The sequence below is a fragment of the Balaenoptera borealis genome, assembly GCF_965194805.1.
Source record: "Balaenoptera borealis genome assembly, chromosome: 9".
NCBI classification, from domain to species: Eukaryota; Metazoa; Chordata; class Mammalia; order Artiodactyla; family Balaenopteridae; genus Balaenoptera; species Balaenoptera borealis.
The window spans coordinates 52,555,615-52,843,972 of NC_138873.1; the positions used below are offsets into that span (position 1 = coordinate 52,555,615).

Consider the following 288,358-nt stretch of genomic DNA (forward strand, 5'->3'; position numbering starts at 1 on the left):
GACAGAGTAGTGGGGACAGGCAGGGCTGCTGTGTGGGCTCTCTAGCAGCCTGGCTGGGAGGAACCCTGCCCCCAAGAAGCTGTAGCGGTGAGTTGTGACCACAAACTAAAGGCCAGTGGGTTACATCTGACTTTGTTTGGCCATGTGAATTTCCGTCGCTCAGCATTACAAATCTAGGCAATTTTACATAAAAGTCCGGGTTGGGGCTTCTCTTGAATAATTAGCAGTTTGGGCCACACTGTGTTCAGTCGTTTATGGCACCAAGGCTGCCTGCCTTAGATAAGGAATGAACGCTCTAGTTTGCCAGAGTCCCTAAAAGTCCCTGTTTCATCCCTACGCTACAGCCAAGGGTTAGCTGCCACTCATCATGACACTTGCACTGCTGCTCTCCAGACGATAGAGGGTGGTCCTCTTTACCCCAGATTTTTTCCGTAAATGAAGAAATACAAGATAGACTAAAGATGGCTCATGCTGAAAGAAACAGAGGAGCTGGTGCATTTCTTTGTAGACCTGAAGACGTTCTTATGTGTCTAATAGGCAGACTGCTTGCTTCACTCATGAGCTCTCCTTACACGCTTCCTGTAGGCATTTGCATCACGTACCCCTGTTCTAGGCAGCCTTGCAAAGAGATGACCGTGTCCCTGGTTGGGCATGGCAGAGCTGCTGCCTGCAGGGCACGGCGAGCAGAATGATAGACAAGCAAGAACCCATGTGGGCAGATGCCTGGAGGGCAGAGGCCCCTGGAAGCTTCTGGTGGGGGTGGGGAGGACTCCAAAAGGATGGGGCTCAAGATGAAAGTGAAGTATAAAAACTGTTATTTCATACACACAAATGTATCGACTGAGATTTGCTTGCAGTACCTTTACTTTCTGGCTGGCTTGGTCATTTAGCTCAGGGCTTTGGTGGCACCAAAGTGAACATGCAACAGAGGCCACCAGGGCCTGTCCTGGAGAAAGACGGCAGGGTTCACTGTCCTTTCCTTATGAGAGGGGTAAGGAGAATGGACATTAGACTTGTGGTTTGGGGACCATCACATGTTTTAGAATTATATGACTCTATCTTTTTTCCTTCCTGGGTGGAGTTTGAATTTAAAGCGGTGTCTTCCAGATGGCATTCTGGCTGGTCATATGAACCTTTGTGCTTTTTCTGCTGAACTAGAAGTGTGTTTTTCAAAACCCTAACTGTTACGTGCCTGGGCTAGTTATTTCAACAATTTGCTCACCTCATTTATAACCAATAAAAATAACAGCTATTCTTTATTGAACTAACCTTATACCAGCTGCTCTGCAGTGCTACTCATAATTGCCTGCCTCATTTATAACCACCCTGTAGCGTGGGGTTGCCCCATGCTTTGAAAAAGGAAATGGAAGCTGAAAGCTTAAGCAGCGTCCAAACTCTCACGCTTAGTACATGTGGGAGCCTGAATTCAAATCCAGGGCTTCATAAGCCCCTGCAGTCTACAGCCAGCAAGTGTGACAGCATTTATCACCACCTGCTACCTGCAGGACAGCAATAGGGCTGGAGGGATGGAAATGTGAATGCAAAGGGCCAAGTCCCCAAGGAGCAGCAAAACTAAATTAGGCACATTCTTTAGAAAGAAAAGGGAAAGCAGATTCCTGCAGTGACAGAGATGTTGGCAGTGATCCTTGGAGTTGTGCCATAGCAGAGGAAGCCACCTTGTCGGCAGACATTCACTCTGGGACCCAGTGCTTCTGGGAGGTTAGGACCGAGTCCAAGTGAGCTTACTCCTCTTTTTCCCACCTGTTATGAGGTGGACTGTGTCCCCAAGATGATGTTGAACTCCTTACCCCCCTTGTCTGTGAAATAGGGTCTGTCTGGAAATAGGATCGTCTTGGCAGATGATCAAGTTAAGATGAGGCTGTTAGGGTGGGTCCTGATCCAAGATGACTGTGTCCTTATATAAAGGAGAAATTTAGACACAGAGACAGACATGTACAGAAGGGAGAGGATGTGAAGACCCAGGGAGAATGCCATCTAAGAGCCAAGGAATGCCTGAGGTCCCCAGAAGCTAGGAGAGAGTCCCAGACAGTCCTTGGTTCTGTCCCAGCCCTCAGACAGAACCAAGCCAGCCAACATCTCGATTTGGGACTTCTAGCCCCCAGAACCACTGACACAATAAATTTCTGATGATCTAAGCCATCCAGTTTGTGGTACTTTATAATGGCAGTCCTAGGAAAGAAAAACATCACCCAATACATACATATTTTAAAAGGGAAGATTCGGTTGTGTGGGTTTGTCATTGTCCGTTTCAGAGGCCTGCTGAGCAGGGCTGGCACCGAGCCCCTGGGGAGGTCTGGCATCACCCACGTGCAGCCTCGAGTGACTACCCACATTTCAAGCTTCAGCCCCAAGTCCAGTCAGCTGGAGCGTCGAGCGCATGTGTCACAGTCACAGCACGGAAGAGCCACTTGAGATACTGCAGAAGGCAACAGGAGGGATGACATGCATCTGAGGCTTCGTGGAGTCCAGTACAAGAGCATCATAGCAAACACGAATGAACAGTACAGTCAGGTAACGCCAGTTAGGCTGAGATAGGGGCTGTCTGCAGTAAAGCAGTACGTAGAACCCTGGGAGCATAGGCCTGGGTGCTACTGCCTCTGGTGTGGGAGGGGGATGGTGAAAACCTCACGACGGAGAAGACATTTGGCTGGGCTTCAAAGGATGAATAGGAGTTGGCAAGGGCACCACAGAAGCGTCACAAGCAAAGGCAGAGGAGAGAGAAATGCCCAGCCTGAGCAGGAAGGAGTGCTTAAGGACTCCCGTGTGTCTTAGAGTAGAATGGAATTTTCTGAAAGGAAAAGATTAAATTCTGTTCTGGTCAACACTACTACGTTTCAAACAACTAAACTGGGAAATAACCAGACTTAATTGGGAAACAGCAGAAGAATTAGTACTCAGGATATAATGCCGGTCATGCCAATTACCAGTTATGCATCTAGAGTCTGGCACATATTAGGCCTGCAATAATTACTTATTAAATGAAAGAATGAATTACAAACCATGTCATCACTCCGGGCTTTATTTTTTTTCCCATCTGTTTAAAAATGGGGTGGGGGACTTCCCTGGTGGTCAGTGGTTAAGAATCTGCCTGCCGGGCTTCCCTGGTGGCGCAGCGGTTGAGAGTCTGCCTGCCAGTGCAGGGGACGCGGGTTCGAGCCCTGGTCTGGGAAGATCCCACATGCCACAGAGCAACTGGGCCCGTGAGCCACAATTACTGAGCCTGCGCGTCTGGAGCATGTGCTCCACAGCAAGAGAGGCCGCGATAGTGAGAGGCCCGCGCACCGCAATGAAGAGTGACCCCCGCTCGCTGCAACTAGAGAAAGCCCTCACACAGAAACGAAGACCCAACACAGCAAAAATAAATAAATAAATAAATAAATAAGAAGTGTTGTAAGAAAGGTTTAATTAAAAAAAAAAAAAGAATCTGCCTGCCCATGCAGGGGACACGGGTTCGATCCCTGGTCCAGGAAGATCCCACATGCCACGGAGCAACTAAGCCCATGCGCCACAACTACTGAAGCCCATGCGCTCTAAGGCCCGAGTGCCACAACTACTGAGCCCACGTGCCGCAACTACTGAAGCCTGCACGCCTAGAGCCCATGCCCCACAACATGAGAAGCCCGCGCACCGCAACGAAGAGTAGCCCCTGCTCGCCGCAACTAGAGAAAGACCACGCACATCAACGAAGACCCAACGCAGCCAAAAATAAATAAATAAATAATTTTATATTTTTTTAAATGGGGTGGATTGGGACTTCCTTGGTGGTCCAGCGGTTAAGACTCCATGCTTCCAATGCAGGGGGCGTGGGTTCAATTCCTGGCTGGGGAACTAAGATCCCACATGCTGCAGGCAGTGTGGCCAAAAAATAAATAAATAAATAAAAATGGGGTGGATTGGTACGGCGAGGTGATATAGCTATTCCACCTCTCTCAGGTCTGTGATCAAGGGCAAAGAGGATGACAAAATGTGAAAACGCTATTGTTATAGATTAAATGTTTGTGCCCTCCCAAATTCATATGCTGAAGCCCTAACTGCCAACATAATGGTATTTGGAGATGGAGCCTTTTTGGAAATAATTAGGGTTAGATGAGGTTGTAAGTGTGGGGCCCTCGTGATGGGATTAGTGTCCTCATAAGAAGAGATACCAGGGAAGGAGCTTGCTCTCTATCCACCATGTGAGGATGCAGCAAGAAGGTGGCTATCTGCAAACCAGGAAGACAGCTCTCACCAGAACCCAACCATGCCAGCACCCTGATCTCGGACTTCCAGCCTCCAGAGATGTGAGAAAAGAAATTTCTGCTATTTAAGCGACCCAGTGTATGGTATTTTATTATAGCAGCCTGAGTAGACTAAGACAACTATGGAAGGAACTTTGTACCTGTATGATATTATTCCAGAGTCGGTATAGAAGGGTGGATGGAGCCCTACGTTGGGCGGGGGTGGGGGGTGGGGGTGGTTCTGGCATGTGGCCCAGATCCTGCCATGACTTAGCTGCCTGCCTTTGGGCTAGTCCCTTATAACACATAGGTGGTGCAGGGACAATTCCAGGAGGCGCCGTTCACATAGACTAGGAGCTGTCCTGCTCCAAGCCTTTGACCCTTTGTTTCTTCATCTATAGAGAGGGAAAGAGAAATGGAACATATGATATCTAACAACAATTCACTTATTCTTTCAGCAACTATTTGTTGAGAATTGACTATGTCTCAGGCACAGAGCCAGGCACTTGGAGAGAGTGTTGGAACATGGTCTTGCCCTCCAAAAGTTTACATTCTAGTTGGGGAGACAGATAAAGAGGCAATCACAGCTTCACATGAGCCGGGTCTCTGTGTCAGTCTGCTCAGGCTGCTATAACAAAATAGCACAGACTGAGGGACTTAAACAACAGAAATGTATTTTCTCACAGTTCTGGAGGCTGGAAGTCTAAGATCAAGGTGCCAGCAGGGGTCTCCTGAGGCTCTCTTCCAGGCCTGCAGACAGCCACCCACGTGTCCTGACATGGCCTTTTCTCTGTGTATGCACATCCCTCTTATAAGGACACCAGTCATTGGATTGAGGGCCACTCACATAACCTCATTTAACCTTAACCACCTCTTTAAAGGCCCTATATCCAACTACAGTCACATTCTGAGCTACACTGGGGGTTAGGAGTCCAACACCTAAATTTGAGGGGCCACAATTCAGTCCATAACAGCCTCTATGACAGGAAGAGAACAAGGTGCCATGGAGGTGCAGAGCAGGGGCCTCCACCCCAGACTGGGACCCACGAGGCCTCTTGAGGAAGAGAGCTAAGCTGCCGAGGACTGAAGAATGAGGCTGGAGGCTGAGCTGCTACTATTTTTAATTAATTAATTAATTAATTAATTAATTAATTAATTAAATTTTTTGGCTGCACGACAGCATGCCGGATCTAAGTTCCCCAACCAAGGATCGAACCCGTGCCCCCTGAAGTGGGAGCATGGAGTCCTAACCACTGGACTGCCAGGGAATTCCCCGAGCTGCTACTTCAATGAATACAACTGTGTGAAACACTAACCTTGTATATTTTACTCTTTGGTGGACTCATTTATTTTTAAACCTATTTGGCCTTTGGTAGGTGTGACATACAAAAAGGAACCCCAAAACATCGTTCCAGAGGCCAGTGTGCCTTGGGCAAGCTACCTTTCCTTTTTGCCTCAGTTTCCTTATTGGTATAATCAGGCCATTGGCATCTATTGCTTCTCAGGCCCTAATGTGCCGTGATTATAGGGAAATCCTTAGACATATTTGGTTACATCTCTAAAATACTGTGCTGACACTTTAGAAGCTTGGGGAAAGGGAGCCGTGGATTCTGTAGCCAAATACTGTATTTACTTTTGGAGCATTATTACTAAGATTTCTTCTCTTCTTTTTTTTTCCTGTCATGACAATAGATTGATAAAGGGGAGTCAGGTGACGGGTGTCAATCCAGGCACTCACACCAGTGTTGCATGACTTTTAGCTACTCCAGGGTGACTTTTGTTCCTTAGGCCAAGGTGACAACTCGACTCTTTTTTGGTCTGTGGGAGGGGGAAAGGGCTACAAAAGCAATAGATGCTCATTATGGGGGAAAAAGATGAAATCAAACATTTCATAAAGGTTTAACATGAAAAAGTAAGTCCTTCTTTCCACCATTCTATACCTCAGGGGTATCCACTGTTACCCCTGTGTTTTCCAGACCTTTTCTATTCACACCCAGATAGGTACATACATGTTTTTCTTTTTTTACAAAAATGAGATTACACTATATAGAGATCTATAATTTTCTTTTTACTCAATAATGTCATAGACACTTTTCTGTACCCATAAAAAAAGAGTACCTCCCCTCTTTCTAAAGCTGACATAGTATAACATAGCATGTGTCATCCATTTGACTATTTTCCAAGTTCTCTCCAATTTTTTTCTATTATGAATGATCCTGCAATGAACATCCTTGTAGATGTAGCCTTGGTTGAGTTAGGATAGATTCCTAAAGGTAGAATCACTGGATCTCAAGTTCATTTCTACGAGGTATTTCATTTTACAGAGAAGATTTCAGGCAAGTCAAGTAAGACTTTAAAAATGTATAGGTATGTATGGAGAGCATCTCATTTAGAGTCTTTTGACCCACAGCATGAAATAATTTCTTAAAAACCTGCCAATTACTAGAGCAGTATTATATCTCCTTTTTTTTTTTCTTTGTTAGTGGGCTCTGATTGGCTGGGAAACCAGCCTCCCCTTGCTCCCTGCTTCCTGCCTGTCGCTGCGGCTGTGTGATCAGTGTGGGGAACTCCTGACTGCAGGCCCTTGAGTGCCCTCTGGGCTCGGGGGCCCTGGTGGCTGCAGCGCCTCCAGCTAGCACTCTGGGCTCAGAATGAGCTATAGTTCAGGCTGGCATTTGTTTTCTCAAGGGCTTGAGATTGAGAGTGGGATTGCAGCAGTTTTCACTCTCCCTAATATTTCTTTTTGCAGACTCCTATTGTGCAAGCCAGATACTCAACTAAAATCAGATGCTAATGGTTATGCTGGGTGCTTAAAATCTCAAGGTGCTATAAATTATTCAGTAGTTATTCTACTCATAAGGAAAGCTGCCCAGCATAAAGTCTCTGCAGCTTTTCATTCAAAATCTCATTTTTTTCCACATTGGGTCACAGTGTGTCATTACCTGCTCCAGATTCCACTGAAGGTAGGGCTTCCCTGCCACCTCTCAGCACACAAGGGGTTAAACTCAACTCCCTGAGCCCACCTTCCCAAACAAAAGTCAGTTTTGCAAGCTATTCAGCAAGGTGTCTTTCAATAGGTTCTATTTAATAAAGTTAATACAGGCTCCTCTGCCCCTCCTCTTTTTCCCTCTTACTTTTCGGTTGTGAGTATTCACGGAATCTGGATCTGCCAGCTACTTCTGTTTGAAGTTGAAGGCTTGGCAAAATTTTACATGCATCAGGCAAGAAATAAAGTGGAAATGTCTACAAGTAACAGTGAAATCTGTTACATTGTTGTGACTTAACTACTGGGGGGGAAAAAAGTCCTACTAAATACTGTCTTGGCAACTATAAATACATTTTAGCGATGATCAAAACTTTTAGAACAACAGCTAAAAGATACCTGAAACCTGATGTCTGTCTGTCTGCCGCTCTTAATTATATACATTGACATTAAAGATATCCCACTCTTCATTAAATGCTGTGTAATTTTCCTTTTGAGTTTTTACAGTTAGTGTTTATGTGAGTCCTTTATATGGCCAAGTAGCCAGTTCACCCCCTGCTGCCTTTTACTCAGGTAAAATTGGAAATGAATTCATTAGATCAATTGCAGCAACTCTAATTTGAAATCTTGAAAAATGCATTGCTAATTAAGAAATTTCCAATCAAGTAGACTTCTAAATCTCAGGTTGTTATTTCTTTCAGGTCTTTATAAGTATCCTTATGAACCAGTAGCAGTCACTCCTACTGACTTTTTAAGATTGTGTCAGGCAAGCATTGTGTTTTTTAAACCTCATTCCTCTCCCCATCTTACTCCATGTTTATTCATATTTTTTATAAGGCATTACGTTTATCCAATAGCACTTTCAAAACTATTGTTTTTTTAAAGGCTCCAAGATACAACTGGAATACAACAATTCCAATGCATTTGTTTTCCCTTTCTCCTTATTAAAAAAAATAGAAATTCATATAAACATACAAAACCATTTGAAGGTAGGTAGTTTCCTTTCCCACATAGCAATAACTTCCATTTCTGTCTGTTAATAACTTATTTGGAACAGCTTACTTTGTTAAGTAGCAATGCTGATCCAGTTATGCAAATTAAGATACTTTAATTTGAATAATACTCAAGGTCACTTTGTAATTTCCTGAGAGATTATGTTTTGAAAAGTCAGTTTAAGTCAGTTAAGCACGCTGCTTGCCTTAGATGCTATTTATTAATAAAATTATTGTATTTGACAAAAACTTTGGTTTTGAACAATGTGAACAAAGAAATGTTAATTTCTAATTATTTTATATCTATTGTTTTATTATTTAATTTCTCCTCCAATACCTGAGTTGTTTTGTGAATGATTGGCTATAGATATATCCCTTAACACACATTTCATCTAGTCCCTTTTGTAAAAATGTAACAAGGTCATTTTACATTTTTAAACCATAAAGTGGTTTAAAAATGCAAAGTGAGCTTAAATGCTACTCTTAACTCTTCCTAACTTTTCCACTGGGAAACCCTAGAAAACTGAATTAATGAAATGCAACTTATGCTTTTTAAATTCTAATTATAACTGTCACATTAAATTGAAGGTGAGACTAAAACTGCTATATCTGTTAACTAAGTCAAGTGATGTACTATATCATACGTGTTATTTAATGTGCGAATGTTAAAAGTCAAGTTCCCGGCAGAAATCGAAGTGCCTCCATTCTGTCTTCAGGGAATGTATAAATTAACCATTCTGCCCCAAGCGGTCCTCCTCCCTTCCTCCCTCCGCCCTATTTTAAATGTAGATAGGGCAACCCAAGCCTTTTGAATTTGAAGGGCTGCTATCTCGGCCCCATTCTTTTCTTCATCCTGTTTTGAATGACACTGAGCACGTATGGATTCTTTTATAAAAGCACCCCCTGGATGCAGGGCTTGGTTCTCCCGGCTGCTTGCTAATTTTGCATAGCAATTAGTACTGACTTCTCAAAATCGGCTATCCAAATACAGTTCGAGAACGTTCCACGTAGTTCCTCAAAGGTCTTAGATAACCTCTTGCCTCTTGATTTCAAACCCGAAGGGGAAGAACTTGCATAATTGCTAAATTCCCAGTTGGAGCGGTCTGGCAGAGGATACGTAATCCAAAACGATACGTTAATTCAAACCCTCCCCGCGCCTGGGCAGCAAGGAGCCAGCATATGCCTTCTTGTAAAATCTATTCTACCAGTTCACTGACCGCGCAGGGCTGGGCCACATGGCCCTTCCTTGCAGCCAGTCAGCTGTGAGCAGCAGATGGGATAATTTGCATTTTTCTTTTTATACTTTCTTCGACCGGCAAATTAAAGGATTTTTTTAAAATTTACATTCTCATTGTTTGCCTTAAATATAAACGTGGCTTAACTGTTGGGTTGGGCTTCCCTGACCCTCACACCCCACACTCCTTCAAGTCAGTGAGACTTGAGAAAATACCCGAGCGGTACGTTTCGTGTTTATCAACTTGGAATCTCCAGTCCGGGAGTCATGAGTAGAAAGAATCAGCTTTTACTGAGTTGGTGACTCGTGTTTTTCTATTTTAAGAGCTTGGCGCAGATACCCCGTGGGTTTGTCTGTGGCATGTGGGTCTGCGAGCGCGCGCACTTCTGAATCTCTGGCTCTGTGGCCTCAAACCTCAAAACTTCGGGTTACAAGTAGAAGGCAGATTTTTAGCTCTCAGCCTTACATGAGAGGGCGGCCACCCTGCTGGGGGAGTGGCCAGAGCCAGTGTTTCCCAGCGCCGGGGTCGCTCTCCCGCGGCCCGCCAGACTCCATGCCGGCTCCGCGGGGCCACCGGGTCCCCGCGCCCCGATGTCTTTGTGCCGATCGCGGCGCGGGAACACTCGCCCGGGGGGCCAGGGCCACGGCGGAGATACCAAAAATGCTGGAGAGGCGCGGGCGCGAGGGGAGGCGCCCAGTACAGTCGCCGATCCGCGGAGGAAAAAAAAAAAAAAAAGTAGGAAAAGAGGCTTTTCAGGTCAAACTCCTCGTATCTAAGAAACCACGTTTTAGAGAAATGACTGGCGATGGGGAAAACACACGGTGTGCAGGGTACATTGTTAGCCAGCGCTGGCCCGGCTCACCGTGGGTGCGCGGCCGCCGCTCCCCGCCCCGGGCAGCGGGCGCGGGCCCACGTGGAGCCGCGCGGTACCGGATGAGCGCGCCGGGCAGCCCGGGTCCCCGGAGTGCGCGCCCCAGCTCCCTGCCGCGGCCGTTCACGCCCGAGCGCCGCCGCCGGTCCCGCGTGTGCCCCGCTGAGGGGGAGGGGCGGGCCGGGGGTGGGGGCGGAGGGGTTGTGGTTCCACTGCAGCGGGGGCTCCTGTGTCCTTGTGCGGAAATGACACACGGAGTCCCGTCACGTCACGCGAGAGCGCAGCGCACGGACACACACAAAGAGAGGGGAAAATACACGGCGCCCGCCCGCTGCCCCCAGCAACTCCCCGGGCCGCCCCGGCCTGGCCCTCCGCGCGCGGCCCCCACTCCCCAGCCCCGCACTCCCCCCAGCCCCCACGTGGCGCCCCAACTCGGCGCGGGCCCGCTCTGCAAAGTACAGAACTCGTGTCCCAGGTAAGTGCGGGGCGGTTCAAGCCGGCCGCGCGGTGGCGGCGGCGGCGGCTCCGGAGCAGACGGACGGGAGAGTGGCTGCAACATCCATGCTGGGGTGGGGGCGGGAGCAAGGGAGGAGACGCGCAGGGGGGCTGCCCGGAGCGCGCTCGCCGGGAGGAGCGCCCACCCCCGCGTAGGGCCGAGACGCCGGAGCGGGCGCCCGGTGCCCACGGGCTCGCCGCGCCCATTGTGCCGCGCGCTCCTTTGTGCCCGCTCGGAACGCGGCGGCTCCATGTCGTTCCGGGGAGCACGCGCGCCGTGCGGGGGCGGGGGGGGGACGCGTAGTGGAACAGTCCGCGCCGCCGCCCCACTCGCGCCGCGCGCCGGCCCCGCACCCCCGCCGGGCGCCGCGATGGAGCGGCCGGAGCCGCCGGAAGGCTCTGCGAAGCCTGCGGTGGACTCGGCGCTCGCGTTCGGCCGGGCTGCGGCTGGGGACGGCTCGGCGTGCAGAAGGGGGTGTCAGAGCAGGAGCAGGGGGCGGGGACTGGAGGGAGATGCCGAGCGGGGAGCGGGAGGCCCGAGAAGCTGCCGCTCGGAAGGACGCTGCCGCCGGAGTCAGCAAATGGAGCGAGGCAGGCCCGCGGCGGCGGCGGCGGCGGCGGCGGCCGCCGGGAGCGGACAGGGACGGGCCCCGCCGCCAGGGGGCGCAGCGCTCCCTCTCCGGCCATCCACGGCGCGGTTCGCTGTTCCCGCTGCCCGGGAGCTAGAGGCGGGCGCCCGGCAGGCGCGAGGCCTTCCCGGCCGGCCGCCGAGCCGGAGCCGAGGCGCCCGCCGCCCCTCGTGACCGCCCCCTCTTTCTCGCAAACGTGAGTTCCCACGCAGCCTTGGTCCTCGCCGCGCCGGTGAGTTGTTCTGCAACGCGCGTGAGGGCCTTGCGTGTCGACACAGTTTTTTTTCCAAGGTGTTTTTTGCAGAGGTAAAGGACTTTTGAGTGCTCAGGTGGCCCGTCTGGAAGAATTTTACACGCAGATGCCAACCAGGCAAGGATGTGCGGAACAGGGCTAAGCACTTCGGTGTCAACTTCACCTTCTTAAAAGTAATTTTTGTAACTTTTTAACTGTTCCCCGTGCCTCGGGGCAACGCGTAGAGTGCCCGAAAGCTGCGGCTTCGGGAAACTGAGGCTAGGAAGTAAGTTCTCGGGCCGGGGCTGGCTCGGGATGGGCCCAGAGGGACAGAGACGAAGGAGATTCTTTTGTTATCCACACTCCCAAACCCGCCCCCCTCAGTTTTTCTGGGGTTTTTGTTGTTGTTGTTTGTTTTTTTAACCATCCATGCCTAATTTCCAGTTTCATGTCGCCGTACAGGACCCTGTCAGCTTCCTTCACCCTCAGTACTGAGATTTGCTGAGATTTTGTATCTTCACAGTTTTACATCCCGAGCCATTAACCCAGTGTCTGATAACTTAGTAGGTGCTCAATAAATTTTTGCTGAATGAACGGAGAGCTTCTTGGATTACAGAAGAAAGTGGGGCCAGCGCATCCTGTTGCTGCTAGTGGGCTAGCTGGCGTGTGCATGGCCCTTGAAATGAAATTCATGGAAAAACCAGAGCCTTTAAAATCTGTCACATAAACACTCCACCACTGAACGTGGGTTTTACCGTAGAGGCCATGTCCTTGTTGAAGCGATTTAACAGAAAAGTGTTATGTTCTTGCCTTCCCCCACCACGTACAAAGCACTAGTAATAAAAGAGAGACCACTTACTACCTAGTAGACAAGACGGCCAGCATCCCAATAATCCGTTAAAGGTACCACATGGACACATTTTCTTTACCCTCTTCCAAACTTCTGGGCTTCTGAGTATCTCATAGATGATCAAAAGAGGAGTAGAATGTCTAATAATTCGGAAGAAAAAAACTGGAATCAACCCTGACAGAAGTTTGAGTAGGTGAAAATTTAATCTCCTGCTGGACTGTCCCACCTGCCACAGGTGGGACAGTCCAGCAGGAGAGCTGTTTAGAAAGCCCCTGAAGCAACAGGGAAAGAAACCACATGCTTTTTATGAATTGTATTGACACCATGGTGAAAAATTGGGGGATCTGTCTTTTAAAGACCTCAAATTTTATAACGTAGAGACACATGAAGGTTGCTAGCCAACCAGCAAAAATAATTTGGTGTTAGTGTATGGGAGGTTGGGGTGTAATGTTTTTGTTTTTCCTGGCACTTAATTTTGATGACAAATTATGGTTCCTCTCCTGTTATTCATTGTGCCTATTATTGGCTAAAGCAAGTTTGGGGGAATTATTTGTAGAATCAGTCTTTGGGGTGATGGAACTTTTCCGTATCCTCTTGATGGTGGCTACAGGGATGTATACCTGTGTTACCTTTCATAGAACTACACCCCCTCCCTCCAGAAAGTAAATTTTACTGTATGGTAATTTTAAAAAAATAGAAATTGAAGTCACACACACACACACACACACACACACACACACACACAAAACATGATCCCAAAAGGGATATTTTATGTGCTTTGTGAGCATCACCTTGCTCTTGCTGTTTCTTTCCCACTTCACATTGGACAATGGCTCTTCTCCCCCAATGGCTCTTCTCCCCCGTCTGATGTTCCAGTATCTCTTGCAACATTATTTCAGCCCAGGCTCTTGTAGTTTCTGGAACGAGCTGCCACACATGACCTGCACATGCCAAGCTAAGGGCTCTCCACGCTGGCATCAAGCCTTCAGTATGTCAACAGGAGAGGTGTGATTTCATTTGGAGTGGCATTAATGCCTGGCATGTTAGTCCCTGAATGATCAGACTTTTTACAAACTATCGTTTTAGAGCTGAGTTTTTCTCAGCAGCTCACCTGGTAACATGCCCTTCCTCTATTTTTAATTCAACTTGAAACACATGTACGGACATCCCTCAATATTTGTGGGGGATTGGATCCAGGACCCCCTTCAGATACCAAAATCCACAGATGCTCAAGTCCCTTACAGTGAGTCCTTCATATCCTCGGATTTCGAACCCACAGATTTAGAAGGCTGACTATTTAAAATCAGCACTTTTAGGTTTTTGTTCTCTACTAACGGCCACCTCTCCTCTCCTCTTGTCTGATTATCAGTTATCAGTTATCACTGCCCAGTGAAACACAGTATCTGTAAAGGCATTGAATGCTCAGTTGAATAAATCACATGTTGGTCTTTCCTTGTTTGCCAGGGGCTGTTGGTTTGAGCACTGAGCTAGTAAATTGAAGGGGGGAGGCTGGGGATGTGGAGGGGGGTAGCTTACACACGACTATGCCCCAACTCGAGTTAGCTCATGTGGTCACAAGACAACACATTTGTAAAAGTGGGAAGTACAGAGGAAACTCTGCTTATACCTCCTAGGAAAATTAGTCACCATTGTCCAATCAGTCACATGGGTGGCTGCTGGGATATGCTGGCCCTCCTTTTCTCCTTGACCCCAGCTTCTGGGTTCCATGGTTAAAGTTAAAAGCAGAGTCTGACTCCTCCTACCATTGATGTCGAAGGAGGTAGCCAGTCCTTCGTGAGGCCAGGGAGGGCTTAATAAGTAGAAGCCCTTAGCTGAGGAAGACATCACATTTAGTCACATTCAGAAAACGCAGTCTCCGAAGGGTGAGACGCCGCATCGCAGGCAGGCGGGGCTGTGTGATTGTCCTTCGCTGCTCGCGCTGAAAGATAAGGCTGTTCTCTGAATGAGGAAGGCAGCGACAATTACAGCTTTAGGAAACTCAGGGGAGCATTGCCCTGGTTTTGTGAGGACTGGTATTTTTCAAACTTTATTTGAAGATGTGTCTAAAAATAAAAACAAATTGCAAACATGTCCTGCAAGTCCCATGGGCTGGATGCCACAGCCAAGAGGGCCGGGTTCTGAGATCCCCAAGGCTCCCAGCCGTTCCTGCAGACCCAGAGACGGAGCCCAGCAAGAGTGGATGGCATGGGAACATTCTTCCCGTCCTTAGGGAGAGCATTTTGATTTCACCCCTTCCAGTTTAACGTTTCTTTTTTTCTTTCATTTGAAAGAAACGTTACAAAACCTTTGAAAAGTTTTAAACCATTTTATTTTAGTTTTTAAAACTGTTCACCGTTAAGATGCACTTTAAACATCTTTAAAAAAAAAAAGGCTTTATAATAAGTAACGTTTACTGAGTGCTGTGTGCCAGGCACTTTCTCCTTTGTAGTTTTCACAGAGTCTCTAGAAGGAAAGGTAGTGTGTGCAGCTCCTTTTACAGAAGAAAGCACCAAGGCTTGGCTGGGTAAGCCACTTGTCCGGGATTAGAAGCTAAACGTAGGTGAAGCCAGGATTAGATAGAACACAGGTCTTTCTGCCCCTAAAGTTTAGTAGGGAATTCCATTTTCATCCAAATCAGCTGTACCTTCGTGATCCGAAGGCCCACCTGGCCTGTTGACTTGCTCCTGCATCTGAGCCCAGCCTACAACTGTGTGCTCCGCAGGGAAGGGAGAAGGCAGAGCGGGGATGGTCCACCCCCCTTCGGTCCCAGCTCTTCTTGGAAGACTGGAATGAGGCCACCACCCCGAGTCCACCTACCTCTTTCCCTCTTCCTGCTCTCCGCAGCACCCACCCCAAGCGAGGCACAGCCCGCCGCCCCCCTACTTCTCTGTCTGCAAACTGGGAGGACTGTTGTGAGGACTGCACCGGTGAACGTGTAAAACACTTAGACCTCAGAGGCAGCACTGCATGAATGTCAGCTGCTGTCCTCCTTTTCTATGTTTAGTTTTTAAAAATCAGTATAACCTGCGGGTGGGGAGGCTTCATGAAGTCAGATCACATGGCTTGGCAAGATGAAGTAAGGTTTAGTTAGGTCTTAGTTAAACTGTTTAAATCCTTGCATGTATTTTATTAATATCACCTTTAAAATGGTCTGGGCCTGATCCCCGTGTTTTACCTTTTGTATGTGGCAGGGCTGCACAGCCACCATCCCGGGGGTCTCAGGCTCCGAGCATTCCTACTCTGGGGCTCACGTTCTCAAGGGGACCCTCAGGTGGTGCGAGTTCGCCTCGCTTTCCATCTGGAAACAGGAGTGGAGGTCGGGAGGATTTGCCCCCAGGCGGCCTGAGGTCGGGCTGCTGGGCCAGGTCTTTGGACCTGACCTCGTCGTGTGGGGGAGTCCTAAGTCCCGTGGACATTTCCGATGTGGTAGGGCAGAGTCCTGAGTCAGCCGCCTGGGATTTGAATGTTGAGGTTTCAGGAAGCCCAAGTACTTCCCATTTCTGAGCCTGCTGCTTGTCCTGTGAGACTCGGGCAGCCGCAAGCCTTTAGCGCCTCTGATTAGCCTGGGCTAGATTCTCCTAAAAGAACTCAATGCAGAGGCACCCCAGGCCACTCCCAGCCCCCTGTGGGCGCCGCTAGAGGACGTTTTTCTTTGGAAACCTGTGGGGCGCTTAGGGAAGAGCCCAATGATCCTGTGCGGGCAGAGGGGTTTGCCATGCCAGGTGCCCCCTGCTTGCCTTACCGTGGTCTAGCCTCCAGCTCCTGACAAAGACAGGCTCTCCCAACCCCCCAGTCAGATTCTCGCGTGACTCCTTATTACGCACTTTGAGCTGGTGACCTCAGAACACTCCTTCCTTTTTCTGTGGCCCAGCCACTCCTCAGCTCCCCAGACCTCCCCTCCCCTCTCCCCACTGCATCCTGCTGCTTCACCCTGGAGCCAGGGCCCCTAGAGCAGGCCCCTGATTTGCCCAGTTTTGTCCGGTTTTGAGGAATCAGGGAAGGAGGGCTCCAGGTTCGGGTCAGAAGTCTCCCAGGGTGCTCAGACACAGACATGAGAGAACCCCAAAGAAAGCACCGTCCATCATCCAGAATGCAGGAACCCAGCAAGTCCAGCCTAGAGAATTGCTAAGCTGCTCTCCAGCCCATTTGTTTTCTCCAGCCAGCCACAGACTCTCTAAATGACCTGGCTTTAGCACTCAGCTTGGATCCCTAATCCAGGAGACTTGGTCCTGGTTTGGTTTTTTTTTTTTTCCTCCCATGAAATTTGACTTATTTCGAAAAACACTCCAAGTATCAGGCAATGCACTAATGGGGCCTATAATACACCCACCAGGAAATGGCATTTCCTTAGTGTTCAAAGCTGATCTTTTCACCTTTTTGTTCACACCTTGGCTTGTGAACTGAGAATTTTTTCTGATCTCCCCGTCACCCCATACTGAGGAGCTTTTTACACCTTCAGAGGCAATAACTCAGAGACAGTTATGAAATGAAAGGTCTGCACTAGTTTGTCAGTTATATATTGTTTCTTAGAGCATCAGTATTTTAAAATATCCTCCTTGTCTGATGCCCTGGAGGTCCCAAGAAGCTCCTGGACAGTCAGTCTATTTTTCTTTTCTTTTTTTTTTTTAATTTATTTTATTTATTCGGCTGCGTCGGGTCTTAGTTGCAGCACGCGGGATCTTCGCTGCAACATGCGAGATCTTTCGTTGCAGCACACAGGCTCTTCGTCACCCCGTGCGGGCTCAGTGGTTGTGGCGCACGGGCTTAGTTGCCACGTGGCATGTGGGATCTTAGTTCCCCGACCAGGGATTGAACCCGTGTCCCCTGCATTGGAAGGCGGATTCTTAACCACTGGACCACCAGGGGAGTCCCAGCATCAGTATTTTAAATACTTAAATGATTTGAGTTTACATTCTTAGCTTGTTGCTATTTATGGGTATATCTTAGAATATGACCTGGCTAGCAGTAAAGATTGCTAAACTTCTTATTTTTTCATTTTAAAAAAGTCTCATTTTCAAAGAATTGCATGCTCACTGTAGAATATTTGGAAAGTAGAGGAAACTAAAGAAGAAAAATCATACATAATCATTCTAATTGGAGGTAATTAACATTTTGGCATGTTTTCTTCCATCTGCTTATGGCATTTTTCAATTACATTGTCAAGATATCCCCCATGAACTTTGAAGTACATTGTTATTGACTGGGTGGCCCTGTAATGAACAATTGATTTTGAATCTTTACACATAATTTAATGTTCGGCTCTTTCTGTCAATAGAGGTTTTGAAGTCGTGTGTTGAGAAAAATGTGTAGAAGTTGACTTTCTAACTTTGTATATTGGAAATAACAATAGTGATCAAAGGTGATCTCAATCCAGGTCACATTGAGTTTGTTGTCCCTTCCATCTTCTCTGCAGCTTTTTGTGGAATTTATCAGTAATTAATAGTGACTGATGGTTACAGAGGGCTTACTCTGCACCAGGATTTCCACCCTCAGCCTGACCCTAGAGTTCCTACCTGTGTTTAACCTAAGATCAATTCGAAGTAAAAGACCCCCTGGCCCAGGTTCTTTGCCCTTCTGGCCGTTGCTCATTTGTATCATAATTTTCAAGTGTATGAGGCTCTAAGTGACAGAAAGATTTGTCTATAGGTCTTTATAACATGAAAGTGATGAAGAAGATCAAGATATGCCCATTTACACATTGACAGCGTTATTTCCAGAGCAAGTATTTTCCCCTAGAATTTGCTTTAATGTTATTTCTTACCCTAAAGGAAAAAAATCTTGTAGATATATGTCAGAATTTAATATTATTTGTATCCAGATCACAAAATTGTAAGCGCTGGTGGTCTGCACAGCTGTGGCATGCGGCCTGTGTTTATTAGATGTGAGTTGTTTCTATAACAGTTGTTATAGAAACCTTAATGTAATATCTTCTAACCTTGAGGTTCTGACTGCTCTTTCCTTCCTGTTACTGTTATCTTCTAGTGTTTACCCATCCTCCCCTCCAACAGAAATTCCCGGAGTTCTGTCTTCGTCCTCCAGGTCCTCCCATCTCTACCCTGTGTTGGTTTCAATCCCTGTAAATAAGCTATACAGCCGATCGATCCCCTCTGCACAGAGGACAGTCACCCCACCGGCACCAACAGCTCCCCGTCACACAGTGGGAAGTGTAGCCACCAAAGCATAGGGCAGGGAGACCGGGGGCCTCCTGGAGAGGGAAGGAGACCATACACAGGGAGACCATACTCCCAGTGTATGGTCTCGAGCATGTTACTAACCTCTCTGAGCCTCGGGTCTCACACCTATACAACGAGATGATTTCTGAGGTTCCGTTTGGCTCTAAAACTCTGCCTCGGTTTCCTCACTTGTAAAATGAGACTAAGAAGAGTTTCCACCTCCTAGGATTGTTAGGTTAATTACACTTAGTAGAGCTCTTAGCACAGCATCTTCCATAGTGTAGGCTGTTGTTTGCATTGAGTCTCCGTCAAGTGTGCAAAAGCACTGGGCAGTGTGGCGAGGAGTTGGAAGGGAACGGCACGGCAGGGTTTCTGCCTTCCAGGGGTTGCCCAGGTGAGCTGGGGTGTCCCTCTGTTCCCGCCACACCCGTGTTGGACACCTCCATTAGCACCCTCAGGGCTGACCTCAGCCAGGGACTCTCCCATCGGATGCCCATTAACAGGCCCCCTTACTGGTTTTCAGCCCTTCTCTGTCTCCTCCCAAAGGGACTACTCCAAATCCTTGTCTCGAAATCTACTTCTGGGGGAACTTACACTAAAAAAAGAAGTGATACCGAAATTTCCATGATACATTAAGCAAAAGAAGCAAGGAGCAAGGATCTTAAACCTTTTAGTCTCAAGATCCCTTTCTACCCTTAAAAAGTATTGAGGACCCCAAATAGCTTTTGTTTATATGGGTTCCTGTCAGTATTTACCATGGTAGAAACTAAAACAGAAAAAGAAAAAACGTTTAAATATTTATTTACCAATTCATTGAAAAATAACCAAAATAAATATATTACAAGTTAATGTCAATAATATTTTTATGAAAAAGATATTTTTCCAAAGAAGTGGAAAAAGGTGGTATTGTTTACATTTTTGCAAATATCTCTGATATCTGACTTAATAGAAGACAAATGAATTTTCCTATCTGCCTCTGTATTCAATCTTTGCAAAATGAAGTATCATGTAGTCTCTGGAAAACTCTCCTGCACACCTGTGAAAAGAAGGAGGCAGCAGCATCTCAGTCTTATTATGAAAATAATTTTGATCTCATGGACCCCCCCCCCCCCGAAAGGGCCTTGGCTGTACTAGTAAACTGGGTCTCCAAAAAGAAAAAAGAAAGAAAAAAACAAAGCCTGGAACAGGACTGATTTGTAAAAGTGTCACTTTCCACGGTGTGCCAATTTCAAGCTACCAACTTGACTCCACTCGTGCTGGACTTGGGGAGAGACGTGCAGTCTGTGCAGGCAGCGTGCTGCATTGATGTCGCACTTTGAGGACCTCTGGCAGAGTGTCTGCGGAAGGACTCAGGAAAACCGACGAGGTTGCCTCCAAGAGTGTAACCCAGTGACTGGAGGACAGTGGGCTTTTTTTTTTTTTTTTTTTTTAAATATTTATTTATTTATCTTTGGCTGTGTTGGGTCTTCGTTTCTGTGCGAGGGCTTGCTCTAGTTGCGGCAAGCGGGGGCCGCTCTTCATCGCGGTGCGCGGGCCTCTCACTATCGCGGCCTCTCTTGTTGAGGAGCACAGGCTCCAGATGCGCAGGCTCAGAAGTTGTGGCTCACGGGCCTAGTTGCTCCGCGGCATGTGGGATCTTCCCAGACCAGGGCTCGAACCCGTGTCCCCTGCATTAAGCAGGCAGATTCTCAACCACTGCGCCACCAGGGAAGCCCCCGACAGTGGGCTTTTTAACCAAATATCCTTTTATACCTTTGGAATTGTCAGATGCATGCCCATCCAGTCAAAAGAAAAGGAGACTTTAAGCATCTTCCCTTCTTAAAATGAACTCTCTAAGTTGATCCATAATTTGTCAGTCTTCAGCTTTTCCACTTCTTTGTGGCATCTCTTAGAACTGGTTCTTTCGAAGCGCCGGTGACCGGTTCTCACCGCTCTGCCTGCCCCTTGTCTTGCTTCGCCCTTGCTTCCCACTGTGGGCCAGGCGCACTGAAATGCAGGAGGCAGATCCAGCCACTGCTGCAGCAGGAGGCCCTGAGGTGGCCCTGCCAGGTCCTGCATTTATGTAGCCAATTTAAGCAACTTATCCTTGTAATTTGATGTTTGAGTGTCTAAAGCATCTTAAACATTTGGGATTACCGTTCCTTTTGCACTTTTGGTAAAAACTGAAGGTTTTCTGATAGCTGCTTCCCCCCCCACCCCACGCATGTGCCCTGCATGGAAAATCGAACACTGTCATCTCGCCCTGTGAAGAAAGATAGAAACTATTAGGTACTATAATAAAATGATATATGCTCCTACGAGCTCTGCGATATTTAAAACCTTTCTTTACCGCTGACAGTCACTTTGCCTGATGCTTCCTAGGCTATTTGGGTTCAAAACAAACAAAAAAGCATTTTCACTTATTGGATTAACCACTGGAGATTGGTCCTGTTTGAGAGTTACCCTCCCATAGGTCACCCATGTCTTAGAAGCTGTGTGTTTTAACTAGAGGCAGCGGCAAGCTACATGTGTCTCCTTGACACGCGTCCCTTTCACTCGTTTAAATCTTCCCTTGGGATTGGTCAGGGACATGGAACAGGCACCCCCTGGGGAAAAGCTGATTTTCAGGAGCATGTGGATGCATAGTTAGACTGTCTCACAATTCGAGATTCGTGGTGAGAGGACTAAGAGGGTTTTGAGAAGGAGAGAATGTTAAAATGAGAAATTCTACAAAGTCCTGCAGGCAAAGGAGATTGTAATCCTAGCAGCCCAGCGGGCGGGTGCTGCAGAGTTGGTAGCTCCTACATAACCTATAGTTGTGTAAGCGAAAGGAATTTCTGCGGCATGCTTGGCATCTGGGTGTTTAGTGTCCGCCCAGGATGAACAACCTTGTGACCTTCATCTGGGCAGATGACCAGGAAACGGAGGTAGCAACGTGTGATACCCGTCCCCTTTCTACCCAGCTCAGGCGGTGTTGATGTGCTGTGTCTACGTCAGCTCGGGATGCTGGCAAGGGACCCACACATCCCATCCCTCTTGTAGCAACATCTGTATTGCGAAGTGGACTCTATATAAGCACAGAGCAGCCTCATTTTCCTGCTAGTGATACGGAGATGAAAGGAGATTTCCAGCTGCTAGTGGTCAGAGAGATCCAAGGCTGGAAACGGGCCTCTGTGTTCATGAGAAGAACCTTAACAGAAGAATGAGGATTCTGTTATTCCCTCTCATGGTGGCTGACGGGAGATACACACAGATTTGGTTTGAATCCTAGTTCTGCCACCAAACAGCTGTGTTATACTGGTCAGGTAGGTGCCTGCCCTCTGTTCCCTTCCTCCCCCTTCCAGTAGTCAAACATCTTATTTCTGTAATCAAAATGATATAAAAATAATTTTCCAGCTTCACTGAGGTATAATTGACAAAAATTGTAAATATTTAAGGTGTACGCCCTCAGTTTTTTTATTCAGTTGGGATTGAAATAGCTCAGGGTAAGACCAAGGCGCACACGAAGTGGGCAGGCAGGGCCGGGCCCCAAGTGCGCAGGCCGCGGGTGTTAACGGGGACCCTCACCTCGCTCCGCCCCACATGAGCCGCAGGCACTTGGCTTTCCAGGTCTTGCAAACGGGAAACTCCCCGGCTTCCCAATGAGCGTGGCTTGTTCGCCGGCTAGGAGGGAAGGGGCGCACCACACTGCGTTCTGGGTTCCTTCTGTGCCAATCTAGCGTCTGTCGCTGGTCTATAAATGGACACGGAAATGTTTCCCAAGGCAGATGCACTCTGGGCGCCCTGGACGCCCAGGAAGCCGCCGCCCCTTCCGTGAGGCTGCCCAGCCCCCTCCGGCTCTCCTCCCACCCGCAGGTGGCTCGGGTGTGCGCCCTTCGCTCATCGTTTTATGACGCGAGAATCGGGGCGAGCTCAGAATTCAGGTGCTAAGATTGCCTGCACTAGGGTCACTTGGTGGTGGTTCGGCGAAAACGCTTCGGCGCACCGAGTCGCCTTCCCGCGCCTCGCTCCCAGAAATGGAGTGTTAGACAAGCGGACCGTCCTTGCTCAGTGCCCGTGGTTCTGTGCTGGGTTTTCTCATCGACTCCTGTTTTCTTTTCCTCTAGGATTCCCTCGTCGTTTTCATGCTTTCCACTTAGCCAGAGGCTTTGTGGCTTTTCACCCGTGACCCTTTTTTCCCCCCAAATTAACCACGTGCCGTCTCCTCCCTTTCCCACCTTTTCTCTTCGGAATGTAATTTGTTCAGTACACCATACCCTCTCCAGCAACCCTGTACTCGTTCCTCCTCAGCTGTTCTGCAGCTTCTCACTTGAGGAGACGGCTTATGCGACGGTGCGGCAGGGCCTCCCGGGGCAGATGGCACCCCTGGCCTTCACCCGGCGGGAGGCTCACCTGCGTCTCCTTGAGAAGCCCCCTGTCTGGGCTGCGAATCAGGCCTGAGTTTCTGCCCAGCGTTGGCCAACCTTGCTGTCTGAAAAGAGTACTGGTGCTCACCTAACCTGCCTGGGACTCCCTCCCCTCAGAGACACCCAAACGTGAGATTTCTTTCCTTGAAATACAATGGAAATTGTCTTTGCTGAAATTCACCTCTGGTAAAATAGTTCTTGGCCCCTTGAAGTTGACTTACTGTTTATTTTCACTCAGTCTCACCTGCATGTTATGTTTTTCAGACAGGAGATAGTTTAGTAAGTAGGAATTAATCTCAATTTCAAATAAATCTTAAAATTTCTTATTCATTCCTTTGAAAGTTAGTAATACAGGGATGAAAACAATTGTGCCTGTCATGAAGTAACTGTGACGACTGAGAATAGTGCCATAGGTCGTAGCACTATATGAGTGTTGCTGTATTAGTGAGTTGTTTATTTTTTTTTTAACATCTTTATTAGAGTATAATTGCTTTACAATGGTGTGTTAGTTTCTGCTTTATAACAAAGTGAATCAGTTATACATATACACATGTCCCCATATCTCTTCCCTCTTGCATCTCCCTCCCTCCTATTAGTGAGTTTTGAAGTTATTATCCTGTGCACAGATCACCTAGACACAGTCTTGCTCTCTCCCCATCCATCCGTCTAAAACGGGACCACACACCATTCCACAGCTGCTCCGTGAATGGTTTACTGAACTTTGTGGATGGCATCCCTCCTCCTTATAGAAATTTCATAAAGATACCCCAGAGCCTGCCCCCTCTGACCCGTAAGCAGAATGGGCACTCAGGGTTTGCGGGCAGCTTCACCAGCTGCGGGAATCACAGCTCCTCAATGCCAACACTAGAGGCTGTCATGTGTGTTCTTCTGCCATGTTACTGCCTCATTTATACTTTGTCCTAGTTACGGACGTGCTGTTGTGTAATCTGGAGGCTTTCCAAGACGTAATGGTGCTTTTAGCCATGGTGTCCACTGCATTTCGGCTGGGGCAGCGAGAGTTGGGGGCTGGCTCTGCCCCAGACCCTGCAGCCCATACCGGGTGCCGCCATTGCCTCCTGCCACGTTCCCTCATCAATAAAAAGAGTGGTTTGGACCAGATCGTATGGCTCGGGAGCTTTAAGAACCCACAGTGCCTGTTTCTCTTCATTGCTTCTGAAGGAAGGGCGAGACCAGCACCATCCAATAAAAATATAATGCAAGCCACATATGTAATTTAAAATTTTCTAGCAGCCACATTAAAAAAAAAGTGAAATTAATTCTAATGTTTTATTTAGCCCAATAGATCTGAAATATTATCATTTTAACATGTAATCAATATATTATTAATGAGATATTTCACATTCTTTTTACTATGCTGAGTCTTTGAAATCCAGCATGTATCTTAAACTTACAGCATGTCTCCATTTGCACTGGCCACATTCCAAGTGCTCGGGAGCCATGGGTGACTAGTGGCTACCGTCATGGACAGCACAGGTCTTTTTGGACCACCTAAGACCTTAGCTCGGGTTCACGGGGTCCACAGGGTCCACAGGGTCCACAGCCTCCTGTGGACCTTTGTCAGCCTTTTCAATTTGTGGCTAGAATGTTTAAGGCAGGGACTAACAGATCATCCAAACTGAGGTCTTTTGTAAGACTTGATTTTCTCAGATATGTTCCTTTCGTTCTGTAAGTGGTTCTCAGTTGATGCTTTAAGATGCATTCTGCCCACATAAAGTCTTGGAGAAGCACACAGGAGGCCTGGCTGTTTCTGAGCAACTGCCAACAAGAGGATGAAGTTTTCCTTGATGTTGCAGAGTCGCATCGACTTAACCTTCTATTACCGGGAGCCAGGGTTGGGAGGGAAAGGGAATTTCTTATGGGTGGGTAAAATTTAAAAAAACGAACAATAAATCAAGACTTTGTCTTTGTCTTTTCATTTAGTGGAATAGAAGATGAATGCAACTGAATTCAGTGAAGATGTAGAAGAAGGTAAAAAAAGAAAAGCCTCTTTTTAAAAAATATTTTAACTTAATGCTTTTTTTAGATACATTTACATGGTTCAAAAATATTAAAAGATACCTGATGAAAAATCAAGAGAAGTCTCCTCTCACCCCTGATTCCCATCCTTCTCCACTCACACCTGTGGTATTTTATGTATCTTTCCAGAGTTACTTTTTTAAAAGCATCATTTAAAAGAGTAGTTTCTCTCCTTCCATCTCCTCTCCCTCCCCTGAGAAAAGACTTTAAAAGCTGTTTTGAACAAAATGTGCTTGGAACATGGTATCATTGTATAGCACTAGTGTGGTGAGATACAGATTGCTTGATTGGAAAGCCAGTTTTATTGTGATCTGTTACTCAGATATTGTTATCTGAGTGATAGTATCAAAGGGCAGCCGCATACAACCTGCCGCTCAGGGGACCCTGCTAATCCCAGCGCCGCCAGGTGGTCTCCCCGCTGAGCCCTATTTCTTCTCTGCCACAGTTCTAAAAAATAACACTGTGAAAGTGGAGACAGAGGCCGAAGATGCGGCCCTGGACTGCTCAGTGAATTCCAGGTCCTCCGAGAAGCACGCTCTGGACAGCGTCTTCACTGGCCTCCAGGACTCCAGCAAGAGAAAGCAGCCGGGCGGCGAGGGCCCGCCGGACTCCGTCCCAAGCGTGAAGAGGCGGCGGCTGATTCCCGAGGTGAGGGCTCACAGGGAAAGCAGGAACTTGTTGATAGCAAGGACTGTTAGTGAAAGCCTACCACATTTCACATAGCGCACACCTTACCTAGATTCCTGGAGAAGGTGAGGCTTAGCAGATCTTTTCCTAAATCAGATCCATCTATTAGGGGAGCTTGTTCAATGAATCTTTTTGTAAAGAGACCAATTATTTTATAACATGGCCGTGACCCCTAACCTACCTATTTTATGAATTTGCTTTATTTCTTAATCACCTGCTGATTATATTGAACTTTGCTAAGTTCTGAGAGAGAGAGAAAATGGAACTGGACATAGTGGTCCCCTCTAGTAGCCTGGAGTCCAGATGGGAGACAAGACAGGTACACAAAACAGTTAAGACTGAGGACAGAGGGGAGTTTGGGAGATGAGGTGTCTGGCCCAGAATGCCTGGTCCACAGAGCCTCTCCACAGACGGGCAGATTACAGTACTTAAACTCTTAGAAGAACATTTTCCCAAGCTCTCCAACGCAGCTGCTCACCACTCACACACACACACGCGCGCGTGCTCTGTGAGGGACCCAGATAGGCATTTCAGCTTCTGCATGTCTATTCAATAGAGCCCACGTTTCAGAGCTCATCATCATTAGCCAGTACACCATGGGGTATCAGCCTGGGGCTCTGGGTTGTTACTGCTTTGTTTTAATTCTCCTCTATTAGATGCTACCCCAAATCTAAATAAATTGGGAATTGATAGGTTTTAGAGATTTAATAAAGTGATGAGATTAAGATTTTCACCAGGATTTTAATATGCAAGTTAATATTACATTATAATGAGGACTGATTTGCATGCCACATCATGGAACATTGAGGGATACGTTCATTTATTTATTTATTTGGAATTTTTTTCCAAACAGCTCTATTGAGATATAATTCACATACTATACAATTCACCAGTTTAAATTGTTCAAGTCAGTGGTTTTTAGTATATTCGGAGAGTTGTACAGCCATTACTATGATAAATTTTAGAACATTTTCATCACCCCACAAAGAAATCTTGTACCCAGTTAAGCAGTCACTCCCCATCCACCGCTCCTCTAGCTCCTGGCAACCACTGATCTGCTTTCTGTCTCTATGGATTTGCCTATTCTGGACATTTCATATAAATGGAATCATAGACTATGTGGCCTTTTGTATCTGACTTCTTTTACTTACCATAATGTTTTTAAAGTTCATCCTTGCTGAAGCATGTATCAGTTCTTCATTCCTTTTTATGGCCAAATAATATTTCATGGTGTGAATATATCACATTTTGTTTATCATTCATCAGTTGATGGACATTTGGGTTGTTTCCACTTTTTGACTATCATGAGTACTCCAGCAATACATTTTAGAAAATCCATAATAACCCAGAAAAAAAGTTGAATTTTCTTATACCTCTATGAGCATTTTTTTATGAAGGATTAATTAAAAATACCCCACCCTTGACTCTGGCTGCCTAAACCAGCCACTTGCTGCATACCTTGGGACTCTAGGGAAAGTTTCATGTGTGGACGGCAGTTTCCAGTGCAGTAAGTATTGATTGTAGATAAAAACTCAGATTCCTGACTGGAGAGATGCCTGCTGTGGCCAATGAAGCTACAAGATGGTTAGTGCAATAGCTTGTTTGAAAAACCTTTTTACCCATCTGCTTTTTAAAAAATGCTTTATTTTAAACCATAATTTTCCCTAACGATTGGTGTATAGGAACTTATATGTCATTACATATAGTGCCACAGGGACCATCCATATCCATATCCATAAACCTCGTGCTCTTCTGTGAGTGATTCTAGGGGTTAGGCTCCTCGAGGTTATTCTGAAAGGGTTGAGAAGTTTGAGAAGCACTATGGTATGTCCCTGAAGGAACTCCAGGAAACATCGTCTGTGTGTCACATTAAATTCTGCTTATGATCAATTCTGCAAACTCTTTCACGTTTACAAGTGAAGCTTGAGGTCAAGAAATGGAGCACAAAATTGAGTGTATTGGTTCACCTTTGCTGTGACAAACCATCCCAAAACTTAGCCGCCTTAAAATAACCACTGTTTTGTTCAGTTCTGTGAGTCAGCTGGCGGTTCCTCTGGTTTGGCCTGATGTGGCTGGGGCCAGACGGTAAGGGAGGACCTCACTCCCGTATCTGGGCCTCACCTGGGCTGGTGGGGTGACTCCAGCTTCCCTTTATGCACTTCCTCACCCCCTACGAGGAGGAGGCTAGTCCAAGCTTACTCATATGCCTGGAAGATTTCCAAGGAGGAGCGAGGAGGGCAAACCCTGGGGAGCAAACACTTTTGATGCCTCTGCTTGCAACACATTTGCTCATGGGCCACCAGTCAAAGCCAGTCATATGGCCAAATCTAGATCAAGGGGTGGAAAAATAGACACCACCCCCCGATGGTGGGAGCAACAAAGTCACGTTGCAAAGAGATTTCCACACAAGGACAGGGGAACTATGATGGCCATTTTTATAAACAATTCACCACAGCAAGGAACAGCCAGCTCTTGCATCAAGAAGGAATTCTGATCACGTGTAGGCTGGTTTGTGGCCTTTGTGGACAGCCCAAGGTGGCCCCATTGCCTCATTGCACAAATGTTGTCACTCTTCATCCTTTCATCCAACACATTTTATTGGCATCGTAGAGAAGGGAGCATCTTCGTCTTCTGGGGATAGAAGGGGAAGGAGAAGGTTCTTATGATTTGTGTTTTAGTTGAATCCTTCAGTGTATGAAGCAAGTCAGGAAAGGTCCTGCATTGGGGAAAGGTCCGTTGAGGTTCACAGTGGAAGGATTTCCCTGAGCATCAAAGAAATGATTTGAAGGTTGCAGATGCTCTTCTAGATCTGGTGAGGCAATAAGCTTTGTCTGGCCGGAGCTTCAGCAGCATCCAGGAATTCTGACATGTTTGGAGAAAAGGGAACCAATGTATATTTGAATATTTCTAATATGACTTGTCCAATTTACATATTCTAATTGGTCATCTATGTTTACCTTTTTTTTAAAATTTATTTATTTTACTTATTTATTTTTGGCTGCGTTGGGTCTTCGTTGCTGCACGTGGACCCTCTCCAGTTGTGGTGAGCGGGGGCCACCCCTCATCACGGCGTGCAGGCCTCTCATTGCGGTGGCCTCCCCTGCTGCAGAGCATGGGCTTCAGTAGTTGTGGCGCACGGGCTCAGCCGCTCTGCGGCATGTGGGATCCTCCCGGACCAGGATCCCACCTGTGTTCCCTGCATTGGCAGACGGACTCCCAGCCACTGCGCCACCAGGGAAGTCCCCTGTGTTTACTTTTCAGTGGATTGGATACAGCAGGCAGCTGTAACCCATTAGATTTTGGAGCAGAAAAGACACTTTAAGTCCTGGGTTTTATTTTGGGAGTGCTGTTAGCTTTGTTCATTTCCCTTAGTGTAGATAATGTGAGGTTGATAGCCCTGCTCCCCTTCCTGTTCTGTAAAAAAATATATATATGTAAGTATAAACCTTTTGAAATTCTTGAGCTCCTTGTAGAATGGTGTCATGTGAAGTCAAGGCAGTGCTTCCTTTTAAATGTTTGTATAAGCTGATGTGTCAGTAAATCAGTAGCCTCAGAACCCTGGGGGCTTTAGAACAATCCACTGGTTTTATGAAATTATAGCATGTGTTGATTTTTCAAAATGGTACTAGTCCTAATTTAGAGTGGATAGCCCTTTATCCCTCTCTCCCTGGGTTTTCTCTGATCCGTCTTACATGTGTGGTGGGGAAGGAGGAGGTGGGAGAGTGGAAGCAGGGAGTATATACGACTATCTTAAGCACTTTCATCACAGGGTAAGACGGAGGAACGGAGGCTGAAACAAGCAATAATCCAAAAAAGTGGAAAGCATGTATGTTAACAGCTGTTGACTCCCTACCTGACAAATAACCCCACTCCTTTTCTTGTTTCATTTAATCCGTGTAACAGTGATGAGAGAATTAATATCTCCCCCAGAGAGAAGAGCCAGCTCAGACATAAGTTAAAGTCAAGTGCCAGCATGCCAGTGGGGCAGCCTTGTTCCTGGTGTGAGGTGTCAGGAGTGACTGGGAAAACTCAGCTCCCCGCTCCGTATCCAGGAGGTGAGCCCCACCTTCTCTGATCCAGCCCGTAGGAATGGTCAGTTCCAGAATGAATGGAGACTGGAGTCAGATAAGGGGGAGTTGACCACGGAGCCTTTGGCCAATTCCGTGACCTCCCAAACTCAGGTCCCTCCACGGTGATGAGGGGTGACCCTGCTTCCTCACTGGTTCCTTGTGTGGATCGAGACAACCCCTGGAAGGAGCCCAGCACGGGGCCTGCCCTACATCAGCCTTCAAAAATGTTTATTTACTGCTCCCCAACCCCCATCTCCAACTACCACCCCTTACGGTCAGTATTCAGCTGCCTCCCTCCATGTTTATCAGAAGGAAAATGGCATGGAAGTGCCAAGAGAAGCCATCTGATGCCCTCCTGGACGCCCCCGGCCTGAGCGCCCTTGATTCTGAGCACCTTCCATCTTCTCCTTTGACCCCAAGGAAGGGGGATGCGGGCGAGGGGGGAGGATTTGAGTGGTGGCCCTGATGCTAAAGGTCTGTCACATTCAATCTCCCATCAGTGCTGACGGCCTGCTCATGAGTGACATTTAGTACAATGCTTAGAAGAAAAATAAAACCTCCCTCAAAAAATCTAACAAAAGGCTCTATAAAGACATATTTGGCGCCTCTGCTGGGAAAGGCATGATAGCCAAATACAGCAGATGTGGGAGGTGAGTAGCCAGCGTTTTTATTGCTAATCATCTTTTTGTTCATGGAAGTGGGGGTGATATTCAAGAGCCCTGTGCCAGGCAGAAGTTAGCCTTGTTGTCCTGGGGTTCTTTGTTTCTCTGTTTGTTTTTAATCCTAAAGTGTCATTGCAGTTTGGTTTTCAATTGGAGAATGGAACTGCCATCTCATTCGCTCAGTGCAAATGTACTGAACACCTCCTAGGTGTCATTCACCATGGTCCCAGCTGGAGATTCGTAGTCATTTCCACAGCAGCCCTAGCAGATAGGTACTGTGGCCATTCCCATTTTAATGAGGCTCAGAGAAGCTAGCACTACCAAGCCTGCTTGATTTGGAACTGTGCACTTAAGACACTGGTGGCCCTGAGCACTGTGGGGTATTTGTAATATGCTGTAAGGACCCTCTGAGGATGCCCTGCCCTGATAGTTTGCCATCCCTATGGTCTTTCTCTTCTCCCTTCCTATAAGTTACTTTATCTCCCCAGATTCTTATTTTTTCAGGCATGATAACACATTCTCCATCCTCACCACACAGTGTCAGCAGTATAAAGGATAACCCAAAGGATAAAAGCCACGAGGGCAGAGACAGGCTTGTTCCCTGTGTCCCCAGGGCTTTGCATAGTGCCTGACAGATGTTGGGCACTCAGTAATGTTTGTTTACTGACTCTGTGTGGTAGAGAGCTCTTCCATTCCTTATTGCTAGCTACATCTGGTCATTTAATGATGACGATGATGAAGATAAACATTCTGTTAAAAATGCAAAGCATCACCCCGTCTTGATTATTTGGAGGTGGGTGGTGATGCCAGCCCCCTAGGAACCCTTTTTCATGGTCTGCCCTTGATGCCACATTAATCCTCAACTCCCTACTCCTCTGAAGGCATGCTGCTTTCTTGGTGTTCCACTTAGCTGACTGCGCACCATTTAGCCACTCATCATTCGTTGAACTGAATTCAGTGACTGCTCTTGGATTTGGAGTCCTGAGGAAGACTCAGGACTTGGAGCGTCTCCACGGTGACCCAGTCCCCAAGATGTCACTGGGCATGGACACATCCATAGCCTTACATCAGCCTCCTTTTGATCAGTCAGACTCTCCAGCCAAGAGATTTGGGCATTCCCGCTTGAGCCTAAGGGTGCTAGTGGTAGAATGAAATGCACGGATCGGATCCAGGAGAGACGCTGGCACTGCAGAGCCTGAGCTGTGCAGCAGAGTTCACATATGGTTGGAAGATGAGCCTTGGAGAACTGGTAACGGTGTCAGCCAGACTCCAGTGCCAAGTAGCACAGATTTAAAGATTTCTTGATACTCCTAGACAGCTGAGCAGAGATTTTATCAGCAGCAGCAAATGCAGCCAGCCCACCGTGCCTTGGCAGCATTTGTGGAATTAATTGGAGCACTGAGTTGACAGGACACCAGTGTGGGGATATCTAAGAACCTTCTCTTTGGTGCTTGTGTCATGCTTTGTGTTGAATTGTGTGTCCAAGGTCTCTGGGAGTGAGGAATGTTGCCCTCTGCTGGGACTCTAACTTAATTTTTTATTCAAGCAACTTAGCCAAAAATGTTTGTATTGATGGCAATGTTTCTAACATGCTTGGTAGAAACTGAAATGTTTTTATTAATGAGGCTGTGTAGTTAGAGTTATGGGAGGTCTCCAGTTCTGATACACTCTGCTCTTCGCTCGCCGTAGGAATGTGCTGGAGTCAAACGACTTCTGTTTGTTTTGTTCAGATAGTTCACCCAGAAACTTGTCCCTGTGCTTATTTTCTACTCTGAGTGTTAATAAGGGCAGATACCCCCTAGAACGTGTACTCTTATTGCATGGCATGTGAGTTTCTGGTGATCTTTCTCTGCATGGAATCTTATTTAAATGTATTAGTGGAACTGCTTGTTACAAAGCCTTTGCTTTGCCCCTTTCCAAAATCAGTTGTAATGTAATTATGATTTTTTTTTTCATGATTGGCATTACACACTCAAATTACTCTATATTGGTAAAACCTCATGGAAATCTTATGATCCATGGGACCTCCAAAATTATTTTGGTGTAATAAAATTTAATGGTGAGTGCTTTTTCCTTTCCGGTAAGTGGCCTGAGGTGACCTCTAAAAATGGTTCACTATTCACTTGACCCAGAAAACCCCACAAAATCATGCAAGTCAAGAGATTCAAATCTTCGTGTTCACCTTAAGAACACTCGTGAAACTGCCCAGGCCATTAAGGGTGTGCATGTCCAAAAGCCACCAAGTATCTGAAGGATGTCACTTTAAAGAAGCAATGTGTGCCATTCCGTCGTTAAAATGGTGGAGTTGGTAGGTGTGCCCAGGCCAAACAGCGGGGCTGGATGCGGGGTCGGTGGCCCAAAAAGAGTGCTGAATTTTCACTGCACACGCTCAAAAATGCAGAGAGTAATGCTGAACTTAAGGGCTTAGATGTAGATTCTCTGGTCATTGAGCATATCCAGGTGAACAAAGCCCCCAAGATGTGGCACAGGACTTACAGAGTTCATGGTGGGATCAACCCATACATGAGCTCTCCCTGCCACATTGAGGTGATCCTTACTGAAAAAGAACAGATTGTTCCTAAACCAGAAGAGGAGGTTGCCCAGAAGAAAAAGATATCCCAGAAGAAACTGAAGAAACAAAAACTTATGGCCCGAGAATAAATGCTGCAAAAAATAAATGCAAATAAAAGTAAAAAAAAAAAAAAAAATTTAATGGTGAGTAAATTGCTAAAAATCTAATTTACAGTCTATAGGAATTAGCAAGTAAGACAATTTGAATTTATTAGGACAGTGCTTTTCAACAGTGACCCACAGTTATAAATTCACCTTATAGAGCCATCTGGTTCACATATATGGATTTGTATGTAAATAAAGAGACACAGAGCAATAGAACAAAACTTCTTGAATTTACTTACTGTGTTCAACGCCCTCTGATATTTTCTGTTGTTTTCTTTTTTTCTTTCTTTCCTGTCTCTCATACTTCCTCCTTCCCTCCCTCTTTCTTTTTTTGTTTTTGTTTTTTTGGCTGCACTGCGCAGCACGCAGGATCTTAGTTCCCCGACCAGGGATTGAACCCGTGCCCTCTGCAGTAGAAGCATGGAGCCCTAACCACTGGACTGCCAAGGAATTCTCCCCTCCCTCTTTTATGCTGGTCTTGACCATCAAATCAATGTCATCATTTAGTAATGGGTCACGTGACAACCCACAGTTCTAAACACACTGTGTCAGGAGTAAAGATTTTCAACCATCTCCATCCCTTTCTTTCTCCAAGTTTCTGATGTGTGTGTATGCGGTTTCTTTCTTTCCTTTCTTCCTTACTTTTTATTTATGTTCATTTGTTTTAAGTTTTCTTTTTTTTAATATTTATTTATTTTATTTATTTATTTTTGGCTGCGTCAGGTCTTAGTTGCAGCACTCGGGATCTTCGTTGTGGTGCGCGGGCTCTCTAGTAGTGGCGCGAGGGCTCAGTTGCCCTGCAGCACGCGGGATCTTAACTCCCCAACCAGGGATCGAACCCGCGTCCCCTGCATTGGAAGGTGGATTCGGTTTTTTTTTTAATAATTTTTTTTTTGAATTTTTGAATTTTATTTTATTTATTTTTTATACAGCAGGTTCTTAATAGTTATCCATTTTATACATATTAGTGTATACATGTCAATCCCAATCTCCCAATTCATCCCAACACCAGCACCACCCCCGCCACTTTCCCCCCTTGGTGTCCATATGTTTGTTCTCTACATCTGTGTCTCTATTTCTGCCCTGCAAACCAGTTCATCTGTACCATTTTTCTAGGTTCCACATATATGCATTAATATACGAAATTTGTTTTTCTCTTTCTGACTTACTTCACTCTGTATGACAGTCTCTAGATCCATCCACGTTTCTACAAATGACCCAGTTTCATTCCTTTTTATGGCTGAGTAATATTCCATTGTATATATGTGCCACATCTTCTTTATCTATTCATCTGTCGATGGGCATTTAGGTTGCTTCCATGACCTGGCTATTGTAAATAGTGCTGCAATGAACACTGGGGTGCATGTGTCTTTTTGAATTACGGTTTTCTCTGGGTATATGCCCAGTAGTGGGATTGCTGAGTCATATGGTAATTCTATTTTTAGTTTTTTAAGGAACCTCCATACTGTTCTCCTTAGTGGCTGTATCAATTTACATTCCCACCAACAGTGCAAGAGGGTTCCCTTTTCTCCACACCCTCTCCAGCATTTGTTGTTTGTAGATTTTCTGATGATGCCCATTCTAACTGGTGTGAGGTGATACCTCATTGTAGTTTTTATTTGCATTTCTCTAATAATTAGTGATGCTGAGCAGCTTTCATGTGCTTCTTGGGGAAGGCAGATTCTTAACCACTGGACCACCACGGAAGTCCCTCTTCCTTCCTTTTTAAAATTATCCTCTGCTTTCTGCCAGATAGCAGAACTACAGAACTGAAAAGAGCTTGAAACCCCACCTTGAGCTCAGCTGTCCTTCCTGTACTCCTCCCAGCCCCAGTCTTTAGAGCAAACAGACCTCTAAGAATGCCTTCCGTGAGTGACTTACCCTGCTGCACTGTAGGAAAGTTCTCCTCTTATTTACTGGTTGAGAGTAACCATTACAACTAGTTCAATAAAAGGCCCATAGTATTGTCACTGCTGCAGCTTGGGAAGAGTGTTGTTTAATAATAATCATACTAAAACAGTAAATATTTATTAAGCACTTACTGATTCAGACACAGGCTCAGTGCTTCATATACATTATCTCATTAGGTCATCATAGCTACCCTGGTACCCAGAGACAGGTACCATGATATATCCCTGAATTACACACAGGAAGCTGAAGCATGAAAGGTCATGCAGAGGACCTATCCACTCCTTTATACCTCCCTACACTCATGTTATTCATTAAGCTAGTGGCCTCTCTGAACAGGTTCTTTTTCTTAAGCATATATTTGAGGGTGGTAGACACTTTACCCTGCTTGACAAACATTCAGTGAGCTCTTCTGTGTCCCAGGCACTTTGCAGGACACTAGGGATGGACTCAGGAAGGACCTGGTCCCATCATGTAACCATTGTGCAGTTTGATGAGGATGGGGATAGCTCAGGGAGGAGACCCCACGAGGGAGAGGGGCAGGTGGCAGGCTCGCCCCAGCCCAGCAGGCCCCTGGTCCTCTGCTCTTGGGAAGTTTTTTGGCGGGGTTGGGGGGTGGGGTAGGAGGGCCAGGGGCCTCTGACTCATCATCAGTTTATAAATTTATTTATTTTATTTATTTATTTTTGGCTGCATTGGGTCTTCGTTGCTGCTCGCGGGCTTTCTCTAGTTGCCGCGAGCCGGGGCTACTCTTGATTGCGGTGCACGGGCTTCTCATTGCGGTGGCTTCTCGTTGCGGAGCACGGGCTCTAGGCGCGCGGGCTTCAGTAGTTGTGGCACGTGGGCTCTAGAGCACAGGCTCTGTAATTGTGGCGCACAGGCTTAGTTGCTCCGCGGCATGTGGGATCTTCCCGGACCAGGGCTCGAACCCGTTTTCCCCTGCGTTGGCAGGCAGGTTCTTTAACTACTGCGCCACCGGGGAAGCCCCCATCATCAGTTTAGACAAACAAACCCTGAGGAAAGTATTGCCTACCTCAGTGGGATAATTGAAACACTTGAAAGAATTCCTTTATTTTCAGGGTCCTGAGAGAGTAAAGTAGCTGTTCTTCTGCGTGGTTGTTGTCAACAGAGATGCAAGAGAAAAATTAGCCTTTGTCTCGTATGAGTCTGATGATTCCATTATTTAAAAGAGAGGGTACAGGAAGTAATTCATCCATTTAAATGAACGATAACATGTGGGAGGTTCAGAAGGATCAGAGTTTCACATGCTTATGTGGCCTCACTGTCTCTTTCCACCTCTGGCCTTCGTATTGCTCACCTGCCATATTGCTCACCTGCCGTTGTAACGGCTGCCCCACTGAGAGTGTCTCTTCCCTACATTTTTTTAGCCTGCAAGAGAAAAGCACCTCATGTACTGTACTGTGCTGGCATTAGTTATCTGAATGCTTACAAATGACACTGAATCTGCCTGGATGAGATAAACTGAGGGCAGACCACCTGGCCCTGGCCACCCAGAGAGGTCCAACGGCTTGTTAGAAATGCAGAGCCTTGAATCAGAATCTGTGTTCTAACTAGACCCCAGGCTGTTCATATGGATATTAGACTTCCAGAAGCGCTGGGCTGGGCCAGGTTATGCCAACCATATTCTTCCCCAGGTGGGGAAGCATCCTAAGGATGCACTGTGTCCTTGTCGATTTTCTAGTTGCCTGAGGCATGCGCATGTCTGTGGAAGCACATGCTTTGTGCTTCAACCCTGCCTGCTCCCCTGACACCCACAGGTGCTCACCAATTAGTTCTTCTGCTTAATTAGACCCTCAAAAATATATTCCAGTATGTTTTGGGGTCTAATTCAACATTTGTCAAAAACAAATTTATGACTGAAATATATAAACGACACATATTTAAAGCATACCATTTGATAAGTTTTGACGTGTATACCAATGAAACTATGCCACAATCAAGATGAGAAACATATCCATCACCTACTACCATGAACGTTTCCTTGTGCCCTTTTGCATCCTCCCCCCATCCCCAGGTAACCACTAATCTGCTTTCTGTCACTAAAGATGAGTTGGCATTTTCTAGAATTTTATATGAATGGAATCCTACAGGCCTCTTTTGTTTGACTGGCTTCTTTCACTCAGCTTAATTATTTTGAGATTCATCATGAGTGTCATGTTTATCAGCTCTATTGCTGAGTAGCATTCTGCTGTATAACACAGTATATCTATATACTTGTTAAAAACTTGGGTTGTTTCCAGTTTGGGGCTATTTACAAACAGGGCTGCCATGAACATCTGCATGTAAGTCTTTGTATGATCATGTGCTTTCATTTTGCTTGGTAAATAAATACCTAGGAATGGAATACCTGGATCATATGGTCCCATATATATTTAACTTCTTAAAAAAATAGCAACTGTTTCCTAAAGTGGCTATACCATTTTATATCCACCCCAGCAGCATGTGAGAGTTCCAGTTCCTTCACATCATCTCCGTCATTCAGTACTGTCTGTCTTTTTGATTACACCCATCCTAGTGGGGGTGATGTGGTATCTCAGTGTGGTTTTAATGTGCAGGTTACTAAGCATCTTTTTTTTTAAATTTATTTTTTGGCCGCACTGTGGAACATGTGGGATCTTAGTTCCCCAAACAGGGATCGAACCCATGCCCCCTGCAGTAGAAGTGTGGAGTCTTAATCACTGGACCACCATGGAAGTCCCACTAAGCATCTTTTTATGTGCTTTTTTGCCATTAATTGGGTTGTATGTCATTATTGAGTTTGAGTGTTCTTTATGTAATCTGGATTCAAGTCCTTTATCAGATAAATGATTTGCCTGTGTTTTCTTCCAGTCTGGGCTTGTTTTTCATCTTTTAAAGAAGTTTTAAATTTTGATTAAGTCCAGTTTATCAGTTTGTTCTCTTATGGATCATGCTTGTGGTATTGTATCTGAGAAATATTTGCCTAAAACAAGGTAATAAAGGATTGCTCTTATGCTTTCTTCTAGAAGTGTTAGAATTTTAAGTTCGTTTTTATTTTTACATCCATGATCCATTTTTAGTTAATTTTTTATATATGTAGGATGAAACTTTTTTGCTTTTTTTTTTTTTTTGCATATGTGTATCCAATTTTTCTAGCATCATTTGTTGAAAAGATTCTCCTTTTTCTACTGAATTGCCTTTGAACCTGTGTTGAAAATCACTTGTCCATATATGTATAAATAAGCCTCTTAAACCGTCCAGGGCCTGGCAGTAGGGAAAACCACTAAAGAAAGCTGAGGACTCTGGGATCCCAAATGGTCTGGGCAGTTGCCTTCTGGTATGAAGCTTTGGAGTCTTTAAGGGTATCTTCAGGACTTCCCTGGTGATACAGTGGTTAAGAATCCGCCTGCCAATGCAGGGGACACGGGTTCGATCCCTGGTCTCGGAAGATCCCACATGCTGTGGAGCAACTAAGCCCATGTGCCACAACTACTGAGCCCGCATACCACAACTACTGAAGCCCACGTGCCTAGAGCCTGTGCTCCACAACAAGAGAAGCCACCACAATGAGAAGCCCGAGCACTGCAACAAAGAGTAGCCCCCGCTCACCATAACTAGAGAAAATCCGCGCAGAGCAACGAAGACCCAATGCAGTCAAAAATAAATAAATAAATAAATGTATTTATTTTTAAAAAAATGTCTATCTTGAACTTTCCCTGGGAGTCCATCAGGAGTGGACCTGCAGAGTGTGCCAACCTTGGGAGAGTAGAGATAATCCCTGAAATCATTTTTGGTAGGGCTTAATTCTCTCACTGTCCTCTATTGAGCAAGGCTGGAGAGTACATAGAAAGTACCTTTCTAGATGCATAGGAAAGGTGTTAATTCAGTACATGCAGTGGGTTCTTTAGGACATGGGGCTTAATACTCTTCTGCAATTCTGGTTGAGAAGGGCTGCTGGACCAAGAAGGGCTAGGAGACCGAGACTTGGAAACCTGGGAGGCCTCATCACTTCACAAAATCCACAGTCGCCCGGGCTTGGGCGAGTTCTGGGCCTTTTCCAGTCTGAGATTAGATGTGACTCCAGGCAGTGGTAGAGTTGACAACAGACTGCCACTCTCTAGACCAGGGGTCCCCAACCCCTGGGCTGTGGACCCCTACCAGTCTGCGGCCTGTTAGGAACCGGGCTGCACAGCAGGAGGAGAGCAGTGGGTAAGCGAGCGAAGCTTCATCTGCCGCTCCCCATCGCTCCCCATCGCTCCCCATCGCTCCCCATCACTCACATTACCGCCTGGACCATCCCCCAGCCCACCGCTGTCTGTAGAAAAATTGCCTTCCATGAAACCGGTCCCTGGTGCCAAAAAGGTTGGGGACCGCTGGACCCCAGTTCTTACGTGCTCAACACCATGCATCTTGGGACCTGTCCAGAGTGGAGACACCTACTCTCCTAGAGGCTGCAGGCTGGACAACACGCTGCTGCTTTCTGGAGCTGCCGTTGGCAGGAATCCTCCCTGTCTGAGAGCAGTCAGGGCAATGAGGTGACCTGCCCAAGGCTAAACTGCCACAGGAGCGCTTTCTGTGCCCGGGGTCTCTCCCATCCCTCGAGGACTCTTGCCCAGCCTTGCCAGGATCTGTGTTGTCTCCTGCCAGGCCTTGTAGACAGGAAGTTCAGGGCTTGTGTCCTACAGGAATTAGAAGCTTTCGAGGTCCAGCCTGAGCCTCTCAGGAAGTTGGGAGAGCGAGCAAGTTTGGCGCTGGGATGCAGGTTTGTGTTAGTGGTGTGCGTGTGCTGTGTACCGGCAGAGTGATTCCCGGGCAAGGGAAACATTTTCTCACAGGCTCCTGCGATGGACCTTGGCCCCTCTTTGTGTCTAGGGTAGTAAACCAGAACCCTCAGCTAACGCACTTCTTGTCTTCCAGGCGCTCCTAGCAGGCATGCGGAACCGGGAGAACAGCTCGCCCTGCCAGGGCAACGGGGAGCAGGCAGGCAGGGGCAAGAGCTCGGGCTCCGTGTGGCCGGGCGAGGAGGAGCCCAGCAACGACGTGACCACGCCCTCCTACAAGAAGCCTCTGTACGGCATCTCGCACAAGATCATGGAGAAGAAGAACCCTCCCACCGGAGACGCGCTTAACACGTTCGAGCTCTTCGAGAAGGCGAACCCCAGGAACAGCCCCTCACCGCTGCGGCTCCTGAACGAGCCACAGAAGCGGGACGGCGGCGGCGCCGCGGCAGCCACCGACGGTGACCCCAACATCTACTTTCTCATCCAGAAGATGTTCTACATGCTCAACACGCTCTCCTCCAACATGTCGCAGCTGCACAGCAAGGTGGACCTGCTCTCCCTGGAGGTGAGCCGCATCAAGAAGCAGGTGAGCCCCACCGAGATGGTAGCCAAGTTCCAGCCGCCCCCCGAGTACCAGCTCACGGCAGCCGAGCTCAAGCAGATCGTGGACCAGAGCCTGTCGGGCGGCGACCTGGCCTGCCGCCTGCTGGTGCAGCTCTTCCCTGAGCTCTTCAGCGACGTGGACTTCTCCCGGGGCTGCAGCGCCTGCGGCTTTGCGGCCAAGCGGAAGCTGGAGTCGCTGCACCTGCAGCTCATCCGCAACTACGTGGAGGTCTACTACCCATCGGTGAAGGACACGGCCGTGTGGCAGGCTGAGTGCCTGCCCCAGCTGAACGACTTCTTCAGCCGCTTCTGGGCCCAACGGGAAATGGAGGACAGCCAGCCCGGCGGCCAGGTCGCCGGCTTCTTCGAGGCCGAGCAGGTGGACGCCGGCCACTTCCTGGACAGCAAAGACCAGGAGGAGGCCCTGTCCCTGGACCGGAGCAGTACCATCGCCTCGGACCACGTGGTGGACACGCAGGACCTAACTGAGTTCCTGGACGAAGCCTCGTCGCCCGGGGAGTTCGCCGTCTTCCTTCTGCACCGGCTCTTCCCCGAGCTCTTCGACCACCGGAAGCTGGGCGAGCAGTATAGCTGCTACGGGGACGGAGGCAAGCAGGAGCTGGACCCACAGAGGCTGCAGATCATCCGCAACTACACGGAGATCTACTTCCCCGACATGCAGGAGGAGGAGGCCTGGCTGCAGCAGTGCGCCCAGCGCATCAACGACGAGCTGGAGGGCCTGGGGCTGGACGCGGGCAGCGAGGGTGAGCCCCCGCGGGACGACTGCTATGACTCTTCCAGCCTTCCCGATGACATCTCCGTGGTCAAGGTGGAAGACAGCTTCGAGGGCGAGCGGCCCGGCCGGCGGTCCAAGAAGATCTGGCTGGTGCCCATCGACTTCGACAAGCTGGAGATCCCGCAGCCCGACTTCGAGGTGCCTGGCGCCGACTGCCTGCTCAGCAAGGAGCAGCTGCGCAGCATCTACGAAAGCAGCCTGTCCATTGGCAACTTTGCCTCACGCCTGCTCGTGCACCTGTTCCCCGAGCTCTTCACCCATGAGAACCTGCGCAAGCAGTACAACTGCAGCGGCTCCCTGGGCAAGAAGCAGCTGGACCCGTCCCGCATCAAGCTCATCCGCCACTACGTGCAGCTGCTCTACCCGCGGGCCAAGAATGACCGCGTCTGGACACTGGAGTTCGTGGGCAAACTGGACGAGCGCTGCCGGCGCCGGGACACAGAGCAGAGGCGCTCCTACCAGCAGCAGCGCAAGGTCCATGTGCCGGGCCCGGAGTGCAGGGACCTGGCCAGCTATGCAATCAACCCCGAGCGGTTCCGGGAGGAATTTGAGGGGCCCCCGCTGCCCCCCGAAAGGAGCAGCAAGGACTTCTGCAAGATCCCCCTGGATGAGCTGGTGGTGCCCTCGCCCGACTTCCCGGTGCCTTCGCCGTACCTGCTGTCAGATAAGGAGGTGCGCGAGATCGTGCAGCAGAGCCTCTCTGTGGGCAACTTCGCCGCCCGGCTGCTCGTCAGGCTCTTCCCCGAACTCTTCACCGCCGAGAACCTCCGGCTGCAGTACAACCACTCCGGGGCGTGCAACAAGAAGCAGCTGGACCCCACGCGGCTGAGGCTCATCCGCCACTATGTGGAGGCCGTGTACCCGGTGGAGAAGATGGAGGAGGTGTGGCACTACGAATGTATCCCCAGCATCGACGAACGGTGCCGCCGCCCCAACAGAAAGAAATGCGACATCCTGAAGAAAGCCAAGAAGGTGGAGAAGTGATGGGCACCGCGGGCACTGAGCGTTCTGCCGGAGCCCGCGACGTGTCCACAGCCGCGCACCTTACGTCGGCGGGGAGTGGCCTGCTGCATTTGCACACGTGACCGCCCCGCCGGCCACGGCCGCGAGAAAAGCCTCGCATTTGGCCTCTTGTACTTACGACTTTTGTCCTGTGTTCCTGGCGGTGCAGCCAGAGTCTGGGGAGGGCCAAGCTGTGATAGAAGAGAGGCCTCAGGAGTCAGGGCTCCCTTTCCTTGGCAGTGTCCTCCCAGTCCCCTCACAATTTGAAATGCAAATCGAGCAGCCCTCCTGGTCCTCTTCCCACGTTTTACATCTTCCACTTTTATCAATTTTTTTTAAGTTAAAAAGAAACCCTTTTTAAGAAAATCATTGGGCTCTGTGGAGGCCATTTTACTTAGAAAAAAAATCTTTTAAATATTTGAGATGAAGTACTGTAAGATGACTTAAGTTGCTGGGAATTTTTTTTTTTTTAAGACGGTTTCAGATAAATGAAATTTTTAGAAGTGCCATGTTCATGCATGATGGCTAATAGCTTCAGGTGGCATAGAGACGGATTTTACTGACCTTGTCTTTTACATCGGATTTTGGAAGAGTCAGGATGCCTCTTGGATGGCGGTGGAGGGGATGGAATAGTGCGATGTCTTTCTGACCATGGTCAGTCACCTTCTCCCTCCCACTGTGGTGCCGAGGAAGGGGCTTAGGGGGCGGCCTGGCCTGGCCTGGCCCACGTTGCTGCGCCGGTAGAATGTTGTGCTCACTCTGTAGACGAGAACACTGGATGATGATGATGATGATGATGATATGAATGTAGAGAGACGTGGAAACACGTTCACAATGTCTTCATTTGAGCTGTGTCCTCCCACTGCCCCCTTGCCTCTCTAGGCAAGGATGCTGTTGGAGGGGCAGACACATTACCTTGGAAAAGTGTGTGTGGATATTTGGCTTCTTGTTTGATCTAAGGATGGGCCCCTTTGGGCTCACCAAGAACTGTTTACTTTCCATGTGTCTATTTGTACAAAACAAAACCCGGGTTCTGGGAGCTATGGTGACTTCACCACCCCTCAGTGTCAGCTCCGCCAGTCAGTACACATCCTTGTTCCTCAGGGCGGGCCCAAGCCTTGGGCTCTCTTGGGGATACCTGGTATTGGAAGGACACAGGCCATCTCAAATGGGGCTCCCATATCCCTTCCCAGGGTCCACTCAGAGCTTTCCCTTTGGGCCCTCAGAAGGTCCTGCTGTCCTACATCTGGCCGGTCCCTTGGCCTCGGGATGAGACACCTCTTTTCTCTCCCCTGGTTGGGAAGGTCACATTGCTCCAGGCCAGCGGCATGCTCTCCAGGATTCCAACCTGGAGGAAACTCCCCAACAGGTAAAGTCCTTAATATTAAAAACAATACTTTTACCTACCTGACTGTGGGGGCCAGTGCCTAAGAGGGAAAGGAAACAGTCTAACCCAAACAAACACAGTACATCATACCAGAAAGCTAGAAAATGAATTGAATCACACAGGGTAGTCCTAAAGCCCTTGTGGAATGTTACTGATTTAATAATCTAATGGCTTAATATTTTGCTACCTTAAAATGCAGAAAAAATAGAAACAATCTATGACTTTTCTTCATACAGATAAGGACTTCAGTTTCAGTGGCTGTATGACAGAATTTTGCCTGCACCCAGCGGGCAGTTTTTTTTTTTTAATATGACAAGATTCTGAGCAGTGTAAAGTTGCTGATCTAACTTTAGTAAATTTGCTTTTAAATGTCATTTACAGATTATTTCTATTGAAACCGCGGACCTAAATTATTGCAATTTAGAAATGCACAGGGACTTAATAAATGACTGTCTCCCCACGCACCCACATGTGCACACACACATTTCTTAGTAAAAAACTGAAGTGAGAGGAAGGGGACCGACATGAATAACAAGCTCAACCTCTTTGTGCCTGGAAAGGAGGAGGACTGAAGCAGCCAGAGACTCACTTCCCCTCTCCTGGGCCTTCCTCTATGCCTTAGTCTCTCCAGCACATAAATGCATGCCTGCGCGCGCGCGTGCACACACCCAAAGATGGCAGTGGCACTCTCTCACCCACCAGCCCTGTGGGCGGGAGGGTGCCATGGAATTTGTTCTGGTCTCTAGGATGTATCCAAGAGGATTCCAAGCCATGTGAAAATTGCCCTGCTTTCTAGAGGGTGGAATGTGACCCTGCAACTTCAGAAGCACAATCATTTAATAATTTAAAAAAAAAAAAAATCATCCTATCTACCCACGATAGAGACATCAACAGGTTCTAGGAATGAACTATGTCTCTTTAGAACCTAAAGCATGTTCAATTTTTGGAAACCGTGTTTTGGTGGTTTCCTTAATACCTTTCCTTGTAGGGCTTCTTCCCCCCCAAATCTTAGCGTCCCTTCCAGTGAAGAGAGGTGGACACACTCTGTGAGCTGTTTCTTGTCTCTCTGGACTGACTCATCAGGAACCGCCTGTGGGTCCCGTGTCTGTCTGTGTGGTGTCCTCAGAGCTCCAGCCATACAGGTGGGCTCCAGGGCCAGTTTTTTTTACACGAAGCAATAGAAGTACAAAATACTAAATTTTTTTCAAAATTTAATGTTTTCCATAAAATCTGTTGGCAAAACCCCGTCTCCCTCCCCATCTAAATTCTTTGATTTTTACTTGTTTGCTTTTTTTGGAATGTTTTCCCCTTCATGTCCAGAGGACTAAAGAAGTAGCACAGATACATTTCTGATGTTGAGTAAAATAGCAAGTCACAATAGGTGGTAGTGTCCCTTGTTTTTCTCTGTTAGTAAGTTTTAAAAGAATGTACGAAGATAGTCATGAATGTACTAAGTGTTCTAATCCTGCTTCAGTTCACTTTGGCTGTGTCTACATGACAACACACGTTTGACAGGGAATAAAGTCGTGTCCAGTGTCATGGGTGTTAGTGTGCCCCTTCCCCCTTCAGTGTTGGCTCCAAACCTTCCTTTCTTTTTAAGTTTGGGGGGAGGGGCACCACCTCAGCAGCAATCATCAACCAACCAATGGGATCTACTTAGTGGTGAATGGATTAGCTGTTTAAATGCTAGGAGTCAACTGGCCTACCCTAGCACAGCATGGCCACTCGGGTTCCTGCAGAGATGGCCTCAGTTTCCACCTTTGCCCCCAAATGTTTACTTCTTGCCTGATTGAGGAGGAGGGTCTCGAGACCCCGGATTGGAGGCCATTGAGCTCTTACCCTGCCTCGCTGTGTAGATGGGTGACATGGAGTCGGCACGGGGTGGGGGCCGAGGGGCCCCGACTGTCACGTGGAGATACTTGCCTCTTGTAGATCCAGCCTTAATGTTCTTCTGACATCCTAGTGACAGCAGACCCTGCACAAAGTGGATATCAGAATTAATACTGTGAGGAGACAAAATAATGAGTATAGTTTTACCAAAGATAATATCGCATAATGTCTGCATTTTACCATTGATTTGAGTGCATCCTTAGAAAACTGAATGTAACAAAAACCCAGGACATTTTTGGAAACTGTATGCTCTCTAGCAACTTTGTGTGAATTTTTATACAAGCACTGTTTTATGAGTTATATAAAATGTTATAAAAATAGAAAATATATGGTCTCGTAACATCTTATTTTCTTAAGGCAGAGGTCTCTCGGAACGTCTGGGTCTGTTTGTCTTTGTGTGCGGCCTCCCTCCTCCCCCCTCGTCCCCGGGGAGGGCGCGGGCACTCGGGGCACCTCGGCCTCGCGGACTTAACGCGCTCTGGGTATCGGGGTGCAGTTTGTCACAGCCGAGTGACTGAGACATCTCCACAAAAACGGCTTCCTGGCCATGCAGTAGGGGCGCGGCTGACTGCCCCCCTTTCCTGGTCGGGTGCCAGACCCGCCCTGCTGCTAAACTAGCAGAGCTTCAGTTCACTCTTCTTTTTTTCCACTTTGGATTAAATGAGATTTCGTTCCTCAAAGCTGACGTATTATTAACTGGTAACAAAAGGATGCATGTTTTTTTCTCGCCTCTTTGGCGAATTATAAATCATTAAATAATACTTCACAGTAAAAATAAGGTCTCAAGCTATCAGAGCAACACTGTTTCGGACCCGGGGTTCGCGCGGGCTGAAGTGAGTCGTGGCCTGCGATTGGAGCCCGCCGCCTCCAGGGCGGGAGCGCTCAGCCCTGAGTCCTGACACCTGTGCTGTAAGCCTCGCGCAGGTCAGGGCTGGTCGGGGCTGGAGCCTCAGACATTTACTCCGTGAGCAGGTTTAAGCAAGACTTGAAGGAACACTAAATTCTTTAGGTCCATTCTGGCTGAGGGTTATCTTTGTTTTCGACCAAAAGAAAAGAAAAAAGTCCCTTTCCTCAGCTGCCGCGAAGGTGCTCGCTGCTTCCGAGGAAGCGGAGGCCGCGGGGCGTGGGGGGAGGCCCGCCCTTCAGCCGCGACTGGCGCCGCCCCCGGCGCCCCGCCGCCCAGCGCTCGCCCGCGCCGCGGCCTCCGTCTCCGAGCCCGCCTGCATCTACTCGGCCCCCGGTCTGCACGACGAGTGACGCGACGGCCACGGAGGGTAAGATCAATGCCCGCATTAAAGCAGCCCGCGTAAATGTTGAGCCTTTCTGGCCAGGCTTGTTTGCCGCGGCTCTGGCCAGTGTCAACCTCAGGAGCCTCATCTGCAAGGCGGGGGGCAGGCGGCCCTGCCCGCTCCAGCGCCGCTGCCCCAGCTGAGGAGAAGAAAGCAGAAGCAAAGAAAGAAGAATCTGAGGAGTATGATGATGACACGGACTTTTTTTTTTTTTTTTTTTTTGACTAAACATAACACGTTCAACAAAAAGCTGAACTGTTAAAAAAAAAAAAAAAAAGCTGAACTCTTTGCTTCCGTTGGTCTTGCAAAAAAAAAATCAGAGAATTTCAGTATATGTGGTTTCACTTGTAAAAGCGGTTCTCAGAAATAAGAGCGCCACACCAAATTATCCTGAAGATTGGAACGGTGAGATGCAATGGACTGTTTAAGAGAGCTTCCAGAGAAATCTAAAATCCTTCGGCCAGTGGTGGGAAAGAACATTCATTGCCTGCTTGCTGTGACGGCAGTGTTGGGCATACCTAACATTCGTGGAGTATATACAACAGTGCCAGACACACTGCTAAGAGCTGCACCTGGGTCATGGCTTGTAATCATCTCAGAGGCCCTGTGACGTAAGTTCCCTAATTAAGCCGGTCGAGACAAAAAAGCTAAGGCCCTGAAGGGTATGTGTGTTATCTCATTTAATTCTCATAAAAACTCAGTGTCTTGGGCAATGCCATTATCTCCGTTTTGTGGTGAGGAAGCAGAAAGAAGGTTTACAGACCAAGTTCACACAACTGGCAAACTTCAGTGCCAGGATTTGAACCCAAGTTTGTCTCGTTCCGCTGTACCATCTCAGAAACTAAACACCCCAGAGCCACACACAATACACAGAGATTCAGACCTGAAACCAGTTACAAGTCAGTGGTGTCCTGTCACCCACATCCTCTAAGCCCCAGTTTGTCTGATCTTAGATATGGGGGTGCCGGTTCTCAAATTGCCCTGGGTGAAATAATTGTGGCAATTGTGGACAGACATGTTCTGGTAAGAGTAAATTTTTTGAGATGGTGAAAGTAACTGCCATGGATCAGATTCCTTAGGAGCAGAGCCTGAGACTAGAATTCTTGTGCAATTGATTGAGGACCTGCTCCCAGGAGATGGGAAGCAGGACGGGCCCAGGGAAGGCTGTGAGCAAGAGTGTGGTCTCCTCTGCAGTCCGGCCTCATTGCCATCCACTGGGGGGCCCTAGAACATGAATTGTTTGGCAGAATTAGTACCAGGTGCAGCAAAGGGGCCAGTTGGTTGGTGAGGTCTTCTCCAGGGAAAGGGCTAGCTCACCTGGCAGGGTGGCTCCCTTTGCCAAGGGCAGTGTTCCAGAAGGGCCATTGTGAGTGGTTAGCTGGCTCTCAGCAGCGAGGGCACGGGTGCGCTGGAAAGGGAATCTGGGTGGGACTCCATCAGCATCCACTAAGGGGCAGAACCACCAGAGGGCACGTTACCCCAGAGGTTCTGATTCTGTCAGACTGGGGTGGTGCCTAAGCATTTGCATTTCTAACGAGTTCCCAGGTCATGCTGGTGCTGATGTCCAGGGGCTGCAGAACCACTACATGACAGTGACTTCGAAAAATACACTGTGTACATCTCAGAAACTGAAGGCTTAGCACTTTCCTGATTAGTAGAAATAGATCTGAGCTGAAATAAGTGGTTTCCTGTTGTGTTCAAATAAAACTGACCTTTTTTTAAATTACAAATTATAAGTTTATTAATGAGGAGTACTTAATACTATGAAACAGGTGGATTGGTCCTTGTTGGAGTTGTCAGGGAAAACTTCCCCAAGGAAATGGATGACTAGCCTAGATTTGAAAATGAGGAATTAATTAGGTGAAAAGTTCAGCATGCAAACAAGCTTTGGGGTACAAGAAGAACCCCTTAGGAAACAATAAAAGGAAGCCAATGGGGCTGGAACTAGAGGAGGAGGAGGAGTTTCGTGAACCTGCAGAATTAGTCCAGGGCTGGATGACTTTGTTTTCACCAAATTGTCCTTGGATCTGTACGAAAAGAAGAAACCCTTCACCTGTTCTAAGTAGGGAGGGGAATATTCTGTTCTGATACAATCGTGTTGAACTCTGCCTTCTCAGCCCAGTAAGGCTGCCTTCCTCTGCTGGTGTTCTAGTCACCTTGCCATGCTGACTTCTTAACTAGTGATAAGCTAAATCTTAGCTTTCAGGTCAGTGGGAAGAGGCAGGTTTACAAATGCTTCAGCATCAGGGCTTAGGGTCACTGGCCAAATGTGGTAGCTTTTGCCAGAACATTTCTGCAGGGGGAGGCCTGTCCATTGCTTTTATTTTAAGGAGCAGGAATTTGTTTGTTCTTCTAGAGTGTGTAGTCCAGATGGTGAACTGTGTCCTTGACAGAGGTTGAGAACATGGAATGCCACAGCTTCTCCTTCCAGAAGCTTCTGTGGTGTGGCAGCTGTGTATTCAGAAGTGACGGTGGGGACTTAAATTATAGGGAGTTGTGTTTTTCAGAAGAGCTCCCATTCTCTAAGCTCCTGCAGTGGGTCAGGAATGTGCTAGGGATGTGACATACGTTATTTCATTTATTCCTCACGGAAACCCTGTGGGATAGATATTTGTATTCCCCATCTGACAGATGGGGATGCTTTCAGAGGTTAAGTAACTTGGTCAAGGTCACAATGCTGGCAGAGCTGGGAGCCTCTAATGATGGCCAGGCTGACTCCCCAGTTTGTACTCTTGACTTCCACGTTGCCGCTTATGTAGCTGTGTGGACTAAATCTGTTCATCTGTCTGCCTGGTGGTTCCCGGCTGTTTAACTTGGGGTTTTGCTGACTGTCCACAGTCGCTGAGCTTCTGGATCCACCCCAGTCAGAGCATCTGACTCAGGAAACCTGTCAATGCCACAGGAAATAGAACAAGGAATGCAGTAAGAATCATCTCTGCCCCTAAAGGAAGTTCATTCATTTAGCAAAAATATTTGTAACCCCTACTATCTCCTGGGCACCGTTTCATGATTCTAGCAAGCCTCATTAGTTGGTAGGTACGAAGCCTGTTTGAGCTTGGAGAGAAGGTTCTGATGGTAAACAGTACAAAACCTGATGCCTCTTGCCTTCGGTTGATTTTCAAGGTGCATGTGGGTATAAGCAGGCTGAGGACATCGGCTCTGCCCGGGTGCAGACAGCTGAGGCCGTGGCAGGAGGACAGGGCCGGGCTTTGGACTGAGGCACACCTGCCGGAGTGTAGGTTCCTGACTCTCCTGTCTCTCACAGGCTGAAACACAGTTGCTAAGTATCCTGCTATTTCTGACGTGAGGTATTAAACCCAGGTCTCCCCACTGTATCTGACCAGCTGATATCTCAGTGCAGGCACAGTACCAGGCATGACAAGGCATATCCTTCAGCATATGGTGATGGCTGCCTTGTCTTCAGATAATTAATACTGATTGCTTGAGTCCAAAGAATTGTCTGCTATTATTGTAGTCTCACCTTTGATTTATCTGTCTCAGAATCAAGAGTTAAGGGATTCCCCTACAATCCTAAAGAAAATTCCCTATACATTCTGTGGGGAAGTATCTAATATAAGGAACCCCTCTGAGTGGGACTCCAGAAATGGGCTTTACCAGTCCAGACTTCTAAACAGAAATGGCCCATTTTAGATACTTGCTGTTCTATTCTGACTGCAGTCAGTCTTCGGGCCTTCACTTGTCTGCCCTGGGGAAGGTTCCTCCACCTTTAAGGATAAAGTCCCAGGATCGAAGGTCCATTGGATACAGTTGACATCTCTACAAGGGAATCAAGAAGTGCATTGTGAGTGATCCATGTCCTCAGGATCTTGCAAAATTGTTGACTTTCACCATCCGTCTTTTAATATACCTGGTCTGTTAACTAATAACGAACAAAAAAACTTAAAACAAGACAGGGCCATCAAGCGTGTTTTTGAGAGGAACAGGAGAGTGGCAGTCTCAGAAAGTTGTGTCCAATTTCAGAGCCCTCAGAGAAATGCCAAGCACAGACTGGTTGTAGCAGCTACCAAAAGGCAGAAAGCACAGGCTGTGGAGAGAACTTACGAAGAGTGTATGTCAAACTAACTATATCTCTTTATACTCATAATTAGACTGGCAAAAATTAGAAAGCTGGGTCATGCCAGGGGCTGGGTGAGGCTATGAGTCTACAGGCACTTTGGGTATTGCTGGTGGGAGGGCAGCCTGGTGCAGCCATCCTGGAGAGTAAGCAGCACTGTGTTTTTTGTGGTGAGGGGAGTTGGGTGGGAGAATGTCAATGGGAGAGTGGGTGGGCAAAATGTGGTGGATGTACTCCAGTATTTATCATGCAGCAGTGAGAAGCAATGGATTAGATGTGCCTCGAGTGCCATGGATGGGCTTAGTGAAGAAAGTAAGATACAAAATGAAATGTATAGTAATGTCATTTATGAAATTTAAAATATATTTTATTTTATTTATAATAAATATAATTATATTTATAATATATAAATATATTTATAATATGTGCACAGAACAACAAAACATTTTATAAGAATGCATACCAACAAAAAGATACACATTAAACACATCAGAATGATTAGCTAAAGTAAGGGAGGAGGACATGTGGAACTATGTGAGAACAAGAAAAGAGAAAAGATAACTTGAAAGAAGAACTTGGAGGGTGGGTACTGGTGCCCCGGCATCTCCCAGTGGAAACTCTTGTGGGTGCGCCTCCCCATTCCACCCAGGGGTGTGCTGGTAAATGTGTGACAACTGGCTCTCCAAGGGAAAAATCCATTCTGTTTCACGGTGCCTGCTGATTTCCAAGGTGAAAATCCTCCTACCGTGGCTCATCTTAAGCCACCCATGTGACTTGAAAGCCGTTTGGGAGATGCTCACATTCTGCTCTGTGGAGTCTGCTCGATGGAGTTTCTAATTTCTCAAGATGGTCAGTAAACTGACTGATAATCCTGGCAGTAACTTTTTTTTTTTAATTTTAATTTTATTGGAGTATAGTTGATTTACAATGTTGTGTTAGTTTCAGGTGTACAGCAAAGTGATGGTTATACATATACATATATTCATTCTTTTTTAGATTCTTTTCTAAGTTATCCCAGAATATTCAGTAGAGTTCCCTGTGCTATACAGTAGGTCCTTGTTGGTTATCTATCTAATTCTGACAGTAACTTTTTGAAAGCCAAAATACATACGACCAAGATAAGGCAGGACTTCCCCGTAGAGTGTCTCTTTACTTGCCTCGTATACATTGCACACCCTTTAAGAAAGTTCATGGAAGATACACCACCTCTCCAAAGGAAATCCGTTTTGTTTTTAGTTTCTTGAAAAATGGTAGTTTCTATTCCCTCAATCATTATTGACCAGATAAACCATGACCTAAGAATTTTCCCCCAAATGTCTACTTTTCTCCCCAAAATGCTAAAAATATAATGAAACTATTGCCTAGCTGTCTATATAATTTTCCATGGAAGATGGTAAATGCTATTTGGCAGAGAAATGCAATTAGCATCACATTGCCCAGGGGAGAGCTATTTCTTTGAAGGGATTAACCATTACTGGTAAAAGGATTGGATAGGCCTCTACGGCAGCAGTCCCCAACTTTTTGGCACCAGGGACCGGTTTCATGGAAGACGAATTTTCCACAGCCAGGGGGGTGGGTGTTGGGTTCATGTGGCAATGCGAGCTATGGGGAGTGATGGGGAATGGCAGATGAAGTTTCGCTTGTTCGCCCGCCGCTCACCTCCTACTGTGCGGCCCGGTTCCTAACAGGCCGCAGACTCGTACTAGTCCGCGGCCCAGGGGTTGGGGACCCCTGCTCTACAAAAATAGTCATAACTTTCAATTGTTCATCTTTAAAAAACTGCAAACATACACTAGAAGCATTTTCAGACTTTCCTGGGAAAGCCAGACATTTTTAATTTTTATTATTTTTTTAATTGAAGTATAGTTGATTTACAATATTGTGTTAGTTTCAGGTGTACAGCAAAGTGATTCAAATATATATATATATATACACACACACACACACATATATGTATACTTTTTCAGATTCTTTTCCATTATATAAGATATTGAATGTATTTCCCTGTGCTATGCAGTAAATCCTTGTTGTTTATCTATTTTATGTATAGTAGATTGTATCTGTTAATCCCATACTCCGAATTTGCCCCTCCTCTCCTTTGGTAACCATAAATTTGTTTTCTATGTCTGTGAGTCTGTTTCTGTTTTGTAAATAAGTTCATTTGTATTATTTTTTAGATTCCACATATAAGTGATATCATATAATATTTGTCTTCCTCTGACTTACTTCACTTAGTATGATAATCTCTAGGTCCATCCATGTTGCTGCAAATGGCAATATTTCATTCTTTTTTATGGCTGAATCATATTCCATTGTACATATATACCACTTCTTCTTTATCCATTCATCTGTCAATGGGCACTTGGGTTGTTTCCATGTCTTGGCTATTGTAAATAGTGCTGCAATAAACATTGGGGTGCATGCATCTTTTCAAATAGAGTTTTCTCTGGATATATGCCCAGGAGTGGGATTGCTGGATCATATGGCAACTCTATTTTTAGTTTTTTGAGGAAGCTCCATACCGTTTTCCATAGTGGCTGCACCAACTTACATTCCCACACCAACAGCGTAGGTGGGTTCCCTTTTCTTCACACCCTCTCCAGCATTTATTGTTTATGGACTTTTTTTTTAAAGAATATATTTTATTCTTTTTTTATTGGCTGCACTGGGTCTTCGTTACTGTGTGCAGGCTTCCTCTAGTTGTGGCGAGTGGGGGCTACTCTTCATCGCAGTGTGCAGGCTTCAGTAGTTGTGGCGCACGGGCTTAGTTGCTCCGCGGCATGTGGGATCTTCCCAGACCAGGGCTCGAACCCGTGTGCTCTGCATTGGCAGGAGGATTCTTAACCACTGTGCCACCAGGGAAGCCCTGTTTATGGACTTTTTAACGATGGCCATTCTGACCTGTATGAGGTGGTACCTCACTGTAGTTCTGATTCGCATTTCTATAATGATTAGCGATGTTGAGCATCTTTTCATGTGCCTGTTGGCCATCTGTACGTCTTCTTTGGAGAAATGTCTATTTAGGTCTGCTCATTTTTTGATTGCATTGTTTGGTTTTTGTTATTGAGTTGTATGAGCTGTTTGCATATTTTGGAAATTAAGCCCTTGTTGGTCACATCATTTACAAATAGTTTCTCCCAGTCTGTAGGTTGTCTTTTCCTTTTTTGTTTATGGTTTCCTTTGTTGTGCAAAAGCTTATAAGTTTGGGGACTTCCCGGACTTTCCTGGTGGCGCAGTGGTTAAGAATCTGCCTGCCAATGCAGGGGACACGGGTTCGAACCCTGGTCCAGGAAGATTCCACATGCTGCAGAGCAACTGAGCCCATGCGCCACAACTACTGAGCCTGCGCTCTAGAGCCTGCATGCCACAACTACTGAAGCCCATGTGCCTAGAGCCCATGCTCCGCAACGAGAAGCCACCGCAATAAGAAGCCCACGCACCACATCAAAGAGTAGCCCCTATTCGCTGCAACTAGAGAAAGCCTGCACACAGCAACAAAGACCCAATGCAGCCAATAATTAATTAATTAAAAAAAAAAGTTTGGGGGCTTCCCTGTGGTCCAGTGGCTAAGACTCCACGCTCCCAATGCAGGGGACCTGGGTTCGATCCCTGGTCAGGGAAATAGATCCCACATGCTGCAGCTAAGAGTTCGTATGCTGCAACTAAAAGATCCTGCATGCCACAACTAAAGATTCTGCATGCTGCAACTAAAGATCCTGCACGCCTCAATGAAGATCCCGCATGCAGCAGCAAAGAGCCAGCGCAGCCAAATAAATAAATAAATATTTTTTTTAAAAAACCCTTATAAGTTTGATTAGGCCCCATTTGTTTATTTTTGCTTTTATTTCTTTTTTTTTAAATAGATTTTATTTATTTATTTATTTATTTATTTATTTATTTATTTATTGGCTGCATTGGGTCTTCCGTGGCCGTGCACGGGCTTTCTCTAGTTGCCAAGTGCTTCTCATTGCAGTGGCTTCTCTTGTTACAGAGCACAGGCTCCAGGCACACAGGCTTCAGTAGTTGTGGCACATGGGCTTCAGTAGTTGTGACACACGGGCTTAGTTGCTCCGCGGCATGTGGGATCTTCCCAGACCAGGGCTCAAACCCATGTCCCCTGCATTGGCAGGCGGATTCTTAACCACTGCGCCACCAGGGAAGCCCCTGCTTTTATTTCTATAGCCTTGGTAAACTGACCTAAGAAAACATTGGTATGACTTATGTCAGAGGATGTTTTGCCTATGTTCCCTTCTAGGAGTTTTATGGTGTCATGTCTTATATTTAAGTCTTTAAGCCATTCCGAGTTTATTTTTGTGTATGGTGTGAGGATGTGTCCTAACTTCACTGATTTACATGCAGCTATCCAACTTTCCCAGCACCACTTGCCAAAGAAACTGTCTTTTCTCCATGGTATAGTCTTGCCTCTTTTGTTGAAGATTGACCATAAGTGTCTGTTTATTTCTAGGCTCTCTATTCTGTACATTGATCTATATGTGTTTTTGTGCCAATACCACACTGTTTTGATTACTGTTAAGTTTGTAGTACTGTCTGAAGTAAGGATTATGCCTTCAGCTTCATTCTTTTTCCTCAGGATTGCTTTTGTGGTTCTACATAAATTTTAGGATTATTTATCCTAGTTCTGTGAAAGATGTCATGGGTAATTTGATATGGATCGCATTAAATCTGTAGATTGCTTTGGGTAGTATGGCCATTTTAACAATATTAATTTAACAATATTAATCCTTCCAATCCAAGAACATGGGATATCTTTCCATTTCCTTGAATCATCTTCAATTTCATTTATCAGTGTTTTATAGTTCTCAGCATATAAGTCTTTAATCTCCTTGGTTAGGTTTATTCCTAGGTATTTGTGGGTTTTTTTGGGTTTTTAAAAAATTTTATTTATTTTTGGCTGCATTGGGTCTTCATTGCTGTGCGCAGGCTTTCTCTAGTTGTGGCAAGCGGGGGCTACTCTTTGTTGTGGTGCACAGGCTTCTCACTGTGGTGGCCTCTCTTGCTGCGGAGCACGGGCTCTAGGCGTGCAGGCTTCAGTAGTTGTGGCATGCGGGCTCTAGAGCGCAGGCTCAGGAGTTGTGGCTCACAGGCTTAGCTGCTCCACGGCATGTGGGATCTTCCCGGACCAGGGCTCGAACCCGTGTCCCCTGCATTGGCAGGCGGATTCTTAACCACTGCGCCACCAGGGAAGCCCCTAGGTATTCGTTTTTTGTTTTTGTTTTTCTTTTGAAGTGATTTTAAACGAGATTTTTTTTTTTTTACTTTCTTTCTGATATTTCACTGTTAGTGTAAAGAAATGCAACAGGTTTCTGTATATTAGTCTTGTATCCTGCTATCTTTTTTTTTTTTAATTTATTTATTTCATTTATTTTTGGCTGCATTGGGTCTTCGTTGCTGAGCGTGGGCTTTCTCTAATTGCAGTGAGCGGGGGCTACTCTTTGTTGTGGTGCGCAGGCTTCTCATTGCAGTGGCTTCTCTTGTCATGGAGCAAGGGCTCTAGGCGCGTGGGCTTCAGTAGTTGTGGCATGTGGGCTCAGTAGTTGTGGCTCACGGGCTCTAGAGTGCAGGCTCAGTAGCTGTGGCACATGGGCTTAGTTGCTCCACGGCATGTGGGATCTGCCCGGACAAGGGCTCAAACCCGTGTCCTCTGCATTGGCAGGCGGATTCTTAACCACTGCGCCACCATGGAAGCCCCTATCCTGCTACCTTGTTGAATTCATTTATCAGTTCTAATAGTTTTTGTGTGAAGTCTCAGGGTATTCTATATAGAGTATCATGTCATCTGCATATAATAACAGTTCTACCTCTTCCCTTCCGATTTGGATATCTTTTATTTCTTTTTGTCTGATTGCTGTGAAAGCCAGACCTATTGAAAAAATAAAAATTCTTGTCACCCCATTAGAGCAGGGCATCTCAGCCTCAGTACCACTGACATTTAGGGTCTGATCATTCTTTGTTGTGGGGACTCTCTGTACACTGTAGGATGTTTAGCAGCATCACCTGTCTCTACCCATTTGACGCCCATCCCACCCCCTCAGTTGTGACAGACAAAAAATATCTCCAGACATTGCCAAATGTCCCCAAGGGGGTAAAATCATGCCAGGTTGAGAAGCACTGAATTAGAAACATCCAAATGTTTTAATTTTTTCATCATGTTGGTCACATGTTCACTGAGGAAGCCTTGCCAGGACGGCATTATAAAGCAGCTATTAAAGAGTGAGCTGCAAGAGTTCCATAAGTCTTTATGAATTGCTTTTGTTTCTGCTGTTTCATAAATATGTTCCAAATCCCTTGTGCTGTAGACAGCTATGAGAGATCAGTTTTTGCCAGGTGGTATGACCAAACCAACATTCTCCACCATCAGATGTCTTTTTGCTTATTTTAATTTTTAAAAACAGAGAAGCCTGTAATGAGTCAAATCCCACCAGCTAAGTTGAGGTACTTAATTACCAATAGAGCTTCCAACAGCCTTTCAAATGGGCCTTCCTGCTTTCTAGCTACTATCAACTCATCTTGCCTCACACAACACATTTTAACTCTTTTGAAGACTCAACTCAACTCAACAAGGTAAGGAAATTAGTATCCTGATCCCCTTCTGACCAGTGAAGAAGCTGAAGCTCAGAGAGGTTAAGGCCAGAATATAACCAAGGTAACCGAACTTGCTAAGGGCAAGACAGAGCCTAAAAACTAGGACCCCTGACATATCACTAGGTCATGCTGCCCCTCACCATGCAAGACTTATTTGGCTTTCTATTACTTTCCAAAGAGCAATCAAGAGAAGGGAGGGAGAGAGGGTGGGAGGGAAGGAGAGACAGAAAGGCACAGAGGTGAAGAAAATGAGAAAAAAGCATCATCATTACTATAATCTCCTAAATTAAAACTCATAATTAACTCATGCTGAAATTAATTATACTATTTTCACTGATGTAAAAGCCTAATTAACAAGTGGTAAAATAGAAAAATTCCTTCTGTTACACTGCACAGTATATATTATTGCTTCCTGAGAGCTTATTTAAGCTTTCAAATAAAAATCAATTTTCCTGAGTCTTCTGAAATCTAAGCCGGTAAGACTTCCAGACTCATGTGACCAAACATCTCACTGCCTTGGGGTACAGAAGTTTCCCTTCTCTATCAGTTAACCTGAATTCTCAAGAATTCCTGGAGGGCAAATAAAAGGACCCAGACATAGTCGGTCTTTATGACACAACACAGTCTAATAAGTCTATTTGAGCCAACCCTTCCAGTGCTAGCACACTGCTCCTGGGAATCTACAAACCAATTTATTTATGCAGATGCCCTTTTCTTAGATGATGTGTATTATGTGTGTGTCCTTTCTATTACTACTCTATTTTTTTAGTCCCTTTTATAACACTTTCTTGAGAATTAGAATAATTAGTCTCTGATTCTTTATTCTCTTTACTGATAAAATCTGTGTATTTTCTACTTTCACCTGAAAAGTAAACCATCGCTTAAACCAGGGAGGGTCATCACAGTCTTTCTGTAGGTCAATGTAAATATTTTATGCTTTGTGGGCTACATAAGGTCTCTGTCATATGTTCCTTTCTCTTTTTTTAAAACAACCCTTTAAAAATGTAAAAGCCATTCCTAACTTGCATGCCATACAAAAGGCCTCCAGCTGCCTTAGTCTATCAACCCCATGCTCTAAACAATTAATTTTAAGTGGGCCCTAACTAGCCCATTTGGAATTAGTTGGAACAACTTTACTATCCAGACTTCTGGAGACAAACTGAAGGGAACTAAGGCCAACATGTTTGTTAGTAATTCAGAGAGGCCAGTGCTGCTCCCCTAAGGAGATAAAGGGGACCTTGACTTAGCTTGGTTTTGCCTTAAGAAGCCTGAACCCAGGGAAGCTGGTTGACGGGGATAAAACTGAAATGAAGACACTAAGAACAAGGCCAGTTTATTTTACACTGCCTCCTGAGGTAGTTAACGTGGGAAACAGCAGGCTGGTCATGAAAACCCTCTCTGGGCTTAGTTCATTCAGCGCATGTCTCACTCATGCTCACGAGGTCAAAATGTGAACAAATGAAGCCTGGGAGGGAAATCCAGGCCAAGGGAAGCGTCTATAGGAGCCACGATACAAATGCTGACTTCCACAAAATTGGCTCAGGAGATTCCACAAATGGTAGGAGAACTTTATTTTAATAAAAACGTCCTCTTTTTAACCTGGCCCCTTCCCCACCACTAGAACGCAGCTTTATCGCTAAAAAGCAATCCATTTATTTGAGCGTACTCTTTTTAGGCAATTTTAACTTTTTCCACCGCCGTAACACCACTCTGTATTTCTCACTGCTGGTCTTCTCTTCAAACACTTTTTTCAGGAGAATCCGCATCACTGTCTCTGTTTCTGCTTCTCTATCCTCTCCAATTAGAAGATCCAATGTATCTCCCACTTTCACCTGAAAATTAAAAAGAAAACAGAACCTTCATTACATTTTGGGAAACTCGGCCAATGCAAACATCTCTCCTTTGAGTTTTCACTGGGCGACCACCACCCGGGGCACAGGTGACTTCTCTGTAATGGTCACTTCTCCCTAGTGCTTCCAGGTGAAAGGGCCCCCCTCTCCGGGCAGATGCCTCAGACCCATGTGGCTCAATAGGGGCCAGTGTCCCTCCTTCAGGCTGAGACAACTGGCTGCTTGTGGACAGGGCCGTGTGGCTTCAGTTTTCACGTCTATTGCATGACTTAAGGAAACACTTGAATGGAAGCATTTATTTTGGTAACAGTGGCAAAAGATGAAGCGGGGCACAACCTTAGAGGTTATGAGCACAGTAATTACTACATGCACTGAGAAGACAATTTTCAGTGTTAACACTTTCACTGATTTCAACACAGTTAAGCTACATCATTGGGGACAGGGCACAATTTGTTGGAAATCTGTCACAGTGGAACAACGGTCAGCTGTATCTCCTAAAGAAATCGAAGTAAATAAACTGCTTTCCAGCAATGGCTAGCGCCAGTGATGCCACATCATCAAGAGGAGACAGGACTCAACGCACAAGGATGGAATGCCACAGAAAAGAGGGTCGAGTTGGATGCTGACTTGGGTTAAAAGGGCTGAGATCAAACCCGTTTTTGTCCAGATGGGAGCTTTGGGTTCAGCGAGTGCAGGACATGCCCTGGGGGCAGTCACATCAGTGCTGCCACGGTGCAAACAGCCCATGAGACACCTGGTCCTGGCAGCTCAGGATCCCAGGGAATCTGCCCAGCAACTCAGGAAGGGACTCAACTGACCCAGATGCCATATGCTTCTACTAGAACACAAGCCAGGATGACCAGAGGCCGTCTCAGACCATTCACCACCGCTTCCAAGCCAAGGATGGGGGCAGTGGTGAAGAGATGGACAGAAAGACAGGGACAGACTCCCATGTGTGGGCCATGGACTCTAAGTGGGCACAGGTACCCATTTAAAAGCCTACTTGGGGGCTTCTGTTTAAGGAGCATGGTGCCAAATGCTTGTTTGCCTCATTTTTCAATGAATGCCCTGAGGCAGTCATAATTTCACGCTGTTGGGATATCTGTACCCCACTAGGGTAAGCCACCCACTCAAGGCTTCCGTAGGCCCAATACTAAGTCTACAACCTGGGAATGCACGCCTGCTCACCACGATGCCACACTGGTCAATCCAGGCAGCTGGATGTAAAACTCACAGGGGCTGATTTTAAACCATTAACTTTCTCCCCTCTGGGCTGAGAAGCAGAGAGACTCAAACCACAGTGAGGCATGAAGACTGCTTCTCCTTGTGGGTTTGAAGGCATCATCTGGGCTGGGCAAGGTGGGGGAGTGGGGAGTTGGGGGGAGGGGCGGTCAGTCCTCCTGAAGTTCTGCTGGATTCAATTTTTTTTTTTAAATGACCATTCGCCCAAACTGTGTAGACATTTAAAATCAATGTTCAGAAATACAAGGCTTGGGAACTCTGCTTTACCTTTTTTGGCATAACTTGGTGTCATTACAATTCATCTTTTAGTAAGTAATATACACACATGATACAATACGTTAAAGGTATAAAAGGATATACAGAGAAAAAGGCAACCCTTCTTATGTATCCTTTCATAGATATACTATGTGCGATGTCTGCCCCTTAAGAGGAGAGTCGATCGTTCTGGTGGCTTTCTTCTAGGGCAGAGAATAGGGAAGGAATGTTTCTCCTTTACCCGGTCAATCCCAGGGAGAGGTGAGGTTAGGAAGGCTTCAGTCCCCATATTTGGGCTCCATACACCCTCTATTTAGGTCAACAGTTACCCAGCACCCACAGCACTCTGGGCCCCATCTGGTGTGCAACTCACAGAAAAAGCTCTGCTCAGCTGCAGGCAGCCAGGGTTAGAGCTGCAGCATCAGACAGGCGCCTGACCCTTCAGCCAGCAGCCAGGCACAGGCCCCACGGAGCAGGCCACGGAAGGGGAGGTGCTCCTCATTCCCTGCAAAGCCCTGTCCCTTCCACCGTGGGAGACGGCACAGTAGACACAAAGCAAAACTGGCTGGGATTAGGGGCTGTTCCAAGCATCTACATTTCCAATCTCCCCTTAGCTGCAGTTACTATGGCTACCAGGCCTCCTAGTAACAAGGCAGCCGAGTGTTAATGCTGGCCCCTTCCTTTGCTGACCCTCAGGAGAAATCTGGAAGGCAGCCAAGACAACAGAACACCCAAGGCAGAATGAAGCAGCAGCAATTAGACTGTAGTTAACAGTATCTCAAAGCAGAGGGAGAAAAATAGATTGACGGTGTCTGTAAATGAGGCCCTGGCAGAGACACTGCGCACCAAGAACAGATCTTGTCTTTGGAACACTGCGGCTGGTGAGAAGGGGGCTGGGCTACAAGCAGGAAAAAGCGATTAAGGGACAAGAAGGACCTGATCTCCAGGTGCATGTCTGGAGTGCTTCATTTCCTGCAGCTCATTGAGCAAGGACTGACACCCGCAGTCTGAACCTGTCAGGTCAGGTGCCATCAGAGGGATCTGGGCCTTGTGACTTGGCGGCCAAGACAAGTACTGGGGATCCCCCCTCCTGTCCACTCAGCTGCAAGAACCACTCTGAGTCTGGGGAGCAGAGACTCTGAAGACAGCCTCAGTGCTCACCCAGGTCCATGGCCAATGGCTCACACCCTCCCATGTCCCAGGGGTACAGGATGCAGCTCAGGTCCTCCAATCCCAGGAGTGTTTTGAAATATGAAAGAAGCTAAAATAAAAACAACCTTCAAAAGTGTGTCTAACTTCCATGGAACGTTTATTCCCTGGACACTGACTAAGAGTTAGATCATGTCCGCCAACGCCTCATAGGTCTGTGTCTTCCAAACTTTTTAAGGGTCTCTGTCATATACTTTTTAAAATCGTTTTGTTAACTTTTACTATCATTATTATTTTTTCCAATTACAAAAGTGAGACATACTCGTAAAAAATTCAGAAAATAAAATGCATGAAGAACATATAACCCACAGTGCCCCACTCAAAGATAAATACTAGTAGTATTAATATTTTAATTCTATGTATGTATATATGTAACTTTTTACAAAAATACATTTTTAAAAGAACATATATATCATTTATTATAACACTGGATACTAGAAATACATTTTCTTATAACACTTGTGAGTGATTCTTTCACTTAACGACAGTATTGATATGGAGCTGTCAGGAAATACGGAACCTTCTTTTTGATGGCGGCCCTGCACACAGAGCAGTGTATCCAGCAGGTACTGCGGGCTGGGGGCTACTGCTGAGCTGAACAGAATTGCACATCTGCTCAGGTAGCAGCAGGCCAAAGAAACCTCTACATGGATTTAGCCTGATTATTATGATTTCACAGGGGCTAACATTAATGACTTAGAAGTTTAATAGATTTTTGCCAGTTCTGATAGTGACTTGTCTTAAAATTTAAAAAAAAAAAAAGGGGAAGCTTCATCTCAAAGTCATTATGGCTGCAAAGAGCAAGTGGTCTGTGTACCTGAAGCTGTGTGACCAGGCCTGAGGGAGACCTTAGAGGGGGCAAGACAGACATACACGAGGAGCCACTGATGCCCCAAAGGAGCCCCGGGGGAAATTGGGGGAGGCATTAACTGAGTACTGGCAGAACAATAGACAAAAATATCTGGCTGTCATATTATCTCACCGTGGACTTCCCTGGTGGCGCAGTGGTTAAGAATCCGCCTGCCAATGCAGGGGGACACAGGTTCGAGCCCTGGTCCAGGAAGATCCCACATGCCGCAGAGCAACTAAGCCCGTGCGCCACAACTACTGAGCCCACGTGCCACAACTACTGAAGCCTGCGCACCTAGAGCCCGTGCTCCACAACAAGGGAAGCCAACACAATGAGAAGCCCGTGCACTGCTACGAAGAGTAGCCCCCGCTCACTGCAACTAGAGAAAGCCTGGGCACAGCAACAAAGACCCAACACAGCCAAAAAAACAAAAAAACAAAAAAACCCTCACCGTTCTACTTTTCTTCCATAATTTTTCCCCGTTCAGCCTGAGTTCACCTTTGTAGAATGCATCTTCCACTTTGCTAAAAAAAAGAGAAAAAAAATCAAAGTGCTTTAAAATAGAAATATATTCAAAACAATTATATAATTTTGAGAAAAGTACCAGCTGTTTGTAATGCTTATCTTGACAGTGGCTGGCCTCCCCACAGAATCTCCATTCTGGGTGCTGGGAAAGTGAAAGTCAACTGCTTCCATATGCATCTAAACAGGGAGACCAAAGGGTACTGCCGAGTAGATGCCGATGCGGCTGCTGCAAAGACCTGCTAGCGCTAGCAGGCAGGTAACCAGCGCCCTGCTGGGGCTTCCAAGTGGGCTGGAACCGGCATCTAGCGCATTCAGGATGGGCCCGGCGCTCTCCACGTGACTCCCCCTACAGCAGTCACCTTAGAGGTGGTAGCGCCTGTGATTCACGACAGCCAAAATGAGTGGGCACTCCCTTCCCTTCACGTGCTCTGAGAAAAACCAGGTACCACATGTATGGTGAGGCTACTGAGAAACCCTCTGCTAATCTGCACTGAGATGGGGAAATTCCAATCCAGCAGCTCCTCATCTCTCTGAATTTGATCACTGGGGCAACCAGACCAGGGCAGGATACACACAAAAATGAGTGCCCTTTCGTTTTAGTGTTCTGACTCCAGGCAATTGACATCTGGGGTTCTCCTAATAAGAACAGCGGCAGTTACTACTGTCAGAGAGGGAGAGGCCCCTCATGAGCCTGCCAGATTTTAGAGAACATTCAAGTCCCGATCAGGGTGCCTGTGGGTTCAGAGTTAAAAACTGAACTATGCCTTTAAATCAGGACATAAAGATACAAATTCCACAAGGGAATCTTTCTTAATTTATTATTCATACCACAATTCTTATCTTGCATGCAGTATGCACACAATGATTGCTAAAGGAATGAATGAACAATGAGGATCACTATTCTTGTATAATTAGTCTAGCAGAGAATGAATGAGAATGTTAAAGAAATCTTGAAAGTTACGCTTAGTATCTCTATGCACTATATATGAACACACATAGTATTTTCATCATCATAGCTAACATACCAAGTACCCACTATGTGCCACACACTGTTGTAAATGCTCTAGGTAGACAGACTCATTTAATCCTAGCCACCACCTTCTAAAGCTGGTTCTATTACCCCCATTTTATAGATGAGGAAACTGCACAGAGATTTTTAAGTAACTTGTCCAAGGTCACACACAACCCGGGATTGAAACCCCAGTAGTCGGCTACAAAGCCTGCAGTCTTTTTTTTTTTAAAGATTGATTGATTGATTGATCGATTGATTGATTGCTATGTCGGGTCTTTGTTTCTGTGCTAGGGCTTTCTCTAGTTGCGGCAAGCAGGGGCCACTCTTCATCGTGGTGCGCGAGCCTCTCACTATCGCGGCCTCTCCTGTTGCGGAGCACAGGCTCCAGACGCGCAGGCTCAGCAGTTGTGGCTCACGGGCCCAGTCGCTCCACGGCACGTGGGATCCTCCCAGACCAGGGCTCGAACCCGTGTCCCCTGCATTAGCAGGCAGATTCTCAACCACTGCGCCACCAGGGAAGCCCCAAGCCTGCAGTCTTAACCACCATGTTATACTGCTTCTGTTGATTCTAAGAGGTACCTTCTCACACTGTAGCATTTGTGAAACCCAGGTGCATTCTATGCTTGCTATATACATCTAACATGGTGATTCCTTTTTTCCTCAAGAAGCTGTTTTTACATCAACGGTTCATCTTACAGTTGATTGTGTCTTAGAATCAAGGAAATAATGCCATGTGGGATTTGCAGGCAGTCACTTGACTTCTTTGGGAATTAGTTTTCTCATCTATAGAATGAAATAATTGGAACAGGTTACCTATAAGATCCTTTCACATCTATGGTTACTCTTCAGCATACTATGAGCCATGTAATTGGTAATGCTGCTTTAAAATAACCAATAAGACAAGCGATTTTGTATTAAAACGCACATACTTACTTTCTTCCGATATCTAGGCCCGTCTTCAGGATAACATCGTATCGGAAGGACTGCACTACTTTGTCCAGGTCTTTATAGTCTCTGACCGCAGTGGGGTCGTCCTCTGGCTCCTCTTCCTGCTCACTCATCTCATGACGCTCACTCTCTTCATCAGAGTCCCCTTCATCCTCCACTTGTTGCAGAGTCTTTGTAGTGGATTTTTTAGAGCTTACATTACTTTTGAGTCTTATGGAAAATGGGAAAATATATTCTTGAGATGTTAAAAGCCCTGAGAGTCTCAGTGAGAAAATGTTATGGAAAAATGTTTTATAATTTGAAGAATTTAACTTGGTACTAGACAAATATAAGTATCGATTCCAGGAAGCACAGTGTTTTTGTGAAGGTGTCCCTCGTAGCGCTCCGCAGAGCCCAATCCAGGCATCTGGCTTTCTTAAAACACCGCTGGGCAATCTGACACTAGTCATAGCCATGGCTCATACGACCTGAAACAGACAATAATTCAGTTTTACTTCCCAAGTGTGGTATCCTGGCATTCTTACAACATAAACCATACACACCATGAACACTTTACATCTAGTACTGTACTTATGCTTCCTCCTACAAAAGGCCATGTTGGTCCACATGTACCAAGGGCCATGCACACTGTACTAGGTGAGTCTTCTGGCTGTAATTAACGTGCTGACCTCACAGCGTGGTCATGAAGGTTGAATTAGATACTAATAAGTGTGAAAACAGGTTCTACTCTTCTCACTCCCTCAAATTAGCTTGGGTACTGATTGCTACTGAAAAATATTAACAATAGTTCTCAATGATTTTTTTCTTTCTTTTTGGCCGTGCCATGCGGCTTGCAGGGATCTCAGTTCCCCCACCAGGGATTAAACCCGGGCCACGGCAGGAATCCTAACCACTAGGCCACCAGGGAACTCCCTCAATGATTTATTTTAAAAAGGAAAATCTCAGGACGAGAAAGACTATTTACTGACATACATTACATCCTTACAATATTGACTTTGCAAAGGATACCAGATCATGACTTCATGAAAGCCAGTGAGTCTCTAAACTTTATTTCAATCTCCAACTCCAGCAAATCAGAGCTAGGAATGAGCAAATTGTACAGATCTGCATTTCACCTCCTTTCACATCTTCCCACTGTTTAACAGAGGCAGTAGCTAGCAGAGAAGAAGGGGCCTGGAGACCCACAAACTAGGTAATTGTTTCCTGAGGTAGAGGTGCTGACATGCCACATGTCCTGTGTGCTCCACTGGGAGGACTCTTGGAAGACTGCACCTGGTTCCCTCCAGACTTTGCCCCATGCATCTTCTACCTTGCATGTTTTATCCTTTTGCTGTAATAAATCATAGCCATGACCCACAGCTGAGTCCTGTTGTGTCTTCCTAGTGAAATCAATGAACCTAGGGGTGGTCCTGGGAATCCTGACAAAATATCCAACTGCCTATTCGACATCTCCATTTGGGTGCGTAACAGGCACCTCAAACTTAATTGGCCCGGAAACAAACTTCTGATATATCTCGAACCCCAAATCTGCTCTACCTGCAGCCTTCTCCATCTCAGTTAATGGTAACTCCACCCTTCTAGTTCCTGAGAACAAAAGCTTCCAGTCACTCTTGACTCTTCTCTTTCCCCCATACTCAGATCCATAATGTCAGGAAATCATGTGGCTTATCTCCAAAATATGTCCAGTGTCCCCTCACTTCTCACCATTCCCACTGTTACCACAGATTCAGGCCACCATCTATCACCAGGATTACTACAAAAGCTCCATTACAGTCTGTTCTCCATAGAGCAGTCAGAGTGTCTTTTAAAAAGTAATTTATATCATGTCACTCCTTCCCTCACAACCCTACAAAAGCACGGAGAAAAGCAAAATCCCTCCCTTGGCCTACAGTCCCTGTGTGATCTGGCCCCTCCATTTCCGCTCTGACCTCATCTCCTGCCTCTCTCACCCATGCTCACTCAGCTCCTTCCTGAAGATCCTCATACACAACAGGCACACTTCTGGGTAGACTCCTTTGTTCCAGCTGCCCAGAACACTCTTAGCCCAGGTATCTGCATGGATAAATCATCTTCACCTCAATGAGGTCTACTCATTCCAACTCCATTTAACAGGTGTCTTGTCCTCCAAATCTCCCCTTGCCCCGTTCTACTTTCTTTCGCAATAGCACTTATCTGCTATGTTATATAATTTACTGCTCAATCCCAAGTGCCCAGAGTAGTGCCTGACACATGGTAAGTGCTTAATTAAATACTGTGAAAGTAGGTCAAAAGAACCGGTGCATTAGAATGAAGAACAATGATGGGGCTGGGTTGATGGGTAAGAGGCTAGATTTCCAAGGGCCTTTCCTATCAAAGCTTGGACTTATCCAGAACGCATGAGAGCTATAGCAAGACCTTAAGCAGGGAAGTGATCTGATGGGAGTGCTTTTTAAAAGATTTCTTTGGCGACAGCGTGGACGTAAGGGGAGTATCACGGAAGGAAGCCTGAAGGAGGTTTTGAGTGAGATCTTCAGGAGAGATATAAAATCGGTGAACTAACCGAAGGCTGTAAGAAAAACAACGACTGTAATGTAGAGGCAACGCTGTCCTTGACCTGCGGGACATTTGGAATCCCTCCATGTTCCTGAGCCTGTTAACTACTCCGTATGGAAAACCTGATTTAACTGCTTTTAGTTCAACTGCAAGTTGAACTTCTTTTCTCTTCTCTTGGAGACCTCAGAGGCTGACCAAGTGCTGAGATAAGGTCATGTTCCCCTCGCTCCCTCCCTACCCCCGTCGGGCTGCGCACCTTCCCGGGTCCTCAAGGTCAAGGGAAACGACACCAACGTCCTCGATCTCGCGGTCTGTCTCTGCAGCCAACAGGAGCGGCCGGGCCCACGGGCAGACGGCCTCGGCCCGCCGGGTTCGCAAGGCCCCTAAGAGCCCCCGGATCCACGGGGCGTCCCGAGCTGGCCCGGCTGGGGCAGGACGCCAGAGACTCACGCGGAGACCTGGCAGGAGCGCGGGCGGGGGACTGGAGCTCGCCCTACCCGTATTTCCCATGTGCTTGCTGTGAAGCAACAGAAGCGGGAGCGGACACGGGGCACCGCACGCCGGGCAAGGGCTCAGTTACCTGTACGTCAGCGCCGCTCCCCCCTTCCCGCCGCCCCCCCCCACCCCACGGCTTCGCCGAGCTCCGGACTCCACACCCCGCCCTGCCCTTGCCCCTCCCCTTCCGCCGGCGCCGGCGCGGTGAGAGCAGGCTGGGCGGTGCGCACTGGCACGGCGGCGATGGCGGCGGCACAGCGACCCCTGCTGGAAGCCGCGCCTCGGAGGACTGCGCCGGGAGGGCTGCTGAGAGAGAGTACAGGGCCAGCTCTGAGCTGAGCGGGGAGCCCACGCTGAGTGATTGATTCCACATTGTTGAAGAAAGCTTTTCTTTTTTTTTCTTTTTAATTAATTAAGTAGGACTTCCCTAGCGGCACAGTGGTTAAGAATCTGCCTGCCAGTGCAGGGGACAAGGGTTTGAGCCCTGCTTGGGGAAGATCCCACAAGCCGCAGAGCATCTAGGCCCGTGCGCCGCAACTACTGAGCCTGCGCTCTAGAGCCTGCAAGCCACAACTACTGAGCCCGCGTGCCACAACTACTGAGCCCGCGCACCTAGAGTGTGTGCTCCACAAGAGAAGCCCCTGCAATGAGAAGCCCACGCACCGCAACGGAGTAGCCCCTGCTCGCCACAGCTAGAGAAAGCCTGCAGGCAGCAACGAAGACCCAATGCAGCCAAAAATAAAATAAATAAATAATTAAGTAGTTTATTTTTCATTGAAGTAGAGTTGATGTATAATATTATATAAATTACAGGTGTACAATATAGTCAGTCACAATTTTTAAAGGTTATACTCCATATTTGCTATATTCCCCATATTCTATAATATATCCTTGTAGCTTATTTTATACCTAATAGTTTGTGCCTCTTAATCCCCCATCTCTATATTGACCCTTCTTCTTTCCTCTCCCCACTGGTAGCAGCTAGTTTGTTCTCTACATCTGTGAGTCCGCTTCTTTTTTGTTATATTCACTAGCTGGTGTGTTTTTTAGATTCCACATGTAAATGATATCATACAATATTTGTCTTTCTCTGCCTGACTTATTTCACTTAGGATAATGCCCTCCAAGTCCATCCTCCCAGTTGGACACTTAGGTTGCTTCCCTATCTTGACAACTGTGAATACTGTTGCTATGAACATTGGGGTACATGTTATCTTTTCATATTAGTGTTTTTGCATTTTTTCGGAAATATACCCAGGAGTAGAATTGCAGGGTCATATGGTAGTTCTATTTTTAGTTTTTTGAGAAACCTCCATACAGTTTTCCACAGTGGCTGCATCAATTTACTTTCCCACCAACAGTGTACAAGTGTTCCCTTTTCTCCAGTCCTTGCTAACATTTGTTATTTGTGTTCTTTTTGATGATAGTCATTCTGACATGTCTGAGGTGATATCTCATTGTGTTTTTTTTTTTTTTAATATCTTTATTGGAGTATATTTGCTTTACATTGGTGTGTTAGTTTCTGCTTTATAACAAAGTGAATCAGCTATACATATACATATATCCCCATATCTCCTCCCTCTTTCATCTCTCATTGTGATTTTAATTTGCATATCTCTGATGATTCATGATGTCGAGTATCTTTTCACGTGTCTGTTGGCCATATGCATTTCCTCTTTGGAAAAATGTCTGTTCAGTTCTTCTGAACATTTTTAACAGCCCATTTTTAACAGCTATCTTTTTTTTTTTAGTAAATTTTTAATTTTATTTATTTTTATTTTTGGCTGCTTTGGGTCTTTGTTGCTGTGCGCAGGCTTTCTCTAGTTGCGGCGAAAGAGGGGCTACACTTCGTTGTGGTGCGTGGGCTTCTCATTGCAGTGGCTTCTCTTTGTTGTGGAGCATGGGCTCTAGGCGTGCGGCCTTCAGTACTTGTGGCACTCGGGCTCCGTAGTTGTGCCTTGTGGGCTCTAGAGCGCAGGCTCAGTAGTTGTGGCGCATGGGCTTAGTTGCTCCGCGGCATGTGGGATCCTCCCGGACCAGGGCTTGAATCCGTGTCCCCTGCATTGGCAGGCAGATTCTTAACCACTGCGCCACCAGGGAAGTCCCTGCCCATTTTTAATTGGGTTTTTTTTTTGCTGTTGAGTTGTTTGAGCTGTTTATACATGTTGTGTATTAACCCTTTATCAGTCATATCATTTCAATTTTTTTCTTCCATTCAATAGGTTGTCTTTTCATTTTCTCCATGGTATCCTTTGCTGTGCAAAAGCTTTTCAGTTTAATTAGGTCCCACTTGTTTATTTTTGCTTTTAATTTCCTTTGTTTTGGGAGAAGGATCCAAAATAATATTGCTGTGATTTATGTCAAAGTGTTCTGCCTATGTTTTCCTCTAGGTGTTTTATGGTATCTGGTCTTACATTTAGGTCTTTAATCCATTTTGAATGTATTTTTGTGTATGGTGTTAGAAAATGTTCTAATTTCATTCTTTTACATGTAGCTGTCCAGTTTTCCCAGCACCACTTATTGAAGAGACTCTCTTTTCTCTACTGTATATTCTTGCCTTCTTTGTCGTAGATTAACTGACCATTAGTTCATGGGTTTATTTCTGGGAAGAGAACTCATTTTAATGCTGTGGGTCTTGGATTTTTCTGGGATCGCCAACCCCTTTGAACATCTTTGAGAGTTATAGACTGTTGTCTCCAGAAAAATGCACACACCCCCATCCCCCCAGAATTTATAACCAGCTTGGGTGCATTTGTGCAATAAGCAAAGGCAGTTACAAATTGTATCAAGTGCTAAAGTGACAGAACTTCATATATTGTATCAGTTTAGCATATACTGTTGACATTTTACTCAGGTAATATACAGTTGCATTTACTAGTTTAAGTCATTTGTAAATGACTACAAATATATTGTTAAATCTGCCAAGAATAGGAGTTAATCATTATTATTATAAACTGACAAAATTGCTGTATGGTTATACGTGATTATGGAAGGAGATAAAAGAATACAGTGCTATTGGATTACATAAAATCAACTTAGTCACTGGCCTTTAAAAAAAATAAACATTTCATTAGATGAATCAAGTTGATTTTTAACTTTAAAATGCTAATTAATATAAAAAACTGCTGTGAAATTAAGAAGTGGTATGTGTGTATACACATATTTGTGATATTTAATTTTTTTCACAGAAACCTGCCCCTGCTGTAGTACATTGTAGGGATTGTAGTTCTGACTGGTTTAGACCACCTAGTGGACTAAATTTTCACTCCATCAACAGGGCTGCACTGGATCAGACCAAAAGACACTGAGAATTGAAATCAGAGTTGAGCCTACAAGTCTGGGCCCCAGCTTTTATTTTTATTTATTTACTTATTTATTTAAATGAAGTTCTATTTTTTTTTAAATTAATTTATTTTATTTTTGGCTGCGTTGGTTCTTCGTTGTTGCACGTGGGCTTTCTCAAGTTGCGTTGAGCGGGGGCTACTCTTCGTTGCAGTGCGCAGGCTTCTCATTGCGGTGGCTTCTCTTGTTGCAGAGCACGGGCTCTAGGTGTGCGGGCTTCAGTAGCTGTGGCACGCGGGCTAAGTAGTTGTGGCTCGTGGGCTCTAGAGCGCAGACTCAGTAGCTGTGGCGCACGGGCTTAGTTGCTCCACAGCATGTGGGATCTTCCCACACCAGGGCTCGCTCGAACCTGTGTCCCCTGCATTGGCAGGCGGATTCTTAACCACTGCGCCACCAGGGAAGTCCCTGGGCTCCAGCTTTTAATTTAGCTCAAATATTTAATCTTACATAAAGTGATGAGTAAATCAGAGCACTTTTAGTTGGGGCCTGTAGGTGACTTTTAAGTTATATTTTAATGCAGGAGGAGCAGCCTTACTTTCCATACTCTCAACATTGTTATAGGCTTTATTTTCTTTTATTTTCTCTTACAATTTACTACTTATTTATTTGTTTGCTTGTTTAAGTGAAGAAAAATTACCTGGAGAAGAAAGTTCCTTCCACTGCCTCACTTACCACAAACCTCAAGGTTAGCTAATCACCAAAGAAAGATATTTTAAGCGTGATCAGTTCCAAAGCCCCCTCCCTCCACTCTGAGCCCCACCCTCTCTCACCTTCTCAAGGAGTTTACTCTTTAGAGTCTCCTCCTTCCTGAATCTTTCTCACTCTTCCATATCATTCCTGCCAGCACACAAACACAACATGTCACCGAGTTCTGATTATGTCATATATAGCTAAGATATATGAGATATTTAAATTTTAAAAAATTTAATAGAAATAATGTAGTGATACTTTTTCAGTCCACTTTATTTTTGAGATTCTTTCCATGTTTATACATATATTTTGGCTCCTTTATACAATTCATATATAAATTATTCCCAGTTGTTTCCTTCCTAAAGTTTCTTTCAAACATTGCAGCAGCTTACTTATGGAGGTATCATCCTTTGAAAGTTTCTCTAGGGTGTTTACTTAGAATAGGAATCTCTGGGGACGTCCCTGGTGGTCCAGTGGGTAAGACTCGAGCTCCCAATGCAGGGAGCCTGGGTTCGATCCCTGGTCGGGGAACTAGGTCCCGCATGCGTGCTGCAACTAAGATCCCATGTGCCGCAATTAAGACCTGGTGCAGCCAAAATAAATAAATTAATTAATATTTTTAAAAAGAAAAAAAAGAATAGGAATCTCTGGGTCCAAAAGTAATTATATTTTCTTCAGTCTTACTGAAAAATGGCCTAATTTTACTAATTTACATTTGCACAAGCTCATGAACATCATATTTCCCCCCATTCTTTATTTATTTATTCATTCATTCATTTATTTCTTTATTTTTGGCTGTGTTGGGTCTTCATTGCCGCGCGCGGGCTTTCTCTAGTTGTGGCGAGTGGGGGCTACTCTTTGTTGCGATGCGCGGGCTTCTCATTGCGGGGCTTCTCTTGCTGTGGAGCACGGGCTCTAGGCTTGTGGGCTTCAGTAGTTGTGGCACACGGGCTCAGTAGTTGTGGCGCACGGGCTTTGTGGCTCTGCAGCATGTGGGATCTTCCCGGACCAGGGCTGGAACCCATGTCCCCTGCATTGGCAGGCAGATTCTTAACCACTGTACCACCAGGGAAGCCCCCCCATTCTTCTTAATAGTTCATGTTATCAGATTTTTAAGTATTATCAGTCTCATGGATGAAAAATGGTACCTTGTTTTAATTTGTAAACTTTCCCTGATTGGTAGTGAGATTGAATATCTTTTTATATATTCGTTGGCTCTTCAGGTTTCTCTTCTTTTATTTGCCAGTTTATATCCTTTGCCCGCTTTTCTTTGTAATAGTTGTCTTTTCCTTTTGCCTGTCCCGAAGGTAAACGCCAGTACCACCATGTATGGGCATGCATAACTCTAGGAACTCACTCATACTCATCTGCAGCGCCATTCACATTAACTGCAGTGGAGATGGCACCCCTGGGGTTGTGCAGTGTAGTGGCCATAGTACCCATGCTTCTGATCTGGGTCTGTGATGTCTTTGCTTTCTTTAAAAATAGTTTTTTAGGGAATTCCTTGGTGGTCCAGTGGTTAGGACTCTGTGCTTCCATTGCAGGGGGCCCAGGTTCAATCCCTAGTCAGGGTAGTAAGATCCCACAAGCCTGTGGTGTGGCCAAAAAAATAAAAAATTTAAAAAAAATTTTTTAAATTAAAAAGTCACATACATGTGTTTCTCTAAACAATGTATTGGCGAGTTTTGTTCTTAAAATTTACATAAATTGTGTCATACTAAATGTCACACATATGATGGCTATATGTCATCAACATACTATATGTTTATGACTTGTGCACTCAACATTAGGTTTCTATGTTACCAAACGAAACATGGGTCCGCTTGCCTGAAGTGCAGCAAAGCCAATCTACTGACACCAGGTTGTGATGAAGGAAAATACAGTGTTTATTGCAGGGCACCAAGCAGGGGAGTCGGAGACAAGCCTCAGATCCACTCCAAGTTGGTTTTTGAGTTTGGGATGTTTTAAAGGGAAAGAACAAAGAAGTTGGGGTTAATCATCTTGTGACATCTCTGTGACTTTTCTTTCCTTTTGGCCATGCCGCAAGCCTTGTGAGATCTCAGTTCCCCAACCAGGGATTGAACCCAGGCCACGGCAGTGAAAGCGCCAAGTCCTAGCCACTGGACTGCCAGGGAATTCCCTCTGTGACATTTCTTAAATTATAGTTCTGAGAGTCAGGATGTCTCTGGTTTATGATTCTCTGGCCAGGTGGTCCATGGCTCAGGGATCTGTGAGCTCATCTTACCCTCGAGAAACAATGTGAGCCGATGTGTTTATGACAATATCTATGCTAGCAATTTTAGTACATTAAGGATGCTCTTGGGACTTCCCTGGTGGCTCAGTGGTTAAGAATCCACCTGCCAATGCAGGGGACACGGGTTCGAGCCCTGGTCCAGGAAGATTCCACATGCCACGGAGCAACTAAGCCCGTGCGCCACAACTACTGAGCCTGCGCTCCAGAGCTCGAGATCCACAACTACTGAGCCTGTGAGCCACAACTACTGAGCCTGTGTGCCACAGGTACTGAGCCCGTGTGCCACAGGTACTGAGCCTGTGCTCTAGAGCCCGAGAGCCACAACTACTGAGCCCAGGTGCCACAGCTACTGAGCCTGCGTGCCACAGCTACTGAGCCTGCGCTCTAGAGTTTGAAAGCCGCAACTACTGAGCCTGCGTGCCACAGGTACTGAGCCCGTGTGCCGCAGGTACTGAGCCTGCGCTCTAGAGCCCATGCTCCACAACAAGAGAAACCACTGCAATGAGAAGCCTGCGCACCGCAACAAAGAGTAGCCCCCACTCATTGCAACTAGAAAAAGCTTGCGTGCAGCAACAAAGACCCAAAGCAGCCAAAAATAAATAAATAAATAAATAAAATTTTTAATAAAATAAATAAAGCAGTTGTTCCAAATCAGTTTACAAAAAGAAAAAAAAAAAGGATGCTATTCACAACAGCAGTTTTAGTCATCTGACTATGGTTGATTAGTGTTCAGTTAGCACAGAGGGAACAAGAACAGGAATAAGTTTTGGATAGAGAGGTTAATCATAAACTTGGTAAGGGAATTCCGTTTCAGGGGGACTGTTTCAAGATACACCCTATTGTTGCTGGCAACTGTAGTTCACCCATTTCTTTTACCACTTATAATACTCCATAGTGTTAGTGTACCATAATTTATTTTTTATTCTTCTGTTGATGGACTATGACTTCTTTCTAGGTTTTTTGTTGGTTTTTGTTTTGATATAATGGAAAATGTGCTTATGAATCACCTTTTTATTTTTTAAATTTAATTTATTATTATTTGTTAACAGGAGAAAATCAAAGTTTAACATGTATACATGAGAGAGACCCAGAAAAACTGAGTGAATCACCGAAATGGTTGAAATACCATCCTCAGCTAATGATAAAAGATGATGTTGAGGGTGAGGAGAGGCAGTTAAGGGAGGTTCCCAGGAAAAGCACAGTAAACAAGGGTGATCGTGATGCAGATTTAAGTTAGGGCCTTCTGCACTGATAAGAGTTTCTAGAGATTTGGTCATCCTCTTCTTCCAGGCACAGAGAGGGAGACACCCTTACAAATGGAGATTTCTCTTACAAATGTAAATGTTTCTTACAAAAGGACAACTCCTAGTTGGTTTCCAGAGCCCTTCCCATGTCTGCTGTTTTCAGAGAATAACCAGCTTAAAACAATTAATATGCCAAAGAGACATATCTTAGGGTGGCAAGTTTTGCTCCCCTACAGTACCACCTTTGAAACTTCTTTTAAGAAATTTCATGTCCAGAAGGTGAGTTGGTAGATGGTTTCATCTCACTGAACCAGTCTCTTAGTCCTGACACTAGGTCAGTTCAGTTACTCATTTCAAAAGAGAGGTGGGCTCTCAAAGTTATGCCTAAGGGTACAAGCAGTTAGGTATTTAATAAGAAGCATTTCTACAGAGACAGAACGAAAATAAAAGTTAATGGTTGGAGGAAGTTATAAAGCCAGTCTTGATGCCGAAAACTCAGCCTCTATTCACTGGTGCCGAACCAAATCTCGGAGACAGAGTTTTCGGTCAAGTAGAAAAGAATAGCTTTATTGCTTTGCCAGGCAAAGGGGGACACAGTGGGCTCATGCCCTCAAAAATGTGTGTCCCAACCCAGGGAGATTTGGTGAGGAGTTTTATAGCAATGGTTCAAGGGCAGAGTTGATGATAGGGATCAGGGTATGTGCAGGGCCTGTATTCCTTTAATCTGGCCTCAGATGGTCTCCTGATGAGCTTCTATGGTTCTCAAGGTTATCAAACTCTGACCTTTTCTCTGGAATGAAGAATGCTTCATCAAATAGTTAACATCTTCCATTTGTTGGGGGTTTTAGTTCTGCAGAAGAGCTCAAAGATTTTGTCAGGTGTATCCCTTGAGGTGGAACCAGGACCCTGTTTCAAGCCTGCACTATTGTTTCTTGGCCACTCCTCCCTTGTCTCTGCATCCCCTCCCTTCCCTGATTAGCAACTGTTTGAACATGCCCTTTGGAATTCAGAGAAGGTTATGGAGGCTGAAGCCTATTTCCTACAAACAAGGAACAGGGGACTGAGAGAGGCTTCTGTGCCCAGGAGCCCCACAGGGTCCTGCTCTGTTTCAGTCTGAGTCTGGAGGGCAGTCAATTGACAGAAGATTTCTAGATGTAGGGGTCAAAGCACCTTTTGCAATTAGAATGTTTCTGATGATGTCATTGGGTGCTCAGGTAAACTTTCTGAGTGACTTGCACAGCAATAGGCTTGAAGATTTTCTAAACATGGACTATTTTGGTGATCTCTCTCAAGTTTATATCAAGTTGTTCAGCTTCAATTTTCAGGGCTTCAGGAATGGCACAGCACTGGCTCACCATGATTCCAAGTCAAAAGTGGGACAAAAATTAGAAATATTAGTTTGGAGAGTTGTATTTGAATACTCACGAAGTTTCCAAATTCTGGAGGGATCAGGCAGGGGGAAGAAAGATAAATGTTTCAATTCTGCTTACAAAGATATAATTTAAAAATTGCTGTAAATCAGAGTTAGCTTAAGAGAAAAGAGAAAATTTCCTCCAATCTGGAAAAACAAAGCATTAAAAAGAATCAACAATTTTTCAAACAAAAGTCATGATCTTAAAGTTATCAGAAATGTGTACTCAGAGTTCCTTCCATGAAGATAAAGCACTTTACAAAAGCATCAGAATAAAACTAACAGTTTGTAAATGACAAAAGACTTAAAATGGCATGGTTAAAGATTTAATTACAATGCAATTGGCAAAAAAATTTGGTTATGTTACTGAACACAGGTTCAGGTGCCCAATTCACAGTGAGGCCAAACAAACCAAAATATCAAGTTTGGAGTAGAGAAAGGTTTATTGCAGGGCCAAGCAAGGTGAATGGGTGGCTTGTGCTCAAAAACCCCAAACTCCCTGATGGCTTTTGGGGAGAGGTTTATTTATTTATTTTTTTTAATTAATTTATTTATGGCTGTGTTGGGTCTTCGTTTCTGTGCAAGGGCCCTCTCCAGTCGTGGCAAGCGGGGGCCACTCTTCATCGCGGTGCGCGGGCCTCTCACTATCGCGGCCTCTCTTGTTGCGGAGCACAGGCTCCAGACGCGCAGGCTCAGTAGTTGTGGCTCACGGGTCCAGCTGTTCCGCGGCATGTGGGATCTTCCCAGACCAGGGCTCGAACCCGTGTCCCCTGCACTGGCAGGCAGACTCTCAACCACTGCGCCACCAGGGAAGCCCTGGGGAGAGGTTTTTATAGGAAAAATTTGGGGTGAGGGCTGCAGGGTGTGTGACTTTCATCTGCTTGGTTGGTGGTGAGGTATCAGGTTGGTGTTCCAGGATTGTGCTCAGCCTGAAGTTACCATCCCCCAATTGGGTGGGGCCTTGGTTCCTGGTTTGGTTTTTTTCTGGCCGAGTGTAGGGATCGAACTGTGTCCCCTGCATTGGGAGCCCAGAGTCTTAACCACAGGACTGCCAGGGAAGTCCCCTTAGTTCCTGTAGAAGAACTCAAGGATATTGTTCTGTATATCTCTTGAGGAGGAACTAGGACCCAGCTTTAATCACCGCCCTATTGTTTCTTGATTGCTTATCCTTTGTTTCTGCATTCCCTTACTTCCCTGATTAAAACTGTTTGAATCTTCCCTTTGGAACTCAGGGAAGGTCTTAGGGGCTGAATAAAGCCTATTTCCTACAAAGAAGAAATGAGGGATATGGAAAGGATTTGTGTCCCTGAGGGCCCCACAGGGTCCTGTTGGGTTTCAGTTATCTCTGACATACAACATTTTAAGATGTTACTAGAATTATGACTGATACCATTATACCAAGACACATCAGAATTCTAGGAATTTCATATAATTTCTAGAACATTTATATTAATAACATTTACCCATACAATATAATCTAAGAGGCTTTATCATCACTGATTTGACAATGTTCCTCGTGTAATTTAACACAAAATAAGCCTAATTAGTTAATATCTCTTTAACAAGGAGAGAAAACAAATCTCTCAAGGTGTTCCAGGGGCTTCTAGAAAACCTCAAAGTTATTTCTAGGTCAATAACCCTTCATTTAGAATTCGATTTTTGGGAAGTTTGTCAAAAATATCAAAAAGGTTTTAAAACACTTAGTCAAATAGGATCATAGGTCACTGTTAAACAATATTTAATTACACCATCCAACCAAAGTGACAGAAGATTTCAAAGGCAAATACAGACTGTTACAATGGATTACTTAAAAAACAAAGAACCTTTTACAATCTGTTGTCAAAGGCAAATCAATGGTTCAAGAAAACTTTGCCCTCTCAACAGATAGAACCAAATTCTAGCTTTGCACCAGCTTACTTTTGATATTAAAATTTATTCATTCAATTAAATTTATTCCAATCCCAACCATCTTGACTACGCATAACTCTCTTCTCAAGGTTCCTTTTCCACAAACCTTCTATAACTCCCTTTTTTACACTCAGATTGTCCTGTGCTTCCCCCCTTTTTTTCTTTAATCTCATTTTAGGACAAAAATACTTTCTTTTAACAAAATGCATTTTCATTCTTTATACTTTTTTCTTCCTTGCATATAAAAATGTTTCTTTACTAATTTTAGTAGTTTTAATTACATACATTAATTAGAATTTTTAAACCTTAGAAGCATTAATTTCTAGTGAAAACTAATATGTGAGCAATTTTAAACTGTTTGTTATACTAGTATTTTTTTTTTTTTGGATTGGCAAACTTTATGAATACCTATGGTAGGGGAGCAAAATTTGCCACCCTAAAATATGTCTCTTTGGCATAATAATTTTAAATGCTGGTTATTTTCTGAGAAACCACAGACATGGGAAGTGCTCTGAAAACCAAGAAGGAGTTGCCCTTTTGTAAGAAACATTTACATTTATAAGAGAAATCTCCATTTGTAAGGGTGTCTCCCTCACTGTGCCTGGAAGAAGAATATGACCAAATCTCTAGAGACTCTTATCAATGGAGAAGGCCCTAACTTAAATCTGCATCACAATCATCCATGTTTACTGTGCTTTTCCTGGTAACCTCCCTTAACTGGCTCTCCTCACTCTCACCATCCTCTTTTGTCTTTAGCTGAGGATGGTATTTAAGGTGAGGGCTTCAGCCATTTTGGTGACTTACTCAGTTTTCCTCGGCCTCTCCCATGTGTACGTGTTATTAAACTTTGAGTTTCTCCTATTAATCTGCCTCATGTCCATTTAATTCTTAGACCAGCCAGAAGAACCCAGAAGGGTAGAGGAAACTTTCTTCTTCCTCAACAATATCATAATTTCTCATAGCATTTTTTTTTCAATGTGGTATGAGACATTTCTAATTAACTTAAACATCTTTAGTTTTTCTGTAATAAGATGACAAAAGTAGTTAGACTTGTTTAGCAATTAATGTTTCAGTATTTTATCTTATTTGGAAATGATCTAGACAGTCAATGAATTGCCATAATTTAACTTAACTTAGCAAACTAAAGTTTCATTTACCAAAAAGCTTTGGAGAAACTATTTTAAGTAGATATACCATAAAATATAATTATTAAAGAGTTTGACTAAAACCTCTTATCCCATTTACATTTATTTAATTCACTTGTTTCCAACAATTTTTACCAATCTAGTGGATATGGAATGGTATCTCATTGTGCTTTTAATTTGTGCTTCTCTGATAACCCATGAGGTTGAGCATCTTTTTATTTGTTTATTAGCAACTTTTGTTTCCTCTACTTCTGTTTTGCCCATTTTGGGGTTCTATTTTTATGTTTTCTGTTGGGCTATATTATGGGCTGAGTTTTGTCCCACTGAAAGATATATTCAAGTCCTAACCCCCAGTGCCAGTGAATGTGACCTTCTTTGGAAATAGGGTCTTCACAGATGTAATCAAGTTAAGATAAGATCATACTGGATTAGGGTGTGCCTTAAATCCAATATTTGGTGTCTTTATAAGAAAAAGGAGAGGGAGATTTGGATACAGAGACGCAGAGGATGCACAAAGGGAGAAGGCCATGTGACTGAAACCAAGCATGACCCTGTGGGGCTCCTGGGCATGGAAGCCTTTCTATGTCCCATGTTCCTTGTTTGTAGGGAACAGGCTCCAGCCTCCATGACCTTCCCTGAGTCCCAAAGGGCTGATTCAAACAGTTGCCAATCAGGGAACGGAGGGGATGCAGAGACAAGGGAGGAGTGGCCAAGAAACAATAATGCAGCCTTGAGACAGGATCCTGGTTCCCCCTCAAGGGATACACATGACAACATCTCTGAGCTCTTCTGCAGAAATAAAACCCCCAACAAATGGAAGATGTTAACTACTTGATGAAGCATTCTTCATTCCAGAGAGAAGGTCAGAGTTTGATAACCTCGAGAACCACAGAAGCTCATCAGGAGACCACCTGAGGCCAGATTAAAGGAATGCAGGCCTAACACACACCCTGATCCTTCTCAGCAACCCCGCCCTTGAACCACTGCTATAAAACTCCTCACCAAATCCCCCCTGGGTTGGGACACACAGTTTTGAGGGCCTGGGCCCACTGTATCCCCTTTGCCTGGTGAAGCAACAAAACTATTCTTTTCTATTTCACCCAAAACTCTGTCTCCAAGATTCGATTCCTCACTGGTGCACAGAGGCCGAGTTTTCGGCAACATGATGATTGAGGAAGAGATTGGAGAGATATAGTTACAATCTAAGGAATACCAGGGATTGATGGTAACCACCAAGAGCTAGGAGAGAGGCATGTAACATATTCTCCCTCAGAGCCTCCAGAAGGAGCCAACTCTGCTGATATCTTGATTTCAGACATCTGCCCTCGTGAACTGTAAGAGAAAAAATTTCTCTTGTTTTAAGCTACCCAGTTTCTGGTAACTTGTTACAGCAGCCCTAGGAACTAAAACAGGCAGTTTCTTTTTTTCTATTATAAATTAATATAATAGAAAGATTATAAATTCAAGTTATAAATTTGTAGGAATTTATTACATATTCTGTGCTACAAATCTATATTGATTATGATGTTGCAAATATCTTCTCCTAGTTTGTGGCTGTCTTTTTACTTTCCTTATGGTGTCTTTTAATGAAAAGAACTTCTTATTTTTAACGTAGTTGTAGGGGAGGAGAAAACTTTTTGCTCTACTCTGTTATGTTGAGTGATTGGGACCCTGAAAATGAAACTGACAAAAGACAGATTAAAAGGAGAAAAAAACCCAGAGTTTATTTATGCATGCAACATGTGTAAATAAATGTGAGAGAACTTAGTGATGAGTATCTCAAAGGGGTGGTTAGAATTTTGGGCTTATATACCATGTTATCGAAGGGTGATAAATTGTGAAGAAGTGACAAGACAAAGGAAAAGGGCTTTGGCTTCTAGGGTTGGTAAATTGTGGGAGGGTAAATATATGGGGGAAACTAATAGAAGATAGGATTATTTTAGTAAGGTTTGTTATGCAGACTCAATTTCATGCAGTCTCTAGGGTGATGAGTGTCTCTGATGGTTCTCTTCTACCTGGAGAGAAGAGGGGGAAACCTTCATAAGAGGAAATTTATACTCTGCCTTTGGGCAGAAAGGGGGAGGGAAGAGAGCTTTTCTTGCATCTACTGTTTCTCCGTTGCCTTCAGCTCAAAATAATCCTTATGTCAAAGTGGGATACTCTGATCTACTTCATAGTTAAGTCTATTATCTTATCATTAGTGATTAACACAGTTTGTTTTTTGCTTAAGAAATCCTTCCCAACCTTGAAGTCATGAAGGTGTTCTTTTATAATTTCTTCTCACAGTCCTAGGATTTTATCTTTCATATGTAAGTCTTTGTTCCATTTGGAATTTTTTTTTTTATGTATGGTGTGAGGCAAAGATTCAATTTCATCTTTTTTCATAAGGATCACTAGTTATCTTAGCCTATTTTGTTGAATAGGTATTCTTTCATCAGTGATCTGAATGACATCTCTGTCATATGTTAAGTATTCATATATGTGTGTATATGTTGCTGAGTTCTTCATTATAGTCCGTTGGTCCCTACACCAGTGCTACATAATTTCAATATAACAGATTTGTGAAAAGTTTTGATATTTGGTGGGATGATTCCCTTCTCTGCTACATCACTACCTTATTTGACTTCTTCAATTTGAATTATTTTAGGAAGAATCAATAATACTGTGTTTTCCAAAAAAATGAACAAGACATACCTCTCATTTTATTTAGAGCTTCTTTAATGTTTCTCAGTAATTTTTACCTCTAAATGTAAAGGTTTTCTACAAATTTTATTAGATTTATTTCTAGGCACCATAAATTTGTAACCACTTTAAATAATATAATTTACACTTTGAAACATTTTTATTGATGTATAACATATAGTAAAGTACATAAATATTAAGTATAAACTCAGTGACTTTGTACATATGTATTATCCCTGTAATCACCACACAGACCAAGATATAGAGCATTTCCAACACACCAGAAGCCTCTGTCCTGCTCCTCCCAGTGAACGACCCCCAAAGATAACCTCTATTCTGACTTCTATTACTATACACCAGTTTTGACTTTACAAAGTTATATTTTCTAACTGCTTCTGTTACTGAACTCAGATTCGGTTGCTCACTCGAAAGCCAGTACTTGAGAGGCAGGTGTTGGTTGGAAAGAAAAGGTTGCTTTACTCAGGAGGCTGACAACCTGGGGTGAAAGTGAACTTGTGTCCCAAAACCAACTCTGAAGATTCTGCTCAACCATGAAAGTTTTTAAAGGGAGAATCATTTGGGGAGGGGGTCAGAGTCTTCATTATCTTCCACTGTGTGCAGACTTTCATCTGATTGGTTGGTGGTGAGGTACCAGGACGGTGTTCCAGGAATCTTATGCTCAGCCTGAAGTTACCATCCTCCACCTGGGTGGGGGCCTTAGTTCCTACGGAAGAGCTCAAAGATATTATTATGTATATTCCTTGAGGAGGAACCAGGACACTGCATTATTGTTTCTTTTCTTTTTTTTTTATTTTATAAATTTATTTTATTTTATTTATTTTTGGCTGCATTGGGTCTTCATTGCTGCACACGGGCTCTCTCTAGTTGCGGCGAGTGGGAGCTACTCTTCGTTGCGGTGCATGGGCTTCTCATTGCAGTGGCTTCTCTTGTTGCGGAGCACACGCTCTAGGTGCGCACACTTCAGTAGTTGTGGCACGTGGGCTCAGTAGTTGTGGCTCACGGGCTCTAGAGCACAAGCTCAGTAGTTGCGGCACATGGGCTTAGTTGCTCTGCGGCATGTGGGATCTTCCTGGACCAGGGCTCGAACCCGTGTCCCCTGCATTGGCAGGCAGATTCTTTACCACTGCGCCCCCAGGGAAGTCCCATGCACTACTGTTTCCTGACTGCTCCTCCTTTGCTACTGCATTCCCTCCCTTCTCTGATTAGCAACTGTTTGAATCTGCCCTTTGGAATTCAGGGAAGATCAAGGAAGCTGAATGAAGCCTGTTTCTTACAAACAAGCAAGGGGGGTCATGGAAATAATTTATACCTGGGAGGCCCCACAGGGTCGTGCTCTGTTTCAATCCCCCCTTTTCTTTGATTCTCCTCAATCTTGAGGAGGTGTTGGACAAGAATAGGAATAATATTTTGAATAAAGAGATAAAATCATAAACTTGTCAGAGGAGCTGGGTTTTAGGGGAACTCGGTTTCACTTCTTGCTAGTGTATAGCAATGCAATTGAGTTTGATATATTGAGATCTTATTGAGCCACCTCGCTCTGTTCTCATTTATTATATGTTGGTGGTTTTTTTTCTGTACAGAGTTTGGGACTTTCTGTGGGGACAATCATATTATCTGTGTATGATAACAGTTGTGTCTCTTCCTTTTTAATCTTTGTACTTCTTAAATCCTTTTCTTGTCTCACTCTGTTGGTTAGGTGCTCTGGTACAATGTTGAACAAAAGCAGTCACAGTATCATTTTTCCTGATTCTAAAAGTAATGTTTATAATTTTATTTTTTACCATTAAAAGTGATATTTGCTAATGATTTTTGGCATATACTTTTTTTCAGGTTAAGAAGCACCCTTCTGTACTTATTTTACTATAGAATATTTTACATATTTTAATCATGAATGAATTTTGAACCTTATCAAATACCTTTTATTCATATATTGAGAAGATTATATGGTTTTTCTCCTTTAGTATGCTACTGTGATAAAGTGTATGTATAGACTTCCTAATGTTAAACCATTCTTGTATAAACCCAACTTGGTCATTAACAAAAATTCCATTATGAAATTTATATTTAAAGTGGGTTTCTTGCAGACAACATAGTTGAGTTGTGTCTTTTGGTCCACTCTGACACACTTATGAATTTTGTTTGCTAATATTTGGCTTAGGATTTATGTATCTATGGGCAAAATTAACCTTTTATCTTTCTTATACTATCTTTGTATAGCTTTAGAATCTCAATTATATCAAGAATTTTGCCTCTTTTTTCATACTCTGGAAGAATTTGTGTAAGATTGGAATGACCTTGTTTCTTTAAAGTCTGGAAGGTTATATCTGTAAATGTCTTGGCATGTGTGTGTGTGTGTGTGTGTGTGTGTGTGTGCGCGCGCACGCATGAGTGCATGAAGATTTTTATTTACTGATTCGATTTTTTTAAAAAATAGGACTATCCAGGCTTTCTATTTCTTGAATTAGTTTTAAATTAAATTTTTGTCAGTTATTTCATTGTGTGTATTTCCCAATTAAATGGCATAAAAATGTTCATAATTTTTAAAAATCTTTGAAAATTTATAATGTATTTGTTTACCTCCTTCTTCAGTTTTTTCTTTTTCTTGATTCATCTTGCTAGAGGCTGTCAATTTTAATAGTGTTTTTAAATATCCAACTTCTGGCTTTAAAAAGTCTTACTGATTGTACCTTTGTTTTCTAGTTAATTTCTTTTTTCTTTATCATTTTCTTCCTTTTACTTTCTTTGAACTATTTAATTGTATTTTCCTAATTTCTTTAGCTAGATGCCTAGCTCAACAACTTTTACACTCTGTTACTTTCTAACAAGCAATGAAGAGTACACGTTTCCCTCTAAGGATTGCTTTAACTGAAACCCACAAGTATTTTCAATACCATTCTTTGGACCACAGTTGGGATTACTTATCTAGACTGATTTATGGCAAGTAAACTAAATTTTTTGAGTACTTACTAAGTATAAACCACTATGGTAATCACCTTAAGATATGAAAATCCTGCAGCAGATACTGTTTACTTCTTTCCTTCCACTCATAATGTAAAGTAAATCTATTGTATATTTTTGTTGTGACTCATTCCTTTGAAGTTGTGCAATTTTAATAGTGTTCTTTGTTATAAGGATGTTGGAGTTGTAGGATGATAAGACAATGTCAGTAGTAAGCAAGGAAACAAAGTGACCCAAACCGTGAAACAATGAAGAGAAACAGTCTCAGCCCCAAAATATATACTTAAATACCAAGGATTATATCAGGGTAGGTGGCAGTTTTTAAAAAATAAATGTGCTTCTTATTTGTTCTCTACCCTAGCCCGAAAGAGAAGCCAAAAATTATAGTTTACTAGTAAAAGGAAAAGGAAAAATTCTTTGGCCAGTGGTATTCTCAGTTCTTTGAACCATGTGGTTTAGAAGATTCTAAAGGGCAGTCTTTCATGCTCTGAATCTATAATTTGTTCTAAGCTTCCATGAACACGTGCCTTGCCACCATTCATTTTCTGCTATCCCACAATTTCAACATCTATATTTGGGTGGATATTGTACAGGTAACTCGGAATCTTTTTGTTATTGTCTTAATGGCCAGGAAGAATGAAGGAGGATTGCACTGATTTATATATCATGTGTATTTTTAAATTTTTATTTTTATATTTTAATAAAAATTGTATGTATTTAAAGTATGCAACATGATTTTTTTTTAACATCTTTATTGGAGTATAATTGCTTTACTATGGTGTGTTAGTTTCTGCTTTATAACAAAGTGAATCAGCTATACATATACATATATCCCCATATCTCATCCCTCTTGCATCTCCCTGCCTCCCATCCTCCCTATCCTACCCCTCTAGGTGGTCACAAAGCACCGAGCTGATCTCCCTGTGCTATGCAGCTGCTTCCCACTAGCTACTGGTTTTACATTTGGTAGTGTATATATGTCCATGCCACTCTCTCACTTTGTGCCAGCTTACCCTTCCCCATCCCTGTGTCCTCAAGTCCATTCTCTAGTAGGTCTGCGTCTTTATTCCCGTCCTGCCCCTAGGTTCTTCATGACCTTTTTTTTTAGATTCCATATATATGTGTTAGCATACGGTATTTGTTTTTCTCTTTCTGGCTTACTTCACTCTGTATGACAGATTCTAGGTCCATCCACCTCACTACAAATAACTCAATTTCGTTTCTTTTTATGGCTGAATAATATTCCATTGTATATATGTGCCACATCTTCTTTACCCATTCATTTGTCGACGGACACTTAGGTTGCTTCCATATTCTGGCTATTGTAAATAGAGTTGCAGTGAACACTGTGGTACATGACTCTTCTTGGATTATGGTTTTCTCAGGGTATATGCCCATTAGTGGGATTGCTGGGTTGTATGGTAGTTCTATTTTTAGTTTTTTAAGGAACCTCCATACTGTTCTTCATAGTGGCTCTATCAATTTACATTCCCACCAACAGTGCAAGAGGGTTCCCTTTTCTCCACACCTTCTCCAGCATTTATTGTTTGTAGATTTTTTTGATGATGGCTATTCTGACTGGTGTGAGATGATATCTCATTGTAGTTTTGGTTTACATTTCTCTAATGATTAAAGATGTTGAGCATTCTTCCATGTGTTTGTTGGCAATCTGTATATCTTCTTTGGAGAAATGTCTATTTAGGTCTTCTGCCCATTTTTTGATTGGGTTTTTTGTTTTTTTGATATTGAGCTGCATGAGCTGCTTGTAAATTTTGAACATTAATCCTTTGTCAGTTGCTTCATTTGCAAATATTTTCTCCCATTCTGAGGGTTGTCTTTTCGTCTTGTTTATGGTTTCCTTTGCTGTGCAAAAGCTTTTAAGTTTCATCAACATGATGATTTGATACACATATACATAGTGAAATGATCACTATAGTTGAGCTAATTAGCACATCACCTCCTCACATAGTTAGTCTTTTTGTATGTGTGATGAGAGCACCTGGAATCTATTCTCTCAGTAAATTTCCATATTCAGTACACTATTATAAATTACCATCATCATATGGTATATTATATTCCCATGACTTATTCATGTTACAGAACTGCAACTTTGTATCCTTTAACCAACATCTCCTCATTTCCCCCACCTCCCAACTCTGGGAACCATCAGTCTACTCTCTGCTTCTATGTATTTGACTTTTGTATTTTTAATTAATTAATTATTTATTTAATTTATTTATTTAGGCTGTGCCAGGTCTTAGTTGCGGCATGCAGACGTCTTAGTTGTGGCATGTGAACTCTTAGTTGCTGCATGTGTGCAGGATCTAGTTCCCTGACTAGGGGTCAAACTCGGGCCCCCTGCATCGGGAGCACAGAGTCTTACCCACTGGACCACCAGGGAAGTCCCTGCATTTTACTTTTTTAGATTCCACATATCAGTGAGATCATGCAGTTTTTCCTTTCTGTGTCTGGCTTATTTCGCTTAGTATATTGTCCTCCAGGTTCATCCATGTTGTTGCAAATGGCAGGTATATTGGGTGTACTTATATTAGGTTGAACCACATGAGATTGCCGATATGTAACCATTTTTAACCTATAAAGATAGCAATTTCATATGGCTGAATTGTGTATATTTAGAGCTTGAATGGAAGCAAATCCTATGGCATGATTATGGAAACTCTCTTTTTTTCTAATGGAAAAATATTGGTGAAGATTAAAGAACCACCATAGGTAATTGTGTCATATGTTGGGAAACCTTAAAATTCAAGGCTACTAACTAATTCAATGTTGAACTTTTGATAAACTATTAGGATCTGATCAGGAAATAAGCCTTTGCTTTGAGTCTAAAGGGGGAAGATTGGTGGTGTTTCAAATGCTGGCACACTATTAAATGGGCTTTGTTTTCTTTTAAACAGCTGGGGGGAAAATGACCAACACAGGGAGTTGGGAGAGAGGACAGAAAGCATCGATGTCACAAAGAACCAAGTTAAATTCACTCATTCACTGTCAGGCAGTTTTAACTGTCATATGAAGAACTAAACTTGAATAATCTCAAACTCACATGTTCCAGAGTACAAACTTACAATGTTACTGCCATCTGTCCCCCAGATTAGTTTAGTTGTTGTGTTGTAGTATTCTCATCTTCAGGTGTCATGGGGCTCCAGTATCTGATCTTTTTTTGCACTCCCCTTGTGTGTGTACTGCACTAAAACACACATTCTTAGAAATTACAAATCTGATTTTTGCTATAATGAGTAAATGCTATCCCTAGCCTCCTTTTATATAGTACTTGAATCTGTTTCTTAACTCTGAAAATCAGGGCCCAGAACTTTACATGTTGGTCAGTGAGTAGGGTATACTCAGATAATTTGAGAACAGGGTTAGAAAATGGGATTCATTGAGACAGATAATGATAGTTATCAACATAAAATGCACAAAATTGGCCATTGGTGGAAACAAAGCAGCCTAAGAACTTGGTTTCTAATGTGTGTTAGCAGATAGATGTATGACTTTGGACAAGTTATTTAATGTGACTATGTCTCAGTTTCCGGATCTCTAAAATGAAGACAATAATAGTGACTACCTCAAAAAATTACTGTGAGGATTAAAGATAATCTGTGCACAGGGCTGCAAGATTTAGCAAATGAAAATACAGAATGCCCAATGAAATTTCAATTTCAGATGAACCACAAATACTTTTTTAGTATAGGTATGTCTCAAATATTGTATGGGACATATGCCTTCAAATTTAACTGGGTGGCTTGTATTTTATCTGCCAACCCTACCTATGTAAACATGCTCATTATGGTGCCTGGCACAAATAAATAAAAGCAATTTCCCACGTCTCCATCAAGGATATTGTCCAAGTAGGAAGGCATCTCACAAATCTCATCCAGCAGACTGAACTGTCACTAATAATAAGATGAACTGTGGTATTACAACTGCCTGTTTACCTCTATCCCCTCCCAGTCTGGCAGCCCCCAGAGGGTGATAACCATGTTTTGTTTCCTTTCCCCACCCTGCCGTCTAGTATCTAGTCTAGTGTTCTGCGTGTAGCAGGGGCAGGATAAATGCGTATTTGTAGAAAGAAATTCAGGCAAGAGCCAGGTTAAAAGGTTGGCCATATCTTCAGCGCTGGATGGCTGGTCAATACAAATCTTCCTGTCCAGTTAGTGAGAGAAGCTGGGGGCATGAGGCTGCCTGTCAGGGTCCGTTGAGATCTTCCAGGTCACTTTACCTTGATTCTCTTTTTTCCCAGCAACTGATATCCTGAGGCTGTTTCTCAACCAGACTTTCCTGTTGGGAAATATATATGGTGGGCCATCCACACAAGTATTCCATTCTCGGCTGTAAACTTTCTCAAGACAAATGAGTAAAGGGATGAACAGAAAACACCAAAAGTCTATAGAATGGTTATGAACATGGATTCTAAAGCCAGATATCTTGGTTCTGATACTTATTAGCAGTGTGACCTTGGCCATGTCAGTTAACCTCCATGCCTCACTTTCCTTTACTGTAAAATGGGGATAATAGTATATCTCTCTTAAAGGATGGTGGTGAAGGTTAAATAAGTTAATATATGTAAAGTATTTAGAACAGTGCATGCCGTGTGATAAGTAATATATATGTGTTAGCTAAAAAGAAAAAAAAAGGAAAGATGAGCTCTGGATCTTTGCTGACAGGTGGGGTATCTCTCTAACATCCTTCAATGAACTGGCCAATTTAATCATCCTTATCTATGGTCTTTCTATGAAAATATAAACTGTTCTCTTGTAAATGACCAATGCAGACCATTGTTAAAAGCCCTTACTCAGGGCTTCCCTGGTGGCGCAGTGGTTGAGAATCTGCCTGCCAATGCAGGGGACACGGGTTCGAGCCCTGGTCTGGGAAGATCCCACATGCCGCGGAGCAGCTGGGCCCGTGAGCCACAGCTGCTGAGCCTGCGCGTCTGGAGCCTGTGCTCCGCAACAAGAGAGGCCGCGATAGTGAGAGGCCCGCGCACCGCGATGAAGAGTGGCCCCCGCTTGCCACAACTAGAGAAAGCCCTCGCACAGAAACGAAGACCCAACACAGCCAAAAAAAAAAAAAAATAAATACATAATAAAAATAAGTAAATTAAAAAAAAAAAAAAAAAGGAAAAAAATCCACAAAACACTATTTAAAAAAAAAAAAAAAAAAAAAAAAAAAAAAGCCCTTACTCATTTATAGATTTTCTTCTTTCTTGACAGGAAATGATAATGCTTTTATCATTTGGCCTTTGACAAGTTATGGTGATAAGACGAGCATCCTGCAAGGGGGTGGGGGGTGGTGAGGGGAGGTGGGCTGTGATACTCTGAGGAGAAAGCTGTCCCTCTGTGCACAGGTGCGCCCTTAGCCTGCATGCTCTCCAGCCAAGGATGCGGGCCAGGTGACCGAAACCACCTTCAAGGTGTTCCAGATCTTCCCAACGGCTCCTGTCACCGGCAGCGGCCACTGTGCATCAGTCTGCATTGCCACACATCTGTCTGGGCAGCAGGAGGGACAATGCGGAAACGTATTAACCAAGTCCCCTCTAAGCACACACACTTACACATCTTTTCCTTTTGAGGAACTGACTCAAACCCTGTATGGAACTGCAAGAAGAATAGCCCAGGGCTGATGCGATGACCGTGGCTCTCCAAGTGTGGTGCCAGGCTCATCGTCAGTCTTAGCATCACTTGAGGACTTGGAAATGCACAGCCTAGGGTCCTGCTCCTGACCTACTAGGTCAGAAACTCTAGAATAGGGCCCAGCAGTGTGTTTTAACAAGCCCTCCAGGTGATTCAGATGCTCGCTCAACTGCGAGCCGCCAGCCTAGAGCTTCAGCAGCGCTCCCCATCTTTCTTTCCCTATCTCCTCCTCTTCCCCCACCTTCGTACCCTCCCCTCCCTCCTGCCCTTCCTCCCCCTCCTCCTTCTCCTCTTCTTCCTTCTCCTTTCTCTTTCTCTCTCTCTCTCTCCCCACCTCTCTCTGTCTTCCCCCTTCCCTTTTTAAGAAAAAGGGACTGGCTAGGTCTTTCCAAGTTATGTGCACATGAGCCCAGTTGTCTCAGAGACCCTGGGGAGGGGATTTAGCATTTTCTCTCCTTGGAGCTGAGAATTGCAAAGTGCTTTTTTGACAGGTGGAAATTAGATAATCAGGCTTAGTAAACATGATTATAAGCCCAGCTGGCTTTACAAGCCTCACTCTTTTTAAGCACAAAATCCTAAGGGAAAGAAGCTGAATGATTTTACCCCTCGACACAGGGAGCTACCCTAGTCGGCTCCAACCTGAAGAACTGAAAGGGCCTGAGGATGCACTGCTTTGCACTAGTGAGGCCTTTTCCCATTCTTCTTTAAGATTTAGAACATGGGATTTCCCCCAGGGACCTTAGGTGTTTTCAGCATGGTCCTCTGACTCATAGGTTGGAATGAACCTATCATCTGGAATTCTCTGGAGAAAACCCCTGGAATCCACAAGGGCACATAAGCCTATGTCTGCCCTCGCACTTCGGGAAGGGGTAGAGGGTTGCTCCCATCAGCTGTCCCTCCAGAGGGCTTGATGCGGCAGAGAGAACTGAGCCCCAGAGATGTACATCCGCGGAGCTTGCAGCTGTCAGTCTTACAACATCTAGTCCCTACTGCTGGGTTTATAGGTGAGTAGAATGAGAAACAGAAAAGTTAAGGAAGTTATTAAGATTACCCAGCCTGTCAGTGGCTGAGTTTTTGGTTTTGTGTACAGAACAATTACAATGAGGTAGAACTTCCCTACAATGTTGTTGTTACCAAGTCCAAGCTTGCTCTGCTCTCTGTATGACAGGCCAGTAAATCAGGAGACGAGGTGTCGAGGCAAGGAATAGTGACTTTATTCCGAAGGCCGGCAGACCGAGAAGATGGCGGACTAGTGTACCCCAAATAAACCATCTTATTGGGGTCTGGGTGACAGGTTCTTTTATGGAACAGAGAGGGGGGAGGTGAGGAAGTAAAGTAAAAAGGCCATTTATCTTGCAGAATAGGTGGGGCTGTGTTAATTTTTTCTTTTCTGCAACCATTCACAGGTGGGCAGGGTCAGAACGTCTCTCTGTGAGCTGAACAAAGGCACTTTAACAGTCAGGCAGAGGGCAGGGTTCCCTGTGGCAGGCCATTCTGTATGCTTATAGCTACAGACAGTGATTATAATAACAAAAGTGATGAAAAGCAAGGGTTAAAGTAAAAGAAACAGATCCAACATGGAGTCAGAATTGGCTCTTCCTTGTTACATTGTGTGTTAATGATTATCTAAAGCTGTGCTGTCCAATATAGTAGCTACTAGCCATGTGCGGTTACCTTCAATTAATTAAAATTAAAAATGCAGTTCCTCATTTGCACTTCCCACATTTCAAGTGCTCAGTAGCTGCATTTGGCTAGTGGCTACCATACCAGCAAGTGCAAATATAGAATATTTCCATCACTGCTGAATGTTCTGCCCCTGTCTAAAGTGATCTATTGTTGGCAGATTATATGTTGACGCAAGTCATATCATTTGAATCATTCACTTGCTTCCTGTGTCTCAAAGATATTGCCAAGAAAGAAGGGTAATGCCCAGATCTCATCCAGCAGACTGAACTAAAACAAAAGTGAGCTACTCTGAGATATTCTAGTTAGTTGCTTTCATGTCTGTTGTTTACATGTCATTGTTCAGTAAATAGTACCTGTGTACATTCATTCAATTATTCTTTCAGTCAGTGTGCATTTATTACATCCCTATTGTGTTCCAGGCATAGTGTAGGTGCTGGGATACTGCAGTGTCCATGAGGAACTACTTAGTGTCTGGAGAAGACAGACACAAGAGCAGGTCATCGTAATGCAACACAACATGTTTTAATATGTATGATGATGCGGAGGGTTTTAAGGAAACAGAGGAAATAAACTTGCTGGGCCTGGAAGAATTTGATAAAACATCACAGAGAAGGTGACATTTGAGCTTGATGCTGAAACTCGGCCTCTGTGCACTGGTGCTGAATCAAATCTCAGAGATAGAATTTTGGGTGAAACAAAAAAAGAATAGCTTTATTGCTTTGCCAGGGAAAGGGGGACACAGTGGGCTCATGCCCTCAAAACTGTGTGTCCCTACCCAGGGGGGATTTGGTGAGGAGTTTTATAGCAGTGGTTCAAGGGCGGGGTTGCTGAGAAGGATCAGGGTGTGTGTTGGGCCTGCATTCCTTTAATCTGGCCTCAGGTGGTCTCCTGATGAGCTTCTGTGGTTCTCGAGGTTATCCAACTCTGACCTTCTCTCTGGAATGAAGAATGCTTCATCAAGTAGTTAACATCTGCCATTTGTTGGGGGTTTTAGTTCTGCAGAAGAGCTCAGAGATGTTGTCATGTGTATCCCTTGAGGGGGAACCAGGATCCTGTCCCAAGGCTGCACTATTTCCCACTGCTCCTCCCTTGTCTCTGCATCCCCTCTCTTCCCTGATCAGCAACTGTTTGAACCTGCCCTTTGGAACTCAGGTCATGGAGGCTGAAGCCTATTTCCTACAAGCAAGAAACGGGGGACATAGAAAGGCTTCCGTGGCCAGGAGCCCCACAGGGTCCTGCTCGGTTTCAAGCTGAGGCTTGCAGGATGGGCGGGAGTTTGCCAGTGGATTAAGGCACCCCCAGCCACGTGAACAGCATGGGCAAAGGCACAGAGGCATGAAATGGCTGGTGTGCTGGGGACAGTGAGAAGGGCAATATGCTGGGGGAGGGGGAGACTGGGTGGCTAATTAGGGCCAGGTGGGCACAGGTGGTGAGCAGCTTACTAACAAGTTTGAACTTTGCCCTACAGGCATGAATGCAACCCCCTAAAGCCGAGTTTCCCTGCCGAATTTATGATTAACCTGTCTTTCCAAAACTTCATTCCCTGTCTTGTCCCCTCTGACCCCAATCCTGTGCTAACTGAACACTAATCAACCAGAGTCAGAGGACTAAAATTGCTGTTGTTGATAACGTTGTTAATGCACAGACTCAGGTTGTTTCTCCAGGGCAAGGTGAACTCACAGACCCTTGGGTCATGCATCACCAGAGCAGAGACTCATAAACAGTAGGTATCCTGACCTCTGAAACTACGATTAAGAAACATCACTAGATGATGATTAACCCCAGCTTCTCTGTTCCTCCTCTTTAAAACATCCCCAACTCAGAGACCAAGTTGGAGTGGATCTGAGGCTTGTCTCCCACTCCCTTGCCTGATGCCCTGCAATAAGCCCTTACTTTGCTGCAAACACCTGCTGTTTGGCTTTCTGCGCAGTTGGCACACGAGCACAGAGCTTGGTTACATTAAGCGTTAAGTAGTCTCCTGTAGCTTTAATGTATTAAATCCTGTTAAAAACTCTGGTGTGTCATGTAGCTGAAGGCATCAGCGTATCTTAGGTGCTTAGCACTGGCCCTGGCTCATGGCGGGTGCTCAAGAAATCTTGATTCCTTTTTCTCTTAAGTTGCTTCTTACCAACTTGTCCACAGTATATTTCTCAGTCTCGAAGAGTGACTGATCTCTCATTTCCCTGGGGATTAAGTCTGACAAAATCTCACCTTCCTATCTATTATGGGCTCATTGATATGGTCCTTTCAACAACAGTTAAAATGTCTCCTTGGTTTATCTGCTTTCTTTCTCCTGCTGAGCTTTTCTTGTCGCTTTGTGATATATGACCCTTCTGCATATGACTTTACAAAGGATGTCTCTGGTCTTTTTCTGTCCATGACATCCTATCATAAGACAGCATTATAAGTGGACAATTTTCAGGAATAGCTTCATTTTTTAAAAGGGCTCTCTTATTTCTGAATGGCTGCCGGGATTTCAGTTATGAGTAAATGTGCCAGACAGATACTGCTCTTAATTCTGACGGATTGATAACAGGCACCTGATTCATCCTAGGTCACTAACACGCAGGGCAAGCATTCAAATGGAGGCACATTCCAAGTGTCTAAGTATTTAAAAGCTATAAATCAAGCTAACAACTGAGAAATGAAGTATGCTTTGACCTCCTGCATTGATAAATATACCTTCATAATGACAAAAATAAAGCATGTTTAAAGAGATGGTTTTTATACAACAGGAAGTTGGTGAAATTTGACTAAATGTAATTATTAGTGCACATGTCAGTGTTCTGTTGATGGCTACTGATGTTTGGGTGAGACAAAAAAAAAGACATACATAATTTATAAGTGTTTCTGTAAATCTATTTTTCGTACTTTCACTTCAGCAAAATTACTAATAATGTTATCAAGTTTTTTAGCAATGGACTAGAGGATTAAAAATGAAAATATAGTTGTATTCAAATAGGTTTTCATTAAACTGTGTGTGTGTGTATTTATGGTTACAAAGCCTATGCAGGCTGTTTATCTATTTTTTAAATTGAAGTATAGTTGATTTACAATTTCTGTTAGTTTCAGGTGTATAGCAAAGTGATTTGGTTTTATATTTATTTATTTATTTATTACTCTATTTCAGATACTTTTCCCTTATAGGTTATTACAAAATATTGAATATAGTTCCCTGTGCTCTACAGTAGGTTCTTGTTGGCTATCTATTTTATACATAGTAGTGTGTATCATTAAACTGTATGTTAAAATTAATACAAACAATACAAAATTTTAATTATTTAATATATGTATTTAAAACTTTCTAAAATAGTCAAAATTATCTGCTAAAATTAAAAAGAGCAAATTATTAATGAATATCAATATTTTATTTTATTTTTTATTTATTATTATTTTTAAATTTTATTTATTTTATTTATTTATTTTTGGCTGTATTGGGTCTTCGTTGCTGCGTGCAGGCTTTCTCTAGTTGTGTCGACGGACTTCTCATTGCGGTGGCTTCTCTTGTTGTGGAGCACGGGCTCTAGGCGCACAGGCTTCAGTAGTTGTGGTGCATGGGCTTAGTAGCTGTGGCTTGCGGGCCCTAGAGCACAGGCTCAGTAGTTGTAGTGCCCGGGCTTTGTTGCTCTGCAGCATGTGGGATCTTCCCGGATCAGGGCTCGAACCCGTGTCCCCTGCATTGGCAGGCGGATTCTTAACTGCTGCGCCACCAGGGAAGCCTGAATATCAATATTTTAAATCAAAATTCTTTAAAGCTAACATCTTGAATTTATTTTTTAAATATTTAAATACTATTTAATAGTTTAGTAAAAGCAAAGCAATTTAAATTCTTGTGTTCAGTATCCATCTTGTTTCCATTGTAAAGAATTGACATCATGTTTCATTCATGTTACAGCAAGTTTATGTGTATGAAAATTTATATTGCAAGATGTTCCTCAGCAGCTGTGGGCAATTGTGTTGAATACCACCCTCCATGACCCTCTGGAGGGTCATAAGACCCTCCAGAATTGCAAATTACAAATATGAAGAGAAGCAGTTTCTGACACCAGAGAAATTGTAATCCATCATGTGGGAACCTACTGCACTAGCATATCTCAGAGGAAGGATTGACAAGTTAATTAATTCAGTTTTTCTCTTACCTAAATGGTTGTGCCATTCACATCCTTCCCACAGCCCAAGGCAATGTCCATCTTCCACTTCGGCAGTGGCCCAACACACCAACCATCTGCCTTTGTTTTTTTCTTTTTAATAAATTTATTTATTTATTTATTTATTTGTTTGTTTGTTTGTTTGTTTGTTTATTTTTGGCTGCGTTAGGTCTTCCTTGCTCTGCACGGGCTTTTCTCTAGTTGCGGTGAGCGGGGGCTCCTCTTCGTTGTGGTGCGTGGGCTTCTCATTGCGGTGGCTTCTCTTGTTGTGGAGCACAGGCTCCAGTAGTTGTGGCACGCGGGCTCAAGAGCTCAGGCTCAGTAGCTGTGGCGCACGGGCTTAGTTGCTCCGCGGCATGTGGGATCTTCCCGGATGAGCGATCGTCCCCTGCATTGGCAGGTGGATTCTTAACCACTGCACCACCAGGGAAGTCCCCTGCCTTTGTTTTGAAGACAGAGGGTAAGAGATGTGGAGAAGCATTTGGCGTTAGTTACAGAGTGGATGCATCCTAGAGGCACAGGTGCGAAGGCTGGGTCTAACGTCCCCCTAATTTGGGTCTAAGGGCAGGTCTAGATGTGCCTACACCTTGTATTATTCAGTTCTGGCTGCTGTAACAGAATTGCATAGCCTGAGTGGCTTATAAACAACACATTTATTTCTAACAGTTCTGGAGGCTGGGAAGTCCAAGATCAAAGCACCAGCAGATTCAGTTTCTCCTACTTTCTGGTTCATAAACAGCCCTCTTCTCACTGAGTCTTTGCTGAGTCCTCCCATGGCAGAAGGGGTGAGGGAGCTCTCTGGCATTTCTTTATAAGGGCACTAATCCCTAATCACATAATCAACTGCCTAGGCCCTATCTCCAAATACCATCATGTTGGAGATTAGGTTTCAACGTACTGAAGGATGGCAGAATATGCCACCACAAAATATGCCTCTTTGGCATAAGGATTATTTTGAGAAACAGCAGACACAGGAGAACCTCTGAAAACAGAGTAGAAGTTACCCTTTCTGTACCCTTTTTCCCTCTGTGTAAGGGAAATTTGTATTTCCAAAGGAAATCTCCATTTGTAAGGGTGACTCCCTTTCTGTACCAGGAAGGGAAGGTTGACTCTAAATCACTAAAGACTCATCAATAGAGAAGGCACCAAACTTTCCTGGTCACCAACCCATAACTGGCCTCCCCTACACCTTTTCTTTTTGTGATTTAGCTGAAGATGATATTTAAGCCTGAATTCTAAGCTTAAAATCTAACTCTCCCTGAGAGTTACCGATTTTTTCCCTGGGTATCTCCCATGTGTACATGAGGTATACATGTTAAAAAACTCATTTTTTCTTTTTTTTTTTGTTAATCTGTCTTGTTACAGGGGCCCCAGCCAAGAACTTAGAATGATGGAAAAAAAATTTTTTTCCTCTCCTACAGTATGAATTTTAGGGGGATACATTCAGTCTATAGCACCCCGGGTCCTGAATTTTGTTTATTTATTTATTTTTTAGAAAGTTGTTTTTTTAAATTTTTATTTATTTATGGCTGTGTTGGGTCTTCGTTTCTGTGCGAGGGCTTTCTCTAGTTGTGGCAAGCGGGGGCCACTCTTCATCGCGGTGCGCGGGCCTCTCACTATCGCGGCCTCTCTTGTTGCGGAGCACAGGCTCCAGACGCGCAGGCTCAGTAATTGTGGCTCACGGGCCCAGTTGCTCCGCGGCATGTGGGATCTTCCCAGACCAGGGCTCGAACCCGTGTCCCCTGCATTGGCAGGCAGATTCTCAACCACTGCGCCACCAGGGAAGCCCCAACTGAATTTTGTTTATTACAAATATATTAGCTCAGTAAATGAACTATACTTCAATTAAAAAATATATATATGAGCTCAGATCTTGGTGATAAATGAAATCTTAGCCTCAGAATTGTTTGGTAAAAGGTGAGTGGGAGAGAATGATGGTGTCATACCATCATGATAGTCTTTGTTTTATATGATTTGTAAAATGATGTTACTCTTTCTACTACAAGAATTTAATGAGTAAGGACATTTGTATAAGTACGCTATCCTTCCCATTCATTACCTACTAGTCACATAAAATCAAATTAGGTGCTATCATTTCTCCACCCTGGGTTCCAGCATACATCTTATGAATCTTATATTTCATCTGACTGTGAGTCACTGATGAAGATTTAGGATGATTTTGTACTACCAGTTATGGTCACCGGGGGAACCATGACTTGGCAGTTTTTTTACTCCATTTCCCCAGGACTGGGGATACCCCTGTAGCCTTGGTGTTTGACGCGGGCAGGGATTACCTAGGGCCGCACTGAGGCACACTAATGGAAATACTTCCCCTTCCAGAGTCAAGGGCTTTCTGGGACACAGAAAGGGAAAATAACTCTGATTCATTCATGTCTACCTATATGATTATGTATATTGAGAAGATTAAACTCTTTAAAATCCATAGGATCTAGTCATTGTGTGGAAACAGCCCTGACCCGGGCAGTGCTGCTGCATGGCTTTTGATGCCCACCTCCCCACCTTGCCTTTGGCTCTGCAGAATGCCTCCAGCCCCTGCTGAGGCTGTGTAGCCCATGGAGGGGCATTTAACGTTTGACATTTGCTGATAGATATGTTGGGCTGAAAATGAAAGGGGAATATTCAGAGTGAAATATCCAGGAGGCAGTTGGGGAGGTAGGACTGGAAATTCCCACAAGAAGTCAGGGTAGGTTTGGGGCTGTCTTTAGAGAGGTGACAGGGGAAGACATGAGAGCAGATGCATGAACATATCATGTGAACAGCTGAAACAAGTGCACATTTGCATATAGAGTTAACACTTGAACTGAGTGCTGTGTGGCACGAAGGGCTCGGAGGAGTTCGAGTGAGCCCATTGGCTTGCATGTGGGATGCCTAGGCTTTAGTGAAAAAAACAGTCCATCTGCAGACTCCTCTACCAGCTCATGCTTGGGGTTGTTACAGATAAACTGAGGCACATTAAAATTGTGAAGGGTTTACTTCAGCAAACATCCATTCCAATTGGGCAACACCAAACTGGAAGTGGTTAAGAGAGCTCCACTGATAGGGGCTGGGGCAAGACTTTTAGAGAACAGATGCAGAAGCAAAGCAAAGAAGTTTTTTGATTGGCTATAGAGCTTAAGTGTTTGCCTTATTTGGGAAAGCCTATTTGGCTGTTTGTGATGGGTTGTCCTTCGGTTTCAATTTCATCATCTTGAGGCAGTGACAGGCTTAGGTTTGGGTGTGCTTTTATGTAGGCTGCCAAGGCAGAGCGCCACCTCAGTCTAATGGCCTCCCTGTTTAATTAATTTATCAGGGATCAGCTCCTCTTCACACAGGGCTGCCTCGCACAGGGGTCAAGTGGGGAACTGGAGAATTGCTTGGAAACTATCCCCATCTTCATCCCTCCTCTGAGCCTCCTATTTCTGGTAAAATATTATGCAAGGATCGATTCTTTGTTTTGACTGGCTAAAGTGGTCCTGCTAGGAATCAAGCAGGGGAAAAGTATAAGGTTACTTACCAAGATATCTTTCTGGGAGCCCTCTGATATTATGGTTACCTAACCCTTCTGTAAATTGCCTTTGTTTAGCTCTTTCTCTCAGCCTATAGGACTTGCCCAGTAAGCCAGGGGAAGCGCGAAGAATAATATAAAATTGTAAAAACAAATGCAAAACTGTTTTCCCGGCCTTAGTTGCTTTGAGGATCCAGATTTAAAATGATAGTAATAAGGTTTTTTTTTTCAATATTTATTTATTTGGCTGCGCCGGGTCTTAGTTGCAGCATGTGGGATCTTTTTTTGTTTTTAGTTGTGGCATGCTACCTCTTAGTTGCGGCATGCGGGATCTAGTTCCCTGACCAGGGATGCAACCCGAGCCCCCTGCATTGGGAGTGTGGAGTCTTAACCACTGGACCACCAGGGAAGTCCCAAGTTCTTTACCTATTAAAAGTAACAAAATGTTTTTAACCTTCTATATTTTATACTTTCAATTCTTTTAAGTTGTCCATATAAACACATGATTGCTTACACCAGTTTTCGGGTATCCTGTAATTCCCAGATGTATGGGCTTCGCTGTTACAGAATACTGCTGTCCAATATGGTAGCCGCTAGTCATTGGCTATTGAGCACTTGAAATGTGGTTGATCTGACTTGAGAGGTATTGTAAGTGGAAAATACACAGTGGATCTCAAAGATAGTACTGTGATGGACAGTTTCTAGGATGGCTCCCAATAATCCTTGCCTCACACCTTCTTGGAATCTTTGAATGTGGGTGGGACCTGTGACATCCTTCTACCCAACAGAATATGGCAAAGGTGATGGGATGCCACTTTCACAATTATATGACATAGATTGTAATTTCCATCTTGCTGGTAGACTCTTTCTATTGGCTCTGGTTTGCTGGCTTTGATGAAGTAACCCACCACATGGAGAGACCCATGTGGCAAAGAACTGAGAGTGGGTTCCAGCTGACAGCCAGCAGCAAGGTGAACCCCTTAGTTTGACTGTCACTAAGAACTGAATCCTGCCAACAACTATGTGAGTTTTGAAGTGTTCTTCCCCAGTCGAGCCTTAGATGAGACCCTGTCCCTGGTTGATACCTTGATTGCAGCCTTGTTGATTGAGAGACCTTGAAGCAGAGAATCCACTAAATCATGCCTAGATTCCTGACACACAGAAACTATGAGATAATAAATGTGTTCTTGTCAGTTGCTAAGTTGGTAGCAATTTATTATGCTGCAATAGATAACTAATATGGAACCTAAAAAGAATATAAATGATCTCATCAATAATTGTTTAATATTGAGTACATGATAAAATGATAATATTTTGGATATATTGGGTTAAAGAGAATACCTTACCAAAATTAATTTTACCTGTTTCTTTTTACTTTTTTAATGTGGCTACTAGAAAATTGAACATTTAAAATATGTGGCTTGCATTATAATTATATTGGACAGCACTGGTATAGAACCCCAAAGAGAAAAGGGTTTCACGTAGCTTATGTAGCCCAGCATGCAGAAGGGAGTTGGTTGTCATACCCTTAGCATCACCGTGTCACTTCTTGGGGCATGCTATTGAAACAGAAAATAGTTTATCACAACTGGAAAAGAATGACTCACCGTTTTGAAGATGGGGAAGCTGTTGTATAATTTTTGCCGAAAAGTGAAATCTGCTTAGTCTTCTTACTTTTGGATGCTGCCTTCAGGGTTTAATTTGCTTCAAATTAACAGCAGGTGGCAGATGCAATTAAAGGGAAAAAATTGCAAATCAAGCACTATATTTTGAACTTCCTTATTTGCAATGGCAGGTACACAGTCAGGGAATAAATACTAATTATTTTGAATTATTTGTTTACTCATTGTGTCATATGTGTGCTTTTTACTGATTAACGCTTTACAACTTATGCTACACCCTTTATTGCTAATTAATAAAGCTATAATGCCATCACTAGTGATTCTAAACTCTAGGAAACTCTTTCAAACCACACCCCTCTGAAGGGTCTGATTTCCCGGCAGACCTGTGCTCCCAATGACTCCCCTGGGAATTGCTGCTGTCCAGAGATATCGATGCTAATGTAGGTTGCTATCATCCTCCAGCATGTTGGGGCAGAAAAAAAGGGCTGAGAATAAGTAAAAAATAACCAAGACATTTGGGTACCCTGGGTAGGGTAACTAATTGTTGTACCTTCAATATTTAAAAATATTTCTACCTTTTTTTTTTTTTGGCCACGTCATGTGGCATGTAGGATGTTAGTGCCCTGACTAGGGATTGAATCCGTGCCCCCTGCGGTGGAAGCGTGGAGTCCTAACCACTGGACCGCTGGGGAATTCCCTTCTATCTTTCTTTCAAAGAGAGTTTGAGAATTTTAAGGAAGAGAGAGGAACTCCCAGTGGCAGCACCATTCAACATGTCCTCCGTTATCTTAAGCAAATAAGCCGGCAAAACAAAACAAGCAAGAAAACAGGTTAACAGTTTGGATATTACTTCATTCAAATACTTCCCCAAGTGTATATCAAATATTGCTTCTAACCACATACAGAATTCTCTGGAGAGGATGGTTTTAAAGAAAATATTTTCGGGACTTCCCTGGTGGTCCAGTGGTAAAGAATCCGCCTTATAATGCAGGGGACGCGGGTTCAATCCCTGGTCAGGGAACTAAGATCCCACTTGCGGCGGGGCAACTAAGCCCGCGTGTCTGAACAAGAGAAGAGAAAACCAGCACGCCACAACTAGAGAGAAGCCCGCACACGGCAACGAAGAGTCTGCGTGCTGCAACTAAAGACCCAACGCAGCCAAAAATTAAATAAATAAATAAATAAATAAACAAAAATCTTAAAAAAAAAAAAGAAAATATTTTCTTTCTAATTTCACTTCTGATGATGCTGTAGGGTCCCTTGTATGTTGGTACACGTGGCAGTGTCCGGCTGTCCTTATACTTAATTTGACTCTGGTCAGATATAAGCATATGAGCAAAAGCCTCACTCCAATCTCTAATGAGCGAATGTTTCTTAATATGTAAAGAGTTCTTACAATACATAAGAACTCAACAGGAAGAGGCTTTCCCTGGTTCAAGAACTTATTAGGGACTTCCCTGGTGGCGCAGTGGTTAAGAATCCGCCTGCCAATGCAGGGGACATGGGTTTAAGCCCTGGTCTGCGAAGATCCCACATGCTGCGGAGCAGCTAGGCCCGCGCGCCACAATTACTGAGCCTGCACTCTAGAGCCCACAAACCACAACTACGGAGCCCACGCGCCTAGAGCCCATGCTCCACGACAAGAGAAGCCACCGTAGTGAGAAGCGCACGCACCGTAATGCAAAGTAGCCCCTGCTCGCCGCAACTAGAGAAAGCCCTTGCGCAGCAACGAAGACGCAATGCAGCCAAAAATAAATAAATAAATATATTTAAAAAAAACAACTTATTAGCTTGACACCCACAGATATGTGGACAACTAAGACCTATAGTAAATATTCTAACTTTGAAAATGTACTTGAACCAGGATGTGTTCTCCTTTGAGGCTGAAAGTGATTAAGAGGACCAAGTTCATGCCTCAGGGCACCATACCCTGTAATCATGAAGCGTGATAACTCCAAGACTGAAGAGGTGCTCCAGGTCCAGTGGCGGTGGCCTGTAGTACATGTTTAGAGTTTATGTACAGAACTGTTTTAGCCTCAGGTATGTAAGACTGGGTGTTGAGAGAGACCAGTAAGCTTCCTGAAGTACTGATCTCACCCTCATTCACCGAGATTTTATCATCTGCAATTGTGCACCCCCAAGGAGGATTTCAGGGTCTGAAAACATGTTCTGACTATCCTGGAAAATACTGTAGCTCTCTCTGCTTTGAAGCCCGGCTGACTGCACTGACTTACTTCTGCATCCTTTCCATATGTAGGTTCTATATGACCTAACCAAATGACATCTGAGTCTACTGTCTCCTCACCCTGAGCACACTCATGACACATGTCACTTCCGGGGATATGCAAAATGTACGCAGAACAATTCATAAAAAGAAAAATCCAAATGGCTAATAAATAACTGAAAAAAGCTTAATCTCACTGATAGTGAAAATGCAAGTCAAAATGAGATTTTTCTCCTATGAAATTAAAAAATATTTTTACATTATAATTCTCACGTTTAGCAAAGGTTTGTGGATTTGGCAATCTCACACATTGCTGTTGTGAGTGTACATTTCTAGATGACAATTTGGCAGTGTATTTCAAGATCCAAACTAGGAATGTACCATTAAGAAAATAACCAGAAATGAAAACAAAACATGTGTGTTAGGATGTTTATGAGGTTATCTACAATAGGAACAAACATTCAATAAGAAAGAATTTTGTACGGTCATTATGAATAATGTTTTGAAGAACATGTAATGACAAAGAAAAATAGAGTAAAGCCTGCCAAAAATACGTCCTGAGATAACACAAATTCAGATACAATGCTATTGGCTCTCATCAGCTCCCCTTTTCTAATTCTAATACGGCTGCACTAAAGGCCTTCTGGGGTGTGGGGAATGTAGAGGGAGGACAAGGGACAGAACATCCCTTCTTGGAAAGCAGGGATGCAGAGATCCAGTGTTCTCCTAGCTCCAAAAGAGTCCAGAAATTGACACTGCTGTCCTGGAAGTCCTGCCAACCCCTGAACCCTGAATCATCCCCATCAATATTTGGAGCAAATAAATGCCACCAGTGCACCAGACTGAAGCCAGGAGGACCTGGGTGAATTTGGATCTTGCAGAAACCCTAGCTGGTCACCTGCACAGGCCACCCCATTATTTCATTGATCTTGTCATGTGGCCTCAAATTTTACGATTAAATTTTTTTACTGTTTTCTATTGAGTGGAAAAAACAAGATAGAAAACTTTATGCACATTTGCTCCTCATTCAGCAAAACAAATAAGCCAGCAAACTCTAAATACATAAGTATATACATAATCAAAAAGAAAATATTAAAAAAATTATTATTAGTGGTTATTTCTGGTTAGTGGGCTATGGGTAATTTTAATATTCTTTACCATACTTTTCTGTATTTTCCAAATTTTTCTATATTGGACCTTAAAATATTACACTTAAAATCTGAAAAAGAAAAAAATATGTAAAAATGTTGAGAGGACTTTTTTTTAAAACTCAAAGATCTATATATATAGATATGGCTCTCAATAGAGAAATCCCTTTTCAACCTAGCTTATTAGATTCACCTAGCCTTAGGACTTCCCTGGCGGTGCAGTGGTTAAAACTCTGCGCTTCCACTGCAGGGGGCGCGGGTTCGATCCCAGGTTGGGGGACTAAGATTTCCCGCGTGCCGTGCAGTGCAGCCAAAAAAAAAACAAATTCACTTAATCTTATTTTAATGGCTGACTGTTATTTCACAGAGTCTGAAAATGTGGTTCCTGTTTCAGGCGCAATGTCACATTTTATGAAATGGACCATTGTGTTACATGTTATAACATTATTTAGGTTTGTAAAAATATTTAAACCAATTTTCCTGGCCACTTAAAATGTTACTAATCTCTTATAGCAAAGGGACCCTCTTGCCCGAAACCTAACGTAAAAGGAAGGACCTGGACAAACAAAGGATATGGAAATTAGACTAAAAATCATAGGAGCATGACAAAAATATATATATACTTTACCACTCTTCCAGTTTCATTATTCCCAAGCAAAGGGTCGTTTAGGGTCCACATGTAAATGGCAAATGATGTAGCACTCTTGTGGCCTGAAGATTCATTTCTGTGAGGAGGAGGTAGGGTTTCACCCACGCTAGGATTTACCAAATTAGCCCTCGGCTCCATCTCCTGCCCAGGAGTGGAAGGGGAATCCTTAAAAGCTCCCTTAAAGGGACTAACCCCTCCCAGCTCAGGCCTTCCTGTGAAGCAACCCCCAACCCCAAGCTCTTCTTCCTCTAACAGCCTCGGCTGCTCAAGGCACCGCAGGGAGAATAAAATGATGAAATAGACGATTTGCCAAGTGATTTCTAATTATTTTCTCTACAGCTCCGTTCTTCATTTTTCCTGAAAGCTTTTGTGTGTGTACCATCTGGACTCGAGAGAATTGGTCTCACAGTTGTCATTGGACGGATGAGCTGAGGCAAAACTATAATTTCTGTTCAAGAACCTGTGAATGATGGAAGGAGGGCTCCTGAGAGAAGGCGGGGCGGAGATGGGGGGGTACAATGAATTTTTTTCCCGGGGGCCAGGAAAAATCCGTTTTCCACACACTTGCTTTATGGGAGTCAGCCACAGAATGTATTGACATTATTTAAATGATTTTATCTATTTGTGAATAAGTAATGTACAAAATTCAAAGAGTACAAACCAGTATGTAATGAAAAATGGCTCTTACTTCTTCTGTGCCCTAGCCGAGCCAGCTCCCTGCTCAGAGGCAAGCACCGCTATCAATTTCTTGTGTATCCCTTTGGAAATAATCTCTTTTTCTGTCTAGCTTTTTCTTTCTTTCCTTCTTCCTTTCCCCCTTCCTTCCTTCCTTCCTTTCAACACAGATAGTACCCTAGTGTACACAGTGTTCCGTATCTTACTTTTTTTCACTTAAGAATTTATTTGGATATTTTTCTTTGTAGTATATATTATGCTCTTTTAAATGATTTATAATATTTCGTGATATGGATATGCTATCATTTCTTTAGTTGGGGCTTTATCGGTGGATAATTAGGTGATTTCTAATCCTTTGCTGTTACAAGCAGTGCTGCAAAAACCCTTTTGCATTTCTGCAAGTATATCTGTAGGATAAGTTCCTAAAATTAGAACTGCTAGGTCTAAGGGGACATGTATTTTTAATACTGATAGATGTCAAATTCCATTCTGTAATCCCATCAGTGTCGATGAGAAGACTGGCTTTCTCACATCCTTGCCAACACACAATGGAGACACTGAATTTAAATTCTGGCCAAGGAGATTAAGAGTTACTTCTTTTTGTTTCATTTCCTTAAGAAAAAAATCCCCAGGATGCTTAGAGGCAGGCATCCTGCTACTCAATTTGCATTTGAAAATAATAAAATTCCTACACTTTACATTTGTTTTCTTGTTTGATTGAAGCTTAAGACCTGAGAGAATTTCTTTGAGAGTCTCTAGAGGGAAAAAAGGAACTAATAGTCAAGGAAGCTCATTGCGGTTTATTAGCTTTACAAGGCTTCAAAAATTCAGGGCTTTTACAGTCGGCACAAAGGAGGGGTTTTATTTTATTTTTTGACAGTGAGAGCTGAGGGGTTCCTCTGGTCAGCAGGGGGCAGCACATCCCCACAGAGAGTCAGGCTGCGACTCCATCTGCTGATTCAACAAGCTCTAGCCCCAGGACTTAGAACCTACTCAGTCAAAAACGCTCTTTCACTTGGTCACCTTCACTGCCATCTCATGGTTGGAGCAGGCTGGAGTTCCTGGGTTTGGAACAAAGCTTAGCTAAAAAACCAGGATAGATCAAAATATTAAATGCATGGAATTTAATGCATTTAATGGTGGTACGGAATAAGGGGGAAGAGTGTTGTGAACATAAACACCACCATATTGTAGACTAGAATCTAAACAAATTATTTAATTATTCCAGCCACCATTTCTGCTATAAAGCACAGAAGAAACATCCTTTATTGGATTAATATATTTCATACCCATTTTGTTGACAAGTTCTAAAAATGTCAAGTAATATCTTCTCTTCCCCTAAAAATAGGATTTACTATTTTACCTTAAAAAGCAAATTAACCTGCTCCCTTAACATTAGCCTATTCAGCCAGCAAACATTGATTGAGTGCTCGGCGAAGAGGATATGGTGTAGGAAGACGTGTCTCTGCTCTTGTTGGCAAAGCAGAAAATACTTGGGATCTGGTCAGGAAACTTTGGTTCTGGCTTTAGGTGAGGTACCATAACTGGCTATGTGGCTTTGGGTAAGTTACTTAACTTCTCTGTGCCTCAGAAATGAGGTCTGCCTTACTGACCTCATAGGTGCACATATAAAATACCACCTGCAAAGATGCTTGAGAAAAAGAGCAATTGCTATACAAATGAAAGATTTCAAAAGCCACACTATAATGAATAGACCCTACAGCAACAGAAGTGGCAGCTTCGTGAGTCCTTACTATGTGCCAGGAACTCTGCTAACCATACACATTATCTCAGTGAAGATCATACCCCTGTGAGGCAGGTATTATTAGCCCATTTTCCAGATGAGAAAATTGAGGTGTCAGAGGTTGGGAAGCTCTCCCAAAGTCAGACCCCTAGAAAGTGATGGAGCAGGGTTCAAGTCCAGGTCTGACTTCAGAGTCTACCTAGATTCTGGATCTTTAGTCTGGTTCTTCATCACTCCTCACAGTTCTGCACTAAGAAATTGTACATATTGCTCCCTTAATTTTACTCATAAGAGAACTAGCATCAAAAAATTGCGTCAAAAAAAAAAAAAAAATTGCGTCACATGCTATCTCATGAAAAAATATTAAAACTTAAAGCTATGACTTTCCACACATATGCCAATTTATGGACTCCATCAGTTACAAGATCATTCCATGAAATACTTTCTTTATAAAAATGGAAATTGGCAATGTGTTTTAAGAAAAATTCTAGGATAACTATTGAGATTCACAATTTATAGTCTTAGGAGCATGAGCTATTATTGACTAAGGGAAAAGCAAACAAATAACTATGGAAAACCAGAAGAGAAGAATGAACAGGAAGAAGGAATTCACAGAAAGAAACCTAGAGGAAAGATTCAGGCAGTTTTCTTGAGTTTCTTGCCATATAGGAAATAGAGTGGCATGGAGGATTTGTAATGAGGACTTCCCTAAGAGAGCTAAGCCTCCAGGGTACAGAATTGTCAAAGCCCCACGTAACACCCCTTATAGGATGCCCAGGGAAACTGCTAGGCAGATATGAAGGGCCTTGCTTTGTGAATTATGCAGTCTCATTAGCTGGTGATGAGGTGCCTTACCAGATTTGGGTACTATTTGGTGCTTGATATGTCTTTCATGAATCACACAGCTGCAAAGAAGGTTCCTGGGACCTTCAGTGCAGGAGCAAATATCACCTGAAAGCTCCCAGGGTAAGGCAGGCACTGTTCTAACACTTTATATACAACAACCCCAACCCTTTAATAACTAGTTAATAATAGCTCTATTATCTCCATTTTACAGATGAAGAAATGGAGGCTTTTTGCCTCAAGTAAAAGTAGCACAACGAGGATTTGGACCAAGGCAGTCTGGCTCTAGAGTCTATTCTTAACCACTCCATTAGTTCATCTCTTCAAATTAATAACAAGGAGGAGGGAGGAGGAGGGGAGCAGGAATAAAAAAAGAAGATGCAGGACAAAATTAATGTATCCTATGAATACCACCATTTAGTTCAACAAGCAGCTTCTCCTATGGGCCCTGCCTTGGGACTAGGCACTTCTGGGCCACAGACCATTCATGTCCTGGAACAGGCTAGGTTATTTCTATACAAGGTGATAATACTGTAGAACAGGAAAATCCGCTGGTGCAGGACATAAATACAAGTGTTCCAGAGTACATACTAAATGTGGAAAGTTACTGAGTTAAAGTGGTTGACCAGTAAGGCACAGGCCCATTCAGTCACAGACCAACTATTGTGGATTCCATTGCCACTCTGCTTCCGTAAAACAAACCTTGTTTAACCAGGTTGCTCTGCAAAAGTAAAATTTAAACAAATTTACAGCCTTACTATGTTTGGTCTCTTGTTTGCTTCAAAGACGGCAGACCACTTGGGCAAACTTTAAATAAAGAGATTATGTCCCGCAACTACAAATTAAATTTAAAACCTTCCACCAGTAAAATAGTTTCTACTTTCACTGTATGCTTGAAAGTTTTCACAATATGATGGTTAGAAAATATATTCCACTCAAATCTGCAGAATGACTAATCTCCTACATGCGCCAGTTCATTAAATCGCCTGATGGCAGCTATGGAAAAGTAAAAGCCTTCTCCGGAAAGCTTTTGCTCTTTAAAAGGATAATGAGCAAGTGCGTTGCAACAGAGACCAAAGAAGCATGTCCCCAGGAATTCCACTGGGGCAGCGAATTCTAATGGGACCGCCAGGGAGGTTCCCGCCGCCTGGGTAGGACCTGGGAGCAAAGCTGCGTGGTGAGGGCCGGCGGGGCCTTTAGGGCTGGGGAGGGGGATCACCCCTCAGGGTGGGTTATCGTCTCCTCGCCCCCGTCCGCCAGTGGCGGCAGGGAGGAGCGCCGGGGACCGAAACTCAGCCGTCACCAGTGTCCGGGCAGCATGTCCGCGCCCGGGGGGCGGCTCCCCACCTCTTGGGAGGATGGGGACCCGGGACGCCCCATAGAACTCTCACAGTCAGGCGAGCACGAGGAGCTCCAAAAACAAAGCGAGTGGCTGGGGGAAGGGGCGGGCGTGACGGGCGCGGGGCCGAGCACACACACGTTGCTCTGAGCGCGGGCGCCGCCTGCCAGCCCGGCCGACCAGCCTGGGAAGGGCACGCGCGTGCCGGCGCCCCGTTCCCGTCGCCAGGTCCGGGACACCCACAAACCCCGCACGGTTCCCCTTCCTCTGGGGCGGAGATCTGAGAAAACCCTAGCCGAGGGAGCCCCGGGGTCCGCGCCGTAGTCAGAGCCGGGACTGGAGGCTGCCCGCCGCGCGGGAGGCTCAGACTTTTCTTTTGGGGGGTAAGATGGCAGGTCCGGGGAAACAAAGGAAACTTGGGCTCGGCCCCGGGAGCGGCATGTGTGGCTCGCTAGTTCGCCCCGGGTCGTGTGTGGGAGGTGCCGGGCGCCTGTGCCAGCCTGCACGCTGCCTGCCCGGGGAAACACAAAGCATCCCTCCGGCAGCCGGCGGCGCCGGCCGCCCACCTGCCGCCCGGAGGTCTCCGGGGCCGGCGGAGGGAGAGGGCGCTGGGAGCCAGGCGAGGGCCGGGATGCGGGGAGGCGGCCAGCGGGCGCGCGCGGTGGGCGGCGGCGGCGGCGGAGGAGGGGAGCGCGGGTGGGCGGGCGGCGCCACGTCACGGCTATTGTGGCTGTCCCGGTATATAAGGTCCCGCCCGCCGGCCGCCCTCCCCACCTTGCCTGCGCCCGCCCGGAGCCAGCGGTCCTTCACGCACCCAGCATCCAGTGAGACGCGCTGCGCACCGACGGAGCGGACATGGGCAGAGCGATGGTGGCCAGGCTCGGACTGGGGCTGCTGCTTCTGGCACTGCTCTTACCTACGCAGGTGAGGTCCTGGCGCACGCTGGGGCTTGGGGTCCGCGCCCTGGGGGGGGGGGTGGGGTGGGGCCGCCCCCTGGGGACTGGCCTGCGCCCCCCACCTCGGGGCGCGGGCCCGGACTCGGAGAGAATCTAGTAGAATCTGACCTGGTGGGACGGCAATGTGGAGCCCACTTTCCACTCGGTGGCGGCTGCCTCCACCCTTTCCGCGGCCCCGGGAACAAAGCACCTCCGCGCGTGGGCTGGGAGGACTCCGCCCCACCCCAGGTTCCGCGCAGCCCTTACCAGGCAGCCTGACGCCCACCGCCCGCTTTCACCCAGAAGTCCGAGGCGCTAGCGGGGAAGAGAATGTGCGCTTCCCACCTCTGGAGCGCCTGGAGACCTCAGGTCCTTTGGGGAGGTCGTCCCTGGATCCCATGAACACCCCGCTTCCCTCTACGAGTGTCTTCGCGTCCCCAGCGCACCACACAAAGAGAGGGGACGATCCCCTTCGGGGGCGCCGCTCTCGTCAGTTCTCCACTCCTAGCTGGTTCATGGATCCCGAGGAAGCCGCGGCTACCTGGCCCTATCAACCCACCTCAGTCCCGCGTGTTTCGGGGCTGAAGCCTGGGCGGGGACCCTCTCCTGACCCTGTGCTCTCCCGGGGGCGACTTAACAGGTCCATCTCTTGTCACCACGGAACCCCGTGTTAGCCAGATTGGCTAGCTCTGGGCAGGCGGCGGGTGGGACATTTCTGTCCCGAGTCCCCGCCAGGCTTTGTCCCTGTCCCCGCCGCCTCCTCTCCAGATTCTCTGTCCCGGGAACCGACCTCGCTTGCGGTGTCCGGCCGGGTGGGTGCGCGGCGGCCGCGAGGGAGGTCAGGGGCTGAGCCTGGGAGACCCAAGTGGGGGAGGGGCGCTGGGAGAGCGAGAAGGGGCACTTGTCTCCAGCAGTTTGGGCTTGGAGGGTAGGTAGAGGTGCCCCAGCGGGTGGCTCGCCATCGCCTTCCATTGGGGCTTTCTGAGTGTCTGCTGAGCATTTCCTCCGAAAAGTTGGGTGCGCCAGGTCCCCAGACACCCAGCCGCCGGGCTCACCTGGGAGCGCAGCCTGAGAGCGGAGCGCTCCTCGTCTTCCGCTCCGCGGGCTGCGTAACTGTACCCTATTGTTGTCTTGCGGGTCGGCTGCGCTCCCGAGCCTTTCACCATTCCTCGGTGGGGGAGGGGCACGGCCGCCAGAAACACTGCTCTCCCCCGCCCACTCCATCACCTTTCCAACCAGATCCTCCGCCCCGCCTCCAAATTTAAGAGGGTTTTTATTAATAGTTATGCAAATAAATCTTTGGTAGTTTGGTAGGGAAAATTTTGTTTAATGTCAGTTTAATATATTAACAGTTTTTTTCGTTGGTGTGGGAGGACCCTTTGATTCTCCTATTGCTGCACTGGACTCTAGTACAAAAGTCACCTGATGCACCAAAGCTTTGTAGAATAAGAACAGATTACCTTCAGGGATCCCAAAACAGGTCTTGCCCCCAAACAGCGAGCCCTGTTTTAAATTATGTACCATATTAATGCTTTCCTTTTAGTGGGAGTGCTTTTTCCTGGAAGCACACGCTATTGGGTAGGTTCCCAATGGATATATTTGACTTGATCGAGATTTTTAAAATTAGTCTATTTTAGATAGGATTTACCAATTTTTTAGTCAATGCTTGCTTAATGTCCTTATGGGTTTTATAACAAAAGGAGCTGGGTTTACCTTATGGGTTTACAACAAAAGATAGAATGGTTTTATCTTTGGATTGATAGGCAGCCAAATGTACGCGTGGCCAGACCTGCTTGGTGCCACGTTCTGGTCCCGCCTGTAATCAGAAGCCGTTGTAAACCCTCTCTTGCAGTGAGAGCTGAAATCTCCCAACTGCCTTTGTTCCGTGACAAAGGAGAGATTACCACGTGCCCCGCTGGACTGTGCATTTAGTGACTTGAAAAATAGTGTGGTGAAAATAGTGTGGTGAATAATGCCACTCAGGCGCTGGGACACTGGGGGGGACCTTGGTCCCTGGCCACGGTGGTGAGCTTAGTGACCAGGCAGGAAGGCTGATGCTGGTGAAAACAACACCAAACCCTCTCGTCTGTTGTGAAGTCATTCCGACTTCACGATGCTTTGGGTGAAATCATTTTGCCTTAAGGCAGGGGTTCATTATATTATACTTTTCAACTTAAAACAAATATCGTGGCCATTTTTGAGATGGGTTATATATAATTTTCAAGATTTCAAGGGAGCAGGTGAGATACCCAGGGCCCCTTAAGTTAAACGCTAGGCTGTATTAAATGGGTATGTGAAAGTTACCCAGCAAATCCAGGATAGACGACTCAATTCTCATAACATGTCTCAAATTACCATATTTTAAAATCCAAATTATTTGTGCACCTTTAAAATCTCCCCTTCTTGGGAAAATAGAGGAAACCTTTTTTGCAATGCCAGTTAAGTCAATATAATCAGAAACTGGATTAGTTAACTTGGTTACTTATTACTTTATAAAGAATTAAGGATAAAGTCATACTCTTGGGAGTTATGTAGTTACTGAAGAACATTTTTGTTTGCTTGTTTTTGGTTGTTGTTGCTACTTGCAGTCATTAGGTATCTCTAGGTAGTTGGTTTTGAAACTAAAAGATCTTGGTGGGACTAAGCAAAAATTCAGAATGAAATGATGTGGGTAAGGGAATAATGGGAAAAGAGCAATCTGAGAATATATCATCTATCTTAATTGCATATTAAGTGTATGTGGAGACAACTGTGACGTTGGAAATTGATCAGTGTAACTTTTTATATATTTTAGATTTATTCAAATCAAACAACTGTTGTAACACCTTCAAGTAATTCCTCCCAGCATACCTCAGCTGCCCCCAATCCAGCGAATGCCACCACCAAGGCAAGTGACGGTGCTCTGCAGTCAACAGCCAGTCTCTTGGTGATCTCGGTCTCCCTTCTACATCTCTACTGTTAAGAGACTCAGGCCAAGAAACATCTATACTTCCCCATCCTCTAAACCCAATTCAGATGGCATCCAGACATCCAGTGTGACAAGGGAAAAAAAAAACAGGTCTTCATTGAATGAATCTGCTAGTTCCACACCTTATTTTATTGACAGAAACTGTTGAGGATCCCAAATTTGATTGGTTTGAAGAGCATGTGAAGGGTTTGACTAGATGATGAATGCCAATATTAAATCTGCTGGAGTTTCCTGTACAAGATGAAGAGAGACAACATCCAAAATTAGTTAAGAGGTGATTTCCTTAAATGTGGCTTAAGAAGTATGGACACATAAAACTCTACCTTGAAAGTGAGAATAGATTTTATCTTACCTAGAGATAAAGAATGGGATGTGGAACAGAGATTCAGTTTTCATTTGTTCATTAAATTTATAAGCCCATAAAACAATGAGGTAAAACAAAGCTTCTGTGATTCTATTTATATGTACATTAGAAGGAACTTCCAGGTGTTACTGTAAATCCTCAGTGTGTTGTTTCAGCAGTACTAATTTAATGCTGATGTACTCTAGAGAAAATTTTATGTTAAGCTATTGCTGTTCTCTTGGGAACTGAACTCTTTCCCTTGGGGTTTGGGTTTGACATTGCATTTGAATTTTTATATAGTCATTGATATGTACCAGGGCAATGATGGATTGGAATCTACCCCAAATCCAAGCATAATGAGTACATTTTGCTTATATACTTATCAACTATTCTTATTCAAAAAGAGCAGTAGATTCATTTAGCTAAACAGATAACAAAGAGTAGAATTACATTGATCTCAACTAATTTCAAAATGCTTTTTATTTCTGCATATGTCGAATACTTTTTACAATTTAAAAAATGATCTGTTTTGAAGGTAAGATTGACAAATCTTGAAATTAAAAAGGCAAACGTGTGAAGGAGCTAAACATTTGGCAAGGGAAGACTGGAAGCTTGCTTACATTAAATTCAGAAAAACTTTTATACTCTTTTCTGTAAATACTTCTTTTTAAACTGAATCGGACGGAATAGCCACATTTGGAACACTTTATGTTATCATTCAATATTTTTAGATAGTTAGAACCTGGTCCTAAGCCTAAAGTGGGCTTGATTTTGGAAAGTAGATCTTTTCACAACTGCCTTGATGCACAGAAACCTTTTTAAAAATAGACACTCCCTAAAGTCTTTTGTTCGCATGGTCACACACTGATGCTTAGATGTTCCGAAATCTAATATGGCCACAGTAGTCTTGATGACCAAAGTCATTTTTTTTCCATCTTTAGAAATCTACACTGGAACAACCATATCCAACAGATCTCAAGCTACTGTGTGTGTGAATGAACATTCTCTTTTGTTTCATACCTGAATGCTGTACATCTATTTTGGATTGTATATTGTGTTTGTGTATTTATGCTTTGATTCATAGTAACTTCTCTTGTTATGGAATTGATTTGCATTAAACACAAACTGTAAATAAAAAGATGGCTGAAAGAGCAATCCATTGAATGATATGTTTTTCCAATGCAAGGAATACTTTGTGAGTTATCATGGTTGTGTGAGTCTACTTAAACCGTTAGGGATATACCTCAATACTTTCCTATTAAACAACATTACAGTTAAGCTATTTTGCGTTGGCAACGAGCAGCATGTCTTGGCTAAAGAATCCATCTGAAATTTGACACCTTTAAGCCTTCAAGTGGGCATCCCTACTTAGACTCAGCAACTATTGAATGCCAGCTACGTGTCAGGTTACTGAAGATTTGATTGAATGCTGAACTTGCTGGACAAGGCCTTTTACTATAGCTGAGAAAAAGAGCATGTATATGACAAATAGTATACTGGCAAGTAGTGCTGTGAGGGAAACAGGCCAGGGTGGCAAGAATCATGGGCTATGGTTGAGTGATTATGGATGGTCTGACATCTGAGCTATGTTATGGAGGATCTCTAGGAGAATTCCTGGTGGAGGGAACAGCACGTGCTAGGTCCCTCAGTCTGTGTAGTCACTGGCACTGTATCCATATCTGCACAGAGGGCCACAAGTCACTTTGGTTTTCCGAGATTGTCATTTCCATCTGCTCCTTTAGTAGTCTTGAGTTCTTTTCTTTGACTCTTCCAGTGTAGTCCTGGACTCCTAGCTCTAGCCAAAAAAAGGCTGGAATTTGGGAATAAGAAGTTCCTTGATCAGAAGCAATGTTGTGTGGATCACCGTGGTGGTTGATAAGGTACTCTGTAAATCCACGGATGGTAGTTTTGGTAGAAGCATTGCATGCAGGGAAGGCAAATCCATATTCAGAATAAGCGTTTACTCCTTTGAGAATAAAATGCTGCCCCTTCTATGATGATGTGGTCCCATGTAATCAACATTCCATCTGGCTGATCACCTCAAGCAATGGAGCCATCTAGGGAACTCGGTATTGGTCTCTGATGCAGCAGACTGAGCCCTCAGCAGTGGCTGTAGCCAGATCAGCCTGAATACAAGCTGATGTTACTGGGGCCATGCATAATCTCCATCCCTGCCACTGTGGCCACTTTGTTCATGAGCCCATTGGATGATGACAGGGATGGGCAGGGAAGGAAGCTGACTGGTATCCACAGAACAGGCCATCTTATCCACTTGATTATTAAAATCCCCCTCTGCTGAGGTTACCTTTTAGTGAACATTCACATGGGACAAAAATATCTTCACATTCTTCTCCCGTTCAAAGAGGTCTCTCCATATACCTCTTCCTCATCCTGCCTTGTCACCGATTTTCCAATCATATTCTTTCCATGTCCATTCAGCCAAACTGTTGGCCACAGACCATGAGCTGGTATAGACTTAATCTCTGGCCATTTCTCCTTGTGAGCACTGCTTGTAATTTTGCCCACTAGGAGTGTGTCCCTTTATCACTGTCCTTCAGGGATGTCCCAGAATGGCGTTGTGTAGCCGTAGCTGTCCACTTTTGGGTGTTGCCTGCATATTGTGCAGCACCTTCTGTAAACCAGGTCCAAGTTTTCTCTTCCTCAGTCAACTGGTCATAGGGAACTCCCCGTGAAGACATAGGTACAGGCTGGGAGAGAGATGGTAATGTAGCAGGAATATGGCCCATGGGCATTTGGGCCACTTCCTCCTATAACTTACGCATATGTATTTTTAGGGCCTGCTCAAGCCCAGTATCATTCATGCCACCTTCATTTGACAATGGAGTGCTGATGTGCACATCCAACTTCATGGGTTGGTGGTTAGACCATACCCAGGTCATGATGGGCAGCTCAGGTTGCATGGCGGTCCGTGGTCAAGCATTCAGTCTTAAACCCAATAACAAGCCAAAGCCTGTTTCTCAAGGAAGGGTTGCTGCCTGCAGAGGATAGCAGGGCTTAGCTCTGAAATCTTAAAACAGACAATCGACGCCAACCCTTGGTCTAATATAAATTTATAGAAAAGCAACCAAAAACTTGCATATATCTTTTATTTTTTTATTTTAAAAAAATACTTTATTTATTTATTTGGCTGCGCCGGATCTTAGTTTTGACACTCGGGATCTTTGTTGCCGCGTGCAGGATCTTTAGTTGAGACATGCGAACTGTTAGTTGCGGCATGCGGGATCTAGTTCCCTGACTATGGATTGAACCCGGGCCCCCTGCATTGAGAGCATGGAGTCTTAGCCACAGGACCACCAGGGAAGTCCCCCAAACTTGGGTATATCTTTTAAAAAGTAATCATCAATGCTCATGGAGGAGGAACTATTATATAATTACTTTTTCAACTATTCTTTGAAAATGACTTTAAACAAATATGAGCTGTTTTAAATTTATTAGAAAAATACTCAAAATTCTATTTTGGGGTTATACTTTAAATATTCACGCTGAAATACTAGTCATATAATTAATGGCTAAATTGAGTAATGAGTGGCCATTGTATGGGTGTCTCTTGAACTAAGTTGAGCCTTAGTAGACAAAAGCAGACAATTTAGAGAAAAGCAGATAGTTGCTTTGCCATAAGGTTAAGATGAGAAAAATCTGTTTAGAACTAAACATATTCTAAACACACATACCCAATGCCACTGTCCTTAAGATAGAACTCAAATATTTAGGTAGCTGAAAAGTATGTGTTTTCCGTTTCTCATAGACCTTATCTGGGGTTAGTGTGAATATTTTTGGATTCCTTCCTTAGTATAAAGAGAGTATTTTTTCTAACTTTGGTAGGATGGCATTTTTTGAAACAACACAATCACCATCATGATTGGCTTCTCAGTTTCTCTTCAAATTACATGTAAATTTTCTGGGCCTCCCTAGTTTCCACCTCCATCCTCTCATTATATCTTTTTTTTTTAAATTAATTTATTTATTTATGGCTGTGTTGGGTCCTCGTTTCCGTGCGAGGGCTCTCCCCAGCCCTGGCAAGCGGGGGCCACTCCTCATTGCGGTGCGCAGGCCTCTCACCATCGCGGCCTCTCCTGTTGTGGAGCACAGGCTCCAGACGCGCAGGCTCAGCAACTGTGGCCCACGGGTCCAGCTGCTCCGCGGCATGTGGGATCCTCCCAGACCAGGGCTCGAACCCGTGTCCCCTGCACTGGCAGGCAGACTCCCAACCACTGCACCACCAGGGAAGCCCCTCTCATTATATCTTACTTACACTTGGGAAGGACTCTAGTTTTTCCACTTTATCAACAAGTAATCCAAATATCAACTGCGTATATAACTCCTTAGAAATCTCAGGTCTGTCTCAGTAATCCATGACCTTAGAAATCTAAAGTTTTCCTAATTCCCTTTATTTTTTTTTCTAATTTCCATGTACTTACAATCTCAGGATCTCCACTGTTCTCAAGTTCATCTTCCCTGCCAAAAAAAAAAAAAAAAAAAAATTACATGTAAATTTAAAACCAAATGCATTTCTAAGAAACGTTAGGAAGTTTTCATATTTATGATATTGCAAAGAAATCTCTCTGTGAGCCCAAAGGGTTTGAGGTGGTGTAACTGTCATGCCTCTTAGCAACTGGAGGATGCCAAGGTTTGCGGAAACCTAACAATGTCCAAAACTGACCTCATTACCTTCCCTCCACAGACCCGCTGCTTCTCTCTTCAGAGCACCTACCTGCCAAGTCTCATCACAAACCTAGGAGCCTCCTTCCTCTCTCTTCCCATCTCCAATCAGCCACAGAATCCTGTCACTTCTGAGTCAGAAATGTCTAGGCATCTTGCCTCTCTTCCCCGTCTGCCTGCCTTCCTCTGACTTCCATCCTCTGTCAAAGCTGTGCCTCTCTGCCCTTTGTCTTTCCACCCAGTGGCTATTCTTTGAAATGTAGATCTGATCATTTTGCTCCTAACTTTAAAAGTTTGGTTGGCTACCCTTTGCCCACAGAAGATAGATGAGAAACGCCCATTCACAGACCATAAAGCTTTTCATAGTCTGGTTCCAGCCCAACTTTTCAGCCCCATTTTTAGCCACACTGGATTGCCCACCATTCTCTGAATCAACAATGTCTTTTTTTTTTTGAAGTGTAATTTTTTTTTTTAATTTATTTTTTATTTATTTATGGCTGTGTTGGGTCTTCGTTTCTGTGCGAGGGCTTTCTTCTAGTTGTAGCAAGCGGGGGCCACTCTTCATCGCGGTGCGCGGGCCTCTCACTATCGCGGCCTCTCCTGTTGCGGAGCACAGGCTCCAGAAGCGCAGGCTCAGCAATTGTGGCTCACGGGCCCAGCTGCTCCGCGGCATGTGGGATCTTCCCAGACCAGGGCTCGAACCCGTGTCCCCTGCACTGGCAGGCGGATTCTCAACCGCTGCGCCACCAGGGAAGCCCCAACAATGTCTTTTTATGCCTCCATGGCTTTGAACGCATCCATGCATGCAGCTCAGTGTAGCGGTTAAAGGCAGGGATGCTAGAGCCAGGCTGCCTCAGTTTGACTCCCGGGCCAGCTCTGACTAGTGAAAGGAGCATGTACATAAATTCTCTGTGGCTCAGGAGTCTTGTCTGTAAAGGCACTGGATAATAATGGTACCTATCTCATAAGGCTGTTGGGAGAATTAAATGAGTTAATACACAAAGTTTTAGAAGAGTCTGGTACATTGCTAGTACTCGATAAACATTGGCCAGCATTCTTTTTTTTTTTTCATTACATTAATTTTATTTTTTTAATTGAAGTATAGTTGATTTACAGTGCTGTGTCAATCTCTGCTGTACAGCAAAGTGACTCAGTTATATACATACATTCTTTTTTAATATTCTTTTCCATTATGGTTTATCACAGGATATTGAATATAGTTCCCTGTGCTAGACAGTAGGACCTTGTTGTCAGCATTCTTTTTTATGGATGTGTGGACATTGCATTGACCTGTCTGTGCTCCTTGAAGGCAGGAACTGTGCCATATTTCATTTCTGGATTCCTGATGTGTGACTGAGAGTAGGTGCTCAGTTAATACTGAGTTAATAAAACAGCCAGCAGCAGTACCTTAGTAACAGAGTAAGTAAGTGGGGGAGGGGAGGGCAGACCTTTGATACTATATTAGGTCTTGGAGGGAAGCACAAGAAGGTAGTTAGGGCTATTTCTAAACAGGCTAGTCTCTTGTGGCTGCTCAGTTTTCATCATACAGGCAAACCTGCTCATCTCCAACAATGGTTCTCAACTCTGACTGCATATTAGAATCACTTGGGAAGCTTTTTAAACAGGTGATGTCTGTCACCTTTGCCTACCTAGAAGATTCTGATTTAATTGGCCTGGGTGGAGTTTAGTCGTCAGTAGATTTAAAAAGCTCCCCAGATGATTCTAAAGTGCAGCCAAATTGCGAAGCACGGGCCTGAGAGTGGGTTTAGGCAGCTCTGCTTTCTTAGATCATTTGGCGGGCAGGGGCTGTGGAGTCAGATGGGGTTCTGGCCCCTGGCTTCAAACCCCTGTGACCATCAGAGGTGCTTACAGTAGAGCTGTGCTCGGAGACAGGTAAGGTCACTTTCTTCTAGTCCATCGTTTGGATTTCTACCCAACTCGAAAATGACACACGGACTCATGCTAGAGTCCTCTGGGTCCAGCGCCTGAGCCAGCATCATAAGCAGATACAGACGCCAGTCCTGGTTCTGAAAACTGGCTCCATGGCCCCTGGAAACCTCTCTGGGCTTTAAGAGGATCAGACTTTTTGGAGATATTTTCCAGTTTAGGAATATTAATATTAAGATTCCATCCAACTTGAAACATTCCGTGATTCAGAATTTTTTTTTTTCCTGTGAGCTTTTGTGAGCATGCCCTCCCATCCATGAAAAATTTGGCTCAGTACTCTATGCTGAGCCTTCAAAAATTAATGCAAATTCATTGTTATTACTTGAGGAGATACCGGGCATTCATCATATTCATCTGTTCTGTTATTCAGTTGTCATTTTGCACCCTACTGCATTTTCTGAAGACTTGGAGAAGGGTTTTCTTAATGATAGATTAGCACAGTCTAATTGGTAGTTGCTGTTCATTTTAAATGAGGCTGCAACAACATTGAACTGTTTGACGGGGCTTGTGAAATATGACCAGTGACACAACCCTTGTTGAGAGTTGAGTGTGAATGCATTGAGGAAACAAGAGTTTCCCTTTGTTGTTTCATCATTAACACTGCTTATCAGTATGCACTTCGTTTTGTATTTACTTATTTTAAAAAATTAATTTATACATTTTATTTTTGGCTGTATTGGGTCTTCATTGCTGCACGCAGGCTTTCTCTAGTTGCAGCGACCAGGGGCTACTCTTCCTTGCAGTGCACGGGCTTCTCATTGCGGTGGCTTCTCTTGTTGCGGAGCACGGGCTCTATGTGTGTGGGCTTCAGTAGTTGTGGCACACAGGCTCGGTAGTTGTGGTTCGCGGGTTCTAGAGCGCAAGCTCAGTAGTTGTGTCACACAGGCTTAGTGGCTCCATGGCATGTGGGATCTTCCCAGACCAGGGCTTGAACCCGTGTCCCCTGCATTGGCAGGCGGATTCTTAACCACTGCACTACCAGGGAAGTCCAGTATTTACTTATTACTTGCTTATTTACTTATTTATTCTGTCTTATTCCAATTAAAAAAATTTTTGAGTCAGCTTATAGAAACATGCATTATACACCAGGTTACAGATAGATGAAGAATTTGAGGTAGAGGATAAATAACGGTAAAAGAAAGCCATGAATTCATGGATAGGATTCGAGAATGCTTGTCATAGGGTCCTGAGTAGCTTCTGTAGCCAATGGAAGGAAGGGGCCATGATTAGAAACAGAAGCTAAATTGCCTTGCATTTAAAACACATGAGTAAACCAGAAGTACCGAGTTCTGAGGAAAGCTTTTAGTGTGGGTCCTTAGGGGGAGGCTTCCAGGTGAATGTGGTCAATGTCATTGGCACCATCCCTGCAATGGCAGCAAAGGCAACTTTCTTATGGACGTCTATTTCTTATCATTTTCATCAAAACAAATGATATAGCAAAGCATAATTTAGCAGAAGTAATTTTATCAGTTGCCAAAGTAGTGTTAACCAAATATGCACCTCTGTAATTGAATATTCTTAGGAAAAAACTGAATATTTAGAGGAATATATGGTCAACATCCTCCACGAATATTATTGTTTGTAATTGAGCTTTTTGATATAGACTGAGCAGAAAATAATGGCAAACAGCATGTACCAGTCACTGCCCTAAATGCTTTTACATATATTTGCTCATTTAATACTTGATGTATTTCTACATGGTCAGTGCTACAAGCATCACCATCTTTTGACAGATGAGGAAACCTAAACAGAAAGACGTTCAGTAGCTTGCCCAAAGTCACCCCATAATAGACGGTATTTGAACCCATGTTCTGTGGTTCCTTGCTCTCAGCCACTGCACCATCAGCACCTCTCTGACTGTTTGGTGTCATCTTCTCTGACAGGATCATGGAGTCTGGCTTTTCCATTTGCTGTTTGAGAACAAAGGCGTAAGTTTTGACAGTTGTATATACAGTAAAGCTGACATCATGGTGTGAAAATAAAGGCGTATGCTCAGGGCTGAAGAGCAGCCATGGCATGTCCATGTTGGTGTGTCAAAATATCCGTGATGCCGGCCACAGAAGTCTATGGTTTTCAAGCAGGATGTGAAGGGACCCAGCAAGGGCATGTGAGGATTGGGGGCAGGTGGTGAAGGAGAGAACTGAGCAGACTGTGCCTCACAGCCCTTTCCCCTTGGCCTGTCACCCCTACCCAAGTAGAGCACTGCCGTGGTGATCTGTTTCCCTTTTGGGGTTTACGTGCAGTTGTTAATTAAGCAAAAAATTCCAAGGAAAACCAGTCAAAAATTAGTGTTCTCTGCCATCACAAGCACAATCATTTTTTCAATCTCCAAATTTATTGTTTCTTTCTGATTATGTAAGCAATATACGTTCGTTGCTAAAAGTAGGGGGAAAAAGGTACAAAGAAGAAAGTACAAGTCACCAATAATCCTACCACCTAGAAATAACTACAGTTTGTATTTTGATACAAATTCTTCCGGTCTTTTTCCCCCTGTGCGTTTATACAGACACTTGTACACACAAACATATATATTTCAACAAAGTTATTTTATAACCTGCCTTTTAATTTAATTAATATCACGTGGTTAATCATTTCTGCAACGTGTTTTTAAAATAGCTCCATAATATTATATTCTTCAGGTGTACTATACCTAATCCTGTTACTGGCTATTTAGATTGTATCTGGTGTTCTCCCAATTATAAGTAATATTTTAATAAACACCTTTGTACCTAGCTCTTTGCTTAGATCTCTATTTCCTTTTTTTGTGGGTGGGGTCAAACCATTTCACTGAGGGGCTTTGGGGGAGGGTCGAAGGGCTGGGAGGACAATGAGATTCCCTGTTCGCACTTGGCTGGGATCTTCCCAGCTAGCTTCACAGTTGCTGGAAAGCTCTATTTCCCTTTAGTGAATGGTCAGGAGTAGGATTTCTTGGCGGATGTTGTGGCCGCCACCTCGATCCTCTCTTCAGGACCCAGCGACTCATTTCCCCACTTCTGAGGGTGTTGACTGCTGACAGCTCACAGCTGATTCCCTTCCCAGGACCTCGCTTGGCTGAAGGAAGTTCCCTTTCCTAAGGTGATGCCCCTCGTCCTGGGCAGCTCACTTCCAGTGATTGTGGATGTGGAGGCCAGAAGGCCCAGTCTCCTTGCTTCAATCCCGATCGGCTAGGGAGGGCCAGCCCAGCTCCGGCTCCCACGGGACCAGGTAAGGCCTTTGTTTTGGATGCATCACAGCCCAGCTGTTGCTTCTGCCCACTGCTGCTTCCCTCCCCGCTCACAGGTGTTGAATCCCAGGGCATCCCCCCAAAACCTCATGCACACGGATCTCCTGTCAGCATCTGCTTCCCTGGGAACCTAAGACAGAAATGTTACATACATTTTTGTATAACTCTAAATAGTTTTAAGACAACAGGGATGTGTGCTTGTTAATATTTCAAATCGGTGGGCCTGTCTGCAGAATTGAAAGGAGGCTAGTGTGGCTGTAGCAGAGAGAAGGAGAAGGAGGAGAGTGTAAGATGAGGATGCAGAGTTTTGCAAGGGCCAGACCATAAAGGACTTTGCAAAGTTATAGTAGGTGCGTGGCAGGAAGCAGATGACACAACCAGTTGGGTAATTCGAGGACAGTATGTCCACTTTCAAAGGTGTGGACAGGGCTTAGTAAAGGCCCGAAGGGGTGACCATTATCCCTGGTGTTAGCAGGGAGCCCTTAAGAACCAAAGCTTGAAGGAGCAGTTACTGGAACCCAGCTGGTCACTGTGTGGAGAGGGCTGCCTCCCAGGATCTGGGGCTTTTCAGTAGAGGGACGCAGTCACCCTGAGGTGACCTGACAGAGAGGAAGACGGGGGAAACGCGCATCAACTTTACCCTCCTGCCACCCTCCAGATCTCCTACTGGTGCCTCCCATTTGCTGTACCCTCCTGGCAGCCAGAGAGCAGGGTCCATATAGGTCAGCCTCCAGGGACACTGCAGACAGGGTGAAGCCAAGTAAAGAGTGAACCAGGAGGGGCAAACCAAAGATCTCCCGCACGGCCGTGGACACAGCTTTGGCTTTATCCTAAGAGCCATGGTGTTAGAGGCTGAATGGTGTCCCCCCAAATTCATATGTTGAAATCCTAACCCTACTGCCTCAGAATGTGGCTATATTTGGAGACAGGGCCTTTAAAGAGGTAATTTGGGTAAAATGAAGTCACATGGGTAGGCCCTAATTTCATATGACTCATGTCCTTATAAGGAGATTAGGACACAGACATCCACAGGGGAAAGACCATGTGAGCACAGAGAGAAGGTAGCCACCTGCAGCCAAGGGGAGAGGCCTCAGAAGAAATCAACCAAGACCTTGCTTTTGGACTTCTAGGCTCAAGAACTGTGAGAAAATTAATTTCTATTATTGAAGCCATGCAGCCCGTGGTATTTTATGGCAGCCCTAGCAAACTAACCTAAATGGAAGGTCATTGAAGGTTGGGGGCGGGGTGATGTGATTAGATCTTTATTTTGGAAAGATGCCTGGTTGCAGCTGAGAATTGATTAGAAAGTGGCCAGAGTTGGTGCCGAGACGCCAAAATAGGAGGCTATTGTATAATCCAGGTGAGAGATAAATAGATAGACTCCACTCCTAGCAGTGGAGAAGAAGTGGATGTTATTTGAGAGCTATTTAGGAAATAAAATCAATACATCTTGATAATGGCTTGGATATCCTGGGTAAAGGAGGAGACATAAAAATATTTATTGATTAGATATTGATTGAATACATACTCTGTGCCAGCCACATCCTCTTCTAGACACTGAGGGGTACAGGTTGTCTCCTAAGTTTCCAGGGTGTACAAGTGAATGGCTGGTGAAATGGGAGACCCTTGAAGAAGATTACGTTTTCAACTGTTCTCTTACTGATGTATACTTAAATGGTTTTCAGATGTGTTTATATATGTGTATATACACGTACACACACACATATTTAGTGCTATTACAAACAATGAAACAGTAAGCATTCTTCTCTAAGTTGAGGTATAACTGATGTACAACATCATGTTGGTTTCAGGTGTACAACATAATGATTTGATATTTGTAATGTGAAATGATCACCCCAATAAGTCTAGATAACATCTGTCACCAGATCTAGTTAACAGAATTTTGCTTTCTTGTGATGAGAACTTTTAACATCTACTTTCTTAGCAACTTTGAAGCAAGCAGTACGGTATTATTAACTAGAGTCGCTGTGCTGTGCCTCACATCCCCAGGACTTATTTATTTTAGAACTGGAAGTTTGTACTTTTTGACTTCCTTCACCCATTTTGCCTAACCCCACCCCCCGCTCCCACCCCCAGCCTCCGGCAACCACCAATCTCTTCTCTGTATCTATGAGCGGGCTTTTTTTTTTTTTAATTCCACATAAAAGGGAGATCATATGGTATTTGCCTTTCTCTGTCTGACTTATTTCACCTGGCATAATACCCTCCAGGTCCATCCACGTTGTCGCAAATGGCAAGATTTCATTCTTTTCTATGGCTGAAGAATATTCCATTGTGTATATATACCGCATTTTCTTTATTCATTCATCTGTTGATAGACATTTATGTTGTTTCCATATCTTGGCTATTGTAAATAATGCTGAACATTGGGGTGCATACATCCTTTGGAGTTAGTGTTTTTGTTTTATTTTGATAAATACCCAGAAGTGGAATTGCTGAATCATATGGCAACTCTATTTTTAATTTTTTGAGGAACCTCCATACTATTTTCCATAGTGGTGACCACATCAATTTACATTCTCACCAACAGTGTACAAGTGTTCCCTTTTCTCCACATCCTCACCAACACTTGTTATTTCTTGTCTTTTTAGTAATAGCCATTCTAACAGATGTAAGGTGATATCTCATTGTGGTTATGATTTGCATTTCTCTGATTAATGATGTTGAGCATCTTTCCATGTACCTGTTGGCCATCTGTATGTCTTCTTTAGAAAAGTGCCTATTCAGATCCTCTGCCCATATTTTAGTTGGATTGTTTGTTTATTTTTTTTGTTATTAAGTTGTATGAGTTCTTTATATATTTTGTTCAGTGAGTTTTTTTGTTTTTTTTTAAAATTTATTTATGGCTGTGTTGGGTCTTCGTTTCTGTGCGAGGGCTTTCTCTAGTTGTGGCAAGCGGGGGCCACGCTTCATCGCAGTGCGCGGGCCTCTCACTATCGCGGCCTCTCTTGTTGCGGAGCACAGGCTCCAGACGCGCAGGCTCAGCAATTGTGGCTCACGGGCCCACTTGCTCCGCGGCATGTGGGATCTTCCCAGACCAGGGCTCGAACCCGTGTCCCCTGCACTGGCAGGCAGACTCTCAACCACTGCGCCACCAGGGAAGCCCGAGTTCTTTATATATTTTGGATATTACCTCCTCATTGGATATATGATTTGCAAATGTTTTCTCCCGTTCGGTAGGTTACCTTTTCATTTTGTTGATAATTTCATCTGTTGTGCAAAAGTTTTTTAGTTTGATGTAGTCCCACTTGTTTATTTTTGCTTAAGTTGCCTTTGCATTTGGTGTCAAATCCTAAAAATCATCAAGACCAATGTCAAGGAGCTTATTGCCTATGTTCTCTTCTAGGAGTTTTATGGTTTCAGGTTAAGTATTCTTCTTATTCATGTATTTTGTATACACTTTCAATTCCCTAAGAGTGAAGTTACTAGGTCAAAGTGTATGTGCTTGGAAAATTTTAGTAGGTACTGCCAAATAGACATCCAAAGAAGCTGTACCAATTTATACTTTTCTTAACAGCCTATAAGAGCACTTACATTGGCCATTATGAATTCTAAAAAATGTTAGCGTGCACATTTTTAAGGCTTTTGATAATATATTGCCCCACTATCTGCCAGAAAGATCATATCAATTTTCATTCCCACCAGCATGCAGTAATTTTAGCTTGGAAATTTTGTGAAGCAGAAGTTACCAATCACTCATCTATAGCCATTAATATTTTGATCTATAGAAATATCTATATATAACTATATATATCTATATACAGACATATATAATGGTCTATATATACATGTAGAAAACATATATAATCCTATATATTCTCTCTATATAGAATACATTCTATATATTTATATATATGTTCTATGTCTATATCTCTAGCTATCATCTATATATATATCTAACATATAAAATAATCAATAGAATCCTGATCAACAGAAGGCTAACATTATATAATTTAACTTACAGTATATTTCCAAAGATTATTTCAAATGTTTTCTTAAGTAACCAGGTATTCCTGGACGTGAACTGTTCTATAGGTTAACATCTATTAGCATCTACAAAACATGGAGTTTGAGATTTTAGAGTATTTGGTCTTCACCTGTATTCTCTGCCACTTGTACTTTTTGGCAATCAAACTATGCCATAGGATTATTCTTTCTGTTTTCTCTGAGGGAAAAATGTGATGGTTAATTTTCTGTTTGGCCCCAAGATTCATTCTCTGCCCCACTCTGTGTCCTGCCATGTTGCCTTGTACGGACTGCATCCCCAGATGCCCTTGACCTCTGGCTATTGGTTGGTCAGTTAATGGGAGGTACTGGCAGAAGATGGGAGGGCGGGAGTAGGGGGTTGAGGTATTTACTTCCTCAGCAACTGGGCTTCCGTCTGGTCAGCAGCCGCCTCCCTCTGTGTGCACTGTCCTGAGGGCGGGCCCCTCTTCTGCAGGGCAGTTCTCTCCTACTCCAGTAACACTATGGAGCCTGAGGGAGGTCAGGGTTCTCACTGGTGCTGGACTGTGTGCTTCACCTTCCTTCGTTGGTCCCTTAACCCTGGGACCCAAGTTATTTTTGCAAGTAACTCCTTCATTCAGTTTGCTTCAGTTAAACCCTTTTGGTGTAGCATCTGTTTTCAGGGCCCTGCCTGTTACACGTGCATTTGGCTCACCCCAAAGATCAAAGTTAAAGATAAAAGGTAGGGTACCCTCCAAGACATCCTAGTTTACCCTCTCACAATATCATATCTGGTCCCTCCAATGGTCCTGAATGGAGGCCATGACTGGGGACAGGCTTGCAATGAGCCACTGAGCCTGTACTGAGCCAATGTGACTTAGTGTAGTCCGTGGCTGGTTCCTGCCCAGAGCTAGACTGGGAGTGTGACAAAGTACCTCATGGAACTCCTGGCAGATTTCTCCCCAGTGTGATATATACAAAACCACAGTCTACAGTGGAATAGCTCGTCCTAAAACTCACTGGCTCCTCATATAGAACATGGATCTGAGAAGCAGGGTTTCAATTTATCATGGAGGAGTTTTAGCATATTTATTATTATTAATTTCTTATTATATTATTATTATTGATACATTATTATCCAGAAGGATCTTCACAAATAATTATAGCATCAATTTATACCTTGACTTCTTAAAGTAACTCTCGTAAAAAACAAACAAAACCCGTTTCAAATTATCAAGAGAAATTGTCAAGGATTTTAAGTTGGATCCTTAGGTGATTAGTTTTGTGTGAAGGTATTTTTAATAAGGGAATTTGTTTTTTCCAATGGAGAAGGAAACAACAACCAAAAGTAAAAAAAACAACAAAAAAAGAACCCTTAAATTAAATACTAGATTTACTTTTGGTGTGGTAGGGGAAAGCGAATACGGAAAAGTACATGGGGAGTTATAATCACCTGGGTTTTCATAATTAGAATAAATGTTAGCATTTTGTCATATTTGCTTCAGATCAACATTTTAAATTTTTTATTTTATTATTGTTATTTTTCTTTTTTACATTTTGACCTTCAGAAATGCCTTTAAATGCCATGGGATGCTCTCTCTGTCCCGTTTTCCTCCTATGCTCTTAGGAGAAATTATTATAAAGAATTTGGTATGTACCCAATCCATGCTAAGTTAGTACATATAATAATTTATTTACTTTAACTTCTATGACAATTCTATTCTATTATACAATTATATCTCAATTTATGTATCTAATTTCCTGCTGATGGGCTTCTAGTTTTTTTCCAATTATCCTACTACGAACAATGTTGAAATGAACATCCTAGCCCATGTTTCACTGAGCATTTATTTTTCAGGGTTTACACCTAGACATGGAGTTGCTGGGTCATGGGGATATGCTCATTTTCAGCCCTGCGAGAGAGCAAAAACTGAGTAGTCAGTTGATTTACTTTGACCACATGTGTATCCTGAAACAATGCACAATATTGCTTGTGTGTGCTCCAGGTTCTAGGATTGCATAGCAAATTACTCCAAAATACAGTGGCACAGAACTCTTGATTATGCTCACAGATCCTGGGCAAGGCACAGAGGTGTCTGGGGCCTCGGCTGGAAGACTCAAAGGCTAGGAGTGGAGTCATTCGAAGGCTAGTTCACTCACATGTCTGGTGGTTGATGCTGGCTCTTAGCTAAGGCCCTAGCTGGGCTGTTGGTCAGAACAGCTCCATGAAACCTCTCCGTGTGGCCTGGGCTAAATCATGACATGGTGGCTGGGTTCCAAGGGTTAAGTGGAGATGGGGAGAGAGAGAGAGAAAGAGAGAGAGAGGAAGAGAGACAATGAGCTAGGCAGAAGTTGTATCATCTTTTAAGACCCACCCTTGGAAATACTGCAGTTACTTTGACTGCATCCTATTCATTAGGAGCAAGTTGCAAAGGCTGGCCTATATTTAAGGGGCAGGAACAGAGACTCCTTCCTACCTCTCTGTGGAGCAATGTCAAAGTCATACTGTAAGAAAAGCATGTGGGATGAGGTATATATTGGTGCAGCCATCTTTGGAAATAAAATCTGCTACATTGTATTTTTGTTTTTTCTTTTTTGTAGTAAAATTTTGTTTCTGATTACAAAAGTAATACTACCAATGGCAAAAAAAAAAAAAAAAATCAGAAAAACGCAGAAAAGTATAAAGAAAATAAAGCCTATCAATTATCCCACCATCCAGAAACAGCCAGAGTTAACATTTTTTAATGCATATACACACATTTTTTGAAAATAAAAGTCAGATCATAGTATACATCTGACTTTTCGTTTAGCAAAATATCATTGACCTTTTTCAGTGTCAGTCAATAGAGCTTTAACACCATCATTTAAACAATGATATCTTTCATTGTATACTGCCTTGATGTATCCAATTCCCTCTTTATGGACACTTGTGTCATTTCAAAATTTTCACCGTTTTGTCTGTCTTTAAATTTTACATAACTGGTATTAAAACATTCATATTGCTTTTACCCACTAAAATTATGTTTTCAAGGGCTAAGTTAGTATACATAGTAATTATTCATTTTAACTTCTATAAGTCAAAATTCTGTTATTCTGTTACACAATTATATCACAATTTATGCATCTAATTTCCTGCTGATGAGCTTTTAGGTTTTTCCGAATTATGCTACTATAGACAGTGTTGCATGAACATTCTGTCACATCTTGTTGTACATGTAGTTTTCAAGATTTATACCTAGTCCTGGCATTGGTGGATCATGGGGGTCTTCTCATTTTCAGCAAGAACTGATTATTTTAGTCAACTGATTTATTGGCATCGCCTTTGCTGAGCCCCCAGATTGCTGTTGGATGGATTTCTGAGGTTTCTCAGCAAGGACTGGCATTTCTTAGAGTCACTGTGCCACTTCAGTTCTAAGTGCATGCTCATGGACGATGGGATGACTAGAATGAATAATTTGTAATCACCTGCAAGAATGAGAGTAGGCAGATTTTGATAGTATTTTTGTGATGTAGTATTTCGGTGTCGTATTTGAAAATAATTTTAAAATGTCAGAAATATGAAGGTGTCATACCTCTTTCATTTATTCAAGAAATATCTCACCAAATATCAGAGTTAAACAACAACACTTTTATGCACCTTTGGCATAAAATCACTAAGCCTGGTCTAAATAAACCTCAGAAACAGATGGTGTGAAGTCCCTAAGAAGAGTGACTTTATATTGGAACACACAACTGGTCAGAGGGCAGACAGTCATAAATGGTTTGACTCCCAAGACTTTCCCTGTTCTTTTGGTTCCTTTTGAACAATTTTGCTGAGTTTGGTTGCAAACGGGGAACTTCATCAAAGTCAGCTAGTTCCTTGGATCAGATTATGTAAGGTGTTCACAGTGGCACTTTTTTTTTTGTAATTTTTAAATTTGATTTTACTTAATTTTTATACAGCAGGTTCTTATTAGTTATCCATTTTATACATATTAGTGTATATATGTCAATCCCAATCTCCCAATTCATCACACTACCACCACCTGCCGCTTTCCCCCCTTGGTGTCCATACGTTTGTTCTCTACATCTGTGTCTCTATTTCTGCCCTGCAAACCGGTTCATGTGTACCATTTTTCTAGGTTCCACATATATGCATTAACATATGATATTTTTCTCTTTCTGACTTACTTCACTCTGTATGACAGTCTCTAGATCCATCCACGACTCTACAAACGACCCAATTTCATTCCTTTTTATGGCTGAGTAATATTCCATTGTATATATGTACCACATCTTCTTTATCCATTCATCTGTCGATGGGCATTTAGGTTGCTTCCATGACCTGGCTATTGTAAATAGTGCTGCAATGAACATTGGGGTGCATGTGTCTTTTTAAATTATGGTTTTCTCTGGGTATATGCCCAGTAGTGGGATTGCTGGGTCATATGGTAATTCTATTTTTAGTTTTTTAAGGAACCTCCATACTGTTCTCCATAGTGGCTGTATCAATTTACATTCCACAGTGACACTTTTTGTTTAGAAACCTCAGTACATATTTAAATGGATATTAAGGGAAGGTATTTATCTGCCTTCAGATGGCTTAGTGTTTTTTTTTTTCTTTTCTGTTATGGTTTATTACAAGATATTGAATATAGTTCTCAGTGCTATACAGTAGGACCTTGTTGTTTATCCTTTCTATGTATAATAGTTTGCATCTGCTAGTCCCAGACTCCTAAGCCACCCCTCCCCCACCCTCTCTTCCCCTTGGCAACTGCAAGCCTGTTCTCTATGTCTGTGAGTCTGTTTCTGTTTCATAGATAAGTTCATTTGTGTCATATTTTATATTCCACATATAAGTGATATCATATGGTATTGGTCTTTCCCTTTCCGTCTGACTTAGCTCAGTATGACAATCTCTGGGTCCCTCCATGTCACTGCAAATGGCATTATTTTGTTCTTTTTTTATGGCTGAGTAATATTCCATTGTATATATCTACCACATCTTCTTTATCCATTCTTCTGTTGATGGACATTTATGTTGCTTCCATGTCTTGGCTATTATAAATAGTGCTGCTGTGAACATAGAGGGTGCATGTATCTTTTCAAATTATAGTTTTGTCCAGATACATGCAGATGGCTTAGTGTTCTGATTTTCTGACAAGAGGTTGGCATTATTTCTCTTCTCTCCTGATCATGTTCTATACTAAGCAGCTGCACTAGATACAGTTTTTAAATGCAGTAGCGCCAGTTAAGATTTTGTTTTATATATGCTGCAGTTCCTTTCTTGAACCACAGTGTAAGGCAAACGAAAGTCCCACTCCTTATTTCTGCTTGTGTTCTTATTTTAAAAGAAAAGCAACAGGGCTACTTTTAGATTGCAGTTTCTATTTTGAGTGGAAATATTTTCACTATTTTGTTCCAGCCCTGAGAAAGAAACCAGATCGCCTCTAGTTCAGGGTTCTTGGCTAGCCAAGTGAATCCTTCCAGATTTTGGGTCCCTGGCATGCATGACTGGGCCACTAGAATCTTTATGAGCAGCTAGCTTCTGGGAGTGAAATAGATCTGCTGAGAAAATGTGAAGCAAAATTCCAACATGGAAAATTACCCCACAAAGAAGTGACTTGTAACTTAAGATATGATGTCACCACCTAATTTTCCATAATAGCATTTGTGATTGACCCTGTGTAAGGATTCTCTTTGATGTTTTTAAGGGTTCTGCTCTCTGTCTGTCTGTCTGTCTGTCTGTCTCGCTCTTTAAAAAGACTTTTCCTACTTTGTGAACAATGATTACAAGTAAAAATGATTGATGATCACAAACTATAAAAGTGACCATGAAGAATGACATCTAGGAAGCTGCTGCATAACTCAATACTTGTGTTTCAGAGTCATTCTTTCTTTTTTTTTAAATTTATTTTTATTTTATTTTATTTTTGGCTGCGTTGGGTCTTTGTTGCCGCACGCGGGCTTTCTCTATGTGTGGTGAGTGGGGGCTACTCTTTGTTGCGGTGTGCGGGTTTCTCATTGCGGTGGCTTCTTTTTGTCGCAGAGCATGGGCTCTAGGTGCGCGGGCTTCAGTAGTTGTGGTGCGTGGGCTCAGTAGTTGTGGCTCACGGGCTCTAGAGCACAGGCTCAGTAGTTGTGGTGCATGGGCTTAGTTGCTCTGTGGCATGTGGGATCTTTCTGGACCAGGGCTCGAACCCCTGTCCCCTGTGTTGGCAGGCAGATTCTTAACCACTGTGCCACCAGGGAAGCCCATCAGCATCATTCGTGAATGACTCATCATAAAAGCAAATTTCCCAGACACCAATAATAAAGACGAATCTTGAGGAAATCAAAATAAATAAACAAAAACTTATTTTTTCATAGAAAATATTTTTATTGTGGTGAAATATGCATAACATAAAATTTGCCATCTTAAGCATTTTTAAGTGCACAGTTCTGTGGTATTAAGTACATTTTACATTGTTCTGCAGCCATCACCATCATCCATCTCTAGAACTTTTTTAAAAAATATTTATTTATTTGGCTGTGCCGGGTCTTAGTTGCGGCATGCAGGATCTTCATTGCCGCATGCAGGATCTTTAGTTGCGGCATGCAGGATCTTTAGTTGCGGCATGCAGGATCTAGTTTCCTGACCAGGGATTGACCCCGGGCCCCTGGCATTGGGAGTGTGGAGTCTTAACCATTGGACCACCAGGGAAGTCCCCATCTCTAGAACTTTTTCATCTTGCAAATCTGAAACTCTATCCATTGAACAATAACTCCCTACTCCTCCGCCTTCCAGCCCCTGGCAACCACCATTCTATTTTCTGTCTCTATGAATTTGACTATTCTAGTCAAATTCATATAAATAGAATCATACAATATTTGTCCTTTGGTGACTCACTTATTTCATTTAGCATGATGTCCTCAAAGTTCATCCATGTTGTACATGTATCAGAATATCCTTCCTTTTAAAGACTGATGTTACATTGGACGTATGGACCACATTTTGCTTATCTATTTATTTATCGATGGACACTTGAGTTGCTCCTACTTTTGACCGCAGTAAATAATGCTGTTGTGAACATGGTGTACAAATATATGTTGGAGTTCCTGCTTTCAAATATTTTGGGTATACACCCAAAGTGGAAGTGGAAATGCTGGATCATATGGTAATTCTATGTTTAAGTTTTTGAGGAATCACCATACTGTTTTCCATAGTGGCTGCATCATTTTACATTCCAACAGTACACAAAGGTTCCAATTTCTCCACATCCTTGCCAACACTTATTTTCTGTGTGTGTTTTGTGTGTGTGTGTGTTTTAATAATAATAATTCTAATGAGTGTGAAGAGTCCTGGAAATATTTAATGTCAACACATGTATAGATATATTATCCTCTTGAAAGACATTTAGTTTTTCACTGTGGAAACAAAGCTATATCAATAAAATCTTCGTAGGTACATCTCTGTGGTTGTGATTGACTGTAAGCTTGTATTATACTACCAAAAGTTGAAGTACTGAATTAAAGGTATATATATTTACAGTGTTTACTGCCATTTATACTCTGAGAGTTTCTAATCCCCACTCACTGAACAAGACCAGATATTACCAATAAAAAATTTTAGTTTGCCAATATCATGGTCAATAAGTGTTATCTCATTGCTCTTATTATATTCTTTAGTTTAAGAGAGAGAGAGTTAATATCTTTTCATCTTTTTACTTCAACCTTCAATCAAATGGATTGAATATTGCTCATGAGTGGTTTCCCAAGGAAAACTGGGGTTCTATAACCAAGATAAGGATGAATATATACTGCATAGGCAAAAGCAACATATAGTTTTAATTTTCATATTCAATTAATCTAGAATTTATTTTAATGGCTTCATTTTTTTCAAATGGTTAGCTAGTTGTCCCAACATTATTCACAGAGTAGTCCCTCTTTTCCCCACTGATTTTAAATGCCATCTCTATTATATTTTAAATTGTACAGACTTGACTTTTTTGGAGTATGTATTTTGTGCTATTGATTTGTCTGTCAGTTCTTGTGCTCATACTATACTGTTTTAATTACTATAGCTTTATAATATATTTCAATTGCTGATAGGACAAGCCTGCTCGTTTTTCTTTTCTTCCCCAGAACCTTCTCGCTAGTCTTACATGTTTATTCTTCTAGAGAAGTAATTCTCAATCTTGACAGCACATCATAATCACTCAAGGGGATCAATAAACACTTTGTTTTACTCCCAGAGGTCCTGGTTTAATTGCTTTGGGGTTCATCCTGGGAACAGAGAGTTGTAAAATCCCCCCAAATGTGTAGCCAAAGTTGAGTACCACTTTACAAGATGAAATTTAAGACTGCTTGGTTCCATTTCTGTTATGGTATTGGTGTGTATTGTATTATAGATTAATTTAGAGGTAACTGACATCTTTATAATAGTATGTCTTTCTATTTGATTCAGTTACAGTTATTTGGTTGAAAAAAATCAGATTTTGACTGACTTAAAGGAAAAAGGTAAAATAAAGGAATTCCTGAAAGAATTTGGAGTGGCTCACAGATGTGAAGGAAAGCTGAAGGACTAGATATGGGCATGAAAAGAGCCAGAGCAGTTACAGGGATCTGCAGCTCTACTCACATTCCTCAATTCTACCAGCTTTCCGTCTTTGACGCATTTTGCTCAAATTTCAGTTTCTGAGAGAGAATTCAGTGATCCTTGCTTGGGTAGCTTGTCTACCACTTGGTTGAAGAAGAGCAGGACACTTGGTAACAGTCCTAACAAGCTGGCACACAGTGGGGCAGGAAACTCAGAGAAAGGGAAGCAGTTGCTGTTCCAGAAATCAAGGACTGGATGTTCAGGGGGACAAAGGCAGTAACAATGACAGCAAAGGCAACAAAAATAGATGTGCAGTACACCAGTGTGAGCAAGGCATTTCTCTTCATTTATTTATATTTTCTTCAGTGTTCCTTGGTGTTTTATAGTTTTCTTGTTTAATTTGCACATTACTTTTGTTTATTTCTAAGTGTTTTATGCATTTTGTATCTATTGTGAAATAGAAAAAAAGTGTGTTTTTTTAAACTGGTATTGTCAGCATATGAGAAAGTTTAGTGTTTAAAAAAATTCCAGCTTTATTGAGGTATAATTGAGAAAGCTTTGTGTTTTAATGTTAATCTGACCACCTAATAGAACTCTCTAATGGTTTTAACACCTTTGCATTTCAACCTGTCATATTTTTCAGATATATAGCAGCATCTTCTGAAAAATGATAATGTTTCCAACATTTTACACCTCTTTTTTCCTTTTTCTGGTTGTTTTGGCTAGCACTTCTACAAGATTAAATAATAGACCACCTTGCCTTATTCATTATGATTATGGAAATAATTCTTATATTTTATTATTAAATGTCACACTATTTTATTTATTTATTTATTTATTTTTTTAAAATTTATTTATTTATTTATTTATTTATTTTTGGCTGCGTTGGGTCTTCATTTCTGTGCGAGGGCTTTCTCTAGTTGTGGCAAGCGGGGGCCGCTCTTCATCGCGGTGCGCGGGCCTCTCACTATCGTGGCCTCTCTTGTTGCGGAGCACAGGCTCCAGACGCTCAGGCTCAGTAGTTGTGGCTCATGGGCCCAGTTGCTCCGTGGCATGTGGGATCTCCCAGACCAGGGCTCGAACCCGTGTCCCCTGCATTGGCAGGCAGATTCTCAACCACTGCGCCACCAGGGAAACCATGTACAATATATTCTTGTAACTTATTTTATACATAGTAAGTTTTGTATCTCGTAATCCCCTATACCTATCAAACCTTTTTTCTTAATTGACATTTTTATTGAGATCATGTAGATTCATATGCAGTTGTAAGAAATAATACAGAGTGATCCTGTGACTTTGTCCAGTTTCCCCAATGGTAATATTTTGCAAATCTATAGTATATTCCATTGTATATATATACCATATCTTCTTTATCCATTCATCTGTCAATGGACATTTAGGTTGTTTCCAAGTCTTGGCTATGGTAAATACTGCTGCAATGAACATTGTGGTGCACATGTTTTTTCGAATTATAGTTTTCTCTGGATATATGCCCAGGAGTGGGATTGCTGGATCATATGGTAACTCTGTTTTTAGTTTTTTAAAGAACCTCCATACCGTTCTCCATAGTGGCTGCACCAATTTACATTCCCACCAACAGTGTAGGAGGGTTCCTTTTTTCCCACACCCTCTCTAGCATTTATTATTTGTAGACTTTTTGATGACAGCCATTCTGACTGGAGTGAGGTGATACCTCATTGTATGTTTGATATGCATTTCTCTAATAGTTAGCGATGTTGAGCAACTTTTCATGTGCCTGTTGGCCATCTGCATGTCTTCTTTGGAGAAATATCTATTTAGATCTTCTGCCCATTTTTTGATGGGTTTGGAATTAATATATACACACTACTATATATAAAATAGATAAGCAACAAGGACCTACTATGTAGCACAGGGAACTATAGTTAGTATTTTGTAGTAACTCAGCTCAGCAAGTGGTGTGCTTTTTTTGGTATTGGGATTCCAGGTGCAATTATCTGGGTTTCTGGAAAACCCAGCTGTAGGACTGAGAAGGAATCATTAGAGTAAATCCATTAGCCTAGCTTGATAAGGTTGTCTTGGTTCAACTGTCTACATAACAGGAAAAGGAGAGGTCTCATCTCCGAATGTCAGAACCTTCCAGATGGTCTTAATCAGAGCTCTCACTTCATAGGAGAAGGAACTTTGTTCCAACAGAGTTTAAGTGACTTGCCCAAGGTCAGTCAGCTGTTCTTCCCTGGGCCAATGCTACAAACAGTCTTCTGGCTACTTGAATGAATGGCTCAGTCTTATATTTCGTTTTGCAAGTGGAGTCTAGCTGGATACGATCCTGGGCAGGACTCTGATGGGTCTATCTTGAGTCAGGTTCCCATCACGGCAGGATCACTGACCACAGAAGGGTAGAGTACTCTGTGTTTCACCCAGCCCAGCTCACATGCCCACCTCTGGTTTGGGAGTACAATCAGTTCCCAGAAAAGTGGGGAAGATAAGTAGGGTCAACAAGGACCGTAAACAGTGTATGTGTTAATCAACATGAGTAAAGGTTTGGCTGTGGTCCAGAGTAAATATTTTGGGTCCTATGCACACTTGGTTTTCAGGTGGGAATATTGTGGTTGGCACTATAGATAAGAAAGCCATTAACTGTAGAGAGGCCGCCTGGCTGCTCCTATGGAGACTCACAGGGGGAACGGTATGTTCTTGGGCCCCCATGTCCCAGGCTCGCTTCCTTCACTACACATTTTGCTCATCAACGCAGGGGGACATCAAACACACTCACCCAAGGTTACTGTGCAAACCAGTTAGTTCATGATAAAGGAAATTAACCTTTAGTCACTGCACCAGTTGTACTTATGCTAACCAGAGGATGAATGATTCTTCAGAATTGTCACAGGGTGAGCAGAGGATCAAGGAATCAAAAGGCAGGGAGGTGGCCCCAGTGATGTTCAGTGAACTTTCTGTGCTTCTCAAAGGGCACAAGTTGCCAGCAAGTAGCATCCCAGCCTCTTTCTCTCTTCAGGATCTCTGGCCTCGGCACAGTGTGGTTTTAATATTGGCCTTCCAGGCCTCTCGCCTTCTGAGATGGCCCACACTCTGTCTGTGGAGTTTCTCCCAAGGCTGTTCTCGCCTTTTGAGATGGACCGCAATCTGTCTAGGGAATGTGTATCTCTCTAAATAAATCGACTTCTTACCTAAGATAAAAAAAAATACTGGCCACCTAATTCCTGCTCTGTGAGCTCTGCTTTTGTAGCTCCCATGCTGATGTTATCCTTTTGTCAACAACTTGGTTAGGTGAAGGCTTGATTTCGCAAAAGCTTCAGAAGCAATATAATCCTGATTTTCTTTCTGAAGATTATTCTCACTACATAATAACATTAGCAATCATTTACCGACTGCTTACTGGATAGCAGCACTTTTTTGTTTCTAAGGCTACATTAAATTTTTTAATTGAAAAAATTAAACATAATTTTTTATTCTTGACAAAAATAAATGTACATATTTTTAAAAGTTCAGTAGTTCTATGGGCTTTGTTATCAAAATAGTCTGTTCTCTTCCTTCCCCATCCCCATCCCCTATTCCTATACCCAAGGTGAAAATAAAATGAACTAAAATCACAGTGCTTAGGAAAAATTAGAATTCATAGTCTTTCCTATTCATAAATATACCTTTATTTCTTTTTTACAAAAATAGATTTTCTTATATATCCTATTTTGTAAACCACTTAAAAAACTTTAAGAGTAATCCATACTATGGGTTAGCTAAATTTAAGCTACTTCAAAATTGTCTATAAAAGATTGAAAGTCAGGCTAAAACTATCTCCTTCATCCAGATTTCATGATTGTATTTTTTTTAATTACTTTTTATAACCTTTTTCTCTTAGAGAAGAAAATAATGTTATTCACTTGTGTTATGTTCCTTCAGAATTCCCATTCTGGCAATTGGTTTCTGGGAAAGGTTTCAGAGTCTTTTGTGGCCACGGTAATCTCCAGTTTATGGGGGAACCAGGAAGCCCTGCCAGATGGAGAGAATAGCAGAGTGAGTGATAGCTGTTCCCCTACAATATTCTCCTACTCTGCTTTTCCTTTTCCATTTACTTCTAATATCATTATGTTCATGACTCAGACCATAGACTGTGCAATGGACATTTGTCCAAAACAAGGGGAAAAAAAAAGAGGAGAGTGGAGAATTGTGACCAAGCAGCTCATCTAGGGTATGCAGCCTGCCAACATAGTAGGTGTGAAAGAAAAGCAATTCTTTTAAATGAAGTTTGAGTCTGCAAAGGTAATTATGGCCTTGTTCCATTTTGTTTATTGGTCCTGTTTTTCACATAGACAAACCATGTCCCAATTATTATCCTTTTGAGAGGGCAAAGGCTCTGTCTCATTCATCCCTTAGATCCCCATATCACCCTGTTCCATGTCTTTTACTTGGGAAACACTCAGTATATATTTGTTGTTGTTTGTGATGATAATCATGATAAGAGGGTGCATGCACTACACAATATGGAACCTCAAAAAAAAAATCAGATTTGGATAATTCTCAGTTGATGTGATTGTATACAAAGAAAACTCAAAAGAGTTAACAGGTACTTATTAGATTTGGTCATAAAATACAGCCAGGTTGTTGAATTTATATATAAGAGTAAATTGATTTCCTATAGATTTTGTCACCCTCCCCACCTTCCATTTTGATAAGCATTTTTGGGTGGAACAGAAAAGGACGTGCCCTCTGCCTTTCCCATCCACACTTTGGCAGAGAATCACCACAGTGTGATAAAAGATGATCATTGTGTTAGCTGTGTGCGAGGAAAAGAAAATGTTGAAACAGATGATCCAGAAGAAAGGATGATACTCTTTCCCTTAAATGTTTTCTTTTCTCAAATGGATTTTAGATTGGAGCTGAGTCACAACCCTGGAATAGAGAAATTTGATGTAGAACTTGAGGGCAGTCTCTAAGCTTGGAATATGAGAAGGTTTATAAGAGTCAATGCCCACAGGCAGAATCAGATAACCCTTGGGGAGAATAGCTTATTTTCCTGGTGGTCTATGGGGAAATCTCACCCTGTGTGGGGACAGATATGCCAGTTAGGGCCTCTGGAGACTCTGTCTGGATGTTGCTTTGACTGCTCATGCACAAGAGCTCCCCAAGCCCAGATAGTTCGAAATCTGTGTGTCTCTGTAGCGGCCGTGATTATAACCACAGCCAAGCACACAAAGCCAACTGCATTGCCAGTGAGGCCATTAAAATATTGGAAAATAGATTTTAACATTTATGGAATCTCTGGCCTAATCCCCCAAATTACATATTTCCTCCAACTGGAAAATATAGCATTTAAAAATTGAAAACAAAACCAAGGCTAGAAATGTAAAAAATTATATTTTTACACTTAAACTTAATATAAATCCAAGAGTTTCTTTTTCGTTTTGCACCAAAACATAAATATTTTTTATACTTGTGAATTGAAGATTGTTCAATTTCAGCGCACCAATGAGGAATGAATGGGATTTATTGAATTCATGTTCTGTACTATACTTTTATGCTGCTAGGGAAAGAACTGACAGGTTGAGAGAGTTAGTAACTTCTTGTGTGTATTAAAACAACACTTGGGGCTTCCCTGGTGGCTCAGTGGTTAAGAATCCGCCTGCCAATGCAGGGGACAAGGGTTCGAGCCCTAGTCTGAGAAGATCCCACATGCTGCGAAGCAACTAAGCCCATGTGTCACAACTACTGAGCCTGTGCTCTAGAGCCTGCAAGCCACAACTACTGAGCCTGTGCGCTACAACTACTGAAACCTGCGTGCCTAGAGCTGGTGCTCCGCGACAAGAGAAGCTACCGCAATGAGAAGCCCGCGCACTGCAACACAGACTAGCCCCCACTCGCCGCAACTAGAGAAAGCCCAAGCGCAGCAACAAAGACCCAACGCAGCCAAAAATAAATTTAAAAAAAACAACACTTGAAAGCAAATGTCTTTAGATAAGACAAAAATAATCAGTATAGATTGTGATGTTACTTTAGTTTAAATCCAGGTTGCCCTGAAGCTCAAACGGGTAAAGAGCAAGAATAGGATGAATGTTTTCACTGAAGTTGTGACTTCAAATATTGCAAAGTTCTCGGGAGGTTTATCCAGTCTATTCCCAGTCTTAGTAGGATTATAGTCAAATCAGCTCAGGAAGATGGCAATCCATTTTATTTCTAAAATTGTCCACTCAAGAAATTCCACATGATAACTTTCTCTAAGCTCTTTCTGTAACCTTACTGTTCTTCAAGTCCTCAGGGGATATATGCATACAATAATGGAATGCATAAGGCAATGTGCATATGTCCCCCGACCCACCACTGTCTCAAAGGGGGCAGAATTATCTTCTAGTATCTATGATGATTTGTAAACAATACCCAGTCATATACCAATCCCTCTTCCTTCTCCATCCAACCTCACAAACATTCTGCCTAAGTAGCCCTTGTTCTTTTTACTTCTCTTGTTTCCCTTGATTGCCTCCTTTCTCTCCTGTCCAGAATTCCCCAGGAGGGTTTGTATAAGACACTTTAGTGCCCCAGGAGGAGGAAAAGCCATCTTGCCTCAGCCCACAGGGATGCTGTCAGCACCACGGACAGTGACACACAAAGCAAGTCTTTTAGTGAGGGTCCATCTTGCAGTATCTTTGAAGGCCTTTTAAAACTCATTACCCTTTTCTTCATAGCCTTCTACTTTTTGAGGTAAAGCACTTTCATTTTTTCAACTTTTCAGTACAGGCAGAGGAGGCTGCATCTCAGTTGTCTATGAGACTGGCTGGCCCAGGCTGACAGGAGATAAACCCATCTGGGCTTGCTGAGGTTAGTTCATCACTTAGCCCTCCGGTTCAGGGAACAAGTTCACAAAAGGCAATGAGAAGGATGGAGTAGGCAAGAAAGGTGATTCCTCACTCTCTTCTCTTGCAGAGGCCTTAATTAATTATATTTCACAAGAAGTTAGTGTCTCCCCTAATGTACCATTTATCATGGCTCCTATTTTCTGGTTAGGAAACATCTGTTTTAACTTCAAATCCATTAAAAATTAGCTCTGCAGTCTTGGATAATTCACCTAAAATCTTTGTCTAATCCAATGAAAATGTCACAATACTTCTCAAATTTTTAAATGTATGTATTTTCGGATCCAACAATTCCAACATAGAAATTCTCCAACAGATACATTTGCACACGTGTAAAGACATAAGGTTACTCATTAAAAGCAAAGATTGAGGGAGTTCTATGGTGGCCTAATGGTTAGGATGCGGGGCTTTCACTGCTATGGCCCAGATTCAAATCCTGGTCAGGGAACTGAGATTCTGCAAGCCACGTGGCATGGCCAAAAAAAAAAGCAAAGATTGAAAGCAACCTAAAAAGGGCATCATATAAGACTGTTTAAATACATTATAAATTTATACAATCAAATACTATGAAACCATAAGAAAGAGAAAGCTTACTATATACCGATACAAAATATCTCCAGAATATGTTATTAAATGAAAAAGAGCTAGGTTCAGAACAGTGTATATATTAAGATATTTATGTAAAAAGGAAGAAAACCACGTGTGGCTATATATGCTTGCATAAGCATACAATATCTCCAGGAGAATATATAGGAAACAGGGCATGGCAGTTGCCTCCAGGAAGGGAGACTGGGTAGCAGGGGTGGAGGGGAGTTGTTCCCTGTATACCTTTATGTGCCTTTTGAATGTGGAGTAATGTGAATGTTTTAACTATAGTTTAAAAATAAATAGGGGGGTTCCCTGGTGGCACAGTGGTTAAGAATCTGCCTGCCAATGCGGGGGACACGGGTTCAGGCCCTGGTCTGGGAAGATCCCATATGCCACGGAGCAACTAAGCCTGTGAGCCACAACTACTGAGCCTGCATGCCACAACTACTGAAGCCCATGCACAACAAGAGAAGCCACGAAAATGAGAAGGCCGTGCACTGCAACGAAGGGTAGCCCCCGCTCGCTGCAACTAGAGAAAGCCCACGTGCAGCAATGAAGACCCAACACAGCCAAAAATAAATAAATTAAATATAAATAAATAAATAAATAAATAAATAGGGCATTCCCTGGCGGGCCAGTGGTTAGGACTGTGTACTTCCACTGCAGGGGGCACGGGTTCAATCCCTGGTTGGGGAACTAAGATCCTGGGTGCCCTGCAGTGGGGTAATAAATAAATAAATAAATAAATTTAAATAAAAATGAAATAAATTACCCATGACTCAGTTTCCTCAACTATGAGATGGATATAGCCATATCTGTTTGATTGTCCTGAGACTCAAATAGAATGATGTATGTAAAGGTGCTTTGAAAATACAAATGTTCTTCACATACAATGTTTATTTCTAATGTTATAATAATGTATGGACACTCTTTAGGTTCTCCATGTGCTTCATCAATTTTAGAGTGTAGAACCAGACATAAAACTGAAATAATGATAATATAAGGTAAACTAAATATTTGTGAAGCATTTTAGAGTCTATCATCACAGTTATAGCTCCTGGATAAAAGGAATTTTATCCTGTGTTTCCTCTTGCACTTCTTCTCATGCAAGTCAGTGTGAGTTTAAATAATTGGTGCTTCATAGCTACTTTGTAGCTGCTTCAGAAAAGGGTGAAGCATGCTCAGGAAAGGGGCTAAGAAGATTAGTGAGTAACTTGTGGAAAACCTAAGAAAAGAAGGGGAATCAGCTGGAGTATTAAAAAGCCAGCGTAACCCACTGAGACATTGGAGTAGAAATTCCTTTGTTTAATATTTAGAAGGGAGAAACACTATACTTTCTGGGGAAACAAATCCTTTGGGTCCTGTACAACACATTTTTAAAAGTAATAATAAAAGCCAGTTTAGAGGGGTTTCTTGTTAGTCCTAGAAGAAGGAGATTTGAAAGGCAGTAGCACACAACATCCCAAAGAGATGTGTTCAAAAAGGAACCCCAGCTTCCACATTCCAAGGGGTCCCCCAAGACCACCCACACATCATTAAATTTGTGAACAAGCATAAGACTTGGAATCTCTGTAGGGACTTCTGGCCTTTCTGGTAGAAAAAAGGATGAGAGATTTGTGGGTCTTTGTGAAGCGGACTATAGTACAATATGAAAACAAACTAAAGCTCCTCAGCTTCTACCAAGAGAAGAGAAAATAAACCCACAATCTCATTTCAATCTTTTTCTTCTAATGAATATTTTTTCCTCTGCACAGTTTATACCCAGAAAATTCGATTTGTTTTCAGAATATCTTCGCTTTCTCCTTTTTCCTTCCTCCTCTTCCTCCTCCACCCTTTCTCCTCCTTCTCTTCTTCCTTCTCCTCTTCTCCTTGTCCTCCATCTATATCAAGAGTTGTCAAGGGCCAGAAAGTTAAATCTTTTAGGCTTTGCAGGCTATACAGTCTCTGTTGCAACCATCACCTGCCTTCTAGTGCAAAAGTAGCCTCAGACAGTACAGAGATGAATGGCTGCAGACACTTTATTTACAAAAACAGGCTGCGAGCCAGATTGGGACCACAGGTTATAGTTTCTCTTCCCCTACTCTATGTTGTAATAGTTTAATAAATCTCACAGAAGAGGTGGAGCCATCATAAGTATTTATGACAACAGGGTAGCAATCTGGAAGACAATAAGTAGGTATCCATAACTCACATTTCTTTAAAAAGATCAAAGATCTAAATGTTAAAAAATGAACAGTAGTGATATAGAAAAGAATATGGGAAAATTATTTTAACACCTCAAAATAGGGCAAACCCTTTAACTATTGTATAAAACTATTTTAAAATGATAGATTCAACTACATTAAAATTTTTGCAGAGAATCTACTATCAGCTAAGTCATAAGACAAACAGCAAGCTGAAAAAATGTTTGCAACTCATGTCACAGGTAATGGGGATAACCTCCTTAACATGTTGATTTCTACAAGTTAATAAGAAAAATAAACAACCACCCAACAGAAATGTGGGGAAATACTGTGACCAGAATCCACAGAGAAGGAAATATGAAGAGTTGTTAAATATTTTTAAAGAAATGTTCTATATTATTCATAATAAGAGATACACAAATTTAAATTATACTTACATACCGTTTTTCACATATCAGATAGGCAAATGTCCAGATATTTGATAAAACTTTGGGTTGGCAAAGCACTCTTTATATTGTTGGTGGAATATGAATTGGTACACGTCTATGGAGGCCAATTTGGCAGTAACTGTCAAAAGTTGAAATGCACATCTTTTTTTTTTTTTTAAACAGAGCAATTCATTTTTAAAGAAGTTAGCTTATAGACATACATGGGTGCATGCAAAATTATGTCCATACAATGTTAGTTATTGTACTTCTTATAACAGCAAAAAAGGAAATGACCTACATGTTCACCAATAGGGAACTGGTTAAATCTATTATGACCTATCCATACCATGGAATACTGTGCAGCTATAAGAAGCAAAAATCTCTTTTTTAAAAAATTTATTTATTTTTTATTTTTGGCTGCGTTGGTCTTTGTTGCTGCGTGCCGGCTTCCTCTAGTTGCGGTGAGCAGGGCCTACTCTTCATTGCGGTGCGCGGGCTTCCCATTGCGGTGGCTTCTCCTGTCGTGAAGCACAGGCTCTAGGTGCGCAGGCTTCAGTAGTTGTGGCGCACGGGCTTAGTTGCTCGGCGGCATGTGGGATCTTCCCCGACCAGGGATCGAACCCATGTCCCCTGCGTTGGCAAGTGGATTCTTAACCACTGTGCCACCAGGGAAGTCCCACAAATAACTCTTTATGTTCTGATATAGACAGATCTTTAACATATATTATTAGAAAAAAGAAAACTACAGGGCTTTTACGTGTCAATTTGGCTGGGCCATGATGCCCAGATATTTGGTCAAACATTCTGGATATTGCTGTCAGGGTGTTTTGGGGATAAGATTAACATTTAAATCAGTGGACTCTTGAGTCAAGTAGATTGCCTTTCATAACACGGGTGAGCCTCATCCACTCAGCTGAGGGCCTTACTAGCACAGACTGACCTCCCCTGAGCAAGAAGTAATTCTGCCAGCCGACAGCCTGGGAGTTGAACTGCAACATTAGCTCTTCCCTGGGTCTCCAGCCTGCCAGCCTACCCTGCACATGTGGACCTCCGAATCATGTGAGCCAATTCCTTAAAATAAATCTCTTTCAGGACTTTGAATATATCTTGCCACTCCCTTCTGGCCTGCAAAGTTTCTGTAGAGAAGTCAGCTGATAGCCTTATGGGGGTTCCCTTGTAACTGACTCTGTTTTTCTCTTGCTCCCTTTAGAATCTTCTCTTTAACTTTTGCCATCTTAATTTTTTAAATTAATTTTTATTGGAGTATAGTTGCTTTATGGCGTTGTGTTAATTTCTGTTGTACAGCAAAGTGAATCAGTCATACGTATACATATATCCCCTCTTTTTTAGATTTCCTTTCCATTTAGGTCACTACAGAACATTGAGTAGAGTTCCCTGTGCTATACTGTAGGTTCTTATTAGTTATTTTATACGTAGTAGTGCATATATGTCAATCCCAATCTCCCAATTCATCCCACCCCCTCTTCCCCCCTTGGTATCCTTGCCATTTTAATTTTGATATGTCTTAGTGTGGGTCTGTTTGGGTTCATCTTGTTTGGGACCCTCTGGGCTTCTTGTACCTGGATATCTGTTTCCTTTTTTAGGTTTGGGAAGTTTTCAGCCATAATTTTACCAAATATTTATATTTTTGGTCCCCCTTTCTCTTTCGTCTCCTTCTGGAATCCCTATTATGCATAGGTTAGCACGCTTTATATTATCCCATAGATCTTATATGTTGCTTTCATTTTTTTCATTTGTCTTTCTGTCTGCTATTCTAATTGGGTGATTTCCATTATTCTATCTTCCAGATCACTTACTCATTCTTCTGCATTATTTAGTCTGCTATTCATTGCCTTTAGCTTGGTTTTATCTCAGCAATTGAGTTGTCTAATTTTGACTGGTTCCTCTTTATAGTTTCTAGTTCCTTGTTACAGTGATCTGAATTTCTATAAATCTCTCTCTTTATATACACATCCTATTGGTTCTGTTTCTTTGGAGAACCCTGACTAATACATTAATCACGCTCATTTTGGGGTGTATAACAAGCATTTGAAATTATATACTATTTTTCAAGTGAAACTACTTCATGACTTAATTCTGTATTAGGAGCAGAAGTTTTGTCTGTATTAGTCTCTGAGCTTCAATTTCTTTATCTGTAAAATGAGAATGGTGGAAATTGTTAGTCGCCCACTAAAATCCATTCTCCCCTTCTTCGTGGGCACATTACCCTACGTTTCCCAGCCTCCTGGCAGTCAAAGTGGCCACATGACCGTGTTTTTTCCAATGGAATGTGAGTGAAAGGGGTGTATGCCACTCTGAGCCTAGGTCTCAAAATAGTGGATGTGCTTCATTTGTGCCATCGTCCCCTTTCTGAGAGGGATGGATCTTTGACCACTCAGCTCTGACCATAAAAATGCCTGAGGGAATGGCAGAGCTACCCGATGGAAGGAACCAGAATCTCTCAGTGACTGTGGAGCAGAGCTGTAGCACCATCCTGCATTATTTACCTCGACACTGTTATGTGAACGAGAAACACATTTCTTTGCTCTTTGAGGCACTGTCTCATTAGTCTCTTTGTTATAGTAGGTTGGCCTTTGCTGTAACTAACACAGATGTTCATAGCAACTGTCTTACCTACTTCATGGGATTTTTATGAGGATTAGGTAAAAGAAAATGGTAAGGCTCTGCACAAATTTTTATCATACTTGATTATCCAACATTATGCTTCCTCCAGGCCTCCATAGCTCCTCTGTAAAATGAGGACAGTAGACCTGATAATCTCCAGGAACTGCCCTGTGCTTTCCCTGACTGGAAAGAGATTACCTTGGCATAAATAACTGCATGAAAAATACAAAACAGCTAACAAGTTTTGTTAATTACCACCAACCACATCTGGCTCATATTTAGGAACTAACAGCTAAAATAAGCAGTGGGAAATGAGTAGCCATTGAAAGCATCTGACACATTAGATAAACCTTAATTTTATAACTATTTCAGAAGCTAGTGGTGATCCCTAGCTATGCCCAGATAAGCTATAATATATTAAATGTCATTAGTTAATATATTAACTATTAATATATTAAATGTCATCTAGACTCTACCAGAAAACCTGTTTAGAGTGACAGGGTTTATACTCCTATGAGGGCACAAAATCCACTGACCACATTAGTTTGGTGAGAGGAAAGTAACACTCTTAGCTGTTTCTTACTTTACACATGATAGGATAAGTCCACATTCGAAGCAGATATGAGCAGACATTAAAAAAAAAGAAAGAAAAAGAAGAGGAATGGAAAGAAAATGGTTGACTGCTTTAAAAGACCACATGTGGCCTCAGAGCTTTTGTTTAATTCTTGCATGATGAGAAAATAGAATCTTTCCTGCCCCTTCATATGGGCAAAGCTAGGTCTGATGTGCTTGATGAAGTGGTTTATGAGGCCTTGGGAAAGAAACATTTTCACAGTCTCATTGACACTGCTTTCATCTGGCTATCAAAACTTAGCTGGAAAGAAAAACCATTAACAGTTCCCACTAGGAAAAGTGATCTATTAGGAAAAACCCCAGGAGGCACTTTCAGATTTGAAGAGCATTGCCATGGACTGAAATCCAGCTATGAGCCTAGAATGATGAGAAAGGACATTCTGGAGAAAAGAGGTACAAATGTACAACTTGTAACAGCTGAGTATAACACAAGGGAGTTTCTTTGGAATCACACCACCTACTTACTCTAAACAAGCAAGTTCCCAAAACCAACTGTTTCCCTTTGACACTGGCAGCTGCTTCTCCCAGCAAGAGAGATTTTTAGGTTTTCTGGCCTAAACAGAAAACCAACAGGAATCATTTTGGGAGGAAAGAGGGATCATCTTAGGTGTTTAATGAGAGAAAAGATCTGAGCTTGTTTGTAAAAAGAAGTAAATATTAGTGGTTCAGGGCACATTTGAGAATTTTCATCATGCTAGTAAACGTCAAAGGGAAACACATTCCTCCTTTATTATTAGACCTTAGACTAATTTACCCAAATACAAAGTTGTCTTTGCCCAATGAGAAAGAGAAAAATAAAACTAAATGAAGTGAGTAATTAAACAGAGGAAAGAAAATGAGACTGTATTTTGCATATGGTTCATGAGGTTCTCTTTGGGCTGAGGAGGTTTAAGTGTTATAAGGATTTTATGCTGTGGGGAGTTGATGGGATGGATTTGTGACTGATGCGAGAAATGGGGATGAATGTGCAGCTCATTCAGACGTCTCCAGTTTCTTGTTTACTGTCTTGTAGAAGATGAGGGTATAAGGTAAGATGTCATAGCAGAACTGAATCCCATAGCTCTGTATGAAGAATCACAAAGTCTGGAGTGAAATATACTTTCACTTGATCTTGTTCCTGTTCGTCTGATTTTTGTGTATTTGAGTCATTGTATTAGTCAGGGTTCTCCAGCAAAACAGAACCAAACAAATAGGATGCTTTTGTGTGTGTGCGCATGCATCATGTATTATGAGGAATTGGTTCACATAATTATGGAGGCTGAGAATTGTCAAGGTCTGCAAGCTGGAGACCCAAGAGACCCAAAAGTACAGCTCTAGTCTGAGTCTGAAGACAGGAGACTGATGTCCCAGCACAAAGACAGTCAGGCAGAGAGAATGAATTCTCTCTTACTCTGCCTTTTGTTCTTTTAAGGCCCCAGTGGATTGGATGAGGCTCACCCACATTGGGGAGGGCCATCTGCTTTACTTAGCCCATCAGTTCAAATGTTAATCTCATCTGGAAGTGTCTTTTACAGATATAGTGAGAATAATGTTTAACCAAATATGTAGGCACCCCATAACCCAGTCAAGATGACACATAAAATTAACCATCACAGTCATATTATGCAAATATTGAATTTAGGAACTCAGTACATGCTTTGTTGATGACACAGCACCTTCCATCCTCCTCTAAATTACTCCTTTATGAAATTGGCATCATTACCAGACTAGCAGAAACAATAGCAGTTCTGGACAGATCAGTCTTTCATTTATGTGTACTCCTGGAATTGAAATGTTTCATGGATTCTGCCTGTATAGTAAGCCCCTTTATATCATTGTGATCCTTTCCTCCCTACCCTCACCACAGCTGATTGGACCTGGGTAGGAAGCATATCCATAGGCTGACCAGCAACCCATGACCTGACATGATGAGTTGAGTCAATCAATATGTTTCCCTAGAGAATGTGAAACAAATTCTGAAAACACTTCCCTCAATTAGCAGCAGACCTGAGGGTGAAGTAATTCCATAATGTAGGGCCTGGGTCAAGCAAACAAAGGTATGTGAAAGAGCATAAAAGAATGAGGGAGCCAGCCTATAAAAAAGAAGAGGTCAGGGCTTCCCTGGTGGCGCAGTGGTTGAGAGTCTGCCTGCCAATGCAGGGGACACGGGTTCGAGCCCTGGTCTGGGAAGATCCCACATGCCGCGGAGCAACTAGGCCCATAAGCCGCAATTACTGAGCCTGCGCGTCTGGAGCTTGTGCTCCGCAACAAGAGAGGCCGCGACAGTGAGAGGCCTGCGCGCCGCGATGAAGAGTGGCCCCCGCTTGCTGCAACTAGAGAAAGCCCTCGCACAGAAACGAAGACCCAACACAGCCAAAAATAAATAAATTAGTAAATAAATAAATTTATTTTAAAAAAAAGAAAAAAAGAAGAGGTCAGGGGCTTCCCTCGTGGCACAGTGGTTAAGAAGCTGCCTGCCAACGCAGGCGACACGGGTTTGAGCCCTGTTCCAGGAAGATCCCTCATGCCATAGAGCACCCGAGCCCTTACGCCACAACTACTGAGACTGCGCTCTAGAGCCCGTGAGCCACAACTACTGAAACCCGTGCACCTAGAGCCCGTGCTCCACAACAAGAGAAGCCACCGCAATGAGAAGCTCGCTCAACGCAACGAAGAGTAGTCCCCGCTAGCCGCAACTAAAGAAAGCCTGCGCGCAGTAACGCAGCCAAAAATAGATAAATAAATGAATAAATAAATTTATTTAAAAAAAAAAAAAAGAGGTCAGATAATAGCAGAGAGAAGCAGAGCTGTTGAGAGGGTCCTGCCCTCAGAAGTTTTTTGCTTTCTAGGATTTCCAGTTCCAGTTCCCAGCCATGTGGTTCCTTATGTTAACCTGTTTCTCTTGAGGCAAATCATGTAGGTCTCCATACTTTGCACAGATGACGCTCCCCTTTATTTCTCATTGCTTGTATCAGGGCCTGTATAAAGATTTTACTCAGATGTGTTCCCTCAACTTTCCTTTTACAAATTCAGAAATTGAAATACAGAAAAATCATTTGGTCTCTAAGGCCACCTTGACCTCTGGGAGCAAGTCTGAGTCTGTTAGTCACAGCTTACGCATATGCAGCACTGTATTCTTTTCAAGTTGGGCATAGAGGTTAATATTGATAAAGTCCATTTTTTTCTTTTATGACTAGTGCTTTTGTGTCATATCAAAATAATCTTTGCCTAAATATTGTGTTTTGTGCCCAAAGACGCAAAGATTTTATCCTATTTTTTCTTCTAGATGTTTTATATATGTAGCTTTTACATTTTGGTCTATGATTCATTCTGAGTTTTGTGTGTGTGTGTGTGTGTGTGTGTGTGTGTGTGTGTGGTATGAAGTATATGATTATCCAATTGTTCTAATACCATTCATTGACAAGGTTATTCTTTCTCCATTTAAATACTTTGGCGTCTTTGTTGAAAGTCAATAGACTACATCACAATGGGTCTATTTCTGTTCCATTGCTCTATATCAGGGGTCAAACAACTATGGCCCGAGGGCCAAATCTGTCCCACTACCTGTTTTGTAAATAAAGTTTTACCAGGAACTCAGTCAAGCCTATTTATTTCTTTAAAAATTGTTTGTGACTGTTTTCACGCTACAAAGGCAGAGTTGAAACAGATTACAAAGCCAATAATATTTACTATCTGGCCCTTTACAGAAAAAGTTTGCTGACTCCTGATCTATATGTTTATCCTTGTGCAATATCACACCATCTGATTAACTTTACCGTAATTCTTGAAATCACGTAGTATAAGTTTTCAAACTTTGTTCTTTTTCAAAATTGTTTGGCTAGTCTATGTCCTTTGTATTTCCATATGAGTTTTAAAATTAGCTTGTCAGTTTCTACAAAAATGTCTTCTGCAATTTTACTTGAGATTGCTTTGTATCCATAGATTGATTTGGGGAGAATTGACATCTTAACCGTATTGAATCTTCCAATCCGTGAACATGGAATGTCTCTCCATTTATTTGTCATCCTTAATTTCTCACAAAAATGTTTTGAGGTTTCAGCTTACATGTCTTGCATATTTTTGTTAAATGTATCCATAAGTATTTCACATTATTGGTGGTGTTTTACTTTATTGTTTTTTAATTTTATTTTTCAATTGTTCATTACTTTTATATAGAAATATAGTTAATTTTTATATATTAAACATATATATTCCATCTTTGCTATATTTATTAATGGGTATTGGAAAAATCAATCTCTTAGGATTTTCTGCATAGATGGCTCATGTCATCTGTGAATAAAATTTTTCCTTTCCAATCTGGATACCTTTCATTTCTTTTTTTCTTGCATTATTCTACTGGCTAGGACCTCCAGTACAATGTTGAATATAAGTGATGAGAATGGACATTCTTGCCCTGTTTCTAATCTCTGAAAGAAGACATTTAGTCTTTCACCAGTAAGTGTGATGTTAGCTGTAGGTTTTTCTTAGTTGCCCTTTGTCAGGTTGAGGAAGTTCACTTCTAGTCCCAGTTTGATAAGAGATTTTATCATGAATGGGTGTTGAATTTTGTCAAAGGCTTTTCCAGTATCTATTGAGATGATCAGGTAGTTCCTGCTCCCATGACCTTTCAGTCCATTGGTAAAGATAGACACCAAATAAGTGAAAACAAAGAATGTGACGTATGAAAGATAGGGAAAATCCAGGAGCCGAGTCCAGCCCAGGGTCGGAGAAGGTCTTTTTCAAAAAGTGCAGTTTATATTATATACAGAATGGATAAACAACAAGGTCCTACTGTATAGCACAGGGAACTATATTTAATATCCTGTAAATAAACCATAATGGAAAAGAATATGAAAAAGAATATATATCACTTTTTTGTACACCAGAAACTAACACAACATTGTAAATCAACTCTACTTTAATAAAAATATTTTAAAAATTTAAAAAGAGATGAAGTTTAAATTGAGGCTAAAAGAGGAGTAGGAAATAGGTAGCTGAAGGGAGGTGAAAAGCAAACAGGAGTTGACATCATATGGCCTGATTCCAAATCTAGTTCTGCTGCTTTCTGGTTAAGTGAGAGGGGAGGGTTTCCACAGAAATGCTTCCTGTGAATTTTGCTTTGGAGTCATCCTCTTGGCATCTATAAGAGACAGGTTCATGGATTTTTCTCTTGATGATAATGTAGAGGTGTTGCTACCACATCTCTCCTCCACCACCCTATGAAGGACCATAGGGATTTATTTTTTAGAGATAAGAACCACAAGAACTTTACCTCAGCAATTGTTGTCTTCTCATGGACGATGAGAATCCGGTAACCCATCCTATTTCCCTTTCCTCTTTGGGCGCCTGGAAACTCAGAGACAGATCCAAGCCTGCCGTTAAGTAACTGAGTAGGACCTTATCTGGACATGTATTCTAACTTTCTCCTAGTCATGACCTCTTTTAAAAATTGACATTTTCTGCCTCTGACTTTATATCTTATTGCATACATTTCTTATATTTCTTATTAAGTAGCTTATATTCCTATAAGCTACTTAAATATTTTATGGAATAAGGTACGTTATAAACAAATAAACCAAAAATGCATAATGACATAAAAATAAAAGCTTTAAAGAAACCTTAATTGCTAAGTTTCTGGGACACCTAACAGCCAAAGCTTCTGCTCCTTTCTCCTTCTCAGTATAGCCATCTGCCCTTCCCAAAACTGCCCTAATTACCCTAATCCTCCAGGTTGCCTTCTTGGGCTGCAACACCCCATGATTAACTGTTGCTCTCAAAGCAAACACAGAGAGGCCTTTTGTTTTAAGTGTTTTTTTTTTTTAATTTATTTTTTTTTATTTTTTTATTTTTTTTAATGCTATTCTTGTCTGCTTACATTCTTTTTATTTATGTATGTATGTATGTATGTATGGCTGTGTTGGGTCTTCTTCGTTTCTGTGCGAGGGCTTTCTCTAGTTGTGGCAAGCGGGGGCCACTCTTCATAGCGGTGCGGGGTCCACTCTTCATCGCGGTGCGCGGGCCTCTCACTATCGCGGCCTCTTGTTGCCGAGCACAGGCTCCAGACGCGCAGGCTCAGTAATTGTGGCTCACGGGCCGAGTTGCTCCGCGGCATGTGGGATCTTCCCAGACCAGGGCTCGAACCCGCGTCCCCTGCATTGGCAGGCAGACTCTCAACCACTGCGCCACCAGGGAAGCCCTGTTTTAAGTGTTTTAAAAGTCGTGCTACCAGGAAGGATAATAGAAAGATAACAGAAGAAGCAAACATGAGGAAATTAAGGTTCCAGAATGTTTCAAAGGTCTTACTTGTTCTGGCCCTGACCTATGCTTTCTGATTTCTTTTGGCATCTGAAAATTTCTTTTGATATCTGTTCAGCATTTTCATCCCCTGTGTGACACTTAATAACTCTCTTCCGCATTAGGCAAACTCAGCCCCTTTAAAAGCTGGTCTTCTACCCCAGAGGTCCATGAGGCCAGTCAAGACCATACAGTGTGTTCCGCCCAGCTTCACAGTAATCTGCTTTTAGGAAGGCCTCAGGACTTGGGTTACCTCTACAGCAATGAGCTCCACCGAGTATATTCTTGTATCCTATACCTCTCATTGTAATCTGTTTGCCTCCCCCAGAGTCAAGGCCCTATATCTCTTAGGTGCAAAATGATGGTAGCGTTGTTGCAATGGTTTCTGGAAACACTGTTGTCAGCAGTGTAGCAGAGCCAGAACCTGGAAAAGGTGCTGAGGTGGGACAGTGGGGTGAATGGGGAGGTTGATGCCTGCCTTGCTGGGGCAGGTGAGCTGGGGACCCTGGTGCATAGTTATATAGAAGATCTCTTCTACCAAGAATTCAGGGCCATGGGTGGAGTGGCTTAGTTTCTGGCTTCTGCCCCCTTCTCCTGGGACATGTTCAACTCTTTTTCTTTGGCCTGGCCCCCCTCCCCAAGCCAGTCTGTACCTGGATATGGCTCCTTCTAACCAAATCATGCTTCAAAAGTGACTTTCAGGCAACAGTTTTTATCCCAGGCTTTCAAAGATATATGACCGATATGACCAGTGTCTCCATCCAAAGAAAGCAAATAGTCTTTCTCCAGTAATTATTCTGTGTAGAAACTTATGTTTGCCCTTGAGTACTCCATCTCTGGAACACTAAATCTTTCCTGTCAGCTCCTGAAAAATCTTTGCGCTGCGTGACACTTTAAGTAAACCGTATGTAGTATTGCCAGTGGAAGTGAATGTCCCAGGGGAATTCTGACTTCACTATTGTTTCTTCATGCTGTGTTTTATTTTTTAAAGACACCCAATTTCTTTTCCTTGCCAACAAATTCCCTTCCCTTGCCTTTCAGTAATGACCAAAACTGAACACAAAATGCAGGATTTGCCTCAGAGAAACCCTGTGGTAAGATTCCTATTATATTAAGATACCTTCCCTGCAGCCCCTCACTAAATATTGAGTATTGAATTACTAAGAAGGAGCACATGTACCTTGGAACAGCAGCATCTGGCCTCTATTTACTTCCCTAAGATGGAACTAGAGGGACTAAGTCTTCCTGGGGAGAGTGTGGTGTCCTGGGTGAGTCATCGGTGAGTGCCCCATCTCATATTTGTTTCCAAGTGAGATTTGGTTACAGTAGACACTTGGGGGGAAGTTTTCTTTTAATTGAGGTATAGTTGATTCACAATACTATATAAGTTTCAGGTGCACAACACAGTGATTCACAATATTTAAGGTTATACTCCATTTATAGTTATTATAAAATATTGGCTATATTCCTTGTGCTGTACAATATATCCTTGTAACTTATTTATTTTATACATAGCAGTTTGTACCTCTTAAATACCCTACCCCGATTTTGCCCTTCCCCCCTTCCCTCTTCCCACTGGTAACCACCACCTTGTTCTCTATATCTGTGAGTCTTTCTTTTTGTTATATTCACTAGTTTTTTTTTTTTTAATTCCACATGTAAGTGATCTCATACAGTATTTGTCTTTCTCTGTCTGACTTATTTCACTAAGCATAATACCCTCCAAGTCCATCCATGTTGTTGCAAATGGCAAAACTTCATTCTTTTTTATGGCTGAGTAATATACCACTGTATATTTATACACCACGTCTTCTTTATTTATTCATCTGTTGATGGACACTTAACAGAATGGCAATAAGAACATACATGTCAATAATTACTTGAGGGGCTTCCCTGGTGGCGCAGTGGCTGAGAATCTGCCTGCTAATGCAGGGGACACGGGTTCGAGCCCTGGTCTGGGAAGATCCCACATACCGCAGAGCGACTAGGCCCGTGAGCCACAACTACTGAGCCTGCGCATCTGGAGCCTGTGCTCCGCAACAAGAGAGGCCGCGATAGTGAGAGGCCCGCACACCGCGATGAAGAGTGGCCCCCACTTGCCGCAACTAGAGAAAGCCCTCGCACAGAAACGAAGACCCAACACAGCCATAAATAAATAAATTAATTAAAAAAAAAAAAAAATTACTTGAAATGTAAATGGACTAAATGCTCCAATCAAAAAACATAGAGTGGCTGAATGGATACGAAAAACAAGACCCATATATATGCTGCCTACAAGAGACTCACTTCAGATCTAAAGACACACATAGACTGAAAGTGAGTGGATGGAAAAAGGTATTCTATGCAAATGGAAATCAAAAGAAAGCCAGGGTAACAATACTAATATCAAACAAAATAGACTTTATTTATTATTATTATTTTTTACTAGAAAAGTACTCTTTTATTGAGAAGTAAGACAAGTGGATTTACAATATTCAATTGTTAGATCATATAATCTGTGAGACTTTTAAAAGCAGCAGTATTCCAGGAATTACAATTTATAAGGGGAAAAGGAAAACATTCCAAATAGGTTTCTGTTACAGAAAATACATTTGAACAATGCCAGAAACACTTAAGGCTCAGTAGTATTAGACCTTCTCCTCCATCTTTATAGCAATAATCAGAGTATGTTTTTTGTCACAAAGACAGAAGACTAATTTTGGAAAGGAAGAAACAATATGACATACAGTCCTTTCTGTCAGAAGACAAGTATGTTTAAAAATAGAGCCTTGGGCTTCCCTGGTGGCGCAGTGGTTGGGAATCTGCCTGCCAATGCAGAGGACACGGGTTCGAGCCCTGGTCTGGGAAGATCCCACATGCCGCGGAGCAACTGGGCCCGTGAGTCACAATTACTGAGCCTGCGCGTCTGGAGCCTGTGCTCCGCAACGAGAGAGGCCGCGATGGTGAGAGGCCCGCACACTGCGATGAGGAGTGGTCCCCACTTGCCGCAACTAGAGAAAGCCCTCGCGCAGAAACGAAGACTCAACACAGTCATAAATAAATAAATAAATAAATAAATAAATAAATAAAAGAACGTGAATTTCTAAAAAAAAAAAAAAGAAAAAAATAGAGCCTCATCAATGGTTCTGAATAAGAAACATACAATGCTGCCAAGCAGTCCCAAACTCACATTTGAGATAAACTGTGGACTCATTTAAAACTGAAAACTGCTCGAAGCCTCTCACTCTTACTAAGGACTGGGAGATTATCCTTTACACATTTCTAATAATGCTTTCTGAAATAAGATTGCTGAAAAAGAGATCTCTGTTACAGTGCAAAGAACATTTTGATAGAAATTCATGTCTACAAAGGAGCTAAATAATACAGATGTTCCATATATTAACAGATACTGTTCTTGCTTTAAAAAGGTAGAATTATCTAGCCACTGTAAATAATATGGGTCAGTCAAAAATATGTATAACAGAGTCCTACAGGGCAACTTGTATAAGTCAATCCCCAAAATATGTATATATTTGATACTCTCCAAGTGAGGATATTACTTTTTTGAAGAACATTAGACACAACACTAGGTTTCTTATTATTCCATGAACTATTGAGGTAGGAGTCTCATTTTGTCAATATCATCTGTTTTCACAGATTATAAGTCAAATGCCAGTACCAAAAAGACAGTAATCCACAAGGCTGAACCATTAGACTATCTACCAAGTCCTTCCTTCTTTAGATGAGCAAGTTTGCGACTTCTCTGTGCATCAAGAGATTTAACTAAAAATAACATAGTCTGTAATATATTTTGTAGACACATTTGTCAATAAAAATCACAAATTTCAATTATGATTTTATACATTAAAAAGCTTTGCAACTGTTAAAAAAAAAGAATAAATAGTATAATCATTAGTGGTAAAACAAATAGTACTATGACTCTTGAAATGTCTTCCTACATCTACCAAAAGGGTGCCACCTTGGAAAACTACTAATGAAGAAACAACTACTGTTTCCTACTGCCTGTCAAGCAGCAACAGTAGAGAAGGCAACACATCATTTTTGTAGTGTCATGTTTTTCAGAACTATAGCCAGTTTAATTACAGTAAAATAATTTAGTATGTGAACTCAGATATTCTCTCCATGAACTCAAATGAAGAGTGATCATATGAAACACACATTATGCATATTGATTTTTATGTTATGAAAAAGCTGAAAATAAGGGAAAACTTGGCTTATGGAAATAGCCCTTAAAAAATAGCTGTAAGTTTAACCTTTTAACACAGTACATCTTAAAGTAAATATTACCAGTAGTTATTTTATGAAAAGCAAAATAATAAATCACTGTTAAAATTTAAAAAATAAAAGAAAAAGAAAAACTGGATCACAACATGGAAATATCCATTTGGGTTGCATCACGTAGTATCTTAAATAACAAACTATTCAATGAAATGAGCTATGTAACAGACTCCTTCATCACCAAGAATGCTTTTTTTGTTAAATGCTTACATGTCATGAAAGATACAGATGCTCATGTGAGAGTCCCAAGAAGTATGAGGACTTCCAGAATGTGTTCCTGAAAGAAAAAGTGCTGAGTCAGCTATAACTTAGAAACTACAAGCTAGTAAAGAATGACCTTTGCATATTCCAGCAAAGAATATCTAGTTCAGATTTTCATCTGGCTTTAAAATATTAAGATTCAGAAGAACCATAAAAGTTTTATTTTAACCATACATTTACCAAAAAGAAAAAAAGTGATTCATACATCGACACTGGGTTTTCCTGGTTTTAATATATTACGATGACATAATCCAATCTAACTCATGCATCACTTTCAGAGACACAGTGCAACTGGAAATAGTTTCGCTGTTGCAGAGGACATTACAGTTCTAAAAAGCAAATGCCTATGGGTGTGCTTGCATCTTCAAAAGAAAAAGAAAAGAAACAGGCACTACAGTTCTCTAAGGATGGCTGTGTTTCATACATTGTGGAAAAACAGTAAAAATCCCCTTCAAGAGTTTCAATATGCATTGTAACATAGATTTCATCTCCTTCGGTTTGCTTGCTGACTTCTTAGATGACTTGGTTAGAAGTCTGTTTTCACTGCTTCTTTGTTAACTGCTGTTGCTACTCTGTAGGCTATATGTTTTAAACTTCTGTAAGGAACATTACAAGCTATTTCATGTAATTTAATTTTGTGCTGAATATTCTTCAAAGGATTTTATAAATAATGCAATATTTTAAATGAGTCTTCAATTCACTTGTTGCTATACCATATTGTTGCTTTCTCCGACTTTATCTACAAATGATCTAATTCCAGGTAAATTCAAGAGTGATCCAAGGACTGGCACTCTTCTAATAAATCCAACAACCACAGGAAAGAAGCCCCTGAACAAGAGAAAGAATCCATAAATTTCAAAGATCATGCCTATCAAAGGCCAACCAATCAGGACTACAAATACACCACCCAGGAAAAATCCTGTAGCTTTCATTTTATGTTTTTGGAAGAAGAATCTGAATGTTCTTTCTAAACCAATTACAAAAGCCAAGCCAGCCACAAATGAAACATTTCCAATAGCCAGTAGTGCTTTGTCAAAAAAGAGAATCATTCCAAAGAACAGGAAAAACACTCCAAATCCTGTTAATCCCATTCCAATTTTCTGGGTGTCTGTTAAGGAGATCATGGCTGCAGGGGTGAGGGTGGCGTCGATAGCACCTCGGAGCTTCCAGGGTTTGAAGCCAAAATAGACTTTAAAACAAAGACTGTTAAAAGAGACAAAGAAGGCCATTACTTAATGATCAAGGGATCAATCCAAGAAGAAGATATAACAATTGTAAATATAAATGCACCCAATATGGGAGTACCTAAACACATAGAGCAAATATTAACAGACATAAAGGGAGAAATCAACAATATCACAATAGTAGCAGGGGAATTTAATGCCCCCACTTACATCAGTGGACAGATCATTCAGATAGAAAATCAATAAGGAAACACTAACCTTAAATGACACATTAGACCAGATGAACTTAACAGCTATATATACAACATTCCATCCCAAAGGAGCAGAATACATGTTCTTTTCAAGTGCACATGGAACATTCTCCAGGATAGATCACATTCTAGGCCACAAAACAAGCCTGGGTAAGTTTAAGAAAACTGAAATATCAAACATCTTTTCTGACCACATGCTGTGAGACTAGAAATCAACTACAAGAAAAAGAACTGCAAAAAAACCCCCAAACACGTGGAGACTAAACAATATGCTACTAAACATTAAAAAAAATGGATCACTGAAGGAAAAAAAAAAAAGTATCATTGAAGAAATCAAAAAGGAAATCAGAAAATACCTGGAGACAAATGAAAACAAAAAACACAATGATTCAAAATCTATGGGACACAGCAAAAGCAGTTCTAAGAGGGAAGTTTATAGCAATACAAGCTTACCTCAGGAAACAAGAAAAATCTCAAATAAACAACCTAACCTTATACCTAAAGGAACTAGAAAAAGAAGAACGAACAAAACCCAAAGTTAGTAGAACGAAAGAAATCATAAAGATTACAGCAGAAATAAATGGAACAGAGATAAAAAAAGAAAAAATAGAAAAGATCAATGAAACTAAGAGCTGGTTCTTTGAAAAGATAAACAAAATCTATAAACCTTTAGCCAGACTCATCAACAGAAAAAGAGAGAAGGCCCAAATCAATAAAAATCAGAAATGAAAAGGGAGAAGTTACAACCAACACTACAGATATACAAAGGATCATATATGCCAATAAAACGAACAACTTAGAAGAAATGGACAAATTCCTAGAAATGTACAATCTCACAAGACTGAAACAGGAGAAAATACAAAATATGAACAGAACAATTACCAGTAATGAAACTGAATCAGTAATAAAGTAACTCCCAATACCAAAATCCAGGATTAGATGGCTTCACAGGTAAATTCTAAAAACATTTAGAGAAGAGTTAATACATATCCTTCTGAAACTCTTCCAAAAAATTGGAGGGGAAAGAACACTTCTGAACGTATTCTACGAGGCCAGCATCACCCTGATTCCCAAACCAGACAAAGATATGACAAAAAAAAGAAAATTACAGGCCAATGTCACTGATGAACATAGATGCAAAAATCCTCAACAAAATACTAGCAAATCAAATCCAACAGTATACTAAAAGGATCATACACCATGATCAAATGGGATTTATCCCAGGGATGCAAAAATGGTTCAATATGTGAAAATCAATCAATGTGACAAATCACATTAACAAATTGAAGAATAAATGGTTATATGATCATCTCAGTAGGTGCAGAAAAAGCTTTTGACAAAATACAACATCCACTTATGATAAAAACTCTCCAGAAAGTGGGCATAGAGGGGACTTACCTCAATATAATAAAGGCCATATATGATAAGCTCACAGCTAACATCATACTCAATGGTGAAAAGCTGAAAGCATTTCCTCTAAGATCAGGAACAAGACAAGGATGTCCACTCTTGCCACTTTTACTCAACACAGCATTGGAAGTCCTAGCTACAGCAATCAGACAAGAAAAAGAAATAAAAGGAATCCAAACTGGAAAGGAAGAAGTGAAATTGTCACTGTTTGCAGATGACATGATACTATACATAGAAAATCCTAAAGATGCCACCAAAAAACTCCTGGAGCTCATCAACGAATTCAGTAAAGTTGCAGAATACAAAATTAATATACAGAAGTCTGTTGCATTTCTGTACACTAATAGCAAACTCTCAGAAAGAGAAATTAAGGAAATAATCCTGTTTATAATCACATCAAAAAGAATAAAATACCTAGGAATAAACCTACTTAAGGAGGTAAAAGACCTATACTTGGAAAACTTTAAGACACTGATGAAAGACATTGAAGATGACCCAAGCAGTCAGAAAGATATACAGTGTTCATGAAGTTGAAGAATTAAAATTGTTAAAATGACCACACTACCCAAGACAATCTAAAGATTCAGTGCAATCTCTACCAAATTACCAATGGCATTTTTCACAGAACTAGAACAAATAATTTTAAAATTTATATGGAATCAGACTATACTACAAAGTTACGGTAACCAAAACACTATGGTACTGGCACAAAAACACACATAGATCAATGGAACAGAATAGAGAACCCAGAAATAAATCTATGTACTTATGGTCAATTAATCTACAACAAAGGAGGCAAGAATACACAATAGAGAAAAGACAGTCTCTTCGATAAGTGGTGCTGGGAAAACTGGACAGTTACATGGTAAAGAATGAAATTAGAACACTTCTAACACCATATACCAAAAACACACTCAAAATTGATTAAAGACTTAAATGTAAGACCAGAAACCATAAAATTCCTAGAAGAAAACATAGGGAGGATACTCTTTGATGTAAATTGCAGCAATATTTTTTTGGATCTGCCTCCTAAGGCAAAGGAAACAAAAGCAAAAATAAACAAATGGGACCTAATTAAGCTTAAAAGCTTTTGCACAACAAAGCAAACCATCAACAAAATGAAAAGACAACCTACTGATTGAGAAAAAATATTTGCAAATTATATGACTGATAAGGGATTCATATCCAAAATATATAAACAGCTCATACAACTCAACATCAAGAAAACAAACAACCTGAGTAAAAAATGAGCAAAGACCTGAATAGACAGTTTTCCAAAGAAGACATACAGATAACCAACAGGCACATGAAAAGATGCTCAACATCATTAATCATCAGAGAAATGCAAGTCAAAACCACAATGAGATATCATCTCACATTTGTCAGAATGGTTATCATCAAAAAGACCACAAATAACAAATATTGGAGAGAATATGAAGAAAAGGGAACACTTGTACATTTTTTTTTTTTTGTGGGAATATAAATTGGTACAGCCACTGTGGAAAACAGTATGGAGGTTCCTTAAAAAACTAAAAGTAGAACTACCATATGATCCAGGAATTGTACTCCTGGATATATATCCAAAGAAAACAAAACCACTAACTAGAAAAGATACATGCACCCCAGTGTTCATAGCAGCATTATTTACAATATGTTTTTGTTCGTTCCTTCTTTTGTTCTCTTCTTTTGTGATATGATGACTGTCTTTTGTGTTACGTTTGGATTCCCTTCTCTTTTTTTGTGTGTGTGTCTATTATAGATTTTTGGTTTGTGGTTACCATGAGGTTTATACATAGCAATCTGTATGTATATGTGATTGTTTTAAGTTGCTGATCTCTTAATTTCAAATGTATTTTAACAACCCTGAGTTTGTACTCCCCTTCCCTCAAGATTACTGTTTTTGACGTCATATTTTACATCTAACTGTTTTATGTATCCATTAACTGCTTATTGTGGATATAGATGATGTTACTACTTTTGTCTCCTAACCATCCTACTAGCTTTGTGCATGGATAATTTACTACCTTTACTGTATATTTGCCTTTACTGAGGAGCTTTTTCCTTTTGTAATTTTCATGTTTCTAGTTGTGGCCCTTTCTTTTTTGCTTAGAGAAGTCCCTTTAACATTTCTTGTAAAGCTGGTTTGATAGTGTTGAACTCATTTAGCTTTTGCTTCTTTGTGAAACCTTTGATATCTCCATCAGATCTGAATGAGATCCTTGTTGGGTAGAATATTTTTCATTGTATTTTTTTCCCTTTTATCACTTTAAATATATTGTGCCACTCCCTTCTGGCCTGCAGAGTTTCTGCTGAAAAGTCAGCTGATAGCCTTATGGGAGTTGCCATGTATGTTATTTGTTGATTTTCCCTTGCTGCTTTTAATATTCTATCTATCTTTAATTTTTCTCATTATAATTACAATGTGTAGTGGTGTGTTCCTCTTTGGCTTAAGCACTCCCTGTGCTTCCTGGCTTGAATGTCTGTTTCTTTTCCCAGGTTAGGGAAATTTTCAGCTATTATGTCTTTAAATATGCTCCCAGCCCCTTTCCTTCTCTCTTCTCCTTCTGGGACCCTTATAATGTGAATATTAGTGCGTTTATATTGTCCCAGAGGTCTCTCAAACTGTCCTCATTTCTCTTCATTCTTTTTCCTTTTTTCTGTTCACTATCAGTGATTTCCACTACTCTGTCTTCCAGCTTGCTGGTCCACTCCTCTGTATCATTTACTCTACTGTTGATTCCCTCTAGTGGATTTTTCATTTCAGTTATTGTATTCTTCATCTCTATTTGGTTGTTCTTTATATTTTCTAACTCTTTGTTAAGAGAGTTGTTCTTTATATTTTCTAACTCTGTGCATCCATTCTTCTGAGTATTTGATCATCTTTACAATCATTACCCTGAATTCTTTCTAGGGTAGATTGCCTATATCACTTATTCGTTTTTCTGGTTTTTATTTTGTTCCTTCATTTGGAACATGTTCCTCTATTGCTTCATTTTGCCTAGCTTGCCGTTTTTATTTCTCTGTATCTGGTAGGTTGGTTATGTTTCCTGACCTTGGAGAAATGACCTTTGTAGGAGATGGCCTATGTGTGCTAGCAGTGCACTCTCCTCTCATCACCATAGATATATGCTCTAGGGGTGCTCCCTATGTGGGCTCTTTGGGTCCTTCTGTTGTGGCAGGCTGACTACTGTGGGTGGTCTGGTAGGCTTGGTTGGCCCCTGGTCTGGTTGACTGCCATACAATAGCCACGATCGGGGTGGGGGGGGGGAGTTTTAAGATGAAAAGAAAGGAGATGTGACAAAATCTCAATGGGCAGGCTTTCTCAGGGGTGAAAGGATTCTACATGACTTCTTTTCATTTAGGCTCCTGGCATCTTTTTAACGGTGAAGAAATGATGAAACAGGATTGCAAACTGTTTACATTTAGCAGAGGAACATTTTCACACACAGAAACACAGTGGTGTATGTAGAGTTTCATTTGACAGCAATATCAAAAGCAGAACTGCATGGACGTGAGGTCTTGCAGTTCTGCCTTCATCCCCTTCCCTCGCCTTCCCCACCTCCCATTGCTGTCATCACTGTGATGGGTTCTGGAAGGAGGCTGTGGAGGATGTGTGCAGTTTGGAAACCACACTATATGGGTTCTCTCTCCTCCCCTTATCCTCTTCCTCCCCCTGTCCCCAGGCAGATTTTGTTTTTAATTTAGTTTTTTGAATAGGTAACACATTCACATGTTTCAAACATTAAAATTACAAAACGCTATAAAACAAAAGACTCCCTCCCACCTTATCCTTCTTTATTTAGTTCCCATCCTTCTCAACATATAAGCACTGTTATTTCTTTCTTTTTTATCCTCTCAGATATTTTTATTCATAGGTCAGTCATATAGACATTTTATTCCCCCTCATCTTTTTTTTTTACATACGTGACAGCCTGCTTTCCATATAGATATGGTATGTATATTTGTATTCTTCTGCATGATTTTTCTTTATTGATTTATTAAGAACTCTATTCCTTTTTTTTCTTACAGAATATTTGATTGTATGGATTTACCACAGTTGATGAAATCAGCTCTTTTTTGAAAAACACTTACATGGCTTCCAATCTTTGGCTATTACAGACAATGTCTCATAAATAGCTTTTGTACAGTGTGTTACTTCCCATGTGTGAGCATATCTGGAAGATAAATTCTTAGGGTCGAACGGTGTATATATTTGTAATTTATAGAGTTGCTGCTAAATTGCTCTTCATAGACATTGAACTATTTTATAATCCCACCAACAATGTATGAGATTTAGTGTTTGCTAGTCTAATAAGTGAAAAATGGTATTTCATTATAATTTTAATTTTCATTTCTTTTGTAATGGGCATTTTAAAAAGTGCCCATTACAAAAGAGGTACTCATTATTTTCCTTCAATAAACTCTCTGCTTAGACATTTGCAACTTTTCTATTGGGTTGTTGATATTTCTTACGGATTTTTAGGAGACATCTTTATACAGGTTTAAAAAAGAAACAACAGGCCCCAAAATGAAGTCATATTTGCCAAGCCCCATGTCACCAAACTGAGAATTAATACCTAACTAAGTACATTTTCAAACTCTCCCAGGAGTGGAATCTTAAACCAGTCAGTCTGGAATTACCTGGTCAGCACTAGTGAGGTAATCTGCCTGCTAGGCCCGTGCTGTCCCCTAAAGGAAGGTGACCTTGCCACAAACAATCCACTCTTTGCTAGTAACCTCCTTGTTCCTGCTCCCTTCTGCCTATAAAAACCTTGCATTTTGTACAGCTTCTTGGAGCCCCTTTCCATTTGCTAGATGGGATGCTACCTGATTCATGAATGAAGCCTGTAAGGTCTTTAAAATATATTCAGTTGAATTTTGTTTTTTAACGTATATTAGGGTGATATAAGTTGTAAATATTTCCTCCAATCTGTCATTTATCTTCTGACTTTGCTTATGATTTTTTTTGGAGAGGAATGCATGTTTTAACAAATTTTAATTTTTATATAGTCAAAGGTATCAATCTTCTCTTTTAAGGTTTTTGGATTTTGTGTAATAGTTAGAAAGACCTAATCTATTTTGAAGTTATAAAAAATTCTTCTGTGTTCTACTCTAACATTTTTATAAATTCATATTCATATTGATCTTGTAGGGGGGGAAAAACTATTTTCCCTCGATATTTCCGAATTCTTGGCTGAGACTCCTGTAATAAAAGACAGATTAACTGGAGAAAGACAAACAGAAGTTTATTAACATGTGTACCTCATGTGTATATGGGAGACACCCAGGGAAAAATGAGGAACTCCCTGAAGTGGCTTAGAATTTAGCATTAAATGCCATCTTAATAGGGAAAGGGGATGGGGGATGGAGGCCTCCTAGGGTGGGTAAATGATATTCAGGAAAGATGAATGGGCTCTTGGAAGAGTAGATGGGAGGTCCGACAGTTTGTGACAAAGTTTGTCTGGGTGCCATGTCAATGTCTAGTCTCATCTCCTGGGACAAGTCACTCTTCCCCTGGTTGATGTGGCTCAGGGGAGGGAATATATGACAACTGAGTTCCTTTTGGAGGATCGGCCATTAGGCAGATAAGGGGAGTTCAGAGAAAGCCTCTCCCTGCATTTACTGTTTTTCAAGTGCCTTCAGCTCAACATAATCAATGTACCAAAGCATCGTATTTTAACAAAGCCATATGTTTGGGGGTGGCATGTCCTAAACTCCCATGGTCATATTTTTGGGTGCATATTCTGCTGCCTTTCAGTGTTTTTATTTGTATGGAATTTATTCTGTGTCAATTTGCTTCCAGATGGCTATCCAGTTGTGCTGACACTGTGAATTGACTAGTCCCGTTTTTTCCTTAAATGTTGGGGACACTGCCTCACAGATTGTGGCAGTCTCATTCCTGAGCAATGCGGGGTGTGGGAGTGGAGGTGCTGACAAAGCAGAGGCCCCAGGGCGATCCTCCCATTTGCTGTAACGGCAGAGCAGAGGCTTCTCCCAGGTACTAAGGCCTTCTTGACTTAGAGACAGTCTGCTGTCCAGGGATGTGCTCACAGGGGATCCCAAGTGGTGGCCGCCCCGCCCCCTCCCCCCTCCACGGGGAATGCAGCAGGTCAGAGCCACTGCACTCAGGAGTGGAATTAGGCTTTGGGCCTGAATAAATAATTAGAAATTGGCTGCTGAGAGAATGTCCCTGGTGATTGCTTCCTGTGGAATTTTGCTGGGTGGCACACAGAGTTTTATTACCCAATTAAAATACAGCAGATTAAATCGTGCAAAAGGAAGATGGAGTGGGCAGTAAATCTACCATGGAATGGGCTGTGGAAGGCCCACTGAAAGGCATGAATTGATGGGTCAGAGAGAATCAAGAAAAGGAGTAATCAGGTTTTGCCAAAAGAAATGACTAACCTGGTGTATTCTTGGGAGGGAGACTGAATATTTGCCTTGGGGTGGGGCTAGGGGTGTTGGCACTGGGAAAAGAAAAGTTTTTCAAGTTTCCTGAGAAGAACCTGGGTGGAAGAGAAATAGAGGGCAGGTAAAGGCAGCCAAAGGTAACACCAACAATCTTTGCTGGTGAAGTGACAGCTTTGTGTAACAAATAAACACTGACTACATATGGGTGATTCGGTGGCACCCATTGCCCAGTGCTACGTACTTGAATGATCAAGTCACAACGAGTTCTAAAATTTTAGCAATGTAAGACGAGGCAGGATTATCATATTAACTACACATTGAAATGTAATTTCTTGTTGTATTAGTCTGCTAGGGTTGCCATAACAAAGTACCACAACTGGTTGGCTTCTACAACAGAAATTTATTATCTCACAGCTCTGGAGGCTGGAAGTCTGAGATAAAGGTGTCAGCAGGGTTGGGCTTCCCTGGTGGCACAGTGGTTAAGAATCCGCCTGCCAATGCAGGGGACACGGCTTTGAGCCCTGGTCCGGGAAGATCCCACATGCCACGGAGCAATTAAGCCCGTGAGCCACAACTCCTGAGCCTGCGCTCTAGAGCTCGTGAGTCACAACTACCGAGCCCACGTGCCACAACTACTGAAGCCCGTGCACCTAGAGCCTGTGCTCCGCAACAAGAGAAGCCACCGCAGTGAGAAGCCAGAACCACAACAAAGAGTAGCCCCTGCTCACCACAACTAGAAAAAGCCCGTGCACAGCAACAAACACCCGACGCAGCCAAAAAAAAAAAAAAAAGGTGTCAGCAGGGTTGGTTCCCTCTGGGGGCTGTGAGGGAGGGGTCTGTCCAAAGGTCTCTCTCCTTGTCTTGTGGGTGGTCACCTTCTCCCTACATCTCGTCACATCCTCATCCCTCTGTGCATGTCTGTGTCCAAATTTTCCCTTTTATAAGGACAGAAGTCATATTGGATTAGGGTCCACTCTAATGACTTCATTTTAACTTGATCACCTCTGTAAAGACTCTATCTCCAAATGCTCACATTCTTGGGTAGTGGGTGTTAAGAGTTCAGCATATGAATTTTGGGGGCATGCAATTCAACCCATACACTTGACTATCTTGAAAAATAGCAATTTTCTTATTTATGTGTATAGCTCCACATTCCCCACCCCGCAGCATATTGATACATCTTTTTCATAGTTCTCACGGAGCTGATTTGCAGAGGTAGGTTTTAGCTCACTGGTGAGACCCTGAGACTGCAGTGATAGATGCATTTGCTCCTGTTTGGTACTTGATGAAGGGGGCAAACATTGGTTGTTCTTATGGTAATGGTGAGGAGGTAAATATTTCTCTCTGGAAAAGATGAAGAGACCTGTGAGCCTCCCTCTGGCTTCCCTTTCCACCTTGCTTAGGGCTGCCAGATGTTGCACTTGAGACCAATTGGTCTGCCGTTTGCACCTTCTGAAAGGAATTTATCAAGTGTGTCCATATATGAGCATATCACATATATCCAAGATTTTAGTTGAAACCATCCAGCTGCCCTCATCTGGCCTGGACCTTGGGCCTGCTGCATGTCTGGCCATTGAATAAAATGGAGCATAGAAACGGTAGGAGTTGTCTTTGAATTGTGTCAACATTAATGTCCTTGCCTTTGTCCTGAAGCAAAGCAGATTAATAATGAAGATAAAAGTCTGTGTGCCAGACGGCTGGGTCCCTGGAGCTTGACTCTGAACCTCAGCCTGTATCTGTCGATAAGGACAAGGCTCACTCCCCAGCTCATGAAGGCTGCGTCTGGCACGGATAGTTCCCCCAGTCTAGAAGCCATCCTTGATTGCTTGTTGATGTAAACGGATTCCATTCATTCGTTCAGCAAATACTTATTGAACAGCTGCTCTGCGCTAGTCACTCTTGCAGGTGATAGGGATGTGGTAGAGATCAAAACAAAGACATCCATCCTCATGGATTCATGGACTTTACCATCTGGTCAGGCTAAACAGTTAGCATCATAGATACAGTGATAAATTCTAAAAACAGTAAAGCAGGGTGAGGGGAATAGGAATGTGGGGCTCAGGACAGAGCTACAATTTTTTAAAGAGTAGGTCTCATTAAGAAGGTGACATCTGAGCAAAGATTTGAAGGAGCAGAAGAAGTTAGCCTCGTGGCTCTTGGGGCCAGTGTTTCAGCAGAGAGAGCAGCCAGAGGCCCTAAGTTCCTCATCTGGAGTGTGCCCAGTGAGTGTAGACAAGAGCGAGGAGGCCATTGTGACTGCAGGCGAGTTTTCCAAAGAGAGGAGAGTAGGTGAGGCGGGGTGGGTGGGGCAGAACACATCCTCCTAGGTCTTTAAAAGAATTTTGGCTTTTATCTTAACAGAAAGGAAACCCATTCCAGCATTTTAAGCATTGGAGGTAAATGAGCTAAGTTATTTTTACCTTATTAGAAGGTACATAAAGATCATTCTGGTTTCTCTGCTGAGAATAGGTGATAAGAAGGAGAGGGGAGAAGCAGGGACAGCAGTTGGGAGTCCCTGCTGTAACCTAAGCCGATGGATGCTCCACCTGGGAGGAGCCGTGGTCGGGGCAGGTGGTCAGGTTCTGGAGGTATTTGGAAGGTAGAGCCTAGAGGATTTCCTGATGAATGGGACACTGGAATGTGAGGAAAGAAGTCACGGAGGACACTAAGGGTTTGGCCTGAGTCTCTGGAAGGATGGAGTTGCCATCGGCTGAGAAGGAGTGGGCTGTGGGTAGAGCAGATTGTGGAGGAGGATCAGGAGTTCAGTGCTGGACACGCTGAGTGTGAGATGCTCCTTTGTTCTCATCAGAACCAAGTAGAGATGAATAGGTACACTGGGACCTCATCACTCAGTCCTGGGAGGGTGTCATATTTAAATAAATACTGTCCCCAAAGGTGAAGGAGAGAGATAGATGGTGCAATGGTCTGAATGTTTGCATCCCCCCCCCCCCCAATTCATACGTTGAAATCCTAATCCCCAAAGGTGATGACCTTAGAAGGTGAGGCCTTTCAAAGGTGCCTAGGTCATGAAGGTGGAGCCCTCCTGAATGGGATTAACGCTCTTATAGAAGACACCTCACAGAGCTCCCTAGCCCCTTCCACCATGTGTGGACATGGAGAGAAATTTGGGCTCTGATTCAGAGGAGGGCCCTCACCTGACCGTGCTGGCACCCTGGTCTCTGACTTCCAGCCTCCAGAACTCTGAGCAATAAATTTCTGCTCTCTATAAGCCACGCTTGTGATTTGGTATTTGGTATATTTGTTACAGCAGCCCAAATGGACTAAGGCAGGTAGATAGAGAAACAAGAAATTACTTTCTTTACTCTGGTCTCTCCAAGGACATCAAAGAAGATCTAAGTCATAGTCCCAAGCAGGCCTTCTCCTGTCCCTCTCCTTTCCTCCCCAAACTCTGTTGTAATCCCTACTCCCAGATGCCTCTCGCTGGCCACTGCATTCCCTCAAAGCACTCTTTCTCTTCAGCCTCAGTGTGTTGGCTCCCAGCTCTGGAGTCTCTTGAGGTTGTAGATTGACTACATCTCTTTGAACTTGAAGGGTAGCAGAGTATGCCACCCCAAGCTGTACCACTTTGGCATAAGGATTATTTTGAGTTGAAGGCATTTGAGAAGAAGCAGGTACAAGAAACGTTCTCTGGCCTCCTCCTATTTGCCTAAAAGTAGGACATAAATTTGGAAAGATGTTCCCCTCCCCACTCTACCAGGAAGGACAGAAGTTAATCACCAGAGACCCCTATCAACCCAGAGATGGCATCAAAGGAATCTGCATAACAAACCTTGCTAATACTAGCACTCAACAATATGAGCAAAAGAACTCATATTGTTCTTTTGTTAAGATGCTGTATAAGCCCAAGTTCTAACCAGCGCTTTTAGTTATTCATCACTGAGTGTTCCCATGTGTATGCATGAAGTTCATGGTCATAAACTTCTGTTTTTGTTTTTCTCGTGTTAATCTCTCTTATGTCAGTCTAATTTACAAGGCTCCAGCTGGAGAACCTGGGAAGTAGAAGAAAGACAGTTTTTTCCTCCCCCACAAACTCTTTCCCTCCTTCTTTGGCTTCCCCATCACACAATGTCCAGAAAGAAATGTGGCAGGAGTGGCCTGTCCTCAGAGACTGGGGTACAGCTGAGAAAAAGGGACCAAAAATGTTGGGATCCTCACTGGCAGATTAAGGGAGCAGAGAAGTTGGCAAACTCACCAGTGTTAATACATGTTGCCCTCCCATACGTGCACATGTGGATGCATGGTGGTCCTTGGCCTGGCGAGGTTGTCTCTGGTCTGGACCATCTCAGGTCACCTTTATAGCCACATCTGGATAAGATCAGGAGAAGCACCCACAAGGTTACATAAATGTGAACTATTTTACACGTTTGCACTTGACAAATAATACTTTTAAGCTCCCTCACCTCCACTCTCCACCAGTAATGAGTACTAATTCTCATGAATTCATCATTATTTAGATTCATAGAGTGAGTCTCACATACTCGATAGAAGGCAAGGACCTGCAGTCCTGTTACTTATCAGCAAACAGTTCACTCAGCATTACTAAATGTATTATCTGGGCCAGGCCCTGAGCCAGATACCAAGATGACTAAGTGAATTGGACATACAGCTCTTGGGGTGTGTGGGGAGGCAGGTAATGTCAATATCCAGTAGTAGGGGCTGTGATGGAAGGGCTTCATCTGCAGCTGGGGGCTATGCTCCCCCCAGCCAAAAGGTGGGCCAAGAAGACTTACTCAGGAATTTGCATCTTTAAAAAAAATTCCTAATTCTTGGAAATTCTAAGTAAATTCATCAGGCCATCATCCAAAGAGATTGTCCACTCCTTCCAGCTGCCCCTCTCTCTACTCTCTGGGTTCCGTGACCCCCAGTGTAATTACTCCAGATGGCCTGTTTCGTTGCTGCCATTCATCACCAGTCCTCTAGCTTCAGAGTGGCAGATGGGCTTGTCTTATTCACCGCTGCTTCCCCAAGACCTCAGGGGGCTCAGGAATTGGCTGACTTGTTGAATGAATGGATGGAGAGATAAATGAGTCCCCTATTAATAGAACTACATTATGCATTGTTTTGAGTACATCTACAAGTTTTGAAAGTACTACATGCTCACTACTGAGATTTTTCTTTCTTTTTTTCAGTGAGACCACATCGTTAATGTTTTAGTGAGAGTCAACTGGAAATAAGATTTGTGTCAGAGAAATAGTCCTTATACTTATTTTTTGGGGAAAAAGTATTGTGTCAAACCAAGGCTATCGTATCTTCACCTTGATCCAAGATATGTGTAAGATTTTTTAAAAAGAAAGATAATGTTCTGTGTTCAATTTATTTAACAAAGTAATTGCATTTTCCCATTATGAATATTATATAAATTCACATAGAAAAATTAAAAAGAAAACATATATTTTTTAAAATTAATTTATTTTTTTATTTTTGGCTGTGTTGGGTCTTCATTGCTGCGCGCGGGCTTTCTGTAGTTGTGGTGAGCAGGGGCTACTCTTTGTTCCGGTGCACGGGTTTCTCATTGCAGTGGCTTCTCTTGTTGCGGAGCACGGACTCTAGGCTCGCGGGCTTCAGTAGCTGTGCCACGTGGGCTCAGTAGTTGTGGCTCGCGGGCTCTAGAGCGCATGCCAAGTAGTTGTGGCGCACGGGCTTAGTTGCTCCGCGGCATGTGGGATCTTCCCGGACCAGGGCTCGAACCCGTGTCCCTTGCATTGACAGGCATATTCTTAACCACTGTGCCACCAGGGAAGTCCCAGAAAACATATTTTGATGTATTTTCTTCCAATAATTTTTCTATGTCTAGGGTTTTTTTGTTTTTGTTTTTGTTTCTACAACCACACTCATTTTAAATAAAATTCTTAAGTGTGAAGTGTAAAACCTTGGGCACCGGCCTGATTGCCCTCTAAAATGCCTTCTTAAGATTTGGAAAGATTTATCCAAATAAGAAAGTTAGGCAATATAATTAAATGGGCACTGTAACTGGGTCAAATCAGGGTAATAAAATCCTCCACACAGTGAAAATAAAGCCTAAAGTGATACTCAACAAAGAGAACATAAAGAGAGGCAGTTATGGCTGGTACTGGAGGTGAAGGAGAAACTAGAAGCCACACTGGGCCTTTTAAGCGTATTGCAACTAAGAGCCACCTTCACTAGTCTGTGGGAATCAGCAAGATACCCAGGTAGCAGAGGGAAGCATCAGGGGAGCAAAGGTACGGTGGAGGAGTTAATGATTTATTTGCATCAAATTAATACATGGAAGTGAATTAAAATAAATCCCTGAGACTGGTAGCATTTATCTTGGTGTCAGGAGGGAATCAGAGAGCCAAGAATTTCAGCTGTTCCTCAAATTAAGTCACTGGTCACAGGAAACAGGCTCTGTTAGAAATGTGGTCAGTGCTACACCTTCCTCTGTCAGACCATGTTGAGAATAACCCAGGTATGTGTATGATAGCAAATCTTCTGAAAAAGAAAAGGAAATTTCTGTTTCGGTGGCCACCATTTTCAGAGCACCGCCTCCCCTGTCCCCCTCCCCCTCACCTCCCATGGACTTTATTAGGGTTTCTTGAGGAGACAGAACTTTTCCTTTACCTTCTTAGTGACTCCAGCTGGGCCTGAGAATTAAGTTGTCATAAGACAGATACACAGGAGAAAAGCATACAAATTTTATATTTATGTGCACATGGGAGACTTCACAGGGAAATGAAAACCCCCAAAGCAGTTAGGCCTAAGTGTTTTATATATTAGGTGGAGCAAAGAGTAGTATTTATGAGAAAGTAACTAAAATATACGTGGAGGAAGGAAGATAAGGATTATTTTAACAAGGTTTCCTTGCACGAATGCTTCTTGGCCTCCCCTTGCTGTCTCCAGGTTCAGGGAGGGTGTGTTTCATATAGGAGTTTTGTCTTCTGTCCTCAGGAAGAAAAGGGTAGGTCAGAGTGCCTTTCTCACACCTACTGTTTTTCAAGTGCCTTTAGCTCAAAATAATCAAAAAGTCAAATTGGCATATTTTGGGGTGGCACATTCTGAACCCACTCACTCAGCCCTGTGTTACCGTCTGGCTCACTCTAGGGAAGCCAGGTGGGCTCTAGAGGGGTGCCTAAGGTGATGGTAATGGCCTGCAGTGTGAGGGCCAAGGCAGTCAAATGTGCACAAGAATAAGAATCACTCAGGGAACTCCCTGGAGGTCCAGTGGTTAGGACTCTGTGCTTTCACTGCCGAGGGCATAGCCAAAAAGAAAAAAAAAAAAGAGTAAGAATCACTCGAAGTTCTACCCTTTGCACCTCTCCTGATTCATTTACCACGTGGCCTTCTGGGGGGTCTGATCCTTGAGGAAGTTCCCTGGGTTCCACCAACTCTGGCCTGTGTTTACAGGTATGGCTATAGCCTTGATATATGTGGCCATCATCACTCATCCCTCTGTTGCCATATAACTTTCCCATCTCCCTTGTAAGGGAGTACAGACTTTATTCATCTCATAACTTAAAAACAAAAAAACTCCTGTAGATATCATGGCAAAAGTGTTCATAGTAGCCAATTTTCCTCCTGGCAAACAAGGACATTCTCTTACATAACCTTAGTACAACCATCAAAATCAGGAACTTAACGGAGATAGATCTAGTTGGAAGGAAAATTTTCTTTTACCATTTTATATGGTAAGGGGGTGGATGGTCTGTGAATTAACCCACACAGACAGATTAACAGGATAAGTTTGTTTATGCATGTGGGAGCCTTCAGATGAAGAGACAACTTGAACAGCTGGAGGTAGAGGTTTATGTATCAACTTAACAGCGGGGGTTACTGGTGATTAGGGCTTCAGAGGATGGAAGGCTGGGATGAGGCTTGTTTACACAATCTTTTGGAATGTCCTGGTGCCCAAGGTCAGGCCTCTCTGATTGGAAATCTTGGGGGGGCTGTGGCAGCTGACTCTCATAAAGCCATGCGCTAGGTAAGGGACGTTCAGATAAGAGTTCTTTCCGCATCAGTTATAGCTTAGTTGTTTCCACCTTGAAGTAATCTTTGTGTCATTCAGGTGCGTTATCAGTCCCATGAATCATACCATCTAATCCACAGTCCCCATTCAGATTTGACCGGTTGCCCTAATAGCATCCTTTGGAGCAAAAGGTTTCAATCCAGGATCACGCATATGCATTTAGTTGTCATAGCTCTTTGATTTTCTTCAATCTAGAAGAGTTCCTCAGGAACAGGTTTGAAGATTACAGGCCAGTTATTATGGCAAAATTTAATTAGCATGTTTTAATCCATCCATCCATTCATCTGTAAGGGAGGGAAAAAATTCTTGTCCTTCTACCCTTCAAAATTCTTGGCTGGGGCCCTTGTAACAGAAGGCAGATTAACAAGAGAAAATACAGAAGTTTATTAACATGTATATCTCGTACAAGGGAGAAACTCAAGGAAAGAGTAACTCAAGGAGGTGGCTTAGAACTCTGGTTTATATAGTATTTTCAGCAAAGAACAATGTATTTGTAGAGAAATGACTGGAAAAAAGAAAGTGGTTTTAGGCTTCCAAGGGTGGCAAACTGTGGGAAGGTAAATACATGGGAGAAAACTACTGGAGTGGGGACTGTTTGCAGATTCCTCTGGTGCCATCTGTTAAGGGTAGAGAGACCTTTTTCCTGCATTTGCTGCTTCTTAAATGCCTTCAGCTCAAAATAATTTTTACCTCAAAGAGGTGACACATTCTGGTTTCCTTCAATCCATAAATTCATTCATGTGGGACAAGTAGTTGATCATCTACTATGGACGGAGCCCTGTCAGGCATTGGGATCTATGGTGAACTAGATGGATGCAGACCTTCCCTTGGGAGAGGCCCTTATAGCCTCTATAATGGGTAAGAAACCAGAATTTCGATTCAGTATAGCTGGGTTCAGGTCCCAGATGTACTTACTTCCATTAGAATCTTGGGCATGTTACTAAACCTTTACATGCCGCACAGAAAGAGGCAAGGTGAATAAAAGTACCTACCACATAAGACAGATGTTTGCTTGAAATGAGTTCATATTGTCGTGGTCTGAACACGGGCTGGAAAAGAAATTGCAGACACAAGGCCGAATGTAAAGAAGATAGAATTTATTAGAGGGAAGGGTCGCTGCCAGAACAGTGGGCTGACTTGCTAGTATTCTGGGAGAGTCGAGCCCAAACATGTGCTATTGATCAGTTTTTATAGCCAGAAAACAAAGGAAGGGTCCAAGGTGAAAATTTTGTTTACCGATTGGTGGAGGCACATATACCTTCCTTCTACAGGTTGGGAGTGGGTCAGGGCAGATGCGTTTCCTTATTTGGAACAGGTCCTGTGGCCCAGGTGGGCATCGCCCAGGTGGGCTCAGGAATTTCGTAACCATCGCAACAGGGTGGGGAGGGCGATTAAGAGTCCGGGAGGGGGCGTAAGGCTGACACTTTTTCAGGCAGGGTTGTCCTTTGTCCTCAAAGCATCATTGTCCTCAGAGCCCCACAATACTGACATCTCAGTAAATATGAGTAATTTGCACCTGAAAATTAGATTTTCTGTGTGAAGATGGTAACTGGGTTCTACTTCACATTATCTTAAAAGGGAAAAATTATAACACATTACATATCAACGCTAAACCCCCAACCAACTTCCTGAGGCATAACTAAAGTACACTAAAACGTCTGAAGGGATCAGGAGAGGTCACCCCAAAATACGCCACTTTGGCATAAGAATTATTTTAAGCAAAGGCATCTGAGTTCCTGAACTCTCTTACCTGCCTGAAAGCAGAGCTTCACAAAAGAATTCAATTGTCATAAATTCCCTCCCTGGAGCAACCCTGATTTTCTCTTCTTACAGATAAGAAGTCAGAAGTTGTACCACACCCAGACAGACGTTGTCACAAACTATCATGCCTTCCTTCTGTTCTCCTGAGGGCACATTTATTTTTCAAAAATGGCATTTGTATAAGAGCCCTTTCTCCCCTCCTTCTAAGAAGCCATTTGTTCTCCAAAAAGTGCTGCTCTGTTCTCCTCCCCATCTTTTATTAAGATGATATATAAACTATTCTAACCACCTCCTTGAGTCACATTTTTCTGTGAACTCCCACACATACACATGAATAAAAATCTGTCTTTTATCTTACTAATCTGTCTTTTGTCAGTTTAATTTACAGGTCCCCAAGAGCACACCTAAGAGAGTAGAGAAACAGTTTTTTCTCCTTGACACACCTAGGTATTATTAACAATGGTCACATTAGGGTGTAAACTGTTTAAAACATTGATCACCAGAAAACTAAAACAGTTGCTTTATGTATAGTAACATCTCTTCCATTGTAAGTACTATTTTTACTCGTTTAATTCCTTATCCATCATGCTCTTCAAAAGTTCTCAACGTTTCTGGTACTCACTGCACAGCTCTGGGCAAAAAACAATGGCTCAATATGGAAAGCACTGGTAAATGCATTCAGGACAGGCGCCAGTGACAGAGCATGACTCACTCTGAGCATGATGATCTGAGGTCACTGGAAGCATCAGCAACATCCAAAGACTACCTCCCCTCTGTGGATACTCGCTGTGCTTTTCAAAATGTCTACGATTGTTCCTGCTGTTCTACCACTTGAATTTGGATGGTAACTGGAAAACTTTCCTCCATGTTGTTTTGCTAACATGTATTACATTTTTGGAGACAAAACTATAAAATTTAATACCAGCTTAAAAATAGACAAACTCTATTGAGAGATACATACATTCTATGAAGTTTGGGTATGAAAAAACAAAAGGTGTTGTTTCTGGGAGATACTTGGCAGGCTATGCTTGCATATATAAAGCACTTAGGACAGTGCTTGGCACAAAGCAAGTGTTAGCTATTATCTTACCTTTATGAACATAACTTTCTGGTGGGGAAAACAGACAAGTAAACAGAAGATGGATAAGATCACTGCAGGCTGTGATGAGTTTCCTGAAGAGGTTGAATGCCGTAATAGAGAATAATGGAGGAGGGACCTTCTTCATGTAGGTGGTCAGTGTGGACTCGCTGGAGAGGTGATGTCTAAAAATCAAAAGCATTCCAGGCAGAGGCAAGAGCAAATCCCAAGGCAAAGGTGAGACAGAGCTGTTGGAAGGACAGTGAATAGAGAGTGGGGAGTAGGGAGAACTCTGTGCCATGAAGCCAGAGAAATAGGCAGGACCCAGGTCTTGCAGAATCTCGAAGGCCATAGAGAAGAGTTTAGATTCTATTCTAAGTGCAATAAGAAATTATTTTAAAGACTTAGGTGGAGGGGTGAAATGATCTGATTTATGTTTTTAGATCACTTTTGCTGAGGAGATTGGGCTAATGGAGATTTCAAGTGGAAGCTGGGAGACCAGTTACGAGGCTTCTCCATTAATTCAGGTAAGAGATGAGGTGACATTGAAGATGGATAGAAGTCAGGGATGAGGGTTATTTTGGAGGAAGAATGATTGGACTTGATGTTGGGTGAAGGAAACAGATGACTCAGGGATGACACTTGGATTCCTGGCTCTGATAACTGGGTAGATGGTGGTGCATTGATATAGAGAGGAAACTCTAGATATAAGGATGTTTGCAGAGTTATCTCTAAAGTCTGGCCATATACACACATACCCATAAATGCAGAATTATGTTTGCCATGTCTTTTGGGAAGTATCATTATTTATAAGTGGCAGCGTGGCTGCAAAATGAATAAATGGTGTAGAGGTTCCACACAACATGGCACAGGAGAAGCCTGAATTATGATGGTTTGCTTCAGACCCTTTTCATAGCACCTGGTGACTTTTGCTTGGGTCCTTCCTTGTAGTATCTGTTGTGATACATGGCTTTTTGTTTGTTTTGCCTTATTGGTTGGAAACATGAAACTAGTGGCTGTTTTGGTTGTATAAGCTAAACATCAGAGAGGTCTGCCGTTATTCCCCAGTACGCCACAGCTGCAGTGTGTCTGTTCCCTGTCTCCTTGCATATTAATAGAGTTATGGTGGTTAGGAATAAATGACCATTCTGAAGAGATTAAGTATAGGATACTTTGGGGTGAATGACCCAGTGAAAGTTGTAGCCCACCCCCAAATGTACCACTTTGGAATAAGGGTTATTTTGAGCTAAAGGCAACTGAGAGAAGACAGATACAAGAAGAGCTCTCTGCCCTCCCTCTATTTACCTAAAAGCAGGACATACATTTGTAAAGTTGTGCCCCTCCCCTTTCTACCAGGAACGACAGAAGGTAACTACTGGAGACAACTCTAGACCCTTACCAGCCCAGAGATGGCACCAGAGGAATCTACATAATAAACCTGACTAACTGACCCTTATCTTCCATTAGTTTCCCCATATGTTTACTTTCTTACAATCTGCTGCCTTAGAAACTCAAAGTCCTTTTCCTTTGTCTTGTCATAGCTCTAAAACTTTTTTGTTCTTTTGCTAAGATGTTCTATAAGCCCAAGTTCTAACCACCTCCTTGAATTACTCATCTTTGAGTGCTCCCATTTGTATGCACAACACAGGTGTTAATAAACTTCTGTGTTTATTTTTTCTCTTGTTAGTCTGTCTCTTGTCAGTCTAATTTGCAGGACCCCATGCAGAGATCCCAGTAGGGTAGAGGGAAAAAGATTTTTTTCCCTTTCCTACATGAGAAAGAGCAGAAAGTGTACACTGAGAACTCCAGAAACAGAGTAGTTCTGGTGTAGAGAGGACCAAGGGCTGGCTGCCTCATCTACTAGCTGTGTTAGCTTAGCCAGACCACAGGCATCACTGTGCCCTGGTTTCCCCATCTGTGAAATGTTTTTGGGGGAGATGGGAAAGTGAAACAAGAATTGAATAAGATAGATTATGGTGATAGAATACTCTAGATTGTTACAGAAACAACCCCTGAAACTCAGTGGCTTAGCGCAACCAAAGTGGATTCAGATGTGAATCAGTGGAGGTTCCCCTCCTTCTGAAAATAAGGATCCTTATTTTCATCATCTTCTGATACAGCCTGAACATGTGGCCTCCAAGATTATTGAAGAAAAGGAAGAAAGGATGCAGGACTGCATGATATATTGCTAATGTTCAGATGTGGGAGTGGTTTATGTCACTTCCATCCTTTCCCTTCCGGCCAGTACTGAGTCACATGGCCCCAAAGAACAGCAAGGTAAGCTGAAAAATGTAGTTTCCCAAGTACCCAGTAAAAGAAAAATAAAATGAGATTTGGTAAAATAATGGCATTTTCTCTATCATATGTAGGTAAATGTGTTTTATAAAATTTTATCTCTAGCTTTTCTCTAGTAAAGATAATTTGAAATGACTAAAACAGGAAAAGAAGTTAATGAGCAAAGGGTATAAATGAGCCACAAGATGGATAACCCATCTCTGAATAATGGGGAGATAATTGCCCTTTAAAGATGGCACAGAAAAGAGGTCTGAGGAGTAAGAGTGGGGGTGGAAGGTGGAGGGTTGGAGACTGAGAATTGGAAAGAGATAAAATGTCTTAGTTGGTAAAGTTCACAATTGTGATGAAAGCGTGCCTGGAGAAGAAAGTTTTATGTCTGAACTAAAAGCAAATGACATTTTTACGAGCCAACGGTTGTGTAGCCAGCAGAAAGGTAAAGTTTACAATGTCCATCTGAGGGCAAGAAGTTCCAAAATGAAGATCTTTTCTGTAAATAAAAAGAAAGAGCTGTCACTGGAAAACAATTCCAAGTTAAATGTTAAGGATGAAAGACACCAAGAAATGGAGATTTGCAGGGTGACTTAATGCACATTAGAAAAATTAAACCATGCCTCATCTTCTGATGTTGGAGGACATGGGACAAGGACTCTGGCTGTCAAGGCTCTGCTGTGAGATGTGTCACCTTTCTAAGACTGTCTTGTCTCCTTTAAGAAGGAGAAATCAGAGTCCTTATGTAGGGGAGAAAAAAATGTTTCCTTCTACCTTTCTTAGTTCTCAGCTGAGGCCCCTATAACAAAAGACAGATTAACAAGAGAGGAAACAAAGAGAAGTTTATCAACATATCTACCTCATGGATGCATGGGAGACACCCAGGGAAAAATGAGGAACTCCCTGTGGTGGCTTCGAACTCCAGCTTAAATACTATCTGTGGGGAGGCCGGTTATGAGGAAGTTACCAGGGAAAGCATGGTCAACAGGGTAAGCTTTGCTGTGAAGTTTTCAGTGATGCTTTCTCCATTGACAAGAGTCTACTGTGATTTAGTGAACCTTCTCTTCCTGGTACAGAAAGGGAGACACCCTTACACAGGGAAATTTTCTTTCTCAATGTGAATTTCCCTTATGTAAGGGGAACTTCTACTCTGTTTTCTGAGCTTCTCCTGTGTCTGCTGTTTCTCAAAATAATCAGCTCAAAATAATCCTTATGCCGAAGAGGCATATTTTGGGATGACGCATTCTGCCATCCTTCTCTGCTATACTCCCCATCGACCTCTCTGTGCATCTCTCTGCTCACCCTACGCCAGCCACACTGGACATTCACTGGTTCCTTGAATATTCTGCCTTTGCTCCAGCCTCCCGACATTCGCTCCAGCTCTTCCCTCAGCCTAGAAAGCTCTTCCCTCAGCCTAGAAAGCTCTTCCCTGTGATGTGGTGTCCACTCTGCGAACTCTCCCAGCTTCTCAATGACGCCTACCCTGTCCATTCTATTTAATACCTTCAAACATACTGAATAGTTACTGTTTACAATGTTTATTGTTTGTTTTCCCCACTGGAATGTAAGCTTCCTAAGGGTAGAGATTCTTTATGATTGCTTATTTCACCGATGTATCCCTAGTAGATGCACAAAATATTTGTTGAATTGAATCATTCACACAAATTACTAACTAGCTCCTAATGGGTTAAGTGACATAGAGGTTTGTTTTCCCCTGAAACAACTGCTGTGAACAGAGAGTGCTTGTGTTGCCCTAAATGAAGGGGCAGGAGTAGGGGTGGAGAGGGTACAGCAGGGAAACCAAAATTAGGGGGGAAAATCAGTGTGAACATTTAAAGGGTCTATCTGTGTTGCTGATTTTGTATTTCAGGCTATGACCGATGGCAATAGCATTATTTAAACCATAAGTTTTAGTTTTTAGAGTAATTTATTTGGAATGTTTTCCTTTCCTTCTAAAACAAGCAAACTCTGTGAAGAACATAAGCTTCAGTTTCAGCTTAAGACAGAAACCTTTAGGTGGAGATAAAATAGAAACCAGCACCTTTATTCAATCTTTCACTACCTGGTCTGTTTGAAGAGCGGACGTGTTTGGACAATGATGCTTAGTGAGATCATTTCTATTACTGTTTGTGAAGGGCTTAGCTTTGCCTCGTTCTCCTTTGGGGCTTAAGAACTTCGACATTTTAGAATGCTTTCTTAAAATTAAATATAGAGTTTCAGTTGCTTTGATGTGGTACAAGGGGACAGCAAAAAATGCTGTTGAAAACAATCTCAGAGCTGTACTTGAACAGCTCCCGAATCCTTGTGAAAACACAAATACATATGAAAAGTCAACATTTTATGCATAAATTACATTTTATACAAAATTACATTTTGAGCTTGTGGTGGGGTCTGTGGTGGTTTTGTAACATTATCTCTGTTCTAGAAACCGTAAGCTTTCCTTTGAATGAACGCCCAAATCCTCACCTTTGCTGCAGTGATTAGCTACTCCCAGTATTTAGGGTGGAATTTGCATGCGTTTAGCACTCCTTTAAATTCCTCAGCTTGAAGAAGAACCCCTTTAACCTCTAAGCACAGGTGCAGTGGACACTTTTGCATCATTCAGCTATATTCCAGAAGATTTGGGGGAAGTTAGCTAAGAGATATGTCTGGGCACTCTGGTCTAGCCTCAGGCTCTAAGTCCTAGAGTACCAGTCTGTACTGTTTACCGTGCCCTACGCTGGGCCTTATATCAAAATTAATTGCACCACCAGATCCTAGCCATTAATTTTAGTATATCCAAACTATGTAAGAGCAGTGAGACATTTATTTATAATTTTGCTTCAATTTGAAATTCTTTACCCAATAACGTTGGGGATTAGCTCCCTGCTGCTGCTTTATTAGAATGTCAGCTGGAATAAGTAGCTCCTTCACTACGTAATTACTTTGTCGCAACAATCAGAATTTTAGTAAGCACGTTGATAAAAGTGAGAATTAGATTCATCTTATGCTGAGTCTGATTATTTTGCCCTATAGTTTTATTTATTTATTTTTTTATTGGAGTATAGTTGATTTACAATGTTTTGTTAATTTCAGGTGTATCGCAAAGTGAATCAGTTATACATATACATATATCCACTCTTTTTTAGATTCTTTTCCCATATAGACATTACAGAGTACTGAGTAGAGCTCCCTGTGCTATATAATAGGTCCTTATTAGTTATCTATTTTATATATAGTAGTGTGTATATGTCAATCCCAATCTCCCAATTTATCCTCCCCCTCATCCCCTGGTCACCATAAGTTTGTTGTCTACATCTGTAACTCTCTTTCCGTTTTGTAGGTATGTTCATTTGTACCCTTTTTATTTTTCTTTTTGGCCACACCGTGTAGCATGTGGAACTTCCCCGACCAGGGATCAAACCTGTACCCCCTACACTGGAAGCATGGAGCCTTAACCACTGTACCACCAGGGAAGTTCTGTACCCTTTATTTAGATTCTGCATGTAAGCAATATCATTGCCCTATAGTTTTGGGTACAATTGATCCCTTCTTCAGCGATGCTAGTGGTAGTCATGAATATATTCTCTAACCTTGGGAAGAATAAGCTGAAGGGTTTTTCCTTGAGGTGAGTGACGTGCAGTTGGCCATCTGCGATGGGGGAGTCACCTTGCATTCTGAATTTAATCAGAATTGTCCCTAATTGTCAGTAAAAGCTCCATCAGGCAGAAAGAAGTCTCCTAACTTGTCTTGCTCAGAATTTAGGCAGGGCAGTGCCTGAGCCAACCTGTTTGTTAGGCAAGAGAATTATTTCTGAAAGGATCTCCTGGGAGAGAAATACCCACCTCTCCGGTGCTAATATGGATTGTATTTTACCTTCAAATTCTCTGAAGGAAGAGAGAGCCATGCATCGATCCCCCCCCTGGGATGGCTGAGAGGCCTGGAGTGTGAATGGCTCATGGCTCCCAAGATAAGAGATTGTCAGCCCTCACTGTGAGAACTGTGAACAGGGTAAGAGAAGGAAGGAGAAGAAAGCAGTCAGATTAACTGGAAAAGCAATTTGAAGGTTAAATCTTGCCAGAAAAAAGAAATCTCAAGGTTGAATAGAAAATTAGTATTTCCCAATCCTGAAAGTGTCCAAAAATTGATCTTTTTAAAATTTCACATTTTACTGGGAGTTCCCTGGTGGCCTTCTGGTTAGGATGCCGGGCTTTCATTGCTATAGCCCGTGTTCAGTCCCTGGTTGGGGAACTGAGATCCCGCAAGCTGTGCAGGGCAGCCGGAAAACAAACAGACAAACAAAAAACCATTATGTAAAATTTCACATTCTACTGGTCAAATGGCAAAGAAGCCAGAACACGTGACAATTCAGTAGTATTTATTAATACATAGATATAAATGTTTTATTGTCAGCTACCTGGAAGAAATGTTTAGTAACAGGCAAAGAAAACCCTACGGGGGTTTGAAATACCCCTCCTTCCTCAGCCACCATCAAATTAAACACCATGTCACCACAGTAGGTTGATTTAGTTTATGATAGAAAAGGTAGGGCAAACCATAAAAAATAGCTAAGAATTAATGATGTCTGTCAATAAGTGATTTTCTTCAGGACTTTTTGATGATCCCAGGACTGGGCTGGACCATTCTTGGGTTTGGGGTAGTTGTCCAATGGAACCCAGGACGTAGCTGGACCCTGTCATGTGGGATCATTCAAGTCAGCTACACAGCCTGTGTTGAGGACACCAGCAGCCGCAGCAGAGAGAGAAAGAGAGAGATTTTGGAAAGTATATATTATTTGATGTACAAATTAAAAAGTGTTGATGTAGTCATCATAAGAAATAGAAAAATTTTAACTCTCCGACATTTATTTTGTAGTTTACTTTTATTTTGAATTACACTGGTGGGGGACAGTTCACCTTTTAGGTGAATTTTCTTGGCCTTTCTTGCCCAGCCCATGGCCCAGTGAGACTGGCTCCATTACAGCTGATTTTATAGGTGCCGCTTCTTAAACTGTAAAAGGGGTTATTTTTTCCCATTCCATGGTGCCTAATCGAGAGAGCCTGGAAAAGGCAAGAGAGTAAGTGATCAAAACACAATTCCTGGGACTTATGTTTGGCAACAGTAAAAAAAACCAACAAATGGGTAAAACCTACCCAACGAGTTCATCCTGTTTCCACAGGGTAATCAGGGCAAATGTGAGACTGTAAAGTTTTAGAGAAGATATTTCAGGCTTCTCTTTGGAATCACCACTTCTTGGACGTCTGTTATTTAGATTACTTTCTTGGTCTTTCTGAACCCTCGCACTTATGTGCACGTGTGATCCTGCCCATGGAACCCCTTCCAGTGGTCTGGGCTGTGTTAGATAATACCATCAATTTATTTGATAGAGTCCAGAGCTGAGCCAATGTGGAAAAAAATGAACTTATCATTAAGATGTAACCGTATCCATTTTTAACTCTCTTAGATTTGATTTATTCGTTCTTTTTGCACTCAGTGTTCACGGGCTGATGAGGGCCAGCTAGTCGTGTGCTCATTGGAGTGTTCTCTCTCTCTCTTTCTCTCTCGGGCAGTTAAAAATCTGCAAACCGCATCCAGATTCTTTTACAGTGCTCCATCCTAGGCTCTACGGAGGCAGGAGCAGGTTTTATTTCCTGGGCTCAGTTCTGTAGCTGTTAGGAGTTGATTCTCCGTAGGAATCAGATTGTCAGGTTGTTTCAGGACTCTTGGGTTTGTTTGACTTCCTTCATAGGACCTTGGGAGTTTTGATATAGAACTGTACTTTTCTCCAGTTTTCAGACAAACAGAGAAGACTTTGCCAAGGAAACAGGGAAGGTAAGGATAGAGAACACATTGATTTAGAAAAATAGATGGATCTTTAGGGGAATGAAAAGACAAGCCACAGGCTGGGAGAAAATATTTACAGGCTTGGAGAAAATATTTGCAAAAGATGCATCTGATAAAGGACTGGTATCCAAAATATATAAAGAACTCTTAGGACTTACCTGGTGCTCCAGTGGGTAAGACTCCGTGCTCCCAATGCAGGGGGCCCAGGTTTGATCCCTGGTCGGGGAACTAGATCTGGCATGCATGCCGCAACTAAGACCTGGTGCAGCCAAAATAAATAAAAAGATAATAAATAAATATTTAAAAAAAAAAAGAGCAAAAGTGTTAATTTAGAAAAAAACAAAAAAACCCCCAAGTATATAAAGAACTCTTAAAACTCAGCAATAAGGAAACAAACAACCAATTGAAAAGTGGGTAAAAGATTTGAGCAGACACTTCTCCAATGAAGATGTACAGATGGCAAATGAGCATATGAAAATATCATTAGGGAGTTGCATATTAAAACAACAAGATACCACTACACATCTAAAAGAATCGTTAAAATCCAAAACACTGACAATACCAAATGCTGGCAAGGATGTGCAGGAACTCTCACTCATTGCTGGTGGGAATGCAAAATGGTAGAGCCACTTTGGAAAACAACTTGGCAGTTTCTTCCAAAACTAAACACACTCGTACCCCATGATCCAGCAGTTATGCTCCTTGGTATTTACCCAAAGGAGTTAAAAAATTATGTTCACACAAAGACCTGCCCAAGGATGTTTACAGCAGCTTTATTCATAATTGCCAAAATTCAGAAGCAACCAAGATGTTTTTCTGTAGGTGAATACATAAACTGTGAGACATCCAGACAATAGAATATTATTCAGCGCTAAAAAGAACTGCACTATTGGGGCTTCCCTGGTGGCGCAGTGGTTGAGAATCTGCCTGCTAATGCAGGGGACACAGGTTCGAGCCCTGGTCTGGGAAGATCCCACATGCCGCGGAGCAACTAGGCCCGTGAGCCACAACTACTGAGCCTGCGCGTCTGGAGCCTGTGCTCCGCAACAAGAGAGGTCACGATAGTGAGAGGCCCGCACACTGTGATGAAGAGTGGCCCCCGCTTGCCACAACTAGAGAAAGCCCTCGCACAGAAACGAAGACCCAACACAGCCAAAAATAAAAAATAAAAAAAAAAAAAGAACTGCGCTATCAAGCCGTGAAGTGAAATGGAGGAACCTTAAATGTATATTGCTAGGTGAAAGAAGCCAGGCTGAAATGCACGCGTACTGTATGATTCCAACTATGTAACATTCTGGAAAAGGCAATATTCTGGAGATAATAAAAAGATCAGCAGTTGGCAGGGGTTGGTGGGGGAGAAAGTGATGACTAGGTAGAGATTAGGGGATTTTTAGGGCAGTGAATCTACTCTGCGTGATACTGAAACAGTGGATACATGACATTATACATTTGTTGAAACCCACAGGATGTACAACACAAAGAGTGAACCCTAATGTAAACTATGGACTGTAGTTAATAATAACATATCAATATTTGCTCATCAACTGTAACCAACATACACTAATGCAAGATGTTAATAATAGGGGAACTGAGAGAGGGGGAGGTGGTATATGGGAACCCTGTACTTTCTGCTCAATTTTTCTATAAACCTAAAACTGTTTTAGAAAAAATGTCTACTAATTAAAAGAAAACAAAAAGATGGATCTGAAAAGAGTGTGGGAAGAATTATGCCATTAGAGGGTCAAGGGCAGTATGGCCAACACTGATCTGAATTTTTCTGAGCCACCACAAAGGCTGATCCCTGAGGCGGTGTTTTCAGCACCAGGAGTCCAGTTGGTGGATTTAAGTTACTGGTCAGCTGAAGAGCACTCCACTGTCACCGTCTTAGAACTGATGATGATATCACAGACTTCCATCTCAGAGGGACAGGGGAAGAAGAAAGGTACTTTTCAACTGAGTTTAAAGGCAAGAAGTAGACCCAGAGGCTTTTGTAGCCTGTAGCATTTGAAAGCTCTTCAAATAAACCATCTCAAGTACTGGAGTTGCAGAAAAACTTGAAATAGGATGTTTATGAGCTTTGATGTGGTAGTTTGTGCTGCATTCACAATATTTACCCCGCTGTGTGTGTATGTGTGTGTGTGTGTGTGTGAGAGAGCGAGAGCGAGAGCGAGAGCGAGAGACAGAGAGAGAGAGAGAGGGAGAGAGAGAGAGAGACAGTGCCTTCCTGAGAGCCAGAGAGACCAAAAGGAAGGAAGGAAGGATCTTCATCTTCTCTAATTTCTTGTAGTGGCAGAGTCTAACCTGATCAGGTCTTCCTTCCTTTCCTTCCTTTCATTTTTGGCTGCATTGGGTCTTTCGTCGCTGTGCGCGGGCTTTCTCTAGTTGCGGCGAGTGGGGACTACTCTTCCTTGAGATGCCTGGGCTTCTCATTGCGGTGACTTCTCTTGTTGCAGAGCACGGCCTCTAGGCCCGTGGGCTTCAGTAGTTGTGTGTGCATAGGCTTAGTTGCTCCATGGCATGTGGGATCTTCCCAGACCAGGGCTCGAAACCGTGTCCCCTGCATTGGCAGGTGGGTTCTTAACCACTGCGCCTCCAGGGAAGCCCCGATCAGGTATTTCTTTTACACTGATTTCATGCAACTACCCACATGTCTTAATCAGCATGTCTCTATAGTTACATTCTTTGAGACCACATCCTGCTTTTTCCTTTTCCCACCTTGCCACATTCTTTTTTTTTAAAGAAAATGCTGTTAATACGTTCAAGATCTTTCCTTTGTTGTCACGTGGCTGTTACATTGTTTATTACATTTTCTTCCCTCCCTCTTAAGGGTACATCTGTCCTTCTAGGGATAGATGGTGTCTACTTCAGCCTCTTTGCCGCTGGTTTGGAGACACAGCTCTGGGGTTTTAATTAGCCTCAGTCTGAGATGACCCAAATACCTTAAGGGAGTACAAACAATCGAATTATCAATTTTCACAGCGCTGTACTCGACACTTTTAGAAGGCAAAGGCTACTTTCTGAAGAAAGCACATGAATGTTGTCTTAAGGAGAACTGAAAGGCCAGGGGAAGACCTGGTTCTTGCCCCAGCCAAGCATGTGACCTTGAGAAAATTATAACCCGTCCAAGCCTCAAGGGCTTCATATGCAAACTAAAGATATTTTTCCTGCTGAAAGACAGAGGACTTGATCTTTGTTTTCCTGAGGTCTTGTCAGATTTAAGGTTCTATATTAGAACCTAAGAAACACTATTCATCCGGATGGATGGATGGATCTTAACTGCCTCTAAGGCGAGTTGGGTCATATTTCCCTTGAATACGCCACAGCACATAGCATGCTATTAGTAATCTTAACAGCTACCCTCTACTGAACAATTTATGAGCCACTTACCTGCCTGGGGACTTAAACTTGTGGAGCAGTGGTTATTATGGGGAGAGAAGGGAGGGAGTGGGCCATGGTATGGCGCCAACTGCCCACCCAGGGACTCCAGCTTCTGAGAGCAGGCAGCCCTCCTGGCTTAGCAAGCTCTGCCCAGGAGCTGGGGGAGAGTGGGAGGTGAAGGCTTGAAGATCTTTATCTCATCGATTGCTACCGTCCTGAGTCTGACACAACACATACATAGCTTCAGGGCAGAGGCAGTCATGATCTGGAAATTAAGTGTCATTGGAAAAAAAAGTTAAGTATTCACGGCATTTCCTCTAATGCACCTGTGAAGCTGAGCTGCTAGGCTGTTTCGGTTATGAGTGGAGAGAAGCATCTGAAAATTATCCACATAAGAATGAAAAATGTGAGTAAGAACGACAGGCCTTGGCGGGAGTGTTGTCTAATGAGGATCTGAGAGTGCTTCTGACAGAGTGTAATCCCTCTTTCCAGGCTGCACCCCCCTGCCATCCAGAAATTTAAAATTACTCTTTAAGATGTTTCACATTCAGATTTTTTCCCCTGCCACCTGGTGCTGAGATGGGTCTAGAGATGGCCTTGGTTTAGGTTAGATTGGCCGGAGGAGAAGCTTTTCTCTGCAACCGGAATCAATCAGTTCTTCAGGCAGCCCGTGGGTTTCAAAAGATCTTGCTGAGGGGAAGGATTATGCATAGCAATGGGCAAGGAGTTAACAGCAACAAAGACTTGCTGAATGTTTGAAATGCAGGTCCAGTGGTTCTTCCTAATAAACACAATGCACATCTCTAATGGCTAAGAGTTTACAAAGTGTTTTCCAATCCATTGTTTCACCTTGATTCCCATGCTAACCTAAGCCCAGCATAGCAAACTAGTGTGATCCCCACTTAGTGGAGAGGAAACCAGAGTTCAGCTCACTTCCCAGAGCTAAGAAGGGCAGGGCCTAAGTGAGAATCCAGCTCATGTGACTCAATTTGTCTTCATTCTAGCCTGTTTACCACCAGCAGCCTCCCCTCAAGCTACCTCCCTGCCCCCCTCCCATCCCCATTACCATCCTCGACTTGAATATGAAATTTGAGTTTATCCGGTTCAGGTGCAACAGAAAACACATCACTGCTAGAAAGCCCAAGAGCCTTTTTGCATTTTGCATATATCTTATTGAGAGAAGTACAGCCTTTTATTATCTATGGGACCCGAGCTCAGTAGATTCCAGGAGATGTGACTTACCAATACATGAGAAAATCCAGGAAATAAGCCACAAGATAAATAGCTTACCCTTCTCTCTCTGCCATGCCTTATGATCAGGCTGTCATGGGAAAATAAGTGGAGGTGAGGTATTAGCTGAATATATAGAATATTAATTTCTTCCTAACTATATAAAACAAAATTCTTCATAACTGTAAAAGCATATTTGGAACTCCCCAAGCACGTTCAAAGTAAGTATTCGGTTCTGGCCTGTTTAGTATTTCTATCAGCAACTTGAAGAGTAATGTAAGAGGAATGTTCACAGCTGACTTGTTGTTCAGCTGACAGAGGTGGGGAGGGATGGCTGATATGTCGCGTAGGGACAGAGGGGCGAGCAGTCGTGCCAGGAAGGGCAACCTCACACCTCGATGCGTCCGTGTGCCTGTGGACAACCCATCCAAGACCTGCAGCCCTCAGATCCTGGGCCTATTCCTTCTAAGGAGTTTTGTCTTCTTTAATATCATGACCATGTTCTAGACATCGCTGTTACTCTGAGCTGCTCCCCCTGGTACCCCTTCAGCACCACACTCTCCAAGCACTGTCTTCCACGATTCCATCTCTCGCTCCCGTCTCTTGCACTACACCTGTCCTGAGCTTATCCTCTCCCTGTTCCTAACCATTCCTTTCCCGTCTGCATCAGCGAATGCTACCACTTTTCACCCAGGCTCCAAGCTGGAAACTTGGGCATGTCCCTACCACTCCCTGAACCACCCCAGACTTGAATACTGAAGGGAATCAGAATATGCCACCCCCAAACATGCCACTATAGCATAAGAATTGTTTTGAGCTGAAGGCAGTTGAGAAGCCAAAATGCAGAAAAAGCCCTCTGCCTTCCCACTTTCTGTCTAGACGCAGGACATAAATTTCCCTTTGTGAAGGTGTTCCCCCTCTCCTCTCCCACACCAGGGGGAGAACAACCCTTATCACTAGAGACAGACAGTTGTCACTGTAATCAGTCTGCACAAATAAACCTTACGAAAATAACCCTTCTCTATCATTAGTTTCCCCCATATAATTACCTCCTCACAATTTATAATGCCTAGAAGCCCAAACACTTTTTCCTTTGTCTTGTCACTTCTTTACATATTTATCATCCTTTGTTAAGTGGTATATAAGTCCCTGAGTCTAACTGCTTCTTTGGGTCTTCACTTCTTATCTATTAAGGCCTCCTGTGCACATTAAAAAAAAAAAAAAATTTAAATATTAACATCAAATAAAATTTGTATGCTTTTTCTCCTGTTAATCTGGTCTTTTGTCAGTTTAATTTGCCGGTCCCAGTCACAGAACATAGAGCTGAACACAGAGGGTAGAGGAAAGTATTTTTTCCTTTCCTACAATATGAAATTTGGGTTTGTCAGGTTCTTTGCTCTCCACACCAATTGGTTACCAGATTCTGTAGATAAATCTCTCTCTTCGGCACTGTCTCCATTCCCCTGACTGCCCCATGTCAGCACTTTAAATGTAATGGTTACACCTCCCAGGCCTGCTGGAGGATCTCACCAAAAGCCACCAGGAGAATCTATATTCTACTTTCAGAATCCCTCTTGACCTGCTTTCTGCTTTTGTGATTCTCATGATCGCTCAGCCTTGATTGTGGCACTATACCGTCTAGCCAGCTGCCTGGAGTGGCCTTGGCATCCCCCAAGGTAGGGGGATCGAACACCCTCTGGCCCTGCCTAAGGTTAGGCCTTCATCGCATCTTGCCTAGATTACAGCCAACATTCTCTGATCTTCCTACCTGCCTCTGGTTTTGATTACCTCACTCTCCTGCCTCAAACACCAGGAGACACTGGAGGTGGGGATTCGACTGAGCCAGAGTGAGGCTAACTGAGTGAAGTTCTAATCAGAATGGAAGAAAAATAATGGAGTCGAGAGTCTGGCAGTGGGGAGAGGACATCAGGTTAAAAACATGAGAATCAAAAGATTGCGGAGTCTAGCCTTGTGGGTGATGGATCCGCCTGGCTTCAAGGGGCAGAGATGGGGTGAACTGGGAGGTATGATGGGGTGAACTGGGGGGTGAAATAGTAAGAATGTTTTTATTTTGTAGTATTTCTTTTATTTGGGGGACCTGTTTTGGAGAGGAACTGATGAATGGGTAGACAGTCTCTGATAAACGGCCCCCTTGCAGCCTGTGCCTCCCTGGGGCTCAGGCTTCCTCGGAGGACCTGTGATAGGAATGACTTTGTGGTGCGTTAGCTAGACAGTGCCTCGGTTGACCTCCCAGCATTTCCCCATGACCACCTCAGAGAGGTATGGGGGCAGGGAGATGGGGTAGGGGTGGGGTGAAGAATGGAAAAAAGGAGGAAGAGAAGGAGGGGGAGAGAGAGATTGAGTCCTAGGCCTTAGGAGCCCCCTGGGAGGAGAGGAACAGAAGGCGAGGTCAGCAGGTGCCGTGTGGGCCCATAACTTAGAATTGGAGAGGCTAACAGCCATCTCAGTGGAGGAACACAAACTTGACAGCAAAGTTCCAAAAATTCTTTCTGGATGCCCCTGGAGACTCCCTGGAACCTAGACAGACACAACCCCAGGGAAAGGGCAAAGAAAACCCAAACTGACTGAAATTGAGTTTCTGCCACCCAGTAGAATGGGGGCTCCTACTGGAGAGTAAATTGAGATCTTAAAAAACCAAAGGGCATTTTCTTTCTTTTGTTAGGGATAGAGCTCTATACCCACCTCAGGAATGACTGATTTGCTGGCAGCAAGCTCTTTGAGAGCAGGAGTGTGAGTTACTGATCTTCATGTGCCCAGCACCCAGCACAGCACTGGCAAGGGTAGGGGCTTGTTGTCTTCGACCATGTGTAAGAACTGCCCTTCATTCCTAGACACATATGTGCCCTCGGCTGCTCTCTGAAGGGCTGTGTCCAACTCTGAACACCTTGTTTCTAGAGGCTGAGAACATGGAGAGTATTCTGAAAAGGGTGGTTAGGATACTAAGAGGTTATGAAAATTTCCAACTCACACCTGTGCCCTGAGCTCCAGAAATTTATATCCACTGTCTTCTGGACAACTATTTTTGAATGTCCTATCATTCCCTCAAACCTAAGGTGTGCAAAAATAAGCTCAACACTTGATCCCAGGCCCGCCCCTCTTCCAGTCTCAGTAAATATTCTACCCTCCATTTAGTGGACCAGGCAGAACCTTGAACATCATCCTTGATGCCTCTCTTTCCCATAGAACCTTTAATTTCACAGTAGTAATAATGACAGTAGTCGCGGGTCACTTTCATCAAGTCCTTATGACGTGGCAGGCATTGTTTTAAGAATGTCACATTAATCCCTTAATGGCAATGCTATGAAGTAAGCATTGTATCTATCCCTTTTATGAAGGAATGAACTAAGGTCAGGAGATTAAGTAAGTCAAAGACACAGTGCTAGTGAGTGGTGGAGATGGAATTTGAATCTAGGCAGTACAACTCTACATGTTCTGAGCTCTTCACCTCTGCACTCAACTGCAGTTGGTTTTTCCTTGTCTTTTCTACTTTGAGTATAAACTCATGGAGCAGGAGTTTCCTTGTTTATTATTTTATCCCCAGAACCTAGTAAAGCACCTGCCCCCAAATCGATGCTTAATAAATAAATGATGATCGAATGAATGTTTGAAACATGAGCATATAAGGAAGATCAAGGAATGTCCTAGTGTAATGAATTGTATAGGTGGATAGGAACTTAGAGTTTATCCAGTCCTGGGGATATTTGGCCTGGGGAAAAGATTCAGGGAGGACATACAAAGTGTCTTCTAATATCTGAAGAGCTGCCGGATGGAGGAAGGGAGACACATTCCCTGGAGCTCCCAAGCAATGAACCTCAGCAGCTGTCTGGGAAAGGGGGTGGGAGAGACTGTGTGTCGTTGGAAAGAGTGGTACAGCAAACTACAAAACATTAAACTCAGCGTATCTTTTGTCTGCTGGGAATAAGTAGGTGACAGAGTGAAAAAGGCTTGGTTGGGCAAGGTGGAGAAACAGAGTCACAGGAAAGCTGATCTCAGCTGACAGTAGGGAAGAACTTCTCCATCTCCCGGGGAAAGGGTCACCGTAGAGGGAGGCTGCGCTTCCCCCTCACTTTTGGATAGAGTCCGATGTTGGCTTGTGGGGTTGGAGCAAAGATCTGAAGGAAACTGCCTCATCCCAGCTTTCACCCCTTCCCAGGGGGCAGCCTTAGATGGATGCTGGAGGCCCAAAGGCCCTTTGCCTCCATTTGGGATGCTTCTGTAGGGTCTTTCCAACTCCAGAGCTCCCCCAAGGCTGAGCCACTTTGACAACTGCCTCACTGTTCAAGTCTCCCACTGCCCAGTCCTCCCTCCCTCCCTCTCTCCCTCTCTCCCTAGGGTGTAGCTCCTGAGAGCCATTCCCAACTCTATCTGTTTCCTAAGGCTGCCCTGGCATAAAAAGTGTCCCAGACTGGGTGTCTTAAAACAACAGAAAGATATTCTCTCATGGTTCTGGAGGTTAGAAGTCTCAGGTCAAGCTGTCAGTGGGGTCATGCTCCCTCCTGTAGGCTTTAGGGGAGAATCTTTCCCATACTTTTTTCTTAGCTTCTTGTGATGCCAGCAATCTTCCGTGCTCCTTGTAGATGCATCACTCCCATCTCTGCCTGCATCGTATCATGACATTCTCCTGCTGACTCTGTCCAGATTTTCTTCTTCTTATAAGGACACCAGTTATATTGAATTAAGGATCCACCCTAATCCAGTATGATCTCATTGTAACTAATTATTTCTGCAAGGACTCCATTTCCAAACGAGGTCATATACACAGATATGGGGGTTAGGACTTCGGATTATTTTGTAGGGGGGGATGAGTGGAGAACAATTCAACCCACAACACCAACAAATTACCTGCTTGCAAATCTCCATCTATTTCCCAGGGAATCTGATCTGTGTCACTACTGGTTTACTTATGATTCTGCATTCCAGACCTACAGTCATCGTGCCCCAGGGGTTCATGGCTAACTCTTAGTTTTCCCATCTTTAGTGCCCTCCCCGCAGGGGAATTCTACTTCTGCCAGGATATCAAAGCTTTTTCTCCCCTTCCAGCACTGCCTGCCTTTTTCTTTTCATGTATTATCCAGGTGCTAAATGTTCAGTGCAGTCTCTGGGCTGATGGTATAAGTCAGTAGTCATAGCCACTGACTTACATAGTATGTGGTTCATTGGTGTTTATGTAGTCATTCATACATATTTGTATCCACAGCAATGTCTGTCTACTGCAGTGGGATAGGAGAATCCATGCATGCTTACACTCTTGAGTAAAAGCTAGGGTGGAGGATGGGAAGGGGAAAAATATTTTGGGGGGCCAAAGCAGAGAGGAGAGAAAGGACTATACTATTTACGGGCTCCAGGTTTTTTTGTTTAATCATAACAGTAATTCATGTTTATTAAAAGACATTTGGGGGCTTCCCTGGTGGCGCAGTGGTTGAGGGTCTGCCTGCCAATGCAGGGGACATGGGTTTGAGCCCTGGTCCGGGAGGATCCCACGTGCTGCGGAGCGACTGGGCCTGTGAGCCACAACTACTGAGCCTGCGCGTCTGGAGCCTGTGCTCCCAACAAGAGAGGCCGCGATAGTGAGAGGCCCGCGCACCACGATGAAGAGTGGCCCCCGCTTGCTGCAACTAGAGAAAGCCCTCGTACAGAAACGAAGACCCAACACAGCCAAAAATTAATTAATTAATTAATTAATTTAAAAAAAAAGAAAAAACATTTGGAGAATAGAGAATAGAAAAATAATTCTACCCCCAAACACAATTTTAAAATGTTTTCATATTTCGTTTTTTTCCCTTTTAAATTTCCATGTAGCTGAGAGCATCAGTTTTATAGTCTGCTTGTTTTCATTTAGCATTATCTCAAAATTCTTAAAATTTTATATAATCCCCAACAAATGAATACGCTGCAATTTATGTAACCACACAGCTAGGATTGGGCATTTAGGTTGTTTCTATTTTTTCACTATTATGAATGATGCTGCTGTGAATATCAGTGTGCCTAAAAGTTTTTTCTTCATTCAGAATTTCATTAAGATTGATGCCCACAAATGCTAAAGGGCATGAACTTTTTCCAGAATAATATTTTTTTCTTTTTATAAAATAATAGATGATCATTATGAATATTTTGGGGGAAAAGTTGACTTTCTCTCTATTCCCAGAAGCTGACAGACTCATTCCTGCCTTAGGGTCTTTGCATAACTGTGTCCTCTTCTGGCATGTTCTTCTCCCTGCTTTTTCCATGGCTGGATCCTTCTCTTCTTTCAGACTTCACTGTCACCACATTAGAGGGATCTTCTTTGATGCTCAATCCAGAGGAGACTCTAGTCAACTGTCTACCAAATTATCCTATTTAAAATTTCCTGAAATGATCAACATCTGAATTTTTTCTTGTTTATTTGCCTATTTTCTGTCTTTCCTCAAGGTAGCAGGAACCTGGTCTGTTTTGTTCAGAATCATAGCCTCAGCCCCTGGCATAGTGCCTGGCACACAGTAGCACATAGAAGATGCTCCATAAACATTTGCAGGATGAATGAGCTTGGGTTCCAGATCCACAGGCTATTTACTAGAGGGTGGTCTTCCTCTTCTTCTTGTTGGGACTCAAAGCACTTGCTGGTGTCAAAGAAGTGAGTCTCCCCTCTCCATTTCCACCTTCTACGAGTTTGCTTTGACCACACAAAGGCTGACTCACTGTGGCTATCAGAGGAAGAATACTGTATTTTCAGAATTTCACCAGATAAAAAAGAAACGTAGAACATGAGGAACTGTTCAAGGTATAGAACTGTTGTGAGTGTACTGACATACTCAGCATATGCTTCAAGATTAATTAAAGGACTTCCCTGGTGGCACAGTGGTTAAGAATCTGCCTGCCAATGCAGGGGACACGGGTTCAAGCCCTGGTCCAGGAAGATCCCTCATGCCGCGGAGCAACTAAGCCCGTGCACCACAACTACTGAGCCTGCGCTCTACAGCCTGTGAGCCACAACTACTGAGCCCATGTGCCACAACTACTGAAGCCCATGTGCCTAGAGCCCGTGCTCCATGGCAAGAGAAGCCACCACAATGAGAAGCCTGCGCACCGCAACGAAGAGTAGCCCCCGCTCTCCACAACTAGAGAAAGCCCACACACAGCAACGAAGACCCAATGCAACCAAAAATAAATAAATAAATAAGTAAATTTATTTAAAAAAAAAAGATTAATTAAAAGTTAATTCGCAATTTTAATTGAAGATTAACTAGTTTCTTCCAACAAGGGTTGCAGTTGGTGGAATCACTAATAAACGGGCTTCCTGGTTGTTGTACAGGCTGATTTCTCTGTGTTGAACTGCTTTGGTCACACACATTTCCAAGTATGCAGAATGACTTTCAGTCAAGTCGACTAAAATAAGTTATGAATTCTATGATTATCTGTGCTGTACCTGGTCTGTTCAAAGATAAATACTAAATGAGGTAAAGACTCAATTTTAACTGCTTAATAAATGTTTAAGCAGTATAACAGTATAACATTTACTAAAAATATCAAATATTGACTAAAGCTAAAGTAAATATGACTTGAATTAGCAGTGTACTGACTGGGCAGTCATATGAACTGAATAAAACAGGTGGTGATTATAGAGAGATTACAGAGTACATAAGAAGAAATTTAATAAACTTCTAACCTGAGTATTGAAATCCATTAATTTTTAAAACATCTTTTTTGAAGCCTGGGTTTCATTCTTGATTATCTTTACCAGAAAGAGGACTGCAGGAAAGCTTTAGTGAAAAGATGAATTTCCTCTCAAAATCCTCCAACTCATAGCATTAGACATGGTAACTCAGTATGTTTAGTACTTGCATGTTTATAAAATTAGAGGACTTTTGTTATACACATTTCTGGGATCCCTTAATAAAAATCTTGTTTCCATATTCAGTGTCTTTGGAGGAGTTTCGTACTAGGACTATTTAAAGAAATCACTCAGCTGAACTAAAAGTTGGCAGTAAATTGGAAAGTCAAGTTGACTGCTGCTGTCATCAGAGATGAAGGCTGGCTGAAGTCTCAGCATTTAGTTTGTCGTGGGATTTCATGAATTATGCCCACGCTTGCATAGTGTTGCAAACACAATAAGCATTCAAGAACATGTGTTTAATGATTAAATGGTTTTTATATGCACTCCCTGTCGATCTCTGATGTGAGGAATCATGCCCTATTTTAAGACTTTCATTTTTATGTCGTTGCCATACGAATTCTTCTCCACCACCCCCTGCACTTAAGTCATACTATCTACTTATCATTCTCCCAACACTCATACACACTTGCCCTCCAAACCGTTGCTCACATTGGGCCCTCCTCCTAGAGTCCTCTCCTCTCTACTAGCCCTAATCTTGTCCACCTCTTAAGATGGCAGGTCAATCCCGAGATCATGTGAAGCTCTCTTCTACCCACTGTGACTTACACTATTTATCCCTACCTTCCTTGCTTTTCATTTCTGTGCTGGCCTCCCTGGAGAATCCCAGGAGAATCGTGGACCATCAATGTCAATCTAGCTCCCAAACACCCAGGAGCATCTACAGAAACTGGCTGTGTGAGTTTGCTAGGTTTCGGTAACAAAGTGCCACCACCAACTTGAGGGAGTATAGGGGGTTAAACAACAGAAATTTATTATCTCACAGTTCTGGAGGCTAGGAATCTGACATGAAGGTGTTAGCAGGTGTCAGAATGTTCCTTCTGAGGGCTGGGAGGCAGAACCTGTTCCAGGCCTCTCGCCTGGCTTCTGGTGGTTTGCTGCCATCTTTGGGGTTCCTTGGCTTGTGGATGCATCACCCTGATCTCTGCCTTCATCTTCACTTGTTGTTCTCCCTGTGTGTGCGTCTGTATCTGTGTCCAAATTTCCCCTTTTTATAAGGACCCCAGTCGTATTGCATAAGGGCCCACCCTAATAACCTCATTTTAACTTACTTACATCTGTAAAGACCCTGTTTCCAAATTAGGTCCCGTTCTGAGGTGCTGGGGGTTAGGACTTCAGCATATCTTTTCTGGGGAGGAACAATTCAAGCCATAACAGTGGCCCATGTGAGAAATGGCTCCATCACTAATTTACCCTGGTGCATCGGAGCCTTTCCCTCATGGCTTTTTGTTTGGGGTTTAAAGGGAAAAAACACTGAAGGTTTCTCTCTATATGGATTCATTTTTTTTCAGTGCAACTTATCTCTCTCTCTCTCTTTTATTGTGGTATAGTTGATTTATAGTATTATATAAATTGCAGGTGTGCAACATAGTGATTCACAAATCTTAAATGTTATAGTCCACGTATAGGTATTATAAAAGATTGGCTCTATTCCCTGTGCTGTACAATATATCCTTGTAGCTTATTTATTTTATACATAATAGTTTGTATCCTGTGAGAAGTGCACTCCCCTCTCGTTACCAGAGCTATGGGGGTGCGGGGTGCCCCCTATGTGAGTTGTGTGGGTCCTTCTGCTGTGGTGGGCTGATTATGTGGGTGATCTATCTGGTAGGCTTGGTTGGTCCCCGATCCGGTTGGTGCCAGGCCCTGCATTATGCAGAGGCTGCTGGCTGCTGGTTGGCAGGGCTGGGTCACGAGGCAGCTGGCTGTGGAACCACTGGTGGGGGGCAGGGTTAGTGCTGGCTCACTGGTGGGTGGAGATGGGCTCCAGGAGACCTTGGGGCTGGTGCCCGCCCACTGGTGAATGAAGTCAGGTCCTGGGGCTAGTGGTGGCCCACTGATGGGCAGAGCTGTATCCTGGGGTCTGGCTGCAGGGCCCCGGGGTCCCAGAGCTGCTGTTGGATTGCCGGTGGGGGGCGGGGACACAGCCCTACCCAGTTAGTTGCTTGGCCTAAGGCGTCCGGGGCCTACAGGCTGTTGGTCGAGGTTGAGGCTGATTCTGGTACTAATAAGCTAAAGGGAGGATTCCAAGATGGCTCCTGCCAGCACCGGTGTCCACGTGGTAGAAGGAGCTCCCCAGAATGGCTTCTGCCAGTGTCTGCATCTCCAGGGTGAGCTCCAGTTGCTTCCTGCCTCTCTGGGAGACTCTCTAAGATCAGAATGTCGGTTTGACCCAGGCTCCTTTCAAATGACTGCCTCTGCCCTGGGTCCCAGCGCGTGTGAGGTTTTGTGTGAGCCCGTTAAGAGTGGAGTCTCTACTTCCCACAGGCCTCTGGCTCTCCTGAACGTAAAAGCCTCACTGGCCTTCAAAGCCTTACATACACCTGAGGGCTTGTCTTCCTGGTGCAGGACCCCCGAGCTAGGGAGCCCAGTGTGGAGCTTGGACCCCTTGCTCCCTGGGGAGAATCTCTGCAATTGTGATTAACTTCTCTTTCATGGAGTGCCCATCCTGGGGGTGTGGTCTTGACTATACTGCATCTTTCCATCTCCTACCCATCTTACTGTGGTTCCTTCTTTATATCTATAGTCGTAGAAGATATTTTCTGGCAGGTTCCAGTCTTCTTCATTGATGGTTGTTCTGTAAATAGTTGTAATTTTGGTGTGCTTGAGAGAGGAGCTGAGCTCAGGGTCTTTCTACTCCACCTTCTAGGTCAGTCTCTCTCTATGTCTTCTTAGTCCTTGTGGCCTGTGCTGCCCAGACAGTGGTTTCACGTTTCAGCTGCTTTAGAGGATGGAGAACTACAGCCTTGAGGTGACCTTCCTGGGGCCCCAAAAGCGATTTTGTGTGTACTGAAATAAAATGGGATATTAACATCTTAATTTTATTTACAAAGATTAATCATATTACTTGATGGGCCATAGAGTATAAAAGCTAAGACTGTGGGCTCTGGAGCCAGATAGCCCAGGTTCAAATCCCTGGTCTACCTCTTACTAGGTGTGCAACCTTGGGCAAATTCCTTGACCTCTCTGTGCCTCAGTACCCCCATCTATGCAATGGAGATAATGATAGACCTAACTTCATAAAACTGTTTTGAAGATTAAAAGACTGAGTACTCCTTAAGCTTCTAGCAGTGTCTGGCACATGGCTAGTGCTCAATAAATGGAAGCTGCTGGTATTATCACCCTCTATGTGTCCCTCCCTGTGCTTGGTGCTGGGTCTACAAAGCTGAAGACACAGTCCCTGTCCTTCCTAGCTTACTCTAGGAAGTTCCAACTATTAGTTGGAACTGAATATTCCAACTCCTCTATGACTGGCACTTAGCTGGTTTGTTTTGTAGTCACCCATGAAAGGAGGGGGCCTCCTGCTGGGAAGAGTTGGGTGAAAGGACCTAGCAAAGGGCCTCAACCAGGACACTGTCCTGGTCCAGGAGCCCGATGGAAGCCAAGTCGTCATCGCCTGCCAACTGCCTGCGACAGGGCCTCTGCCAGCGGGTCCACCCACAGTTGCCACCCACTTGGTCGGCATCTAGCTCCTCACCCACCACTGCCCAGCGGGATCAATGCCTAAAAGAATTCTGACTCCAATTCTAATGAAGAAGGGGGAGTTTTCCCACACCAACAAGCAATTGTCAGACACTAGCTGGGTGTCCTAAAATTTAAAATTTGAGGTCTTAAGAATTGCAATTCGGGAGACACAGATTTGGGTAAAACTGAAAGAGTGTTCTGGGGAAGAGACAGAGCTAGGGGCTTATAAAGGCAAAAACCATAAAGTTGTGCTCTGATGCAAGAAAGGAAATATTTGTCCTTAAGGGATGGCCATGACAAGTTGTTTTAGGGTAAAGGTTGGATAAGCGTCTTGAGTTTCTGTCAGCTGTGCTGGATACCTTTGTTAACACAATAGGTATCAAAAGGTCAGAATCCATCCAGAATCCAGGCTGAGATGTGCATACTTCCTCAATGGCCTTCTAGTTCCATTTTAGAGAGCTCTCTTAGCAATACCGACTCCATTTTGATTTTCCTTTCACACTACAAGCCAGGAAGTGGGCTCTTACTAGACACGGATTTGCTGGCTCCTTGATCTTGTACTTCGCAGTCTCCAGAAATGTGAGAAATAAATGTTTGTTGTTTAAGCCTCCCAGTCTATGGGCTTTTTTGTTACAGCAGCCTAAACAGACTAAGACAGAAGGCTTCCCAGAGAAAGTTCTTGAGCTGAGACTTAAAGAGTGAGGAAGCCTTTGACAGATGAATGGTGGGGAGGAACAGAGGCCTGATCTTAGGGGAACTGCAGCCATTTCAGTCGGGTTGAAGGTTAAAGAGAAGAATGGCCAGAGGTGAGACCATGAAGGGATCACAGTATCAGGGCCAGGGGTGGGGCTTTACTAAGACCTTTGTGCTTTGTCTTTATTTACTGGGACTTTTTGGAAAAGTTCTGAAGTGGTTAAAAAAAAAACAATTTTATTTTTTGACAGATCACACAGGCTTCTGGGTATCGGATGGATTGGTGGTAGGGGAGGGAGTGGAGTGGGCTGAACACTGAGCCAAAAATGGAGGTAAAGAAACCATTTAGGAGGTGTTTGTAACATCAAGACATGAAGTATTAAGTATTAAGAACCTGAGCTAAAGTAGTGTCACCCTGGGATTGGAGAGGGAGGGACCTATTTAAGAGACATTTAAGGTGTAGCCATGGCAGGACTTAATGAAGACTGAATACAGAAGAAAAACGACCCTCAGTTTTTTGGTTTGGATGACAGGGTATGTAATGTTATCTATAACCAGGACGACATATATGGGGAAAGGAACCAATATAGGAGACAGGGAGATAAGAACCGGCAAAGAGAATACATTCTCTATTAGAGTTCTTACACTGCCTGTTATGGGTTCAGTGGTGTCCCTCTGAAATTCATATATAGAAGTCCTAACCCCTAGTCCAGCAGTGTGTGACCTTATTTGGAAATGAGATCTTTGCAGGTGTAATCAAGTTAAGATGAGGTCATGAGAATGGTTCCTAATCCAATATGTCTATACCCTGATAAAAAGGGGAAATCTGGACACGGAGACAGACATGCACACAAGGAGAACACCATGTGAAGATGAAGGCAGAGATTGGGGTGATGCATCTGTAAGCCAAGGAACTACCAGAAACTAGGAGAGAAACCTGGGACAGGTTATTCCCCAGCACCTTCAGAGGGAGCAGGGCCCCGTCAGCAGCTTGATTTTGGATTTCTGACCTCCGTAACTGTGAGACAATAAATTTCATTGTTCTAAGCCAACTAGTTTTTGGTACTTTGTTATGGCAGCCCTAGCAAACTAATGTAGTGCCCAATGTCTATCCAACTGGAGGTGTCTGGGAACCAATTGATGCACAGGTCTGGAGTTCAGGAAACAGCATTAGGCCAGTGATGGAGTCAACCATCCATCCCCCAGGGTGGTGGGTGTAGGACATTTCTATCTGACTGTCATCCCTTCTTTTGCAGGACTACTTCTCTGCCACTTTGTGTGGTCTCAGTGGGACTGACAGTTATGGCACTGTCTTCTTCAACCTGTAGACAGAGCCTGTCTGTAGCAGGAAAAGAATGTGGCAAGCACTCAAAGAGAAACCAAAGCAAGTGGTGATAAGAAGTGGTCAGAGATAAAATGTCCTGGTAGTATTGAGTCTTGGGTTCTAGCCCCTGGGGCCAAATTCTTGCAGATCTTGTAGGAATTCTGTGAGCTCCCCTAGCCACCCTGGTCCCTGACCCTTCATCCAGTTATATATGAGGCAATATCTTCTTCATCTGCTTTCAAAGGAATACAAGTGTTAATCAAAATCATGAGAGTGGATGAGGCAGTACATATAAAGTGAGAAAATAATAAGGTCAAGATAGAACTCTGGGAAACCCAAGGAGGAGGAGGCCAAGAAAGGTTCATATGAGAGGTGGGACTATATAGAAGATAAGGGAGCATATTGGAAGAAGATGCCATCTAGGATTTTCATAGCTATAGAGGAGAAGTCAATTCCTGGCTTCAAATCTTCCAAGGACAGGCTGACTCTCTTGCTAGGGGCTAATGCAGCTGGTAATTTTAAGTTGAAGGCAATGCTCATTTATTATTCTGAGAATCCTATGGCCTTTAAGAATTATGCTAAATCTACTCTGCCTGTACTCTATAAATGTAACAACAAAGACTGGATGACAGCACATTTATTTACAACATGTTTTGCTGAATATTTTAAGCCACTGTTGTGACCTACTTCTCAGAAAAAAAAGATTCCTTGCAAAATGTTACTGCTCATTGACAATACACCTGGTCACCTGAGAGCTCTGATGGAGATGTACTGTACAATGAAATTAATGTTGTTTTCATGCCTGCTAACAAAATATCTGCTCTGCAGCCTGTGGATCAAGGAGTAATTTTGACTTTCAAGTCTCATGATTTAAGAAATACATTTTGTAAGTCTGTAGCTGCCATAGATAATGATTCCTCTGATGGATCTGGGCAAAGTAAATTGAAAACCTTCTGGAAAGGGTTCACTGTTCTAGATGCCATTAAGAACATTCATGAGTCATGGGGAGAGGTCAAAATATCAACATTAACAGGAGTTTGGAAGAAGTTGATTTCCAATCCTCATGAATAACTTTGAGGGGTTCGAGACCTCAGTGGAGGAAGTAACTGCAGATGTGGTGGAAATGGCAGGAGAACTAGAATCAGAAGCGGAGCCTGAAGATGTGATTGAATTGCTGAAGTCTTAGGATAAAACTTTCACAGATGAGGAATTGCTTCTTACACATGAGCAAAGAGAGAGGTTTCTTGAGATGGAAGCTATTCCTGGTGAAGATGCTGTGCAGATTGTTGAGAAGACAACAAAAGCTTTAGAATATCACATAAACTTAGTTTACAAAGCTGTGGCAGGGTTTGAGAGGATTGACTCCAATTTTGAAAGAAGTTCTACTGTGGGTAAAATGTTGCCAAACAGCATTGCATGCTACAGAGGAATCGTTCATGAAAGGAAGAGTCAATTGATGAGGCAAATTTCATTATTGTCTTATTTTAATAGATTGCCACAGCTACCCCAGCCTTCAGTAAGCACCACCCTGATCAGTCAGCAGCCATCAACATCCTCCACCAGCAAAAAGATTACGACTCGCTGAAGGCTCTGATGATGGTTAGCAATTTTTATTTAGCAATGAAGTATTTTTTAATTAAGTTGTGTACTTTTTAAAGACATAATGCTATTTCACACTTAATAGACTACAGTATAGTGTAAACATAACTTTTATATGCACTGGGAAACCAAAAAATTCATGTGACTTTATTTGGTGTTTGCTTTATTGTGGTGGTCTGAAACCAAACTCATTATTATCTCCGAGGTACATCTGTAGCTTTCTCCATGGCTCCATGGCAGGTGATCCAGGACAGAACTGTAGTCTCTTTACAACCTCATCTTGGAAGTGATAACCCACCATTTGTGCCATTTTCTGTTCACTTGAAGCAAGTCACTAAGTACAGCCCACACTCAAGAAGAAGGGAATTACACTCCACCCCTTTAGGGGAGAAGTATCAAAGAATTTGTGGATATATTTTGAAAACCACTTCCGAAGCCTTGGGTGATTTCTACCAGAGCTGTGTCAGGAAATTGGATGGAGAGAAACCTGACTGTGTGGGCAGTTGAGCGAGGGGAAGGTAATTCCGCTCTTTCTAGAAACTTGACTGTAAAGAAAAAGAGGTACAACTTCATTATTAGAGGAGGAAGATTTTTTAAACCTCCTATAATATCTATTTGTTAGCACAGTGCCTGTATTTTTATATAGCCCCCCAAATATTAACAGCTTGAATTCAATACAGGTCGAATAAATTTGGAATTGGGAATGCATTTTCCCACAGAAATGCCTTCCATAGGAAATGCAGCAACCCCGCAAACACCTATTAACCTATGTCATATCTATGGTACAGTATGCTGCCAGTGCTATTGTAGGATACACCACCATGTGGAACTCACTGTTGTGTAGGATCTGTCACCAGGTAGGACCCATTGTCCATTTCCACAAGGATCCCCAAGGGCACCACGAGGGAGAATGCCAAACACAAGCAGAGCCCATTATAGAGAGACCCATTCATGGCGTAGACCTCAATGTTATGTAGAGTCCGCTAGCATGTTTCTATGAGAAAATGTCCTCTTGGCATTCCAGCTGGCCATCAACTGGAGCTCTTCTCTATCTCCTGGGCTCCAGGTGGCCCTTCATTGAATTTAGGTCCCTGGTGGCATCGTGTCTTCACAATGAGGGAAAGGAATGAAGATGCAATGTGAGAAGGAAAGGAGATGAGGGAAGCAAGACTGACATGAATTGAAAACTTTATGTGCCCGTCATTTGGATTCTCACAACAGTCTGGAGAAGTGGGTCTTATTTTTCCCATGTTAGAAAATGAAGAAACTGGGGCATGGCTGTAAAATTTTGGCCACTTGTAGAGCTACCTACCCAAATAATAATAAACTATAATGGAAGTATTAGAGTTAGTGGTATAAGGGAGCCCGCTCAAACCAGCTCATGAGAGCTGATTGCATGTATCATTTCCCAGCTCTGCCTTCAGTGACATCACATTGGTAGCCTGATATCGGCCATGGTGGGAGTATTTACACCACGGAGATCAACAAATGTTACAGATTCTTTTCCCCCATGGAGCCAGTTGTTAAGCATTTACCAGCACACTACTGATTACAGTCCAAATGTGGGGTGAAATATTAATGAAATCTAATTGCTCATTGAAGAAATGGTGGCAATCCAGTTGGTGAAGAGGGACAGTGGCGATGGTGCAGAATTCCACCATCCTGAATCAGGCAATGACAACGAAGTCCCTCGATGCAACTGTGAGGGATATAATTTCCTCTTTCATCTCTACTTCCTGCCCACTTTCTGCATGTGCAGGTCAAGTTGGGGTGTGAGATGTGTGGTGAGATTGAGGAAGTAGACAGTTTGGGGAACAGGCTGAGGGACCTTTTCTTTGGAGGAGCTAAAGAGGTAGCTTGCTTGGAGATTGAGAGCTGTGGTCTCCGTCTGAGAGGACTAAGTTGACCTTTGTCCCAGGAAGAGATTGTGAATAAAGGATTAAAATGTTTTTCCTGTTTGGGGTCTAGACCTACGAAGTTTTTATACCCAGTTCTCTTACAAAAAAGAGAAACTCCCACCTCTCCTCTGTTGGATTCTGGACCCTGAGAAGTCTGTGGTTTTCTAGAGGGTGGAGACGTGGAAGACTGTTCAGAGCCCTCTGCCCTCACCAGCCCCTCTGATTGCTCTAGTCTAATATTAGGAATTCAGGGCAGACAGAAAACATTTTAAGACTTGTCTGTCCAGCGGCTCTGAGGGGAGAGCAGCCTGGGTTGAGCTAGGAGGAAGCTGTGGGTTTCCATTACTCATAGTTTTCAGGCCCATTGCTTAAGACTTTACTCTGCTTTTTCAAAGCCTTTACTGTACTGTACATAGTGCAAGTTACCCAAGAGGCCCTTCTTGCAGTCACTGTTAACACCAGCAACTTCACTCATGACCTCACTTGTTTTCCCTGGGAGTAGGCTTGCAGGCTATTTCTTGCTTTTAAATTAGGGAATCAGAATACGCTTTCAAATACTAAGATGAAAAACTTTGGAAGGATGTATAAGAAACTGATTCAGTGGATACTTCTGGGGTATTGGACTGGAGATCCAATATGCTTTATATACTTATCCATTTCTGAACTTTTTCAATTTCTTTTTTCCCTTTTATTATTAAATACTGCAGTAAGTACCTGTGAAGCCATCATCGCAAACAAAAAAGCTATGATCTTTCTAATAATTTACATGTAACCATATGGTTCTCTCATTCCATCTCATCCCCCTGCCACTGCCCCAGCCATTATCATCTTTGTTGGGAATTAATCTTTCATTTGCTTTCCTTTTTATAGAGTTTTATTGCAGCAAATGGATTCCTAAAAATTATGTATCTTTATTGTCATTGTCTTAAATTTTATGAAAGAGGAATAATATTTCATGTAAAATTTTGGCATTTGTGTTTGCTAGTTACTATTTACTGAATTGTTGAGATGAATCCAGTTGTTTGGTTCATTCATTTTGCTTACTGTCTAAATGTTTTACCAAGAGTATTTTGCACATTTTTAACAATAACTAGTTTAAATTTTTAAAAAGTTAATATAATTATCAAAAGAAATATTATGTGTATTAAAAGATTAGACAATAGTATTTATATAATCTTTCAGTGGGAAGTAATATTGCTCTTCTCCTCCAATTTCAGATCCTGGATTTTTGAGGTCCAGTCTTAACACCTTAATACATTCCTTTTTCTTTCGTTCTGCTTTCTAATCAAGAAGTCAAGCTTAATGGAGGTATTATGCAAAATGTAACATACCAGAAATAACTTGAAGGACAGTATAAAGACATCACGATTTGCATGATTTGTATAAAGTTTACGTTTTAAAGATACCAAGGAATCTTTCAACTTTCTACTTGCTTATGCTTTGCAAAATATTATATATCTTAGAGCAACTAAGCAGCCAGCATTTTCTCTCCCCTTAATCTACTCCGAACCCTTGTCCGGGAGGAAACACTTTTCCTCTAAACTCTTAGGTTTTGTTCTTGGAGGCCTGCAAATTAAACTGACAAAAGACAGATTAGCAAGAGGTAAGACAAAATTTAATCACATATTATTTTTTTTTAATTTGTTTTATTGACGTATTGTTGATTTACAATGTGTTAATTTCTACTGTACAGCAAAGTGATTCGGTTATACATATATATATACATTCTTTTTCATATTCTTTTCTTTTTTTTATATGTATTTTAAATTTTTATTTTATTTATTTATTTTTGTCTGTGTTGGGTCTTGTTTGCTGCATGCGGACTTTCTCTAGTTGCTGTGAGCGAGGGCTACTCTTCATTGTGATGCAGGGGCTTCTCATTGCGGTGGCTTCTCTTGTTGCTGAGCACGGGCGGGCTTCATTAGCTGTGGCATGTGGGCTCAGTAGTTGTGGTTCGCGGGCTTAGCTGTTCCGTGGCATGTGGGATCTTCCGGGACTAGGGCTTGAACCCGTGTCCCCTACATTGGCAGGCGGATTCTTAACCACTGTGCCATCAGGGAAGCCCCCATATTCTTTTCTATTATGATTTATCACAGAATATTGAGTATAGTTCCCTGTTAATCACATATTATTATTAATGTATGTACAGGAGTTCACAGAAAAATGTGACTCAAAGGGACAGTTAAAAAAATTGGGGCTTATATACCCTCTTAGTAGGGGAAGGGGAGAGGGAGAGCAACATTTACAGGAAAACATGACTTTCTGGAAAGACAAAATGAGCCCGCAGGAGAGTAGACGGGAGATGTGATCATTTTGTGACAATGTCTGTTTAAGTGTGTTGTGAGACTTCTCATCTCCAGTTGCTCCTGGGGGAAGGGATTTATGACAATTGAATTTCTTTACTTCTTTGGCTCTGCTTTGAGGCAGATAAGAGATTTCAGGAACTCAAATGGCTTCTGCTCAAAATAATGTTTCTGCCACAGTGGTGTATTCTGGAACTCTTTCTACACGCCCCCCCAAACCTGTACTATCAAATTGTTTGCAAAATTGTCACAAAAATTTCTAAATTATCTCAACTCTACTCTTTGCCATTTTTAACATATGTGTTTGGTAAGGTATACTGGAACACTCTTCATTTGTAATTCAAAACAGTATTTGACAGAGTCTTATGCATATCAGTGCTAAAGAAATTATTTCTGATATCTATGGCAACAGTGGGTAGAACTGTCTGCAAGGGCTTTCTAGGGCCTCTAGGCTTTCCGCAGAAACCCAGTTACTCTTGGTTGGCCTTCCTTGTGACCTTTGCCCAGGAAAAGGCCCGAGGCTTCCACAGCCGCCTGAAAGAGCCAGCCCCCTCCCAAGGCACCGGACACAGAGACTTCTGGTAAATGCTCAAAGGTGAAAGCCAGCTCTCTTCCCTTGGAGGGGGCATTGGGGGATGGCAAGAGATAAGAAGTTTCTAGGAAGAAAAGAATAGAAGGGGGGACAGTGAGGGGATAAAAGACTTCAGTTAAGAGGTAAATGAGAAAAGCATTTTCTGCCAACAAGTGAAAAGTGAAGAAAATAAAAGTAAGATTGCTTTAGGGTCAGGGTTAAAAACAACTGGGCAAAAAGAGACAACTTCTGCGGTAGAGGGTTTCGTAACAATGAGGGAAGACCCAAAAGTAATCCATGATATTGGTCTAGGAATGCCCAGAACAAGGTCTACTGTGGGTGCCAGAGAAGACAGCTGCCCCTGTGGGGGGATTTCAGAGGCACCAGGGAAGCTCCCTGACTCCCAAAGGCTTCAGTTATTTTTCTTATTTTTATTTTTTAAAATAAAAATTATTTATTTACTTATTTTTGGCTGCGATGGGTCTTTGTTGCTGTGCCTGGGCTTGCTGTAGTTGCGGCGAGCGGGGGCTACTCTTTGTTGCAGTGCGCAGGCTTCTCATTGCGGTGGCTTCTCTTGTTGTGGCGGAGCACAGGCTCCAGGCACGCGGGCTCAGTAGTTGTGGCTCGTGGGCTCTAGAGTGCAGGCTCAGTAGTTGTGGCGCACGGGATTAGTTGCTTTGAGGCATGTGGGATCTTCCCAGACCAGAGCTCGAACCCATGTCCCCTGCATTGGCAGGCGGATTCTTAACCACTGCGCCACCAGGGAAGTCCTGACTGCAGTTATTTTTGGTGACCTGCACAAGGCCTGTGGCTGAGGGGCAAGTGGAGCAGAAACCAAGCCTGCCCCAAGGGCACTTCCAGCAACAGCAGGGAGGGAACCTTTGCTGGGGGGTTGTGTGCTCACAGAGAAGTAGTCTTTTTCTAATTCCTAAGAAGCTCCTTAATTCCTGAAAGAGAATCCATAAAGAAAGGGCTAGCCCACCTTGCAGAGCGCCTTTGTGCAATGATTTCCCTCAAAGGTTTGGCAGAAAAGCTACATTATTTTTTTAAATAAGCAGATAGATTGTAGAGTAGAGTATAAAATCCACATGAATTTTAAACAGTCAGCACAGATTTTAAAATAAATTTCTTTTAAGAAAGTAAAATATTTAAATTTCTAGCCTCTGAGGACAGCCATAGACCTACTCCCCTGGCTTTCTTGGAATAGTAAGTCATTCACTGTCTTCTACTTTTGGGGTTATTTCAGCAGAGAAGTTTGAGAACAGGCTTTAGCAGAACCAAATGACACTATTAGGCAGTGAGAATCACGGAGAAGGAGGTTCTCAAGCCTAGTCTGGATGTCCAAAAAGGGCTTGGATTGTTGAGGGAAGCTGGCTGAGATTACTGACTTTGGGTCTTATTGCTGGTGAGGACCCAGAGCCCTGAGAAGTTAAGTGATTTGTCTGTGGTCACACAGCTATTGGCAGAGACAGACCTAGAACCAAGGTCTCCTGCCTCCTAGTGCCCTAATTGTGATAATAGGAAGCAAAGCTCTGTCTCTTATTTTACTCGGCTCCAGGTACGAGGATAAATGTGTTCTTAGTTACATTTATACCTAGATGAAATAAAACCTTCAGGGCTAAAACTTTCTTTGAAGTATGATTGTGTGGCATTCCAATCATGGATGAAATGAGATCTTCACTATTCATTCATTCATTCACTCATTCAACGGCATTAATTGTTTGCCTGTTGTATGCCAGACATGTATAGGTGTGCGGAATAAAGATGGATTATTTCCTCTCCTCAAGAAGTGTGAAGATTAGAATGGGAGACACAGCAGCCTAAGGGGGTTGGTGACAGCCCATCATGGCACATCACGATGCGTGTGGGACAGCCATGGAGAGGGTTCTAAGGAAATAAAAAAGGAGGTTATCTAACGCAGTCAGATGTGGGTCAGGGAAATCCTTTCAGATGCGTCAATTTATTTATTTATTTTAAAATTTTGTTTATTTATATATTTTTTATTTTTGGCTGCAGTGGGTCTTCATTATTGCACGCGGGCTTTCTCTAGTTGTGGCGAGCGGGGGCTACTCTTCGTTGCGGTGCGCAGGCTTCTCATTGCAGTGGCTTCTCTTGTTGCGGAGCACGGGCTCTAGGTGCACGGGCTTCGGTGGTTGTGGCCCGTGGGCTTTGTTGCTCCATGGCATGTGGGATCCTCCCGGACCAGGGCTCGAACCCGTGCCCCCTGCATTGGCAGGCGGATTCTTAACCACTGTGCCACCAGGGAAGTCCACATCAATTTATAAAATAGTAAGGATATGGTTGCTAGACTGGAATTTATCTTTCGACAGTACAGTTTACTCTGCCAGAGTTCTTGAACTATTTTGAAGAAACATGACAGTGAGCTGTCCTTGTATGTTCATCTCACCAACTGTTTAGATTTGTTGGCCTCTGTGGGCCACACGATGGAAACAGCTTGTAACCTTCAGACATTATGCGATCATACGTGGCACCAAGATCCTTCTTCACGGTTTATCTCCTCAAGCCCCTCACCTCTTGTTCACGCTACTCCAAGCCCACGGCCTCCTCGCTGTGACTCAGACACCCCAAGCACACTCCCACCTCAGGCCTTCGGGTTAGCTCCTCCCTCTGATCACTTGCCCAGGTATCCCCATACGTTCCTCACTTAGGTTTCTGCTCAAATGTCCTTTTTATTTTTTAAATTTTTTATTTATTCTATTTGTTTCTGGCTGCGTTGGGTCTTCATTGTTGCGCGCAGGCTGTTCTCTAGCTGCAGAGAGCGTGGGCTACTCTTCATTACGGTGTGCGGGCTTCTCATTGAGGTGGCTTCTCTTGTTGTGGAGCACGGGCTCTAGGTGTGTGGGCTTCAGTAGTTGTGGCGCACGGGCTTAGTTGCCCCGAGACATGTGGAATCTTCCCAGAACAGGGCTCGAACCTGTGTCCCCTGCATTGGCAGGCGGATTCTTAACCACTGCGCCACCACGGAAGCCCAAAAAGCATGGTTTTAATGTCTTTCTTGATACTTGCCTTCATTTTCCAAAATGTACATTGAAGATGTTTCTAATTCATTTTTCTGTCAGCTAAAACCCCAGGCCTTGCCTTTACAATTTCATCTCTAGAACTTGTTTGGAATATAAATGCCAAGGTTAGCTTCAGTGCCAGCAACTGGGGATTTCTGCTAGTTTCTGGCTGATAGTGTGCAAGTTATGTTTCTCATTTTGTTTCTTTTCTTAAGCCATCATTCAGACACCAGACTTTCATGGCAAAGAGGAATAGCAACAGCTATTGTCTATCAAGAATTTTAGCCAGGATTTCTTCAATCTGCTCCTCATTTTTTGCAATCTCGTTGGTTCCTTTAATGAGAACTTTTCTTGAGGTATTATGCAGACTTAATTTAAAGCATTGATTTCATCACGCTTTTTAAGCTTCTGGTTAAAAATAGAATATCTCACATAATTCCCAAGGAAAGTCAGTGCTGTCCAATCTCATTGATAATTCATGAAGGGCATTTGAGTGTTCAAATAGAAAAGTGCAAGAATCCAATGGATATTTCCTAAGTTATTGTTCCTTAAAGGAGTTTAACACCTTATCTTTGGCAACCTGTGTGGACCTGAACCAGTTAAACTTAATCCAATGGAGATAAATTTGATTTTGCATGAAGGGCAGGATTTGCAAAGCTCTTGACAGATGTTTCATTCATATTCAGTTCCAGTACCTTTTGCTTTTCTTTTAAGTTTGGGAAGAAAAGGGTTTCAACCACACATTGTAGGCAAATGTGTTACGTGCTTCAATGTGGAGGGAACATAAGTTGTTATTATGATAATTTTAATAACACTTTTCATGTACTACATTTTGGTTGACATTTAATCCTAATTGAGAAAAATCTAAAATTAATCTTTGTAAGTAACAAGACCAGAGTGGCTAATCAGGTTTGGAAGTGGGACTAATTGTACCATAATCAGATTGATGGGTTGTTAAATATCTGATGTGAAAACCATGTCACGAAATGATAAGAAAGAATCTGTGCAAAAGTCCGCCTGAATTTTCCCCTTGTCCTTTATTTTGCTGTTTGTTCAAAAGGCTTATTACCTCGGCTTCAAAGCACAGATCCAAGATCTCTACCAGCTGGTTACTTTTATTTTTTAATTAGCTCAGCTTTCCTGAGAGAGATGCAAAAGGAGGCAAAAAAAAAAAAAAAAAAAAAAAGAGTCTTTATTACCTATTTGTCCAGGGTAAGATGCTACAGTGATGCTGAATTGAGGGTGGGAGGGGGCACTGAAGACCTGGTCGATTCTGATGTCTTGTAGTCAATTTTCAAGTCTGCTTTTGGTTAAATTATTGCTTGTATGGGGTGTGGCAGAGAAGCAGAGCAGAAATGGGCCTGGGAACTTGCAGAAGGGGATAGGTCTGAGTGGCAACTCTTAGGCTTTTCACCAAGGTTAAATCCCTCCCTTCCTCCTTGGGCTGAAAGTCTGCCTGGTGAGGACCTTGGTCCTCAGGATCCTCCAGTCCCGTGAGGGTTCTACCAGGGTGATGCCAGACATGAAACACTAGTTCAACTTTTGTTTTTCTCCTGAAACAGGCATGAGTCAGAGGTAGGTGTTCTATGGAAGGACTCTATGCATTTATATTAGAGACTATCTAAAAATCCAAGACCACCCAAACCCATGAGAAAAGACAGTCATTGTCACCAATCTTGTTGATGTCACTGATGAGGTCAACAGCCACGTGCTCACTGCTCTAGTCTGTTTCAGAACTGAGGGATTATATCAAGTTACAGAGCGATCTAAAAGAACCAGGCTCAATATTTGGGTACAGGATTTGAGGCTAAATATGGTAGAAGCAGTGGAAAGGCATGAGAAATGAACTCAGACAAGGAGAAGTGTTATCAACGCTTTAGAAACAGGAAAGTCTAACCCAGAGGAGAATTCTGTGTATTTGTATATGCAAAATATACATGGAGAAAACGTCCAAAGATGATGTAACTTTTATTGGGGGGAGGGAAGAAGGACACAGATTAATTACACAGGATTCAAACCACATAAATCCCACTCCTCTCTACCTTGGTCCCCCCACCAGGTGAAAAGTTACATGGAGGGCACACTTTAACCCAGAATTTTGAAGAGAGATTTAATGGACTGGAAAAAAAAAAAAACCCTAACCCCCAAAAAACATCCATTAGCTGGGCAGCAGGGCCCCTGAGAAAACTGCTCAGTCTCCTAGTGACTGGGGGCTGGAGTCGGAGATTTATCTTGTTCTCTTCCCCTGGGCCTCTCTCAGTGCTCTGGCCTAGGACTGGGGTCAAGACCAGTTTCTCATTTTTCTTAGCAAGAAATCTGCTGCACCTTTGAGCTTCTCCAACCTCCTGGCAGGGAAAGCTCTCCCCATTGCCCCTCCTGCCAGATTAGAATGCTCAGGACCTGCCTTGTTCTATAGGCGGGGATCTCTGCCTTGAAAGTGCTAGACTGGAGTCTGGCAAAGACAGAGGAGGAGAATCCCATCAGAGGTGTGGTGTCTCCAGCTCTGACCTTGCTGGCTAACCTTGACTCCCTCACCTCCAGGCTCCCTTCCCAGCCCACCAGGACCACCTTTCACACTGCCCTTCCAGCCTCCCACTCACGCCTCAACCCCAAGGGCAGGTCGGCAAAGGAACTTCATTTGCAAATCATCTCTGTGGAAGCGGGGACAAGAGCAGGTGACACAAACACCCAGGGTGGCTTCAGCTGACACCTGAAGCTCTGGTTGGGGAATCGAATACCATCAGTTCTGGCCAAACGCTCCTCCCCAATGCAATGTCCAGGCACCCTTTTGCTTCATGAGATTGAATGATCTCAGTGAGGTCTTTAAAAATGTGTTTGCAACATTCAGTGGAATAAATATCTGTTATAAAAAATGAGATGCATGGAAGCAGATAAAGTAAAAAGTGAAAGTTTCCATTCACCTTCTCCCTCACCCCCATCCTTGACCCCTCAATAGAGACACTGCTGGCACTGGAAATGAGTCCTTCCAGGCCCTTTTCTCTGCAATATGAACAAACAGCATTTAGGCCTCTGAGTGCTGAATCATTGTATCCACAAATCTAGAAGCTTCTTGGACAACCAGAATATGCCATCGGGTTATCAATCCCAAGCCCTCTTGACATTGAAGCCTCAGTTCTTTTCATTTTTTTCTTTTACTTCTCTATCCTACCGAAAAATGTAAAGTCCTAATGAATATGTCTGAGAGAATCTTCACTTGCCCCGAAACTCACACACATCAAAATTCATAGTATTTAATGCTCCCCATTCCTTCTCCTCAATCCCATCTGGATCTGTGCAGCCCATGGTTGAAATGAACTCTTAGCTAGACTCATTCACGGAAGGCTCTGGGCTTCTGGTTTCAGCCTGCCTTATATGTGATGCCTAGAAAACAATCCTAACTATAGAAGAAGAAGAAGAAGAAGGAGAAGAAGGAGAAGAAGGAGAAGAAGAAGAAGAAGAAAGAAGAAGAAGAAAGAAGAAGAAGAAGACAGTAATCTTTCCCATGCTCCAAATCCTCAAAACTTCTTGTAAAATAACTGCTTTGAGAACTTCCTGATTTGGTTGCTTCAGGGTGGAAATGACGGTAACCTGGGTTCTGCACCCTTTGCTGGGTCATGCAGCCTGCATTGAAGGTTCCCCAGAAGTGGTCTTTCTTCCTTATCAAGAGATGGACTCAGCATTTCCTCTTTTCCAAGGGCCAAATTCTCTCCAGGGACCACACAGGCTCACGTCTCTGAGTTCTAGTATCTTAGCTGAAAAGAGAAGCTTGTTAAAGTCCAGGTGACCGTCCTACTTTACTGTTTCTTTCAAAGAATGAGACCCAGGAAGGTAAGAGACTCTGCTAGTTTCATGAGAAATTTTTGAAAATAATAACATAAAGGAGGGGCTTCCTTCTAGTGTCATGATCTGAGACTTCCTGGGCAAGGCAAAGTCAAGGAAGCTTCAGAACATGAGAGTAGCTTCAGGGGAATCTCACTAAGGAGCCTATGGGACTTGAGAAAAAACCTTGGAAAGGGTCTCCGAGGCAGTTCTGGAATCTCAAGTATTACTGCTGAAAGAAACTCAGGCTTTTCTAGCACGAGCTCCATATTTTAGAGATGAGGAAGAGAGGAGACGTGTAAGTGCCCCATGGCTGGAGCAAGAGGCCAAGGCTCTGGCTTTTCACCCAGGGCACTTTGTATTATGTCCGGGTGCCCCTCTGCTGATGACTTCTCCAAATTCCTTTTCCTGTAAGTTTTTGCTTCAAAATTGTGAATGAAGTTGTATATATTGTTTTTCCTACATCATTCACTATGCTCATTTCTGAAATGATGTTTTCATTAGGAGTTCTATTTGTGGCTGTCAAATGGTACCTGAGACACTTTAGGCTGGTGCTGCAGCCCCCAGGACGAGGGGCGCGGGACACCCCTACACCTTATTCTTTATACCAAAATAAATTCCAGATGGATCACAAATTTAAGTGCAAGAAAGTAAAATCATAAAAATGTTAGAAGTAAACATGAAAGAATTTTAAATGAGTCCAGACTTTCTGAGGCTAAGATACAGAACCTAGAAGCCATAAAAGGAAAGACTAGCAAGTTTGACTACATCAAAAATTTAAGGGATTTCTCTGATGGCTCAGTGGTTAAGAATCCGCCTGCCAATGCAGGGACACGGGTTCGAGCCCTGGACCAGGAAGATCCCACATGCCACGGAGCAACTAAGCCCATGCGCCACAACTACTGAGCCTGAGCTCTAGAGCCTGCGAGCCACAACTACTGACCCCGCGCACCTAGAGCCCATGCTCTGCAACAAGAGAAGCCACTGCAATGAGAAGCCCACACAACGCAAGGAAGAGTAGCCCCCTCTCGCCACAACTAGAGAAAGCCCACGTGCAGCAACAAAGACCTAACACAGCCAAAAATAAATAAATAAAATAAATTTATAAAAAAGTTTTAAATTTCTACATAGCAAAGAATTACCATAAAGACATTCAAAATACAAATAAAAACTTAGGAAAATATTTGACACATATTTTCCTAAGTTATTTGTATTTTGAGTATATATATATATATATATATATATATATAGGAGGCAAAGAGATAATTTACTGAATATATATTTCAAAAGTTTTACAACTCAGTAAGAAAAGGACCTACAACTCAGTAGCAAAATGGGCAAAGACCAGCTAGAGGCCAACAAAAGAAATACAACTGCTTTATAAACATAAAGGAGAATGCCAAGTGCATGAATAATTAAATAAATGCTAACAAAAACAACAGCAAGATGATATTTTTCACCTATTAGATTGTTAAAAATCAAAAAGTTTTTATAACAAACGGTTTAGGTGAGGCTTCAGGGAAAGGGACACTCAAACACAGTTGAGAGACAAGTAGGTTGGTACAACCTCTTTTGAGGGAAAATTGATAATATTGACAAAAATTTAAAATTTGAACACATTTTGACCTAGCAATTTCTTTGTAAGGAATTATTTTAAGAAATTTATGTAGAAGGATGTTCATTACAGAACTGTTTGTTACACCAAAAGTTGAAAATCACCTAAATGATTTTCAATAGTGAGTTGACTAAATAAATTATGTACCTTCCCAGGATGCAATACTGTGCAGGATATAGATATGTATGTGAGAGGACATTTGTAAAGACATAGTCATCTCGACATTGTAAGTTGCAAAAGATGGAAGGGACAACCCAGGTGTCTTTCAACAGGGGCCTGGTTGAGTAGATTGTGGTACAGACCTATAGTGACGGGAAGCCATTATCAAGATGACTTGGGAGACAGATGAGAGCAGGTGTACAGTGCTGTGTTATTAGTGTGGTAATCACAGGGACATATACATGTTTGTATGTGCTTTGACCATCTCAGGAAGTAATCACAGGGAGGTGATGACCTGCCTGCCTCTGGGGAGAGGGCCATGGTGTCTGGGGAACAGGGTAGAAAGGGAAGATGTGGTTTTCATTGTCTATGCATTTGTACCTGGGACAGGGGAGGAGGAGGCATTCCTAAAGGGCTGGACCAAGACTGGGATAGGAAGGGATAGGAAGGAGAAGTGGGATAGGAAGAAGTCTATCTTTGACTGAATCTTACTCTGGGTACTTGGCAGGCATTTGCTGACTTAAACCTCATAACCACACTGTGAGGTGGCTATAATTATCTCCACTTTATAGATGAGGTAACTGAGGCTCAGAGAGGTTAGTTCACCTGCCCATGGTCACCCAGCTAGTACGTTGTGGAGCCACACTCTATACTGTCGGACTCAATGTCCATGGCCTTAACCACTTGAGCATACTACCCAGGAGCCCTCACATAGAAGCTTCCCTTTGAGCTTTACATCTTTGCCCTACCCGATTTTGGGAGGAACCATCCAGAAACACCTTATCTCTTGGGAGATATGACAGGTAAAAAATGTGATGGGGCAGGAGATGGGACATGTGCCTTTCTTTGAAATCTTGATGAAGTTTTATTTGCAGGTAATTCTATACAAAATGAATCAGACCTAGTCTCACCACTCTCTTTATCACTTCTGGGGAACTGAGGAATTTAGGTTCAGGTCAGAGACGTGACTGAGAAAATGTTAAATCGATGGCTCCTCAGGGTCTCTGGCACTATGTCTAGGCTCTAGGTTGCTGTGTGACTTCAGCAAATCACTGATTCTCTCTGTGACCTTTAGTCAGTTCATCTGTAAAAAGGTTTGGACTAAGGGTTTTTTTCTTTTTAAACAAAACAACAACCACATAATTCCCCCAGCTAATTCCAAGCTCCATATTAAATTCCAAAACAATATGAATGGTGGGACTGGGTCTGATTCATTTTGCATAGAATTACCTGTAAAAAATACTTCATTAAGAATTCAATTAGTGGAGCGTTGATTTTTTTCTCAGCATAATTGTTTTCTGACAAACTTGTGCAGGGGTATGGCACAATCCTCCACTTTATGTTTGGATTTCACAGTACATGCATAAACAAGATCACTTTTTTTTGCAAATATATTCCAAGGCTTTATCAGTTTTTCCCTGGAGCTTCAGCCCAACCCTTTGATATATAAATGATCTCTTTTGAAGCACCTGTCTTGTCCTCACCCTCAGATTTTCTCTTCTTCAATTATTAGCTGGTATAGTTTTTCCAGATTCTCATTTGTTAATGGCTTCATGTGTCTGATTTGAGCAGTCTGCCAATATCACTTTTACCCACTTCACAAAAGTTTATATTTCCCAACGTTTGCCATCTCTTTGCATTTTTGAATATATACTTGCAAAACAGTCAACAAAGAGCATAGCATTCTTACTTCAGGGGAACTGGCTTGTGTAAAAACGGGGCAGATGGCTGAGGAGGTCTGACAGAGAAGAGTGGTCAGTTCCTTTAGTGAATATTTTTGTGTTATGATGACTTTTGCTTTTTCTGCGCAACCTTACATCTGAAACTTGGGTAGTTTAACAACTATGGGAAAGTACACAGCTACATACTTAGGCAAGGAAGCGCAAATAGGTGTCACCCTGTGGGCCAGCTCTAGTTGATTGCTAGTATACAGTTGTCTAAAGCATTGTGTTGAGAAGGACTCTGAAGCTCTTTTCAGCCTTACTAGGGAAGAGTAGTGCAACTGATTAATGATGACTGATGAGGTGTGGGAGGAGTTGAGTGGCAGTCTGTTTGTTAACATAGCCCACACTAAATACTCAGCAGCTGCCAATTTTTTCTCTTAAAATGTGGCAATGTTGGGAGAGATTTTTCAAAAATGAAAAACTTCCCTGGTGGTCCAGTGGTTAAGACCCTGTGCTTCCACTGAGGGGGCATGGGTTTGATCCCTGGTTGGCGGAGAAAGGAAGGAAGGGAGGGAGGGAGGAAGGAAGGAAAGGAAGGAAAGAAGAAAGAAGGGAAGGAAGGAAAGAAAGAGAGAAAGAGAGAGAAGAGAAAGAAAGAAAGAAAGGAAGGAAGAAAGGAAGAAAGAAAAACTATGAACATTACTCAGAAGTAATTCATGTCTGAGAAAAGATAGAAACCAGAGTTGGTTGAATATCTATTCTGGTGGCACCTGCTTGGCTGCTTGGCCAGCCAGATGGTTAAAAAAAAAAAAAAAAAAAAAAAAAAAAGCCTAGTAGTTATTGGGAACATTCATGACATTTTTGTTTCTCTCTTTATCTTGCAGTTGTGGAAATGTAGACGTAAAACAAGGACACGAGATAAGGCAGAAACGTTACTTGTTGTAGCCCAGGCTCTGGAGTCAGAGAAAGTTGGGTTTAATTCCAGCTTCAATATTTATTGAATTGTATTGGAAAAGTTACTAAATCTATCTAGACCTCGGTTGCTTCATCTGCAAAATGGGAATAATAATTGTAGGTGCCACATTGGATTCTTATGAGGACTGTCAGTGTGCGTGCAGCAATTCCTTCTTCCTGCGATGGGGATAGCAAATATTTCCCCCAGAAAAGTGGTAGGATGCATAGCTAAGGGTAATGCATGGAAAGTGCTGGGAGTTTGAATGCCACCAAACCCACACATCAAAGTCTTGCCCCTAGGGTCACCCACATGGCACTGAAGCCAGGGAGAGAATTTACAGATGCAAAAGAAGCTGGTGAGCCAGCGGGGCTACTGCTCAGGATTCTCAGCTCTCCCCTTCCTGCTTCTCTCCAGGAATGTGCTTGTTGCTCAAGTAATACTCTCATCGCCACTAATTATCTTAAAAGCTAATCAGATGATACCAGGAAATACAGCATTCTCAGCATGCCTAACCTTTGCCGAATTCTCTTAAATGCTATTGTTTGAGAAAGAGTTGTTTTAATTCAAGTCTATTCAATCTTTCAGTTTCAGCCTTCTCTGTTTCACTCAGGCTAAGGGTATACTTACTCTCCAGCCTGGGAGAGAGCTCAAAGCTCAGTTTCATTTGCACTAAAAAAAAGAAAAAAAGAAAAAAGAAAAGAGGAGGGGGAAGATGGGGTGGGGAGCAAGAGGGAGAAGGCTAGTTATTTTACAACAGGAGAGTCAATAGGGTGTTGGTTTTACCAGCTTGTTTTGAGATTTTTCTTGTTGACATGAAGAGTTAGATTTTTCCAGGGTGAAAAATCAAATGATTCAGGAGCAAAGGAGAGCGAAGATCGAACAGGTCACAATGTAAAAATATCAATAATTACTTTTGCAGTCAGAAGGGTAGTAAGATAAATGATGTGAGCATTGATTACTCTCCTAACATAAACTGTCGATGAGTACTCTTTGTAAATCTGGTTCACTTGTAATTTCATCTTAAAGTGTGGGAGCATCAGTTATGGGGCGGGGTGGAAGGGGCTGGGAGAGAGACCGCGCCTTCCGTGCATGGAGACTACGGAATCAGTTTTAACCATCCTCTGGGCTCTTGAGAGAGACAGTCCTGGCATCTACCAGTTCGGGGCTCTGTCACTTTGTAGCTGGAGGACATTGGGCCATACCTCTCGAAGCTTTGGTCTCCTAGACTGTAGCACAGGGATAATAGTGGCTGTTATTAGGCCATGCTAAGCTGTGCTGCCATACTTCCACTCCATGATGAGTAATCATTGTAACTAACACTCAGCATTTTATAGTTTACTATCTCCATTTCAGGAACTAAAAGGCTTGTCCAGGGTCACATGGTAACCAGAATAGCCAGGATTCAAGCACAGCTTTGATGAACAGAATCCCTTTCTCACTGATCTTGCAGGCGGGAAGCATAGGTACCACAAACGGTTACTGCTCAACCAGGCTGAAAGCAACTATCTTGCCTAGTCCTGGTATAGCCTCTTTGGAAAAGTAAACAAAGGGAAAATTACTTATGTGGCCTATACCACCAAGCACAATTTTTCGAAGAGGTCCATTACCCTTTGTTAATTGGAAAAACAAATCTCTTTTCTTTTACATTGCTTAGGCTTCCTTTGAATGAACTGTATTCCTCGGGGCCTTGGCCTTCTGTGGTTAAAGGCTGAGAACATATGATAGTATGTAGTGGGAGAGGCACCTGTGTTGTCCTTTTAGTGGAAGAAGCTAAAGCTGGGCCCTCTTCCTCTGCCTCTTCATTGCCATCTGCACCATCTCGCTGTGGCCCCAGGGGCTGTCGCTAGCTCTCCTGCCCAGTGAGTGGAAGTGGGCACTGAGCTGGCTATAGCATTACTCCATGTTTAGAGCCAGCCAGCACTTAGCTATCAACCTGTCTCAGCTCTTCTTTTTGCCTAACTTGCTCTAAAGCAGTGCTTTTAACGCTATAAGTTGAACTCGAAGCTTTCAGGGATCTTGTTCAAATGCAGATTCTGGTTCCGTAGGTCTGGGCTGGGGTCTGAGATTCTCTGATTGTACTGGGCTCCCGGCTAGTCCCAGTGCAGCTGGTCTTCAGACCCAAATTACAAATAACATTTACCAGCTTTTCTGGCCAGGGCAAAATGGAGCATCTTGAAGCCACATAGTTCTAAGAGATTTTAAAAAGTAATGGTAAAATAATGAAAGCTGCCAACCATGCACAAATAGTTTATTAAATGGTCTACTCCTTAAAAATACTCCCCCTGCCCTCCACCAGTATCCTGAGAATGCATTTAGAGTCAGCTGTCATGCTAAGATTTTTTGTTGGACTCTCTTGCCCTGTGTTTTATCCACATGTGCTTATATTAGCCTTTACCTAGTACTTCAGATGTGGGTCTCGCAAAGAGCAGTGCCTATAGTTTGATCTCTAAGTTAACCATTGGCTGCTGACGGATGGCAGATGAGGCTGACATTCTCCTGTCTGCACCTTGCGGTGGGCTCTGGCCTTGGCAGCTGTCTGCAGTTGTGAAGTTTGGCTTGTAGAACCATGGTTTCCTGACATGGCTTGGCATCCCCTTTCCTTGACACTGGTGACAAGCTTCATCCAGCACTTGACAGCCCAGGATCCACTTTCTTACAGCTCTTTCCATCTGGCTGTTTCTGCAAGTCAATGGGCTTTGGCTGCCAGCAGGCGCTCTGGAACATTAGCCCCAGTATTTTTCACATTTTCATCTCTTTCCCAGCAGATCTAAGCAACTGCTGGCCTGCTTCTGTCAGTCAGACATGAACATCCCTTCAGGGGGAGGTATGGGAAATTTGATTATTTCAGTAATTTTTTTTACCCACATCCCCTCCACTGCCACCCCACTCTGGCTGTGAACAGCTGAAAATGCAGCAAGAAGTTGGACACCCTCAGAAAGAAATCTGCAATATGGCTTTATGGACATTATCCAGGTATTACTTTCTTCCTGAGTCTCAAAGCCATGATTAAATGCCTTCCGGCCACTGTCCTGACGATACCCATTGTGCAGATTAAAGAAGCTCTCTGGGTCTCAGGAGTGCACAACCTGGGGAATGGAGAAGGAAGGCGTCACGTAAACTCTCCATTTGGTCTTTAAGCCCAAAGCTGGGTGCCATAGCAACCACTGACCCTGGAGATGGGTCTATGGAGGGCCTTCCTGAATCAGCAGCATCACCAACGGGCCACCGCAGGGACAAGATAATTAAAAAAGGGTTTCCCGTCAGTCACCAAGTCCTGTCACTTCTTCAAAATGCTTTCCGCAGGCAGCCTCTCCCCTCCATCCCCACCTTCTCCTCCACCTTGGTTCAGCCCTCCTCCCTGCCCCCCTCCTCCCCCCTGCCCCGGCCTTGCCTTGAGGCCCGCAGCCCCTCAGCACATGCCAAAAGACAGATCTCTGCAAAGTCTTGCTCTCCTTGAGCTGTTTCTCCACTTGGAAACCTGAAATAGCTCCGCATCGCCTTGGAGATGGAGCATGGATCCTTTTGCCCACGTCAAGGAGCTTTGCGCTCTGGACTTCCTGGGCTCGTCAGCCTGTCCCACCAGCACTCACTGTGGCCGCTCAGGTCCGGCTCCCCGCCCCGTGCTCCCTACCCCTTTGAGGCTGGGCTTCGGGACTCCCTCCGCCCAATTTTGGTCTTTGGGTGCTTTCAAATGCCTTGTCCTCGCCTTCCTAGTACCTGGCACAGTGGTCATTAAATTTTTGTAATTTAGATTTGTGTAATTTTTGTTTATTGTCTATCTCTCTCAACAGACTCAAGCCCTGTGAGGGCTGGGGGCACCGTGTTAGTCTGTCAGGGCTGCCGTGACAAAGTACCACAGACGGATAGGCTTACACAGCTGTGTATTTTCTCACACTTCTGGAGGCTGGAAGTCCGAGACCAAGGTGTCTGCCAGTTTGGTTTCTCCTGTGGCCTCTCTCTCCTTGGCTTGCAGATGGCGCCTCCTCACTGTGTCCTCACACGGTCTTCCCTCTGTGCACCTGCATCCCTGCCGTCTCCTTGTGTATCCGTGTTTCCTCTTCTTATAAGGACACCAGTCAGATTGGCTTAGGACCTACCCAATGGCCTCGTTTTAATGTAATCACCTCTTTAAAGGCTCTGTCTCCAAATACAGTCACATTCTGAGGTACTGGCAGTTATGGCTTCAACATGTGAATTTGGGGGAACACAGCTCTGCCCATAACGGGCACTATCCTTCTCTGTCACTCGTGTGTCCCCAGCACCCATCCCTGGCTCATGTCTGGCTCGTGGAAGGCAGCACTCAGCGTAGGCCTGTGGCTGGAATGACTGTATGAAAGAAGCTACTGTCTGTCCCTGAAGTGTCCTGTCCCTCATCCACACATCATCTGAGGCCTGGGTCCAGCCCTGCTTCACCTGAGAGGCCTTCCCACACCTGGCTGACTTCTCTGAACTTCTCTGCGCTATGCACAGGCTCCTGTTGCTGACTCTTTCGGGGGTGTCATCCTTGACCCCTTACTTAGAATGGGTGACTTGGGAGTGTGCCTCCCATGGGTCAGGCACAAATAGGCTGCGCTAAAACAGGCTCCCTTTCCCCACATGAATGTGTGGGTGATTTTCCCTTAGGAGTGACCTGGATCTGCCATGATTAAAATCTTCGTTGGGGAGGTCCTTGAGGGAGCTCCAGCCGGGTCCAGGAAAAGGGCCCGCTCAAGCCCACCCAGCCTCCCAGAGCAGAGATAGAACAGAAGTTGTGGGTTTGGGTCCCAAGGAACAGATTGACACATTTTACTACCTCAGAGCATTTCAAATCTGCGTGGATTTTGTTTTGTTCCCAACCATTATTCTCTTGCCAGCCCCGGGAGCATTTCTCCTGGAATTTAAGGAGTTAAGGTTCGTTATGTCTTGTACACATTCCCTAGCAACTTAATTATTGACCCAGCTTGTAAATCATTCATAGCTTTCCAGAGGTATCCATATACTTCTGCTGGCAGCAAACTGGTACCCTGGGCTATTTGTGGAATGGAAGTTGGGGTCAGGGAGAGTGTGAAAAATTAAGAAGAACAACACTTCCTTTCCTCCCTGAACTTTAATTGCCCTTTTAAATAAAGCCAGAGCTTTTCTTCCTTTGCCACCTGCTAAGAGAACCTCAGTTAACTGCTGAAAAAGTTTTAGTTTCACTCACCATTCTCTACGCCATGCCACCCCAAGGACACCAGGTGACTTCAGTTTCATCTAGGAGTGAAGTGGTTGGGACAGTCATCTTGCCTGGAGCCCCTCTGGGTTATAGTCAGGGCTTTAGGAATGTAACATCTTAACATTTTAAGTAACTCTTCTAATCATATCCCTAAGGGGCTGGGTAAGAAGCAGCGGCATTCAGCTGGCCCGCCAGGGAGGCATGTAGGTGGGTTTGTGGTTTACCAAGGCCACACACCCAGTAAGCAACAAGATGGGGTGTAATCATAGCGGGGCTGGTCGGGGGCCGCACCTCTGTGGTGTCACGTATCAGCCAGGCCTGCTTACTTTCAAAGGAGAGGAGAGATCCGGTCAGGTCTCACGGCTGGCAGTGGGTTCAGCTTCAATGCCTGTGAAAACAGACACCAAAATAATCAAAGCACTGCATTCCTGTGTCTAAATGGCAGCTAATCCCCACTCCTTCAAGGAGCAGAAGCCACAGGTGACAGTCAAGCCCTTCGCTCTTTGGTTCATTTGTCCCCAAGTCATGTAGCTCTCAGAGCTGAAAGGAACCTTAAAGATGTCTCAGTCCATCTTACAGGTGAGGAAATGGAGGCTGGAACGTGTTTCTGGATTGTTTCTGGTAACCACGAGGGAGTGACCGGGAACCCAGTTCTGCAGTCTTCCGTTCCAGTGCTTTCTTCCCATCAGACCAGGGACTGTTTTTCTCAAATGGGTTAGATAAAGCTTCTTTCCTTAAGAGTTTAAATTAACACAAGTTGGAAGTAGGCCTATTTTATTCAACCCAGACAAGAAATGAATGCAAGAGGCTTTTCAAGGTAAACAATTGAATATTTAAAATGCCAAAAGATGATGTCATAATGTGCCAAAGCTAGAGGCAAATCTTTCTCAGCTTGCTCAGTGAACGCAGTCTGGTTCCCAATCAGTTGCAGCCAAGCATGTCAGGACGCACATTTCCCCCCCTGGGGAAACTACTGGAATAGCTGGGCAGCTCCTTTGTGCTTTAGAATTGCTTCTTTGTTTCCCTTGGATGTGTAGTGGCTCATTGGTGGGGAGTGGGGAAGGATCTGGGAGAAGAGATCTGCTGGGAATTTTTAATAGGTTTTGAGTGTTTTACAAGCAGCCTTGCAACCCGCGCTACAAGGTGCGGCATTGTGACTGCTTGTCCCCTTATAGAAGCTTCTAAGAGCCCAAGATTTCACAATCAAACATGGCAGGCAGGCAGGCAGGCAGGCAGGCGGCTCTCAAAGCCTCGTTACCAACCAGCCACCGCCTTTCTCACCAACCTCGTTTTTTCACCTTTGGAGAACATCTGTTAGAGCCAAACAAATCCTTTTTCTAAATTCTGTCGCTTGTTACTACTTCTGGCCAGTTGCTTTTCATAGACTAATTCATTTATTTAGTGTTCTTGCAAATTCTATAAGGTGGGTTTTATCATCCCCAAATTTTCAGATGAGGAAACTGAGGCTCTGAGCAGGTAAGTGGCTTCCTCAGGTAAATAAATAGCAGTATCATTGGGACTGCCTTTATTCCATCCATGATGCCTCTTTAGCAAAGTGCAGTATCCTATAATTAAAAATAAAACCAAAAAACTCTTGACCTTAATATAGAATTCTGCTTAATAGATGATCAGTGAATGTTGGTGACTGTTAAGAGAATTCACGCTGTGTAATTTTAGAATCCTATGCCTGTAAATTGTGTGTGTGTGTGCGCATGTGTGTGTGACGGACCAAATGTTTGTGGACCCCCAAAAATCCATATGTTGAAATCCTAACCCCAATGTAACAGTATTAGGAGGTGGGGGCTTTTGAGGGTGTTTAGGTCATGAGGGTGGAGCCCTCATGAATGCAGTTAGTGCCCATATAAAAAGAGACATCAGAGCTTGCTGCTTTCTCTCTCTCCACCATGTGAGGACACAAGGAGAAGGTGGCTGTGAAACAGGAGGAGGGTTTTCCTCAGAACCTGATCATGCTGGCACCTTGATCTTGAACTTCTAGCCTCTAGAACTGTGAGAAATAAATGTTTCTATTGTTTGAGATACCTGGTCTATGGTAATTTGTTATAACAGCTCAAGCAGACTAATTCTACATTATGTATCATCATCATTTTCTTGCCAGGGTGAAGTCCTTGTTGGCTTGAGGGTGAAGTCACTGACTATGGGCCGCAGGGCTCGTCAGTTTATTTGAAGCACAGTGCTGCGCTGAGTTGTTTTGAGGGTAGGTTGGAGGGGGGCATCATGTTTGTTCCCAGAGGCTGTGCATATCTTGCCCTGGCTTAAGCAGTTCACAGAGGGATGTACCAGTTCTATGTAAGGGAGGACTTTACCAAAACTCAGATGAAAAAAGCTGCCCGGCTGCACACCAGAAATGCCACTTCAGGCTGTTAGGTTTCTGCTGTTCTCTCTCTCCACACCTTTTTGGCTTCGAGGAATTTGCAGGAGCTCCAACCCCCAGTTCCCTACCAGACCTCTTTCCTCTGCCAGTTTCGATGCTCCTGCCAAGCTGAGCAGTTGAGCTCAGCAGCCCTCATTCCTCAAGGGGCCCCACCCCACCCCAGCCCCGATGTGGATCAGGGAAGTAAAATCCTGCCCCAGAGTGTGTATACCGTAATAAGATTCTACTTAAATTCTTGCTTTAAAAAATTGTAAAATGGGCTTCACAGACACTGGAATATTGGTGTGGCTCTAAGGGCTGGCATAGTACCTGGAATTTATGAGGGTTGAATTCTATGATGTTTTCCCATGCTGGAGTTAGGGTGTAGCTTTTATGTGAGGAAGAACCTTGTTTTATCTGACCCCACACCCCTTCAAATTATCTAACATTACATCTCTATTAAAGGTAAGAGAGATAATTGGATACATATCAGCATTTATAATTTATTACTGTTATATTTATTTGTGACATTTATTAAGTCAAATTTTGTCGCCTCTTCATGATTTTCAAAACATGAGCTCTTTAACATATTTATTCTCTTACAGTAAAGAAATAATACATCAAGCAACAAGGATGGTTGAAAGATATGCTTTTTATGAGTGTGTGGCCCTGGATTCATTTCTGTCTCTGAATTGGGTTCCCCATCCTGATCTCACTGTAAATTAAGTTCTCTTATCTCTCTCTGGCAGGGAGGGTGTTCAATGGGATAAAGATTGTTATGTGGGAACATCTGCAGCCTTCCTCCCTTTCCCAGATAACAAAAAATAATGCTGTCCTGGCCTACCCAATTTCCTCCCCCCTTCCACCCCTAAAGAGGGAGTGGTTTTGTTCCTTTTCTAATTGCTGGGAGAGGGGCTGTATCAACGTACACAATCAAGAGATAGAAAAGGAGAGAAAGTAAAGAAAGGAAAGACAGGGGCTGGGTTTGGAAAAAGGAATGGGGAAATTGTGGAAAAAGATTCTTTAGAACAAAGGCAGCAGCTATGAGTGAGATGGGCAGAGAAGAAAGGAAAATTCATAAATGTTGCTGTGCGCCATATTGGCCTTCATCGTTTCCAAGAACCTCAACTAAAGAATGTGAGTCTTTGAAATTCCTTTTTGTGCTGGACTGTATTTCTTTCTTTCTTTCTTTCTTTTTTTTTTTAAGAACACATTTTAATGAATGGATAGTTTTCATTCAGGAGATTACTAAAATATATTAATCATATTTCTGTTTGTTTATAATTTTAATGGTATTAATAAATCCATAATATATACCATTGTAATGCATTTTCTATATTTTAATTTTTTCTTTAGTTTCTACAAGTTGAATTAAATGCTCAGAGTATGAATATACTAATGACTCTTGATACATATTGCAAATTGCTTCCCCAAAAAGTTGTGCTAACAAACACAGCCATCAGGGCTTCCCTGGTGGCGCAGTGGTTGAGAATCTGCCTGCTAATGCAGGGGACACGGGTTCGAGCCCTGGTCTGGGAAGATCCCACATGCCACGGAGCAGCTGGGCCCGTGAGCCACAACTACTGAGCCTGCGCGTTTGGAGCCTGTGCCCCGCAACGGGAGGGGCCGCGATAGTGAAAGGCCCGCGCACCGCGATGAAGAGTGGTCCCCGCACCGCGATGAAGAGTGGCCCCCGCTTGCCGCAACTAGAGAAAGCCCTCGCACGAACCGAAGACCCAACACAGTCAAAAATAAAATAAAATAAATAAATATATTTCCAAGGCAACTAAATGTAACTTTAAAAAAAAAAAAAAAAAAAAAAAAACACACAGCCATCAGCAATGTCTGAAGGTGTCTGTTCCACGTCATCACTACCAACAAACCCATATGTTGAGATGGAGGGTTTTTTTTTTTCTGTATTCTCTTATGTAAAAAAAAAATTTTTTTTTAATTGAAGTATAGTTGATTTACATTGTTGTGTTGGTTTCAGGTGTATATATATATATATATATATATATATATTCTTTTTCAGATTCTTTTCCCTTATAGGTTATTACAAAATATTGAATAGAGTTCCCTGTGCTTTATAGCAGGTCCTTGTTGGTTATCTATTTTATATATAGTTGTGTGTATGTGTTAATCCCAAACTCCTAATTTCTCTCTCCCCCCCTTTCCCCTTTGGTAACCATAAGTTTCTTTTCTATGTCTGTGGGTCTAGTTCTGTTGTGTGAATAAGTTCTTTTTCTTTCTTTCTTTCTTTCTTTTTTTTTTTAGATTCCATGTATAAACAATATCCTATGATGTTTGTCTTTCTCTGTCTGGTGTTCTTCACTTCATATGATAATCTCTAGTGGACTGTATTTCTTTGACCACCACACCACTCTGAGACTGAACCATGAGGATTCTGGCTTTGTACAGGTTATCCATGAAAAATATTCCTGTGTCCCCTCCTTTTCTAAGGCTTTCTACTACTTAGCTCCAATTCAGGGGCACAATATTATGATCACACAGCTTCATGATTTGGCTATTCTGAGGTAGGTCACAGTCCTTTGGATGTGTCTACAGTAACTGTAGACATAGTTCATCTCTAACTAATCTGATGAATCTGAGAAGAACTATTTTATTACCATGGGTGAGGAACTTTCTTTTTTTTTTTTTTTTTTTTGGCCATGAGGTGAAGCTTATGGGATCCTAGTTACCCTACCAGGGATTAAATCCAGACCGCCTGCAGTGGAAGCGCAGAGTCCTAACCACTGGACCACCAGGGAATTCCCTGGTGAGAAACTTTCTAATCAGAGTTTATTTAAATAGTGAGGATCTGTGGAACTTATTGCAAATGTATTGAGTGGAATATTTGTTAGATCAGTTTCAAAATATTCCAGGTTTGTTCCATCCTCTTGTCTGGAAAATCCTCTGAGGATCACACCTGTCTTGCAGAAATGTAGTCAAAACAATTTTTTTAGAGGGAACAGTGTCCCTCTGGTGTCCTTCCAACTTGTTTTTTTTTTTTTTAATTATTATGAGAGAAATCTCCACTGCCATAAGCTGTCAGAAAGAGGTGGTGCTATATTTATCTATAACAAATATCTTCAGCCATTTTTTCCCCTATGTATTTTACTAGAGAAGTTGTTTATATGATTTATCAGGTTCAAAAGTGCATTCTTAGGCCGTGTTCACCAGCGCAGCCTGTAAAGGGCGCTCATGGCGTCCAGGAGATGTGTGTGCTTCCCTGAACTGCCAAAAGCCTCGGAACTGGGACTTGCCTCTCATCTTTATAGAATGGTGCACTCTTTTTTTTTTTTAAAGGAATACCTTATATTCTGAGATTATATCCTTCCTTTTTTTTTTTTTTTAGTCCTAGAACATTTCTTTATTATTTATTTATTTTTGGCTGCGTTGGGTCCTCGTTTCTGTGCGAGGGCTCTCTGCAGTTGCGGCGAGCGGGGGCCACTCCTCATCGCGGTGCGCGGGCCTCTCACTATCGCGGCCTCTCTTGTTGCGGAGCACAGGCTCCAGACGCGCAGGCTCAGTAGCTGCGGCTCACGGGCCCAGTTGCTCCGCAGCACGTGGGATCCTCCCAGACCAGGGCTCGAACCCATGTCCCCTGCATTAGCAGGCAGATTCTCAACCACTGCGCCACCAGGGAAGCCCTGGAATGGTGCACTCTTAATCTGGGGGCGACCAACTAACAGTTTATGTTCATCTGGTTTTTCCTCTTTTTCACTGTTCAGGTGTTTGTTACCCCAGCAAGAAGTTTGTGAAAGACAAGTTTTAAGTGATCGACAAACTAAAGGCTAATTTTTGGTGGTTAGAGTTTCCTTGGTTCTTTTTAGAACCGAAAATTAGAACTTGCCTGTATTTCCTACCTTTTTCTCTACACCATTTTAATCATTTAACTGATTTTTATGTACACAAGGCCTCATGTTCCAACTCTCTGGCTTCCCCCTTTATCCAAAGCATTTTTTCCCTTCCAAACTGCCCAGCTCATCTCTTGGACCGTGAAATATAGCTGGGGTTATGCTAAATTTGTACCAGTCCTACAAAGGTCACCTAATCCGGGAGGACTTCCCTGATTACCTTGGGTTGGGTGGAATGGAGTGGGCTTTCCTCAAAACTGTTTAGATGCTTACGTTGTATTTCTTATGTGGCTTAATTCCACTTCCAGGGTGTTGGGACCTGCATGTGGGCTCCCACTGGGAAGCACCATCGAGGTCATCAAAGTTGAAACTGACTTTGGTAGGAGTTTGGGCTATGGGTTCCTGTCAAGATCCCAGGAGGTGCCAGGGTCCATAGGCAGACTGAGGTCCAGGTACCAGGGTGCACACAGATGAATGTGACATCTTGGGACCCCTCCTAAGGCTGGAATCTGAGTCAGGGCCTCAGAATCTAGAGCTTCAAGTTTGAGAGAGAAAGTGAAAGTGAAAGAAGACTGGGGTCAAGGCTAGGGTGGGAGGAAGGAAAATGCCAAGGCAAATTTGTTGAACCATAGCTAATGCGTGCTTGAGTCCAGGTGGGGCATAGCACGTGGGGCAGACATACCTGAGAGGTAAACCATACATAATTTGTCCAGAAAATGAATGATTAAGCATTCGTAAAGACGCTTCCTGTTTGAGGAACAGGCAGGATATTTGAGTGTCAGAGTAGAAGGGCCCAGTGTTACGTAGGATTTGTTGTTCAGGGTAGAGAATATATATTTTCATGCATCTCCACAGGGCGTTTTTATTTCTTGCTCATTTTCCACCACTCCAATCAGTATACAGTTAACGCTTGATCTTCTGTTCAATCAACAAATTCCGAGTTCCGTCAGTTAGAGCTTCTCTGAGAGGTAATCAATACGGAAATCTGTGTCAGTCAGGGGTTGATCAAAGATGCAGAAGCACTGGAGGAATGTGGAACAGTGGGGACAGGGGTCCTGTCTTTGCACTTGGTTGAGCTGAGGGAGCTGCCTGTGCGTACCTCTGGCCCTGCATCTAGGGTTAAGGCTGAAGTTGCTATGGGTCAACGAGATGGGCCGTTGAGAAGGGAGCTGGGGGTGGATAAGAACAGACAGACACAGCAAAGACACACTGGGACCTCCATCTATCTCTCATCATCCCCAACCTTCATTACGAGGTGACCTGAAGGAGAAGCTGGCTCTCTTTGCGACAGATCTACGACTCGTACCCGACCTAGGACTCAGAGAAACTGACCGAGGAGATCTGGCAGGAGCTGGAGGAACCGTGGACTGGGTGTTTCCTCGCGCTAACAAGCCAAGCCAGCAAGTCAGTGGCAATATTTACAAGCGACCGCGGTGCCGCTGCTCTGCAGGTACCTCCAGGAAGTGAGAACATGGCCACTGCTTTACTGCCACCTTCCAAATCTGATGCAAAACATCGCCTGCGGCCAATGCAAACCTGGAACTCTACAGACAAGGGAATTCGTGGAAACGTAGTTTCACTGCAGCTCAGTTCACATGGTACAAAGCCACTACAGTCTAGGCCTTGTCAACTTGGCATTCACATACCCTTCTTCTACTCCTGTTTTGCTTCCAAATAAAGACAATAGCAATGTTGTGTTTTTGCCTAACATGGTGCATTTATTCTTGGACCACCTAAAACATGCTACCCTCTCCTGTAAAGAGGTTCTAGAGTCCTTGTATCTCCCTTTGGGTGACATTAATTACTGTCCTAGCAAAGTCACACGCCCCTGTTGCTATTCTGTGACTTGAATACTAGAGTATACGGTTAATTACCACGAACACATCTTATGTTACACGGGAGGGGAATGAGAGAGGATCTTCTTTAGACAATCAAACATTTTTGACCAAAGCTAGACTCAGTAAAACCTGTATATTTTGAATGAGATTATGGATGTGCTAAACTGATGACATAGTCCCTGAGCTTAAGTTGGCTATATCCATCCCTTTTTAATGCTGTTGAATTTATCCTGAGATGAGTGGGACTCCTAGCCAAGCCTAAACTTGTGATTCTGCAATTTAGCCTGGTGGTAACTGATGAACTTGTATGCAGTGAACCCCCCCAGGCATCTATTTACCTAGAGGATCTGAACACTGTGATGAAGGAGCTTTGAACAGAGGCCCCTGGGGGACAGAGGTGGAGACATAGGGAGGAAAGGCAGTGCCTGCCCAGGCCAGCACTGGGGCTTAGAGCTGACGTCCAGAGACACGGGAACGACAGTCAGAAGGGTTAGAGGGTGTATCATTCTGGCAGAGGCAATCTTGCTCTGGTACCCCGCTGGCAAACTGCGACACAGCTGGAGAATGGGCAGTCTTTCCATCTCTTAGAGATCATCCTGGGTAAATGACACATTACATGGCCCCATTTGGCATATCTAAGGTTCGTAGGCTTTGGGTATTCCTGGAAGCAGGAGGGCATGGACTTGCGGACAGCAATGGCAGGAGGGACAGCACTGGGCCTCCTCCAGAGGGCCTGTAGGAAGTGACGGTATCAAGCATGCTGGCGTGGGGAAACATATGTGAGGTTTCTCTGTGAGACATCTCCTCGGGACTCAAAAATAAATGGGGCCACAGGTTAAGAATGGGGCAAGGAGGGAAGTGGAGTAGCACAAGCATCTTTGTGGAGATGGAACAGTTCTATATCTTGATTCTGGTGGTTGTTACATGAATCTACACAGGTGATAACATTGCACAGAACTACACACACACATACACACACACACACACACACACACACACACACACACACACACACACGAGTACATGTAAAATTGATGAAATCTGTGGATTGTAGCAATATCAATGTCCTGGTTTTATACAAGATGTTACCACTAAGGAAAACTAAGGGTACACAGGAGCTTTCTGAGCTATTTTTGCAACTTCCTATGAATCTATAATTATTTCAAAATAAAAAGCTGGGACTTCCCTGGTGGCGCAAGTGGTTAAGAATCTGCCTGCTAACGCAGGGGACACGGGTTCGAGCCCTGGTCCAGGAAGATCCCACATGCCGCAGAGCAACTAAGCCCATGCATCACAACTACTGAGCCTGCGCTCTAGAGCCTGTGAGCCACAACTACTGAATTTGTGCTCTAGAGCCCACGAGCCACAACAACTGAGCCCACGTGCCACAACTACTGAAGCCTGCGTGCCTGGAACCTGTGCTTGGCAACAAGAGAAGCCACCGCAATGAGAAGCCTGCGCACCGCAATGAAGAGTAGCCCCCACTCGCTGCAACTAGAGAAAGCCCACGCGCAGCAAGGAAGACCCAACGCAGCCAAAAATAAATAAATAAATAGATTAATTAATTTTTAAAAAGTACATTACAAAAACTGGGAGATATAATTGAACCAGAATATTTAGGACTGGGCCTGGGCATCAGTGTTTCTTGTTTTAAAAGCTTACCAGATTATTCCAATTGAAGCAAGATTGAGAATCATCACTTTATTGTGGAAACCCTGTGGGTCAGATTTTTGGATTTTAGTAAGGACGTATGGTGCATATCCCGAATATTTTTTTTTAATTTATTTATTCATTTATTTAATTTTTGGTGCATTGGGTCTTTGCTGCTGCACACGGGTTTTCTCTAGTTGCTGAGAGCAGGGGCTACTCTTCGTTGAGGTGCGCAGGCTTCTCACTGAGGTGGCTTCTCTTGTTGCGGAGCATGGGCTCTAGGCGCGCAGGCTTCAATAGTTGCGGCTCGCGGGCTCTAGAGCACAGGCTCGGTAGTTGTGGTGCACGGGCTTAGTTGGTCTGCAGCATGTGGGATCTTCCTGGACCAGGGCTCCAACCTATGTCCCCTGCATTGGCAGGCGGATTCTTAACCACTGTGCCACCCAGGAAGCCCCCGAATGTTATATAATATCTCTAGGTGATTCTGGGTCAGCACCCTGTAATCAAACATATTAATATTTCTTTAGCACAATGTATGACTATCCACACCAAGTGAGATAAGTAGGAACAACAGAAACTGATAGAGACTTTGCAGCAAGTGCCCAGTTCCTTCCTTTACGCTGGAAGGGTGGGGAAGGGAGGGAGGGAGGCAGAAAAGCTGTACTGCTGTAATTTGGGCAAAATTTTGCCTTGATTCTGTCTGGCCCACAGGTTGCTATGAGACCTGAGGAAATATGAGAGCTAATCAGAGAAGCACATACAGCTGTACATATACAGATGTCTGTCCACATTAAAATTGGGAACAATTAGAAGCAATTTAAATATACAACTACATGAAAATGGTTATGTAGATTATGTTATAGATTTATTGTGGAATATTACACAAGTATAAATATTGTGTTTTAAAAGAATAACGGTATGGGAAATTCTCATTATTGAATATTCTGTGAAAACAGGTTTATTTTGATAAGTATAATTTTTAAGCAGACAAGATAGCAATAAATCTTTGTTAATAGTGAGTATCTATAGATGGTGAGCGTACAATTTCTATTTCCTATTTTATACTTTTTATTTTAAAATGTTCTACAATAAACAGGTTGACTTTTATCATTAGAAGTAAAAGAAATGTTGTTAGTTTTGAAGTATGCCAAGAAATGTTAGTGTATCAAAATATGCAGTCAGCTAAATTACAGTTGGTGATTTTCTAAGTTCTGCCTGAGGCTGTCAAAGTATTTAATTAATAGGTTATAAAAGTTCTTGGGAACACTACTTAATGTAAATCTGCATTGAAATGATAGCAATAGGGAAAATAACCAATCAGAATTTATTAGTCCTTCCAAAATACTTTTCTTGTGATAACTTTAATATGCATATATTGCAGAGTACAACTTAATTTGAAGTTTGTTTTTTTTTTTTTTAATGTTTCTAGAACTTAAGGAAAACAATGTGTGTCCATTAGCCCAGGCAAAACCATAATAGTAATACAATTAATTTTTATTGCAAGCTAACTATATGCTAGGTACTTCCTCTTTTTTTCTTTTCTTTTCTTTTTTTTTTTTCCTATTTAATCCTGACACCAGCCCTACAAAATAGATGTTATTATTATTTGTTTTACAGATAAAGAAACTGAGTCTCAGTGAAGTCAAGGTCACACAGTTAGGCTGCCTGACTTTAGAGTCAGGGCTTCTAGCACTGCAGTCCTCAAGGAAAGACACTTAGGCTACACTGGCATGGGGAGTAAGGTAGAATATGAATTCTTCACGAAGAAGGGCTTCCGACCAAGGCCTGTGAGGAGTGGACGGAGCTTGAGGCAGGTTGAAGTTCTCTGTGGGAGAGCAGCTCTTGGAGCAGAGCGGGTGGGCAGGGTCTGTGTTAGGGCCCTAGCTTTTGGCTCCAGACAAGTTCCACCTCCTAAACGACGTGGGTTTACTTATCTGCACAAAGGAGAAAGTAAATTATTTACCTCATCGGGTGGTTTTTAGAATTGCATGAGGTAAAACAAAAGGTTTCCAAATCCTTCAACTTTCTGGAAATCATTTTTCTTTAATATCCGCATCAAGCGGCTCAAGCCTGCATCACCAATTACGTGCGGAATCTAGCTTCCTCCCAGCATGTTTGAAGATTCCCAGGGCATGTACATTCCTACGGCCTCCCTCTCCCTCTGGATCCTGCTCAGAACAAGCCCTCAAGTGGCCCAGTGCTGTCTGGCTAGTTCAAGCTACCATCCTCTCTCTCCATTGCTTCCCTCCAGGCCAGACCTTGCTCCCCCATTTTGTTCTCCAAGCAACACATACCTCTGCTAATTAATGTGGGTAGGTGGTGTGAGTACATCTGGCTGCCTTTTATGGGAGATTTGGGAGTAGCAGAAGGGAATTACAGGTCTTCCCAACCCAGCATGAGAACATGCCAGTAAGTCAACACCAGACAAGTTTTTACAAGTTTCTAACAAGTTTCTAACAATCCTCCTTGTCTCTTCCCCAGGAAGCCCTGTCTCTCTTCGTCAGCCGTGTTCTTTCTTGAAGCTCTAGGGCCAATTCAGCAAATCTCCAACATTTTATTATGCCAGCTGGGTACAACTCCTTCATGTCCAGTTCCTGGGGACAAAGGGAGATGCATCAAGCCATTTTCTCTTCACTTTGGCCTGTGTGACCATGGGTGAGTTATGGAGACATTCTGAGTCTTAATTTACTTGTCTGCATGGAGGTGGGGGGGATAGTAATAGAACTTAACCCCCAGGATTATTGTAAAGATTCAGGGAACATAATTCACACAGCACAGGGATCAGAGCCCAGTGCCTGCTCGTCAGTATCATTTCTCTGACTTTATAGCTTCCGGAGACATTCAGTCTTGTCTCCTCTCCTGCCAAGTATTGAGTCCTGCCGCCCACCTCCTCCTGGTCAGAGGGGAGTGAGGACTGTCCATGGGGCCTTTACCTCTGCTGTGACTGTGGAGGCAGGAAAGAATCTGTGTGCCCTGAAACCAGCCAGGCCTGCCCCTGTCCAGGATGACAGGGAGAAAGTGAAAGGCACGATCACCGTGGTCCACTGCAGTTCAAGTGTTTGGATTTACAATGACCTCACAGGAGATCACAGATGGTCACAAGGCCCTGAAACTTGAAGAAAGGGCTAATGAGGGTGACTCAAATGTTCGATTCATGATTTCCTTGGGAAAATACTGGGAGTGGGTGGAAGGCAATGGGATGGCGGTAAAGGAAGGGAACAGAATTTCAGCAGTAACATTTAAAGAGTCTATAACTACTGAAGTGTGTTGTGCATGAGATTTGGTGCTTAGGAGTAAACATACAGGCGTCAGGCAGGACCTCCATAGAAGCAGGAATGGATAGAGGAAGAAGAAAGTCCAGCCGCCTTGTTGAGACCCTGCACGTGCACCCGAGGCAGGGCAAAGGGCAGCAGAATCTGCTGGAGTTTCCTCGATCTTCAAACTCCACAGTAGGTTGTCCGTTTGAAGTCTGGCACACTCCTGGTGTCCTGCCCACCCCCTCCCTGACGCTGGGGTGCAGCCCCCTCTCCTCCCAGAGCCCCTTTCTCTCGGCTGCATCCCGATGGGTGGTGGATGGACCCGGCCGGTTCCCACCCTTCTGCTCCATTACAGACTGCACTCCTTGGGCATTGGTTATCTGGGCCCAACAAGTGTTTTGCAGTGTGCCTGGCACAGAGGGCCTGCCTGTGTGCCGTGGTGGAAGGAAAGGGCTCTCAGGGGCACCTTCTGTGGTCCAGAAGAACACAGAGCCGGCCCTATCTCTAGCTAATGGCCACTATGTTCCCTGAAGAAACAGGGTAGCAGGTCTGGAGGCCCCGTGTGGGGATGGAGCTTGGAAACTGGCTGGGAACTGAAATGGAGCTGCCCTGTTGTGCAGGGGACTTGGACAGGAAAGGGAAGAGATTCCCTTTTCTGGTGGGTGGAGTGTCGGGGGGGTCTGGGTTCTCCCACGCTGCTGGTGGAAGAAGGAAAGATGCTGCAGGGAGGACAAAATCCCATTCGGGACCAGGCGCTGCGCCCTCAAGCCCTACTTGACTTAGGAAGGGAGGAGGGAGAAAAAAAAGAAGGAAGAGGGGAAGAGGGAGGTGGAGACAGGAGGTGGAGGGAAAGAACCCTTCCTCCAAAAGCTCCCCTGGGGCTGGGCTGACTCATGAAGCTGCCCACCTGGGAGTAGGGGACCAGGAGAGACCAGGGCAGGACCTTCCTCCTCTGGACAGGCTTAGAGCTGTGAGGCAGGCCAAAGAGGCAGGCTCTGGGCATCAGCAGGAGAATCAGCCCCTGCAAGAGAGAAGCAGCCTTGGCACGTGGGTGGGACCGTGCCTGGGATGAACCAAGGCAGGTGCAGCCTCTGAGCCATCTCTGAGCCCGTCCTGAATGCTGCAGGGGGTGAGGCGGTGCTTGGCTCCCAGGAATTTTATTAGTGGGTGCTCAGCCAAGACCAAGTGTGTATTTACTTGTTGTTACCAGTAGGACGCGGCTCACCTTCTCTGACTTTTACGCCTTTAGGTTAAAAGAACCTAGGGGATCACAGGATTCAAAATAAAAGTTGATTCATCTTTTCAGGTCAAAGAGTTACAAGTGTCAAAACTCTCAGGAGGGATCTGCCCGTGGCGTCATGACCACATTCCTCTACTGAAATCCCTCTTTGCAAGGAGAGTGGCATGTGTTATTTTTTCCAGCAGTGGAAATACAAATGATTCACTCTGGAAACCTTGGCTGTTTTACTGAAAACTAATTTGTTTGCCGACAGTGATTACCCAGGAGCTGGGTAGGGACCCAGATATCAAACTGCAAACATTATTAAGTTCCCTCTGTGTGCAGACTAAGTGCTTGGGGTGCTGCAAAAGAAGTAGGGGTGCAGACCGCATCCGGGAGAGTTTATAGGCTAATCAGAGAAAGAAGACAGAACAAACAACACGATACACACAGCTGCAACAGACAGGACCTGCGCCTCTCACACAAGCCATGGTGTGATTAGAATCGGGTCAAGACAGGGAGGAAGACTTCTTGAAGGAGGTGCTCCAGCCATGTTTTGGAAAAGAGAAACCAGGGTCAGGCAGGGAGAAAGGAGGAGAGAAAACAAGCATCGAAACTGCCCTTATGGTATTTTTTAATGTTGCTCTTGTTCTTATTGGTTGATTCAGAGCAGCCATAGTACATGAAGGATAAGGATATTTGATTTAAGAAATCAAACAGGATCTTCTAAAATTAGGTCAGAGTCTTTGCCCAAGAAGAGGTCAGAGCCAGGTTTTGGAACTGTTTGGGAAATTGTTAGTTTTGGTCCCAGGACCTGATGCTTTAGTGGTTGGATAGGCCACGTGAATATTTGCTTTGTCTGCTCGTGCAAATTGTAGGTCTCCCAGATGAATAGCTCAGTAAGCCCAGCCTTCACTTCTCTGAAGGCGAGGATCTTGGACTGCCTTTGCGGGCAATGTGGAAGCACTGGAGGATTTGAAGCAGAGCAGTTAGATAATCATATCTGTATTTCAGAAAGATCATTCTATCGTCTGTTAGTATTATGCTTGGGTATGATTTTGAAATACCAGTAGTCTTTCTTCTCCTAATATCTTTCTTCACCCACTCACCCACCGCTCATCTTGCTCCTTCGAGCAAGGTTAGTCTGTGTTCATCACCTCAGTGAAGGATGCTCAACAGATATAAGGGTCTGTTTGCTGGCTTTTGAGTTTCTCAAGTCTAAGCCCGTGTGTGTGAAGGAAGGACTCGGACATATACCAGAGATTTGAGAGAGGACATGATACCCCACTTGAAGGTCCCTGTCCCCAGTCCCTGAGGACTCTGGGGGAAGAGGGGGCACAGAGGGAAAGCAAGAACTGGATAGTCATTATGGGATGCTTGAAAGCAGGATTGTGTGTCCCAGGTGGATGGAAATGGAACCCCATGATAGAACCCACCGATTAGGTTGTGAGACTGGAGAGAGAGAGAGAGACCCGTTTCTTACTTCTAGGGTAGAGCCCTAGGAAAGTGGCAAGACCCTAAAGAAATGGATTTGGGGCATGTCTAGGCAGACAGGGCTGTAGAAACAGCCTCACAAAGTTCCCCATGCCACAGCATGGATTGAGAGCAAGGGAATGACCCCCATGCTGCTGAGAGGGGTGGGGCAGAGCAGAGTGGCTGGCTTTGAAAGGGCTTAGTGGGTAAGATGAGGGGCAGTTCAGCAGCCATCTGCATGGACGATGGCCAAGGTCAGATGAGGTGATGATGGTCTCAGCAGTTGCCCTTGTGGACAGATGACTGAAGACTAGATGCCCGGCCTCACCACCCCCCCACAGCCCTTTGTGCCCTAGAACAAAGATATAACCCCAAACTGATAAAGTTTTGACTCGTCTCGTGAAATGAGGGCTAAAGTAGAGATTAAGTTGGGTTATAGAAAAGTAAAGAAACATTTACATATCTGTAGACTAAGGTTTGTACCTGCTACTGTCTGCTGTTAAATGATAAAGATTTTCTTCCAGTTAATTTACCTGGGGTTCTAATTGACTTTCTAAGGAATTTTGGAGAGAATTTTTAATGTCACAGCTTTTCGTTCTGATCCTGCGTTTTGGGCTCAACGTTGCCTTCTTATGACTCCTGAGAATGTTGAAAAGCAATTGTTAGAGTAGCTCAAGTTTATGTGAAGAGTAACCACAGCAGAGAGTTGGAAAATCAGCATGTAGTAGGTCCTGGCCAGGCCGGCTCATAAGCCCCTAAGTGGATGTAAATAGAAAATTCTTAGGTCCTGTAAAATAAGTGCAGGTAAAGGGAAGTTGCTTAACGTGGCGCACTGGCACAGGAAAAAAGAGAGATTGCTTACATATTGTAGAGTAAATATTTTATAATCCCAAACCTGGACATAGACCTGGGGTATGTGGCTTGTTGAGTGGCAGAATTATTGCTTGATACTGTGATATAAATCATCTCTGGGGGCTGGCATGCCCCTTCGGGGGGATGGGGGGGGAAGCCAGGGAGACCCTTGGTCCTGGGCTCGTGGCGCCAGGTCCACTCCTCATGCCAGGGGCTGCGCTCACAGCACCATCCTAGGCTTATCCAGCTGGGGAACAAAAGGGGACCCTGGGAGGCTGGCTGTTGTGTTGTATATGTGGTCATTCATTTTTAAATACCCTGGCATGAGTAACGTGATATGTGCATGAACAAGTAAATCCTAATCTGTTTTAACTCTTCAGGGTGGGTTAATTAGTGGGTAAAGCAAGCAAATCAATTCTAGTCTCTCAACAATTTAAGTTGCCTTATTTGCATAAAAGTGTTCAAAGTAATTCTTTTTTTTTTTTTTTTAGAGAAGTAATTCTTGATTTAGTAGAACCCCCAGATTTTTTGGTATGTGTTTGGTATGTGTATATAATAGGACTAATTGCCTTGTGTGAATAAGGGTTAAAAATCAGCAAGCCCAATAACTGTGCCTTGGGCTTAGGGCCCGCTGGTGTGGTGTCTCCAGGGATAGGACGACTCTCACCCTCCCCCCACCATCTAACCACAGGAGCCCGGTCTGTGAGTTTGCTTCAAAAAACATGCCTCCAACCGAGGTTTACAGACGGGGGCAAGAGTTCAGATGGAGACCCACATACCATATGTCCAAATATTTAAAAGCTGCTAATCTAGCCTAGAAACTATAATATAGAATATGTTCTATCCTTTTGCCTTGAAAAATACATCTTCAGAGGGACCTGGGATGCCGAGTCTGAATGTAGCATCCTTAGACCCCTCAGAGTTCCACCTGCTGCACCCGGGCTGCCCCTTCTCTGCCCACCCCCAGCTCTATCTCACACCCCAGCTCTCTGTGAAGAGCTGTCTCCCGGCCTTTCCTCAGGCCTAGGGGTGAGGCACAGCCACGGGCCAGTCCATCCTCAGAACTCAGAGCCCGAGGAGAGGCCTATGCAGGCTTTGGAGATGATTTCAGGACCCTTGGTCAGGGAACTCTGGGATCCCAGGTACCAAAGTGTGGTCTAGAAGGTGAGGTATGAGCTCTGGGTAGACACATTCCCTGGGCCCTGTGACTCATTGTCCTGTGTGGAGAGGGTGCCTGAGGAGGGCCAGAGAGTTACCCCTTGAAGGACAAGGCTGAGGACAGCAAGCCTTCGTGCCTGGGTGTTTCTGCTGATTTTTTTGTGGGAGTGGGAGGGGTGCAGGAAGAAAAGAGAGAAATATCTTCTGAACCACAAATGAGATGTGTTAGATTAATTCTGTCTGCTATCTCACAAAGTTCCCTGCGTTTGATGGGATTTGGTGTGAGCTGAGACTCGCATTTGTTGCAACAACCCGATTTGGCAGCAAGCTTGTTGGGGTGGAGATGTGCAGGCCCCACTTGTGTCCGACCGTAGCAGGCTACTGATATTTTCTATGGTTATGGGATCCTAACTTCCAGACACAGAACCAACCATGGCCTGAGAGTCCCGTTTGCACCTGCTCACGCCCACACTGGATTTAGCATGTGCTGAACGAGTTCATGTATGGTCAGGTCATTCAAGATGGCTGTTCTCTTGCTCTCTGTACATCCCCTGCTGGATCACGCCCTGCTACACTCACATGACTATCCAATCGTCTTAATTATAAGGCTTAATAAGTAACTGCCTATGTGCTTGCCCCCTGCCCCAGCCACTGGTTTCCCTGGTAACTGATGAGCCAACCTGACGTCAATTCCGCCTCTAAATGGTAGCCTCTTTCTCCCGCTAAGTAGCGGAGGTTGCCGCCATGTGCTGCCTGCTATCTACAGTGGGGTGTTGCTCTCGGACCTTTTGCTGGCGTCTCTGTTGCTGTCTCTGGGCTCTTTCTTCAGTCTCTGGGCTGGGCAACTACAAGACTTACAGGCCTGTGTGATGCAGCTCAACAGTTGGGTCTGGTAAGAGCTTTCATTTCTCCCCCTAAACTTGAAAATGGAGTTCTGAAAGGGGTGGTATAAGTTCATGAACCTAAGTTTTGTCTCTGCAAGCCCATCGTGGGCCTTTGCCAAGGACCCCTTTCGCACTGGTCTTTAAGCTTGGAGCTGGGGCAGCTTGGAGGGCAGCCTCATCCAGCACCACCTAGAGAGCTGAGGAAATAAGGGTAGGGGAATGCGAGTTCTGATAACTCCAGAGGTTTCAGAAAACTGCAACAAGCCAGGAGGGCCACTGGGCTCTCTGGGAGGCAGCAGAGGGGAAGGGAGGAGAGTGGGTCTGGGAGTCAGCTGGATTCTAGACTCAACACTGCCAAGAATTTACCAGTGAACTTGTATAAACTTCTTTCCCTTGCTGGGCCTCTGTTTCCCTACCTATAAAATGAGTGTGAATTAAATGATCTAAAATCCCTCCAAGTGCCAAAATCCTTAGGCTACCTTGCTCTCATTGGGTAAGGTGACTCCTTCTCCTTCTTCTTGTTTAAATTTTATTGGAGTATAGTTGATTTACAATGTTGTGTTAGTTTCAGGTGTGCAGCATAGTAATTCAGTTATACATGTATTCATTCTTTTTCAGATTCTTTTCCCATATAGGTTATTACAGAATATTGAGTAGAGTTCCCTGTGCTATACAGTAGGTCCTTGTTGGTTATCTATTTTATATATAGTAGTGGGTGTATGTTAATCCCAAGTTCCTAATTTATTCCTCCCCCTGACATTTGCCTTTGGTAACCGTTTGTTTTTGAAATCTGTGAGTCTGTTTCTGTTTTATAAATGAGTTCATTTATATCATTTTTTAACTTAGATTCCCCATATGAGTGATATCATATGATATTTGTCTTTCTCTGTCTGATTTACTTCACTTAGTTTGATAATCTCTATGTCCATCCATGTTGCTGCAAATGGTGTTATTTCATTCTTTTTATGGCTGAGTAATATTCCATTGTATATCTGTACCACATCTTCTTTATCCGTTCCTCTGTCGATGGACATTTAAGGTTGCTTCCACGTCTTGGCTATTGTAAATAGTGCTGCAATGAACATTGGGGTGCATGTATCTTTTTGAATTATGGTTTTCTCCGGATATATGCCCAGGAGTGGGATTGCTGGATCATATGGTAGTTCTATTTCTAGTTTTTTAAGGAACCTCCATACTGTTCTCCATAATGGTTGTACCAATTTACATTTGCACCAACAGTGTAGGAGGGTTCTAAGGTGACTTCTAACGTAAGCGAAGGTAACACTCCTCTCTTCTCCTTCAGCACAAATGGACTTCATTCTGAAGTCGTGGTGGGCAGCCTGTGTCCTGGGGGCCCTGGGAAGAGACCCTGTCCATTTGCCCTGAGTCAACAGGGACCAGAGACCTTCCTCTCATCTTTTTGGCAGGCCTGGACTGCCCTGCTCAGCCAGGCCGTGCTCCTGCAGGCTTCACTGGACAGTTTCTTTCCCCTCACGTTAGTTGAGTTGAGCATTCACTTGTGGGTCTGCATGTCAGTTGATACTCAGTGAATCATGTGGTTTATAGACGTAGAGATGTCATTTGAATCTGGAATGTCTTTCCTCTTGGCCTCAACAGCCCAGGTGATCTGTATGCCTCTCTTCAGCTCCTTTCCTTTTCGGGGGAAAAAAGTGATTAAGAGGTAAAAGAATACACCTTGAGAGGGAGGTTTGCTGGAGCAAAAGCTCTTCCCGGCTTTAACGTCCCATCAGGTGCCCAGTCTGTCCCCGCTCTTAGAGATCGTTCCAGATCTTAGATACTCGGCCACTATGCCCAGAGGCGAATCTAGCCTGGGCAGCAGCCAGACTCATAGATCTTCCAGCTGCCTCGCTGCTTCCCTTGAGAGTGGGCGCCCTTGAGTATCACGAGTTTGTGGCGGAGACCGAGTGTCTTAATTGCTGGAAGAAAGATCAACTTCCTCGGCCTTGTTTACGTGTCTCAAACTGGCAGTCGTGACCTCCAGGTGAGTTACAGGAGACCGGGAAGAGGTTGCGTTGCCAAGAGCTTGAGCAGCTGTGTAGTGCTGGAAGCAAACCTAGCTTTATGGGGCCGCTTGTCTTCGGGGTCACACCCACCTCCCGCTTCTAGTGTCCACCTCAGTTCTCCTGCTGACCCTCTCCCGCCCTCAGCCTCCTTGGTCAGCTCAGGCCCCACAGGTGTTCCTCATCGTGACCCTTCTCCTCCCTGGGACCCACTCCTTCGCTCGTTTGCAGGACTGTAGGAGAAAGAGACCTAAGGGCCTCTCATACGAACCTAGGAAATGAGCAAAGGAATTGGGGGTGTGTCTGTTTCTCAGGAGGAGACCCACTCTCCTCCCTTCCCCCTGCTGCGTCCCCAGAGAGCGTGGTGGCTCTCCTGGCTTGTTGCAGTTCTCTGAAAACCATTAGGTCAGCCTCCTTTGGACAGAGTTATGAAGAAGGTTAAGTGTACTTCAGCCCCTGGCTTCCCTTTCTGAAACATCTTTTTCACTCTCTGCTCCAGCCCGCATCCCCCAGTCCAACTCTTTCCTATGAAAACCTCTTTCTGTGAAAATCTCCCCCATCATTTCTTTATTCTGCTAAGATGTAAAGTCAGTGCTTTACCCTCCTCAGAGATATTTGTATTTTAAGCCTCATCACTAATTACGGAGTGAGCGAGAGTCTCTGTCCTCTGCTAAAGGAATTTCAGGCATATGCCAGCCCATGGGAGGATTCGGGAAAAGAAAGTGCCTTCTATGATGTTCAGATCACACTGGCATTGAGCTCCCTGTGCCACAAAAAGGTCAGTTTGAAGTCTGCTGATTGGTTGAAAATTTTTTTCTAGTCTTAAGGATTTTTGAAAACTCTTTCAATGTTTACTATGGGATGCTAACTTAAGAGGAAAAAAAATGCTCCATAGATTATTCGAAAGTATCACTTAAAATTTATAAATGAGGGAAATAATTCCATACTCTACCATGACAATTTAACTTGGCTAGGTCATCTTACACTAAATGTGGATGATTTTTAATGGTATCTTATATAACATTACTCACTAGTAATTGACGTAGATGGAGAGTATTCAGCTGAAAAAGACTTAAGTCTTTTATTCTTGGCTACTAGAGTGAGACTCATTGATCAGCAGCATCGATGTCACCTGGGAGCTTGTTAGGATGCAGACTCCCAGGCTACACTCCTGAGTTGATGCATCAAATCTGCATCTTAAGATCTTTCAGGTGATTTGTATTCATATTAAAGTTTGAAAAGAAAAACTGGCCAGGGACTTCCCTGGTGGTCCAGTGGTTAAGACTCTGTGCTTCCACTGCAGGGTGCGTGGGTTTGATCCCTGGTCAGGGAACTAAGATCCTGCATGTCACACAGCGTGGCCAAAGAAAGAAAGAAAGAAAGAAAGAAATCCAGGCCACCTATTGGAATTACCTGATAGCCTTTAAAATCTACAACTACTTGGACTCCACCTCCAAAGTCTTTTCAACATGTTGGGAGTAGAGCCCAGTGAATTCTGTATTTTTAAAAATCTCCTCAGGATCAGTCAAGTTAGGGAACCATCAATCTGGTCCATCTTTTCTGATGAGCAAAATGACCACCAGGGTGGTGAAATGACCTATCCAAATTATCAACAGATTAAAATCCAGACCCTGACCACCAGGCCAATCTAGCCTACACAAAAAATGTCACATTTTCACATGAGATTGAAAAGACTGTATGTCTGTGGTCTTTGTCCCAAGAAATAGAAGGGATTTTGTCGGACACAACACTGAAGCTTGGCAGTAATACGAAGGAATTAGAGAACTTGAGACCGGCTCTCAAAAAGCTTCTAATTCAACAGGGCAAAGAAGATGGTGGTCATCCCATTAAATAAAAACACACATAAAGGAACTTATACATGCATTTTGCCACTCCAGACTTGTGTATGTGCACATGCACGTGTTGGGATTGTTTTCCCCTCCATAACCCCATAGCATTTTGTTTCCCTAGTGGACCACTTCTAACCTCCACTGCTTTCAGAAATCTTTGTGTTAAGCTTTATGCTCAGCCCATGTGCCGAACCTTCTGTTAGTGACCGTTGTAGCCAGGCTGTCAGTTCTCCGCGGAGGGTAGGAACTCAGTAGCATTTGCGGGATGGAATGCAGCATGGGGGGCTGTCCTTGAAGTAGTCATGTGATCAATTACTTAATGCTCAATAGGTGCATTATGCTGAACTAAGTGGTAACTAGAATACCAAGTTTATAAAACACAGTCCTACCCCACAAATGTTTATAATCTCGTAGGTGGGACTCTGCATGGTCTCAAAAATATAACTAAGCTGATTAGATGGTATGTAATAAGGGCCAATTGAAGAATGTAGCACCAACCCTATCAGACCCCAACATTCTCTAATAGCTTAAAATGACTTCATTTTCTTAAAATGGAATCCATGAGTTATATAACTAGAATCCATGAATAATATAACTACCTCAATCTGTATAATGAATTCCTTAATTCTGATATGAAGAAATAAAATCAATTTGTAATAAAACAACATATTTCAATATATAAATGCTCAGGCATATTTACACCGAAAACCAATGAAGTAGTCAGATATAAAATCACTGTTACTGGGACAGCTACCAAAGCATACTGATGCAGATACATTGTCCTGGAGACTGAAATACTGTAAGCAGCGTTCCTGTCAATAATGTGTTTCCAAAATGAAGAACGAAGGTAACATTCTGAACAAAACAAAGCACAGTCTTCCCTGAATTCGCAGAAGTTGAATTCCTAGAAAACTCAGTGTATATTAAAACTGTGCAAACAATACTTTGTGTCTGTGTGGGAAAAGGAATTCAGTTCCGGGTTCAGATCATTACAAATAGGTTTTTTCACCAACCTGCCTGCCTGGCGGCACTTTAGAAAGTTATGTGATGTATGAACCAAGTCTTCCTTACGTGGAGCTGTGCTCTACACTACAGGCTGCCCCGCATTCTCCCACCCAGCACCCACCATTGTGACGACTCCCAAATCCCCCTGTACATTTCCAAAGCACCTGTAGGGGGTAACAACTCCCACTGAGAGCCGCTGGTGGAGAAGGTCAGTGCGGGTAGAGCAGTGTTTCTCAAACTTCAGTGTGCTCCGGAGTCTCCTGGGATTCTTGCTAAGATGCAGATGCAGGAGGTCTGTGGTGGAGCCTGGGACTCTGCATTTCCAGCACAGCCCCAGCTGATGCTGGAGAGATCAGAGGAGGAAGAAACGACCTTTGGTTCAAGGAGCAAGGACCTCACAGAAGAGAAAGGAACACAAACAGGGGCTTGAAGAACAAAGGGCTGTGGAGCTAATGACGTCCCATGGGGCCCAGGCAGCTGGGAGGCAGGCCCCGGAGAGGTCCAGTAGCAAACAGCGCCCGAAGCCAGTCAACAGCGTTGCACTGACAACCACAGTACTGCTTACCAGGCGGGGTAAACATAACAACTCCCTATTGGGGTTGGGTCTGCCAGACTCTGGTTAAGTTCATTTCTTTCAATAAATCTAGCAGCTTCCCCTTTGATAAATACTGTCAAGGCTGGAACACGTGGTGCTAACAAAATATGGTTTCAATTTGGGGCCCACCGCACTTGTGGTTAAATACTGTGTGTGTGTGTGTGTGTGTGTGTGTGTACAAAAGCCGACTCAGAGCCAGCCAACTTAATATGCCTGGGCTGAAAATGGTTCCATCCAGGAGGATTCAGTTATACAGATTCTGCTGCTCTGAAAGACAACCTAATCCCCATCGTCAATTTTAATGCTCCAGAACTTCTTGTGAGCATGGGAGCTTTTAAAGCTCAGCCACTTGTGTGCTTGCATCCGGGCAGAAGCAGTGCACGCTTGTTTTCCTGATATTTTTATGCCTGCTTTATGTTCATACGTTGTTTGACATTCAGAAAAAAACACCCTGTTTTCATCAACAACTCAGCACTGCATTTAAACCTGATGGTCCTTAGCTTTGTAGGAAAGGGAGGTGGAGGCAGAGGGGGAAGACAGTGTGGGGCGAGGAAACGAGAATCATAGTTTAGCAACAGACGGAGGTTTGTTCTGGTGGGATTTGTTTCTGGGAACACAGAAACTCTCGGTGTTTTTGTCAATCTGCATGTGCCGGTCTTGGAACAGCTCAGTGAAAGAAGGAAACTGGCTAAACAAGTTTCGGAGGTGGACCCTACTGGTAACTGCACCTCTAGCTCATCGTGAATAATGAAGAAGTCTGCTCCGTAGTCCAAGTAGGTCACAGGAACTGCACGGAGGCAATTGCCCAGCAAACCAAAGATTACAGCACCTGGCCAATAAACTTATCGGGGAAACAAAGCTGAGAATGAGGTCAGCGGCAGGTGACCTCAGCACGGTGGGATGCAGAGCAAGTGAAGAGGCTGGGTGGGCGGTGGGAGGGCAGCAAAGAGGGGGAAACTACCGGAATATCTCTATGCTTCAGAAGACAAGCTCATCAGGAAGGTGAAACTGAGGCGAGTGAGCTGGGTTGTTTCATAAAGCAAGCAAGGAGGAACTGATTTCCTGAAAAGACTAGGAATTTATCACCAAGGGCACCCGGGTATGAAAAGAGCTGACAGGAATTTTTTCCAGAGGCATCTTCCATGTTGCATTTTTAAATTCGTCAGAAGTATATTTCTCTTTTTATGATTAGATGTAATTGCAGTGACAGAAAAAGCCTGAAATGCTGCGAGCAGCGACTTTCAAGTCAGCCACTGGTTACAGAGGGAGCTTTGAAGGGGGCCAAGCATTGTGGAAATTCTGAAACTTTGAATATCCGTACTTATTTTAATTTTTTTGTGGCAAAAGTGAGGCATGCTTATTGTTAAAAAAAAAAAAAAAAAAAAAAGTGAGATCCTGGGACTTCCCTGGTGGCGCAGTGGTTAAGAATCTACCTGCCAATGTAAAGGACACAGGTTCGAGCCCTGGTCCAGGAAGATCCCACATGCCATGGAGCAACTAAGCCCGTGTGCCACAACTACTGAGCCTGTGCTCTAGAGCCTGTGAGCCACAATTACTGAGCCCACGAGCCACAACTACTGAAGCCCGCATGCCTAGAGCCCGTGCTCTGCAACGAGAAGCCACTGCAATGAGAAGCCCATGCAACTGCAACAAAGAGTAGCCCCCGCTCGCCACAACCAGAGAAAGCCCGCGTGCAGCAACAAAGACCCAACACAGCCAAAAGTAATAAATAAATTAATTAATTTTTTTAAAAAAGTGAGATCCTAAAAAGCACAGACGTTTCTGAAAAATTGGGGAGAGTTCTCTTAATTGCTTAGGGAAGCAATTAGGCCCCTTTCACTGGGCTATCTTAGAACCATTAGGTTCAAGTTAGAACGTGCTTAGGAGCAGTCAGTGGGGACTGAGTGGATTGAGAGACTCCAGAGGTATTTTTCACTGGTCTCTGAGGTCAGCTATGTTTGTTTTCTCTGGTTTCCTGGAGGGGGAGAGAAAAGGAAGCCTCCACTTCCCCAGCACCCCCCACCCCCGCCAAATGCTGCTGGATGGTTTGGAGCCGTGGCAGGTGCTGGTCAGGCCCTGGCCAAGCCAAGTGAACATTCGGAAGTGCTGCTGCATTTGGTGCGGTTGTCTTTTTTCCTTGGATTGCTTCCTCACTCACGGAAGAGATGGAGAGGAGGGCCTGGCAATTTATCTGGGAAAAGAATTCAGAACTCTAACGGTATAGAGAGTGTGTACCATTAGGAAGGGCGGGGGGGGAGAGGAGGATTTGTTCTCGAGTATTCATCACAGTGATGAAATGCTATAGGGACAAGAGGTCAGTGGGCATTTAACCCAAACCAAATTTAGCAAGTGGAACAAGCCTCTCATTGGAGGCCTGGATTCCACATTAAAAGCCATTCTCCACCTGATACCTTTTAAAGATACCGCTGTGGTATTTAAATTTCATGGATTTTACTCATGGCAGGTCCCCAAGCACAATCACCATGAAGCAATGACACAGCATAGCACCAGCCACCAACGGCCCTAAGCCAAGGGACTAAGTGGAAAAAGAGGCAGGGTTTTTCCTTTAGGCCCCCTGCTTCTCTACTTTGTAACCTTTTAACCCCTTCCAGGTACCTTGGTTCCAGTCTCCTCCAATAACAACCTTAGTGGGCTTCTGTTGTTTCTGCCCCAGCATGTGTCTGCCCTTCCAGTGAATTAGAATACAGATATTTATCGGGGAACTGCCCCTTCCCCCTCTCAGTCTGTGGGGGTCTGGTGAAACTGACACCCCTCTGACTGGGGAGTGGAGTGTATGAGGCATGTTCAGGCCAATCATTTAATCCTGTTTCATGGCCACGTGATTGCTTCCGGATGGGCCCATGACCCAGGCAAAACCTATGAGAGGCAGTGAGATTTTCATGGGTATTTCAGGAAAATAGGCTTGCACTTTCTCCTCTGGACTGGACACTTGAGAGTATGCAGGGCTGAAGCCGCTGCCATCCTCTTGCAGTCACAGGAAGCTGAGATTAATTCTATCAATGCAACAGGCAGGTCTGAAAGCTGGGAACAAAACCAAAAACCCTCCATTCTGGGCTTCCCTGGTGGCGCAGTGGTTAAGAATCTGCCTGCCAATGCAGGGGACACGGGTTCGAGCCCTGGTCCGGGAAGATCCCACATGCCGCAGAGCAGCTAAGCCTGTGCACCACAACTACTGAGCCTGCGCTCTAGAACCCGCGAGCCACAACTACTGAGCCCGCGTGCCACAACTACTGAAGCCCACGCGCCTAGAGCCCGTGCTCTGCAACAAGAGAAGCCACTGCAATGAGAAGCCCGCGCACCGCAACAAAGAGTAGCCCCCACTCGCCGCAACTAGAGAAAGCCTGTGCACAGCAACGAAGACCCAACACAGCCAATAATAAATAAAATAAAATAAATAAATTTATTAAAAAAAAGAAAAACCTGCATTCTGATGATACTATATGAGGCCTAAAAACATCTATGCCTCGAGCCAGCCCTACCATGGAGTGTTAAGCTAGGCTTTTCAATAAATTCTCCTTTTGCTTACACCAAAATTGTGTCAGGTTTTCTACCACTTGTAATCGAATTCAGATACACCCAAGAACCTCTTGTTCCTTCTCATTAACCCATATCAAAATCTGCTTTCAGGAAAGGATTGTCCACTCTAAATTATGAACAACTGATAATGCTTCAAAGTATGGCTCCTTCAAGAGAATTTCCAGTTTTCAGCAAATTTTCATTAGCAAATATTGAGCCCCTTCTGGTGCAAAGAGACGCAGGAGAGCATGCTAGGAGGAAAGGAGAGCCAAGCTTTCCCATTGAACTCAGTATTTTAGTGTCTAGTTTTGGCCATTCAGATCAGTTCCAACTTCTGATAACGACTGAGTAAATAGTATCTGACTAATCCTTCTGCCAAAAACAATGATAAGTTCTGGACCTAAAACAAGACAATAACAAAACCTGTTCGAAGGTCCTGGAGGGCAACCAAAATGGTTTGGTTCTGAAGACAAAAACTGGAGAAGATATGACCCTTGAAAAAAGGGGGGGATCCCACTGGGCGAGGTCCATGTTGATCAGGCGTTTCCTCTGGCGGTACTCTCCTCTTCCCAGGATGGCAGGAGACAGAGCTCAAGTGGAAAGTGGCAGCCCTATGAGCTGAGGAGGCAGAAGCTGGGGTTTGGGGCTTCCACAGCAGCTGGAGATTGGGAAGGAAGGAACCCCAGAAAGGAGGGAGCCTCAGAGGGGGAGCTCCCAAATCTATGTACAAACTTCCCTCAGATCCTTCCGTCAGCTGACTCCTGCACGTTGCATGTGCAAAGTGAGGTGCAGGGAGCCCAGGGAAGAGCAATAGCTGGAAGGCTGAAGTTATGGCTGCCTTGTGTTGGAAGATGGAGCTTAGAGTTCAATTCCTGCCCAGTTAGGGTGGTGTGGCAAATACCCAAGACTTTCCATGGAGACCACAGAGAGCACACCTTAGGAGTAAGGACTACTTCCCAGGACTGAAGGCTATGCCCTAGGAATAAAGGCAAAACCCAAATAGACCCACCCTAACAGATCGTAAAACCAATTCTTCGCAGCTACACTATTCAATACAATAATCTCCATGTACATGTGGCATTTGAAATTTGATTAAAATTAAATAAAACTTAAATTGCAGTTCCTTAGTCACTAGCTGCATTTTAAAGGCTTATAGCCACTTGTGGCTAATGTCCATTATATTGGACTGCACAGAGTATAGAACATTTCTACCACAAAATTTCTATTGAATGCCGTAGCTCTAGGGGCTCAAGATAGTATGCTAGTGATTTAACTGCTTGCAACAAATCTCAACTTTCTTTAAAGAAAGATAGCAGAATCTAAAGTCTCTTTAATTTACTGTCCATAAGGCTCAGTATACAATAAAAAAATTACTCAGTGTGCAAAGAAGCAGGAAAATGTAATCCATAATGAAGAGAAACAATAGTCAATAAACACAGACCCACATAGGACCCAGATGTTAGAATTAACAAAGTTTTCATAATTATGATAAATATGTTAAGGAATCTGTGGGAAATATGCGAATAGTAGGTGAACAGATGGGAAATTTCAAAAGAGATATGTAAACTTTAAAAAAGAGTCAAATGGAAATCCTAGAACTGAAAAATACAATATATGAAATTGAAGACTCATTGGTTAGGCACAATGAACACAACACATGAAATTATCAGTGAATATATAGAAAAGTCAATGGATATTATCTAAACAAAGAGGAAAAAAAAGATTAAAAGAAAAAGAATAGGGCCTTAATAACCTGTGGGATAGTATCAAGCAATCTAATGTACATGTAATTAGAGTCCCAGAAGGGGAGGAGAGAGCAGGTGAAGAAGAAAAAGTATTTGAAGAAATATTGGAAATTTTTAAAAATTGATGAAAAATAGTTATCTCAGCAAACCTCAAATAGGATAATTTCAGCCATTTAGATATCTTTGACCTAAAACCCAGCCCCACCCACTCACTGACAAGATATAGAACTTCTCCTGGGGTAGGATACAAATACTGAGAGGCAGTGATGATGCTGACAAAATTCCAAAGATCTCATCCCAGAATTTGGCTGACTCCAGAAAGCAACTCTAGAGTACACTTTTCTCACATTCCTCTTTCAGGCCACCCTGAAAATGAGGTCTCCAAACATTTTACCTTGATTTGACTCCAGCTTAAATTCAACTTGAAGGTCATATTATATTTAGATGGAGAATAACTGATTTCTGAGAGGTAGAGAAAATGGGGTGGGGTGGGGAAGAAACAACGGAAAGCTAACTCAAAGCACAAATGGCCTCATATCAGGAATCAGGTTGAGGGAGGGGAAATAAAGAAAAGATTGGCAGGAATTACCCCTAATCACTCACATTCCTTCTGGGTTCTCCTCTGCTACACAGCTCAGGCACTTGTGAGGACCTGTGATACCTGGGAGACTTTCCATGGCAAATAATAACAATTTAAAAAAATTAGAAAACAAACTGTACCAAACTGACTTAAATATAAAGAAATTCATTATCTCACAAAACTGAAATTTCCAGAGGTAGGGTGGGCTCCAGGGCTGGTTGATTCAGCAACTCAACCATGTCAACAAGGACCCATGTTTTCTCCTTCCCTGTTCTACTCTTCTCCACAAAGCCTTCACCTTAAGATTGATTCCCTTCAGGTTTTAAGAAATCTGCTGGGGCACGGGGCTACGTGTGTAGATTTGTTCATATCTAGCAGGAGGAAGAAAAAGCAAGAAAACTCCTCCTTGAAGCAAGGAATATAAATCCTCCCCTTTAGTCTGATTCAGCTAACTTAAGTTGTGCCTATAATGAAAAACGTATTTATCTTAAATGCTAACAATAAGATTTTAGAACAGAGATGTGTGGGGTAACTTTAAGCCTGAGTTTCTACTCAGGTTCCTAGGAGGGGCCTCTGATATCAAGGGGGTGTTGCAGTTACCTATCTCTATCACTTAGAAGTAAATTTCCTGTAGCAAGAGTAAATTACATTTTTCGTTTATTTTGTGTTCCTAAAGAGTAAACTGACAAGTCCATGGAGTTGCTGTGGAAACTCTGTCTAATGGCCAGCACCGTGGGGCTTTCCTTAGGATCAGCCATCTCTCCTGCCCCTCAAGACCACCTCTGATAGCCAGCAAGAGCACGGTGTTTGAGACAGTTTATGAGCATCTTAGGTAATAGATAATAATAAACATAGTGCCAATAATAGAGCCAATCTGCTCACAGCGTCATCCAGAAAATATTGAGGGCTCTCACAACAACAGCAACAAAATTCCCAACAATAATCACAAGACAACATGGACGAGAGAACACTGAATTGAAAAGTATGTGAAGAGTTTTGACTGAGAGTACCCAAAGGGCAATAACTTGTTATGTGACTACTCTAAGTCATCCTGTTGCATAAAGAAACCAGTTTGTTAAGTGCGTCTTTCACATGTAATTAGATACCGAGTTGGCGTGTTCACTATGGTGCGTGAGTATCCTTAGGAATGAGAAAAAAACAACAGCATACACTGACGATCTGTTTGTCAAGAGGAGGTCACAGCCTGCATACTAAGAATTAGTAATCAAGTCAAACGGAAAGGGAAAAAGCTTATTGGGAAAGTCAAAGGGAAAATTGGTAAGTTCAGTTTCACTGCTTACACGATGACTTTTGTTTTGCTTAGTGATACCTGCAGAGTTTGTTTAGCCATCTATGGTGCAACTAAAAAGTCCTGAAAGTTTACTCTCATGTCATCTTTTTTATTGAGAACAGACATCAGTTACACTGTCGTCCAGTTGGTGATCTTAGAGGCACCCTGGCTGCCCAATAACCCCATTCATTGCCCTAGATGTGCTGAGAATGGGTAAAGGCAGAGGATGGATACCCACGCAGAAGTGAAGCGGGGGTAGAACAGCACGGAGAAATCTTTGGAGGACAAGAGCAAAGGATGTGACAAGGCCAAAACATGTGGTGAGAGGCAGACAGAACCCCTAGAGAACACTGGCCTATACAGTCCTTGGTGGGAGGATTCTTTTTAAGAATCTCCAAACCAAGGAGTTTGGTAAACTAGGAAATACGGAGACAAAGGTAAAACTCATGCCAGACTCAGCAAACAACAGCTGGAAACAAGGAAGCCCAAGGACAGCCCTGAGCGTGGAGAAAATACTGCTGGTTAGGCATTGTTCTCGAGTCAGACCACACACACAGAGGGTCACCGTTGAAAGTGAAGGACAACTGGGGCTGGTGTATGTGTCTGTCTTTGAAAAGCAGTATAATGCTTTCTGGACTTATTATAGATTCTATACTTATTTCGAATCTTCCTAATGGCACCTTTTTTTTTTTTTACAATCCGTGACCCAAACGTACTCAAGTTGAAGCCTCCCCCTTCATCCCTGGTCACTTCTGCTGTCTCTGCTTGCATCGGCCCCCTGGAGAACTTCTGTCTCCTGGCCTGAATTGAAACTCAGCTCTACCCAGAGCATATCACTTCTTTTGCAGCTCTCTTAAGTATTCTTCCACAGCCCACAGCCCACAGCCCCGGGATGAAGGGTGGGAATAGCCCGCTCCTCAGTCCCTGGTGCAGAATCCAAACATTCCTGTAAAAATGGCTGCTCTCTGAAGTGCTGGTGTTGTTGACAGCCACTGGCCGCTGGAACACTCCCTCTGCTTCCCTGAGAACTTTGCCTCCTAACTCACACTATTCCCTCACACCTCAACTCTGCCATATTCCTGGAAGACGTGAGGGTACCCACGGATGACCCAGTCCGTACTCTGGCCTCTCAGTTCCTTAATCTACCCTGCCACCTCCAGCACCTACTTCTCTGTCACACTGTGGACTTTGTCATCTGTCAAAACTCCCCCCTGTTCACGATCCCCTCTCATTCTAGTCTAGTCTGCTTTCTTACCTAGTCTGTGCCCCAACCTTACTGAGGCCCTTAGTCTCCTGGCCCCTCTACTTTTTCTTATCCATCAACCCACTCTGTTTCCCTTTGAAGCCACGTTAGATACATGGTCCATTATGTCAATCACTATCTCACCAACACCCTAAACTTACTGGTCTATTTTGTCATTTTATCACTTTTACCTGGGGAAAAAGTCAATCCTAGAAGGACTCAACAATAGCCCTTTTTCACATCTCTGCCTAGGCAGCAAAGCACGACCGGAGAAGAACCCCCCAGCCTAGCAGAGTCTTCTTCATGATCACCTCCACCCCCTGAGGAATCCCACTGTCCTCTTGTCCACTCACCTTTCAGTCTCTGAACAACCATTTCAAACTTTCCTCTTCAAGTCTTTAGCCCCCATCTCATCCCTCTCTAGTGCCAGGTGTCTTTGTTCCTACTTCACAGAAGAAATAGAGGCCCTCAGGTGGGAAGTACCTCACTTCCGGCCACCTGCACCCATAACCCAGCCTGCACCTGTACTAGCTCCTGAGCCCATTCTCTGCACCTCCCTCCTGACAAAATGGAAGTGATGTCCCTCCTCCCTGAAAGGTCAGTTCCCTTCCCGAGGCCATGGATTCCAACCTTCTCAGAAAATGTGTGTTACCAACCATCTCACCTTTTCTAGCCTTGATCTGTTCCCCTCTAATGGATTCTTTTCATCAGCATCTAAACATGCTCTAGTCGCTCCTATTCTTAAAAAATCCCGCTCCCAGACCCCAAATTTCCTTCCTGGTTCTACTCTTTTCCTCTCCTCCCCTTCACACCCAAACTGGTTGGGAGAGTTGTGCATAGTCATTGTTTGCCCTCATTCAGCACCTGTTTACTCATCAGCCCCGTCCAACTGGCATCCTCCCCTACTTCTCCGTTAAAACTATTTTTATCAAAGTATCCAGTGGCCTCCACACCCTTAAATCTCATGGACACTGCTGAATTTTCACAGTATTTGACCTCTCAGTAGACTTTAGCCAATTTAACCTTCCTTCTTTGGGAAAAACTATTTTTTCTTGGTATCTAAGCAGCCATATACTCTCCTGGTTTTTCTCCCACTTCCATGGCTCAATTTCTCTGTCCCTTTGCAGATTTTCCTCTTCTAATTGACCTTTAAACATTGGAACTGCTCAGGTTCAACCCTGGATCCTCTACTTTTCTCACTCTACACTGTCTGCCTAAGTCATCTCACCCACCTTCGTGGCCTCATCTCTATGCTCTCAAATTTGTACAACAGCTCAGACTTTTCTCCAATCTCCAGAGCTTCTCGACTACCTGCTTTACATCTCTGCTTAGATGCCACAAACACATCTGTTTAGAACAAAACTCATGGCCTTTCCCATCATGCCAGAGATCTTGCATTCTCCCCTCCAGATCCGCTTTCAACCCAGGAGGCTGATTTAGTTGACTATATCCACTGGCTCCCTTGCCTCTGGCTTCCATTTGGGTTTGGCCACTGGGGATCCCTGGGAAGAGGTTGGAAACTGGGGAGAGAGGGAGGTCAAGGTGTTCACTCTCTTAACTCCCTGTCTGTGAGGTTGCCAGGAGCTGCCTGATTCCCTTGACTGAAGGTCGCTGCTTCTTTTAATGGGGCGTCTCTGCATGACCCTCCTCCTCAAGTCTAGGGCAGTTCTGCTCAGCTGCTACCAGCTCCTGGTTATTGCTTTCTCTCTTGTGATTTCCCTATATTCTGTCTACACCATTGTAAATAGTTCCCTCTTGAAATTATCCTCATTTGAACACCTGCTGTTTCTTTCTGGTACTCTGACTGATAGAGTAATTGATGTTAGAAGTTGCACCAGGAAATAGATCCTCATAATGTGCTTCTGGGATTGGGTTGATCATGTTTGAGGAGCTGAACGATAACGTTGGGAGAATGCGGAGGTTCAAAGGATGGAAATGGACGTTTGTCATCCGTGCATGCAGTAGTATCACAGTCATTCAGATGATCAGCGGTCATAGCATGGCATGAAGAGTAAGTGGAGGGCAAGACATGGGGAGATCAAGAGGCTGTGGCACTTAGTTGCTCTGTCGAAGGAAGTGATTTTAAAGATTATAGAGTCACCTAGGTTTTTCTTACAGCTCCAAAGTGCATATATAGGCAAAAAGATAAGGGTATGAATATATATATATGTACATATATATATATCATATATTTAAGAACACTTGTAGAGAATCGAACCTCCATGGCAAACTTGAAGAAATCTCTTGTCCTGAAGTCCTTACCGTGAACAGCCAAGCCCTGTGTCTCATTGCAAGGGTTGCAGAGTTAAAGTGCCAATTAAAAGTTCAGCCTTTCTAGGTCTCTCATGCTAGTGTAAGGCACTGGTGGGACATGGATAAGGCTGAAAACTTTGAGCTGTAAATGTCCCTGAGCCTTCTTTCTGCAAAACAGTGTTTTCAGTGACTATACCTGGAGCAGTTGCCTCGAGAGCTGCTGCTTATTCTCGGGCCCAAACTCTCTCTTCTCTGCCTCCAGCTCTGTAAGAAGAGTTAGATCTCAATATAGCCCATAAGGAGAAATAGAAAAGTCCTGCTCCAGGATAAAATAGTCTACCCACCAAAAGAGTTACAAGATCTTGACACATGGTATCTGGAGGAGTGGGAAGATCATATGTGGGAGGAGATTGTAAGGGTGTTGGGGGAAGATAGTAAGGCTCCATCAGGCTGAATGTATTGATATGGGATATCACCTAGGACTCAGGGTTGGCTCAAGCGCCAGGGAGTGGTGTAAATAGTATGTTGGATTGGATATTAGAGCCTGGAGTCTATGATGGTCTGTGGTTCTTTAGGTCAAAGTTCTGTCAATTCTCTGGCATAATGTAGAACAGTGGTTCAAACAGAGTGGTGACCACATCACCTGAGACCATCAACATCAACTGGGAATGTATTACAGAAATGGAAATTCTTGAATCTTACCCCAGATTTACAGAATTAGAAACTCTGGAGCTGAGGCCTGGGAATTTGCACTTTCAAAAATGAATCAGATGCCCATTAAAGTTTGGGAATCACTGGTGTAAAACAGATGTCAATGTGCTTACAAGTCACCTGGGGATTCTGTTAAAATGCAGATTCTGCTTCGGCAGGTCTAGGACAGGCCTGAGATTCTAATGTGCTCTCAGGTGATGCCAAGATACTGCTAGTCTGTGAACTGCACTTTGAGCAGCAAGGCCGTAGGAGGGGAAGGAGTCTAGAGGCTCAGGGAAATGGGAATGTTGGAATGGATCAATTTCTCCACCCTGTTCAACCATCACCTCTTCAAATGCCCTGGGATGGGCTTCCCTGGTCGTGCAGTGGTTGAGAATCTGCCTGCCAGTGCAGGGGACACAGGTTCGAGCCCTGGTCCGGGAGGATCCCACATGCCGCAGAGCAAGTAAGCCCATGCGCCACAACTACTGAGCCTGTGCTCTAGAGCCTGCAAGCCACAACTGCTGAGCCCACGCACCACAGCTGCTGGGGCCCGCACACCTAGAGCCCATGCTCTGCAGCGAGAGAGGCCCACACACTGCAGCGAGGAGTGGCCCCTGCTCGCCGCAACTAGAGAAAGCCCACACGCAGCAGCAAAGACCCAATGCAGCCAAAAATAAATAAATTAATTAATTTAAAAAAAAATGCCCTGGGAGGACCCACCAAGGAAGGAAAAAATGCATTGGTAAAGGGCACCAGAATCATTGAAGAGTTCTGAGGTGGCTCTCTGAAGGTCAGAAATAACAGGGGACTTCCCTGACAGTCCAGTGGTTAAGACTTGGCCTTCCAATGCAGGGGGTGCGGGTTTGATCCCTGGTCGGGGAGCTAAGATCCCAGACGCCTCGGGGCCAAAAAACCAAAACATAAAACAGAAGCAAAATTGTAACAAATTCAACAAAGACTTTAAAAATGGTCCATATCAAAAAAATCTTAAAAAAAAATTACAGTGCTGATGTGGCAGTGAAATTAGTTTCTGTGGTCTCTGGTTTCCATCAGAGACAAGGTAAATGCAATTACCTTAATAAGCCACAGGGATGGAGAAATAGAGTTTTGTATGCAGGGATCTGTGGCAATCAATGGCTAATTGATCACCTAAAATGAACTGGATGGGCAGTGTACTAAGTTACTTCCTTACAAATGTAGGGAGAAAAATTCTGGCTCTGCTGGGCAGAGACCAAACTTGCATCATCATATTGGGAATATATAGCTTCTTATCCAGTTCCCAGACCTAAGCCAGTTTGCAGACCAAGAACCTTTTGAGAAAGGACCCTGCAACTTACCTCAAGCCTAGAAGGACAAGTGACCACTTATCAGGGTGACTGAGTACTGGGGAAAGGGTACTTATCCATCTCCTTGGGGGATTGTTATTGAGCTTATGCTGATCCCTAGATCAGAAATGCCATCTGGGTTCACTAGAGGAATGGCTATTGAGATCAGATGACAGAGCCTTGACTTGAACTAACAAGGGGTCCAGCCAATGTGATCCCCTGTCCCAGAATGGATAGTTCGAGGAGATGTCCTCAGGAAATGGAATGCTCCCCACGGTGGTTCCCTGAGAGCTATGATGGCAGTGCCACCGCCTCCCTGATAAATGATAAGTGTCCTACCCCAAATAGCAAACCAAAAGCAATATTTTATTCCTGTCCCCACTGGGAAACCCCCAAAGCATCCCTCTCCAGCTTCCCTCTTACTCTCGACTCTGCGTTTCTTCTCAGGATACTCTTCCCTCGCTCAACCCTTCCCTCGATGCCTGTTCCGCTGCAGACCGCTCCCCTTTCTACATCCTTCTGTTCCTCTCTCAGGCTCCTGTGCTTCGTTGCCTTCACTGAAACTTGCCCCTCCACTGAGCACTTCCTGGGGCCCAGTTTGCTTGAGGAGATACAGCTTATACTCTAGGGCAGTTGGTTAACCCTCATGTTGGTATATTTAGTCTCTCCTTACAATTAAAAAAATACTTAAATCACAGAAGTCAGACATGTTGGTTGTAAAGCACTGCACCAATACAGACTAAATACAGACTAAAAATGGACTCCCTTTTCCCTTCCTTCCTCAGAGATAAGCAGTGTTAAATTTTCTATTTACTCACATGCACACACAAGCCGAAATACGGCTTTGTTTGTTTATCACAAATAGGATAATACCGTACCTATTATTTGGTGACATGCTTTTCTCACTCAACAGTATATCACAGACCTCATATTACATCATATAGATCCACCTTATAGCTTTTTTAAATTAAAGTTTATGTTTTGAGATAATGGTAGATTCACAGGCAGTTGTAAGAAATAATACAGGGAGATCCCATATACCCTCTAGCAAGTTTCCTCCGATGTAACATCTTGCAAAATTATAGTACAGTATCACAACTAGGATATTGATATTGATACAATCCATCAATCTTATTCGGACTTCCCTAGTTTTACTTGCACTCCTTTGGGTGTGTGTATGTGTGCGGGTGTGTGTGTGTGTTCTATGCAGTTTTATCACGTGTGCAGTTTCCTGTGGGAACCATCACAGTCAAGGTACAGAGCAGTTCCATCACCATGAGGCTCCTTGTGTTGCCCTTTTATACCCACCCCCCTGCCCTCCTGCACCTTCCCTCACTCCTAACTCCTGACAAGCACTCATCTGTTCTCCATTTATATCCTTTGATCATTTCAGAAATGTTCTATAAATGTAATCATATAGTTTATAACCTTTGGGAATTGGCTTTTTCGTTTAGCATAACTCCCTGGGGATTCATCCAAGTTGTTGTGTGTATCAACTTTTTCTTGCTGAGTAGTATCCATGATGTGGATATACCAGTTGGTTTAACCACTCAACCGCTGAAGGACAGCTGGATTGTTTCCAGTTTTTGACTGTTATGAATAAAGTTGTTTTGAGCATTCATGACAATTTTTGTGTGAACATGAGTTCATATTTCTGTGAGATAAATGTCCATGAGTATAATTGCTGGGTTGTATGGTAATTGCATGTTTAGGGGAAATGGGCACACTCATATGCTACAGATATAAGTGTAAAGCAGAACAATATTTTAGGAGAGTAAATGGGCAGTGTTTATCATTTTTTAAAATGCATATACATTTTAACTCAATTTTGCTTCTAGGAACCTATCTTATAGAAATATTTGTGTGTTTGCTAAAAGATATATGTACCAGGATGTTCATTACAACATTGTTTGCACTGGGAAAAAATTTAAAACAACCAAAATGGCCATATAATACTGTATGCTATACCTCTTTCTATTTTTATTTTTGCCATTGAGTAGGTGCAAACTGTCATCTTGTTGGTTTTTTTTTTGAGAATGAGACTTTTATTTATTTATTTATGGCTGTGTTGGGTCTTCGTTTCTGTGCGAGGGCTTTCTCTAGTTGCGGCGAGCGGGGACCACTCTTCATCGCAGTGCACAGGCCTCTCACTATCGCGGCCTCTCTTGTTGCGGAGCACAGGCTCCAGACGCGCAGGCTCAGCAATTGTGGCTCACGGGCCTAGTTGCTCCGCGGCATGTGGGATCTTCCCAGACCAGGGCTCGAACCCGTGTCCCCTGCATTAGCAGGCAGATTCTCAACCACTGCGCCACCAGGGAAGCCCTGTCATCTTGTTTTAATTTGAAACTCCTGTGGGAACTAGAGTTTAAGCATTTTTTTCCCCAAGATTTTTATTTGTATTTCTTCTTCTGGCCTAATCTTCACATTCTTTGCACAAAATACACACTTGAGTGATTGTTCTTTTATTGATTTTTTTTTTAAAATTTTAGTACACATACTGATGAGTTTAGTACACAAACTCATCTTTTTTTTTAGTTTTTTTTATTTACTTATTTATTTATTTATTTATGGCTGTGTTGGGTCTTTGTTTCTGTGCGAGGGCTTTCTCTAGTTGTGGCAAGCGGGGGCCACGCTTCATCGCAGTGCGCGGGCCTCTCACTATCGCGGCCTCTCTTGTTGCGGAGCACAGGCTCCAGACGCGCAGGCTCAGCAATTGTGGCTCACGGGCCTAGTTGCTCCGCGGCATGTGGGATCTTCCCAGACCAGGGCTCGAACCCGTGTCCCCTGCATTGGCAGGCAGATTCTCAACCACTGCGCCACCACGGAAGCCCTTGTTCTTTTATTGATTTTTCGGCATTTTTATACAGTTGATATTGTGGTGTTAACCCCTTACCTGTTGGCCTGCTGCTTGACCTTTGCAACCTAAAACTTTTAGATTTCTGTGAGATCAAATCTGTCACACTTCCCTTTAAGGCTTCTTGTCTTGTTTGGGTAGAGGCTTTCCTACCTCCCATCGTGGTTTCATTCCTATTTTATTAGAGTTATGCTATAACATTAGTTTTTAAGATGCCTCAGATCCTTTTGAAAGAGACAAGAGATACATAGATCCCATAAATAAAGAAAAATGCTGTGTGCAATCTGAGAAATAATTTTTAGTTATTCATAACTGTCATGTTCCTTGACAAATATAATTCTTGCTGTGCTGTATACATGTTAGAGTGATGCCGGAAGGAGTAATTATATCATAACTTTAAAGGATTATGAACACCGCAGGGAATGGTGCTGTTTAAACACGTTGCTAATACTGTGTTTGCACATTTTTCAATCTGCTCCAATTACATCCACGTGGCTCTCGGCAGCCTGGCTTGGACTGGCCTCCTCTGAGAAGGATGGAGAATGTGAGGAGGTCAGAATCTTAATCCACGAGAGGTTGTTTAGGCAAGGAAGTCATTTATCTTGCTGTGGACACAATGAAGAGCTCGCCATCCAGCAATTTGTAATTGATCACAGTTATGTTGCCCACTTAAGTGTGGGGCAGGGGAGGGAAATGAAGGAAGGTGTTTGGTCAGAAGATGAGCACAGCTCTCGGAGTGTTTAGTCAGGTCCCCAATTTAGGTTGATTTAGCAACAGCAACAAAAATGAAGTCATTCAGAAGAACCCCAAATGAAACAAAGACATGAAAATGGAGATTTACTCCACATGTTGTGGGTTGATGTTTCCTTGGAAGGAGCGGTCAGGAATTTTTGAGCCTTAAAGCAACCACATATTTAAGTCATTTAACTAATTTAGACATGCTTGCTGCTACCACAAAGAAAATAAATTATAGTGAGCTCTAGCCTGATGACTAAAAAGCCAATTCACCGAAAATGGAAGAACGTTGATGGTACTCATATTAGGTAATCGGTACAGTATGTTAGCCCTAGTGGTCTGGTTAACCAAATGAATGCACATTTAGTGAAATTCGGTATAATCTTTTCCTAGAACTACCCCACTCAGTTACGGCGAAATAGGTTCTACTAATCACAGGCTGCATAACTTGGAGATTAAGCATGGTTTGGCAGACAGAGATGCTTTTTATTATATTGTTTGGTCTTTTGTGGAGCATAACGGAAGACGTGTCAGCGAGGCTAATGTGGTTTCTTTCTTTGCTTTAGGAATCCACTTAAGAGTTTAAGTGATCACAGGACTTGAACAAACTTCAGTGCTCATTCAGTCAACTCCTTTCATTTTACAAAAGAGGAAAGAGGAGAAAAAAGGCTGTGACTTGTCTGAGGTCATATAGTGAGTTCATGACAGCCTGGATGATACTTGGGTCTTCTGACGCCCAGGCCTGTGTTCTTAACATTGTAAGAAAATGCACGCTCCAAAAGTCCAGGCTGGCTGGGACCTCTGGCCCAATTTCAGGTAACTCAAGACATTTTCAAAATCTTTCCTGGATGTAAAGCCATGTTGAGTTAATTCCATTGAGCAACTGGAGGAATGAAGAAGGGATCCAGAAACTAGGTCTCTGAACTTAAGGTTAAAGCTTTAGTCATTTTTCCTTCTTTTTGGAGCTGACTTGGACTCTTTGTTTCAGATGAAGACCAAGATGTGGCCACCTGTTGTGGAGAAGCCAGGTCACCTTCCTCTGCTCTCTCTTGCTTGCTCTCATTTGCTGGTGGCTTTGTAATTAGGAACAACGCACCATGGGCTGAAGGTTGGGGAACTCTGAGCTGGGGGTAGGAGTGTCACAAAAGAGGGGAAAAAGGTAGCTAAATGCTGATTGAGCACTTAAAATTTTTTAATTTGCGATTTTTCTTTATGTATTTTGGAACCTGTAATTTCCCCCCGAACTCTCAGATATTTCCTAAGGCCCTGAGAAGCTCACGGGCCCTAGGCACTATGCTTGTAGAGCCTGTGAGATGGGGACTCGGAAAGGAGTGCCAGCCGGGTTCTGTGATCTTCTCTTCTTAGTTTCTGCAGTCCCCACCCTTCACATCCACCCAGGACTCCCTCAGTCAGGGTTGACTGCACGGTAAAGGGATCACGGAGTGACTCAGACTTGCTGAAAATGACAGACAGTTTAGCAAACATTGAGTCATACGATCTCATCTTATTCAAGTCCATTGGAAAACAGGTTAGCAAATCAGGTTTTATTGTCCTGTCAGATTCCCTTTCCCTCCCCACCCTGTAGGCCCAGGCCAGTGTTCTTTCACCACTTCTTTCCTAATTAACATCCTGGTGTGAAAGGAATGCTGTTCATCAGGACTCCACTCCCATAGCTATCACTGATATGAGGGCTCCATTCTCCTGCTCAGAACTCCCAGCTCAGGAATCCACCTCTCTCAGGCAAACATATCACAAATATTTCTCTACCAGAATAGCTAAAATTAAAAAGACTGACAACACCCAGTGTTTGCAAGGATGTAGAGCAACTGCGACTCTGATATATTTGCTGGTGGGAACGCAAAATGATACAGTCACTTTTGGAAATCTGTTGGACAGTTTCTAATAAAGTTAAATATATGCCTACTCTTTGGCCTAACAATCCCACTTCTAGATATATATCGAAGAAAAATTAGTGCATACGTTTACGAAAAAACTTGTCTAAGAATGTTCATAGCTACTTTATTCATCATAGCCAGAAACTAGAAGCAACCCAAGTGTTCATCAACAGAGAAATAAAGAAATTGTAGTATATTCATACAATGGAATACTAAGCACCAATAGAAAAGACGGATGACTCATACATGTAACAATGTGTATGAATCTCAGAAAAATTGTATGGAGCCAAAAGCTAGGAATTCACATGACTCCATTTACATAAAGTTTGGAGACAGGCAGAACTAATCCATGGTAACAGAAGTCAGAACAGTGATTATCTTTGTGGGAATATTGACTAGGAAGAGGCACAGGGAGCCTTCTGGAGTACTGGAAATATATTTAATCTAGGTGGTAGTTACATGGATGTATAAACATGTAAAAATCCATTAAGCTGTACACTTAAGGCTTGTATGCTTTATTGTATGTGTTATAGTTCAGTGAAAAAGATAAAAAGAAAAGGTAAAAGAAGAAAATGATCACATGGACATCAGCAGTTCTATAATTTAAATGTTTTGTTAATTCTGCATCCAGTCAAATTAGATGTATCCCCAGTTGTGTGTATGATGTTCAGGAGAGAATGGAAACCTTTTGTACTTTTCCCCTCTGTGCTTTGTTACATCAAAGCATTAGGAAGCTAATATGTTTCCCCTTCCAGGAGGATTTATATGTTCAAAGGAAAACCATTGGGAGAAAGTAATGATTAACACAAAGGAATGACCGGTTCAATGGTGGGCTTTCAGCCATCAGTAGAGGAGGTATTTCAGGTCAAGGGAGGGTCAAGGGAAGCTCCTAGCATATTCCACACTGAATGGGTAGAAGTGAGCAATAAACTCCTGACAGTCATTTCTGCTGATCTACTGGTATGGTCAACAGCCTTTGGTGTTCCGCTTCTGTGATGGAAAAGTCAACTGGCTTGTTTCCAACAGCCGAGAGGAAGTGTTTGTCTCCTGGGGTCAGTCTTTTCCTTTAAAGCTGGGGGGGGAGGGTGGGTCTCTCGAGCAGCTTTCCATCTGCATTGAGAACGTGGACAGAAAGCAGGAAAAAGAGAGGCCAGGATAGAGGATGCTGAAATGAGGGTGAAAGTGGAAAATCACGGGAGAAAGTGAGTACAGGGCAGCGCCATGGGCAACAAACAGAAGACACAGCAGGAGCAAGGAGAGGGGAAGGGAACCCGGCAGAGTGCAGTGAAAACGCAGTCGGTGTGAGTGGACGCGACCCCGAAGCCAGGGCCACCGTGCCCTTGGCACCTGCAGCCTGTGAATCTCTGTGCCCCTCGGGAAGCGGCTGGGTGGGCGAGCTGTCTCCTGGCTTCTTCCTCTCAGACTCTGAGCTCGCCCCTCCCTCCACTGTGCCTACAGCATAAAACCTCATCTGATCACATTAATCCCCAGATTAAAATTATCTAATCGCTTGACATGATCTCTTTAAAAAGTCCAAGCTTCTTAATATGGCTTACAAGAGCCTTTCATGACACATCCCCGCTCGTTCCTCCACCCACATCTATTTTGTGAATAATGAGTAAATGTGTTAGTAAATTTTAGTTACAATCCTGTTCACAGAATCTGGCTGTTCCACTTGAAGAATCCTAGGAGGGTATCGACTGTATTTACCCGGCCCAACTCCAGGAGAACACTGTGAGAGAGCTCCTGAAACAGGTGCCTTGCAGGACTTGATCCCTCCAGCCGGGACGACCTGCACCCTTCCCTGCTGAGTGGGCGCAGGAAGTTGGGATTGCCTAATTGAGGTTTGGATAAAGAGATGCATCCTCACCCTCCGACTCTCATCCAGGACCCTTGTTCTGACAGAAAGTTCTCTCTTCTACCTTCCAAATCCTGGCTGCCCTTCAAGACTCACCTCAAATACCACCTCCATTATAGCCCACTCAGGCTCAGGAGTAAGGTTTTCTGGTATTTTGGCAGCAGACCTGGTCTGGGGGCAAAAGGAAGATCTTAGGACCAGAAGCTGACAGGCCTTGGGGTGGTAACGTGAGTGGGTGCTAGTGGCCTAAGGTCCAGTTTCCAGGGGCCAAAAGCAGACTAACATCTTAGTCTCCATAAGCATCAGTCAGTAACCTGGAGGGTCCAGCTTCCTGCTGGGGCAGAGAGGCAGACGGTTCCAGCAGAGGGCGACAGCTGAAGTTAAGGGACAAGTCTCGTCAGTGTGGCTCCAGGTAACCAGCTCCCTTAGAGCAGGACCCCACCTGGGGATGTGGAACTACAATTCCGATTCCGAAGCCTGAGGGAAGAGGCAGGCAGGAGCAAGGCAAGATGTCAGGGCCCCAGCCTGGATTAGGAAAGTGACTCAGATCCCAGCCATGCAGGCCAAACGGACCCACCAGGGAGAGCTCAGAGAAGGTGGAAATCCCACGGGCCCCAGGTGGTAAAGTCCCATGGACACTGCCGCAGTGAACCATCAACAAACTATTCATTCCAGCCTGACCAGCTGTTAGTCATCCCAGCTACAGCTCAAGGACTAGGTAGGGCTGAGCTTGATGGAGAGGGGTGCTGTGAGCTGCAGCCATTCTGGGCCGGGAGAGGCAGGTGCTGAACCTTCTCTGGGAACCTGCCCCACGCACCCCGCACCCCTCAACATAGTTGCTGGTGACTCTCCTCACTTTTTCTGTATCCTCCTACTGTAAGTAACCCCTGCAGCATGTAGCAGAGGGCCAGGCACACACAGTGAATGTGAGTTAAGTTGGACTGAATTGCATTTAGGTGCTTGGCAGTGCAGGCCTTGATGTGGGCTCTGCTGTCTAAAGGAACCCTTTCCCTTGTGTCTTATATTGCTGATCAGGACGGTCACTTCCCATTCTCCTGGGACCCATAAAGAAGTGGAGGACAGTACGTGTACCCCACACCCGCCTTCCTCTGCCATCTCCGGGTTCAGCGCCTCAGCCAAAGTGATCTATTCCTTCTTCCTTTCTGCCCCTAACATCAGTGGAAAAACTTGATCTGGTTGCCATGGAGACCAGCCACTGACTTCAGAGTGCCTGTTTATTAAAGATGAAAGTAATGCATGCCTGGCTGATCTGAGCAGCTGTCAGAGAGAGATTCGGCTGTTAGCAAAGAAAGTCACTAATTTCGAGGCATAATCACTCAAGAGGGAGACGGCCCCCCTTCATCTTCCAAGTGGAGCTGAGCACTGTGGGTAAGATCTGCCCCAGCAAACATTTCTTGTTCGGGTTTTTTGTTTGTTTATTTTATGATTAATATGGTAACTGTACTTCTTTTCCCCCTTATTTCCTACTAAAATATATAGCCTTTCAGTCGTGTGATAGATTAATTCGGCTTTGTGGGCAGGCTGAGGAAACCCAAACCCTCTCATGACGTCGTTTCCTTTGGAAAACGTATTCTGAATTCCATGCCACCTACTTTCCAATGAGCTTGTCTGTTTATTCATTCAACAGTCTCCACCAGGTGTGTGAGAAGAAAAGAGGTGGTGTTGAGAGACACAGAGAGCAGACTTGTTGTGTTCTGTGTGTGCCTGGACAGATGGGAGAGAAGCGGGCGCCTTCCCAGGGAGACGATACATTCGAAGAGAGGTGGGGAGTCTCCCGTCTCCCAGCCAAAGGAGTTGTGTGATCAGAAAATCAGTCCATTTGCTTCTGCTTTTTGTTCTTTTCATTCGTTCAATGATAAAATCTGAGAGAAAATTTGAATTCCGAGATCCATTATTTTGATTCACCAAGTATTCTCTAAAACCGGCGGAGCAAACCGGGTTAACTCCTGCTTGGTTGTAAAGGAACAGCACGGTCCCCACTGCAGCGCTTTAAGATGAACAAACCGACCAGGGAGGCTGAGTGTTCAGAGAAGAGGCAGCTGGTAGCTGGTCCTTACGTCTAGAAACAAAGATCTAGCCCAGCTGTCTGGTCAGAATCCAGCCAAGTCTCTCATCCTTTCTGACCTCAGTTTCCTCATCTGAAAATGAAGTAATGAGCAAGCTGATCCTTTCCAGTTCTAAATTTTCTTTCGTTCTTGGTAGGGATTGTAAGTGTAGGTCTCCATAAAGAGAAAGGGCTCCTAACCTTGGACAGCTGAGCAAGGGTTAACTCTGGGTCTAGGTCCCTGTGAACCAAGGACAACCCACGCCTCTGGTCAAGGGGGTGTCAGGCCAGGGCAAGTGCTTGTTTCTAGTCTCTCTGCAGCGATGGCCAGGCATTTACGTGGTGGTCTAGGCAGCAGCTTCCACCCCGCTTCTCCTGAGCTGCCTGGTCCGTGGGAACAAAGAGTTTGCAGCTAAGGAATGGAGGTGGGTGTTGTCAGTGCCTTCAGAGCCCAGATCTGCCTGGAGCTCCAGGAAGGAAGCCTCTGGGCAGACAGGCCTCAGAAGTGCCAGCAGCCACCCCACTGAAGCTTTTATTTCTCACCCTCTCCATTCGTAAGGCGAGCAAAACTGCTGTCTCATGTCACTGAAATGCCTTCTCCTGAGCTCTTGCTGGAACCATGTTTCTCCAAAGGACATGCATGGGTCTTATGTTTACATGTTTCACTGAGAGAAATTTGAATCCCATTCATGGGATGCCAAGGCAAGTCATAACACATTTTTTACACATTGATTTAAAAATTTTTTATGCCAATTGTATAAAACAGTAGGGAAAGGGAATAATATGCATTCATTCATCCATCCATTCATTTAGCAATGACTTATTGTAGGCACTTACTATGGGCCAGGCACTGTTCTAAGTACAGACCTGCCCTCAAGGGGGATACATTTATTTTTCTTAAAACCAGCTTTATTGACATGTAATTTCTACACAATAAATTCACCCATTTTAAGTGTAAAGTTTGATGCATTTTTAAATTTTTAAATTGAAGTATAGTTGATTTATAATATTGTGTTAGTTTCAGGTGTATAGCATTGTGATTCAGTTTTTTGTTTCTTGTTTTTTGGGTTTTTTTGGGTTTTTTTTGAAGATTATATTCCATTATAAGTTGTTATAAGGTATTGGGTATAATTCTCCGTGCTATAGGTAAATCCTTGTTGCTTATCTATTTTATGTATACTAGTTTGTATTATTTTTTAGATTCCACATGTAAGTGATATCATATAGTATTTGTGTTTCTCTGACTTATTTCACTAAGCATAATATTCTCTAGGTCCATCCATGTTGCTGCAAACGGTAGTATTTCATTCTTTTTTATGGCTGAGTAATATTTCAGTGTGTGTGTGTGTGTGTGTGTGTGTGTGTGTGTGTGTGTGTGTGTGTGTATTCGCAAGCCAATTGTCTGTTGATGGGCACTTGGGTTGCTTCCATGTCTTGGTTATCGTAAATAATGATGCTGTGAACATTGTGGGGCATGTATCTTTTTGAATTAGTGTTTTTATTTTCTTTGACTATATACTCAGGAGTGGAATTGCTGGATCATATGGTAGTTCTATTTTTAGTTTTCTGAGGAAACTTCATACTGTTTTCCATAGTGGCTGCACCAATTTACATTCCTACCAATAATGTACGAGGGTTCCCTTTTTGCCACATCCTCTCTTGTATTTACTGTTTGTAGACTTTTTGATGATAGCTATTCTGACTGGAGTGAGATGATACCTCATTGTGATTTTGATTTATATTTCTCTAATAATTAGTGATGTTGAGCATCTTTTCATGTGCCTGTTAGCCATCTGTATGTCTTCTTTGGAGAAATGTCTATTCAGGTCTTCTGCCCGTTTTTTGATTGGGTTGTTTGTTTTTTTGATATTGAGTTGTATGACCTGTTTGTATATTTTGGATATTAACTCCTTGTAGGCCACATCATTTGCAAATATTTTCTCTCATTCCATAGGTTATCTTTTTGTTTTGTTGATGGCTTCCTTTGCTGTGCAAATGCTTTTATATTTGATTAGGATCTATTTAATTTTGCTTTTATTTCTTTTGCCTTGGTGGATTGATCTAAGAAAATATTGCTCTGATTTATGTCAAAGAGTTTTCCCTATGTTCTCTTCTAGGAGTTTTATGGTGTCATGTCTCACATTTAGGTCTTTAAACCATTTTGAGTTTATTTTTGTATATGGTGTGAGGAAATGTTCTTTTTTAAAAATTTTTAATTTATTTTTTGGCTGTGTTTGGCTGCGCGCGGGCTTTCTCTAGTTGCAGCGAGCAGGGGCTACTCTTCATTGTGGTGCATGGGCTTCTCATTGTGGAGCACAGGCTCTAGGTGTGAAGGCTTCAGTAGTTGTGGCACACGGGCTCAGTAGTTGTGGCACACGGGCTTAGTTGCTCCACGGCATGTGGGATCTTCCCGGACCAGGGATCGAACCCATGTCCCCTGCATTGGCAGGTGGATTCTTAACCACTGTGCCACCAGGGAAGTCCTGTGAGAGAATGTTCTAATTTCATTGATTTACATGTAGCTGTCCAGCTTTCCTAGCACCACTTGTTGAAGGGACTGTCTTTTCTCCATTGTATATTCTTGCCTCCTTTTTTGTCGATTAATTGACCATAAGTGTGTGGGTTTATTTCTGGGCTCTCTATTCTGTTCCATTGATCCAAGTGTCTGTTTTTGTGCCAATACCTCACTGTTTTGATTACTATAGCTTTGTAATATAATCTGAAATCTGGACGGGATATATCTCCAGCTTTGTTCTTTTTCTCAGGACTGGCTTGGCAATTTGGGGTCTTTTTATGATTCCATATAAATTTTAGGATTATTTTTTCTAGTTCTGTGAAAAATGACATAGGTATTTTGATAGAAATTGCATTAAATCTGTAGATTGCTTTGGGTAGTATGACAATATTAATTTTTCCAATCCAAGAGCATAGGACATCTTTCCATTTCTTTGAATCATCTTCAGCTTACTTCATCAGTGTTTTATAGTTTTCAGTGTATAAATCTTTCACCTCCTTGGTTAAGTTTATTCCTAGATTTGTTTTTGTTTTTGTTTTTTGAGGTGTTTTTAAATGAGATTTTTTCCCTTTCTCCTTCTGATATAACCACCACCACAGTCAAGATATAGAGCACTTCCATCACCTCAAAAAGTTTGCTTGGCTGCTTTGCAGTCAATCCCCTCCCCCCACCCTCAGCACCTGGCAACCACTGATCTGCTTTCTATCCCTATAGTTTGCCTTTTCTAGCATCATATAAGGAACATACTTTTCAATAGCAAATACAGCTAAAAAAATAAATAGGCATGTGCACTCCCAGATGAGGCAAGAGCTTTGAAATGGGACACACAGACTGTGCTATTGGAGCACAAAAGTGATGTCAAGAAGGGACTTCCAAGCTGAGTGCTGAAGGCTAATAGCAGTTAATCAGGTGAGGAGGAGTGAGAGTAAGAAGTGTTCCAAGCTGTGGGAATAGGAACACATGAGGCCAAGAGGAGGGAGAGTGCAAGGCAGGTTCGTCCAGGACCTAAAAGTTTTCATAGCTCAAGGTTGGAGTATGAGGGGGTAGGAGTGGTAAGTCAAGAATCCAAAGAGATAAACCTTCAAACAGAGAAGGTCTTGTTTGGTCCTTATTCCCAGATGGAGGGGGGGCCATTGCAGGATCTTAAGCAGGAAAGTGAGGGGATCAGAGTTGTATTTTAGAAGGATCACTCTCTCTGCATGTAGGAAGCATGGCAGGCAAGGCAGGAGGCGGAGCCTGATTAGGGGCTGGTGCAGTGATCCAGGTGAGAGGTGTTAGCAGATTGGGCTGGGGCAGTGGCAGGTGGTGGGAATGAAGAGAAGCAGGTAAATATGGGAGAGATTTAGGAGGCAGCAGTAAACAGACTGGGTAACTTACTGGAAGTGGAGCGAGTGAGAGAGAAAGGCATCAAAGAGGACTCCGTGGCTTCTAGATTGGATGCCTGTGAGGAAGATGGCGGCATTCGCTGAGACAGAGCACGGTCAGTGGAGCAGGGCTGGAGGGGCGGGGAGAGGAGACAACGGGCTCTGCTTGGGAAGCGTTGAGTTTGGGGGCATCTAGGAAAATGACTTCCACAGTTGGATATGTGTGTAGAGCTCAGGAGAGAGATCCTCACTGAGATTTCTCTGTAAACTAGCTTCTGGGTTCTTCCATAGAATTGACCTACAAAAGAAGGACTAAAGGTTTCATCCTGTCAAGTGGAACATTTGTTCATAGGACTAGAATTTGCTTCTTGTGTAGTTAGGTCTAGGGAGATTTGTTCCCACGTTAGGAAACTTATAAAATCTGTGAAAGTGTTACCAACTTCCAATGAATGACCTTTGCCCCGCTCCCCTTTCCCAGTACAACCCGGGAGTCAACGCTTGAGTATCTTTTTGATGAGGAAGCAGAAATGGAGTGAAGTGAGCACACCAAGGCCAATCATACCTGAGCTTTCTAATCCTAAATTACCCAGGGGCCTGGATGTTATATGTTCCATGACGCTGACAGTATTTGGTTGCATCTACAAAATGAAGCCCACAGACATGTTTCAATAAACTGAGTGGATTAGAGGGTCAAAAGAAACCCTTTTCTCTTCCAACCTCCTTTTCTCTCTCAAACTGAAAGACATTAAGGAAATTCATTTCAATTTTGTTGTTGTTTGTTCTGTTTTGTTAAAGGAAGGCTGGAGAAACCTAATCCTAGGTGCTGCCATTGAGGCAATGACACAGAACTATTTTGGTGCGGGGCAGAGGTTATAGGTTATTACAAGATATTCAATATAGTTCCCGTGCTATATGGTAGGTCCTTGTTGTTTATTTTATATATAGTGGTGTGTATCTGTTAATCCCAAGCTCCTAATTTATCCCTCCCCGACCCTTCCCTTTGGTAACCATAAGTTTGTTTCTCAGAAGCAGATAGTATTTTCTCTCATCTCAACAAGAACTCGGGCGACCGTGATTTTATCAGGCATGCGTCATTAGTCAGCTTATCAAAGTCTCACATGGGACTACCCTTAAGTGATCTGTGTTTCAAAAGTACCTCTCCCCTCTCCCTCCATAACCAAGAGGACGAGAAAGGGCAACTCAGTCCCTATGCAAACACCGTGACTCCTGAGACCGTGACTCCTGAGACCGTGACTCTCTTGCCTGCCTGAGAACTCTAGTGTCTTACATGTTTGGTTCTTTCTCTCCTTTGCACTGACATTCAGGCCTCGTGGCTGTTTATCAGCTGTCTGAGGCTATCTTAATAGATTTTTGCTTTCATTTATAACATAAGTCACACTCTTCTTGCATCTGTTGCTGCGTTTTCCAAAGGAAATTCAATACCCACTTTTCTCATTATTTGCTCATCAGCTTGCTTACTCATCAAAAGACCAATGCTATTTGATAGTTCAGAAGATTATTTTCCCTGTTAGGTGATGTGTCTAAGGGAAGGGGAGCTGGCCCCAGCGTCAGGTGACTGAGTTTTGTTCCCAGTTCTACACTTGACTCAATACATGCCCTTGGGCAAGTCACTAAGCCTCTTCGTGCTGCGGTCTCTGGGGATGAAATCTGCCAACTGCATCATGTGGATTTGAACCTTAGTGGCCTCCGGGATAAAAATACAAGGGAGCCAGGTGTCCATGTGGGCTCAAACTGATGGGAGGAGAATGACCACAGGACCTCAAAAATGTCCTTGAGCAGCAAATTCTGCAACAGGGTCAGGCCACATCAGTGTCCTTGGGCATTTGTCCAGTGGCCTGTGGGGTCAATTCTAGCACTTGTATTTTTCCAGAAAAAAGAAGGAACTGCTTTAACCTCCCAGTTTGTATATCCTGTCTACTCCGTGTCCCCACGCCTCTGTACTTCCCCCGCCACGATGCTCACTACTGATTGTTGCTATTTGCTTGATCACTTGCCTCCTGGATTGGAAGCTTCTCGAGGGAGGGGACCACGTCTGCCTCTTGCAACATTGAACCCTCTGTATCAAGCACATGCCTGGCAAATAGACGTTATGCCAGAAATATTTGCTGAATGGATGAATTCAACCGCAACAGAGTATCCCACTTCTGCATCACTGAGGTTGCCCATTCCTAGCCAAGATGTGGTGGGATCTGATGAACCCCATCTCCCCACAGTCCCGCCGTGATGTAATAATGAAAGTAGGTCTCAGACCAAGTGCCGTGACACACACATACATATTTATCAGTAAGAAGATCTAAAAATGTTCAAGCAGCTGGTTCTGTAAGCTCAGAGAAGTCCCAGCCCTCTGACCTTTTAGGTGCTCCGTCCACACTTTACATGAAAGGTTCTCTTGAGAGTGACAGGGCACTATTCTAAAGACCAGATTTTAGTTAGCATCAGGCAACCAGAATTGTCTGAATCCATGGCTGAACACAGGACAAGTTCCAAATCATGCCTCTGATGCCATTCTGAAAGGTGACTGGTAAAGGTCTGGCTAGAATCTTATTCTCAGCTTACATAAGAGTAGACGGAGAGTATAGCTCTGATGTTTTAGCCAACGCTCATGTCTTGAACACCATTAAGGTTTAACGGTAAAAGCCCACGTGTAATATCCTTTATGTTAATTAACAGATCTCTAATTTTGCCAACAGAAGCCATTTCTATCATTCATTTTGCTAATTAGCCAAGCTTCTGATTCCAGATAAAGATCGTTAAAGCACTTGTGGCAACAACCTGAGTAAGTTTTTTATGGTGAACTAATGGACGCAACAGAAGTCCCTGAGACTTTTAAAGAGCAATTAAAAAGGTCCATGGGGACTTCCCTGGTGGTGCAGTGGTTAAGAATCCACCTGCTAATGCAGGGGACACGGGTTCGAGCCCTGGTCCGGGAAGATCCCACATGCCGCCGAGCAACTAAGCCCACGAGCCACAACTGCTGAGCCCGTGTGCCACAACCACTGAAGGTGGAGCACCTAGAGCCCATGCTCCACGACAGGAGAAGCCACTGCAATGAGAAGCCTGCGCACTGCAACAAAGAGTAGCCCCCGCTCACTGCAACTAGAGAAAGCCTGTGCACAGCAACAAAGACCCAATGTAGCCATGAAAGTAAGGAAGGAAGGGAAGGGAAGGGAGAAAGAAAGAAACAAAGGTCCATGAGACCCTGCTCTTTGAAAACGAAGAGAAGAGCAGCTGGGCCCTGGAGCTTTCCCCCTCACCGTTCTTAGTGTGCCTACCAACCCTCTGGGGGATTTGGTCTACTCGCTGGCTTCCTCAGGTGGCTCTCAGTCTGGAGGTTGTAACTGGGAGTAATTTACCTTCTGAGTTCCCTTACAACCTCTTTAGCTAAGTAGGTAATTTTGAGTCCCAGAGGAAGATATCAGAGGGGCCCCAGAATCTTTTGGTTCTACTGACCACTTGGAAGGTTCCTCACCTTCCTCCCTTTTTTCTGATAAATACTCACAGCAAACGTCAGCTGACACGTCATCTGTCATGGCTGCCCCGATTCTGTACAGACTGCTGCTCCCTCCTCTCTGGCCTCTGAGCTCTGGACACAGATGCACTGCCGACCCTCCGTGCCGGCCGGGAGCCTGAGCCACGTCACGGGTAGAGGTCTCAAGTTATCTGTGCCACTACTGACCCTTGGTGTTATTGCAGCTGATAAGTGTCCCCAGAGTTGTATCAGTGTCCTCCCCTCCACGTACGCAGGCGTGCCCCACGCAAATTCCATAAGAGTGGGCCTCAATCTTGCGTGTCTGCTTCGCACTCCAGTTCCTCACTGGCATTAGTGGTTTGCTCTGAACTTAGACAACACGGAGATCCTGCCTTGCTCTGGTTGCTCCTCCCTATAGGACTAGAACCTACCTTGGTTATGATATAACCAATCACTGGCTGTCAGCAGACCCATCACCCAGAACCATGTTATCCTGCCTGACCGGCTGCCATGAGCCCATTTGGGTACAATACACAGCCTGAAGCTGCTAACTCCTCTGGATATTGCCCTCCTGGCTGGCCCTGGGGGAGGGAGCCCTGCTGACAAGGGGTTCCCCTACTCCCCATCCTACCTGGTTATGGGTTCGTTCTCCCCACCACCACCTGCGCTGCCAAGCTTGCCCAGTGAATTTGGCTTGTAGTGTTACCACAGCAGAGGGTTAATTTTATATGCGTCTCTCTCCATGGTGAACAACTTATTCACATTATCTGTCATTCCCACTAACCCTGCTAGGGGAAACCCAAATGAGCAGCTGTAAGTGGTTATGCTTTGTCCCGTATGACCCCACCCCTAGAGCTGATCAGTTCAGGGTGGACACCCAACCAACAGGCAGCCAATCAATAGGCTGGTCAGCAGCTCATTTCATAACCTGGCACACACATGTATAAAAGCTGGGTCAATCCCCATTTCTTTCTTAGAAGTGTAAACAGGGAAATGTCAAGAGAAAAAGACTTGGTAGGATGTTTAGAAACAAGAAAATAAGAGCTGAGGCCACAGTGAGTCATAATGAGCCCAAATTACAACATACTGAAACTATGAGAAAGCAGAAGTGATGGAGGAGAGAAGAGTTTCAAGCCCAGCAGAGACTGAGCTATAGGTCAATAGGCATGACTCCTGCCACAGAGCCCAGCGGTCTCCTGAAACTAGAGTGGCTTCGCAGTGCCAGGAACTTGCCCCCTCCAATGCCTGTCCCTGGCCGTCCGTGAAAGACCAACCCCATTAATGCTCCACATGTAATTTTACAAAAAAAAAAAAAATCCTCCTCCTGAGCTAGCCGGCCTGAACCTGCTCCTGAGGACCGAGAACACCTCTACCCCCCGCAGCCTTTACTGTATCTTCTCTGTAGGCAAAGATGGCGGCATGTATCTTTGTAGCTCTTTTCCCCTAATACAACGCATGGTAAATACTGGCTTCTCAGGAAATGAATGCTGATTAAGAGAATTTTTGAAAACCCAAATGAACAGACAGGTTTATGCAATTATTGTCTTAGGTTGCAATACCTTCAGTTTGGCTCTCTCAAAGTTGAACAAAGGATGGCCATGTTTCCTAGCACCCACTCCCCTTCCCCAAGCCTTTCCTATTCCATGAGATTAGAGAAACACTGCTAATTTTTAAAAATATAAATCCTTAATCAGATTTAAAAATCTCCCTTGAGAAGGTAAATTCTCCTATCTTATTCTCAACCTAGTTTGTTGAACTCACCAACACACAGAGACACACGGAAACAGACACGGATAATAAACACACACATGCAGAGGAATTGTTTTGATTTTAGATGGTACTCAATATTTTTAGTACCCAATTTTGTGGTTCCAACTGATTCATCTAAAAATTAACCAGAACTGGTTTGAGATCATCTTCCCCTTTGGAAGTTATTTATCAACTCACTCTATTGTAACTTTGAAGGACAGTTAATTTATTATAAGGAAGCAGTAACCTTTTTTTTCCATAGAAATAAAAATTAGTTTGGTTACATGGAGAGCTTATAACTTGGAGCTATGGAAAATTATTTACTATAGGAGGAACATGTAGCGCTCCCCTAATACAATGATGAAAGCCACGATCCCCTCCGGTGGCTGTCAGTCTACTGGTGGAGGCTGTTCTCTCTGCTTTTCCCCACCATTCCCGGAGCAGAAGTAGCTTTCACTACACACGGCCAGTGGCAGCTTTCACTACACACGGCCAGTGGCAGCTTTCACTACGCACGGCCAGTGGTAGCTTTCACTACGCACGGCCAGTGGTAGCTTTCACTACGCACGGCCAGTGGTAGCTTTCACTACGCACGGCCAGTGGTAGCTTTCACTACGCACGGCCAGTGGTAGCTTTCACTACGCACGGCCAGTGGTAGCTTTCACTACGCACGGCCAGTGGTAGCTTTCACTACACATGGCCAGTGGGCTTCAGGAGAGGGGGGACAGGGAGGGTCGTGCCTGACAAGAGTCAGCAAATGTTTACTGCAAAGGGCCAGATATTTTAGGTTCTGTGGGTCTTACAGTCTCCATCACAACTACTCCAATCTGCCCTTGGAGCACAAAAGCAGCCACAGACAACATGTAAACGAGTGGGTACTGATGTGTTCCTATAAAAGTTTATTTCTGATCCCTGACATCTGAATTTTATAAATGTTCAGGAGCCACAAAATATCCTTTTGATGTATTTTCAGCCATTTAGAAATGTAAGCGCCATCCTTACCTTGCATGCTGTACCAAAACAACATGAGAGCATAGATGCAGGTTTGAAGCGCCTGCTTCCTGCCCCGCCTGAGTGCTGGGGGTATGGGGTATAGAATGGGTGCCTCAGATACATGTGTGGGTAGGGGCTCTCAGGGCGGAGAGGACTTGGGCTTTCCTCCCAGGGTGAGCCCTGGGGAGGCTGTGATCCCCCTGTGGAAACGCCACGTGCCCCTCGGCACAGGCGCATCAGAGCAACAGCGGCCGAAGAACAGGCGCGGACGGAAGGGCCCGGCTCCAGCTCTGTGATAAGCGGCCAGAGCGCTGAGAGCAAAGCGTCAGAGCTCCCGGGGCCCCGTTCGGAGAGAGTGTTGCGGGGTGCTGTCTGGCAGCCCGCAGATTCAGAGAAGGCTGGGCTGAGAGGAGCGACCTGCCTGGGCCCACAGCCGGAGGCCCTGGCAGGACAGGGGACCTCAGCAGGGACGGCAGAGGCAGCGGCTGACGCCCAAGGCCCTTGTGGCACGAGGCTCTCGGAGGAGGAGAAGCAGCCTGCTTCCGCTGCTCCGGGTTCCCCGGAGCTGATGAGGGTCAGGGGAGAAGGGCTCTTCTTGCTTGTGCTAGAGGGACCGGGGGGGATTGCATGTTCTGAGCTTGCCAATGCCAGAACTGGAACTGAGCTAGGATCCGGTGTGTCCTCTTAGCAGCAGTATCTGCCGAGGACATTTTTATCCACACACAAGGAGGGATGTTGAAAAGCCACAGCCACCTCTCACCATAGGACAAGGGGGGCTTCCCAGATCAGCTGCAGGATGCCTGGCCACCCAAGGGGCTGCACATTCTGTCTGAGAAAGGGGTCACCTGGCAGTGGCAGGAAACCCAGCCAGCCCTGGTGTGCTGGACGCTTCCAGTGGGGCAGTCACTTCACCCTGGAGACAGGGGGCCTCAGGGAGAAGCTCCCCGTTCTGCAATTCAACATCCTAGACTCAGCAGAGCTCTTGTGAGCAGGGCTGTGGTCTCAAGGGGGTTATTCCAGAATCCCCTCAAGGTACTTGTTTAAATTCAGAGCCAGAATGAGCACCGGAAATGATGCGATTGCCTGCCATTCATTCACTTTGC

At 43.6% G+C, this 288,358-nt stretch overlaps 3 protein-coding genes, 1 long non-coding RNA gene and 2 pseudogenes across 19 annotated transcripts; 4 read left to right on the plus strand and 2 right to left on the minus strand.

Annotated features, from left to right (window-relative positions):
• Window positions 1-1,356: 1,356 nt before the first annotated feature.
• On the plus strand, window positions 1,357-45,888 carry BEND3 (BEN domain containing 3). 7 transcript variants are annotated; one of them, XM_082404739.1, is made up of 5 exons: window positions 4,496-10,794; window positions 22,784-23,212; window positions 25,025-25,072; window positions 25,566-25,768; window positions 40,020-45,888. In XM_082404739.1, exons 3-5 carry the CDS (start codon window positions 25,036-25,038, stop codon window positions 42,264-42,266), a joined length of 2,487 nt encoding a protein of 828 aa, XP_082260865.1. In that variant the 5' UTR covers window positions 4,496-10,794; window positions 22,784-23,212; window positions 25,025-25,035; the 3' UTR covers window positions 42,267-45,888. The 7 variants fall into 7 exon arrangements, with proteins under 7 accessions (XP_082260871.1, XP_082260865.1, XP_082260866.1 ...); XM_082404740.1 differs by having other exon boundaries at window positions 22,968-23,212; XM_082404741.1 differs by lacking the exon at window positions 4,496-10,794 and adding an exon at window positions 11,275-11,675 and having other exon boundaries at window positions 22,968-23,212.
• LOC309634597 (large ribosomal subunit protein uL22 pseudogene) lies at window positions 25,782-33,247 on the plus strand (annotated as a pseudogene). The gene has a single exon. The product of its transcript is annotated as a large ribosomal subunit protein uL22 pseudogene (transcript).
• A 13,179-nt stretch (window positions 45,889-59,067) lies between the features above and the next one.
• Window positions 59,068-112,418, minus strand: MTRES1 (mitochondrial transcription rescue factor 1). Of its 8 annotated transcripts, XM_082404903.1 has the most exons (5): window positions 106,711-106,794; window positions 102,696-102,792; window positions 65,405-65,886; window positions 63,386-63,458; window positions 59,068-59,360 (listed from the first exon to the last, which is right to left on the minus strand). In XM_082404903.1, the coding sequence occupies exons 3-5, from the start codon at window positions 65,872-65,874 to the stop codon at window positions 59,181-59,183; spliced, it is 723 nt and encodes a 240-aa protein (XP_082261029.1). In that variant the 5' UTR covers window positions 65,875-65,886; window positions 102,696-102,792; window positions 106,711-106,794; the 3' UTR covers window positions 59,068-59,180. The 8 variants fall into 8 exon arrangements, 5 of the variants coding, with proteins under 5 accessions (XP_082261029.1, XP_082261030.1, XP_082261028.1 ...); XM_082404904.1 differs by lacking the exons at window positions 102,696-102,792; window positions 106,711-106,794 and adding an exon at window positions 112,397-112,418; XM_082404902.1 differs by lacking the exons at window positions 102,696-102,792; window positions 106,711-106,794 and adding an exon at window positions 68,532-68,555.
• Window positions 112,062-116,733, plus strand: CD24 (CD24 molecule). Its single transcript, XM_082404919.1, has 2 exons — window positions 112,062-112,256; window positions 115,062-116,733. The coding sequence occupies exons 1-2, from the start codon at window positions 112,188-112,190 to the stop codon at window positions 115,227-115,229; spliced, it is 237 nt and encodes a 78-aa protein (XP_082261045.1). The 5' UTR covers window positions 112,062-112,187; the 3' UTR covers window positions 115,230-116,733.
• Window positions 116,734-159,705: 42,972 nt separating this feature from the next.
• Window positions 159,706-185,815, minus strand: LOC309634600 (vesicle transport protein GOT1B pseudogene; annotated as a pseudogene). The gene is made up of 2 exons (XR_014249608.1): window positions 160,636-185,815; window positions 159,706-160,290 (listed from the first exon to the last, which is right to left on the minus strand). The product of XR_014249608.1 is annotated as a vesicle transport protein GOT1B pseudogene (transcript).
• Window positions 185,816-240,099: 54,284 nt separating this feature from the next.
• On the plus strand, window positions 240,100-273,794 carry LOC309634629. The gene is made up of 2 exons (XR_014248259.1): window positions 240,100-243,411; window positions 271,893-273,794. It is a non-coding gene; the product is annotated as an uncharacterized lncRNA (long non-coding RNA).
• Window positions 273,795-288,358: the final 14,564 nt, after the last annotated feature.

What these genes read in the sequence shown, in the direction of transcription:
- BEND3 (XM_082404745.1), top strand. Translation starts at nt 25,036, where the DNA reads ATGAATGCAACTGAATTCAGTGAAGATGTAGAAGAAG. An exon ending in CAGTGAAGATGTAGAAGAAG is followed by an intron (nt 25,073 to 25,565) that starts GTAAAAAAAGAA and finishes TCTCTGCCACAG; the next exon opens with TTCTAAAAAATAACACTGTG. An exon ending in GGCGGCGGCTGATTCCCGAG is followed by an intron (nt 25,769 to 40,019) that starts GTGAGGGCTCAC and finishes CTTGTCTTCCAG; the next exon opens with GCGCTCCTAGCAGGCATGCG.
- MTRES1 (XM_082404904.1), bottom strand. Translation starts at nt 65,874, where the DNA reads ATGGCTATGACTAGTGTCAGATTGCCCAGCGGTGTTTTAAGAAAGCCA. An exon ending in GGCCTAGATATCGGAAGAAA is followed by an intron (nt 63,459 to 65,404) that starts GTAAGTATGTGC and finishes TCTTTTTTTTAG; the next exon opens with CAAAGTGGAAGATGCATTCT. An exon ending in TATGGAAGAAAAGTAGAACG is followed by an intron (nt 59,361 to 63,385) that starts GTGAGGGTTTTT and finishes TTTAATTTTCAG; the next exon opens with GTGAAAGTGGGAGATACATT.
- CD24 (XM_082404919.1), top strand. Translation starts at nt 112,188, where the DNA reads ATGGGCAGAGCGATGGTGGCCAGGCTCGGACTGGGGCTGCTGCTTCTG. An exon ending in CACTGCTCTTACCTACGCAG is followed by an intron (nt 112,257 to 115,061) that starts GTGAGGTCCTGG and finishes TATATATTTTAG; the next exon opens with ATTTATTCAAATCAAACAAC.